This window comes from Mytilus galloprovincialis, chromosome 1 (assembly GCF_965363235.1).
Source record: "Mytilus galloprovincialis chromosome 1, xbMytGall1.hap1.1, whole genome shotgun sequence".
Classification (NCBI taxonomy): Eukaryota; Metazoa; Mollusca; class Bivalvia; order Mytilida; family Mytilidae; genus Mytilus; species Mytilus galloprovincialis.
Genome location: NC_134838.1, coordinates 126,313,677 through 126,602,034, shown reverse-complemented (window position 1 = coordinate 126,602,034; position 288,358 = coordinate 126,313,677). Strand labels below are relative to the sequence as shown.

Genomic DNA, 288,358 nt, shown 5'->3' with positions numbered 1-288,358 from the left:
TTTATTTGCCGCCTTTTCTCCAGACTTCAGTGTCCTGACCGATCCGTCCGTATCAGGTCCTTTCACATATCCTCCCCAAGCATTTTGTTTCTTAATACTATTGGGACAATTTCTTGCAAAGTGTCCTATTTCACCACAACTAACACAAGGACCACCCCTTTTTCTGTTGTCTTGAGTATTATAGGTCTCCCCACGTGGTTGGAATTTCTTTTGAGGATTTAAATCCTTTAGCGTCATCATGTCTTTCGTTAAAGATTGTAAATTATTCTCCATTGTCTGCATCCATGTCGTCATATTCTCCATTGATACAACAGTATCCGGACTATTAGATGCTTCTGTCCGTTCGTCACTCGTAGTCTGTCGTAAGTGACCCATGCTTTTCATTGTTCTACTCTCAGCTTTGATGTAGGCTTCGAGCTCAACTGCCAACCGTATAGTATCATTGAGACCTCAAGGACGAGACTGTTTAATTCTAAGTCTCATTTCAGAGTCTACTAATGCGTCCGAAAATTGTTCCTTGGCAAGCGTGTCTCTTAATTCTAATGGGGCAGTAGGGTATGCCAAATTAGACAGTCGTCTAACTGACTGACCTAACTCTGGTAGAGTTTCACTTACTTTCTGGCGTCGTTCTTTGAATTGAACGCGATAAAGTTCCGTTTGACTGGATGGAGAAAAGCGTTCCTCCAGTGCAAATACTAGTTCTGAAAATATTTGTCTCTTTTCCTTTGGTAAATCACCAAGGACTGCTTGGGCCTGTCCAATCAGTGACACGGCCAAGTACAAACCTTTTTGATGTTCAGATCACCTATTAACAAGGGCGCACATCTCAAAGTGTGATAAATAATCAATCCAAGGAGTAAGGCCATCATATTTTGAAGGTTTGATTTTAACATCATTTGATCCAGAGCTTACAGTATGAGCAGTGCTTTGATTTTTTGTTGATTCCTGCTTAGGACTAAAATTTTGAATTTTATCTTGCCCTATGGATTTTCTATTATTTACTTGGGGATTTGTTATGATATCCCTATCTAGCAAAGGTAGTGTATCACCCACGGCTAATCCTACAGGTGTTGATAGAGACGGCCCTGTCGTCACTACGCCTGAATCATGTTCTTTGTTTTCAACAACTTTTGGACGTACACCCTGACCTCTAGGTGTAGAAGATATAAAACCTTGTCCATGTTGTATTGTGCTCTCGCTAAGAGACTGTATTAGTCTACTTATTTCAGCAATCTGATCGTCAATATTTGACATAATTATTACAGTACAGTGTAATCAAAATGAATCAAGTTTTATTAAATAATACACTCGTGTTACAACTCAGCCGTGACTTACAACTATGCCTCATGGTTGATTCACTTTAATCTTTAATTAAAGTAAACATTGATGCTAACTGACAATAAATTAAATGAAGATCAATCAATCAAATAGTATTTGATAGAAAACTTGAATCCCAACCGCTAGCCACCAAATATGTAACGTGTAACCAGGCGTTTATATCTTAAACGAACGTTCCAGTAAATACTTGGATCCAAGTTGTCTACAAACAATACGTCAATACCAAAAACTATAACTATCTATATTATTCACAATGAACCAAAATATATACAGTAGCTCCTTGCCGATACAAAGTAACAATGAACAATAAAATCAATTATATATACACAAATATAATTATAACACAGCCTGTCCTCTTAATAAAACAATCTGTCCTATACGACAGTGCGGGCGAGTACAGTGTGTTACTACCAGACAGTACGGACTGGTACAACTTGTCCTCCTAGTAGGACAGTCTGTCACTACCAGACATTGTGGGCTAGAACAACTTTTCCTCCGAGTGACAGTCTGTCACTAACAACTAATGTGGACTATTGCAGTCTGTCCTCCGAGTGAGACAGTCTGCTCTACCAACTTCCAATGTTAGACCAACTTGTACCCAGTACAAGTTGTCCCCAGTACAAGTTGTCCTCTTGTCAAACTTACAGCTATGTAGCGTACTCACTATTGTAAGCCAGTCTTCTTCTGTAAGAACATAGACAGAACCCGAATTGCATTCCTCACCCACTTATATACTCTAGGGCGAATTCACTATTTAATAAACAGGGGTGTTCTCTAAATGTTCCCGATACCGAACACAAGAGTACCTCTGAAACACCCCCATACAAATGGACCCAACCATCGACTCTCCCGCCAATGGGTACTAATTGTCCACCCCTACTAGCCGATTTGTGTTTGTACTCGTATGAAGCAGAATTCATTCAAACCCTTCTAAAAGACGATTTCACACAGTAATCTATGATAAACGGGACGATTTCAACTTCCCAATTATCAATTTCCCATTTCTCAGCAGTAACATACCCTCTGCCCTTTGTATGGTGTTTACATATCTCAATTAGTACATTATTCTAGTGCATGTTCACACTATACGGACTTCATATACATGAGTGTGCTCCTAACGCAGAAACTGCTCCAACAAAGTTATGAGGAGGACAGATTAAAAATGACACTCCGTAAATTTTACGGTCACCATCACGAATTGGTTGATCCATACGATGTACCTTTGTCCAAACTAACTATGGACATTTTTACCACGTGTTAGATTGTGGTTTGTCATTACGTCGTCTGATCTTTTTATTACCGAACGTGACTTATTCCCGAATGTTTTTCTGAGTTTGAATTCGTATTGCTTTAAGACGTGAGACGGTACTTATCCATCCCAAACTAAATTGTTGGGTTTTGATGTTGTGTTTGTTGTTGTCATCGGATTTTTTCAAATGTTTTAACTGTTTTTTCTGTTGTATTATTGTGTTGTATTGGGGGATAACTACTCATCCTGTTTATTGGTAGATTTAATTTTGGATCAACGAAATTTACACTATATTTTTTGGTTTGCAGTTTGATCAGAAGAAACAACCACAAAGCTAGGTAATACAATTAATTATCTAATTACTACTTCAATGAAATATTAATTAGTATTATAATTTTCACTGTAATTAATATAAGTTAAATGAGTCATACAAATCTAATCTTGAATTTCATCCAAATTCTCTTAATTTTCGGAACACGTTTTAGAAATTTATATGTGACGTCACTTTGGGCGTTGCTTTGACTATGGCTAACAGGGCTGTGATTTTGTAATTTATTCATTTTTTATTCAATAGCTAGTCACTACCTCAGTTTAATCATGTATATCTATTATTTAGTCATTTTATAAAATTTACTGTTTGCAAAACTATGTAGTATTCTTGATAATAATGATGTTTTGTCCTAGGAGGATAACCATGGCCTCACAACCTTTTGGAACTTTTAGTCCTCGGCGATCTTCAACTTGGTAGTTGTTATGGCTTTCAAACTTTTTATATCTGAGCATAGTTTTGTGTGGACTTAGCGCGCGTCTGGTGTATAAAAATATTTTTAACCTGTTACCTTTTGATGGCTATTATTCGTTTGTTTCTCTGTCCTATATTTTCTCCCATTTATCTGTTTATTTATTGTAACCCTGTCGTGTAATGTTGTAATTTTAATGTTATAATTAACATTGACATTAAAGCGGGAGGTTTGGCATGCCACAACACCCAGGTTCAACCCATCATTTTTTTCATAAAATGCCCTGTACCAAGTCCGGAAAATGACCATTGTTACATTATAGTTCGTTTCTATGTGTGTTACGTTTTGGTGTTGTGTCTCTGTTGGGGTCGTAGTTCTCTTATATTTGATACTTTTCCCTCAGTTTTAGTTTGTAACCCCGGATTTGTGTTTTCTCTATCGATTTATGAATTTTGAACAGCGGTATACTACTGTTGCCTTTTATTTATACTAATTTTAATATGACGTGCTTCTTTCGCTTTGTAAACAACAACGTGTTAAATCTTCGATTTATCTAAACTTAGCGCAGACTCAGAGATGTACATTTTGATGGATGGTATTATTCACCTCCCGCGTAAATTTACATGCATCCTAACCTATGTGAATAAACTCATTAAAAATACCAGGATTGTAAAAAAACACTATTTTAATTTCGTTGTGTTCAAATTGAAAAAAACTACATAACCGGCATTCCTATTATATGCGTAACAAAAAGAATTAAAAGAGGGACGAAAGATACCAGAGGGACAGTCAAACTCATTGACTTCAGCAGGTGAACATGGCGTTTCATTCCTTAATTACGACATGTCAACTATGGGAATTTGAAGTTAATAGCTGCCAACGAAAAAAGGTTTGGTAACGAATCTTTAAGATTGTACACATTTTTTTCTATTGGTTATTTAAAAAATAATTTATGCAAGACTTGCTTTTGATTTAAAATGTGAAACACTATCTTACAGGGGGTAATTATAACACCTATACCCACGGCAATCTTACCATCGCATCAGTTTTAAAGTACCTAATGTGTCCTATTAGAATCGAAATAATTCATGGAAACCATAGATTTAGGCCGTGATATTGTTAATTCTATCCCTCACTTACGCTTAGGATAACATTCTACATTTTCTACAATTGAAAATGCCTGTACCTAGTCAGGAATATGACAATTGTTGTCCATTCGTTTGATGTGTTTTGTCGTTTGATTTTGCAATGTGACTAGGGACTTTCTGATTGAATTTTCCTCGGAGTTCAGCATTTTTGTGATTTTACTCTTTTTTCGAATATCACGGCTTCCATGAATTATTTCTTCAATACAACACTTGAAATTGTACTAAGCATTTATTCATTTAAAACAATTCCGCTAGAATATATCTAATCTATTTGAGGCTCCCACACAAAAAAATGCATAAAGTTTACATTCAATAAAAAATTTAATATACATCTATAAAATCATTAAAACATCAAATTAGTACTCATTTTGATACACTTTGGAAATTTTTAGGTGCCGATGTATCGATGTCATGATGATCTATTATCGGAAACGTTAATGATGAGACGTTACACTGATGGTAAGGAAAGATGAATCTAATATTTTCATTTAGATGCAATTATTTAGGGATTAATTTTGTCCAAAAAAAAAATACAGATATCTTTACATATTGTACGATGCAGAATTACCAAAATTTTAACTTACAGAGAACAATCATAAAAGTATTTTAATAAAGATGTTTAATCCAAAACTTTTTCAGAAAGATGGAAACAGCCGTAAAATAAAATAAACACTGAACTTTATAACAATCTTATAAAGATGACGTACCGTCATAGTAACACCAAGAAACGCCTATATTATTTCCGCAAAGAATGAAAAAGTCAGACTTTTAATAATTATGATTATCTTAATGTTTCATTTTATTTCAAATATGTATTCAGAAATGATAAGTTCATTGGACATAAAAAAAAATAGGTTCATCTGAAAAATATTTGAATTTGTAAATGTAGGTAAAAACCAATTAGATTTTGTGCAGATTGTGTACATTCTCTGATATAAAACTTTACTTCGAACCGCAAGGAGGTTTCCTGTTAATCTTGTAATATCGTATTAAACAAATAGTTACATGACGTACATAACCATACTATAACAAAAAAGAGAACATACAAAAGAGGAACAATAAACTTTTACTGTCATCTCTTATGGGATTTTAATCAGTTCTGATCTACATTAAAAAGATCTTTGAGTTTTCTAATGCGATAAGTCTGATGCGTTCCTTCCAATCTTTTTCGTAACTGATGATGAATAATTTTAGCTTCATCTTTTCTTCCCAGTAAGATCAAACAAGAAGCCTTGCCGTAATATGCTTGCCAAATATAGCGTGTTAAATGTACTCCCTTGTGCTCTTCAATGTTAATCACCTTTTCAAATATTTCAATTGCAGACTCACAGTCATCAGATGTTGCCGACATGCGTAAAACTTTAGCACATTGAATGAAGAATTTGGGCATCTCTACCCACTTATTCGGTTTCTCGTCTTTCTCAATTTTTAGCAGTATCTGTAGGAATTTTTTCATGTCATTCTTACCATCAGACAATACCTCATTTGATTTTGATATTTTATACAGTTGCTGATGATATTTCAATAATAGTCTGAAGCATACACAGTTATGGTACTCGTTTTCTTCAGTGGAGGTTTTCAGTATACCAAATTGAAAATAATGTTCCTGACTCCTCTCCTTAACCTTCCTTATTTCAGATATACGACTTTTTACACTTTCAACTGAAGGTAGTTTATCATCTTTGTTTAGTTTATACGCTTGTTCTCCCCTATCGAAAACAAGGTAACGAAGTAAAGGATAATTTTCGAAATCCTTTCTACGTTTCATCAAATTTGTGAATTCAATACATGTCTCAAATTCAAAATCCCGACCTTTTTTTGCATGTTCGTATAATTTCGCTTCATACAATAACTCGTCTAACGCACTCCCATTGTCAAATAGAATATGCAACATTAATTCACCTAAAAATCCTTTCGATATTAAGTCTAATGGCATCACGAGACTTGGTTTAATTGACAACAGTAAACTATAGTCACTTTGTGTTAAATACCCATGCTTGCATAAAGTTTTGTTGTTGCTTTTCTTTCGTAAAATATGCACATCTCTATCATTTCGATATTTGCCAAAAACGTAAGCTGGGATAAAGTCGCTAGGCATTTTTATTTCACAAAATGATTTGAATGCATCCATTACATTACAAGAGTTCATGTGTGGAATGTCATCAGTATCTGTTCCTAGATAAGGACATCTACTGTCAGCTAAATCTGAGTTGTGACCAATTATGTTTAGGCACAAAGAACGACCTTCCATTAAGTGTTTATGCGCTAAAGGTATATCAGTGGCTTTGAAAAGCAAGGTTTTGCCGATCACATTATTTAAATAGCACAAGAAAATATGTCTTTGTTTTATATTTCCTTGTTCAATTACACCATCATCTTTTTTATTGTCTAGTTGCAGTTGATTTACAACCTTGCGAGCATGATCGAGAAATAAAAAGTTTCTGTCCATGGAAATATCAACACGCACATCAATATCAATCTCAAGACAGAACATTTGAATTAGAAAACATAATCGTTCAATATCAGTTTTTCTGTTTTCGTTTTTGTCAAACACTTTCAAAGCAAGCATAGTTTCTTGATGAAATGAGAGCATATTTCCTTTTGATCTTTTTACGAAATAGCACATAGAATATTCTAAAAAAGAATTCACTATGGCTGCTGCAGCTGTCTTTGCTATACTTTTATCTGCCGAATAATGACGATAACAAATTTCTATTATATCTGGCCATAATGCTTTATAATCTAAATAGCGCAATAGCATGATTACTTCTGTTATATCTTTGAATTGTTCTTTTAATTCACCAATTATGCTTTTGAAAGAAACTAGTAAAGAAGGAATAACATTTTTACCAAGCTGAGCAGTGAAAGTTTCGTCACACCTTTCATCCACTTCTTTTAATATGTCAAGATAATACTCTACGCTCAAGTTAAGCTTTCCAATATATTCTCGAGCTGAGTTCACAGTAATCGGCAAATCACCTGTAGCTTGTACTAATGTATCAATACTTTTGTCCGTTTTTTCTTTGAAACACTCTGTTTTTCTGAAAAAGGACAGGTATTCCTCTCTCGACATGCCATTAAAATGAATTTCTTTTCGTTTTGTATCAAAGTTACTCAGCAAATTATGTGTAAGTGTTGTGATAATTATTTTAATCCGTTTAACATCACGTATAAGTCTGAATATAAGGCCGTACAGTGGATCTGAATCGATATTTTCAAAACGAACATCGTCAATAAACAAAAGATATGAGAATTCAGACCGGCTTTTGTGATTAAAATAGTTCACAAGTAAAGATGCAATATCCTTGAAGAATTCAACTTCATTATTGCTACATTCTTGCGACAGTTTTAACGATAACAACCTTGCAAGTGTTTTCATTGAATCTTTCATAGTGTCTTTTGTTGTTGCAGTCAGTTTGCCAATAATGAAGTACTTGTCTTTACATTCCCAGCAAAATTTGTAGGCAGCCTGTGTTTTACCTGCACCATTTGGACCTGAATGAATAAGCAATTATAGGCAGTTGATAAAATCATTATTCAAAGTTTACCATGTTTGGTATATCAAGTGTGGTGAAATAGAAATTTCTTTTTATACGAAATAATTACAATTTTTATTCGCAATTACTAATTTTTCATGAACGTTAGTTATTGTTACACTTAACTAAATCTTCGAAAATTCATTGATATTATTAGTTTACCTTAATAACATTACCAATCAGGATAGACATTAATAAATATCCAAAACCTGAAGAAAAATTAAATGCCTATAAATAAGGTAAAGTTTCAGTGTACCTGAAAAAGCGCGTACTTGGCGCAAAATTAAAAAAAATAGTTTCTTTACTAGCACTGGGTCAATTGCTTTGCTAGTTGATTGTTAAAGTATCATAAGGGTATCATCAGCTCAAAAGTCAGCGCCTCGAGTTATAACATATGTAAGGGAGAATCTGTTAGTCTACATATATCATACTCTGATAGAAATTAAGAATGGAAATGTGGGATTTGTCAAAGAGACAACAACCCGACCACAGAGCGGAAAATTTCATTAGGCCACCTCGGTCTTCAATACAGCAAGAACATCCCGCACACAGAACAGCAGTTTACTACTATTGCCTTTAATGAGAATGCATAAACAGTACGAGGAATAGAAGATAAAAATGAACCCGATTTTAACTACACAAGCTTATCCATATTGTTTAAGATTCAAGTTCACATGCAATACATGTAACCCTATCCAGACACATTGTTATAACTCTGAAGCTCCTTAATGTTGTTAATATTCATAAAGAGTAGTAGCAAATCATTGATTTTAGCCGTCTGTGTATCAAACCCTGATGCTCGTGTTACAAAAATTCTGACGTAAATATACTCGTAAGTCATGAATATTTCAGTACAAGTTACGATCATTGTAAGATGTTTTGTGAGACCCAATATCCTCCCGCACTTGAGTCCACCACGCTACCACATAATCACCATTGCATCTATGCACATTGAAGATACTAAACATGTACCTTCATGCATATTAAAAACATTTTACACAAGAATATTTGTTTATAATTTAGTTTTGGATGTAATGCGTCTTATGATTGGTTTACTCGTTTTGTTTATCATATCATAGACTTTTTGTGATGTGACCATGACGTCATCAACGTTTTTCATCATTTACGCCGTTTTAAAATGGAATTAACAATTAAATTATAAGAAATAGATGTAATATTTTGTCAGTGTATTCGAAATAACATAAACAATGTGGTACAAACTGTTAAATAACCCGCTACGCGCGTTAATCAGTGTGCACCACATATTTTATGTTATTTCTTCGTAGACATAAAAATATTACAGTCATTCCTTAAATATGATAGTGTGTTCCCTCATAATATCACATGGAGACGGATGAACAGTCAGACGTAAAGACAAGAAAATATAATGCACCCTTGCTGTCAAAATTCGGTAATAACACTAAAACGATACTACTTAATAAAGCTGCCATTAAATATTTCATAAATACCCGCGTTTTCAAACGTACTTGAATAAGTTAAACCTCAAAACATTTCATATCAGCAATTTGTTATCAATGAAGTAAACTATTCTACACAAACCTTCTACAAACCATGATTCATAAAAGTAACAAAAGAGTAGTTGATTGTAATTTAATGAAATGTTATTAAATATGTTACTATATACGCCCTTGAATTTTTACTAGATAACATTTTTGTTCGCCTTGGGGATTCCGTATATCGTCAGATTATCGGAATTCTAATGGGGACTAACTGTGCACCACTTAATCCGGACCTGTTTTTGTATTGTTATGAGTTACAATTTATGACAAAAATAAGCAAAGACCCATCGAAACAACATCTGATAAACAAATTTAATAATACTTTTAGATATTTGGATGATATGTTGGCTCTCAATAATGACGACTTCAGTATGTATATTAATGAAATATATCCTGTTGAACTTACTTTAAATAAAGCTAATACTAACAATGACCACTGCCCTTTTCTCGATCTTGATATCTATATCACTAATGGAAAGCTGAATACTAAAATTTATGATAAAAGGGATGATTTTTCATTTCCTATCGTTAATTATCCGTTTTTAGATGGTGACGTTCCCTTGTCACCATCTTACGGTGTTTATATATCTCAACTTGTACGATTCGCTCGTGTATGTAATAATGTTTTAGATTTTAACGAGAGATATTTATGTATTACTGAAAAATTATTACACCAGGGTTTTCGATATCACAAACTAGTCAAAACATTTACTAAATTTTATCATCGGTATAAAGACATCATTCGTAAATATAACTCAACATGCAATTTTTTATGGAAATATTCTTTATAAAGCACAAAGGTGTCAGTATTCACCTCAAAAACTTACAAAACCTTTGAATAGACTTATTAAGAAGGGATATAATTACGATACTGTTGTCAGGTCATTAAAGATTGCATATTTTGGCGTTAATATTGAGTCACTGATAAGGTCTTTGCATCGGAACTAAACACATTTATTCTAAAAACAGTTGTTGGCATGACACGGGTTATGTTCTTCTCATATATGTTATGATGGTATGATACTAAACCCCTAACGGGAAGGATTGTGCCTGATGTTCATATGATGAAATCATAATCTTTTAGTCAGTTTAATTGAAGTCTGGAGCTGGCATGTCAGTTACTGCTAGTAGTCTGTTGTTATTTATGTATTATTGTCATTTTGTTTATTTTCTTTGGTTACATCTTCTGACATCAGACTCGGACTTCTCTTGAACTGAATTTTAATGTGCGTATTGTTATGCGTTTACTTTTCTACATTGGTTAGAGGTATAGGGGGAGGGTTGAGATCTCACAAACATGTTTAACCCCGCCGCATTTTTGCGCCTGTCCCAAGTCAGGAGCCTCTGGCCTTAGTTAGTCTTGTATTATTTTAATTGTGTACAATTTGGAAATTAGTATGGCGTTCATTATCACTGGACTAGTATATATTTGTTTAGGGGCCAGCTGAAGGACGCCTCCGGGTGCGGGAATTTCTCGCTACATTGAAGACCTGTTGGTGACCCTCTGCTGTTGTTTTTTATTTGGTCGGGTTGTTGTCTCTTTGACACATTCCCCATTTCCATCCTCAATTTTATTTAAGATACATCTTCATAAGTTCTGAATTAAAACTTAGATAACAACAGATTTCATTTATTATTTGTTTTAAACCTATTTTATTTTATATAGTGGATTTAGGAGTACACGATTTGTCAAATGAAATTATCATGTATCATAAACCTGTATGGAGCTATTTTCTCTTAGAACGACTGGTTTTTTTTTATTTAAGAATCAACCCGGTCGATACTAAGTTTCAATAAAAGAGGGACGAAAGATACCAAAGGGACAGTCAAACTCATAAATCTAAAATAAACTGACAACGCCATGGCAATAAAATTGTCATCAAGCATTCAATCATCACCTGTGAAAGGTCATTATTTTCCTTGATTAAAATGCAAACTATAATTCATAATAGCCTTTTGTTCGTTTAATAGTTATCGTGTTTGTTGTATAAAGGCATAACCAATCTTTTCACCCGTTTTTTAAACTGATCATGAATTACAACAAATTGTTGTGGACGCACATTTTAACTATCGAAACAAATAATGTGAAATTTTGTTACTTTATCGCTACATTAATTTAAAGGGATAATACTTGAGTTAATTTGATAATCCTTAACTCCTCATACTAGTGACACTTTTAAACAAGACAGATTTAACACATTTGTGTGTAGAATTTAAAAACTCTATTTGAGTCAAACTGTTATGGAAATCATATATTGACTTATGGATATTCGGTTTTAGTGTTATATGTATATGTTAAACTTTCTCGTACTTTATTCGTGTCTGCTCTGAATTGTACCTATATCGTTTACTCTTTAAGATGTGTTGTTATTCAAAAGTGAAGAGAATCAAAATTTCTGAACAGTTCGCTAAAAATTATCTGCTTTTCGCCATGGAACGTTACGAAACAACTTAGTTCATAATAAGTTACTTACAAAGTATCTCGTATTTTTCAAACACCGTAAACATTTATTTTTGTCTTCATGCATTGCCAGTGATAGTTCTGTTCTAACTGGATAATGATTGCTAAAGCTTATATCAAGATTGTATTGAGTTGTATTTCACGTAACAAATGAGCCTATGGTGAATTAAAACCAGAACACATTAGAAAAAAATTATTTCACTTTCTTGTGATTTGTAAAATAGGATGCAAATCCTACAAACCTTCGCAGAAAATTATATTGTGTGACGGTATGTAAATTAGATAATGAAAACTTTATTGTTATCCTTGTCGTATAACACGACTTGGGATTTGAAGAAAGTTGGAGCATACAATTTGAAAATGAATATATATGGAAACTAAATAAAGTTTTTCTATATTTTGCATTTAGTTATAAGGCAATTCTTTAAATTTGCCAACTATTACATTTTGGAAGCAATAATTAACCGTTGATCAAGTCATCTCTAGGAGCGATTAAGAAGATACAAATTAGAATTCAAACAAATATAAGATGTTCTCAAGAGCCTGATTTGCTCATCTGTCACTTTTTACTGCTAATATTTCATTAATGATTATGTTTGCTTTTCAATATTTATTAACGAGTGGCTTAAACATGGCATTTTACATTTTTTTGTATCTGTCATATTTTCTTTAGATCGAATTTCGCTGAACATTTTTGCGGTTTGCAGTTTAACTTGATCTTCAATATTTTTCAAGGTGATCACTAAAAACTGCATAATTTCCTTAAAATTGACAAATTAAAAAGTAGCAACCTTTAAATGGGTTGTTCGGTTCGGCTGAAAATTTCAGGGTTGATAGATATTGACCTATTAAACATTTTTATCCAATTAAGATTTCTAAATGAGTATGGAACATCCATTTAAACATAATACTAATTTGAATTTGATTTTTTTTTCTTACGTTTTAAATAATTACAGCATCAATCATATGACGTCTATGAAGAAAAGCAACCCATTAAAAATGTAAATATTGACAATTTAAGAACAGGTATTGATAGTGGTTACACCGATGGAACGAGAACAATAAAAAGATCTTTCCCTTAAGAAGATTGACATACTCAATAATAAAACATTGCATGTTAAGACACTGAGGAAAAATATTTCAAAACAACGGTCGTACATTTTAAAGAAAGTTAAACCGTGTGATTAGATATGTAAATGCATATACATGTTGTTTTATTTTTATTATTTATCTAGAAAATTACATTAGAAGTTTAAACAAGACGTTAATTTCCTGAGTATTCCACATAGCTCACAGAAAGTAACAGTAAAAACCATTGTTTCACATCTCCATTTTTGAGTACGCCTGTTGCACTTGTTACGTGAACAATATGGGACTATAATCTATCCTCGAATAAAACAAATAAAAAAATATAAGGATAAGTATTTTTACAAAGAAGTGTTTTTGTAAAAGTTTTACTTTTTTTATCATTTTTTTTAGATGGGCATTAGCTGTCGAGTTCGAATTTACCGATTTGATTCTAATCTTATTTTTGATTTATAACATGCAAAGATATATATTAAAACTACAGAAATTTCCTAACAAACAGTTAACAATGAATGGACTCATTATCTTGTGTCATCATTTCGTATGCATGTGAGACTAGGTGCCATCTAATTATTCAGCGAGATCACCCCGATGACTGCAGAAAGTCATTTAACAAGATATAAGCATCAACATAAAAACAAACAGACAACCAAACACGTTCAATTTTATATCGACGACGTCTGATCGCATCCATGCTGTGAAGTAATGGTTTAGGTATATAATCGTTTTACCTGTACAAAAATATTGTTTTTGTGTCTCGACTAGTAAAAAAAAACGGTTATTCCTGTTTTCTATTTTGTTTCACTTTTCAAAATTGACATTTTTTTACTTTTTTAACGGTATGGTAATCACATGCGGACCCGTCTTTATTGAAGGTCAAAGCTGTATAAATTCGAATTCAAACGAAATATATTTATTGACTTGCAAATTGAAAAGGTTGAAGCAAATTTGCTGTTAATAGCTTACGAGTGAGTCTTTAAAATATATTGTCTCGATTTCTGTGCATGTAAATGTGGTATTCTCAATGTTTTTGAATTTACGGTTTACATCGGGATAAGTTCTCTTCGAATTTGCTTAGTACTCTGTTATACGCGTAGTAACATTTTAAAACCGATTTTATACAAAGCACCAATAGCCCGTACTCATCGAATGGAATGATAACATTATATTGCAATTTCGTTTTATTTCAATCTATGTTCAATGTTTACCAGAACATGTTTTAATGAATTTGCAATTAATAGCGACCTACTAAAACGGTACATCTATTAAATATATCAAGTTTTCAATGTGAATAAGGAAGGGAGGTAATATTTAGACACTTCAAAATGATAAAACTCCTTTTTATAACGTATTCGCTAAACCAAACGGACATACAATGTTATACTCTGTCGTTGATTGAATCACTGCATCAATATGTTTTATTGGAAAACTGTCTGACAAGGAATTGATCGTGTGCTTTAATTCGTCGCTGTATAATTTAGGAAAACGCACACTGTATATGGCCATCAAATCGATTTGAAATCAGTGAAAGAAAACTATAATCTTAACATATATATATTCAGGGATATTAAATCGACTTTACCTATCAAAGTTATCAATCGTGTTTCTGGATTACAATCAGCCAACCTTATTTCTTCAAGTTGTTTTACTTCTTGGAAATAAGGAACAACAGCCATCATTCCCAAACTTGCATCTGTCCAGTTTACTGAGAAAAAAAAGATAACGATGTAATGTGACATTTTGATGAGACCTCTCACTAAATATTTTTCCGTTTTTATACACTTCCTTTATTGAAAGCTAAGCCTAAATCAATACATGGGCATAATGAATAAGTTTTAAGATATACAAACCGTACAACGGATCAGTGTAGGGCAAACAGAAGTATTACAGTTTCCCTGCTTCAGGTTTGTCATCAGTGTTCCAAAGGCAGGAGCAGGAAGTCAACATAGTAACGATGTGATTGGATGTAAAGGTGTAGTTTTTTGTATTTAGTTATGAATAAGAATTAGTCTGTAGATTAACAGTATAAACTTTGAAACACATTGAAATATTTTCTTGAAAATCATTCGAAAAGGCTGCATGGATTTCATTAATTTGGTATAAAATTATGATGAGCGTGAACACGATAGAAAAGCTCCTATAAAAAATGGCCAAGCTGCCATTTGAATTCAATTTTTATAACAGAATGATTAAGTACTGATATCACAAAAGCCTATTTCTTCCAGGTCTTTATTATAACTTGTGATAAATTTAGATTTTGTTAGTAGTGTCGCCTATGTAAGAATTATCTTATCGTTTTCCATATACCGAAGATAGCTAGGGAAATCAAAATCAATCGCAGTTTAATATTAGCTTTAGTGTATAAAATGAACCAACCTCTTTTGTATTTGTTTTAACCTTCTGCAATGATTAATGCATTTTGAAACATAAAAAATCAAGTTGGGACAAATATTCATTTATGTCATGACATATTTGCCTTTCTGGCTGTGCAATGCATCTTTTAAGTATTTCCCTAGACATAATCTATCTAAATCGGAAACTGCTTGTGTAAGTTTGTACTGTTTATGGAGTACGGAATTATATGTAAAATAGAAGCATTTTCATTGTAGTCTATCTGATGTAAACAGAGGCTTAATTGTGGAAAAATTTAGATAAAATGTATGCCCTCCTGTATAGGTATAGAACCACTAATTCAGGCCCGGTCGGAAAGAACATACAAGAAAGTAGTAAATATTTTAAACAAAATACTTCCTACGCATAGCTGTATCTTTGTCAATAACGGTAATGTTTGGGTAGTTTTAGTAACAAATGAAAGCGTGTGGACTTCTGATCACTTTGGAACCCTTGTTGAAATGAGTGTTGTTTATTAGTAAAAATGTATATGCAATTTTGATAAAAGGGCTCATTTGGCTTGTTGTACAGTTCAGACGTTCCTGATTTTGTGCTATCAAACTTCCGGGAACCAGTACGTTCTAATATGCAATTAAAGGTATCTTCATTTTTTCAGCACAAGTCAAGATAAGGTACAGTTTTGACATGAAATCACTGCCAATGTATTTAAACTTAAGACAAAGTAGCCATTTATACTTCAAATTGCAGAACTTAACATATAAAGCAATGGGGCTATGAATTAGTGGTTTACCTATAAAGAATTTTTAATATTCTTGGCAGTTCATGTAGTAAATTATCAATAGTGCTTGATTATGTAATTTTTATCTTTTGATATTATACATAGAATTTAGAATGGAATAAATTTGAGATTGGAACAAAATCTATTTTTCTTTTTTTTTCTTTTTGAAAGGACTATTTCTAGAAACGAATATTCCAAGGGACATAACTCAGCTTTATTATGGATAATTAGAGGTAACAAAGGTAACTTCACAACATTGTTGTTTTGATTAAATGTTAATTTAATATTTTCAGCGTGTATCATCTTTGTCTTCATCAAGATAAAATTTTGGATTTAAGCACGACTAGCTCTAAAATTTCGGACCAAAATATAAAGCATGGAGTGGAGTCAAGTATGAGGTTGCTTTTGCCGAATTTAATAACATAATATGTTGGAATGACTTTCCAATTAGAAAAAAAATCCTTTGTAGTTAATCTTTTAACTCATGAAATTTGTAATGCATATAAGAAATTATCAATGTCTTTTAAAAAAAAATGTGTGGTCTTTGTTTAGGGTTGAACATTTTGCTTTTTCGTGTTTCTTGTTCCATTGTTAACAAGTTTTTCGAAGTCTTTGGTGTAGATTCGGGGTATGGAAACAACTCATACTATAAAGTTAAGATTGGGTAATTTTAGGATCTTAACAACTTTATTTGCCCTATAATAGTTTAATTTCTTTTTTCTTGATAAATAATATGTTTTTATATTTCATATGTCACATTTGTCTTTATCTTACCCCAATAGACACCTAAAATTGTCATTGATTCTTTGTTCCAGTGTATTTTCTCAAATGTTTCATTACAATGTTGGAGACTAACCAACCATATACATTCTGTTTTAGATTTATTGAGTTTTTAATCATAAACTATTTTGAATATTTCAATTAGTTTAATTGCTAGGCCAATTTCGTATCCAAAATTAAAAAAGTGAGTTGTGTCATTCGGCCATAGGAAACATATTAGACTTTCAAGTTTGATTTGAAAAACATTTTCTCAGAATCTGGTCTTATTCCGTCTACAGGATTTCAACTACTTTAATAGAATAATAATAAAAAAAATAACGGACATCCATGGACAGCAATCATTGGTTCCTTGAAGTAGAATGTAGGCCTCTTAAAAGACTGTGATTCGTAAGGCACCCTTACGTATAATTTTCTAAAAGTTTTAATCCACTTTAAGAAGGTGTCACTCATTCAAAGATTCGAATACTTTGGAAAAGTCGATAAACAATAAGCTCCATTTAATTGGGGTTTTTTCTGAGTAATCTATGTTATCTTAATTCTATTAATTGTTAAAACCTATATAGATTTTTTCAATAAATATAAATAGTTTCGGACAACATCACCTTTAACCGGTGCACCAAGGCTTAAACAATACGATTAGTATCGCCATTCAATAGAGTTACATGTATGTGTCTGTAGTTATCAAATTATAATGGATCATTACTTTTTAGAGACGGGAGACAACACCATATTTTACGCTGGTAAAAATTCCAAAAAGGGTCATACATACAATTCAGAAAATGTAATTTTTACTTTCAGCAACTTTCTGTTTGCATAAATTATGCTATGTCTTAAATCTGGGCAATATATCAATTCTTTCAGCATTTATATTGCTTTTCTCCTCTAAGTAAACTAAGTGTTGTGATTTGGTTTACTCCATATATCAATAAATTTATGATTTTTAATAAGCTGTTCTAATTTATCAACGGGTTTATTTTGAATATTAGAACAAATGCCTTTTCTATAACATGATGTTAACGTTTTCGTCATATCATCCCCACACCTTTATCATTATTCCTGAACGATAATTCATAGTCATATTATTGATTTTTTGGAAAACAAATAGTTTCTGGTAACAATTGTCCTTTATCCATAGTTTATGACAAGTCTTTTTTCATTTTTACTTTTGTCCTAAGCCTTGACAGTTTAAGGAAGATACATTTCACTGGTTATAGATGTAATTAATTCTATATAAATATGCTTTACACAACAAAATCACAATTTAATAAATATATATATCAACAATCTATTGAACTTGAACGACGTTCATATACATTGTATACAGTATCTTAATAATTCCAAACTTTGTTTAAACATCAGACAATATTTTTAGAACTTTTATCTGCATATATAAACAAACCATAAATTAAACATATATTTTAAAGACTGCATCAACTAAGTACGTGTTAGGTCTGTTTGATTCATGTACTTATGCAATCTATAAAGAATATTATAAAACATCACAAACATGTTTAATCCTGTCATATCATTTGTCTAAAAGTCTTCAGAGTAAGGAACCTGTAATTCATTGGGTTTCGTTTGTTGCCGCCTGTTGTACTTGTTTTTCGTTATTGTTTTAACATGCAGCTTGTTTGAAGCTTCACCTACAGTTGCTTAAATCAACCTAATTTTGGGTTCTGTTGGAAATTTTTCTCAAAAGTAAACATAACACACCTCCTTATTTCATATCTATAGAATTAACAGAAAGTTCATTTTGTAAAAAACTATTTTAAAATAAGATAAAAATCTGTTTAAATCGATTTGTTGGAATGGTATTGTGAAGAGTCAAAAAGAAATAACTGTCAACAAAATTGAAATAATCACTAAAAGCACATAATTTTTCTGAACTTCTACAGATTTTACAACACTCAAGAAAATTAGGAATTCTATTATTTCTTTTGTAATATATGTTTTTATAAAAAAATCTACTACGTTCTTTTATAGTAGTCATGAAACTAGTTCAGCGGAATTTGGCAATGTAAGCAGGTAAAACAATAGAATATTCAAGACTTTCAAAATTAGGTCAGTTGTATTCATAAATTAAAAGGTTGATATGCATAAAGATCGAAATGTGACATTTGATTTTACAATGAAGACACGAGTTTACCGATCTTATAAATTCATTAAGAGTGGAAAAATCAAATAAACCAACAAAACCTGAGGTTTTCGTAAATAAGTTAATAACAAAACAATAAGAAAATGTTGTATTATAATACAACCCTCAACCAGCGAGCAATGATATAGAAGTTAGCAACTATTGGTCATTTTACGGTCATCAAAAATTACCAAAACAAATACATCATAGCAAGCTATAAAAGTTTCAAAAATGACAAATGTAAAACAATTCAAACGAGAAAACTAACATCCCGATTGATGTACAAAACAATGACAGAAAACTAACAATAATATCTGAATTTCGGGTTCTGAATTGCAAAATACTAAAATGGAAATCGTTATAAAATATCAAACAATGTACAGGTTCAAATGTAAACGAGTGAAAATACTTATCATAATTAAGCCCACAAACATGACTAAAGCAAAAGGAAAATTATTCATCAAGTACCTTTAAATGCTTCTTACCATTTATTTCTAAATCCTTATCAATACTTGTTTCCATTTTGCTTTCGATTTTCTGTAGTTGAGTTGGTTTGTTATCAATTTCATCTGAAACCAAATAAGTTTGTGACATTGTACATGTACCTGGTTAAGTTTAGTTTCAAAACGTTCCACGGCAATCGTAGCATTCCATAGTAAAGAAAGTATACTCATTTCATTACTTTGCTTACAAATTTTGGTAATCGTAGCATTCCATAGTAAGGAAAGTATACTCATTTCATTACTTTGTTTACAAATTTTTGTTTCATCAAAATTGTTTGCGATGCAAACAACCGTTTTAAAAAAAGGAGAACACTCCTAAATTTACAAAATTGACAGCATGGTAAATTTGACACAAAAAAGCAACAAAATTGTATAAAACATTTTTTTGGTTAAATCTATCCAGTTTGGTCGGCTAAATATTATAGAAAGTAAGAAAACATGTCTAATTGTGAAACTGTGATTTTTTTTCTCATGATAATAGCTCAAAATGGATGAAAATGAGAAAACCATCAGATTTTTAGTACTTTCAAGTGACCGTAGCATTAAAAGGAATGCACCACCATGCACTAATTGCTTCTTTGCCAATCATTTATGTAAAGTTAAGAAATAAAGTAACTTCCAAATTTGTTCATTGTTCATAAATTTAATTATTGCAATACGCTAAAATGAGTGCCATGGTTGTCGTTTTTTTTAGAAGTCTCAAACATATACATTGAAATTTGTTATCAAGTCAAAATACGTATCAAAATTAAACACACAAAATCAATAGCTAAATTGGTCACCAAATACCTTTAAATGTTTCTTACCATTATCAGTACACTGATTCTCATTCAAGTCTGGGTCTCTTTGAGTTAATATTTCCATTTTGCTTTCGATTTTCTGTAGTTGAGATTGTTTATTTTTAACGTAAACTGAAACAAAATGATAATATCATATGACTTTGCACTATGTGACGTTTAGTTTTGAAACGATCGACGACGTCACTGGTGGTTCTTGTGTGGATGGAATGCACTTCTGACGTGTTGAAATTTTCAACTTGTTGCCTTTTGTTGGCTGTTGTTCGTGTGTTTCTTTGACGATTGTGTTCTCCAATTTGTTTATATTGTGGTCCTGTGGTGTTGAGTTGTCGTTTTGGTGTTATGTTTCGCGTGGCTATGAGGGGGGAGGTTTGGCATGCCACAGGGCCAGGTTCGGCCCGCCATTTTTTTCTTTGGAGGTGTCCTGTGCCGGGTCGTGAGCGTGGCCGTTGTTATGTTGTGGTTCGTTTCTGTGTGTGTTGAATTCTGGCGTTGCGTCGTATGTTTTCTCTTGATTTTGAGTGTAAATTCACATTGCGATGGGACGTGTCGCGGTGCTTGTCTGTCCCAGGTTCGTGTGTTTGGTTTTGGTGTTGTGTTTGTTTTTCACGTGGGATTTTGTCTGATGCTTGGTCCGTTTCTGTGTGTGTTGCATTGTGGTGTTGTGTCGTTGTTCTCCTCTTGTGTTTGATGCGTTTCCCTCGGTTTTGGTTTGTTGCCCCGATTTTGTTTTTTGTCCATGGATTTTTGAGTTTGAACAGCGGTATACTACTGTTGCCTTTATGTAGCAATACATAGTAAAGACAGAACACATCCCATTACTTTGTTTACAAAATGTTGCTATCGACAAAAAAAATTGCAATGACCATATCAGTGTGATACATGTAGCGCATGATCTGCTAACCTCATCACCTCAGATCACCCAAGGTTTTGGATTTAATTAATTTTGTGTTTTGAATATAGTTTTTTGACAGTCGTTTCCTGGTCCTTTATTTGGTTGAAATCCAGCTGATTTTGTCAAATTTCACAAAAATCTCTTATTTTGACCTTTTTTGGGATGTAAAAATCAACGTGTTAGAATTAAACTTTGACAAAAACAGTTCTGTTTAACTTTCTCACATGTCTTTAAGGCAACTTAAAGCATTTATTGTCTTGTAACTATGAACTTTATAATTGGGGCCAAATATGGCCCTTACCGAACTTACTCCTTTACGCAACAGTAATTTACCGATGTTCAAATATTATAAATCGACAAAAAAGACGTATTAATGTAACTAGAAAAAACTGAGTCAATCGTATGTATTCCAAAATGAGCAGGACTGTTTGTTTGATGGGTTTTGGTTGTGTTTGAAAAAGGAGCGTTGTCTGTATTTAAAGATAATGAAAACCAGGCTATTACTTCGATACGCCCGATGAGCGTTTAGTCTATATAAGACTTATCAGTAGCGCTCAAATCAAAATATTTAGAAGGTAAATCAAAAAAGAAGAAGAAGAGCATTTAATATTGAAAAGTACTGAATATATGCTCCAAAGTCAAGTCATCAAATAAAAACTATACAATGATAAGACTAAATAGAAAATATAATTCAAACAACTTACTAAGAAAACATAGTAATATTGTAACTACTAATAAAGCTGTGAGGAATACAGAAACCATAACTAAAAATGGGGTCTTCCATTTACCTGTGAAAAATAAAAATGATGGAGTAATGATTAAATTCATTTACTAATTTCAAACTAAATCAGCCAAATAATATTTTTTCAGTCATATACACAGCATAGCATATTACAAGAAATAAAGTTATAAGAAACAATAACTTTTATATAACATATTATTAGTTATGGGAAAATGTTGTTGTTCTCTCGCTCTCTCTCTCTCTCTCTCTAAAGAGCGGACTTATATATTCGTAACATTCCTGTCCAAAAAGGTTTTTCCTTTAAGAGCATTAGTTTATATAATTGATGTGGCGGCTCTTATGGAGATGGTTGATAGTCTATCTTTTATCTACAGATATCACTTAGCTGTAAATGGAGGTTTCGGATTTGAATTTGCCAGCAAGGTGGGTTCATAATTTGATCTTAATGAATGGCTAGTCAATTGACATTTCGGAACTGAATTTATCACATCGAATTTGTAATTACCATGAACAACATGACCAGTGGAACATCTGACGCACGATATGTGTACCTTACTTGTCTGTAGTACCTCGTATCCCCCGTTTGTTGGTTCTGTTGGTGTTGCTTGTTATATATTTTCGTAAATATTGTTTGTACACCGTTTTTCATTTCATTGTTTTTTCGTGTTCTGCCTTGGTGTTGTAAAATTTCTGTGACTGATTCATTTGTTTTATTCATATGGCATCTTCGGCCTTAATTTTCTTTTTTGAATAACCTTTCTTAAAGTAAGAGATGGAGTGAAATAGCCTATTAATTTTTTTCCCCTCAAATTGTAGGTAAAAAAAATTGAGAAAGGAAATGGGGAATGTGTCAAAGCGACAACAACCCGACCATAGAGTAGACAACAACAGAAGGCCACCAATGGGTCATAAAATACATTTTGGCAGTTAAAAAGTAAAATCACAAAAATACTGAACTTACAGGAAAGTCAATTCGGAAAGTTCATAATCACATGGCAAAATCAAATAACAAAACGCATCAAAAACGAATGGACAAGTGTCACAATCCTGACTTGGTACAGGCATTTTCAAATGTAGAAAATGGTGGATTAAACCTAGTTTTATGGCGCTAACCCTCTCACTTTGATGACAGTCTCATCAAATTCCGTTATATTTACAATGATGCGTTAACTAAACAGACGCAATAAACAAAATAGTCAAAATATGGGTACTGCAGTCATCATCGTGTAACAATTTTAAAAGGAACAATTTAACAGAAGGTTGATATCTGTTACCATTTCAAAGATACAACCAACCTATGCAACGTAGAATTCATATTATTAATGATATTAAACATGAAGATCATAACTCGAGATCAGTCGGTAAACAAAATGTCTATGCATTTTATAATTCTCCTTTAAAAAAGGCATGGTATTTGAAACAGCTGTATTTACAAAGTGCAACCTGATCATTTGGCGCAGTAAAAGATCCAGCATATTTAAAAAGAATACCATAATACTTGAATCCATTACTCAACTAGTAATTTTTCATTGTAATATAACATGTATGGTTTAATCAATTTCCATGACTTATTGAATATCCTAATCTTTTTTTACTAAATTAAACAGATATTTATTTATCACAACATACTATTTTATTTAATCTATATTTTTTGCTTATATCTCCAAAATAATAATTTAAAGGATTATAAAACATGAATCAAAAGGATATACAGATTTTTTATTGAACCTCCTCTAAAAATCTTAGCCGGATTAGTTTTTAGTGACACCAAAAGGTTTTGAAAGGACTGTTCTCTGTAAAGTTTTTTAATTGATTTTTAGATATAAAAAATATATATATGTTGAAGTCATTAAAAGTTTCAGGTTAATGACTACTTGGTTGATGATAGATTAAGGCCACATCAACACTAAATGGTTATACCACAGGAAGAGCAATTTCAACCAGGTTGACTGTCCCTCTGGTATCTTTCGTCCCTCTTTTTTGATAAATAAATACGCCAAATTTCTAAATGTCTCACATGTTGTGCATGAACTAAGACTCCATAAAAAAAATGAGCAAAATCGTTAAGTATATATTCGAAAACTGGATACAAAAATATGTTAAACAGATATTTAAATTTTTTCCTTATATCAAAGTACAACTTCTTCATAAGTTTTTATAGATTTTGTGCACATCAGTATTTAGATGCTATTTTCTGAAAGTGCACCTTTTCACTGATTTCAAAATTGTTTGTTAGTTGAGAGTATTTGTTTTGGTTAAAAAAATCAAGATGTGGTATGATTGCAAATTAGGCAACTCTTCACACAATAGTCGAAATGACATAGAAATTTACAACTTATGGTCACAATACGGCCTTCAATATTTAGCAAAGCCCATACCGCATAGTCGGCTTTCAAAGGCCTTGAAATTGCAAATGTAAAATGGATGTATCTCATACTTTTAAATAATCTTACTTTTTACTGTCTGTTCAGTCTTGTTAGTATGCGATGCTTTTGTACTTGTGTTGTTAATGCTGTAAAATAAAGAAAAGGTATTGATTTTATCATTTACATTATATTTTATTTCTTCTTTTATTTTATAATTTTTTTTTTCTTCATGAATTTACAAGTATCAACATATAGTTATCTTGTGGCACATTAAGCAAGCAAGTGAAAAAAATAAGCATAATAAGCATTCTATGAACTAACACTTAGAAATCTATGGATTAAGTATAGTAATAACATTTTCATTAATATAGTAATAGTAGTGCAAGAAATATATGAGCATACATATGGTATGGTATATCAGTATACAAATAATTTCAAATGCTCATATACATACATGTTTATATTTAATTAATGACCTTAGCCCAGGGGGTCCAGTACAAGTTGTGTTCTTCCACACTTAAGTATTTTAAAGAAATATGTTTCTCTAAAATCAAGTTTTCTTTTATGTAATTTTGAAGACCTTTTATATTAGGTTTTATATCTTGCATCTTACATCTGTAAATAAAGTAATTCGTCAGTAATTCAGTTTATAATTTTCATAAAGGCCAAAAATGACAATTTTCAAATTAAGGGTAATTTCGAAAGAACCTTATCGAAAATCCATGAATTTAGATTGTGCCAAATGTCGGCTACAATATGACAACCCCAAAGTAAATGTTCTATAGTTTCAGGCTCTTCCTTGCAAAATGTACACAAATTACAATTACCAAGCTTCATTTTAAAAAGTAAAGCATTTGTCCCTAAAATATAATGAATAATTCTATATTGAAACCAACATAACCTAGTGTTTTTTGAAACCTTGGTAACACACAAGTGTATTTTTTTCCAATTTTCTACAACTTTGTTAAGAATACCTTCCCATTTTTACCTTGATTTAAAATAGTATACATGTCTTTTGAGCCTTTTTCGGACTTGAAGAAAATATTAATGTTAAAAGGTATAATAGCCTGATGTTTTTTTCTCTCTTTCAGTGTTGATTCCAATGTCTTGTAGCCACTTTTTGTTTAGTGCTAATATAAGTCCATAAAACTGTAGAAACATGGGTTTGAAATGATACATAATAACACGGTAAGAATTTTACATCATTTTATCCTTATCATTTTTTCGGTATTTTATGGTTTTAAGTTTCCTTATAACAAAATGACTATTTTAAAAATAAAACCTACCGATCTCTTATAATACTTGGGTAACTGTATTCCTCAGTGCAAACGTAATCTGAAAAAAATCTTAAATTAATCAATACTTAAAAAGTAGAAAAACAGTACATTTCAACAACCTTTGAATCTATTTAAACTAACAAGGGAGAGTGCTTTCATAATTGGGTGGACCTGGGACGCACTAGTGAACGCCCTGTATTTCTATGTACCCTCAACGCAAATTCCAAGGGGCACATTTGTGGCATACTGATGGGCGTGCGATATCGGACAAATATATACAGTCACAGTAATATCATTAAACTCAGTTTCATAGGCATATCTGGAAAACAAATATTTTACTATATGCATTTTCACTTTCTTTCGACTAATAAGTTTAAATATCATGTTGTTATCTTTCGCGTCTCTTCTTGTATTCCTAATATAAACTACTGTATCACTTATAAGGGAAATGTCCATCCGTGTCAAGATGAGACACTGGCAGCCACAAAATAGAATTGATCTATTTAGAATGATATTGCAAATAAAGACAACAGTTGTATACCGCTGTTCAAAAGTCGATTGAGAGAAAACAAATCCCGGCCAAAAACTAAAACAGATGGAAACACATTAACTATTAGAGGAAAGCAACACAAACAGAAACACTGAAGTGCAACAAAAAACAAACGACAAAGCTACACACAAAACGGTCATCATGGCATTGGAGTAGATTTCTTTATAGTTTATTCGTTTACAGTAGGTTAGAATCTGAGAAGTAAGCAAAACAGTTTAAATGTTCTAACCCGCTGTATTTTTATGTACCTGTTCTACATCAGGAGCCTGTTATTCAGAGGTTGTCATTTGTTGGTGCAGTTTAAAAGTGTTTCTTTTTTTAATTTTTTTTATAAAGATTAGACCGTTGATTTTCCTGATTAAGATGAAGTTTTGTGTCATTGGCACCTATACCATATCTTCTTACTTCTATAAATGGTGGAAGTTAATATATATCCTTACATATTATAACAAATTATGCAGCTTACTAGTCGCATGTATAACCAAAACAGCAGTACTATCATTCAGCTGCTACTTCATATTAAGATGGTAATATGTTTTGTTACATATCTACGATCATTTTCTAGCAATGCATTTTCAATTCGTCATGATCATGTTACAAACTCCCAATTATTGCCACTGTCGCAAGAAAATGACCGTATAACTTATATATGTCCAATACAAACCTGGTGTCAGAACTTGGCGTTTATCACGACATTTCTTCAAATAGCAGGAACAATCTTCATCAAAGGGAAAGCAACTACTCCTTTTTTTTGGTTCAGTTAAAAAGGCATATCCTCTTTTATGATCACAGTGACATGACCTATCCGTTTCTGTTGATCCATTTTTAAATACAAGTTGTCCCTCATCAGTGCAATACGACTTTATATATGTACACTTGTCGCTTTCATTAGATAGAATGCTTCCCGGGGAAAAATTGTCAAAAGCACATTTTTCGGCATCGATATTGCCTTTACGAACTGGTCGAAAACCTAAAACAAAGTAGAAGAAAAATACACAACTCTATGTCAAATATAAAAAGGGATAAAATTAAGCGATATCAATCAACTTAAACAATTTAAAAAAAAAGAGTTTTTCATTAAGCAGTAAAAATAATCTTTCAAAATTGAACAAACCTGACAAAAGATAAAAGTCAAATCCTACTGAAGTTTGTTTTGTTACTTTAAAAAAAATTTCAAAATAACAGAGACAAGAAAGAAATAGAAAGCAATGTATAAAAAAAATCAGCCTTTAAGTTCAAAAATGTTTTTTTTTTCAATTCAGTTCTGTTGGTTTTATGTTGTCGACTATTTTAAATGGTCATACATTATGATAATGTAATGCTAACAACAATAAACTCATTATAGATACCAGGACTAAATTTAGTATATACGCCAGACGCGTGTTTTGTCTGCAAAGACTCATCAGTGACGCTCGAATCCAAAAATGTTAAAAAGGCCAAATAAAGTATGAAGTTGAAGATTATTGAGAACCAAAATTCCTAAAAGTTTTACCAAATACAGCTAAGGCAATCTATGCCTCAGGTAGAAAAGCCTCAAGTGGTATTTCAAATAATTCAAAAATTTTGTCATCAGTAAATTTATAAATATAACCATATCAATGACAAAACATGTCAGCACAAAAAGTGCTGACTACTGGTCTTGTGATACCCTCGGGGAAATAAATCTCCACCAGCAGTGGCATCGACCCAGTGGTTGTAAATAAACTCATCATAGATACCAAGACTAAATTTAGTATATACGCCAGACGCGCGTTTCGTCTGCAAAAGACTCATCAGTGACGCTCGAATCCAAAAAAGTTAAAAAGGCCAAATGAAGTTGACTAGCATTGATACCAAGAACGGTTGTTAATAGTTTTTATCAAGAGTTTGCCAAAATAATGGTGTCACATTTTAATAAATCCTTGCACATAATTTAAGACGCGTTTAAGACGCGTTTTATCTGTTTTCAAAGATAACCACAAGCGGAGTTTGGTAAAAACATTTTTTATTACCTTCAGTTTGAGTTAAATTTGTGAAAAAAAAACAAATATTTAGAACTAATTCATTTATATTTTATGACTTTAGAGGAAAAAAGCATTTGTTTGCTCTATAGTTATCTAATTAAAAAAAAAATCGGTCAGTTCTGATTATATTCTTTTTTACAAATTATCTTTCTTCACGAATAAGCAATCAATGTTCAAGTTTTCGATTTAATGATTAAAATCATCGAGGAAGACATCTTTTTTAAATGTCAACGTAAAAAGTTTGCCATTCCAAGGAGCAAAAGTCTGGTCAATAAAGAAAATATATAATACCTTCTTCTCTTTGTATTTGTATTTGCTTTTAAATTAAATGCATACCTTTTCTATAAAACTTCGGATTCCGGCATATTTCAATATGAATATGAATGTTTTTGTCAAGTATACAATGATAATGGTTTTCTTCAGAACATATGAGCTTTGCTCGTAGTTTTCTATTCATTCCATATGGACATCTCTGAAGATCCAAATGAACATCTGCAAACTAAGCATAGAACTCAATAATTAAAAAAAAAGGTTGATTATATCCAAGATGTAAAAAAAATGTTTACTGAAACAATAATTTGACTGTCATAATTTCTGCAATATACCGTGTGATGAGATCGTATTTAACTTTCCTGGAACGAAGCCTGGAGTTGGAATATAATATTAAGGTAACAGTTGATATTTGATGCTCAAATATCAAAAATCGATAAAGGAGACAAATCAACGTAACACATACACTGAGGGAGTTACATGAATACCTAAAGGAGAAATACAAGGGGATTCGTCAGGGTAAGCGTCTTTTTAAATGCATACATCACCAGTCCTGCGAAACTCAGTGAAAATGTAACAACCGGGAATGGACAAAATTGATAAAATTGAAGATCAGGACACTATACTGAAATATACATGTATATGACTCAACAGCATGAGGTCGAATCCCGACGAGTCAAGAATAAAATTTGCATCCACAAATTTGCAGCTTTAACATTGTTGTGCTTATAATAATAAGTCTATAAGAAGGACTAACCAGCAAATATGTACCGGATCGTCTAGAATAGAATATACTGTGGAGTATAGTAAATAGTCTTTATAAAGCACAAAAATGTCAGTATTCACCTCAGAACAAAACCTTTAAATAAACTTAGTAAGAAGGGATATAGTTACGATACTTTTGTCAGGTCTTTAAAGACTGCATATTTTGGCGTTAAAGATTGCATATTTTGGCGTTAATATTGATTCACTTATAGAGTCTTTGCATCGGAACTATACACATTTATTTAAAAACCAGTTGTTGGCATGACACGGGTTTTGTTCTTCTCATATATGTTATGATGGTATGATACTTAACCCCTAACGTGAAGGAGTGTGCCTGATATTCATATGATAAAGACATAATCTTTAATCAGTTTAATTGAAGTCTGGAGCTGACATGTCAGTTAACTGCTAGTAGTATATTGTTATTTATGTATTATTGTCATTTTGTTTATTTTCTTTGGTTACATCTTCTGACATCAGACTCGGACTTCTCTTAAACTGAATTTTAATGTGCGTTTTGTTGTGCGTTCACTTTTCTACATTGGCTAGCGGTATAGGGGGAGGGTTGAAATCCTCTTGCGCCTGTCCCAAGTCATGAGCCTCTGGCCTTTGTTAGTCTTGTATTATTTTTAATTTTAGTTTCTTGTTTATAATTTGGAGTTTAGTATGGCGTTCATTATCACTGAACTAGTATATATATTTGCTTATGGGCCAGCTGAAGGACGCCTCCGGGTTCAGGAATTTCTCGCTACCTTGAAGACCTGTCGGTGACCTTCTGCTGTTGTCTGTTCTGTGGATGGGTTGTTGTCTGTCTGACACATTCCCCATTTCCATTCTCAATTTTACATATACTTTGTCTGACGTTTTATATATAAGAACAAGAATTAAAAGATAATGGTAGCTTCTTACTATTTTTTTCTGAGACGCTCCTGAATGAAATATGCTTAATATAAATGAAGGAACCAGTCAGGGGGAAAGAACCACAATTGGTAAGCATAGGAATGACTATTTTTGCTGAAAACACAAACAAGTATAATTATTATAATCACTGATGTGCCATTAAGTTCGGCGCCAAGATCGGGATGACACTAGACATGTTATTCGTACGCTGTCCGATGTTACATTGCAACCTAGGCAAAGAGGTTTTTCCCTTTTAAAACAGATTATATTAGGAAAACAACATCAGGATTGAGTAAACCAAACATTTCAATTGTTGGAAAATACACTTATAACATAGTTCTGTATTTAAAATCTTAAATTCTTCGCACTATGCTGTGATAACATTGAAACAATAACTGTAGTTTTAAATTTAAATTTTAAAGTTAAAAATGATGTATGTAAACGGCATTCTTATTTATAGTAAGGATAATTCGACTTTGAAAAACACATCTGTCACTAAGAAGCTCTATTTGATAGATTGATAAAAAAACAGTATGAAAGTTACCAACGAAGATATAGGATTTTTAGCGTCACCTTTTTAATTTTATCAGTTCATATCGCACATAACTATTTTTATTTGATGCATATCTTTGCAATCTAAAAAGTAAAACAAAAAAAAGAATTGTGCAAGCGTCTAAAAAGTAAATTCACAAAAATACTGAACTCCAAGGAAAATTCAAAACGGAAAGTTCCTAATCAAATGGCAAAATCAAATGTTATGATGTTCTGTTTTAACTGTTTTATTGTATAAATTTCAAGATTGTTATAATCTAATGAGTATCATACTGATGAAGGATATGTGTTATCCGAAATATTTATAGATAGTTACATTTAATGTTTCCTTTTTTGTTATTGGTGTTGTTTTGTACACTTTTTTGGCGTTTATATCATTTATTTTTTCGTGTACATATATCGTTACTCGTATCGATCCAGCGCCCTCGTGGGAAAGATCGTTAACTGATATTCAGAGTTTAATATATATATATATTGGCACTCACACCATATATTACTATATCTATGACACTGACATTAGAAAACAAGCTTCATGGAGCCAAAAACTGTGCATGATTGTTGTATTATAGAACCTAGAGTATTATATATATAAACAAAATGTGCAATTTTCTAACAAATATCACAATTGCTCTAGTCGTTAATTTATAACTTCACGCAGAGTATTATGAATGTTATTTCAACGGATCGGGCGGAGCTTCCGTTTTAATTTGCATAAGGACAGTATATTTGAAGATGTGTGTAATAAGGACGATGCCGTTTTAATGATTACTTATTTCTAATCACCTGTCAGTGTAACCAAAGGGATAAACAAGTGAACTGAGTGAATGCTATAAGACGAATAGAGTTGTTAAAAACGTAAATAATGTATATGTATTATAGCGTAGTAATTTGAATACAAGTATATTGCATGTTTTTCAACTCCGTTTTGCAAGAAAATCAACGACTGTGTCTCACTTTTTACTTTTCGAACACACATATAGTGTTTACATATGTTAACCGGATCGATGATCATAACTGGACTCTTCATTGATGACATGCTATTGTATTAGTATTAAATCATAATGATATATTTTATCGTATACCCTATTTGTATATAAAGGTAAAAATTGAGCATTTTGGTATGTTCATCATGTGTTTAATATACCCTTTATTTCATATGCAAACATGTGGAGATAAATCTGTAATATATACTGAAAACTATTTGCCTTTAAAGCAACCAACTTGTCAACTATAGACCAAAACAGTCGATAATGTAAACTAAGAATTTTCGGACTAAAAGGAACATTAACCAGTGGTATGATTGTACATAATTTCTTTTGATCGGTAAATGTTTTGGAAGTATATGTTTAGTTTCCAAGTGAATTCACAAAACATTCTTTAAATAAAAATGATATGTGATTCGGACAGGAACGATGTTTTTCAAAGCTGATCATCCTCAAGGATAACAACATATTTGTCATGGAGGTCGGACAGGTATTAAGCAATATAAAGGTCAACGAAATAAATATGACACCAGTGTTCTTAGTCCATTGCGGTTTTAAAATGTTATTTACAAAGAAACATCAAAATAGGAAGGTATTTCCGACTCATTTACTTTATGATGAACGATTTTGCTTAAATTGATGCCATAGAAAAAACAATTTGGCAATGGAAAGTTTAAGAAATGAACGTTTCTGCAATGTATCTTTTCATTTGCCAACCGGTCTGAAATGTCAGTGACAGTCGATTGTCATATAAGATAATGTAACCGATGAAATATTGTCCGCTGAACGAAACTCATAAATCACATTGTCCGCAGACTTTACATTTTAATAAAATACTGTGCAATACTGGGAAATATTTGCCAGTCCATTATAAATATGACACTTACCAGCAGTAGGATTATGACAGTCCCAAAACCATTCATTCTCGTTAGTGATTATGCATCTATAAATAAATAGAATTATTATTATCAGCTCTTTGGATTTTTCATTATTTTTTTCTAGAAATTTTCACAACTATTATGTTGTTGCATTTATAAGTATTATCACGTAAGTATGGAAAAAAATTAAGAACGAACCAAGGGCCACCAAAATCAATAATTCGAAAAAAACAGTGCTTACAAAGCTCAAAATGAAAAACGATCGAAAGGCAGACAAGTCAACAAACATTGCTCTTTCGATGCATTTTAATGCCATGTCATTTTCATGACATTGTCAATTCGTCTTCAACCAGAGACTTTCTATACTACAAGTATAGCAAATCCCTTGTTTGACTTGTGATCAGGTTAAAATCCCTTTAGTATCTTTCGCCTTTCTTTTAATAGCATGTACATCGTTGAAGATGTATATTCGTCCATACAATTATACTCTTTCCCCACTTTCAAAACTATCAAATAAATTTTGGACAGGTATAGTATTTTCATTATAAAATGTACATATAGGTGAACAATATTCTTTACAATGTTTGTAAATACTTTTCCGGAAAAAACTCGAGGCTGTCACCGTGGACTTAATACAAAATATCTCAATTCAAGTCCAAAAACGGTCACTAACACCAATTTGTTGGGAAGACTATACTACCTCCATGTGAGAGTTATTTCCCTTTGTGTATTTAAAATAAGTAAAATGTAACTGCAATTGGTAAACCATACGTGGGGTCTTTTGATTTGAGGTCCTTGGTCCAAACAAAAAAAAAGAAAATAGGGTCAACGTCAAAGGTCAAGGATCATTATTGATTTTGGCTTATTTTCATTTGATTTCAAACACCATACAAGATACCGACAACATATTTTTACTTAATTGTTAGTTACGACATGTCGTAACACATACATATTGGTTTAAAGGGGACGCTAACATGAAATTAAATTTGTTTTCCCTTTTATATTTACAAATACGCGAATGGTGATATAAATAATTAACCAAATATAATTAATACCTAGGGTTCTCTGATTTGTGGTCCTTGGATTATGACCTTGAAATTGTGATCAGGGTCATAGGTAAATTTGACGTTCTATATTTTGACCTTTGCTTTTACCGCATATGTATACATGATGAAGCCATGGGACATTTGCATTAGGTTTCAAGCCATCTTACTTTGAAAAAGCCAACCGGAAGTTGTATTGTGCAAACCGGAAGTAGTATTTTGTGTACTTTATTAATATAAAAGTATATAGAACCATATATTTTTGGAATCAGTGTCAAGTAAACATTCAAATAATACCGGATTAACATTTTACAAACCGTAAGTAACACATTCTCTCTCATATTTAAATATTTTTGTATAGAAGAAACCATATAATTTTGGATTCAGCGTCAAATAAGCTATCATTTGATGCTAGAAATGACCGTTAAAACCGAATAATACTAATTTTGTTTATCAAAATAGATCTCTACGGGTGGAAAAACTTCAATTGTTCAGAAAACAATTGGCTTTTAATTTTCTTTGTGTTGCTTCGCATTTCAAAATCAAAAATGATCACCCGATTTGTTTGCATACATGTTATTCAAATAGTGTTCGACAAGCACAAGAAAACAGCTAAGAGAAGTTATATCCTACTCTACTTTACGAATTTAGTTTAGGATAATGATAATTTCCTACGGATCGATAGTATCGTGGGCAATTACTATTATAATGCTACTAGTGAATACTAGTCGCGGGTCCGTGACTAAATTAAAGTATCTAATTATGTGTAAGCCTTATTTTAACCTGGCTTTTTAGTATTGGTATTGTCATGATGATTATAAGATGCATAGTTTTCTCTGTTTTCAAATTTTTTTCTGTTTGTACCCTTCGACCTGGAACTTATCAATCATTGGTAATATTAATTATTTGGAAAACAGAAGGACCTCGAATTGAGTAATTTTTAATTAAGAGATTTGTACTATATAAATTATAAATAAAGTTGAAATCTTTGATTCGCCGTTTTTACGTCATGTCGGATAACAAGTTGAACCTTCGCCTTATTTTAATTCTAGATTTTTAGTATTCGTATTGTCATTTTATAAAGTCCTGCTGATTAAAATACTACAATAGGAAACAATGTGACAATGATTGAATTTAGAAGTGTCAACCCTGTGATTATGACCCGTGTATATAGCAAATCCCAAATACACCGTTTGGTGGTGCGCCTGATAGATGCGGAACATAATTATAAGGTAAAAGGTTAACATGTGACATATATGACATGATTAAAAGAAACAGCATCGGATAGTTCCGGAACTTATTAATATGTCTAATCAATGTAAAAGGATTAAATTTTCAGTATGTCTTACAAGCCCAGTAGTCAGCACTTCGGTGTTGACATGAATATCAATTATATGTCATTTGTATAAATTTCCTGTTACAAAACTTTGATTTTTTTGAGAAACTAAGGATTTTCTTATCCCAGGAATAGATTACCTTAGCCGTATTTGGCACAACTTTTTGGAATTTTGAATCCTCAATGCTCTTCAACTTTGTACTTGTTTGGTTTTATAACTATTTTGATCTGATCGTCTTGAGTAGACGAATCGCGCGTCTGGCGTATTAAATTATAATACTGGTACCTTTGATAACTATTCCTATTTTATTTACAATGTAGTCTTTTGACTGTTTTTTAAATGGAGTTTGACCGAAGCAACTCGTTTTTGTTGGTTTTTCGTGGCCATCGTGATTGGTGATGACAGAGACAAATATATTTGACAACAATTTACTAATTGATCTATTGAATTCGTTAATGAAAGTTGATTTATAGGGAATTGATACTCATACTTTATGTATATTGTGTGTATCAAATACATTTATATTGATAAAATATGGGGTCCACCAGTGTTGCTGGGCTATTGGATATATATATAAGAACGTCTGAACCAGTGACAACTCTACAACAGATTTATCCATCAGATCACCAGCAGTGATGGTGATACATGGCTGTGTACATTCTGTATATACAGCTCGTCTAAACGTCAACCCAACAAGAACAGAGCCACGTCACATGTAATCAAGAAACACAAAAGGGCAGTCAGAAAAAGCATATTAGCACTAATGAAAGACCAGAATATAGAAATTATCATAGAACAATAACACAATGACTAGATGTATATGTACAAAGCCACGTCAAATGAATACCACCAAAAACAGACTCAATAGTAAAAGTGATATTCATAAAGACAAATAAAAAATACTATAACACTTTATTAAGATGATTAACAACGTCAGTACGCAAAATCTATACTTCAAGACCATCGTATATTAATTGTGAAGTTAATAAGGAATATTTATCAGCAAGGTCTTATTTCCTTCCGATGATCTTACGTTGACTCACCCCTGGATCTTCAACTTTCTGTTCAGATACTGGTGACGTTTTAAGAAGTCTGAGTAGTTGCTGCATGCTCTTGAATACCAAATAAATAAACCCGTTTAAAATGCATTTAATTGATAAATTCGTATCGTTATGTTGATTATAAGTGTTCGTTTACTAATCAAGAATACTCTAAATACACTGCCCTAAAATTTCCAATTTTTTTTTTAACTTTAATTGAATCGAGTTCAAACAGCAATAACTGCCCTACCTTAGATTTAGATATTCCAATTTTATATGTGAAATCCTCCCCGAAAAATGTAAGATAAAAAAGACGAGTTTTCGTTTGGTATATATCTAATTGGAGGTCAATAATCCTGTTGTACCATCTTATGGTGTTTATATATGACCACCGTTCGCTATTGTCCTGTCTGATGTGACGTTTTGAATTTCGATAAACGTATATGAAAAGACAAATAAGAGAGAATGAAACATATATTGCTGATAGAAATGCCAGGTATGATAGCTAAAGGAAAGATAAATGCAGAACAACGATTAATAGATCCACTTTTCGAACAAAATATCGGGTTTCGTACTCTGCTATGATTTCTAATTTTGAACGCATGAAAAGCACGGTCTCAAACATGAGATTTCGTTGCAACATATTTTTTGCATATATTTGATGTCCGTAAAATTAGCAGCCAGTTCATAAAGGGAAGTCGCATTTTTGCTTAGTATTATCAATTAGATAAACAAATTACAGACTTTTAAATCTGGCACGATTTGAATAATACGAGAACAAATTATTGTACAAAATATATAAATCAATAATAACTTCAAGTTTATTTATCAAAACTATATGTACTTGATCATACATATATATATGTATTATCTAACACAAAGCAATGCACATTCTTATACAAATACTGACGTTTTAAATTTATTTGTCTGTTATAGATATGAATATAACCCTCGGCTGAATTCTTATGTTAGATCTCATATTTAAAAACCAGCATTCAACCGATAATCGTCGTTACAGTTTGTAACCTATAAACATGTCATCATATCGAGTTTTTTCATTCATTTTACTTTCCTATTTACCTAATAAAAAGAGATATACACATTACGGTAATTAAATCCACTTAAAATAATAAAGTGAATAAAATGAACTACTTTCAACAATTCAAAAACAAATTTGGAATTTAAGAAACTATTATGATATCGTTATTTCAACCTTTCGCTGTCTAATAATGTTTGAGAGTATATTAGATAAAACGTATATATTTGATAATACTTGTAGCTAATTTATTTCATATCGGCAATCATGAATATGCACAGATATTTTAGACGTACAAGATTCAACACCGTTTTTCAAACATAAACAAAAAAACTTACAATTTTTAAAAACTTCAACATAACGGAACGAGTATCTTGATATGTGTTTCTTTGTGTGCAGTTTTTTGACAATCAAAGTCTAAACTTTGTAAAATTATAACTTAAAATGGCGTATGAATAAATCTGGGATTGATTATCTGTTCGCGATGATATACACAATAATGATATATGTATATAGAAAGCACAAATAAGTTAACTATATGCCACTACCTTACTTTTATCTTATTCGTGTAAAGCCAAATATCATAATCTTACCTCTTCTACAGGGACAAAAATTTACACATCATGAGGAGAATTTAAACTTACGCAAGTTAATCTCGAAAAGGAATCAAAATCATATAACAGGAAATAACACAGTTACAAATATTTGAAAAAATGTTCAATTGAAAAGGAATATCATACATTAAGATATTAAGATGACTTCGTGCAAAGCCAGGATTTGTATCAAATATTTTTTTCCCTTCAGATTTCGAATATCTATAATACTAAAATAACGAGGTCCAATTTGTCAGCCGTCATCACGTAAAAATATAGGAATGAAAGAATTCAACTTTATATATAACTAATATAGTACAATGGTGTTGATTAAAAATTACACCACTCCAGGCCCCTTTGTTTTCCACGTAATTAATATTGCCAATAATTAAGAAGTTCCGGATCGAGTCCGACACCGATACCAATAGTATATTCACCTGTTACCTATTACCTTATATGTACGTTCTGCATCTGACAAGCGCACCACCAAACGGTGTATTTAGAATTTTGCTGTATACTGTTGAGTAAAAAATACTCCATTCCAGGCCCTTTTGTTTTCCAAATTATTAATATTACCAATAATTGATAGGTTCCAGGTCGACGGGTTCGACAGAAAGATTTAGAAAGCAGAGAAAACTGTGCATCTTTGGATTTGGCAAAACTTTTAGGAATTTTGGTCCTCAATGCTCTTCAACTTCGTACTTTATTTGGCCTTTTTAACTTTTTTGGATTCGAGCGTCACTGATGAGTCTTTTGTAGACGAAACGCGCGTCTGGTGTATATACAAAATTTAATCCTGGTACATGTATTTATGATGAGTTTACTTATAATCGGCATGACTTTATCAGATGACAACACCAATACTAAAATAAGGCATACGCATAGTTATATACTTTAATTCAGTCACGGACCCGCGATATCACGGGCGTGTTCTAGTCTTATACAAAAATATCAAACTACATTTCACATTTTGCATCATCGACTGCCAAGCCAATGATAAACTTGACAACTAACAGAACATAACCAGTATATGTTCAGTTCATATATAAATAAATGCTTTCCTTATGCCCTAAAGCTTTGAAGACTTTTTCAATGTGAATGTGAGACAAAACTTCCCCTCAGTCTACATTTGAAATGGCCACAATAAAACAGACCTCTATCTACTGACTATTACAATCATTGACCACAACACTGATTGGTCTTGGGAGAAGAGAATTAATCAGGAAAAATTTTTGATGGGAAAATTAAAACGTTGGCACCAAATGGGGTCAATGAAAATGTGTCGCTCTTATCGTGCAGTGCTATTTATTTGGTATGTATAAAAAAGCAGTCCCTGATTTATTTACTCAATTTTTGTCAACTTTGATTTTTAGATTAATACTAGTTCAATTCTTATAGTAATATTCATTGAGGATGTATAAATATTCAGTCTGCTGTAATAACTTAAACTTCGTTCTCTATTCCATTTCAGAATTGTTCAGAACACAAATTACTTTTCTTTTTGAGATATATCTTTAACAGATTTTATCCATCGGATCACCAATTGAAGGATGCTATTCCATTTTTAGAGGCAAACAATCACTATGAACTTATATATATAAATATTATATTAGGCTATTTGTAAAGAAAACTGCAAATTATACCTCTGATTGTTAATGTTAAAGAAAAACCAGTAAACTTAAAAATTTTGTTTTTTTTCGAAATGGATCTTATTCTTTACTTTATTCCCGGCTGGAAACTGTACTTTTTTCACGTCTCACTTCTACGGCAATACTGCCTCTATAGCATTGCGCATACGCATTATGGTGACACGGTAGTATTTACATTATGGAATTTAGGTTGCTCTTATGTGTACCCTACAATTGTCAATGTTGCTTAACAATGTTGTTGGACAAAAAATGCTGAATCTACAGAAAACACTTTCCCAAACTTTGGGATAAATCAGGAATATAAAAAAGGAAATAATTTTTCATACAGGTCAAAATGATTTTTTTTTGTAAAAATAAAAATACATTTTGTATTCACTGCATGATAAAAGACATAAACACTGGAGGATTTAGGTTTACAAGATGGCAAAAAAACGGTCAGGATGCATATTAAAATTCATTTTATTTTTAAATTATTATTAAAGTACTTCGATTAACTGTGTGTAGAATTTTGGGCAGTATTATTTAAGTGGTGAAAATTCTAAAAAGGATATCCTTACCCCTATGGACCTGGAAATACTACCGTACCACCTTCACCCCTCCTCTAAAATCTACTTTCGTTTCGTGAGATGTAACGGTATAACCTACATCTAGCATAATTCAATAAACGAATGTGTGACGAAAAGTATTCTCTGCATGTATCTTATGAAAATGAAGTTAGCGGCAAGAGCATAAAAGGAACACAATTGTTTAATAATATCAGCTACTTAAACCAATTGTTGAATTTTTTTATCAAGTACGATTAAAATCATCCTTGATAAAATTTGTATATTTAGATATATTATATGACATACGCCAATGCACACTCTGATATAAATACTGACGGTTTAAACTGTATTTGTCTGTTGTATATATGTATACAAATCTCGTCAAAAAGTTCGGTGTCAAATTTAAAGACGATCATTTAACAGATCTCCGTCTTAACAGTTCGTAATTAATACACTTGTCCTAATACCTTTCATTTTAATTTTCTAAACAATAAACTTCAAAGTATAATAAATTAAACACAAAGATATACAATTCAGGTAATTAAATCCATCAAAAGTCTATCTGACTAATACGAAATCATATTTTTGCCAATTCAAAGTCAAATTAGGATTTTCAGAAACTATTATGATATTATCTTAATAATCTTTCACTGTCTGAGTTTCAGAGTATATCAGACAAAATGTAACTATATATTTACTAAAATTAGTTACTATCATTTATTTAATAAATATGATAGATATGCATCATACAAATAGACACAATAGACGTATCACCTTTATTCCAAACATAGTAAGTTCAGCCTAACCACGAAAAGAATCTTTTGTCAAGATAAGCAAAAATTATTAATTTTCAATACATTGTTGCAGTTTATTTTACAATTTAAGTTGAAACTAGGGGAAATTTAAACTTAAAATGGCGTATAAATAAACCAGTGACTGATTGATTTGTTCGTAATGATATACACAATAATGAGATGTATATAAAGAAAGCACAAATAAGTAAACTATATGCCACTACCTTACGTTTATCTTATTCGTGAAAAGCCAAATCTCATAATCTTACCTCTTTTTATTTCAAACAAGGAAGGTTAAATGTACACCACTCCTTTGCTCAACTACATTTGTTATTAAAGGTACTTGCGGGGAAATTAAACGTACGCAAACTAGGGGCTCTTATAAAAGACGAATTGAAAAACATACAGGCATTAAAATTACACAGTTACAAATATTGAAAAACTCGTTCTATTGACAAGAAACATTTTACATTAGGACATTGAGATGATATGAAGTATATGGTTTTTATCAAATGAACATTTTATATTTCTATTTTGATATTTCGTGTATCTTGTACGTAAATATCAAACTATATTTCACATTTTCAGCACCGACTACAGAACAAATGATGAACTTTACAATTCATTAGGATTTTAACCTTATTTTACATGATTTCCAAAAACACAGTATATACAGGCGAGCAACACATGCTCTTGAGAGCCTCTAGTGTAAGCTTATAGAAAAGTCCTAGGTACCATACAGAGTCAAATACACTTTTAAAGTCTACAAAACATGCATATAATGGTTTGGATTTATTTCTAATGTATGTTTGTATAAGAGTATTTATTTCAAACATATGATCAGATATACGACAGACCCTTTAACATCCAATTTGCTCTTCACAAATGAGTTTTCTCTTTCAAAAATGTCGTCAGTGTATCATTTAATATTCTGTTAAAATGTTGACCAATAGTATCACTTATGATTATACATCTTTAGCGCAAGGGTCATATATTGACCCTTTGTATGTCACTTAGCTCAGAGGGCAATGTAAGCTTTCCTCAACCTTGGCGCCGGTCGTCCGTCGTGCGTCGTATGTCGTCGTTAAATTCTAGAAAACTCTTCTCCTCTGAAACTACTCAGCCAAAATAAACCAAAATTAAAATCATCTTTAAGGTACTAAATTTAGAAAATATATCCGACGACTCTGCCCATCAAACAAGATAACTGCCATGGCTAAAAATAGAACATGGGTAAAAGGCAGTTTTGGCTTATATATCTGAAACTGAAGCATTAGGAGCAAATTCGAAGGGATAAAATTTTCATATAACGATCTATCAGCCCTGAAGGTGTAATACTATAAAATCATAGTACGTCAAATTAGGTTGCAAACCAAAGATAACATTCCCATGAATTTGACAGTTGTAGAAAATAAATCCTTTATTTCATAGCAATTAAAAAAATCTGGGTCATAAACATATATCTTTCAAATATATGTCAAAGCACCGTTGTTTATATTTTGTATTTCCATAGAAAGATTTTGAAACTTGAAGTTAGGGAACAGTCATTATTTATCAGCTGAGGGGGTCGGTGCATTTTAGGGGGGTCATTGGCAAAAATATCATACCACTGGGGGGGGTACCATCAAAAAATGTTTTTATGGGGGGGGTCACACAATTAAAGTTTTAATGTCTGACTGGTATATAAATTGTTGAGGATATTGAAGTGAGTATGCAATCTGTGAAATAATGTCTGTCATTATTAAATCTTTGATAGTGTAAAGCACCAGCAGGATGCCTAATCTCTCAAGGTAGTGAATCTGATCACTCCTTTATATAAAAAGTAAAATCACAAAAATACTGAACTTAGAGGAAGATCAATTGGGAAAGTCCATAATCACATGGCAAAATCAAATAACAAAACGCATCAAAAACGAATGGACAAAAACTGTCATATTCCTGACTTGGTACAGGCATTTTCAAATGTAGAAAATGGTGGATTAAACCTGGTTCTATAGCGCTACCCCTCTCACTTTAATGACAGTCTCATCAATTTCCGATATTTTTACATTGATGCGTTAAATAAACAGACACAATAAATATAATAGTCAAAATATGGGTACATCAGTCATCATCGTTTAACAATTTTAAAAGGAACAATTTAACAGAACACAAAAACATCTATTATCTACGAACACATTTATTGAGTGTCTGACGTCAAAAAATTTTATATGTCACATAAATTTGTCGTTCAATGTGCGTACAAACAATTTTAAAATTTTCATGGGAATGTTAGCATACAGGGTTAAAAAATCAAAAGTATGTAAGAATAAATTTAAGAAATAGACCGAGATTTAAACTAGTCCAAAAGTTATATATAGAATTTATAAGAATCCAAAAATAGTTAATTCCACTACGCGATTGAATGATTTTGACGTTTGTGGTTCAACGTATATTGTAATTCATAATAGAAATATATCATAATGACATATAATAGAACAATATCATACTGACGGGATCTTTTAAAGTACAGAGTCACGTTATAAGAACAAAAAAAATACAAAAAGTCGCAAATACAAAACAAACCACAAAAAAATGAAAGCCAATACAAACACATTGACGAGATGTATAAGTACCGAGCCACGTGAAACGGATATCACATGAAACCATTCAACAGTAAAAGTAATATTAATAATAGAACAAAGACAAATGAAAGAACTATAAAACACGTTGTTAAGATGATAAACAACATCAGCACGAAGAATCTATACATCAAGACCATCGTGTATTATTTGAGAAGTTGATACGGAATATTTATCAACAAGGTCTTGGTACCTTCCGATGAACTTTTTTAGAAAAAGAACGAGACGTTCTTTGACATACCCCTGTTTCATCAACTTTCTACTCAGACACTGATGACGTATTACAAAGTCTGAGTAGGAGCTGCAAGCTCTTGAATATCGAATAAGTTGGGAAATATATATCCCATATGCAGGTGAAGTTGGTATATTGCTACTAAGGTGGGGGAAATTTATGATTTCAAAATTAAAATCGTCTCGTTTGTCATAGATTCTGGTACTGAGATGACTGTGTAAGTCAAATTCGAGATACAAGTCTAAAAATGAGGCGGAGGAAGCCGTGTCTGTTGTTTCTTTAATCTCTAGTTCTGGGGGATATATTAATGGAACCCAATCAGAAAAGTTCGGATTGTTTATGGAAAGAACATCATCAATATATCTGAAAGTGAAATTAAATAATCTGGCTTCTTTAATTCTCTTGTTTTTTACAAGTGTCTGGAGGAACTCCGATTCATATGAAAATAAGAAGAGGTCGGCAAGAAGAGGCGCACAGTTTGTTCCCATAGGAATGCCGACAATTTGTTGGAAAAGTCTACCTCCAAACTCGACAAATATGTTGTCGATAAGAAACTCCAGCATACTGACCACTTGTTCTTCTGTGTAGCATATTTTACCTTTTTGTTTGTCACTATTTACGAAATATGCCTTATGAAATCCCAAAGTAATAAATTTATAGCGTATGCTTCCATTTTTATGTTGAAAGGCATTGTGGATTATTTCTTTTAGGCGATTTTTCAATTTCACATGGGGAATGGTGGTATACAGGGTTAAAAAATCAAAAGTTTTGATGGAACTAATTTCAGAAAAAGACCGAGATTTAAAATTGTCTAGAAGTTCTTTAGAATTTTTAAGAATCCACATATGGTTAATACCACTACCACCACTATTATATATCACAGTCATCTGTTATGGTTCATTATCTATAGGATGTGTAAATGTACAATCAAAAGATTAAGAACTGTATGAAACATTTTGACCTAGTTTTGACCACTGGAAACAATGAGTTGGAAAAGTTTCTGAACATGCATATTCAACTTTCTATAGTGTTTAAATCATTTTGATGCCATATTTGAGATAGAAGGTGTGTATATTCTTAAATCATTTGGTATATTCTTAAATCATTTGGTAATTAATAATAGATATATTGTTATGCCTTTTTTGTGTGTATGGCTCTGATCTGGCTGTGGTTTAACATCTAAGAATTGAAATAGTTAAATTCATATTTATGATTTATGTCAACATTATTGTATCAATTATAAAAATCATTGTAATACATTACTTTGCTCTTCATGGGCTCTTTAATTGGAATAAAACAAATATCTTATAATTATTTTATGAAATTATTATCATTGCCTTTTTCTCTTTTCTTTATATTTTAATCCCCAATATTCTCTATTCTTTATTTTTTTTCTATTTTTTCTATTCTTTATTTTTTTCCATTTTCTGTTAATTTGACCCTTTCTTCTTTATTCCTTAAACCCCTTTAGGACCCCCGTAAGAATACTTAATAGGCACCATGGCATTCACACATACAAAACAATACACTTTATGATTTTGAAAAAAAAATCCACCTGAAATAAAAATTAGTGATATTTGCAATGTGTTATTCCAGTTGCACTTTCTATATTGGGATCCTGATTTGTTTTCCTTTATACCTAAGTAAATTAAGGTATAAAGGTAAAAAAGAATTCAGAGACAAATGCCTGTGATTGGGATTGCAATACAAATAACTATATAATGAGAAAAATTAAAATCTAAGAAATGTTTCCTCTTTTTTTTTTTTTTAAATATTTTATCTTGTTCATTTACAAATAATTCTGTGACAGCAAATGTACATTTATTCATTATAGAGAATAAAAATCATTATTGAAAGTTTATCTATATAAGATTTGTAGAATTATTAGTTTTAGGGAAAAAATTGGATTAATGAATTTTCTGTGTTTTTTTTCTTTTTTCGATCGTCATCCCATTAATTTTAATAAGCACAAGCTCATGTATATAAACATATTTGAAATATAGTGCCTGTGATAGCTTTACTATTTAAGGATTAGCATTTTCAAAGTTAGAATAACAATATGTATAGACTATGACTTCATTTTGTACATGAATGTTCAAGTTAAATAACAATACATTCTTTTCTCATTTAAATGCTTATTTTGTCAATTTTCAAGTCCTACATACACATGTCAGATATTCTTATTTTAAAAAAAAAATCAAGAAGAAAAACTCTTTGTTATATTCTGGGTTTCTCAAAGCCTGTTACAATGAAGCTGGTAGTCATCACCTTCTCACAACTGTTAATTGATTGGAATTTTTTTTCGAGAGGGGGTCAAACTTTTCAAACTCTGTTCTTAGGGGGGTCATTATATGGTTTTTAAGAATGATGGGGGGGGGTGCCAAACAAAAAAAATTATGTGAAAAATTTGAACCGACCCCCTCAGCTGATAAATAATGACCATTCCCTTACACGGTTACTCAAACTAGTACACAGGTTAAAAAGATGTGAAAAACTTATTGGTTAACTTCCAGTGACGGTTATTATCTTATATGCAGTGACAAGTTAGTAATAGTTTGTCTTAAATAAAATTTTACTCAAGCCAAGTATTATTTTTTTTTTTTTTTGAGAACAAAGATAAATTCTGAACATTTTTTTTTAAATAGTGCAAATTTAATATAGACTTATAGGGAAAATAAATTATGGTATTACACCTGAAATTTCAAAACGCACCAGTCAACCCCTTGTTGGGTTCCTGTCCCTGAATTGGTAAGTTGGAGGAAACTCACAGTTTTGAGTTATCTTCTTGAATATTATAATAGATAAATTAGGAAAATTGTTCAGCAAAGCAATAATACTATATAAAATAAATTTGACAAGATCATCATAAGACAATTATTGCCCTTTAAAGTCAATGTTTTACTTTTTTTCGAAAACTTTTACATTCTTTTACATAAATCTTCCTTTTTGAAACTACGGGACAAGTTTAAACCAAACCAAACTGGGCTTAAATCATCCTAAGGGTATGTTGTTTAAAAACTCTGTCCGATGACCTGGCGCATTTACCAAGATGGCCGCCATAGCTATAAAAAAAAAGGGACATGGGCGTGGGGGTAAAATGCAGTTTGGCTTATATCTCTGAAACAATAGCATTCAGAGCAAATCTAACATAGGCAAAATGTTCTTCTGGGCAAACTCTATCTGTCCTTAAAATAAATGACAAATCAGACAACCTATTGTTGTGTTGCTTTCCCTGAATTTTGTAGTTTTGGGTTATTATTGTGAAAATTATAATAGATAAACAAAACAGCAAAAATTTTCAGCAAAAAATGTTCAACATGACCAGAATTGGCTAATAACCCCTTCAGGAGTTATTATCCTTTAGAGTCAATTCAAACTTTTTTCAAAACTATCTCCGATGACCGCGCTCACCTACTAAGAATGACGCCATGACTAGACGTTGAACGTAGAGGTAACATGCAGTTTTTTTGGCATACATCTCTGAAACTAATACATTTAGAGTAACTCTAATGGGGTTTAGTTGTACATCAGGTCAAAATAACCAAAATTGTCAACTGACCCCTTAAGGAGTTGTTGCCCTTTAAAACATTTTTTTTTTCTCGTAACCAAGTGGAATTAAACCTAGTCACACTTATTATTCAACTATATTGATTGAAAAATGTATCCATGACCCTGCCCTACAACCAATATAGACATTGGTAAAAAATGAACATAGGGATTTACTATTGAAGTATATGGGGATAATGGAAAAAAAAAACAATTTCAAATGGTCAACTTGAAAACAACTTAAAATAATGATAAGGGGTCTTCTGTGACTATTGGACTACAAAGGGATGACTTGATTTTTTATATATTTTCTTTCAGCATACTTATATTTGGTGACCACCCCCTCCCCAAAAAACGACATGCAAGTTGGGGTCAGGGGAACCCCTGTCCAAATTTATTTTGAAGGGTGCTCCAAAAAAACATTTTAAGGCATTTTCAGCATTATACATGCCCGAGTGAAATAAATTTTTGAACGGAGGAAAGGATTTTATTGATTTTTTGATAATTATCTTAAATATCATTAAGGTTTAAATATACTGTAAGCAGCAAAAAAGACCTAGCAAAGAAAGATCTATTTACAAGTTAACAAGACCAATTGACAATCGACATATTGTCGGACTTATTGTCCTTTAAAGTTATTTTCTGCAATTTATTGGTAATTTTTGTTAATCTTTAAAAAAAAATCTGCTTTTAATTTAACCACCGGGGCAAATTAAACAAAATTGGGACTCAATTATCATTTGGGTATCTATATGATTTAAACCGTATTTAACATGATTTCCGAAACCACAGTAGGTACAGGTTCTAGTTCTAATCTAGCAAGCAAACTCTTAAATGTCACTATCCATAACATTTGAATCAAAGCAATTAAAATACTTATATACAACATAATAAAGACTTTGTTCACAGAAATAAAATATATCAAGAGATTGATAGAAGTCGAAATAGTAGCTTTATTCCTTACTCTTAATCTTGTTGTTATATGGCTTTAAAGACACAAAAATTTACTAAGAATATGAAAACCATGTAATGTTCTTAACATATCAACCTACTAAATGATTTCTATACAAGGAAATATTGTATGTAGACAAATGGTTTTACGAGTTTCCTGAATTAATCACAAACAATTTATTTCCTGTTTGAATCAGTTCTGGTCCTGTCATTTTTCCCTCTTAAATGCCGCAATTAATTTCATAATTATAATCAGCTGAGATATACTTAACTATCAGTTTCCATAGGAAGTCAGTTTGAATCATAATGATATGTTATGGCAGAAAAATGGCTTTTAAAATTGTCTGTGTTTTACTTCTACGTTTTCATAATGTATACACACAGCTTGTTCCCGGTGATCAAAATGTTTGGTAAGAACTTTTTTCATCTATATGTAGGAGGTAATATTTTTCATTCGTCTTAAAATCATATGTAATATTACTGATGTTAAAAAAACATCGTAGCTTTTTGTTTTTAAGAACGATTTGAAAATATGATTTATCAGCTTATTTTATTTTCATAAAAATGGATGACTTGTTGTTGTTTTTTTTAAGATGAAAAAGTATGTGAGACAAACTCCTGTTATGTACATTTTATGTGGCAAATTATGACCTACCTTCATACAGATTCATTAATATATTTAGTCACAATAAGTTAAATAAGACATAAGTAAAAATTGTAGGCATTTTGTAATTTTCTTTGAAACACTTTGTGTTAAATGTTATCTCATAAACCAAATTTCACTTAGGGATATTTCCATTAAGGTTTATATCATATTATAACATGAGGGGACAACTCCTGGGACGTGTAGTGGCCAATTGTACGTCCCTATTTCATCATCGCGATGCTGGATCATCAGACGTTTGCTCAACAGAGACATGATATATATGTATAAATCTCAAAATCTGTGTACAAACGAAAACAATCACGTAAAACAATGTGGAATGATTTTTTTTAAATCGCGTTTTGTTTTAGAATGAAGTCAATCGAAAAAAAATTAATGATAATTCATTTATATAATATAAAACCAAAACTCTCAGAACTAACATATTGACTGACTGTTTTAAAATCTTCAAATTTAGTTTTACTCAAAACTATATGCTGATTGACATGGCGTAAATTCAATATTTACCTTTCTTTACATATAGAACTGACAGATACTTTCAACGGATTTATATCATGTGGTCAAACGGAAACAACATCAGCTGACACTGAAATAACAACATCTTCAACTGCTAAATCTACAAATGTTTTCTTCCTGGAAAGCAGATTTATTTTGTAAAATATATATCTGATTCATTTCTTATTCTTATTAGCATGTTCCTGAAAATTTCACTGTGTGGTTTATACTGTTTAAACGACACCTTCTCTGTATCTATATTGTTTGTCCTTAGCTCGGTTATATCTAGCCCAGTGTCCGAAGATGTCACATGAATAGCACATTGTTCAACTCTTCGCTTTCTACACGGGCCAGTTTGGCCTGACTGCTACGAAAAGGTCGTTGTGTAGAAATGGTAGGAATAAGGCTCCCGCCGTTTTGTGTGTCTTGACTTGGTTCTCCTGCTGCTTCTTTCTTTTTTCTCTGTCTTTGCCGACTTAATCTAGCTGACTGATCGACTTTCATCCGTTCTTACACGTTTTTCATCCTCTGAATTACTGGCGACATCATCTAAAAGATACTCTTGAACTGCGTTCCAGCCACCACCCGACTTTTCGGCTATCCGGATCAGCTTTTTTGCGGTTCTTGAGTCTTTGAATAGACTCTTCAAGAAGTTTCGTAGCTCTAGCGGACCTTTTGCTATTAATATACTATACAGCTCTTTCAATATTGTCTACTATGTCAGAATTTAATTCAAATTATATCTGGTTTTCTTTGAAACGAAACATGGTCTCAACTATTTTCGACTCCCTAGTCAAACATGACGATTTTTTATTTTCAAACTAACGAATATTTCATTTTGGTTGAAACACTTTTCATATAGAGAGCACTTAGTGATCAAATAACAGTACTTTTATAAACAGTATGTTTTAGCGACGACAATGGGAAACTATACTGCTGTTACAATCACTATGAAGAAGACGATCATTGCAAAGGTATAGTATATTACATTTAGGAGGAATAAGAATTGTTTCAGAATCAAGAGTGTCACCTTTGTTTTACAAACATTTATTAACAAAAAGAATTAGTTCATTATGAAATGTTTGATGTTTCTATTCAACCTTAATTTGCCTGAGGGAGTTTCCGATACTGTTTGAATGTAGACCCTGTCTTTTATTGATGGTCTTTCGAATTTGTAGACGTTTCTGCAATAAAGATCTTTGGAAAACGATACATTTTAATATTTTTCATGAAAATAATAACCATAAACTGATGCATAGTGATGATACGTTTATTATTCAGGTTTGATTGTTATTATCAATCAAATAAAACAAATATTATTCATTATCCAAAGTATTAATTACTTTCAACCTCACTTTCAAAGGACAAAATTTCATGACAACCGATCTACGAAGAATATGTTCTAACGTATGCAGTAACCAGTATCCTGTCCTTTTTTTCTCGACTTTGACAACACTGAATTATACTTATTCAAAATGTGTTCCTACATGAGGATAACGGGTGTCACAGGTTGGGTAAGATTTGGTTGCCCTTCCGGAGCACCTAGGATCACCTCCGGTTTTCAGTTTTAGCTATATTTCTTTCCTTTTTAATGGTTGTGTGTGTTTAAACATCCAAGGATTCTGTACTTTTACTGCTAAATACTCAACATAATTTATGAAATGGAAAACAAACAAAATGTATAATTTTCATCGTCCCAATGTCAAAGAGCTGACTACAGGTCTGCTGATTCCTCTGAAATTCACTAAAACACAGGAACTTTCCAGAACAACCTGAATATGCTATTTAAGACATTGATATTTATATTTTACAGAATGCCCACATGGAACAATGTCAAACAATGGTAAAACATGTGAAACTTGCCCTTCAGATCACTATGGAAATCAGTGTCAGCATATTTGTAAATGCCTACCTTTTGAAAGGTAAAAACTCTATCTGACGTCACTTATTTCCTTAGAACGACATAATATATCACAGTCAGGTCGTATTATCTTTACAAGAAACTTCTACAGCCTACAAAACCTTAACGTTAACAAGAGATTCTAATTAACTATCTGGCTCATCCGAGTTAACGTGCAAATTCAACATTGCTGAATAGGAAAGGATTTATGACAAAAATGTCTTTTTCTTTGTTAGATGAAAAAAAAAAAAAAAAAAAATCCTACAGTATACCGCATAAAAGACTAAAGAAACGCGAATGCAACAAAAAATTGGAAATGATCTCAGATGCTTCGGAAGGATAAGAAGATCATGACACAAGTTATGTTTCTCATGTTAAGCTGCGGGTTATTTCTATGAACACTAATTTGATGAAGATTTGTTTTTATGAATAAAAGTGTTTATTAGTTTTTCACTCCATAAGAGCATACTACAAATTATGAGCTGATTCTATACTGGAAGGAACATATATAGTTTGCTTGAACTAATTGTATATATTGATAATGTCACATAAAGATTAAGAAATATCTCACATATAGAAAATAGAGTGAATGTGTCAAAAGACTATCCCCAAACACAGAACAGTCTAAGGACGGCAATAGGTCTTCATAACAGTGACAAAAATACTGCCCCGAAAGCGGGCTTTAGCAATAAACAATAATTTATAAAAAGTAAAACCCAAAATACTGAACTCCGAGGACAATTCAAAACGGAAAATCCCTACTCAAATGGTAAAATAAAAAGCTCAAACACATCAAACAAATGGTTATTATGTCAGCGAAATGGACGCCACACTTAACTCCGAAACATACGAATGAACATAAATTTAGAAAGACACACAAGACTAACAAAGACTTTGGTTCCTGACTTGGGACCCCTAGCTAATGTGGAATAAACACATACAGCAATCTGAATATTGTATATTTCAATTTCCCTCAATTACAGTAAGATTATCATTCATTCTACTGCAATTATTTTGTATCAATGGTTCTCCGCTCCGCGTCGCCAGGTAAACTAAATTTGCGCCAGTAAAACTTCTGATGGACGTCCTTAAAGCTTCAAATACAATACAGTTATCTCTTAATTGTTCGGTCTTAAAGGGACACTAGCTGTCAAACTCTTGTTCACCGATTTGACTTAAATTCTCATATTTGTTTTATGAAAATGTAAAACAATTATTCACAATCATAAAAGTCTAAAATAACAATTTACTGAGCATGGTCTCGATGATATGTAGGTTAGTTTGTTTAGTGTGTATTTTAGTCAGCCTAGACGACATCCAGTTAACTATCGAGTTGTCCTCCGATGGTCATATAAGGTATATAAACATAAATATAGATCTATATAGATTAAGCTAACTCGTTCAATAAGATTTTTCTATGTCTCTTTAATTTCATAATAGATAAAAAAAAATATATCTTTATCATCGTTTTCATCTGAATACGGATGGTTTTGTGGATCGAATCAGTCAATGAAATGAGTTACCTGTGTTTCACTTTTTCCTTAAGTAACCAAAACACGCACGATGCATGCGTTATTTACTTTTAGCTAAGGGGTTAAATATAAGTTCACATGAATACGGATTCAATGAGGTTGAATTATTCACTTGCAAGTGAATAATTTATTATCAATGTGCTTATCTTATTTTTACAAAATTGAACCACACTTGCTTCTAAAAGCGAATAATTATTTCACTATTACAGTTTCATTATTGATTGAACAACAAAAAAATCTTATTTTAGAATTTTTATATATCCCGTAGCTAGTGCCCCTTTAAAACAAGAGATTTTATTTTCAAATATATGAATAAAGTAAAATCAAAAGCTCAAAGAAATCAAACGAATGGATAACAACTTTCATATTCCTGTTTTGGTTCCGGCATTTTCTTATGTAGAAAATGGTAGATTGAATCTGGTTTATTAGCTAGCTAAACCTATCACTTGTATGACAGTCGCATCAAACTTTATCATAATGGCAACAATGCGTCAGCAAAACAAACAGACATAGTTAATCATGACAAATTATATATGTGCTTGACCTAGGTAAGGAATTTGAAATCTAGTGGATGTCATTTGTTCATGTCTGTTATATTTTTATTTTTGTAATTGCATTGTTATATATAAATGCATCCCACTAGCTTTCTTCATTGTCTCAAAGCTGACTGGGTTTACTTGAAGTTTAAAGAGTAAACGGTGACCTACGATTGCAATTGATTACATACACGTCCTGTGCGTGCAAACTCGGGTAGAAAGTTAAGATTTCATTGGCAATCATACCACGAATAAAAATCAATATGTAGTGAACAGTAAACAAACCTAGACATTCTTAAGGAAAGTAATCTACGTAAAAGGTAAAAAGTGCAACAACAAAACGTTTGCATGTTGCAAAATGTATATAGTACAAACAGCTGTAATATTGATATAAGAAAACAAATAAATAGTAAGCATAAATTATAGAGGTTTTTCTATACTATTTACTGATAAAGTGTCTTTTTAGATGTGATTCTGTGCATGGTTGCATACCTCGGAGTGCCATATTGACGACGGAGGGCAACAGTATGCTACACAATGGTACATAAATATGATAAACTGACTCTTTTGTTCTTTTTAATTTTTACAAATTATTTTTTATTATTATTATTTTTTCATGAAAAAAACTACATGAAACTAATTAAGCATGCTAAGGCAGTTACAACTGTTGACTGGATACTGCCACTTAGGAAAAAGAAGCAAAGTAGAATCGGATTTAAAGTAATGAAAAATCACCTCTTTAAAAGATTCTTTTGAATAAATATTGTTAGTTCACACTAAAACATTTAATTAAAAATATACCTTAGTTTTGTTTTAAACATTAATAAGGTCGTTAGTTTTCTGATTGAGTTATTTTACATTTGTCATGGTGGGGCCGTTTAAAGCGCAGACTATGCTTGACTCATTGGTAAAGGCCGTACGATGAACTTTATTTGTTAATTTATGTGTCATTTGTTCTATCGGGGAGAGTTGTCTCATTGGCAGTCATACTATTGCTTATTGTTATATAAGGAGATGTTTGGTGATTGCCAATGTGACAAATATCATACAGAGACCCACTGACGTGGACGTTTATGTAAAGGTGCTGAAGACATTAAGCTTGCCTTATGTTGATGTATGATATGGACACTTCAAAGATTTATTATATGGATGATCAATTAACAACTACATTAATAAAGACTGCCAAATATGTCAAACACTTCTGTGCAACGTATGGATAGCCGAAGTATTTAACAAATTTTAAACTTATTGTAAACTTAATATTTTTCAAGAATTTAAGTTATCTTATAGAGGAAGGAATACAAAATTATTTTTAACAAATGTTCAAATTAAGAAATTTGAAAAGCAATTTCTGGAAATGAATGACTGGCAGCGTTTTTCAATATCTATATATATTGTGCATATGAGAATATCTCGGTTTCATTGATCTTATGTTTTATGTATTGTATTTTATTGGTATTTTGTTGATGACCACTAATAGAAGAATTGAATAAAGAATTGAAGTTTAAGAGCTGTCAGAAATATATAAAACATACATTTCAAATCAATTAAAAAATTAAAAAATATGATTTCTGTAGTCGTTATATGTTTGCCACTACAGAAAACATCAAATCCACAAATGTCAAACGCCATATAAAAAAAATCTTACATCAAATTATTAATATACACAGCGTGTTTATAGCTAATTGCAAATAAATATTAGGACATACATTATTGAAGATCCTTGTTGACACCTTAATTGTTGTTCATATTGTAATAACAACAACAATTAGTTTACCAAAAATATGCTGTCTTCTCTGAAGACTCTTGCCCTACAAAAAAAAACAATGAGGTATTCCCGCCTCGATTTTTTTATTATTTATGTCTATTAGAAAGTTTGAGTGAATCTAGACAATGTAATGGAAATATTAATTGTTTGTTACATTCATATGATGACGACGAATAAGCGAGTTTTGATGGATTTGATTGTTATTCATATTGAAATATAGATGAATTATCAGAATTTGTAATTTAACATCACTGCGGAAAAAGAATAAGGTTTTATAGTGCGTGATAACATTTTGTGATGGAATCGATGGTTGCTGTACCGCGGTTCAGTTTAACGCACTTTATAACAATACAACTATACCAATCAGAATGGATTCTTTTCTGTAGGGTTCTGCGAAATGATATACTTTGCATCCATTTATTATTTGTGAAAAATTAATTGGTTTAAAAGGTATTGACTGTATAAAGTTAATAATTAGTTAAACTTTTGACGCCCAAACTTTCTATTGCCTTAAGAATACCCAAATGAAAGTTTCGAAAACTATACCAACACAAACAACATGTTTTAAATTATTACTGAACATTCGTTATTGCAAAATGATGACTTGAAACATCTTCCATTTCTCCCCTACCCATTTAACCCCTTATTGCTTATTATGACGATCGCTCATTGTAATTGAATCTTACGCAATTTGATTGGATTAAGTTATTATTAGTTTACCTTCAAACTGTTTAGTTTTGTTCATACACGTGTATAGATTTAATCAGAACATGCATGAATGTGTACAGTAACTTAAATGACTTTCAGAGCTGACTAGTTTGTTTTTTTTTTATCAATGCCACATCTTAAATTTTCACAACATTTTCCACATATATGGTAGAACAGTTATTTTTTAATCGCTTTTTTCTGGGAAAAAATGAAAAGTTTACAAATCAGACGTTTTATACATAACACATGTCATTTTTCGAAGAGAAATGCCGCAATGCATTGTATGCACGGCTATGCCAGGTAAAATCATTGTTTACCATATAAACAACAACAAAAAATTCAATCTCATTAAAATCCACAGCAAAAGTGACCAGTAAATAAATATATCCGATCGATCTGTCTTTTTCAAAATTCAAAACGAAATTTTGTTAGGCACTATGAATGGATTGTCTCTCCTTCAAGTATTTCAATTTTGTCAAACCGTGTTTGTCAAAGTATTGTAGGTAACGTACACGAGTCAGGAGTTTCTTGGAGATGGTTTCAACATGTAACAATAACTTTGATTTGTTATACAGATGAAAACAATACACCAGAATATGACGAGGAAAGCAAAACACCAGAATATGATGAGGAAAACAAAACACCAGATTATGCAGTCCCAACATCCTTTTTACAAGATGGTGAGCAAACAGTAGTTCATGAATGTGAATCATTATTATTGGAGTCATATTGCTCTTTATATATGTTTGATGAAGATTTTAACTTTATTTCATTAGGTTTTTTCTCTTTATCTTGAAAAAATATAATAGATATATATACACTTAAAAAGTAAAATTATGATCGGCAAATTAAGACCTACAAATAAGGTAACATGACCGACTCCTATTGAGGTAATTGCTAATTTCATTACATTTTTCTTAGTTTATTTGTTTTATCTATATTCTTGAATACTATAATTGATTGATTCAAAAATGAAAATCTACCAATAGGGTTACATGACCGAAATCATCAGTTGATGGTTTTCGGTTATTTTTAGTGGTGGATTTACGAGGGTTATTGTCATTATGACGTCAATGACCGGGAGTGAAGTAATTCATAATGGTATTGCACATGTGTGATCCGAGTAACTATAAGTGTGAAGATGTACTGCGCATGCCTGACGACATTTCATGTAACTGGATGTGTGTAAAGGAATTGGATTGGAAGTCATCATTTCCCGCTTGTTTTTTTTTAAGACTGGAATGGAATTAAAAAAAGCAAAAGATGATAAGCAGGACTAAATATACAAAAAAGTAAAATTTTGTAAAACCTCCCAAAGATATTTTAACAGTTCTTTATCTTCTCTTTGCAATCAATGTAAAGATTTCCTTCATAGTTTCATAAATCATATATGTAATAATAATAAAAAAAACTTTCCTTACGTTTTAGTGTTTTTGTATCCTTATCAACAGGGTCACTGCGAAACTTTAATGACATTATCAAGAGTAAATGTGGTAAACCGTATGATTTACGAATCAGAACAGCCATTTTACAAACATATGAACGGTCATCGTAGCAACTGTTTGAACTATGTAGGACAGACTCACTCGGGAAAGAATTTGGATAATAACATGAAAAACTTTGGCACCAAATGGGATCAATGAAAAAGTGTAGTTCTAATTCGTGCAGTGCTTTTCATTTTGGGTTATATTACATGTTGCTTCGCATTCCTCTATTTCTATTCCTTTACCGTTGTCAATTCTAAATTCGAGATTTATACCAGTTTAAATCGCAGGGTGCTATTCATTTGGGATTTATAAATATTTTGTAAAAGTTTTAAATTATCAAACTGCTATCTATTTGAGATTTGAGTATATGCAGCCTCTGATGTAATTAGTTTACCATCGTCAAGTTTTAAATAAGTAGTGTGCCATCTGAAATCGGTCTGCAATAACTCAACTTTCGTCGCCTGAAAATTTTATATTCAATTCATATCGCATACTATTTTTGTTAGAAGCATATCTACGCAGTCACTATTGTGAATACCTAACCCAACGTCTTTTATTTTAACTGTACAAGCGTTGTTTAGTTCACATGCTATAAATTTTAAGATTGTTACAGTCAAATCAGGATAGATTGATCTGATTTATGTAAAATCAGAATCATATTGAAGAAGGATATCTGTTATCCGAAATATTTAAAGATACTAAGTACTTGCATTTAATGTTTCCTTTCTTAATTTTGGTATTGTTTTGTACTATGTTTAGGTGTTTATTTTAAGTTTTATAAATTACTCAAAGACGAATGTATAATGGATGGAAAATAACCCATAATAACCTTTTAAACAATGTTAAAAGACAGGAACAATTATCTTCCTCTAAACATAACGTCACTTTAGACAGTTTTTTTCATACGACAAAAAGCACAGACATAGCTAAAATATTCCCGCATCACCTTCTAATTAAAGGATACACCATCTTTTTTATTATAATATTATCATAAATCGTTTCAAAACATTCAATGACATAATGGTTACAGTATTGTGTTTATTATCTATTCCAGGAAAAAATATTCACTATTTTATAGCAACAGGAAGCTTAGTAATATTTTTTCTGGGTTGCATTGGAATTCTTCAACTGTTGAATTTTCGACGAAAACGGAAAAACCCAAGAAGTAACAATGTCAGTGATAGCGAGGGTGACCAGAGAAATCAAGTAAATAATGAACCGAACTTTGAGAACTTTTATCATGAAATTGACGACGTTTCAGGTTCGGTATCAGAAGCCATTGTCCGGCATTCTTATATGAGCATAAATAGTGATCAGTCAGTTCAATACAATGACGGCAAATCATTGGCTGTTGATGACTACTTGACTCCATGTCAACCAGCTACTTCAGAGTGCAAATTTAACTGTGAAGAAGTAAAAGCGACTGTTTCAAATATGATTTACTATGGGAACAAAACAAATGATGGAGATCAAGTTGTGGAGGTTGAAGACGACGACGAAAGTTGCCCCAGCATAAATTCCTATGAAAACAAAATTGAGGGACACTTTCGTCCTTATCAACTCTTGATTGAGAGAAAAGACATTCATGACTACGCAGACAACTGAACAAATAACAAGAATTTCTAATTGATGTCTATCAGACAGTTATTTTAACAGGGAAATTGTATGCGAACTACATACATCCTTGTTTATCATTGTTTATTTTTAATTGACCTTATATAGGTAAATTCATACAATCGTTTCGGCTCACCAGATCAATAATTTGTATCATAAGCTATTCTATGTTATAATCATAAATTTAACCATGGAGCTGGGATGTAATATTTGATATTCGTCAATTAGATTTAGGTTTGGATCGACGAAATTTACACGATATATTTGGTTTACAGTTTGATTCAGAAGAAACAGCGACATAGCTAGATAATACAATTAATAATCTAATTACTACTACAATTTGATATTAATTAGTATTGTAAGACAATATCAATCGAAACCAAGGAGTAAACAAAGACTCACAAAACCAAAGGACATTTACAGCAACAGTTATAAATAATAACTAAGAAACAACACGAACTCCACTAAAAACCGGGAGTGAAATCAGGTGCTCCGTAAGGGTAAGCATTTCCTGCACCGTATACGGCACTCGTCGTGTTATTCTTTGTTCAGTTCGGTAATGATGGAAGGTTATTATGACTGAGGAAGAATATCAGATATGATTTCTGACACACTTTTGTCATAACGGCCAATCAGCTCATGATGTAATTTTCACTGTTATTAATAAATGTTAGATAAGTCATACAAATCTAATCTTCAATTTCATCCAAATTCTTTCTTAATTTTGGGAACTCGTTTTAGAAATTCAAATGTGACGTCACTTTGTACTTTGTGTGTTGCACTGGCTTTGGCTAACACGGCTGTGTATTTTTTGTAATGTATCCGTTTTATTCTGTAGCTAGTCACCACTTCAGTTTAATCATGTATATCTATGGTATAGTCATTTTACTGTTTGCAAGGGTGTGGATTGTTCTATATAATAAGGATGTTCTGGTCCCATGCGGATAACCCTGGCCGTATTGGTCACAACTTTTTGGAACTTTTGGTCCTCGGTGATCATCAGCTTTGTACTTGTTTTGGCTTTCAAACTTTTTTTCATCTGGGCATCGATGGTTAGTCTTGTGTGGACGTGGCACTCGTCTGGTGTATTCATTTTTTAACCTGGTACCTTTTATTGGCTATTATTCGGTTGTTTCTCTGTCCTATATTTTCTCCCATTTATTTGTATTGTAGTCCTGTCATGTAATGTTGTCATTTTAATGTTATATTTACATTGTCATTCAAAGCGGGAGGTTTGGCATGCCACAAAACCAGGTTCAACCCACCATTTTTTTTTCTTAAAATGCCCTATACCAATCAGGAAAATGGCCATTGTTATATTATAGTTCGTTTCTGTGCGTGTTACGTTTTAATGTTGTGTTTCTGTTGTGTATTTGATACGTTTCTCTCAGTTTTAGTTTGTAACCCGGATTCGTTTTTTCTCTATCGATTTATGAATTTCGAACAGCGGTATATTACAGTTGCCTTTATTCAAATCTTCGCTTACCACTTCTTCTGAGTTTTATATTAATAATTTTTTTATTCATTGATTTTTCTTTGAATTTTAATTAACCCTTTTCTGTATATCTTATTTGTGCTAAGCGAGAGAAGGAAGACGTAGACACTTTTCCTAATGGATTAAGACTGTGAGGTCGTTGATACAAATCAGAATTAAGAAACTGAATGGGTCGATCAATGCCCATGCTACGTCAATCTTTAAAGACACAAATGTTACAAAACACTTACCCTACCTACATGACAAATATGTTGTTGTCCCCGTAGATAAAGCCCCAAACAACATCATTTTTGTGTGTCAAACTCATTACATTAACTGCTTGATAAACGAATTAGGAATTGACAAATCACTTGGAACTCAACATATATCATCACGACACTTACAACGAGTAACTCATGGATAATCATAGGTATGTTCTATGTTATTTTCGAATTTCAACTAAAGATTAAGAACTGTATCTTCCATCACTGTATTGGATACATAAACTACATAAGTGTCCTTACAAACAACAGTATATTGCTGGGTCTTCCAAGTGATCCACGAAACCTCTTTCTAAATTATTAACATCTATTTTATCTGCAATCAAAGCCGGGCTTCAAAGTTATTGTAAAACTGCCAATTCTAGAGGTGGCGTGAATCAGATGTGGATACTAAAACATTCATAAGATCTTTTAGGGTACGTACAACCTATCTCTCTTTCGTCTTACAAGTATTTTGACTTTTGACTTTTCTACACTTCACACAAGTATTCCACATTCCACACTAAAGACAAATTGAAATTGTTGGTATTGCTTTGTTTCATAAAAACATAATGGCCAACGTAGATAAAAGTATCTTGTTTTAGGGAGGGATAAATCCTACTTTGTAAAGGATCACTCTGTTTCAAACAAAAAATTCTCTGAATCTGACATTATCAAGATGCTTGATTTCTTGATTGACAACATATTTGTTACGTTCGGAGGACATGTTTTTCAACAGACTATCGGCATTCCAATGGGAACCAATTGTGTCCCTCTTCTTATCGACTTGTTTCTTTATTATTATGAGACTGACTTCATACAGGAACTTCTTAGGAAGAAAAATAAGAAGTTAGCAATATTCTTTAACTCTACTTTCCACTATATAGATGATGTTCTCTCACTAAATAATTCAAAATTTGGTGACTATGTTGAACGCATCTATCAAATCGATCTAGAGATAAAGGATACAACAGATACAGTTAAGTCGGCCTCATATCTTGACTTACATCTAGAAATTGACAATGAGGGTCGGTTGTAAACAAAACTTTATGACAAAAGAGATGATTTCAGCTTTCCAATTGTGACCTTTCCATTTCTAAGAAACAATATTCCAGCAGCACCTGCATACGAGGTATATATCACCCAATCGATACGATATTCCCGTGCTTGTATTTCCTATCATGATTTTCTTGATAGAGGGTTGCTGCTCACAAGGACGCTATTAAATCAAGAGTTCCAAATGGTGAATTTGAAATCATCCCATCGTAAATTTTACGGACGACATCACGAGTCGGTGGACCGTTATGGAATAACCGTTTCACAGATGATATCGGATATGCTCCTTACGTCGTAACTACAATCCCCTTCCCTTTCATGAATGTGACCTACCGAATTAGACCATTTACCTGATGTGTTATAACATGAGCAACATGACGGGTGCCACATTTGGAGCAGGATCTTCCTACCCTTCCTGAGCACCTGAGATCACCCCCAGTTTTTTGGTGGGGTTCGTGTTGCTTATTCTTTATTTTTATATGTTGTGTCATATGTACTATTGTTTGTCTGTTTGTCTTTTTCATTTTTAGCCATGGCGTTATCAGTTTATTTTCGATTTATGATTTTGACTGTCCCTCTGGTATCTTTCGTCCCTCTTTTATACAGAATACAATCGCAACAAGTGTGAATAACTGATGACATACAATGATACAGCAGCGTAACCTAGCAAAACATAAAAGCATAAAATCGTGTAGAGGCATCATTCTAACATCGCCCACCGTGCATATGGAATATATATTTCCCAGTTGATACGATATTCTCCGAGTTGATATTCCAGAGCTTGCGTTTTCTATTATGATTCTTGTTAGCTGGTTACTGCTCACAACGAAGCTTTTGAACAAAGAGTTACAAATGAGATGGGTTGACCGTTATGGAATACATTGTATCTATGTCATAGATTACCACATATAAAAAAGCAGATGTTGTATGTTTGGCAATGCAGCAACTCTCCACAAGAAACCAAATGACACAGAAATTAACAGCTTTAGGTAACCGTACGACATTAAACAGTTAGTATACCTCATAGTCAGCTATAAAAGGCTTCAAAATCACAAATGGAAAACAATTCAAATGAGAAAACTAACGGCATAATCAATGTAAAAGAAAACAACAAATAAAAGATAAACAAATATGTAACACAACAACAAACGACAACCACTAAAATAATAGGCTCCTGGGACATGCATATATATATATACATACATATATGGCAGGGTTAAACATGTTAGCGGGATCCCAACCCTGCCCCTTACCTGGGACATTGGTGTAACAGTACAACATAAGAACAAACTATAGAATTCAGTTGAAAAAGGTTTAACAGATATACATATAACAAAAAAATAGAGTGGACCGGGTACATCCCAACAACAAAAATACACAAAGAACAGATCTAAGAGTACTCTCAGTTACTGACAGCTAGTGCAAAGCCAATTACAACTAGCATCTGAGACTAAATTATTAATCAGAACATGTAGTTTCCAATTGTCTTAATAACAATCTCTTATTATTTTCTCAATTGCGCCCTCACCGAATGAGACTTATCTTCGGATTCGTACTTTTATAATCAATATGACGGGTGTCACATCTGAAGCCGTAACTGCAAACGGAGCGACTGCGTTCATCCCTGGCTTTTGGTGTGGTTAGTGTTGCTCAATCTTTAGTTTTCTAGTTTGTGTTTTGGACTTCCACTTCATTTCGTCGTATCGTTTTTTGTCTCTTCGCTGTCAGTTTTTCATTGAATAGGTTTTAAATGTCTTCTTGGTAATTTCCATTACTTTCTTGTTATAACTTCCGGTAATATTTATTACTTATATATTCTTAGTGTATACATACTTCTTGTACATCTATCCTTATTTTGTTGGGTATTTACATTTGATGTAAATATGTAAACTCCTTATTTGTTGGTCAGTGACCTTTAAATACTTTCATATGTTGTAAATTGGTTTATCCTCTATTTGAATATATGTATTATTGTTGTTGGGTTGCATTGTTACCATGCTCAATAAGTTAAAAAAAAAAAAAAAAAAAAAAATATATTATATTATTCAAAAAATTTACCACCTTTCACAGTTCCCGTAAACGGCTAAGACAACAGGGGGTGGGGTGGGGTGGGGGAAGGGAACCATTTAGACTAGCTTACTGCTCGGTGAGAGCCAAGGCTCCGTATCGAAGATCGTAGTTTGACCTCTTATGTGTTTTCTTTTACAAATATATTACCATAATATATAATGAAGTACAGTACCCTAACGTCATAGAGTAGGCTTACTACAAAAAAGTGTAAGCAGATAAACGCGGGGAAAATAAAAAAATATGGAAAAGTTCAATATTGATATACATATATTATTTTGCGAATAAGCATAGTTTTTACCGTATATGCATACATAAATATATAAAAACAAAGAGTTTAAGTCTTATGAAACTTCAAATTGAGCAAAAAATGAAAGCATGTTTTTTACCTTATTATCTAGCTGATTTTTCAAATAAAAAACGCATACAACAAGGCCAACCGTATACATTATAAAAAAATCTTTTAATTTGTACATATTTCAATAATATAGTTACATGTTCTGCTTTTGAATTATATCGTCTTCCCATATAATAATGCGCTTCCGTATTCAGTTTTCATATGCTTCGTCATACCAAACAATTATCAAAGATTGTATAGCTTTTTTTCTTCTTCAGATTATACCACGCTCACTGATGCTTTAACATTGGGCGAATAAGAATGATCCTTTTGGCGTGTAAACAATATAGTTATAAACGAACAGATGTTATATTGATTGAAATGAAATTTACAAATCAAACACATCTACGACCTGAAAACATATTTTTTAAACAAATATGTAAAAACTGGTTTCACAATTTTAGATACAATTACTGTTCCTACTCTTCTTTTTTAAGGTCAACGAGGCTTCAATACTCTAGATTGGTCAGTTCTATTTCTTGTGCCAACCGGGAGCGAGTAATCGGGTCAAGTTTGACAGTTCAACGAACAATGTAGGGGTCATGAGATGTTGAGGAACTTCCCTGCTTTTAAAACTATTTACTTCTCCCACAAGAAGTTAATTCTAACAATGATTTCATGTTTTAACTAGCAAGCAAATACACTTATCATAGCGGATACCAGAATTGAAAGCTACTTCTTTTCTTTTCTTCGTAGATTCCTCCGGGTCACACGGTAGTAAAATATAGACCTTATAATTGAAATTAAACATTTTAAATATAAAAGAAAAGGTGGTAAGGGGATATATTTACAGCATATTTACCTAGTATTGGTACTTTTCTTCATTTATTTGATCATTGTATTAAACCTATTATTTTATATGGTTGTGAGAACTGGTGCACTATATATAACCCTTAAGAGAAAATCATCATCTCTCTTTGATATATTTAAGGACTGGAAGTCTGAAAAACTTCACCGTAAATTTTGTAAATATATATCCTTGTTGTTACTAAATTGTGCACTAATATAGGAGTTCTTACAGAACTAGGAAGATATCCTCTTTACATAGACATGTTAAAACAAGTCTTCATGTATTGGCACAGACTTGAGAATTCCTCATCAAACCTGCTGAATAATGCATACAAGGAGTATACGCATTTACATAGCTTAAACAAAGATAATAATTCCTGATACACTAATATACTCTTTTATGGGGAAAAGTTAAACTTTAATTTGGCTTATTGTAAAACCCTAAGTAAATATAAATTTATAAAATCACTTAAACAATGTCTCCGAAACAGTTTTCTTGAGACTTGGAAAGAGACCAGAGATTCTTATTTACAGGATAAAGGTAAATTGAGTACTCATTTTAAATTCAAATTCTCATTTGGTAAAGAAACCTATCTATCTTCTATAAATAATGGCAATTGTCAAATTCTTAACAAATTTAGATTAAGTAATCACAAATTAAGAGTTGAAACTGGTCGTCATGAACGCAGGGTAAACATGTCAGGTAAAGTAGAGAATATTCCACGATGTGAAAGACTTTGTCAATATTGTAATTTGAATGTGACTGAGGATGAACTCCATTTTTTGTTGGAATGTCCTTTATATGTAACTTCAAGAACCATTTTACTTAATGATTTATTTATGGAATATCCAAAACTAAGAAGACTTAATTCGCAAAACCTATTTATATGGATAATGACAAGTGATGATGATAATTTTATTAAAAATTTATGCAAATATTTGACTTCAAACTTAGAAGTGAGAAATAATACTGTCAAGTAAAAATTAATACAGGTTTTAATGATAATATCTGGTGAAGAGTTATCTTTCTTTTGCCGAACTGACAATGTCGTATATATATGGGCGTTTTTCAATAAAAGCATAACTTTCAGACCGTCCTAAAAATGGAAAATCAACTTGTCTAAAATGTAATTTCAAGAGTTATTTTGAATACCTCTATTATAGACCTGTTTGTAAACAAAAAGTGCAATATTAAATACTCTTTAAAATGGTATAATTTTCATAATTTGTGTACTATTTCGTAGGGGACAAAAACGAAACTGCTTCTAAACACACATATTTTTGCAATTTTAAATGTTTCCTATAGACGTTCCAGTTTGTTTACTTTATATACTAGAAAAATCTCATTTTTTTCTGGATTGGAGAACCATTTTGTATCGATAAAGATTAGACAGTACTTCACATATGAAGGTACACTTGACTCATGTTATGTAGTGGACATTTTGATGCGTTTCGTAGTTGACAAAACCGTATCGTAGCGGACAAAAAGTTTCGTAGTTGACATCAACCCTATTCTATGTTAATAAAAACATAAAAAAAATAACATGAAATTAACCCTTGTTATTTGTTTTGCACGGATATAATTGAAAAAAAAGAGTAAAAAAAGACTGCATGGTAGTGGGAGTGTCCACTACGAAACGTGCCCATACTTGTTTCGTAGTTGACCGTTTCGTAGGGGACATATTAACATGTTTTAATTTTCCCCCACAATTCCTATATTGCAATAGTAACAAGACTGATTGTATTCATCAAAGCATGTATTAAGCTGTACACTGATATTTTTTTCATAATTTTAAAACCAGATACTGAAGGAGATTTGACCCGTTTCGTAGTGGACATACACAAAAATACGGTATCACTCTGGTCCATTTGATGTGCTCAATTTTTCTTACCAACGATTTAATTGCCGTTATAAAAGCATCACTTCTTTTGTAAGACCCTAATGTTTATATCTCTTGAAAACAAAAATTACATTGATTTTATAAAACTGTTTATTAGCAATTTTTAATGACTTCGTTTCGTAGTGGACATTTTGTCAGGGACACTCCTTCTGAAATTAAAAATCCTATGTTAAAAGCTGTTTATTAAAATGATGTTGGCTCTAAACATACTTTTGAATTATTAAAGAACTTATATTAAGTGAAAATAGCATTTATTTCTACATTGTTTACGATATTTTAGAGTATGAATGTTGAACAGGCGGTCTAGGGACATGCCATTTTGGTTGTTTTCGACCATTCAGGAATCAATATCTTATCAATCCCTCTAAAAAATAAACTGCTTCTTTGCTTAAAAATGTGAATTCTAATTCAATGTACTGACTGCACAAAAAATTACTTGCAAAGATCAAACACATTTTTTTTAAAGTGGCTAGGACAAGAAAGTACGTTTTTATTGAAAAACGCCCATATACTGTTCTTTTGTTTTTATATGAATCATATTATATATTATATTCATATTGTTTCTAAACATGTATGTATGTTTTGACTTGTCTATTATGATTTATTTGTTTGTAATTGATATGCCTATAAGGGCCCTTTGACTAGGAAATAAACATATTTTATTTGATTTGATTTGATACAGCAGGCCATCATTTATCTGTTTAGTCATACTATTAAGAAATTAGCTATTATAGCTATGTTAAAAAGATATTGATAACTGGAAGATTAAAATAAATAAAATTGGTGCTCAAACAGTGGAAATATTTACAAGACAAGACAAGACTAGACAATATTTTATTTAAGTCTCACCTCTTCAATATATAAAACATACAAACAGTTGATAAAACAACATCATAAAACATACAAGAGCCACTCTAAAAAGAGTTATGAGAGACTATCTAAAATGTATATACAGTATTTACACTAAAACTAGCTATATAAAATACATTTTCTTTTACATCAGTTTAATTACTTGCATTTATTACATGTATAGGTAACTCATAAACTGTTAATGTGACTTATTTACAGTGACTAAATCATTAAAAATTGTTACGATTGGATGTGTAAAAAAAACCAGTAGCTTCCACATGTTTGTACATGATATATGTAATAGTATCCTCAATCTGTGGTCCTACTAATATACAACCTTGACCCACACACTCAAGACTAAGTCACTTGAAGTCAATGATTGAGTCAATCCGCTGTAACTGAAACAATTTATGGTCTTTATTGCGTTACTTTAAACTGGTTGGTTTTTTCGGTTATATGTCATCTCATAAGGTCGTAACTAATTTCATTTTTAGTTATATATATTAGAAACTCTTGGTTTTTATAAATCGAAATCAATATTTGGTTTCTGATAGCTCACCATCTTTTAGTGTGAGAATACATTTATTAGTTGAATGTTTATGATTATCGCAAATTAAATTACTTCCGGCAAATTGACGTCACCTCTCTACGCCTGTCACAATGTCCAGATAGTCTAAATCATAAAGCAAAAAGAAATGACAGACTTTTTCAAGTCGGCGTTTGGGATAATAAGCGGTGGTGGTCCCGGTGGTGCTGAGAATGATTTTGTTGGTCAAATGGTTGAGCTGGGAAATCAGAAACTCCGTGTGAAAAGGGTCATTGCAGAAGGTAACTTCACGACTTTAATATCAACATTCACACTTTCGTGCCTTTTATGTTTGTGACTTTGCAAACAACAGAAAAATCATCTATTATGCAGCGTTAGAAATCTTCTTCTTGGACGCCTCTTTCCTCTCTATGTCAATTTACAATTATCAATTAAGATAATAGATTATTAGAATTTTAAGGTTCATCATAACAAATGGACAAATATGGCCGTATTTTCACCTCAAAAACTACTCTGTGTACAGACTTACCTGTGCTGTTTGGAAAGTTTTAATGCCTAGCATCCACTAGATATATAAAAGTTAAATGCATTTTGTGTTAAAGAAAGATAAAATCTTTTTTGGTTTTTGGTGGGCATTTTTTTTTTCCTTTCTGCAGAAGGTGTAAAAATAAACAAACACCTGAATTACTTTGATACTGTCCACTCACTGACTCAGATGAACTCTTTAACTCACCTGTAGTTGTGAAGATACCTCTTGTCCATGTCAATTAAGGACAATCAAAACAATACAAACCGGTTTTTTACCTGAGGGAGCATCTCATAGTTGTACCACAACTTAGTTAATTTTCAGACCTTTTGCATGAAGGAAAAAAAATGCCCATCAAAATCCAAAAGAGATTTTATCTTTCTAAAACAGAAAACGCATTTAACTTTATTATATCTAGTGGATGCCAGGCATTAAAACTTTTCCAACTTCACAGGTAAGTCTGTAATTTTTGGCATGTAAATACAGCCATATTTGTCCGTTTGTTATGATGAACCTTAAGTCTGTCATCCAGAATATTGATGTATTATAAATCGAACTGTTCTTTTAATCTGAGACAAGGGGTCCTACTAGAAAAAGTGCCTGTGGAAAAAAATAGCCCCTGGCGAAAAGAAAAGGCGCCCTGTGAAAATATACAGATATTGTACATTTACAACGTTGTATTGGCATGAGACAACCTTGTGTCGATGAAATAAGTTATGGACATTGATTTTTTTTTAACTTGAGACAAGTATTTTGCAAATTCAGATAATAGACATTTGTAGTAAAGCGCAAAAACAATAATGTATGAATACTATTTCGAAAGAGATAATAATGGATCACAGTTTATGCTGAAGATTCATCAAATGTAAGACATCAAAAGTGCATTAATTTCGGTTAAATTAATATTTATTTATTTATTTATCTAAAGCAACTTAAATTTCACAGATATGTATTAATTTAACCGAAATTAAAAGAGTTACACATAATAAATCAGCAAATAAAGCAGTACTTTATGTGTACCATATGCATATAGTTAAAACAAGGGGGTAAAAAGCAGGAGTTTGGTTTAAATTTAAAACTAAGCATTAAAACCCTGATAAGCATAGCCATTAAAACAGTTTTAGTTTTATAAAAAGATATAATAAATCTAGATACTATATCAGCATCTGCATATCATACATTTACTATTGTTAAAAAAGCGCTAAAAGTAAAAAGCTAATATTAAAAGACTGATAATCATAGCCACTAAAACAGTTTCAGTTTAAAAAAAATTGTAAGGGTACCGCAGAACCCATCGCGCCTACTTTTGCTAAGAATCCAGGATCATAAGTTTATGAATCTAGTAAATGTTTTAAAAACTTAAACTGCAGACTGTATGTTTTGTAAATTGGAAGAAAAACTAAGTCCATTTATAAGTAAAATACAGATAAACAGGTTCAAAATTTGAACAAAATTTCCTTCTAGATACTAGCTTTTGATGATCATAAACAAGCTTCTGTTCAAGTTTGGTACAAATTCATGATAGTGAAAGAAAGTTATTAAAATTTCTTAATTACATGGTCATAATATGAAACTGGAAGGCTGGGTGTCAGAATAAGAGGCCATAAAAGGTCCAAAAAGAAGCATTTTTCTAGTTTACAGACAATAACTTGTGTTTAAGAGTATGGATCTCTCTGAAATTATACTATAAGCTTTCATAATACAAAGGTTAGGCTGGAATTGGGTTTTGGGGTTCTTGGTCGACGGGGGTTTCTATAAGTGAGGGGCCAAAAAAGGGGTCCAAATAAGCATTTTTGTAGTTTTCAGTCAATAACTTGTGTTTAAGGGGGAAAATCTCTCTGAAATTTATACCACAAGTTTCCATACTTCACAGGGATGGTTATTGGGGTAATGGATCAAATCATTAAGTAATTAGGGACAAAAAAGGGGAGAAACAAGGTTTTTTCTGGTTGGAGGTAAAAGCAGTGTAAGGGAGGTAATCCAATTCCAATTAAAATTTAGAGAATACTGTTATATATATATATATATATATATATATGTTTGATAATGATTATTTGAGTACCTCCCTTACACTGCTTGAAAATTATATTAAAGGAAGTGATACATGTAATTGTCTTGAGATGTGTAGCTGTAAATTTATTTTTAGAAGTTACTGTTAATTAATATTAATTTAAACTGTAAGTTATTTTATATTTTAGTACTTTATGATGTATTTAAATGAGTAGTTATTGTTGCCAACTTAATTAGAAATTTGAATTGAGATTATTTTTGGAATAAAGGATTGGGGGAGGTGAAAAAAAATGGGGAGGGGTGAGGGGTACAATTTTTCTCATTCAGATTTCAGAAATTAAAAAAAGAATTTTTCTTCAAATATTTTTTTTTGAGGGGATTTATATTCAACAGCATAGTGTATTGATCGAAGGCAAAAACATTTTTTTTTAAGTTCATTAGACCACATTCATTCTGTGTCAGAAACCTTTGCTGTGTCAACTATTTAATCACAATCCAAATTCAGAGCTGTATCAAGCTTGAATGTTGTGTCCATGCTTGCCCCAACTGTTCAGGATTTGACCTCTGCGGTCATATAAAGCTGTGCCCTTCGGAGCATCTGGTTGGCTATTATCTTGAATGATTTTATAGATAGAGATAAACTGTAAACAGCATTAATGTTCAGCAAAGGAAGAATAAATAAGTCAACATGACCAAATTGTAACTTGACACCTTAAGGAGTTATTTCCCTTTATAGTCAATTTTTAACAATTTTCATAAATTTTGTAAATTTTTCGTAAATGTTTACAAAACATTTTCCTCGGTTACTAATTGGCCAAATTTATTATAGATAGAGAAAATTGTAAGTAGCAAGAATGTTCAGTAAAGTAAGAACTTCAAACACATCACCATCACCAAAACACAATTTTGTCATGAATCCATCTGTGTCCTTTGTTTAATATGCACATAAACCAAGGTGAGCGACACAGGCTCTTTAGAGCCTCTAGTTTCACAATACATGTATTAAAACATTGCAAAAATTTCTGAATTTTCAGTTGGTCTATTTTATGGTGAACCACATGTGCTCTGTCATTCATATTTGGTATGCAGTTGTATTAGCATTGGCACATCTCATTACAATAGAGATTTTTTGGCTCAGTCATGGTCTATTGATTTTGAAACTTTGCTTTGTTTACATGTATTAGTTTGTGGTTAGGTCAGTTTATGGAGAACCACTAGTAGTAGGTCAATGGTAGTTGGTATGCAGTTGCAGTATAGTCAATTTTTCTTAAAGTTTTGTAATCTTTTACAAAAATCTTCTCCTCTGAAACTATTTTGTCCACAATCATCATAAGGGTATCAAGTTTAAAAAATGTGTCGGATGACCCAGCCCTCAAACCAAGATGGCCAACAGGGCTAATTTAAATAGTACATAGGGTAGAATGCAGTTTTTTGTTTATATCTCTGAAACTTAAGCATTTAGAGCAAATCTGAACAGTGGCAAAATATTCATCAGATTTAGATATATCTGCCCTGAAATTTTCAGACAAATCTGACAACCAGTTGTTGGGCTGCTGCCCCTGAGTTAGTAATTTTACCAAAATTTTGCAGTTTTTGGAAAGATTAGAACTTGTTCTAAATCTTTACTTAGGCACTGGCCTCCCTAACAACACGACAGGTTACCTACTGTTACTAAATGTATTCACACTGAAATATAGTTCCCTTTGGTTCTCATGTATGTGCACATATTAAATGAAAAATGGGTATATTATTGGAGCAGTTCATTCAAGAATGTATGTCTTTAAGGTGTGTTCATGTGCAGACTTTTTATTAATTAGTTTGATTAAGGAATTAAGTATTGATACAATAATTGTATGATTGACAACTGTCATTATCACTAAACAATCAGAGACAAGGTGGACCTTTAATTACAATGCCCCACCTCCTAAACTGTCAATCAAATTGACCACATTACCTATCAACCTAAGTCTTACATAATTAGACAGACCCAGTACAATATACAATGTACATTATACATATCAATACACAACAAATTGACCTGATAATTGAATATACACAAATGTATATATTAGATGTTTGATATATAAGGATGATTTATTTATTGCCTTTTACTTTTAATCTTTATTTACTTACAGTGATTTTGTAAATTACATCTGAAAGATAAATGATCTTTAAAAAATAAATGAAATATGAATATATAAAAGGTATTCAAGTAAGGCCTTTAATTTACTTGATAAATTTCCCATTATCATCTGTAATTAATCAACACTGTAGGTTAGTTCACTTTTTTTTATCAGGCGTTTGCTTGAAACAGTTTAAAAAATTTAAACTACTTATAATTACAACAAACCATTGTTTATTAGTTTATTCCCCATCAAACATTATGTCTATTTTAGTCATTTGAAGTTTTATTAGAAGTGAGTATATATAAATTTTTGCAATCAAGAAAGAATCCACATTTCAATAAATAAGTTTTTTTAATTTGTTTATGTGGAAAAAGTACATTTTAATGGTGTCTTCCTCCTATTCCCACTTTTAAAAAATACTATTTCTTCTATTCCCACTTGCAAATAACAATAGATGTTTTGATAAATAATTTGTTTTTATAACAATCAAGGTTAATTAGAATTTTACCTAAGATTTACCTGTATTTTTGTTTTAAGCATAACATATTTTGTTCACTGTTTAGGTATAATATCTTGTTTATTTGTAATATGTTTCGTTTTACTTCAAAGACAAACTTTTAAAAATAAAGAAAAAATATTATAAATAAATTGGACTTTGTTTTATTTAAATTTTTTCGAATTTGTACTAAAAATAAAGCAAAATTATGATAAATAGATTGCAGTTAGATTTATTTTTAAATTTTTGAATTTGTTACCTTACAAAATTGTCTGCTGTTACCAATTTTCTTGCACCAGATGCTCATTTTGACAATACATGTCTCTTCAGTGATGCTCGTGGCCAAAATATTTGAAATCCAAAGCTTATATAAAAGATGAAGAGCTATAATCCAAAAGGTCCAAAAAGTATAGCCATATTAGTGAAAGAAATTAGAGCTTTTCATGAGGGAGATACATTCCTTAATTTATAATAATTTCTAATATTTTGTAACAGCAAATTTTAATAACACAAAAAATCTGTATTTTCATGCCAGTACCGAAGTTCTGGCTACTGGACTGGTGATACCCTCGTGAACTAATAGTCCACCAGCAGAGGCATCGACCAAGTGGTAGTAATATAATTAACGGTACCAGATGCGCATTTCGACAATACATGTCTCTTCCGTGATGCTCGTGTATAAATCATGATACAAATAATATTATAACCAAGTATACTCTTAAGATGTCTCTATGAGCTCCAAGCTTAAAAATTGATATAAATTGTGGTCCTTCTCCAGTCAAGTCTTTATTCAGTTACAATGGCTAATGCATAACTACAAGTAAAGTCTGTTACAGACTCGGAAACCAAAACCTTGTACACATCAACTTATATTTGTTTTAATTTCTTTTATATGTATTTGGTTTAAAAAATAAATTTCATACAGATGCAAAAATAACTTATTACGTGTTCTAATAAAAAAAAAAACACTGGTCAATTAACAGTTGATTAAAAAATGTTTGTACAGTATAATCCTTTGTTTGCACAAGTTTCCCTCCTATTCCCACATGTAATTTTACCTTTTCTTACCAGATTTTAAAAAAGTGGGAATAGAGGGAATGAACCATTTTAATGCCCTGTGCTGAAAAAATACTTTAAAAATTGATTTAAAGGCACTATACAACTTTAAAACTTCAATGGCATATAACCTCTGTTTCAACTTACAAAATGCCCCAAACAACATTTTTAGATTATTTTTGTTGACACTTTAAAGTTTTTAGCTGTCAGTCTAGATTTTATGTTTTACAAGGATAGTTGGTAACTTTTACTAGAAGAATTTTTGATTTGGATTTTTTTATATTTTTGAAACATGTTCAGAACAGGCAAGATTATTTGGATAAGATATATATAAACTGCAGTTTAAATAAAATTGTGCAAATTAATAGACCCTTATCATTTAATTCGAGCTCATTTTATCCTCATACTGGAAAAACATGTTTCCTTCTAAAGACCTGCTGTTAATGCAATTTTCAGCAATAGTGCTTTATTAATGTTCATTTCCCCCCACCATACCTTAATATGAAATAATTCAAACTACTCTTCTAATCTTTCCATCAGTGATATCCATCACTTTGATTTGCTATATCTTAGATATTATTAAAGTATCTAATAATATCTAGTACTATAAATTATGATTTACACCTCATTTTACATGATTTCCAAAGCATCAGTAAATAAAGGTGAGCCACACATGCTTTTGAGAGCCTCTAGTTATATACATTACCGGTATACAGTTGTTTTTCCTATTTGAATGGTTTTACACTAGTCATTTTGGGGCCCTTTATAGCTACATGTAGGTACATGGTGTGAGCCCAGGCTCTGTGTTGAAGACTGTACTTTGACCTACATGTATATTATAATGGTTTACTTTAACAAATTGTGAATTGGATTGAGAGTTGTCACATTGGCACTCATATCACATCTTCTTATATCTACTTAAATTTGATAAAAAAAAAAAAAACAAGGAAAATCAAGGAATTTTACGAAATATCACTTTTTTTCATGGTTTGTTGCCAAGGTAACTAGTAAACATGAAAATTTGTTTTTATATTCTGACTTCCTGGTTCCTTAGTCTAATTATGACAAATTTAAGAATATGTATGATCATGATGATAGCTTTTAAATTTTCAGTAATATTTGGGCCAAAAAAAGACCTCATTGCCCCTACTCCTTCATGGGAAATTCTTGTTCTCTGTTATGTATCATACTTTTAATCAGTAAGTACATCATGTACATACTCAATATGTCTTTCTTGGTTTTCTTGTGTTGATGGGTCACTGTTTCATTTCCCTATACCCTGCTTCTCTTTTTATTCATATGTAATTCCGAATTTAGTAATTGAAGGATTTCATGCAATATCTTAATAGACCAAATACTGATACAACAATCATGACAATACCAATGCCCCAACACAGTTTTATGGTATTGATGACAATAGAATGCAACTATTGATTCCTGAATGTGAGTGTGGTGTAGTATTAATCAATACACCAGAAATCTGTCCTAACCACTGCATAGATCAATAACCTTAACATTCGGCAATTATACATCATTTGATTGGTTGATTGTTTAACCAACATAAGAATCATTGATATTATTGAAAGACATTTTCTATATAATTCAAGTAGGAATCAAGACATATATTATTTCTTGCATGTACATGTATTATGATTTTTTTCACAGCTTTGGAGAATAACCTAAAAGTTTTTTCATATTCATGTTAAAAAGCAGTAACACCTGACAGGACCACAATAACAATTTTGTAATAGGAAACTTTATTTGATATTATTCTTTGAATAATAGAGTTCTTATTAATATAAAGACTTCATAATCCATAAATATTTTTACAATAGATTTTACAAATAACTGCGTTAATATTATTACATAAATAAGTCTTGTAGACGTATTTCAATTGATGTAAACTGATTATGTATGGAATACTTTAATACCTGATATTGTAAATTTTGGATACTAGTGTTTTTAGCTCACCTGGTCTAAAGAGAGCTTTAATAGATTTAAAATGAGAAATTTTAAAGGCAAAAATGATCAGCAAGACAATTTACAAATAAGTCAACTATCCAAAATCTATGTCTTGTATAAGTTATAGCCCCTAAGTGAAAATGTTATCAATTTTTGTCTATTTTCATGAAGATATGTAATAGAAAGAGAGAAAGTTTAGACACCAAAAATAATCAGTAAGACAAGACAAGACAGCTGAACATGTCAGTAGACTCACTACACATGCTACATGTACAAAAGAAAATGATGAATTCTTCACATTTTTGCATTTTTTGACAAAAATTACTGTTAAAGTAGAGATTTAAAACTATAAACAGTATCTAGAGATAAACAGTATATATATGATCAGATAAAAAGATCTACTAACAAGCCACATAGCTCTTCTATTTTCATTTTGAAAGACTAAATTTTGAAATAAAAAACACTTTGAAACCAATTTTGAATATATTTAAGATGCACTTAGCCAAATAAAAATCAGTTCTTAAAGATTTCATGGAAACTTTTATCACAATCATAAGCAATTGATGTCATTGTGCATATATACAATGTACATTTTTTTGGTATAAAGTATTTCTTTGGTTTCTTTAGGTAAATCATGAATTGCATAAGGGGATGATGGTTTCTTGTATAGCTTTGATCACTTAATATCTAGCTTTATATTTGACAGGATATTAGTTCAGAAGGTGTAAATTATATTTTATTTTTTTCAGGAGCTGTAGTTTCTTTTACCACAAATTTTACCCTACTTTATGAGAGCTATTGGCATTTTTTCTTAGTATTTAATGTGGGAAAGGAGATAATTGGTTAAAACTAAACCTTGGTGTGTTTTATAACCTACATGTCTGTTTATTACAGGTGGATTTGCCTTTGTTTACATTGCTCAAGACACTACCAGTGGAAAGGATTTTGCTCTCAAGGTAATTAACTCAGACATGTATGTCAATTAAATCCTGTCTTCTGACATCAAGATAAGTGGGGCCCCAGTAGCCATGTGGTCTTTTTATGCCCCACCTACGATAGTAGAGGGGCATTATGTTTTCTGGTCTGTGCGTCCGTCCATCCTTCCGTCCGTTCGTTCAGGTTAAAGTTTTTGGTCAAGGTAGTTTTTGATGAAGTTGAAGTCCAATCAACTTCAAACTTAGTACACATGTTCCCTATGATATGATCTTTCTAATTTAATTGCCAAATTAGAGTTTTGACCCCAATTTCACGGTCTACTGAACATAGAAAATGATAATGCGAGTGGGGCATCCGTGTACTATGGACACATTCTTGTTACTTCATATACTGTATCACTAACACGAAGGTTATGAGTTGGAACCCTGCATGTGGAAGGCATGTTTGACTCCATTGTGAATTGACTAGGATTGTCAGTTTTCTTGCAGAATGTCATGGTCCCTCCACAATAAAAAACTGACTGCCACAACATAGCCAGTAGCACTGAAAGTGCCAAACACAGACAAATTGTCACAATCAATCAATCAAAATAAGTGTCATGGTCAGATAGCACTAGTCATAGTTCATCATAGACAGTATTTTACATTAACATTACATCACAACAGTGTTTCATGGGAAAATAAAAACTAAGATATGAGATTTTAATATTTAGGAACCATTGTTATATACATGTACATACATGTAGTAGTTGCAAAATATTTATTCTACAACTGCATCAATCAGATATAAAAATTAATTGTCATATGGGACCTTCAGGTCCACGAATACTAGATACTGTTGTGGTGAGTGGCATGGACATATTGTAATGTAAAGCCATATTACCGCTAGTATGATAATTCAGGAAACTTTGACATTCTTTCACAAAACCAAATTGAATTTCAGGAGGGTGGTTAGGTGTTCAAAGCTAACTTAAATACTAGCTACCATTTGCAAAGAAGATTATTGTGACATTAGAAATACAATATTCATATGATTTTGATTATATTTTCAGAGGTTATTAGCCAACGATGAAGAAAAGAACAAAGCAGTATTGGAAGAGATAAGATTCATGGTATCCATTACTATAAATACTACAGATAACATGGATTATCTATATGTTGGTAGTACAAGAAGAAAACATACTGATAAGTTAAATGTCATGTTTTATATAATTGGCTTATAGTATGTCTGTCAAAAGCTTTTAGTCAAGACTGAATAGGTTTCTGGTTAGGGACAGGAAAATAACCATGCAATAAGGTTTAATTAGCATGGTAGTCTGTGGTAGATTTTATTATGCCCCCGCTGTAGCGTAGGGGCATTAAGTTTTACCCTTGTCCTTCTGTACATCAGTCAGAACATCCAAATTTTGGTTTCCGTTCTCTAACTTTAGTTTGCCTTTCCCAAATGTTATGAAACTTATACACAATGCTTTTTACCACAAAACACAGACCAAGTATGAATTTTGGGGGTGTTGCTTTTACTGTTCTAGAGTTATAAATGCCCCTTTACAAACAGAAAAATTGCAGAATTTTTGTTTCAGTTCACTTTCTTAAGTTTGCCTCAACCAAGTGTTATGAAACCCAGATCAGATTGGGTAAGTGTCACTTTTACCCATCTTCAGATATGTCCCTTTATAACTTTATATGACTGCAAGTGGGGGCATCATTTGTATCCCATGGACATATTCCCCATTTATTGAATAAGATATACATTTGATACATGTAAAAAATAAATTATCGTAAAAACATATTAATTATGTTTCCTTAACCACTGCCTAGAAAAAGTTAACAGGTCACAGTAATATTGTTCAATTCATAGCTGCTGCATCTATCGGTAAGGAGGAATCAGGACACGGCCAGGCTGAATATCTCTTACTGATGGAACTGTGTGGTGGTAAGTTTACTACATTTACTTTACTTAACAAAGAAATTCACAGACCTAAAAAAAAAAAAAAAACACACAAAAAAATAACATAAAAAAAAGACTTCACGATACATGCAGATTTGTACATTTCTTAAATGGAATTTGTAATATGGAAAGTTGAAGATTTGAAAAAGAGAAAAAATGCAGTGTAAATATTCAGTTTGAAAAAAAATATTAAATTCTTTAAACAAACAAGTCCTACTGAACAAACAATAATTCATTAAAATTTGATAATAATGATTATGTGATAATTTTACAGGTGGTCAGTTAGTAGATATTATAAATAGAAGACCTGGTCCTTTACCATGTGACCAGGTGTTGTTATCTTTCTATCAAACATGTCGAGCAGTCCAACACATGCATAGACAGAACCCACCTATAGTCCACAGAGATCTTAAGGTGAGATAACTCTAGATTTTAATAATCATTTAATGGTAGAATATACATTTACAATCCACAAATTGTAATCATCATGATCATGAAAGGTCTAAATAGGTAATATATACACACAGAATCAATATTTTCATTATAAACTTAAACTTTTTCAGAAAAATATTGACAGAACCAACAAAAAGTTTACTAAGATATTAAAGTAGAATAAAGCACATCCATGACCATAGAGTAATGTGTGAATTTGTTTATGCCTCAATAATTTAAAACCTTTTGTCGAAATTCAGCAAAATTGATGAAATTTATTTCATTTTATGATTTTTTTTGGTCTTCTAAATCAGTGTTAACTGAAAAGATAATTTGAAATAGACTTCATTGCAAACATTGAGTATTGTACATAATGAACTGTTTTATTTCAGGTAGAAAATCTTCTTTTGAGTTCCCAAGGATCAATAAAGCTATGTGATTTTGGTAGTGCTACAACAAAGACCCATTATCCTGATTCTGGCTGGTCAGCTATACAGAGGAGTCTTGTAGAGGATGAGGTATAATCATATTATTTCATTAACAAAACATTGTAAATATGATTTCTGTTCTTCTTCATGTCTAATTAATGTAGATTGGGTGCTTTCCACCATATTAAATCTTAAAGCAGCAGCACACAATCAGTCTAGTTGCAAATTTTTAGAGAAGAATTAAATTCATTTGTTAGGCTTTTCATCTGGGCTGCTGCCATACAGTGTCTGAGCATTTACCCATGAACTGTGCAACCGAAGCTTTTCAAATTTAATATGTTGTTACTGTTAACAAAATGGAGGTCAAGTTGATATTGATGATTGTCACTTTTACCAATCAGGAGTTATGGTCCTTGTGGTATTGAAATCTGCCAGGAGTGGTCGAATAGTTGAACTTCTGTATCACTAGCCTGTCAACACTGAAGTTGTCAGTTCAGCACATGGTAGATGCATTAGACTCCAGTTTTCACTGACTAGGATTGTCAACTTGTCTACCAAAGGTCTGTGGTTCTTTCTAGGCTCTCCTGCATCCTCCACCAAATTGTGCAATAGAGCTGATAGTGGTGTTAAATACAGTCAACCAGTCAATCAATAAAACCAGCAAACCAAAATACAGTTTGCTTTTAATATCATACAGAAATAAATCACATCTTAATTTAACAGCTATATTAATGATAAGAAAGTTAGAAGTTTTATTTTTAATTTTTTTTTTAGATTACAAGAAACACTACACCTATGTACAGATCTCCAGAAATGTTAGACTTATACATGAACTATCCTATATGTGAAAGTCTGGATATATGGGTAAGTTATTTAAATGTAAATCTATTTGTTCATTTAATTTGACATACAGGAAAATATTTGAGAACATTTAAGAAGAAAAACAGAGTGATTTTTTTTTAACAAGCAATAACTAGTTTAAACTCTGGTAAAACAGTTTCCACAGGTTTCTGATCAATGTAAAGTTTGGAAAATCAGATTTTTATTTACCATTTTAAGTTCTAGTATAATTAATCTTTATTATTCAACTGTTGAACAGCTAATAGAATTTAAAAGTTCCTTATTGAGAAGGGTTTGTGAAAAGGTTATATCATCCTCATTTCTCAGGACATAACAGAAGTATATATTGAAGGTGATATTTTATTGTAAAGGTAGTGAGAAGCAATTTCAATTGACTAATAATTTGTATGAATGTACAATTTACTGCTTCTTTCAAACATATCTTTTCTTGTAGGCACTTGGTTGTGTGCTATATCTTCTATGTTTCAATGTACATCCATTTGAAGACTCAGCTAAGCTTAGAATCATCAATGGTAACTATACCATCCCAGATACAGACAGAGAGTACACAGTATTCCATGATCTCATCAGTAAGTGTGTATTACATCATAGATTTTGATGGGAAAACAATTCTTGTTCTTAAAGTTAACAAATTCATTGCAATAATTGTCACCAATTACCTTAAATATAGCTACTATAGTTAACTCTTGTTGTCTTGAACTCGGTTGACTCGAAATTTGGGATGAGTTGAAGTTTTCACGTGATCTCGAACTTTGTTCCATATAAATGTATGTATTTCGACTCCTGTTGAGTCAAAATTGGATGAGTCTAAATTTCGGTTGAGTCAAACTAAATTTACGGTCCCAAGGTTAACAAAATCATTCAAAATTCATTATCTATCTCGAACTAATACACATATGTCAAAACATGACCTCCAGGATTTGAATGGATTGAAGAGTTAATCTGACAATACACGTGTAATTAAATTTCTTGCCGCTGAACACTGTATTGATTTATGACATGCTATTTCCACAACTGTTTAACTAAGTTTATTTTTAGAAAAAAATTATAAATAATTAGTGATACATTCATGAAAAAGTATGTAAAATGTTTACAAAAACAATTACTTGTAATCGTGATTAACACTAATGAGCATGGATGTGTATAAAGTGGGGATTAAAACTTCGCTAAATATCGCTAAGATGGATTGGAAATTACTCTCTCGGATAAAACCATAGGGAAAAAAATGTAACTGAAACAATTGAATAAGTTAAAATAATGTTATTATAATAATAAAAGACAATGACATACAAATACATCGATCTGATACTAGAATATCCATCCCCTTCCCATATTCATCCAAATCATTTTAGGTTTACCAAGCTAAGCAAGAGTTGTGTCCCTTGGTCTATCAAACTTCCGGTTTGAGTCGAACTATAATTATCTCAAAATATTTCTCTGGTCTGACTGACCTCGAGATAACGAGAGTCGACTGCATTTTAAAACAGACAACAGAAGAGTATGATGTCTGTTACAACTGGCTTTTTAAAAATGATCCATTGTGTACATGTAGATGAAAATGTGGTATGATACCTAATGATATACCTCTACACAAGAGACCAAACAGTAAATGAAATAAAACATCAATGAAATGAATTTGTAGACAACCCTCTCAAATGCAAAATGAAGGCACAGGGACACATTCTATTGCATTCACACTGTGACCACACAGCACGAGTGTGAATCATGACATGAATGGATAATTTCAAATTCACATACACATTTCATTTAGGATATTTATTATACCCCACGCAACGAAGTTGCGGAGGGTATAATGTTTTTGACCCGTCCGTCCGTCAGTCCATCCATCCGTCAGTCCGTCCGTCCTTCCGTCCGTCAGTCCTGTTTCTTGTCATCGCAACTCCTCTCAAACCACACAACAGAATTTCACGAAACCTTTTCAGATAATAAGGACATACTATGTAGTTGTGCATATTGACGGGAAATTGCGATTCAATTTTTTTTCTAGGAGTTACGCCCCTTTGAACTTATTTACTTTAATGTACTACTACAACAGTTTGTCATCGCAACTCCTCTCAAACCACACAACAGAATTTCACAAAACCTTTTCAGATAATAAGGACATACTATGTAGTTGTGCATATCGACGGAAAATTGCGATTCAATTTTTTTTCTAGGAGTTACGCCCCTTTGAACTTATTTACTTCAATGTACTACTGCAACAGTTTGTCATCGCAACTCCTCTGAAACTACACAACAGAATTTCATGAAACCTTTTCAGATAATAAGGACATACTATGTAGTTGTGCATATCGACGGGAAATTACGATTCAATTTTATTTCTAGGAGTTACGCCCCTTTGAACTTATTTGCTTCAATGTACTTCTGCAACAGTTTGTCTTCTCAACTCCTCTGAAAACACACAACAGAATTTCATGGAATTTTGTAGATAATAAGGACATACTATGTAGATGTGTATATTGACAGGAAATTATTATTCTATATTTTTTCTTATACAATTTTTTTTTCTTATACTTATTTAATTTCTCCAATGACAATGTGGGGACGTGGGGTATGTGAGCGTGCTCACTAAGGTTCTTTAATTACTAATAAATCCATATGGCAGATAAAACATTAATGTTTGACAAATTTTATAACATTTTGATTGGTATATTTTATAGGATCTTTGTTACAAGTGAACCCTAATGACAGACCTAACATAACTGATGTATTAGACAGATTACAGGAGGTAGCAGCGGCCAGAAACATCAATTTAAAAACTCCACTTAATATTACTGAAGGAATATCTGCCACACCTTTCACAGGTAAAACTCTTCAAATCACAAGCTGGTTAAACTCAACATTTGCAAGTTAACATGATTCTTTGTTTTTAACCTTTTTAAATCATCACTATATATTACAAACAGAATATATATCACCATTCACATGTGTAAATAATAGTATATGAGTTGCACACTGTTCTTAAACAGTGAAATTATTTTGGGAGAAAAATGAAGTAGGTGTTTTATGAAGGAAGTTATATGTGCATGGTTGTTTTAACTAGCCGGTTTTTATGTCAAATCATATTACAGTTTAGAAATGATCTTCTTGAGATGCTTCTTTTACCATAATCATTAAACATCATTATTATTTTAATAGATAATTCAGATTCCCCAGTTAGACAAGCACCACCCCCACAACCTCAGCCTTCAGCATACAATGAAGGACAAACCACAGCAGGGTCAATATTTAGTTCATTAAAAGGTGGAGCAGGAAGTTTAATGAAAAATATCAAAGATGCTTCAGCCAAAGTCATGGAAACGGTCTCAGCGTAAGTTTGAATATATAACTATTTATACCATTTAATGATATGAAATTAAGATTTTACGACTAGTGTTTATAAAAGTATCATTTACTGTAAACAGTTCAAGATATATCAAACAAAATATTGAAATAACCAATTGTAATGAAGTCTATTGAAGAAAAATTTTGAATGATATGTTTTCAAAACAACAGTAAAAAAATGTTATTATTGAAATATTTTCTTTCATTTCAGAACTGTGAACAAGGCAGACTTGGATTTGAGTTATATCACATCTAGAGTAATAGGTAATGTGCTTTAATTGGATTGATATGTTTTCATCATGAATTTGTCTTTTATTTCTTCAAAGCTATTTTGACTTGTAAAGTTAGCTAGACTTTGAATGATTAAACAACTAATACTTTAAACAAAATGTATCATTTCAAACATAAGAAAAAAATTCTGATATCAGAAACAGATGGATGGGTGGCTGTTGAACATTCAGTGGCAAATAAAGAGCATATTTAGGATAAAAAGATGTTAATTATATATAAACATGAATCCTGCTTTGTACAAGACTGACACTCTGAGCAGGATTTTTAACACACTAGCTTTCAAGGCAACAGTCTGCATGAAAACACATCACCATACTTGGACACATTTTTGGACTAAAAGCAAACCACTCTCCTCTTATTCCTTATAATGCATGCTTTAAGATAAAGCAGCAAAACCAATTGTAAAGTTTTTTGTTAAACATGACCTGTAATCAAACCTGCATTCATTGCCACATCACAACCACCAAAATGGTTATCAGAACACAAAGTTAAGCATATATATGGGTATTAACATAAGGTACCTCTAGCTAATTCAAGCCAACTACTCACAGGGTTATCATTAAAAAAAGATGAAATGATATGATTGCCAACTCTCTACCAGAGACCAAATGACCTAGAAGTTTGCAACTGTAGGTCACCAGATGGCCTTTAATGCTTTGCAGAACTCATAAGGCATAGCAAGTTATAAAAGGCCTATTCATGCTAGTGTGTGCCCAACCCTCCCTATAACTTGGGTTAGTGGTGAAAAGCACAACAAAAGAACACTATACAAAACAATAATTAGTTCTATTTTCTTACTTTCAGTTGATACTCTCAGAGAATATTGAATGATTTATTTAGACTAATAATATTTCTATTTCTATTACAGTTATGTCATTCCCATCAGAGGGTGTTGAATCAGCTTTTAAGAATCATATAGATGAAGTTAAGAATTATCTAGACTACAAGCATAAAAGTTCATATGCTGTATATAATATATCACAGAAAAGTTATAGGACCATCAAATTTGAAAACAGGGTTGGTATATATCTATGCATTAGCACATGCTTCAATTCTAAATTAAAAATTACACATAAAAAAATCACATTGTACGCCACATTGTATATGACTATTGACATTTGCCATGACTTTTTTGGCAATTTTATTATTATTTATCTTACTGCTATTGAATTTTTTCTTTACAACTTTCATCTCCTTTGATGTTCAAGAATAGAAATTCTCATCCAGGTGATCATATTTCTATAAACTATAGCAAGTTATAGAAATACTTAATATTCTTTTGACAAGATTTCAAAACAAAGGGGACAAATTATAATTTTACTCTTTTTAGGCGTCTTTTGGTCATATGTATTGTTTCTACATATTTATGCATCAATTGGCTTTTAAATGTTTTGAATTTAATGTCTAGATTAAAGTAAATCCAGAAAAACACTTTGAATACACCAAATAAATAAACTGTTTTCTTAAAAAAAAAAAAAAAAAAAATTTCTGCAACTATTATAATTTATTATATTTAAAATTGCATATCTAGTTTTAAAATCTATTTCAAACTGATGCATTAACATTTCACAAATGATGAATGTTTTACATATACATTATAGGTATCAGAATGTGGATGGACAGCGAGAAAAGCCCCAACACTTGCCAATCTCTTTGCTATTTGCAAGAATATGCATTTATGGCTCAGACAAAATCCACATAATATATGTGTGGTACATTGTTTAGTAAGTAATATAATATATGTGTGGTACATTGTTTAGTAAGTAATATAATATATGTGTGGTACATTGTTTAGTAAGTAATATAATATATGTGTGGTACATTGTTTGGTAAATAATATAATATATGTGTGGTACATTGTTTGGTAAGTAATATAATATATGTGTGGTACATTGTTTGGTAAGTAATATAATATATGTGTGGTACATTGTTTAGTAAGTAATATAATATATGTGTGGTACATTGTTTAGTAAGTAATATAATATATGTGTGGTACATTGTTTGGTAAGTAATATAATATATGTGTGGTACATTGTTTGGTAAGTAATATAATATATGTGTGGTACATTGTTTGGTAAGTAATATAATATATGTGTGGTACATTGTTTAGTAAGTAATATAATATATGTGTGGTACATTGTTTGGTAAGTAATATAATATATGTGTGGTACATTGTTTGGTAAGTAATATAATATATGTGTGGTACATTGTTTAGTAAGTAATATAATATATGTGTGGTACATTGTTTAGTAAGTAATATATAAAACTGTATACTTGTGATTTGTAATATGATATACTTTAAAAGCAACATTTTGGGTCAAATTTAATTCTGACAGTCATGACAGTATATAGATAAGTAATGTTGAAATATTTCTCATTCACTTTGATGCATATGAGTAAATGAAACTTGTTTCAATAATAAAAAACAAGGTGCAAAGTCTAAACAGATCACCAGATATTCTAATAAGGCTTCTGTTGATGAAGCTGTGAGATAAAAAAAAAAAAGGTTTGAAAATAATGAAATGAAAAGAATTACTCCTATAATTAACATTAATATGATGATAAAGTTTGATATATGTTTTAATATTGTAGGATGGTAAAGCTTCCTCAGCCACAGTCATTGGAGCATTTCTGGTGTTCTGTAGATTGTTTGAATCTAGTCAACAAGCTTTACATTTGTTCTCTTCAAAGCGATGCCAACCAGGCCTGTCTCCTGCTCAAAGAAGGTATAATTGTCAGCTTCTAGATCATTGTAGTAAACAAGGATTTCACTTGTAACTGGCATCACCAGCTGTGAAAATAGGATTAGAAACTGCTCAACCCAGTCCATTATGCATTTCGTCCAAAAATGATTTTATATTATATCTGCAGCTTGATATATTGAGTTTTAGCAAATTTTACTTGCTTCAAGGATCTTCATGTTTTCCAATAATTTGAAATTTTACCACCAATTCCCATATAACTAGTCATTGATTGCTAGATTTGTATCAAGTTTAAAAGTAAAAAATGTTTCTATTTTTGTGGCATGTTGAATATCTTTGTATATACACAAGAAAAAATTCTCTTCTGATGGTAACCTGTAAAGATGCTAACTATACTTAAATATAATTGACTTTTCTAAAGTTTTATTTTTATGCCCACGCCATGGCAGAGGAGGCATTAAGTTTAACCCTTGTTACTCTGTATGGTAAAGATTGGTTTTCTATTTATAGGTATATAGGGTACATTTCTGAGATGGTAGCTGATACCCCCTATTTACCTCACAGTAGGCCAGTGATGATTAAGAACCTTATCATGTCACCAGTTCCATTATTCAATAAAATGAGGTAGGTATATATCTAATGTTAAATTTATATACTATGTTACTCCAGACCTCATACTATATATATAAGAAGAATGAAATAAAATTGACAGCTGTGTAAATGCTTGATGATTACAGAATTTTGTTCTTGTCTAAGTAGATCTATATATTAACCTCCTTCGTCAGTCTGTTTGTCAATAATTATTGTTAATACAAAAACTCAAAAGTATTGGTGTGCATCATATTGTAGATTTGCATATTACTTTTTTGTCAATTAAATTTAAAAATCTCTTTCTTTTTTTAAAATATAATTTCTGTATTAAAACACCAGAAGTCCAAAAGAGTAGATAGGAGGCCAATAAAATTTTACACAATTTGATTATGTTATTTGTTTGGTGATAATTGGCCCACAGTTATAGGTAAAAAAAACTTTATAATAGATTAAACTGAAGTCATTTGTAAAAAAAATGGGGAAAATACGTTTAAAGCAATAGTATTCTAATGATTAAAACGATATTGAACATGAAAGCTCAAATTTAATATATACAATTTTAAAATTTCTTGCTAAATAGGAATGGCTGTCGACCTTTTGTTGAGATATTTGTTGGAGAAGATAGAATAATGTCAACATCTCAGGAATATGACAAGATGAGGTTTGTAATATATTGTTATTATTAAAAGTAGATTGTAGGTGTTGAAATATTAAAATACTAATTTGATTTATTAAAAAAATGTAAAATAAATTTGCTGGAATAGAAAGGTTTAAAAAAAATTTGTTATAACCACTAGTTAAATCTGTTAAATGAATAAACTTATTATATTGTTTTAATTACAGGGGTTTTGTTGTTGACGAAGGAAAAGCTATAATACCACTAGATATGTCAGTTGTTGGTGATATCACTGTCATAGCCTATCATGCAAGGTCAACATTTGGGGGCAAAGTTCAGGGCAAGGTAAATTATTATTAAATTTCAACATACAGGGCAAAGTTTACAGCAAGAGACAAATGCCATTGCACATTGACAAGGTTGGGAGCTTTATAATTTTATCTTAAGCCAAGTGAAGACAAGGTCATTTGGATGAGGGCAAAGGTCAGGTGGAGTAAATGTATTTACCTGCAATTAAACTTTAAGTGAACAACCGAATTTTGTGGAAAATAATAGCTAACTCATGGAATAGTTCATTACAAGTAGTGAAAGTTAAAAATTCTTATTTGTTTTCTTATTTGACTTTTGTACCTTCTAATCTGACTTATTAGGGGTCAGTCTCAGTTTGACTGTATTGACAAATAATGAGTAGTTTGCCATTAGCAAAACAGTACCCATTGATAATTATATATAAGATTCAGTCTGAATAGAATGCACCATTGATAAAGATTCAGTCTGAATAGGATGCACCATTGATAAAGATTCAGTCTGAATAGAATGCACCATTGATAAAGATTCAGTCTGAATAGGATGCACCATTGATAAAGATTCAGTCTGAATAGGATGCACTATTCCAAAACAAAAATAATTGAAAGCTAAATCAAATAAAAATAAAATGTTCAAAATATAGTGCTTGCTTCTTGACCATAAACTGATAAATGTATTTCTACGAGTAGGCAATATTTATTAGAAAAATAAATCCGTACAAAGTTAAAAGTTAAACTAAAAATTTCATCCTGTAAAAAGTGGTAAATGATGAACCACTGTTTGAAAACGGAAAAAAAACTATGAAATTTCACTGCTACTGTCGAACACACCTCTCTGTCCATCACCCAATGGCAGTCTGCATCTGACTTCAGTCATCTTGGTCAACACACTTTACAAAAACTAATTTAACTACAAAAATACACTTGAAATATTTGCATCCAAAAATTAATTAAACATCAAGCAAACATACATTTCCATTGTGTAAACTGTCTTTATCTTCAATTATAAATCTGACATACCTGGTATTTAATTTGTTTCTTTCAGATTACTTCAATGAAAATGTTTCAGTTGCAGTTTCATACTGGTATGGTCAAACCTGAAAGCACTAAAATGAAATTCACTCAGTAAGTATACATACTCCTGTGGTCAAACCTGAAAGCATGTGGTCAAACTGAAATCACTAGTTCAAACGAGAAACCACTAGTTTTGTTAAAACATATTTTATTGTTCAAAATGACAAATGTGAAATCACTCAAACAAACAATCGTTTATTCCACACAGTAAGTCTATTAGATGGAATTTACAGTTGGTGCTTTTACACCAGTCCTACATTCAACAAGAACAGTTGTTTACTGGATATGGTTCTTGTGTATACTTATTTGTACCATCTACATTCACATTTTTTCACCTCCTGTTATTTAAGTATGAAACAAACCATTTAACAACATTATGGAATAAATCATTATCACAGAGTATTAAATTGGCTTTATAAGCTTGTACTTCAACTGCTTGTTGTCCTTATGATATAAGATATAATTCTTTGTTGTAGATTTGATTTGGATCAGTTAGAAACTGCAGACAAATATCCTGATCTCTTCTCTGTGTCATTAGATGTGATTGTATCACCCAATGAACGTCCTAGAACAGACAGTATGTACCCATGGCAAAAATTTGATACACAGAAACTGAACCCCAGAGTTTTATTCTCTTCCAAAGATGAACTGTACCAAGTTCTTAATGAGTTTGGTAAGTTGTATTATCAGGATATCTTAATAATAATAGTTATTCTAAATTCTTTATTTAAAAGGGGTAGACACATTTGCAACATAGTAGTCTTTTCTGAGGCCCTCACATACAAATTACAGTAGAATCAAAAACAGATATTTGCTCATAATTAATGTCATATAGTTAAATGTACTATTATAAACATGATAAAAGATAAAACTTTTAAAGAGGTACATGAAGGGAAAAGTTTTAAAAAGATTTAAAAAAAATAAAATTATACATTGAAGAAAACAGAAACTTATAAAAGAAAGAAAATAAAAATAAAGATTGTTCTCTTTTCACTTCCCATACATGGGTATGAACAGGTGATAGATAGCTTGGTATAGAATACAAGTTGGTATGACGTTGTTACTTCATTTACTTAGTTCTTAGGGAAAAACTGGTCTTAGAAAATTAAATAATAGAGATTTAGAGATTTCTATACTATTTATATAAGAAGAAGAAAAATAAGGGTGGGCAGGCCATATAAACAAATATTTAACTTTTTGGCAAATATCAAACAAGGCACATACCTTTTCTTTCTACAGTGAATTTTCTTTAAACCACAGACAGGAAATTCATCTATTCAATTACAAAAATAAAATAACCTGGAGGGTAAAACAACCCCTGCAGGGGTGAAAGGAAACAAACAATCTTGTTTGCTTGGCCTAAGACAATAATCATCAGGACTTGTATAACTGATACAAATCAAAGTAATAATGTGTTAAAGCTTTGCTTTTATCTGGAATGTTTATGTTTAAAAAACACATTTCTTAATCACAGTAAAGTAAGGTATTACTACTGTAGCCATAACGCATTAGTTACATTTCTTATAATCTTTTATTCATTTCATAAATATAAAAAAGAAACTATGCTTTTATCATATATATAGTTTTCATACAATTTCTACATCAGGTATCTCGGAAAGAGTAAAATCAAGATTACATAGAACTACCAGTCAACCTAGTAGTGAGAACAGCAGTCCAGCTCATGTACCAAAGTCACAAGAACCAAAACAGGAAACCAGGAAAAAAGAGGAACCAGTTAATAAAACAAGTTTCTTTGACAGTTTGAGTTGGCAACAGGAAGAATCAAAAGGACAGGGTGAGGTAAAGAGTTTTGCTGACCGAGAATCAGAATCGGGTCTTCTCAGCGGCAGTGAAGATGATGAAGATGACTTTGCCGCGTTAACAAGTGAACGTATGAAAGGATTATCTAATGGTAATAGTGGATCACAAAATTCTATAGGTGGAAAGAAATCACCAAATGTTGACTTGTTTTCTTCTGGAAATAACACAGATAATGTGGATTTGTTTTCAATGGGAAATCAGTCAAAACAACAAGATGTTGACTTTTTCTCATCAGGAAATAAAAGTGAAAATGAGGATTTGTTTTCTTTAGGAAACCAGTCAAAACCACAAAATGTTGACTTGTTTGCATCACAACCTGATAATCAATTATTTGATTTGTCAGGTGAGGAAGCTGTATTAGATTCTAAAAATGGAGGTGTGACAGAACAAATAGATTTACTTAATATAGATGGACCTAGTGATTTTCTAGGTGGACCACAAAATAGTGCACCTAATGATCAGCAATCTTCATTTGATCCTTTCCAGGAATTGTCTTCTAGACAGACTAATGCATTCCCAACAGCCAAAACTACCCAGAAACCATCTGGAACATTCGATCCATTCCAAACAAGTGTCTCAAACAATTCCAATAATACTCAAGAAGATGATTTTATAAAAATGATGGAAAGTAATTCCTCAAATGACACTGGTCCAAATTTACTAGGAAACTGGGATAGTGCAAACGTAGTTAAGTTTAATACATCAAACATTCCAGTGAATAATAGATCAAGTTCTAACTTACGACAAAGTCATTCTGCGTCTAACTTAGGAGGTATCCAACAGAATCATAGTGGAACAAAAATGCCAGCAATGGGAGGATTTGGTTCACAACAAAATATTTTATCTGCTAATCAGGCTAAGCCAGCACAACAACAACAACAGCCCAAAAAACTGGATCCATTTGCTGACTTAGGTAAGCTGATAAGATTTTTCAGATCAATCTTTTGCTAGCAGGCATCAGAGACGAGGGTGTTCTAATTGACCAATAGAATTGATAATTTTATTTTATGGCAGCCTAACTGAGGTGAATGTTGCTCTAATGGTAGAAAAAAGGCATTTGGTGCTTGATTGATTTAAAAATCAATATCCATGTAGAAAATACATTTTTTTTTGTACTTCAGTTTGGCATCGAACATTCCTTCAAAAGAAAGATACTCTGACTTGTTAATGTCAGAATAATGATTTATATAATATTAATTGTTACATCGATTTGCATGTAAACGGTTGATATGTTTGATATTTTGACAACTCTTGTTTTCTCTCTAATGTACTCTATTTCAATTGTGCATTATGATGAGAAAAGGGGAAAATTTACTTCTAAAGAATTAGTTTTTGTCAAAGTTTAAAAAAATATGTTTATTTCATTATTTTACCTAAATTAAAGTACAAATTATTGGATACTAAAGATGGTAAAAAAAAATTTAAGATGTTAGATTATTTTTTGCCCTTTTAAGAAATCTGTATACAACTATGTTCTAAGATAACAGAACTTGAGTGACATCTAGTTATATAGTTCATTATGTGCAGTTTTTACATTTACAAAAATCATTCCAATAGTTTCTGAATTTATAGTAACTGTACCAGGATATGAGATACTTGCTAGTGGCAACAATTTTAGAGAATTATGTATCTATCTGTAGATTAAACATGTAAAGAGTACCCTTTTTTGAACACAGGTAGTTTAGGAAGTATTGGAGGTAATAAGCAGTCGACAGGGTGGCAACAGAAACCATCTCCACAAGGTTCTCCTAAACTCAACAGGCCACAGGCAGTCATCAACAAAAATTCCCCTCAAGGATCCCCACAGATTCCAAGACCTCCACAGCATAAACCAAATTACAATGTAAACTTCCCTGCCCCTCCGAGTAACACAGGAAAATCAAGTGTGATAGGGGATAGAAGTGATCGAGGTGTTAGGAAACCATTTGGTAAGTGAAATAAAACCCATATAGTACCAAAGTTATTCATACCCAAACATAACTACAATTGATTGAACATTTAACCAATGGGTTTATGTTAAATAATTTTTTATTAAATTAGCTTTTGTATGTGTGATTTCTGTCATTTTGTCTGTGTTTATGTAGTAATATTGATATTAAAGTATGTAATGAACTCCAATTCCGAAATAATTTATGGCCTTAATTGACTAGAAAAATGGAAACACTATCCATTTAAACTTTAAGAGAATAGAAGGGGATTTAACCAGGTTCTGTGGTACTGAACTTCTAACTTTTACTCTTTGGAGGCCAAATTGTTTTAGCTATTTGATTTGATCAACTTTGGTTTTCACAATGAATACATATCTCCACTATATCTTGGCGTTTATCTTTGACTGTTTTTGAATTGTTTGATTAAGTCTGAAAAATCCTAGAAGCAGTATAATGATTGTTTTGTATTCACAGTACATTTATTTCATTATACCCCCGCTTTAAAAAAGGGGGGGTATACTGTTTTACCTCTGTCTGTCCGTCCGTCAGTCTGTCCATCAGTCCGTCCATCAGTCCGTCAGTCCGTCAGTCCGTCCGTCAGTCAGTCCGTCCCATGAAACTTTCGTCACATTTTTCTCAGGAACTACACATCCACCCTTTCTGTAATTTGGTATCAACATTTATATATGTCAGCCATACCGTGTGATGCGTTTTCAGATTCATCACTTGACAACTTCCTGTTTACCGAACACTTGTCTGATTTTACACATGATAGCCAAGTTGAAAATTTTCGTCACATTTTTCTCAGGAACTACAATACAAGGATTTCTGAAATTTGGTTTCAGGATTTATATAAGTCAGCTATACCGTGTGATGCGTTTTCAGATTCATCACTCGACAACTTCCTGTTTACCGAACACTTGTATGAATTTACACATGATAGCCAATTTGAAAATTTTCGTCACATTTTTCTCAGGAACTACAATACAAGGATTTCTGAAATTTGGTTTCAGGATTTATATAAGTCAGCTATACCGTGTGATGCGTTTTCAGATTCATCACTCAACAACTTCCTGTTTACCGAACACTTGTATGATTTTACACATGATAACCAAGTTAAAAATTTTCGTCACATTTTTCTCAGGAACTACAATACAAGGATTTCTCAAATTTGGTTTCAGGATTTATATAAGTCAGCTATACCGTGTGATGCGTTTTCAGATTCATCACTCGACAACTTCCTGTTTACCGAACACTTGTATGATTTTACACATGATAACCAAGTTAAAAATTTTCGTCACATTTTTCTCAGGAACTACAATACAAGGATTTCTGAAATTTGGTTTCAGGATTTATATAAGTCAGCTATACCGTGTGATGCGTTTTCAGATTCATCACTCGACAACTTCCTGTTTACCGAACACTTGCATATTTTTACACTATTAATATTATCCACTTGCGGCGGGGGTATCATCAGTGAGCAGTAGCTCGCAGTTTCACTTGTTTTATCATGTTTGTCTTTTTTTCCATCATAATTTAACTCTTGCTATTATAATTGCAGATAACTTTGGTAATACATTGCAATAACATTTTAAATGCTTCTAAGCACAACATTCCACTATTCCTACATCAGTTATTTACACCAATTGTTCACCATTTTACACCTGTTACACTACATAAAGTATTTACCTCAATGTTTAAACAGAATTAGATTATACCTGCCATTCTCTAACCTGCACCTTACATTTATGAAATTAAAAAAGATTAAAGTTGCACAAATGTTATATTTAACTCTGTCTTTGTTTTTTCTTCATTATTTGATATGTTTTAATTTAATGATAAGACCAAAATAGTTTGTTACTACAACAACCAATATTTATTTATCATAGTCGTGAGAATTAATGTAAACAATTAACCCTAGAAATAAATACTAGTAAATTCTGATTGTTTAAACCATTTTGTTGATAATTTGCCCTGTTTCAGGTCCAAAGCCATCTGTATCTAATCATGCCTTTGAAGATCTGTTAGGATCACAGGGCTTTAGTTCTACAGCCAAAGCTAATGAACAAAAGACCATTGCCAGTATGAGGAGACAACAGTTAGTAGAAGATATGGATCCTGATAAATTAAAGGTAGATAAGAAACAAACACACCAACACAGGCTTGTCAAATATCTTAATAATAATAAAAGAAATCACTGCTGTCTATAGTTAAAGACCATTTTGTATTTGTGTTGTTAAATTTCTGTCTCATATTTCATAAACAACATATCTCCTTCAATTCACATTAAATTATAAATTTTGTAAAATTTTAAAACATGAAATTGCCATTTAGGTTTAGAATGGAGATGGAAAAATGGTTGAATTTGTACATGTGTATGCTTTGAAATTAACAATTAATTTTGCATTTTATTAGAATATTGAATCATATTCATTCCTATGGAATCACTGATAAAGATGTAAGATTTTATACAACAAATTGTTAATTATTGTCAGAAATCAATTGAATGCCTGTATTTTAGCTAATGGAATGGATACAGGGTAAAGAGAGGAATATACGAGCTCTTCTGTGTTCACTACATACAGTCCTGTGGGAGGGAGAGGAACGGTGGAAAGGCATCGGAATGCACGACCTTGTAACACCAGAACAAGTAAAGAAAGTGTATCGTAAAGCTGTGTTAGCTGTTCATCCAGATAAGGTAAGTTGTATACATTTCTCATCAATAACCACATTCATGAACTAAAGTTTTTATCTTTAATTTCTTTCCACACAAAAACATATGTAATGTAGTATATTCTATGGGACGTTTTTACACTTTTTGTCGAGGCTTCAACTTTTGTTTAAAAAAAAAATGACATTATGATCCTAAATTCCGTCATTGTCAGTGGTGTCCACAAATATTCACTCTTTTTAATGTTTTATTGTATTAGTTAGAATTTAAGGAGTACTTAGGTAAATATAGTTCATAAAATGCAATCAAAACTCTATGGTATTGACTTGATGTCAAAATCTTCCAAGGTTTCTCACTACTATAACACATTGAAAATTGGAGTTATCTTCCTTTGTTCAGAATTTTAGTTAAATCAACAACAACCAATGTTACACTGAAATATTTTATTTTACTCACCACTGATAAATTAAAGCACTTTGATTTTGTTATTCTACCTACAAATGAACAAAACTATAATTTATTTACAGCTGACAGGATCTCCACATGAAGATATGGCTAAAATGATATTTATGGAATTAAACGATGGCTGGGCCCAGTTTGAGGAGGAAGGCATGAAAGCTTTATACTAACAATCACATGATCATGGACAGTTACTGCACTTTGGAAGTATTCAATCATTATCTAGGTCACATGTTATTTCTGTAGTTTGAATGTTATCAGTTTCACTAGTCAAAATTTTGGGTTTTTTCTATGACTTTGCTGTATGTTTCTTTTAGTTTTAACATTACTTTATCATTTCATTGATGTAAAAGGCCAGACTACTTTTAATGTTCGGTCAATCAGTATTCCATCAAGTTTTTTAGATTAATAGAATGAATTTCATACATTTGAAGGTAGGGCATGAATGGTTTTATAACATAAAGGACACGAAGAATAAAGTAGGTTTTCCAGTTAGGTATGGAATTCTAACAAAATCTTTGAATACAATTTGAAGACAAAATTAAGAAAATTCAAGTAACTATCGAAGGATACCATATACCCCATGTCAATCAACTTTTTCTTTGAAGATTGAAAATACCTGATATCCCATGTATAAAGATTGAAATTATCTAGTACTTTATCCCAATTGTTAAAAGAGCAGTATTCAACATCCAAATGGTCTATTTTATTTTCTGTTTTAATATTTATATAGATTTGCTGCTTATTGATGAAATATGTTATAGTATACTTAATATCTGAAATATTGTACTTAGGTGTGAATTATACAGTTACAGAAAAATTCCCTTTAACAGATGAGACCATGTTTTAATCCTCTTTTATTTTTTAAGTACATTTTATAATCTAGATATAGTCTACCAATGTTTTACATTTCTGTACTGTTCATACTTATGCCTGCTTTCTTGTCCTTTTAAGTGATCATGTGGCACAAACGTGTCTATTGTCCCCAAACGTGTCCGACTTCATACCCCTCCAAACAGGTCCACTTTTAAACCCCAGAACGTGATCATGTCATCTCTTTAGGTAGGGATTCCTTTAAACACGTTTATTTTACTTCCCTATGTAAACATTTTAAATGACCCACAATCTTACTGTTTGTGCAATATAATGGTTTATAATGTAATTTGCTATGTTCATCATTATCTAAACTTAATACATTATTTAAGATTGGAAACCATTAATACAAGACAATGTACTGTGTACAAATAATAAGTTATATATTTGTTATGTACTAATTAATGTAAGCTCTCAATCTTTAGTATTTATAAAACATTCCAATTGATTAGCTGGTTCTGTTCACATATCTATATTTCCCCAAGGTTAGTAAGCATGTATTTTGTATATTTTTGGAATATCTGTGATAACTATTGCGTAATCTTAATAACACAATGGTACTTTCTATAGATGAAGGTATCAACTTTCTTTAGAAGTAGGTATTGATTTTCTACAAATCTCTAAAAAGAGTTCTCTATATGAAGTATTATCAATTATTCCTTGGACATATGTGCAATCAGTGAAATTCATACATTTTAGCATTTTTGAAATATTATTTCTGTATGTATAGCAAATAAAAGTATGAATAAGATTTTAGAAGAAAAGTGTTAACATTAGTTGTTATTGTCACTATATTTTTCTGTTTTATAATGAACAATTTGAAAATAGGTATTTAGATGTTTAAGAAGATAAAGAAAATAAATAGTTTTTTGGACTAGCAAATACATCAGTGAAAGTTGTTATATCAGAATGAGATTAGGTGCATTTTAAATTTGTGTATATTAGTTAATGATAAGCACTGTTTGTTGTCTGTAAATAGTGGATAATTACGAATAGGTCAATAAATATGCATCAGTATGTCAGTGTTCTTATGTATTCTATGGTCATGACAGTATAGATTCTTGTGCATTGTTTATTGGATTATCCATTGAAGGACCATGCAAAACATTAGAGTTATCTTCCTTTGTCAAGATTTTTAGTTGAATCAACTGCAACTTATTCTTTTATACAATGCAATATTTAATTTTCTCACTGATAAGGTGTAAAACTGCTAATTTCGGGCCCAGCCAGAAAGCGCTTACCAGAAAGAAGTACATATTTTACACAAAATAGTTCCTACACATCAGTGTAACTTTCAAAATATGTAGAATATTTAAGTATTGTGGTATCAAATGAAAGCTGAATGACTGGTGTAAATTTTAGAACACTTTTTATACGACCGCAAAATTTGAAAAATTTTTCGTCGTATATTGCTATCACGTTGGCGGCGTCGTCTGCGTCGTCGTCGTCCGAATACTTTTAGTTTTCGCACTCTAACTTTAGTAAAAGTGAATGGAAATCTATGAAATTTTAACACAAGGTTTATGACCACAAAAGGAAGGTTGGTATTGATTTTGGGAGTTTTGGTCCCAACATTTTAGGAATTAGGGGCCAAAAAGGGCCCAAATAAGCATTTTCTTGGTTTTCGCACTATAACTTTAGTTTAAGTTAATAGAAATCTATGAAATTTTGACACAAGGTTTATGACCACAAAAGAATGGTTGGGATTGATTTTGGGAGTTTTGGTTTCAACAGTTTAGGAATTAGGGGCCAAAAAAGGGCCCAAATAAGCATTATTCTTGGTTTTCGCACAATAACTTTAGTTTAAGTAAATAAAAATCAATGAAATTTAAACACAATGTTAATGACTACAAAAGGAAGGTTGGTATTGATTTTGGGAGTTTAGGTCCCAACAGTTTAGGAATTAGGGGCCAAAAAGGGACCCAAATAAGCATTTTTCTTGGTTTTCGCACCATAACGTTAGTATAAGTAAATAGAAATCTATGAAATTTAAACACAAGGTTTATGACCATAAAAGGAAGGTTGGTATTGATTTTGGGAGTTTTGGTCCCAACAGAATAAGGGGCCCAAAGGGTCCAAAATTAAACTTTGTTTGATTTCATCAAAATTGAATAATTGGGGTTCTTTGATATGCCGAATCTAACTGTCATGACTGTGTATGTAGATTCTTAACTTTTGGTCCCGTTTTCAAATTGGTCTACATTAAGGTCCAAAGGGTCCAAAATTAAACTTAGTTTGATTTTGACAAAAAATGAATCAGTTAGGTTCTTTGATATGCTGAATCTAAAAATGTACTTAGATTCTTGATTATTGGCCCAGTTTTCAAGTTGGTCCAAATCGGGGTCCAAAATTAAACTTTGTTTGATTTCATCAAAAATTGAATAAATGGGGTTCTTTGATATACCAAATCTAACTGTATGTAGATTCTTCATTTTTATACGACCGCAAAAATTTTAATTTTTTGGTCGTATATTGCTATCACGTTGGCGTCCTCGTCTGCGTCGTCTTCGTCGTCCGAATACTTTTAGTTTTCGCACTCTAACTTTAGTAAAAGTGAATAGAAATCAATGAAATTTTAACACAAGGTTTATGACCACAAAAGGAAGGTTGGGATTGATTTTGGGAGTTTTGGTCCCAACATTTTAGGAATTAGGGGCCAAAAAGGGCCCAAATAAGCATTTTCTTGGTTTTCGCACTATAACTTTAGTTTAAGTGAATAGAAATCTATGAAATTTTGACACAAGGTTTATGACCACAAAAGGGAGGTTGGGATTGATTTTGGGAGTTTTGGTTCCAACAGTTTAGGAATTAAGGGCCAAAAAAGGGCCCAAATAAGCATTATTCTTGGTTTTTGCACCATAACTTTAGTATAAGTAAATAGAAATCTATGAAATTTAAACACAAGGTTTATGACCATAAAAGGAAGGTTGGGTTTGATTTTGGGAGTTTTGGTCCTAACAGTTTAGGAAGAAGGGGCCCAAAGGGTCAAAAATTGAACTTTGTGTGATTTCATCAAAAATTGAATAATTGGGGTTCTTTGATATGCCGAATCTAACTATGTATGTAGATTCTTAATTTTTAGTCCCGTTTTCAAATTGGTCTACATTAAGGTCCAAAGGGTCCAAAATTAAACTTCGTTTGATTTTAACAAAAATTGAATCCTTGGGGTTCTTTGATATGCTGAATTTAAAAATGTACTTAGATTTTTAATTATTGGCCTAGTTTTCAAGTTAGTCCAAATGGGGGTCCAAAATTAAACTTTGTTTGTTTTCATCAAAAATTGAATAAATGGAACTTTGATATGCCAAATCTAACTGTGTATGTAGATTCTTAATTTTTGGTCCAGTTTTCAAATTGGTCTACATTAAGGTCCAAAGGGTCCAAAATTAAACTAAGTTTGATTTTAACAAAAATTAAATTCTTGGGCTATTTTGATATGCTTTATCTAAAGATGTACTTTGATTTTTGATTTTGGGCCCAGTTTTCAAGTTGGTCCAAATCAGGATTCCATATCAAGTATTGTGCAATAGCAAGAAATTTTCAATTGCACAGTATTGCACAATAGCAAGAAATATCTAATTGCACAATATTGTGCAATAGCAATTAATTTTCAATTGGAGTTATCTTTCTTTGTATAGAATAGTAGTTGATAATATATGTTGGAAATTTGCCAGACATGACTATGATGTCATTTTCTATTTTTATTTGCCAATAACTTTATGTAAATAACTTCATTGGAAATTTGCCAATATAAAATGTTGCTGATGAAGCTTTTTTTCCTTATCTTATCTAAAATGTTTTTAGATAATGTATGTTGGACATTTGCCAGACATGACTATGATGTCATTTTCTATTTTTATTTGCCAATAACTTTATGTAAATAACTTCATTGGAAATTTGCCAATATAAAATGTTGCTGATGAAGTTTTTTTTATTGTTTTGTACAATAAACAATGTATATTCACTTTTACTACCAACCAATCTTTACCATTCAGTGATAACAAGCACTTTATTTTACATTTTAATATTTTATGATGTATTTAAAAGAGTAGTTATTGTTGCAAACTCCATTAGAAATTTGAATTGATATCAGTTTTGGAAAAGGGGAAGCTGGGATGTGAAAAAAAGGGGGGGGGGTTAAATTTTTCTCATTTCAGATTTCATAAATAAAAAGAAAATTTCTTCAAACATTTTTTTGAGAGGATTAATATTCAACAGCATAGTGAATTGCTCAAAGGCAAAAAAAACCTTTTAAGTTCATTAGACCACATTCATTCAGAAACCTATGCTGTGTCAACTATTTAATTTTAGATTTAAAAAGTTTGAAGAAGAAATCTTTAATTGATTTGTAAAATCTTGACATTTGTTTTGTGTAAAAAAAAACCCATGTAATGTCAAAAATTTGATCACAATCCAAATTCAGAGCTGTATCAAGCTTGAATGTTTTGTCCATACTTGCCCCAACTGTTCAGGGTTCGACCTCTGCGGTCGTATAAAGCTGCGCCCTGTGGAGCACCTGGTTGACTTATAATTTTAAATATAATAAAAACTTCACCAAATTATTAAAAGAAGGTACATTTTGCCTGTTTATCAGATCTGATGGCCTGTTTTTGTACATGGGAGGTTCGGGGAATCAGTTCTTTCTTATGAATAAAAAAGAAGATGTGGTAAGATTGCCAATGAGACATCTCTCCACAAGAGACCAAATAACACAGAAATTAACAACTATAGGTCACCTTATGGCCTTTAACAATGAGCAAAACCCATACCGCATAGTCAGCTTTAAAAGGCCCCGAATGGACAATGAAAAACTATTCAAATGAGAAAACAAATGGCCAAATTTATGTACAAAAAAAGAAAGAAAAACAGATATGTAACACATTAAGAAATGGCAACCATATGCCATTAAAGGTATGTTGATTATTTTCAGCACAAGACACCATAAAGTGTTTCTTTGACATGCAACTATTGTCACTTTATTTGAACTTAAAACAAGAGCTGTGCCTGCTTGAAATCAAGGAATATAACATAAAAAGTAATGGGCCATGAATTAGTTGTGTATCTCCATAAATGAAAGCAATTTTTACCGTTCAGTGCTTACAAGCACTTTGATTTTTACCTTCTGAATAACTAAAAAAAGATACCAAAAGTATTTCTTACAAGGTATTGATTGACATGTTTCAATTTTGATTTAATTCTTATCTGATGGATGGATGTTTTAATGTCAAGAGGGAGCAGGTTGGTCAATCATTTTTATACAGGATAAGAAATTTCAGGCATAAGGCTAGACATCCTGATGTTATCACGGGATAAGACTTTTTTGGCCTATAGTACAACTATCCACTAAAAACTGCCTGCACATTATGCTTTCTATCGAGTGCTTAGGAAAAGTACCTGCTGGTATCCATTATTTGGCTGAAATCAAAAACAAACTTAGTGATGTAACAATAAAGATGAGGTATTATACTTTTGTAGCATTGGTTTTGTAAAATTTTGTACAATTTAACTTGTTGTGTCCATCAAACTTATTCGAACATTACAAAAGAACATTCAAAAGAAATCTTTTCATCACATAATATAGTTTTCAATATTTAAAAATATGAGTTATAGTGCTACAATGAAGATAGTCAAATACATTTAGGTGGAATTACACTCAATGGGTATTGTATATGTATTACTATTTGTTTCTCTTTATAAATAGAAGTGAGGTATACCACACTGTATTTGAGTTATAACTAGAAAAACTGCTTTGTTTTAGAACTATTAACTGTTGCCTCTGTAAGGACTAGTATCAATTGTTACAAGTAGTGAAATGAATGTAGTTCTGATTGTGTGTGTGTTGGGATAACACTATTTTCTGTACAGGAATCATTTTAAGTTTAATTGGTATACTTTAGTAAACCTCCAATAAATCTTGTTCTTTCATTTTAGGATTGATAAAAAGTAGTTTAACCCAACACAATGTACATCACAGAACCCTTGCAAAAACTCTGATTTGTTTATCTATGGCCTGTTGCATGGCAAAATCTGTGGCTTTTAAAAAAAAAAAAAAAGTAAAATCACTAAAAGAACTAGACACTGAGGAAAATTCAAATTGGAAGGTCCTTAATCAAATGGTAAAATTTAAAGCTGAAACACATCAAACGAATGGATAACAACTGTCATATCCCTGACCTTGATACATAAAACATTTACTCAGTCAAAATGTTTCCAGTCTTGCAGGACCTACCTTTTCCTGTTCTCATCCTGAATATGAATGCATGAAATATATTTAGATTGATTCTGTGATTTCTGGTATTTTATTTCGCTGTCCGCCCTATTGGCTATAATGTGGTGGTTTTTGGGTAAAGATTTCATGAATGCAATCAAAACCTTATGTTACTGTCTTGATATCTGTATCTTCCAAGGCTTATCACTACCTTTTTGATACACAATATATAGTGCATTGATCATATCATTCTATACATCAACCCAGGAATATTTCCAGAAATTTATTAATGTAATGTATGCTCAGATGCCAAGTCACAAAGCAATGTTTCACAAATGATATCGAATATGTTCCTTACGTCGTAACTACTATCCCCTTCCCTTTCATGAATGTGACCTACCGAATTAGACTATTTACCGGATTTGTAATCACATGAGCAACACGACGGGTGCCACATGTGGAGCAGGATCTGCTCACCCTTCCGGAGCACCTGAGATCACCCCTAGTTTTTGGTGGGGTTCGTGTTGTTTATTCTTTAGTTTTCTATGTTGTGTCATGTGTACTATTGTTTTTCTGTTTGTCTTTTTCATTTTTAGCCATGGCGTTGTCAGTTTGTTTTAGATTTATGAGTTTGACTGTCCCTTTGGTATCTTTCGTCCCTCTTTTATTACCACTGGGTTGATGTCTCTGCTGGTGGACATTTTGTCCCCGAGGACATCATCCGCCCAGTAGCAAAACTACAATTGCATGAACTTACGAAGATCAAACAGGAAACTGGCTCGGACGTCGCCCAGTATAAAAAGGTCCGAAACAGACGTCACCATGGACACGGTGTCGTCTGATATGGCAGGTGTCCCCTCGTCACCAAACATGACAAATATCTCAAACACGACTCATTCAGATCATCGTCCTAGTGACAATAGCAATATTACACATATACAGCCATGTTCAGTTCTCCTTAAAGACATTTTGGTTTTTGATGACACAGTACAACACTGTCGCATTTCAAAATGTGAGACCAAAGGCTGCAAAACATGTGCTATTTTAATTACAGATGCTGAATTCACTAGCAATTTGACCAAGAAGTCATATTTTACCAGAAGTTACGATGATCTGAATTGTAAATCGATAAATGTCGTCTACGGATTAGAGTGCAACCTTTGCGGATTGGTATACGTCGGTGAAACGAAAGGAAGGCTAAACAAACGTATGTGCGGTCATAGATCAGACATTAACCTCAATGCTAACGACATTCTATACCAGCATTTCAATCAGCCCGATCATTCCATCGTTTCTATGACAGTTCGCATTATCGAAAAGATATACCATAGCTCTAACAATACTAATCTTTCAACGACTCTCCGTAGACAAAAAGAAGACTACTGGATTAGACAATTGGGAACTGCAACACCGTATGGCTGCAATGACAAAATTGATGGTATAGGTATTCTATCTAGTCCTTCGTGTAACTCGGTGAATGTGATGAATATTTTCAACTCGACTCCTCGACGTAGACGCAGTCATGGTCATCGTCATTATACATCACCTTCTCTGCATGATGTCTCTATTAATGACTTGCTGTCATTCATACAAAAGCCATTAGGTATTCATCACATTCGCACGAAACTTTATTCATTACCCCTTTCAAAACTTCATTCTCTGTTCAATTTATGTCTGGAATCCACTGTTACAAACCCTCATTCAAACCAATACAAACTTCAAGCTATAATTTCGGATATTGCAAGTCACAGACTTTTCAAGCCAGTTCGCATTGGAAAAGATGAAAAAGAGAAAAGATCTTTTCTAAATCTTTCCTTTGCCAACAAAGGTCTCGATGGCGTCAACCTAGGCAATATCCTTCATCATAAATTAGTTCAATCGAAAATACCTCCTTATTTCAAAGACCAGTCTGTACCAATAATTTCTTATACCTATACCAAACCTATTGCAACTAAAATTTTCAATTACAAACGCGTTTTGCAGAATCTCCATATTGACGACTTCAAGTCTAAACCTCCTGATTGGACTTGTGCTAGTTCCCAATTCATATATAATCCTGCTGGCCACGTTATTACCGGTGACCTTAACATTGTTAATAACACTTCTCTACGAAATGTTTTATCGAAAGGTCCGAAATATCGTGAGCCTAAATCCATCAATTGGAAATACAACTTTAAAATTTTGATGGACTCAGTCGAGGATTATGCCAGGCAATGGGCTAAACGTGAAAAGGAAGACGTAGACACTCTATCCGAATGGATTAAGGCAGTGAGGTCGTTAATACAAATCAGAATCAAGAAACTGAATGGGTCCATCAATGCCCATGCTACGTCAATCTTTAAAGACCCAAAATGTTGCTAAACACTTATCCTATCTCCATGATAAATATGTTGTTGTCCCCGCAGACAAAGCCCCAAATAACATCGTTTTTGTCTGTAAAAGTCACTACATTAATTGCTTGATAAACGAATTAGGTATAGACAATTCACTTGGAAACTCAACATATACCCTCACGAAACTTACCAAAGAGGAAATCCTGGATAATCATAGGTCTGTTCTTTGTTCCTTTGGTATTTCAACCAAAGATGAAGAACTGGATCTTCCATCACTGTATTGGATACCTAAACTACATAAGTGTCCTTACAAACAACGGTATATTGCTGGGTCTTCCAAGTGCTCCACGAAACCTCTTTCTAAATTATTAACATCTATTTTATCAGCAATCAAAGACGGGCTTCAAAGTTATTGTGAAACTGCCTATTCTAGAGGTGGCGTGAATCAGATGTGGATACTTAAAAATTCCAAAGATCTTTTAGAGTACATACAATCTAACTCTCTTTCATCTTGTAACAGTATTAAAACATTTGACTTTTCTACTCTTTACACAAGTATTCCACATTCCAAACTAAAAGACAAATTGAAAGAGTTGGTATTACTTTGCTTCATAAAAAAGAATGGTCAACGTAGATACAAGTATCTTGTCTTAGGGAGGGATAAATCATACTTTGTAAAGAATCACTCTGATTCAAACAAAAAATTCTCTAAAAACCGATATTATCAAGATGCTCGATTTCTTGATTGACAACATATTTGTAACGTTCGGAGGACGTGTTTTTCAACAGACTGTCGGCATCCTAATGGGAACAAACTGTGCCCCTCTACTTGCCGACTTGTTTCTTTATTATTATGAGGCTGACTTCATGCAGGAACTTCTTAGGAAGAAAGATAAGAAGTTAGCAATATCCTTTAACTCTACTTTCCGCTATATAGATGACGTTCTTTCACTAAACAATTCAAAATTTGGGTGACTATGTGGAACGCATCTATCCCATCGAATTGGAGATAAAGGATACTACAGATACAGTTAAGTCGGCTTCATATCTTGACTTACATCTAGAAATTGACAATGAGGGTCGGTTGAAAACTTTACGACAAAAGAGATGATTTCAGCTTTCCAATTGTGAACTTTCCATTTCTAAGTAGCAACATTCCAGCAGCACCTGCATACGGGGTATATATATCCCAATTGATACGATATTCCCGTGCTTGCATTTCCTATCATGATTTTCTTGATAGAGGGTTACTGCTCACAAGGAAACTATTAAACCAAGAGTTTCAAATGGTGAAGTTGAAATCATCCCTTCGTAAATTTTACGGACGCCATCACGAGTTGGTTGACCGTTATGGAATAACCGTTTCACAAATGATATCGGATATGTTTCTTACGTCGTAACTACAATCCCCTTCCCTTTCATGAATGTGACCTACCGAATTAGACTATTTACCGGATTTGTAATCACATAAGCAACACGACGGGTGCCACATATGGAGCAAGATCTGCTTACCCTTCCGGAGCACCTGAGATCACCCCTAGTTTTTGGTGGGGTTCGTGTTGTTTATTCTTTAGTTTTCTATGTTGTGTCATGTGTACTATTGTTTTTCTGTTTGTCTTTTTCATTTTTAGCCATGGCGTTGTCAGTTTGTTTTAGATTTATGAGTTTGACTGTCCCTTTGGTATCTTTCGTCCCTCTTTTACACTTGTCAAAAAAAATTACATAACTTTTGCAAGATGCAGGAATTTAAAGCCTTCTAAAAATATAAATGACGTCATTGTTAAAGTCGTCTTTAAAAATTGGAGTTATCTCCTATTGTCCAGAATTTTAGTTGAATCAACTACAACAAATGCTTTATACAATGCAATTTTGAATTTTCCTTCCCACTGATAAATTAACGCAATCTTTACCCTTCTGTGCTTACAAGCACTTTGATTATTGTTCGCATGAGCTGGAGAGAAACATCAACTCACAGACGGAAAACTATCAATCCTACCCAATCAATATTGGCGTGGAATGTGCCTGCAACTAAAAACCTAGGGTTTTTAAGTAATGGTTAGCAAGTGAAAAGTAAAATCACTAAAATACTAAACACCCGAGTAAAATTCAAAAAGGAAAGTCAATAATCACTAAGAAAATTAAAAGCCCAAACACAACAAACAAATGGTTAACAACTGTCATATCCCTGACTTGGTTCAGGCATTTTCTAATGTAGAAAATGATGGATTCAAAACCTGGTTTATAGCTAGCTAAACCTTTCACTTGTATGACTGTTGCATAAAATTCCATATATTAATAACGATGTGTTGAACAGTATATGAACTTCTTAGGAATCTTTTGCCGCTGGCTGTTGAGTTATACACAATCATCTAACCTCTGTATTTTCACACAAGCATACATGTTTGGTTACATCTTCAGTAACAAAAGGAATAGTTTTAATGAGAGCCAGCATCTGTTATCTAAAAATGCAAGTCCTTTCAAAAGTATTTCCACTTTTTGGATTTATGAACAGACGAATAAAATATGGTACGTTCAGTTCGGAAAGTTCATTTGTAATGTAATAAACGTGTCGAAATTGACATAATTATCACACCTTCTACTTCAAAACTATGCACCTTGTAAATAGAAATACCAGGCAATCTTAATAAAGGTATAATTTTTTGGTTGATTGTTCTACATATTGAAGTATACATTTCTAAATGGTCTTTTTAAAGGACAATAAGATTTTTTAAAGGTATCCTAAATGTTACTGAATGCCTTTTAATATTAATAAGTAAATAAACTTAAACAAAATTTTATTGATAAATGAAAGAAAGACACATGTGTGAGGCCTTTATTTACACAATCATGATGTTATCAAGTATGTACATGAATGTATTTAAATACGGTTTATTAAATCTCAAGGTAAACAAAACATGTACATATATAAATGATAATTGTTCTTTTGTGACGAACCTTACGCTCTACTTATACAAGTGTGTCTGTATGCCAGTTCTCGTGAAACTGTGAATAAATGCATTTAAACACACAATGACGTACAAATTAAAGTAATTGTATACACGTTAAACGAAAAATGAACACTAATGAATTTATGTACATTATAAGTAACAAATATTGCTACATTTCAGAAATGTTATAACTATCAATATAGGTGATATACAATTACTAAGTTCAGTTTGACTCCAAATAAACCTTATTACAGTTATTGCAGTGAAAAGGATAAAATAGTGGTCACTAAAACATAATACAATTCATTGAGATGTGAAATATTGGTAATGGTATCGTAAAAAAAGTTCCCGCCCTAGCAATGAAGATTGTATTACTTACATAGATGTTTGAATGAACAAATTTGAAAAAAGTTAGCAATGATTGAAATAAAACAATTTCTGGATAACTAATTTCTATTCATTCGCTGTATTACAATTCCATTACTGTTGATGTATTTGTATAGAATAGCTGTTAAACCAATTGTTCATAAACCCCATATTTGAAACACATTTGAACAAATGTCAGCTCATCATGTATGACACTCTTCTCTATGTCTCTAAGTTTGTAAACAAGGTCCATAGGTGTCTTGTTTTTCATCCAGAGCTCCAACCAGTGAGTACAAGCACGAGCTAGTCCTTCTAATGTAAGTGTAACCCTAACGGATGATTACCAATTTCGCCAAAGGCACCTTATAACTTTTCAGGTCGTTCTACTAAAAGCAAAATGTCCATATACTAAAAAGTGGTTTATGTAAAAGTTTTGGATTATAGCAGATTTCTGACATGATAATTTTTAAAAAGAGACCCCATTATATATACTTGATTGATTCCTCAATGGCATACGACGACAAATTAAATATAATACAATAGTATTATGTACCAGGAGTTGCTCAATGATTTACTTGAGAGAGAAAAAGATTTCAAGTATAGTTTTAACTAGATTGCTGGTTTTTTTTCCTCAAAATATTTTTTCCCAAAAAAAAATTTCCTCAAATTTTTTTCTCTCATTTTTTTTTTCGTTTCCTGATTCGTTTTCTATTTTCTTATTGAAAACCAAATAAGGAAAAAGAAACATAATAAGGAAAAAAAACGGATAAGGAAAAAGAAACGGAATAAGGAAATGAGAATTGAATAAGGAAATAGAAACCAAATAAGGAAACTGAAACCAAATAAGGAAATGAAATGAAAATCAAATAAGGAAATAGAAACCAAATAAGGAAACAGAAACTGAATAAGTAAATGAAAATCGAATAAGGAAAAGGAAACCGAATAAGGAAATGAAAATCAAATAAGGAAATAAAAACCAAATAAGGAAACAGAAACCGAATAAGTAAATGAAAATCAATTAAGGAAAAACAAACCGAATAAGGAAATGAAAATTGAATAAGGAAATGAAAATCGAATAAGGAAATATAAAACAAATAAGGAAAAAGAAACCGAATAAGGAAACGAAAATTGAATAAGGAAATAGAAACCGAATAAGGAAACAGAAACCGAATAAGGAAACAGAAACCAAATAAAGAAATGAAAACCGAATAAGGAAAAAGAAACCAATAAGGAAATGAAAATCAAATAAGGGAACAGAAACCGAATAAGGAAACCAAAAAAAATTCGAGGAAATAAATTGTGCGGAAAAAAAATTATTTCTGAGGATAAAAATTTGGAGGAAAAAAATTGTTGAGGAAAAAAAATTAAAAAAAATATTTTTAAAAATTTGAATATCGAAAAAAGAAAAAAGAAAAAGGAAACAACTTGTGTCTGGTCTTTTTTAAAATTCAAGATTGCGAAAGACACCCATACCACCTCCATAATGATGCAGCGTTTTGTCCACATTGACGCTACAATCAAAGCAGACATAAGGCCAAATCAAATACAATGTGAAAGGATAGACCAAAAATGTAATGCCAATTAAGGCTATGGAAAGATAAACCTAGTTAGAAAAACCGAGAGTTTGGAATGTTCAATATCTTATGAATATTACTTATATATATAAACAGTTGATATCCATTCATATGATGTGGTTGAGCTTTTGAGTTTGCTTTTTGATTAAGGACTTTTCGTTTTGAATTTTGCTCGGATTTTTTTTTCATATGTTATATTGCCTGTGGTTGTGTTTGGTTTTATTTTTTGATAGATTAAGATTATAAACCATATTGATTGCTCTACCCATATTTTTGACATTTTTACTTAGAAATAAGTAAGAAGATGTGGTAAAAGTGTTAATGTCTCAACTCTCCATCAAAGTCACAATTTACGGTTTGTTTTGTTCACAAATAGTTTTCAATATTTATGGACGTTTATTCAACTGACATACAAGTGAGTTAAACCAGTTTTAAAAAAGTAAAATAACAAAAAGGCGGAATAAAGGCAACAGTAGCATACCGCTGTTTAAAACTCGTAAATCTACGGACAAAAAACAAAATCGGGGTAACAAACTAAAACTGAGGGAAACGCATTATAAATATAAGAGGAGAACAACGACACAACATTAAAACGTAACACACACAGAAACGGACTAAACATTAGACAAAACCCGATGAGAATAACAAACATAACATCAAAACCAAATACATGAATTTGGGATAGAAAAGTACCGTGACACGTCTTATAGTAATGTAAATTCACACTCAAATATAAGAAAAAACAAACGACACAATGGAAACACAACGTTAAAATATTACACACACAGAAACGAACTATAATATAACAATGGCCATTTTACTGACTTGGTACAGGACATTTTTAAAGAAAAAAAATGGTGGGTTGAACCTGGTTTTGTGGCATGCCAAACCTCGCACTTTAAAGGCAATGTTAAATATAACATTAAAATGACAACATAATTTTACAGGACTACAATAAAAATAAATAGGAGAACGTATTAGACAAAGAAACACATGAATGATAGATAACAAAAGGCATCAGGTTTAAAATTCAATACGACAAAAACGGGCCTCGTCCACACAAGACTTACCAGTGACGCCCAGATATAAAAGTTCGAAAGTAAAAAAAAGTTGTACAGCACTGAGGATCAAAAGTTGAAAAAGGTTGTGCCAAATACGGCTAGGGTTTTCTGCTTGGGATAAGAACATCCTTAGTATTTAGAACAATTTATGCTATTGCAAACAGTAAATTTTATCAAATGAATATAAAAGATATACATGATAAAACTGAAGCATTAACTAATTACAGAAAACAAAACCCGGATACATAATACAAAGACCAACACAGAAAATAGACACACCCGACTTAGTCCAGGCCTCAACGCAAAACGTCATAAAAATGACGTACCTTACGAAGTGGTGAAAAGGCGGAACTCAGAGGAAAAATCAAAACGAAAAGTTCCTATTTAAAAGATTTTTTTTTAAAGCTGACTTGGTGCAGGCATTTTTTTATGTAGAAAATGGTGGATTAAAAACCTGGTTTAATATTTTATAGCTAGATAAACTTCTCACTTATATGAAAGTCGGATAAAATGCCAGTATATTGACTACAACGATTGAACGAACAAAGAAAACAGCATAAAAAAAATAATTATCAAAAATATGGGTGCAGCCGTCAACATTGTGTTATAATCTTAATCACTATAATATATATTATATTATAAATAAGCCAATTTAAAAGTAAAACAATAAGGCATATAGACAATACCAATTTCTAAAAAAAAAAGGAAGACAAGAATACAAAATCATTACATTAAAACAATGACGAAATGTATAATTAACGGGCCACGTCAAATTGATATTTCTAAAAAAAACAAAAAAAACAACAGTTAAAATAATAATGTACAAAGACAAATAAAAGGACACTTTGACACATTATTAAGATGATAAACAAACTCAGTTCATAGAATGTATACTTCAAGACTATTCGTGTATTATTTGTGAAGAGATATGGAATATTTATCAACAAGATATTGGTATTTTCCGATGTCTTTTCTTAGTAAAAGGACGAAACATTCTTTAGCATTATCGTGGTTCGTCAATTTTCGACTCAGACAGACCACGCGGTGACGTTTTAAAAAGTCTGAGTAGCAACTACGAGCTCTTGAATATCAAATTAATCGGGTATATCCCATATGCAGGTGAAGATGGTATATTGCTACTCAAGTGGGGGGAATTGGTGATTTTAAAATTGAAATTGTCTCGTTTGTCAGATTCTAATACTGAGATGACCGATTACGTCAAATTCGAGGTAAAAGTCTATAATTAGTTATCAAAGGTACCAGGATTATAATTCAATACGCCAGACGCGCGTTTTGTCTACATAAGACATATCAGTGACGCTCAGATCAAAATAGTTGTAAAGCCAAACAAGTACAAAGTTGAAGAACATTGAAGACCCAAAACTCCAAAAAATGAGACAGACGAAGTCGTTTCTGTTCTATCTTTAATTTCTAGTTCTAGGGATATAGTAATAGAATCCAATCAAATCAGTTTGGATTATTTATGAAAAGGACTTCATCAATATATCTGAATGTGAAGTTAAATAATCTGGCTTCTTTGATCTTCCACCATTTTCTACTTAAGAAAATGTCTGCACCAAGTCAGGAATTTGACATTTGTTTTCCATTCGCCTGATGAGCTTGAGCATTTGACTTTGCCATTTGGTAAGGGACTTTCCACTAATTTTGAATTTTCCTTGGAGTTCATATTTTTGTTATGTTTTAGCAAAACATTACATATCAATTACAAGTATATTACTTGTCACTGAAATAGTGCTGATTTCTGGAATGGTAATACCTTCAAAAACAAAACGTCAAGCAGTAATGGCACTGAACCAGTGATGATAAAATAACTCATCAGTGACGCTCGAAAGAAAACAGTTAAAAGGCAAAAATCATAAACGTGTTGGAAAGCATTCAAAATCGAAAATTCAACAAAGTTCTTTAAAATAATGTTATGTGTTTTATTCATTGTTGAAGGCAGTACGATAATCCATAGTTGTTAAATTTTGAGTCATTTCTTGCGGGAAATTGTCTCGTTTGCTCTCAAACCACATTTTGTATGTTTATAAGACTACCTTCACATGTGGGAAAACCTTATTTTTGATTCAACATTCTATCAACAGCAGATTTATAGAAAACGGTGGCATATGAGCAATTCCTATTTTATAAAGCATTTCTAGTGATGTTTTTACTGTCATCTATTCTTTTAATGGTACTTAAGATGATATATAAAGGCAACAGTAGTATACCGCTGTTCAAAACTCATCAATCCAGGGACAAAAAACAAAATCGGGGTAACAAACTAAAACCGAGGGAACGCATTAAATATAAGAGGAGAACAACGACATAACACCGAAACGTAACAAACACAGAAACGGACCAAGCATCAGACAAAACACCACGAGAATAACAAATATAACAAGAAAACCAAATACATGAATTTGGGATAGACAAGTACCGTGCCACGTCTGATCTCAATATCTCAAAAATAAGAGAAAACACAAACGACTCAACGTTAAAATGCAACACACACAGAAACGAACAATAATATAACAATGGCCATCTTCCTGACTTGGTACAGGACACTTTTAAAGGGGAATAAAAGTGGTGGGTTGAACCTGGTTTTGTGGCATGCCAAACCTCGCACTTTAATGGCAAAGTTAAATATAACATTGAAATGACAACATAATATTACAGGACTACAATACAAATAAATAGGAGAACATATTAGACAAAGAAAAACATGATTAATAGATAACAAAAAGCATCAGGTTTAAAATTCAATACGCCAAAAACGCGCCTTGTCCACACAGAACTTACAATTGACGCCCAGATATAAAAGATCGAAAGTGAAAAAAGTACAAAGTTGCACCTTGTTTCTACAGTGAACTAAAAAATCGGGTTCTGGTAACTTTTTGTTAATGTGAAGCATATGGGGAATAAGCAGCCCTTCCATTGTTAAGCTAAGTATATGACGTCATAATCAACTATTATCAGAGTAATTTGAATAAAATTGCTTCGCCGAGCCCAACTGGATACGACCGCAGAGGTCCAACTCTGAGCAGTTCGGGCCAAAATGGACACAATATTGAAGCTTGATACAGGTCTGAATTTGGATTCTTAAATATTTTACATATTATATGTTTCTGACACAGAGTAAATGTAGTTAAAGAACTTGAAATTAGTTGTATGATTTGAATTCATATCCAATTGAAGATTTCTTGCTGTTGTGTAATACATGTGTTGTTGCGCAATACTTAGTAAATATGTTTTAAGACTATAAACGAAATAGCGAAATAAATTTTGAATTCCAATTTTTCTCTCGAAAATTCACAATTTTCTAAAATCTTAAGTTGATAAACAAATTGATCCTCCCCAAAAAGTATATTTTCTTTAAACCCAAATCCTCTATTTGTGGTATTGAACCTTGTGGTACAACTTCAGAGCAATCAAAACACACAAGTTAATGTCCTGAAACTAGAAAAAAATGCTTGTTTTGGTTCACCCTTTTGATCCCTAATTCCAACCTGGTTGGGACCATCACATAAAAAAACATTCACAACCTTCCTTTAGTGGTATTCAATCTTTTGACTAAATTTCATACTCTTAAACGAAAATTATTGTCCGGAAACCATGTGTCTTCGGATGACAACTACCCGACAACGACCTTATAGAACAATACGACCCCATCTAATTAGTTAAGTTTACCTATTTTGTACAATGGAAATCCTTGGTCTATTTATGAATATCGGAAACACTCATTCACAAATATCTATTCACGTACGACTAACACTGTATACTTTAATTTAACAACATTATTTTTAAATCAATATTTAAAGCGTGTTTAAACTTGTCATTTTTGTACGAAATGAACGTTAACGGGTTAGACGTCTCAAGAATCGGTTTCAAAGTGGAAATTCCTGGCCTGTTAATACATGTAGATATTGGAAATCCCCGGCCTATTCATAGATATTGAAAACCCCAAGTCTATTTATAGATATTGGAAATCCCTGGTACATTTATAGATATTGGAAAACCCATCTGGAAGAAAATGGCACTGTGCCATCTGTAATGCGGTCATTTAAATAAAAGATAACTTCAAACGTCATAAACGAAACCATGGTAAACAACCAGTCCTAATTGGTGGTGGTGTTACCATGACCTGAAAAGACGAATGGATGAAATTTTAAAGCGCTTAATGGAAACATATATAATCGGAGCAGTAGGATTGAATACATTCAAATCGATTACATTCCTGAAAAGTCATGATGATGAGGAGAAGGAGGAGAAGAAGGAGGAGGAGGAAGAGGAAAAAGAGGAGGAGGAGGAGGAGAATGTTGCCTATGAAAGCTAACCTGTATAGATTTGAGGACGTCTTATTATGTATGTCGTTCTATATTAATCATACCATGTGTACTTGGGAAAAGTACTTGAGTATTTAGTACAATCCAGTGAACCCAGTGGATAACAAAGCAAGCACTAGACACTACACCAAGAGGTATACAGTGGAACTTCGCACAAAGGCTAGAAGACCTAGATTTTGCAGATGATCTGGCACTATTAACTCACCGTTTGAAATACATGAGAGATCAAACCACCGAACTCCATGAAACAGGAAAAAAACTAGGGCTAAAAATCAACATCAAGAAGACAAAAATTATGAAAGTAAAGACCAGAAAAGGTGGACCAGTGTCAGTTGAAGGAGAAGATATTGAAGAAGTCGATCAGTTTACTTATTTAGAAAGCATCATGGATAGAACTGGTGGGACAGATGCAGACATCAGGACAAGAATACGTAAAGCTCGACAAGATTTTGCTATGCTGAAGCCAGTTTGGAAATCCACAGCATTTACAGAAAACATCAAAATTCGAATTTTCATCACGAATGTAAAATCAGTCCTTTTTTATGATGCAGAGACCTGGAGACTTACAGCAGGGGCACTACATCAAATCCAGATTTTTATCAACAAATGTCTGCGCCAAATTTATATTTTGGTGGCCAGAAACCATTAGTAACAAACGCTTATGGGAAAGAACCAACCAGGGAACCAGCAATTAAACAGCTCAAGAGGAGAACGTGGCAATGAATTGGGCACACTTTGGAATTTTAGACCCTCAATGCTCTTCAACTTCGTACTTGTTTGGCTTTATAAATATTTTGATATGAGCGTCACTGATGAGTCTTATGTAGACGAAACGCGCGTACTAAATTATAATCCTGATACCTTTGATAACTATTTGAGGAAACCTGTAGGTACCATCACTAGACAGGCATTAGAATGGAACCCCAACGGACATCGGAGACCAGGAAGACTATTTAACAGCTGGAGAAGAACAAGACACAAGGATGTGGAGGAATTTGATATACATGGAGCAAAGCAAAAAGAATAGCCTAAAATAGAGTAAGGTGGAAAGCGACTGTAGCAGCTCTATGTTCCACAAGGAACGAAGAGGATTAAGTCAAGTAAGTAAGTGAACCCCAGTGAGTTTTCCAGTGCTTCATAAACGTTCAAATTTGTTTGGACATATGTAAAATTCGTCGCCAGGTTATATAGAATACGATACATAGCTTGCAAACGACCTTTGAAAAGTTCGTTTAAGCGGAACAAAGTTATCGTTATTAGAATAGACGATCAATGGGCTATCGATTTAATAGACAAGTCTAAATTTTCTAAATTTTACAGTGGATTGAATTTTACAATATTGGTGGTTGATATATTCTCCAAAAATGTATGGCTAAACCCGTGGCAAATGCTTTGAAACATGTATTACCTTTATCAGAAGGAAGATTACAAAACAGATTAAGAATAGATAAAGGACAAGAATTCAAATCAAGATTAGTGGAAGCTCTTCTGAAACAGAAATATTTAACATCTATTTGCCCAAATACTGAAAGCACTGCTAAGTACGTTGAATAAGTGATCAAGACTATTAGGTAAAACAAAATAATAAGATGAATCACCAGTAAGCAACCTTATGATTATTTGGATAACTTGTAGAGCTCACGGTTACAATAATACATCCTATAGAACGTTTGGCATGACGCCAGAAATTGTCTCTCAGTTAAAAGGGACAAGTTTGTTTTTGAAAATGTATTGGCCAACAAGAGTTCAGCATTAGAAAAGAATGTAAATTGATGATAAAAAATAAAATCACACAAATACTGAAATCCTAAGAAAATTCAAAAAGGGAAGCCCCTAATCAAATGGCAAAACCAAAAATCTAAAACGAAAGGATAACAACCGTCATAATCCTGAACTGGTGTCTGCATTTTCCTATTTAGAAAATGGTCAATTGAACCTGGTTTTTTTAGCTAGCTATACCTCTCACTTTATATGACAGTCGCATCAAATTCCATTATATTGACAGCGATGTGTGAATAAAACAAACAGAAACAATAAGTTAAAATGTCAAAAATAGGGGAACAGCAGTCAACAGTGTGTTGTCATCATTTCAATCGATATAAAAACAAACAAATATAATAAAGAAGCACAAAAAGCATACATCAATTCTAACAACCTCATTTTGCTTTTTTATAACACAATTGTATATATTGTAAAGACACCATGTAGATTTCTGTATGACCAATTTCTGTCTACTTTACGGGGATATTAAATAATTTATTAATCTGGAATGTTTTACCCTAGCTGTATTTGGCAAAACGTTTAGGAATTTTGGTCCTTAATGCTCTTCAACTTCGTTCTGTATTTGGCCTTTTTAACTTTTTTGGATTCGAGCGTCACTGATGAGTCATTTGTAGATGAAACGCGCGTCTGACGTATATACAAAAATTAGTCCTGGAATCTAGGATGAGTTTATTTTTATTCAACTATGCGCCTACTGAACATAACTCACATTATACGAATACAGTTAACAGTACAGTTGCATAGCGCCACTGAAAATCGTTTACCTACACAATTAATCGACATAATAAAACATAGAAATATAATAAACATCTGTACATTACTCAATATAAGTTTGACTGCCCCTCTGGTATATTTCGTCCCTTTGTTCCATAACGCCATTTACGCCAATTAGATAGCCGTAAGTAGTTACACTCAGTCAATGATGTAGTTATCTTAAGAGATTAATTGATTTCTTTCCTCTTTTTTTAGTTTTATAATTAGTGATTATGACGTCATAGAAGCAGCCTCACATCGAGAGGCTTCCTTTTCCATATAGGTTTAACATTAGCAGAAATAATTACGTTATCAGAACTCACAGTTCCCTAATTACTTAAAAATATTGGTATGACGTTGTTACTTCTGTTACTACTCATGAACTTTTGTTACTGGATGTTGGGTTATACACAATCATTTAAACTTTGTATTTTCACATATACATGTTTGGTAACATCTTCACTTACACAAGGAATAGGTTCAATGAGAACCTTCATCTGGTATCTAAAATGTAAGTCCTTTCAAAAGTATTTCCACTTTTTGGATAAATGAACAGACGAATAACATATGGTACGGTCAGTGCAGAAAGTTCATTTAAAATGTCATAAACGTGTCGAAATTGACATAATTATCACACCTGCTTCTTTAGAACTGTGCACCTTGTAAATAGAAATACCAGTCAATCTTAATAAAGTTATAATTTCTTGTTTGATTGTTCTTCATATTGAAGTATGTATTTCTAACGGTCTTTTTAAAGAACAATAAGATTTTTAAAGGTATCCTACATGTAACTGAATGCCTTTTAATATTAATAAGTAAATAAACTTAAACAAAATTTTATTGATAAATGAAAGACACATGTGTGAGGCATATATTTACAAACAATCATGAAGTTATCAAGTATGTACATGAATGTATTTATATACGGTTTATTAAATCTCAAGGTTAACAAAACATGGAAAAGGTTAATGTACATATATAAATGATAATTGTTCTTTTGTGACGAACCTTACGCTCTACATATACAAGTGTGTCTGTATGCCAGTTCTCATGAAACTGTGAATAAATGCATTTAAACACACAATGACGTACAACTTATAGTAAGTGTATACACGTTAAACGAAAAATGAACACTAATGAATTTATGTACATTATAAGTAACAAATATTGCTACATTTCAGCAATGTTATAACTATAAATATAGGTGATATACAATTACTAAGTGCATGTTGACTCCAAATAAACCTTATTACAGTTATTGCAGTGAAAAGGATAAAATAGTGGTCACTAAAACATAATACAATTCATTGAGATGTGAAATATTGGTAATGGTGTCGTCCTTTTTGTGGATGTTGCTATACCCTAACATCTGCATCTTTATATTATGTAACGTACACGATTCTAGGTCATTGAGTACCCCAGGTTTAAACTCAATGTTTGTACCTAATATAAACCAGTGCAGATGAAATTAAAACCTCAACTTATCAAGCTGAAAATTACACATTTGCTTGAAGGCGAAAATATTGCAGTGACAAAAAATTCATGGTTGATTATAAGATCGTATCTGACATTTGGCAAGTGTTCTGTTCAGTGTCTGATAACTCGTTTTTTTTTTCAATCTAGCCACTGACAATATGCTTGTAGTAAACTGAGTTGTTACTTTTAATGTCGTTTGAAAATTCAATCCGAATCAATCCGCGATCAGAATCTGCATTACCAGCACTCTCATGTGATGAGGTACCTGACCATCTTTTTTCTCTCTTTTGTAACTTTTCAGCTTCATCTGAAATGATAATATACATATATTGAATTCTATAGAAAAAAAAATCATTTTATCAGTTGATGTGTGCTATATAAAATTTTATAGAGGACCAATCAGTTAAAAGTATCAATACATGTTGCTTTAGTTCCCGTCCTGTTTCTGTTGTAATCTGTTGTATAATATTGATACATAGAATGTAATTCTAACAATTTATAATAATTACTTTACTGAACAATCTCCCTGTTTGTTCTAACTCTGCAAGGGTGCCCTGTCAAATGATGTAGACATGGTGTTCATTATAACAGCAATAGTGCAATTGATCAGATTTTAGATTAAAATGGGTTCTTACATAGATGTTTGAATGAACAAATTTGAAAAAAGTTTTGCAATGATTGAAATGAAACACTTTCTGGATAACTAATTTCTATTCATTCGCTGTAATACAATTTCATCACTGTTGATGCATTTGTATAGAATAGCTGTTAAACCAATTGTTCATAAACCCCATATTTGTATTGAACACATTTGAATAAATGTTAGCTTACCATGTATGACACTCTTCTCTAGGTCTCTGAGTTTGTAAACCAGGTCCATAGGTGTCTTGTTTTTCATCCAGAGCTCCAACCAGTGAGTACAAGCACGAGCAAGTCCTTCTGATGTAGGTATCTCCCCTAACGGATGATTACCAATGTCGCCAAAGGCACCATATAACTTTTCAGGTCGTTCCACTGAAAGCAAAATGTCCATATATTAAAAAGTGTTCGTGTAAAAAGTTTTGGATTTGAGCAGATTTCTGACATTATAGTTTTAAAAAAAAAAAAAACACCATTATATATACTTGACTGATTTCTCAATGTCATACGACGACAAATTAAATAACATACAATAGAATTATGCAACAGGAGTTGCGCCATGGTTTATTTGGAAAAAGAACACGGTTTTAACTAAATTGCTGGTTTTGATTCCCAACCTGTATCTTACCGTATTTCACCGCCAGACATTTTGCTAACTCTCTCCCTAATTTAGGTACTGTATCTGAAGTTGTGTATTTAATAGCATCAGCTGCTTCTAGAATGAAATCATCTGTAATTGTGTCCTGTTTTACTTTGGTAACTAGACTTTTGACTTCGGTTATCTTTTCTTTGATTATTCTCATGTTTATGTCCTCTGTAGACAGCATCATCTCTAACTTGGCATCCATGTTGGAAAGAAGACTCTGGAACAATTCTCTTTAAATGAGTACACACATAACTACATATCTACTATAACTGTGCATTTGTTTGTAACTTTATATGACTTGTTCCTACTGTTGATTAATCTTGTCGATAACCAGAATCAACAGTTGTGTTGAAATGGAATAAATAATATTGTATGTTAAGCATCGACGCCATCAATTGGTGACGTGTCGACAGTAAACTTAATTTGGGACCATCAAATGACCAATTGATGCCGTCGGAGCTTATAGTACAATACAGTGATCTCCTAAATAGATATTTTCTTGTTCGAGACATTTGTGACTTACAAATATATTGGTTGGTTATAAACTTCTCAATATCATTCCAGTATATTGGTTGGTTATAAACTTCTCAATATCATTCCATTTAAATCATCTGATTTGCAGGATATGTTCGTCTTTTCTGTCTTTCAATCTAGATTGAAAAGTGGGAGCATTAAGGTGGTATGGGAGTCTAAAATAAAAATGATAGAATTTGTTCATAATTTGCCAAACCGTTGTAAATATTGATATATGTTTAAAAATATAATAAAAAGGATAGGTCACCGTGCATTTTCTCAAGCTACAGGTGGTGATAAAATGGCACATTTTGTATGGATTATACAGGTAAATACACCATTTTGTTATTGGAAACTAAACTAAATGACAGAATTATCAAATAAATTACAAAATGTTAGCTTTAAGACAAGGCTTTGAAAATATCAAAAGAAAAGACAGGGTCGCCGTACGTTTTTCCCCGGCTCAAATACAAATCAGAAATTAGAAAATGCACTGTTTCAAGGTAAACCTCCCCTAAAAATGTCAATTTAAAAAACAATCAACCAAAATATTATACACTGGTATAAATATTAATTTCTATAAGTAATACTCTTATCAATTGGCTCTTTTGAATGGAAATTCACATTTGTTATCTGCATTCCTGCATCAAATTTTGTTAACTTGATTGAAAATCTGGACCTTAGAATCTCTGTTTTTTACAATCCAAGATGTCGAAAGACACCGATACCACCTTAATAATTACGCAGCGTTTTGTCCACATTGACGTTTAAATCTAAGCAGACATAAGGCCAAATCGAATACAATTTAAAAGAGCATTTAAAGCTTGATAGACCCAAAACGGAATGCCAATTGAGGATATGGAAATATAAACCTGGCTAGAAAAACCTATCGTTTGGAATGTTCAATATTTTATAAATAGAAGATGTGGTAAGAGTGCCAAAGTCTCAACTCTCCATCCAAGTCACAATAGCCGGTTTGTTCATAAATCGTTGTCAATATTAATAGACGTTTGTTCGAATGTCTTACAAGTGTAAAACAGTTTAAAAAAGTAAAATAACAAAAACACGGAGCTCAAAGGAAAAATCAAAACGAAAAGTCCCTATTAGAAGGCAAATTTAAAAGTTCAAACACATCAAACGAATGGATAACAACTGTCATATTCCAGCTTTGGTGCAGGCAGTTTTATCTAAAAATGGAGGATTAAAAATCTGGTTTTATAGCTAGATAAAGTGCTCACTAATATGACAGTCGCATAAAATTCAATTTTTGAACGAAAAAAACAAAACAGCATAATAGGTAAAATTTTCAAAAACATGGGTGCATCAGTCAATCTTAATCACTATAAAAATATGTCAATTAAGTAAAACAAAAAGACATTGAGACAAAACGCATAAGCAAAAACGAAAAACATGAATACAAAAAAATATATTATTACATTAATACAATGACGAAATGTATAAGTACCGGGCCATATCAAATGGATATTTCCAAAAAATAGTTATAGAAATAATTTATCAAGGCAAATAAAATAAACTATAACACTTAATTAAAATGATAAACAAAATCAGTACATATAACATATACTTGAAGACCATTCGTGTATTATTAGTGAAGTTGATATGGAATATTTATCAACAAGGTCTTTGTATCTTCCGATGAACTTTTTTTTTTAGAAAAAGGACGAGACGTTCTTTGACATAACCGTGGTTCATCAACTTTCTACTCAGATCATGGTGAGGTTTTAATAAGTCTGGGTAGCAACTACGAGCTCTTGAATATCAAATCAATTGGGTATATCCCATATGCAGGTGAAGATGGTATGTTACTACTCAAGTGGTGGAAATTGATGATTTAAAATCGAAATCGTCTAATCTGACGGATTCTGGTACTGAGATGTCCGATTATGTCAAATTCTGGGTATAAGTCTAAAAACTGAAGCAGAGGAAGTCGTGTCTGTTGTTTCGTTAATTTCTAGTTCTGGAAGATATATCAATAGATCCCAATGAGAAACAGTTGGACTGTTAATGAAACAAAATCATCAAGATATCTGAAACTGAAATTAAATGATTTGGCTTCTTTGATCTTCCACCATTTTGTACTTGAAAAAAATGCCTGCACCAAGTCAGGAATTTGACAATTGTTTTCCATTCGCTTGATGAGCGTGAGTTTTTGATTTTGCCATTTGACAAAGGACTTTCCATTAATTTAGAATTTTCCTTGGAGTTCCGGTTTTTGTTTTGTTTTAGAAAAAAAACATAACATATCAATGATATTTCTTGTCACCTTCAGAGTGCTGATTTCTGGTATGGTAATACCCTCGTAGACAAATTGTCTAGCAGTAATGGAACTGACCTAGTGACGGTAAAACAACTATTAAAAATACCCTGTGTATAATGTAGTACGTCAGACGCACGTTTGATTTACACAAGTCTCATCAGTGACGCTCGAAACAAAACAAGTAGAAAGCAAAATCATCAACGATGTTGAAAAACATTCAAAAATCGAAAATTCAACAAAGTTCTGTCAAATTATGTTATGGGTTTTAATTATAGTTGAAGGCAGTAAGATAATCTAAAGTAAAGTTGTTAATGTTTGTGTCATTTCTTCTGGAAAGTTGTCTCATTGGCAACCAAACAACATTTACGTCTATTTATAAGACTACTTGTACACGTGGGAAAACCTTATTTTTAATCCATTGATAGGCTTATTATATGACGTCAGGTTTTATCAGAGTAATTTAAATAAAATTGCTTCGCCGAGCTCAGCTGGATACGATCACAGAGGTTCAACCATGAGCAGTTGGGCCAAAATGGACACAATATGCAAGGTTGATACATGTCTTCAGTTTTCTATGTTTTGTTTTCTGTACTATAATTCGTCTGTTTGTCTTTTATTTTTAGCCATGGCGTTGTCAGTTTATTTTCAATCTACGCGTGTGGCTGTCCATCTGATATCTTTCGTCCCTCTTTTCTGAATTTGGATGGTTAAATATTTTACACATTATAGGTTTCTGACACAGAGTAAATGTAGTAAAAGAATATGCAATTGGTAATATGATTTGAATTTATATCCGATTGAAGATTTCTTGCTGTTGTGAAATATACTGTGCTGTTGCGAAATCCTAAGTAAATAATATGTTTTCAGACTATATACGAAGACATAGCAAAATAAATTGTGAATTCAAATTTGTATGTCGAAAATTGTCAATTTCTTAAATTTTAAGACAAAACCCAAATAGATCCTACCCCAAAAAATATAGTTTTTCTACCCCCCAATCCTTTATATGTGGTATTGAACCTTGTGGTACCACACTAGACCAATTACAATACTCAAGTTGTTGTCCTGAAACTAGAAAAATGCTTTTTTGGTCCCCGTTTGACCCCTTTTTCCTACACAAATGAGGCCATCACTCCAAAAAATATCCACAATTTTCCTTTTGTGGTATTGATTCTTTTGACGGAGATTTATAAACTTAAACTAAAGTCATTGTCTGGAAACCATGTGTCTTCAGACGACGACGACCCCGACAAAGACAAGATAGAAAAATACGAATCCAGGTAATTAGTTAAGTTTACCTTTTTTGAACAATGAAAGTCTTTGGCTATTTATAGATATCGGAAACACCGTTGTTTAATCAATACTTGAAGCGTGTTTAAACTTGTCATTATTGTACGGAATAATCCGTTCTAAAGAAGTGAAAATCTCCGGCCTATTTATAGATATTGGAAAACCCATCTGGAACAAAATGGAAATCCCTGGCCTATTTATAGATATTGGAAATCCCTTGCCTATTTATAGATATTGGTAAAACCATGTTAAACAGAATGGCACTGTGCCATCTGTCATGTGGTCATTTCAAGAAAAGCAAATTCAAACGTCATAAACGAAACCATGGTAAACATCCAATCCAAGTTGGTCGTGTTGTTTCTATGAGCAGAAAAGACGAATGCATGCAACTTCAAAGCGCTTAATGGAAACATATATAATCAGAGGAGCAATAGGATTGAATACATTCAAACATGATGATGATGATGATGATGATGATGATGATGATGATGATGATGATGATGATGATGATGATGATGATGATGATGATGATGATGATGATGATGATGATGATGATGATGATGATGATGATGATGATGATGATGATGATGATGATGATGATGATGATGATGATGATGATGATGATGATGATGATGATGATGATGATGATGATGATGATGATGATGATATACTATTGGTGATTGATATATTCTCCTAAAATATATGTCTAAGGCCTCTAAAGGATAAGAAGGGTAAATACGTGGCGAATGCTTTTAAACATGTATAACCGGTATCAGACGGTTTTCACCATACAGTTTAAGAATAGATAAAGAACAAGAATTCAAATCAAGATTAGAGGAAGCTCTTCTGAAACAGAACAATATTTAATAACTTTTTGCCCAAAATACGGAAATCAAAGCTAAGTACGTTTAACGAGTGATCAATAAAATTGAGAATGGAAAAGTGGGAATGTGTCAAAAAGACAACAACCCGATAAATACTATTAGATAACAAAAAAATAATAAGATGTATCACCAGTAAGCAATCTTATGATTTTGTGGATAACTTGCAGAAGCCACGGTTACAACAATACATTCCATTGAACGTTTGGCATGACGCTAAATAGTGTCTCAGTTTAAAGGGCCAAGTTTGTGGTTGAAAAAAGAGTTAAAACTGATGATAAAAAGTAAAATCACACAAATACTGAAATCCTAGGGAAATTAAAAAAGGAAAGTCCCTAATCAAATGACAAAATCAAAAACGTAAAACGAATGGATAACAACCGTAATAATCCTGAACTGGTATCTGCATTTCCTTATGTAGAAAATTGTCGATTGAACCTGGATTTTTTTTTGGCTAGCTAAACCTCTCAATTTCATATGACAGTCGCATCAAATTCAAAGAAAAAGAAAGAAGTACAAAAAGCATACACCAAATCTAACAACCTTATTTTCACAGTGTAGATACTATTCTGTACGCTATCCGGAAGTCGCGATTTTCGAAGCGATGATTTCCAACTGGCTTACAGGACGGTTTTGCCTACGGTAACTTTTCTAATCATTTGTTTACTCCTATATCTACAAAGTGCTTTGAACATCTTCAAGGTATATATAGCATCATAAATATGAGTAACTGTAACAAAAACATGCATTGGAATATAAAATATACGTGTGTATCACATCAACTTGGTAGAAAAAAGTGAAATCGATGGACAATTTTGCTCTCGTAGTACAAAGCAAATAATCTTTTATTGCAAATATTTGCATCAGTTTACAGTTAAATGTATACTGTTTCAATATTCTTTTCGTATTTAAGTAGAATATTCGTATTTCCCATAAAAAATATGTTTTCCTTGAGGATCCCAAAATAAATTACTGTACGATCAGTCTAGAACTGACTGTATTCTAGAAGCGATTTCAGATTTTTTGACTGTATGATCAGTCGTGATTTTGAAGAAAAAACAACAGCAATTTGAAGGTATATACGTGTATATGTGATATTATGAACTATCCAGGGAACTATAACGTGTAATTGCTTTCATCAGACAATACAAATATATTTCTGATGAATTTTTTAGACGGCAAAATAATTGTATTTTTGTTCCATCAGTCTTATTTAAAATCAAATGCCTAAAAAGTAATACATGATTCGCTTGTGGACTTTGTAATAGTGTATCGTTACAGTTATCTGTTTAGCTATTACATTTTTAAAGATAATTTACACCGTCCGCCGTTGACCAATTGATGATAACATAAATCAAGCTTGTCTTTTAAAATAACAAAAAATGGATAAAGACAGCTTTGCGTAGGGGGATAATTCATGTGATATAATTTTGGTAAGTTTACAGAAAAAGAAGGTCCATAATAAAATTGAGAATGGAAATGGGGAATGTGTCAAAGAAACAACAACCCGACATTAATCGAGTAAAAATGCATTAATCGAGTAAAAATGGAGCAATTTCAGAAAACTTTAATGATCGATTTAGGAGGTGTTAGAAATACCTGATGGGTGCCCCCTTATAATGTAATGTTCAAGTCCGTATCTTATATAAAGTAACCTCATAAAAGATTTTTACTAAAATTCGAAATAGACGGTACACAATACAATCATTATCATTTATGATGAGGAATCCGAATAAGATTAATTAATAGTTATATCAGTGACGGATTAAAAAAAAGGGGATCCGGCAGTTTGAAACCCTTTTTTAACTTTCAATTCATTTGTATGGGAACATATATTTGGAATCCCCTTTTCTCCTGGATTGGAACCCTCTCCATTCAAAAATGGCCGGAACCCCCAATGTATATTAAGTGGTTTATGAGGAGATGCGCTTACAAAACCGGCAAAACATATTGTACCGGTCCAACGGACGAAAGGAAAGACGGACTTCTTTATCACTATAACCCTCCACTTGACAAAGTGGTGTACAATTGAGTGTCAAAAAGACAGTTTTCTCGTTTGAATTGTTTTACATTGTCTTATCGGGGCCTTTTATAGCTCACTATGCGGTATGGGCTTTGCTTATTGTTGAAGGCCGTACGATGACCTATAGTTGTTAATGTCTGTGTCATTTTGGTCTTTTGTGGATAGTTGTCTCATTGGCAATCATACCACATCTTTTTTAAATAGCTCTACATCTTAAACAAAGTGAAGGAACTGTGATCAATTATAGGCTACAGTACGGCTCGAATGTGTGTAAATACATGCATTTTTATATAACAACTAAATCTGTGTGTTTGTACAATTTTAAGGAGGACATTTCTGAAACTTATATACTAGTATACACCAAACCTTCCTCTTATTTTAGCAACATTTAAACATCCTTATACTTAATGTAGTAAGTCGAGTACACCCTATCAAGCTAAAACATGTTTCATAAGTTTTCAGGATGTGAATGTATTGAAATATATTTGTGTTATTTAGAAAAATGCCACCTTCTAATGTATCGTAAATAACTTTGAAATCACCGCTAGAATACAGTGACATAAAGACTGATCATACAGTTTTAAAATAAACAAGCGAGACTGATCGTACAGTGAGAAATTCAAACAAGTGTAATTTTCTTATTTCTGGCTTCAAAGATCTGGTTGAAACTTTTACCACCACTTGAAATATACTTCATTGAGTTAATTAAGTCTGGTTTTAACGTTAATTTGTACACTAAGAGGGCAAAAAGATTGTGTTTAGGTTCGCCGACTGATTTTTCTTAGTGATGCACTTGAAAATCTCTTGATTAAGGCAAAGACACGAATATTGAATGTGCGGAATTTAATTATAAACCATTTGAGAATATCGATGTCGGCTGAATTAATCATTAAGCAATGTAGAGATGATCAACTTACCGTTTAATTCAGTATACCCATCAAATTTAAAATGTGATCCAAAAAGTTCTCGCTTCGAAAATCGCGACTTCCGGATAGCGTACAGAATAGTATCTACACTGTGATTTTGCTTTTTTATTACTTAATTGTATTCTATTGTTAAGACACCATGTAGATTGCTCTCTGACCAATGACTGTCTACTTGACGAGGATATTAAATAACATATTAATCTGGAATGATTTTTATTCAACTATGCGCCTACTTTACATAACTCACATAATACGAAAACATTTAACAGTACAGTTGCATAACGTCACTGAAAATCGTTTTCTTTGAACCACACAATTATTTTATTTATTTATATTACTTTTACTGTTAAGTCTGTTTTTTTTTTGTTATATCTACTTTACGTGACTGCATTTATGTATGCCGTCTTACTTTGAACGACAAAATTATTTTAAGTCTACCTGTGCGAATTTCAAACGCGCACTTTTACACCTGTACTGAAAACCTTCCATCCTTTATGGGTGCATTTTACATAGATAAATAAAACCGTATAATATAAGCAAAATGAGGATGTTTAATTTGATTTGTGCTTCTTCGTTACATTTGTTGTTTTTATAGTGATTAAGATGATAACACAATGTTGACTGTTTTACCCCTATTTTTGACATTTTTACTTATTGTGTCTGTTTGTTTTGTTCACACATCGTTGACAATGTAATGGAATTTGATGCGACCGTCATACAAATGAGAGGTTTAGCTAGCTATAAAACCAGGTTCAATCCACCATTTTCTACATAAGAAAATGCCTGTACCAAGTCAGGAATATGACAGTTGTTATCCATTCGTTTGATGTGTTTGAACTATTGATTTTGCCATTTGATTTGGGACTTTCCTTTTTTGAATTTTCCTCGGAGTTCAGTATTTTTGTGTTTTTACTTTAAACTACACAATTAATCGACATAATAAATCATCGAAAGATAATAAACATCTGTACATAACTCAATATGAGTTTGACTACCATTCTGGTTTCTCTTGTCCCTCTCTTCATTAACGCCAATTACGCAAATTAGGTAGCCGTAAGTAGTTACACTTTATGATGTAGTTATCAAAAGAGATTAATTGATTTCTTTCTTCTTTTGTTAGTCTTATAATAAGTGATTATGACGTCATAGAATCAGCCTCTCATCTAGAGGCTTCCAATTCTACATATGGTTAACATTAGCAGACAGAATTACGTTATCAGAATTCACAGTTCCCTAACTACTTACAAATATTATGACGTTGTTACTTGTGTTAGAGTCAAACAATCGAAATGAGTACATCTGCCATAAAGGAGAAAATATACCAAGGAGATATCAAACACCATAAGTTGACGAGAAATGATACCCATTGCACAATTGAAACTAATTAAAACAAAACATATCAACAGTTTACAGAATACATATCACATTCTACATAGCAAAATGATGATTGATGAACACGAACCTTTCTATTACTACCGAGGTTGAAATCGGATGCAAAAAGAATAACAGCAGTTTTTGTGACATTATGGGCACCTGTCGTAATACTCAAGTCAGAATCCACTGGCGTGACAAGGAATATGAACACGTTGTCGTGTTAATTGTATCGGGAAAAGGAAAATGCCTCTCTTATCCGAAAAGATCCATGTGATAGTAAAATATGCATTACTTATCCGAAAAAATCTTGTATGGTAGGAAAATGTGCCTTACTTATCCGAAAAATTTGTGTATGTTACAACTGGTTATTGTCTAGTGGTTGACCAAATAAATGGTTATTCAATTCACCAGCATCGGAAAAGTGCGATAATAATATTTGTTAGACTCTCATATAGAGTATGGGTATAGTTTTTACATTGCCCTTGTTTTCAATCTTTATATGAATCAGATTATTCACCTGTTGGTCATTTTTAAAACAAAAACTTTAAAATTTGATTGCGCAATCACATTTTAAAGTTTTTCCAGTTTAATTAATCAACACATGGTTGTTCGGTGAACCGGATATACGATAGTGGTTTTATACAGTGATGCTTATCAGGTGTGAAAATCAATTGTATTGGTTATTTAAATATCATTATGTATGTAAAACTAGTGTATAAACTCATTTGATATTTTCCCTGGTCAAGTGAGGCTGTTAAAATACAGGGGTCCCTAAGTATGCGACCTGGGCTACTTAGGTATTTATATATAAGGAAATGATTGAATAAAATATTTGTAATCGTAAAAAAAACAAAAAAAAAACAAAAAAAAAACAAGGTAGTGTTCTCAGACAAGAGGTTGCGTTTCTGTGACCAACTTCCAATGGAATGGCCGGTCTCTCCAACCTGACATATAGCAAGTCAGTATCATTGTCATTGTACTAACTTATTTACCGGTACATACTAGTTACCAATTTCTTTTTCCTTTTTAAGTTTTTTATAATCTTGGAGTTTCAATATCATTTCTATTGGTTTTCTTTATACCTTAACATTGGTTTATGAGCAGCATCAAGCAATCATATGCAAATGCACACAGCGCCTTTAGTTTATAGTTGAGATAAATAGTATACAATTATTTGTTTCAGTCTAATATGTAATCATACCTCTATTATTTCCATTCTCCATTTAAGTTCTGCATGGCTTTCTGTCATTTCTTTAAATTCGAAATTACATATCTGTATGAGGACGTTTATCTTCTCTTTTAGAGTATGTGTATCTCCGTCCGTATTCAGCAGAAAATTTCCATTCCCTATGATGATGTTACTCCGTACTTTTTCTGTCAGAGTCAATGTCAATTCTTTGCTACAATCTGACATTTCATCCTTAAGTAGCGTTAAATGATCTTCTTTGTCTTGAATTTCAGCTTCTAGCTCTTCTAGTTTGTTGCCATAGGCAATGACTTGTTGCTTCAATGCCCTAATCCTGCCTCTTCTAGAAAAGGACAAAACCTTTGAAAGACGTCCTAAAATTCCATTATTTCTTCCATTTCGTACACTTCGTTCATTTAATGTTGTATTCTGGCTACTGATAATGACAGACGAAGCTTGTGGTAATCCCATTATTCCTGGATCTAGAAATTTGAAATAAGGTCAATTTACTTTTATTTTCAAGTTTACCTTCAAAAACATCTAGTTTTTAGATAAGAAGTCATGTAAAAATATATCTTTGATTTGTTTTCTGGAAAATTTCAATACTCAGGATTTTTTTATATCCCTACAGAAAAGATATCGAAAATTAAAGCAATGAAAAAAAATGACAAAGACCCAATTCAGTTGTTTACAATTTAGGATTTGGAATCCTCTATTTTTGTCCATGTAGTGCAATAAAAAAAAATGCCCGCTAAAACCTATTTTTCTTTTCATAATTTGACCACATCTCGTTTTAAAAATCATTTGTGCTTTTTTTTTCATATGATATTAAGGGCATAATCCTTCAATAAATTTATTTGTGGTCTTGAGTAGGCATGTCAGTAACTGCTAGTAGTTTGTATTACGAAATATTAAAGAACCCTTTTTTTTCCATAGTGTTTAAAAGAACAAATATACCAAAGTTAAATGTTTGAAAAATCTAGAGAGAATCGTTTCCCACCAATTTTTCAAATGACCCTATCTCAAAACCAAAAACAGGGACCTTTCATATTTTTCTACTTTTCAAGGTCCATTATTTATTTACTTTTAAGTGATAACAGTCTTTTTAAAAAAACTTGTTATTTTGAAGCGAACATCCTTAAATACTGATCAGTTAGTATTTGTGGGGTTGGTGCGTTGTGGTGACGTTATTGCATTGTGGCGTCATCTATCGGAAGTGACGTTAAATAACCATAGACCGGAAATGAGTACCACATGATGTCACCATATCAATCGCCAATCTTCGGGTGAATCCGCTAATCTTCTTCTGTAGGTGCGGAATCGGCCGAGTTTTGACGAATGGTCACCATGGTCAAATGTGACACTCATTTTCGGTCTTTTGATGGATGACACTTCTTGTGGATAACTTCACAATGCAATTTCGTCACGGAACCACCTTTGAACTGTTCCCAAAACGATTGGTATGGTGATTTTTTCAAAGCAACTGATTATGAACTGACATAAGAGATCATAAGAGTGTTGTTTAAACGAAATTTGATAATATATGATGGAAAGCTATTTCAGCAGCAATCATACCACATTTCCTTATATTTATTGAAACAGCACATAAAACAGATTTTTCAAATCTTTATCATCTTTTTTTGTCCATATGTTTCTTGTATCAAGTTCATCTTCTTGTACACAGAAACGAAATTAAATGAAGCAATCAATGTATACTAGTATTGCAAGTACATCATATTCAAATGTACAAGGAACAATATAAGTGTAACAGGAACTTTTAAATGGGGTCTTATTCTACATTTTTGATTTATGAAGGGTCTACAACAAATAAGAGGATATTTACACTTCCTGCATTTTGGATTTTGAAGTAACAGATAATGTTGCTCTAGATCTTTGATGAAATGTGCAAATTTTGAAAATAGTATGTAATTTATGTGTAAGACTTTTAGTGTTTATATAGAAAAGTGTGTGTTTTATCATAATTACGGCTGTAATTTCTCAAAAACACCATATGTGTGTTTGATTAAATTTTTTCAACTTTGCCATTTAGGGGAAATAACTCAGATAAAAGTGTTTTTTATAATAGAACGTGTTGTGAATTTACTTATTTTAAAATGTTGCAAGAAAACAAGTTTCTTATCTGAAAGCATGTTATAAGAGTTATCTTTTCACATTTTATCTTAAAATTCTATCTTGTAAGTTTTTTTTATCATACAAAATTTGATTTTCCAAGCATAATCTATACAAAATCTGACAATTTTGCACAACCTGTAGCGTTAAAAAAAGTCTGGTGACCTATACTTTTTATTATATTTTTGAAAAAAGCATGATAAAAACTTCATTTTTTCATAATTATTAAACAATTCTATCAATTTTGATTAAGACGCCTCAGCCTACTTAAGCGCAGGTTAAAAACTTGACTTGCAATATTCACTTAACATAACACTTTTTAAAAAGTATTCAGTAAGTATATGTATATCCATGAAGGCTAACTGATCTATAGATATTGCCTTTGTTTTTCAAAGGATAATAAAAACACAACGCAAACTTACCTTATCCAGACCACGACTCAATCCAACTTTGAACCCGTGACCATATTGCAAAAACTTTGTATTCTTAAAATAAAAATTAAACCCTTTAAGACGTTATCGATCAGGTCTGTTCAATATGTATATAGTTGATTTAAATGTTTCAGTTTAAATTTTTAACATATATATATATAGATATATATATAAATATTAATCCCCTTTTGTATGTCAAAAACCAATAATTTTGTAGGTAGCATTAAATAACCAATCGTTTCGTACTGTCGACCTGTCAAAGACATTTAGAGATTGCTCTATGTGAATCATATGCTTAAAATTTATATCGATAGAAACCCATATATGCGTACTATTGTTTATTTAAGAATTGAATGCTTCTTTTTTTATTTCATTGATGTGAAAAGCACTGATCTAAGCACATATTGTATGAAGCGCTAACTTCTCAATTTACGCTTTTTATATTTGTCGAATATGTCAACAGACAAAATTTCCAAACACATCAAAATTGCAATGTTCTAATTTTCATATGAATTACATGATGAATTAAAGAAAGATAAGAAGTTAGCAATATCCTTTTTACTTTCCGCTATATAGATGATGTTTTCTTATTAAATAATTCAAAATTTGGTGACAATGTTGAACGCATCTAACCCGTCGAACTAGAGATAAAGGACACAACAGATACAGTTAATAGATATAGGAAGATGGGTTGTGAGTGCCAATGAGACAACTCTCCATCCAAATAATTTTAAAAAGTAAACCATTAGTAAAGTCTGCCTCATATCTTGACTTAGATCTAGAAATTAGCAATATTGAGTGTCGGTTGAAAACAAAACTAAAACAAAAGAGACGTTTTCAGGTTCCCAATTGTGAACTTTCCATTTCTATGTAGCAACATTCCAGCAGCGCCTGCATACGGAGTATATATCTCCCAATTGATACGATATTCCCGGACTTGTATTTCCTATCATGATTTCCATGATAGGGGTTGCTGCTCAAAAGACAGCTATTAAACCAAGAGTTTCAAATGGTGAATTTGAAATCACCCCTTCGTAAATTTTACGGATCACGAGCTGGTTAACCGTTATGGAATAAACGTTTCACATATAATATCGGATATGTTCCTTATGTCGTAACTACAATCTCCTTCCATTTTTGTTACGAATTAGACTATTTACCGAATTTGTAATAACATGAGCAACACAACGGGTGCCACATGTGGAGCAGGATTTGCTTACCCTACCGGAACACCTGAAATCACCCCCAGTTTTTGGTGGGGTTCGTGTTGCTTAGTCTTTAGTTTTCTATGTTGTGTCTTGTGTACTATAATATGTCTGTTTGTCTTTTTATTTGTTAGCCATGGCGTTGTCAGTTCATTTATTTTCAATAAATTAACTTGGAAAAATATCCGATTTTTATTTATAAGTAATTTCAAGTTGGGTTAAAACAGGAGGAGGTTTATCAACATTTTCTGATCACTTTTCGAATATTAGAAAACATATTATTTGGGGAAATAAATATATTAAATATCGCAACAAATGCTTGTTTTTCCCGAACTGGGTTAAAAGTGGATTGGTGTATATTAACAACATATTGGATCGTGAGGGAAATTTATCCGAAAGTTTTATTTTAAAAAAATTTTAATAAAACAAACTGGATTGCAGAGATTAAGATGTTAAAATCCTGCATTCTAAAAGAATGGATGCAAGTTTAAAAAAAAGAAAACTCTGTTAAGAGTATAATCAATATAAGTAGGGTTAAATTAAGATGGCAAAATAAACAAATTGAAACAAAAGATATCAACAATAAAATACTCTATAAAACTTTAGTAGATAAAAAAATATGCAAAGCCAATCGGTATCAACATTTGGACAAGATATTTAAAATTAGAATACGTACCACATATGTCATTTGTATACGATTTTATATTTTAAATTCTAATGGAAAACAAGTTGAAAATTTTCAGATGGAAACTGCTTCAGTATATTATTCCTACAAAGCAGCTACTATTAAAATGGAAAATATCTGAGAACGATAAATTCAATTTTTGTCAAACAAAAGAAGAAGACTATTTGCACCACTTTATTACATGTTCATTTTTGAAAGGTTTTTGGGAGAAAGTACATCATCTTCTAGCAAAAATGAATTTTCAAAACAAGATATTAGCAAAACATATAGTATTTGGATACAAAATATCAGATCAAGGGTATAACGGTTTTAATTATTTCTTGACAATTATAGGTTTTTGTATTTACAAGTCGTATTATGTATCCGAGCAAAAACTGAAATTTTTAGATATGTATGCTATGTTTATAAAGGAGCTACGAAGGTTTATGAATGAAACAAAACAGTATCTCAAAATTAATTTTTCATAAAGTTAAAAAGATTGATATAATTGATGGAAAAAAAATGTTTATATTTTTTTATATTCTGTGTATTTTCCTTGATACTCAGAAAGTATTTCAAAGGGATACTTTATTGAAGCTTGGACAATGAAGTAAAGTTGTAACAAGCAATCTGAAGAATAAAGAATATTTATTTGTTGTTAAAAAAAAAAAAAAAAAAAGAATAGGTAATATGCAAAAAATTTTTATGTGAAATTTTCACTGTAGTACTGAAAATGATAAAACTTAATTTATGGATAGTTTTTTTTTTAAACAAATATAACTTCTTCACAATTTTTTGAAACATTTTATTTTTATTTTCGACATATCATATTGGAAAAGAACGGATGTGAGGTGAATATACGCGAGACACGACGTCCATTTAATACAAAGAAATAATCGATAATTATCAAAATGTCGTCTTATTGATCAATACCGATATTACCTGAGTGAAGAATTATTTGAGTTATAACGAAAATTTGAGAGAGATCCGAAATGCGAAATAAATTTCCCCCATAAAGAGTCATTGCATCAGCTTTCAATAGTAAATTTAATAGTAGAACCTACTTAAAACCTATAGCCCAGTATTGAACAATATGTTCTATGTTGATTTAAATCAATCGGGTTTAAATCTTTATATGGATATATTGATCTTCCTACGTGTGTCAAAAACCTTTGATATTAAAATATACTTAAAGTTATGACGTAGACTATAAATATTTTAATCATTCGTCACGTACTTGTGACTTGTAAAATGACATTTTAAATGTATGTTGTAGGCTAACAGTTAATCGCAAAATTAGTGATTTTGTAAAATCATTTAAATTTCAGTAGTTTTGTCTGAGACTACCATAACACAGTGTTATAGTAGTCTCAGGTTTTGTTTAATTATAGAATTGTTATTATTTGTCATTCTTATCACTTCCAATGTGTTCAAATTCCTTGGAAAATGTTATATATAACTCGGATTTGTTTTCTCTCAATCGATTTATGACTTTTGAACAGCGGTATACTACTGTTGCCTTCATTCATATGTCATCTTCTTGCATGAAAGCACAAAAGATGACAATTATATCCATATTTTATTTTTTATCAAAGATCAAAATCATGTAAAGTAAAAGAAAATTTTGTTTAATGTAGGTCCTTCAATGATGAGATGTGGGGAAGGATAGAAAAATCAAAATTCATCACATGAAGATATCAAATAATTTGTAGGCATGTAAACTATTCAACAGAAATATAATAAATATTTCTATGGCAAGCCGTTTTTATATTTAATCAATTTCAAGATATCTTTTAAAGTTAATAAGATATCTTATAAAGTATATAAGATATCTTATAATGTTTATAAGAAATCTTATTTAATTTTAAGTAATAAAGATATCTTATTTAATTTATAAGATATCTTATATACTTTTAAAGATATCTTAATTATATCTTTTCAAAGATATCTTTTAAACAAATACTTTATAAGATATCTTATATGTTTAATAAGATATCTTTATAACCAGTTTAATTAGAGATATCTTATTTAGTTTATAAGATATCTTATTTAGTTTATAAGATATCTTATTTACTATTTAATATATTTTATTTAAAATAACATAAGTAAATAAAGTCAACAATGAAGGCTCCCTCTGGAACTACGCGGCAGTAAATAGTTCATGTGACATCAGTTTCAAATTTGCAGTTATTGATAAATGTTCGTGATGTTTGTATATCAAGAAAGCCTAATGACAAACTGCAACCTGCCTTAATTCTTGACCTTGAGATTAATCACGCTAAAGACACGTTATAGCTGTATCAAAGTCTTTAAGGGCATACGATACAGTTACAGGGGAGGTAATGACGTTGCTAACGTAAAATGTTATTTTCGCGACGTCAAACTGTGACATATCGGGAAAAGATGCATTTTTCGACTGATTTTTTATCATTCAAACTGATTTAATTTGAAAACGAGTGCATTTTATAAAACTGTAAATAGTGCATTTTTTTTAATTTTGATAAATATACAGCAAAAAAAATGACGTTTTTTCTCAATTCATGAACATTTGATAAATATGAGTTATTTCTGAATGAAAATACATAAATTTTAAGGATACTTATAAAATACAGAAATTACAAATTATTTAACAAAAAAACAATTTGTGTTTATCTTTTAAAACAAAAAAGTTATGTCTTTCTTTCGAAAAGAAAAATATGGACACAAATCCGAATTTTGAGCAAATATACAAAATTTCGACCTTATTTAACTCATTTTACATCTTTGATTTAATCAGGCAAAAAATAGCCTATACGGAAATTTTCATCAAACTGTAAATACAGGATCAAAACTGTATCGTGTGCCCTTAAGAGTTTATACGAACTTTCACAATCAGAATAAAAATGATTTTTTGGCGTCCTAAAAGTATCTTGTATAGTTTTAGTTTGATATGTTTGAGCTTTTAATTTTGCCATTTGATTAGGGACTTTCCATTTTGAATTTTCCTCGGAGTTCCTTTTTTTTGGGGGGGGGGGGGGAAGTGGGGATAAGTTTTTTTTTCAAACTATTTGAAATATGACAATAGATAAATGGAAAACAGATTGAAATGAGATTGGTAATACATTTTGAGTGAGACTTATTTTATTTTAAATAAAATATCTTTCATAGTAATCAAGATATTTTACATATTAAATAAGATATCTTATTTATTAAATAAGATATCTCAATTATTAAATAAGATATATCTATTATTAAATCAGATATCTGTATTATTAAATCAGATATCTCTATTATTAAATAAGATATCTCTATTATTAAATGAGATATCTCAATTATTAAGTAAGATATCTTATATATATATTTCATATATTAAATAATAATCTATAAAACAATAAACAATCACAATTAAACAAATTTCATTCATATTGATAGGAAGCAAGGAATTGCCTTTTTTTCTTTCGTTAATCATGAAATAATCATTTAAAATTTCCGTGGAAATGCACATTTTTAGTAATTTGTTTGTCAACAACATTGATAGAGGAAGATGTGGTATGAGTGACAATGAGACAACGCTCCATTCAAGTAAAAATTATAAAAGAAAACCATTATAGGTCAAGGTACGGCCTTCAACCCAGAACTTTGGCTCACACCGAACAGCAAGTTAAAAAGGGCTCCAAAAAATTTCTAGCTATAATTATAGTGTAAAACAATTCAAACGGGGAAACCAACGGCCTTACTGTACTAGTATCTCTATAACATGCACTTCCATTTAATATAGCCGAGAATAAATGTTTGTCAATAGAATTTAAGGCTTGATAACAAAAATGGAGAAAACAAGTACTTATATAAAGCTTTAGTAAACAGTAATTATTTTGACATTAATATGCTGATGATGAGGGTTCGAATCTCCACGGGTATCACAATTGTAATCGAATCAAATACTGTCGTTAACCAATTATAAATTTTTGGTGCATGCGAATTAAAATCAAAGATAATTGTCTCTTTTTATTGTGAAATTATATAATTATCATTTACATAACGGTGGCGAAACAGAAGTCAATTTTATTTATATATTACTGACTCATTACTGGTGAAGGACACTTAATGTTTTATTCCACTCCATTGGAGGTGTGCCTACACTGGCAGAATATAATACAGATACAAATTAGCAATCTCGATCTGAATCGCTTTTGATTTTATGATTGGTCAATCTTTTTCAAACATACAGGGATACTTTATTTCAATACGTAAAAAGAAAAGAAGATATCTTATTTAGTTTAAAAGATATCTTATTTAGTTAATGAGATATCTTATTTAGTTTATAAGATATCTTTATAAGAAACTATATAAAAGATATCTTATAAACTTAATAAGATATCTTTTAAACTAAATAAGATATCTTATTAACTAAATAAGATATCTTATATGTTAAATAAGATATCGTATATGTTAAATAAGATATCTTTATAACAAGTTTAATAAAATATCTTATTTAATTATCAAGATATCTCTATTAATTAATAAGATATCTCTATTAATTTATAAGATAAATATCTTATTCAATTATAAAGATACCTGATTTTACTTTTTAAGATATCTTGAAAGTGAATAAATATAAAAATGACTTGCCATACATTTCACGATGTACCTTCAAAAAGTCAGAGATAAAAACGAAAGAATACCATCGTTTCATCCGAAGCTTTATGCTTCAATAAAAATCTAATGGCCATGTAATTGATTTTCGACATGTTACAAAATAAACTTTTGTCAAAACTGTTTATATTGGATTGTTTTCTTCTTTTTCCCCGACCGTCATAAATTTTGTGTTATTTGCACCATTAATCAAAGATAATAAAAAGCATTGTCAATTCTGTGTTCATAGTGCTCTTAGTTTTCTAATAGTCAAAATAAAGTGTGTTATTTTTATATATAACTATACCTCTGTTTATTTCATTTTCCATGTTTGTTCAGCATGCGTTTCTGTCACTGCTTAGTCTTTAGTTTTCTATGTTTTGTCTTCTGTACTATTATTGTCTGTTTGTCTTTTTATTTTTTTTAACCATGGCGTTGTCTGTTTATTTTCAATCTATGAGTTTGACTGTCCCTCTGGTATCTTTCGTCCCTCTTTGAGCTCGTCTTATATATATGTTTAACTTCTAATTTAGGTTATTTGTATTTCCGTCCGTGTTTCCTCCCAAGCTTTTCTGTGAGAGCTACAGCAGTGTCTTTACTACAATCGAATATTTGATTCTTTAGCAGATTATTTGCATGTCTCTATCTCTTCTAATTTCTTTCTACAGTTAATGATTTGTTGTTGCAATGGTTCTGAACTAAAGCCCAGTAATTATGCCTGTTGGATAAATCATTCGCATTGTCCATTCATCGGTGTACAAACAAATTAATTCAAACAAATTTTCACATTTAATTGCTTTATTTCTTTTTTTCTCTTTTTCATACTTCTCCCTGAATAATCAAACGTAAATTCTAAAATGCAAACATCACAAACTACACTATTCGTTCTAGTTTCAAGAACACGTATATATAATATAGTCATACTGATTAATTTGATATTGTAGTTGAGGAAGAGACATGCTTAAATATATCTCATCTCTTAGTATTATCAAGTATTTTGATAGTCATTGTTTCATCTATGTTCGATCTTCAATTCCAGATAAACTTTTTAAAAAAATGTCAGACGTATAACTTAAAATTACCAATGAAATTCAGATAATCTTAGCGGAAGTTATCAAGATTATGCTGATGCAATATTGACCAAGCATTTTTTTAAAGCTAGTAGATGAATTTAATGGGTATGTCTAGTTGATTTATGAATATAATGATCGAACCTTTAAAAAACAATCCGGTAAAAATCAACAAATAGTTTCAACATTTTAAACATACCAATTGTAAAAGAATGGATATGTAGCGGATATACACGAGGCATAATGTTCAATGAATATAAAGATTTATTTAGTAAATATATGTTGTTTTAATGATCCATAAGGATTGCCTTGGTAAAGGACGATTGAGTTATAGTAAAAATGTGAGAAAAATCCCAAAAGCGAAACAATTTGGAACTTACCTAATTAGTGCAACAACTTAATTTCACTTTATTCTAATAGTCCTTGCAACAGATTTCAATGGTAAAATTTTAAAATAGAACCTAGTAAGAAACTATAGCTCAGTAGTGTATGAAATGTTTTATGTTGACTTAAATGCATAGGTTTAAAGTCTTTAAATGTATTACAATGATCTTGATTCTAACAGCTTTTTATAGTTTAGCTCTTCATAGATACCAGGATAAAAGAATGTGTACACCTGACGCGCATGTTGGTCTTCAAAAGACCCACCGGTTGGGCTCAAATCAAACAGGTTATAAAGGTCATATAAAGTACAAAATTGAGATCGAATACCCCGAAGAGATTATCAAAATACAGCTACGGTAATTTACATGGGGTCGAAAATCCTTATTTTTTTCGACAAATTCAAAGTTTTGTAAATACATGTAATAAATTAATAACTTTGACCATATCAATATTCATTCATGCCATCACTGTAGTGCTGACCACTAAGCTGGGCATATCATCGGCGAGGAAACCGCCACCAGCTGTGGTATCGACCAGTAGTTTAGAATAAACTCATCATAGATAAATATGAGAATATTCTTGTAGAACAATATCAGAACTTATAAATATTTTCATCATTCGTCACGAGATTTGAAATCCAAGAAATAATTATCTATTTTTAAAAACCAGGTTAAATCTCCCATTTTCTACTGATGAAAATGCCTGTAACAAGTCAGGAATATGACAGTTGTGATCCATTCGTTTCAGGCGGAAACCCGGTTGAAATAGAACAAAAGAATCGAAGCTCTTTGTTAGAGAAGGCGATAAATGCTTACTGTAATGTTAACTATACTAACAAAAATTTTAAAAGTTAATAGAAACAAATAAAATGAAAATTTTTTGCTCAATTACGAAGTATTTTATTTTAAAATCACCATTTGCATAAGTTTTCAATTATCTATTACATAGTTAAGCAGAACAATTAGATATCAAGTCGACGACATGGGTACCTATCAAGTTGGATGTAGAAAATGCATAACCTCCGATTTTAATTTTTTTTTTTTACCACGGACGGAGAACATATCAATCTATTAGTTCAGGTAACAATTGTATCGAAAAGAGAAAATCGAGTGCACCTTTTTATGTTAGGGCATGTTTGAGTTGAATATTGTCTTGAAAACGTATAAAGCAAGAGTATTTGATACATCACCTCGCTTCAGATTCTATCATTTTTATATATCAAGGCTACGGGTTGACTTTATAACATCAAAAATTCATATAGTCCGGCGGCTACAAGCATATTTCAGAGGAATTGTGCACATCCTGCTACAAGCATGAAATTTGGCATAGACATTCCTCAACTATTACTCTTTTAATTCAGATAGGGAGGCATTTGAAAAAAATGTCTAACTTCCGGTTAAATCCAAAATGGCGGACGTCATACTTGAATCAGCCTAATATCGAAGGCTAGTTTTTGAAAAGGTGTTATTATCATGCTACTAGGATAATATTTGGTACAAACCTTTGTTATGTACTACTTTTAGATATATTTTATAGATTAGATGTCTTCAAAAACCCTACTTCCGGTTAAAATCCATCATGGCGGACATTGTACTTAAATAAGCTTATTTTTTAGGGAGGGTAATTGAAATGAGTTTTAACGTATTGCTACTATCATTACATTGTGCATGAACCTTTCTTTATTGCTTCTGAAGGATACAATGTGTAAGACATATGTCTTAAAAACCCTTACTTCCGGTAATATCTAAAATGGTGGACATAGAAATATCAATTTAATATTCAAATATTCAACTTTTTTTAAAATGTAAAGAAAATGATTTTTTGTGTGCTGGTCATTAAACTTTTGGCTTTACGTTATCCCCAAAACCACTTATTCTATCATGTTGTAAATGTTTAAATATAAAGTTGACACTTCCGGTAAAAATATGACGACAATTTCAAAGATGACTCCTCAATCCATTTCTTCGATGTAGAGTTTTGGATAGATTGATTAAAACAAAAGAAAATCACTATAGTACTAAAACATATTTAAAATTACTACAATTTTCGGCCATATATAACGATTACCACGACATGCACACATCGCAGTGTGATCAATCATCATTCTTTATGTTAAAGTCACATCTTCAAATGCAATCAATGTCTCCCACATAATCTTTGTTCCCCTTTCAAGCAAAGAGAGAACCATATCACAACAGGTAAAGGCAAGGATAACAAAAGTGTGTCAGATCACTCATTGCCTAGTGCGTTTATAAGGCCATTGATAGATATTAATCCAAAGTCTTTTGCCCTCCCAAACACAATCCATAGTTCGTCTACCCCTATGTCACGGAAACGAAACAGTAGTGAAAGCATCATCATTAACGACTGTTCGAATCATGACTCGTTTAAGTTCGTGTTTCACTGCATCAGACACATGCACCATGATTCTAGTGTCTGCCTCTAAATGTGAACTTGGTGCTGAACTTGAAATACATCACGTGGTGGATAAGATAGAATATCCTGACCATTTGTTGCTATAACTACCATACGCATCCAAGACTTCATCCACTCGTATTACAGTTTCAAGGTATTTTATTAAGGTAAGGACATAATACCCAATCAGCATACTCGTTGGGCCGCAATTCACAATCGGAGAGCAGATTTCCCACATTTACAAAGACGATGGTATTGTTTCTCACATCCATAAATTCCAAAAACACATATTTTCTTGCCTTGTTAACCAAATCTGTTTCTTTTTTTCGATCTTACAACACAACCACGTATCGTTTTCAATGACATTAAATTTATCAAATCCATATGGTGATGTTGGCTGGTCAATCATCATTCTAAATGCTAAAGTCGCATCTTCAAAACTTCATTAATGTCACCAACGCAGTTCCTTTTCCAGCAAACGTGTTATCTTTTAATGCCTAGTGCATTTGAAAGGTCATGGATTGATATATATCTTATGCTTTTTCCCTTCCAAATGCAAACAAAATTTTGTTTTCCCCTATGTCACGGAATAGCGAAACAGCAATGACATCAGTATCGACTGTTCGAGTCATGACTCAGTTAAGTCTGTGTTTCACTGCATCAGACATATCGATCTTGATTCTAGTGTCAGTCTCTTCGTGTAAACATGGTGCTAAACTTGAAACATCATCAAGTGGTGGATAACACAGAATATCCTCAGCATTTGTTGCTACAACGAACTTGTACTCAAAATTGTATTGAGCAAGCTGCTGTGAATGAAAATTTAAAAGTTATTTCTTATTGTCGTCATCTCTCAGAAAACTTTGCAAATTTTGAGGATGTTTTTAACCTTGAATTCGTCTGTGTATTCCCCTTCCCCTAAATGTTGCTCTTGCTTCTTTTAGCAGCAAACTAATAGTATGGTCTATGTTTGCATCCGACACTACATCCACTGTTGTCACAGTTTCAAGGTGTTTCATAACGAGTATGATGATTGGGTATTATGTCCTTACCTTAATAAAATACCTTGAAACTGTAACAAGAGTGGATGAAGTCTTTGATGAGTATGGTAGTTGTAGCAACAAATGCTCAGGATATTCTATCTTATCCACCACGTGATGTATTTCAAGTGTAGCACCATGTTCACATAAAGAGACAGACACTAAAATCATGGTGCATGTGTCTGATGCAGTGAAACACGAACTTAAACGAGTCATGATTAACAGTCACTGATGATGCCGTCAATACTATTTCGCTATTCCGTGACATAGGGACAGACGAACTATGGATTGTGTTTGGGGAGGCAAAAATCTTTGGATTAATATCTATCAATGGCCTTTCAAATGCACTAGGCAATGAGTGATCACACACACTTATTTCTGACCTATACCTTTACCGGTTGTGATACGGTTCTCTCTTTGCTTGAAAAGGAAAAAAAGACTGCGTGAGAGACAATGATGGTATTTGAAGATGTGACTTTAACATAAAGAATGATGATTGATCAGCTTAAATCACCGGGGTTTCACTGTAAGATCGCACAAACTTACCAGATGGAGCTAACATGATTAACGAAGCAAGAAAATCGTTTTTTGCACAAAAGGAAAGGCTAATTATAAGTAAGGCTATTCCTACAACTTGGTTTAGTCTTTTCAAGCATGTTAAACTTGCAATATACTCATGCAGGTGTTTAGTGAGACGAGCTTGGGATTGGCTCTTATGCTACCTAGTCCAGGCACTAATGGATTGCGAAAGGGACAAAGAGGGTCCCTTTTAAAAAAACTCTTTCTGAGGCCTCATCATTTTTTCAGAAGCTTGTACATTGTGGATGTAAGAAAAATTGCCGCGGTCGTTTTTAATGTGGAAAATCGGGTCTCCCGTGCACTGCCATGTGTGCATGTGGTGGTGACTGTGAATAAACATGTATTCTTGAGTAGTAACTTTAAGTATGTTTTAGTACTTTTATTTAGTGATTTTATTTTGTTTTAATCAATCTATCCAAAACCCTACATCGAAGATATGGATTGAGGAGTCATCTTTGAAATTGTCGTCATATTTTTACCGGAAGTGTCAACTTTATGTTTAAACATTTACGACATGATAGAATAAGTGGTTTTGGGGATAACTTAAAGCCAAAAGTTTAATGACCAGCACACAAAAAATCATTTTCTATACATTTTAAAAAAAGTTGAATATTTGTATAATAAATTGATATTTCTATGTCCGCCATTTTGGATTATTCCGGAAGTAAGGGTTTTTAAGACATTTGTCTTATACATTGTATCCACCAGACCAGAAGCACCAAAGAAAGGTTCCTGCCCAATGTAATGATAGTAGCAATACGTTAAAACACATTTCAATTACCCTCCCTAAAAAATAAGCTTATTTAAGTACAATATTCGCCATGTTGGATTTTAACCGGAAGTAGGGTTTCTAAAGACATCTCATCTATTTAATTTATTTAAAAGTAGTAAGAAACAAAGATTTGTACCAAATATTATGATAGTAGCATGATAATAACACATTTTTACACACTAGCCTTCGATATTAGGCTGATTCAAGTATGACGTCCGCCATTTTAGATTTTACCGGAAGTGAGACATTTTTTTCAAATGCCTCCCTATCTGAAATAAAAGAGTAATAGTTGAGAAAGGTCTATGCCAAATTTCATGCTTGTAGCAGGATGTGCACAATTTTCCACAAAGCCGCCGTACTAATAGTATTAAGGTTCATCATAACAAATGGACAAATATGGCCGTATTTTCACCTAAAAAACTACTCTGTGTACAGACTTACCTGTGCTATTTGGAAAGTTTTACTGCCTAGCATCCACTAGATATATAAAAGTTAAATGCATTTTGTGTTAAAGAAAGATAAAATCTTTGTTGGTTTTTGATGGGCATTTTTTTTTTCATTTCTGCAGAAGGTGTAAAAATAAACAAACACCTGAATTTCTTTGATACTGTCCACTCACTGACTCAGATAAACTCTTTAACTCACCTATAGTTGTGATGATACCTGTTGTCCAAGTTAATAAGGACAATCAAAACAATGCAAACCAGTTTTTTACCTGAGGGAGCATCTCATAGTTGTACCACAACTTAGCCAATTTTGCATGAAGGAAAAAAAATGCCCATCAAAATCCAAAAGAGATTTATCTTTCTGAAACACAAAATGCATTTAACTTTATTATATCTAGTGGATGCCAGGCATTAAAACCTTTCCAACTTCACAGGTAAGTCTGTACTAAGAGTAATTTTTGGCTTGTAAATACTGCCATATTTGTCCGTTTGTTATGATGAACCTTAAAAGTCTTTTAAATTGGATTTTAAAAATGCATATCTTCGAAAAAAAAAATAATTTTGTGTGTGTGATAATTAGGGTTTATAGTCTTCAACCACAGAAAATTTTTAGTCTGCCCTTCCACGAAATATTTAATTAGAATTTTTTTAAATGTTTATGAATTTTCGAAAATTCCACCTGACAACCGATCAGACAATAGTTTTAAGTTGACTTAATGCAGACAAGAACATTAACTGATGTTCATTAGCTAGTATATACATTTGTCTTTTAAAATACAAATGACATATAAGGATCGTAATGGTGCTATGTAGATAAATGTATCGGTTTTCAAGAGCTAAATTGGCAGCGCGTCATCCCTACAATGGCTTCCATTTCTACGATCGTAAAAATGAACTTGCGTAATGGGGAGATAATTTTGACGAAGTAGAATCCTGACTGGTTTGATTGGTTTGCGCTTTTGATTTTGCCATTTGATTAGGGACTTTTAGTTTTGAATTTTCCTCGGAGTTCCGTAATTTTGTGATTTCACTTTTCACCAATCAACTTGTTCAAATCGAGGATTTTAGAAGAAGAAAAAATTATATACCAATATTTACTTATACTTATCGATTCCTTTTCACCAGAAGAAAGTTGTACTTTTTACTATTTTTGTTATTTCTTTTCAGATTAATCATTTTGAGTGTGTTCACATTTCTTGCAAACTTTTATGAGTCTTATGTAGACGAAACGCGCATTTGGCGTATCAAATAAGCCTTGTACCTTTGATAACTATTATATATCATCTACTTGAATGATAGCAAAACAGACGACTAGCTTACGCAAAAATGTCTACATGTATTTTATCCGTTGTGATAGATCAAAATCAAAGTAAATTAAAAAGTAAAATTTGTTTAAGTAGATATAAAGTTCTATTTAGTTCAAAGCAACTATATGTACATGATTTATTTGTTTTACAGTTTGATTTAGGTCAAATATCAACAAAAATAGATAATACAATCAATTATCTCATTACTAACACAATTCTATATTCTATATAAGATTCTTGTAATTGTTATAAAATACATCAAATGATATAGTTACAAATCTGATCTTGAATGTATCAAAATTTTTAGAAATTTACCTGTGACGTCACTTTTGTGGCTTTGATCTAGTCATGTGAAAGACAGTGGTTCTGTTGTGCTGTTTTTTGTGTGCTGTCTTAGGTTGTTTTACGTGTTCGTTTTTATTTTGTGGTGAGCATGTCAAAATGTATTATTGTATTGTTTATTTGTGTATTTCTCTCTCCTGAATGTTCTTGCATTAATTTGTACTGTATTCCTGTCATGCAATGTCATTTTAGTGTTATATTTAACATTGCCATAAAAGCGCGAAGTTTGGCTAGCCACAAAACCAGGTTTAACCACCATTTTTTCGTTGAATGTCCTGTACCAAATTAGGAAAATGACAGTTGTTATCTTATAGTTCGTTTCTGTGTGTGTTGCATTGTCGTTTGTTTTTTTGTTGCACTTCAGTTTTTCTGTTGTTTCGTTGTTTCGTTGTTTTCCTCTTATATTTGATGTGTTTCCGTCGGTTTTAGGTGTCAGACTACCAATTTAAAATCCCTATCTGTTCAACCAATTTTCACAGCTTTCTAAATATTTTGCCTTAAGTTTAACTTCAAAGAAACCAGGTATATCCTGAATTGTACATGTATCACCTTTCTACACGCCAATTTTCAACCTACCTTTAAAGCCTTATAAGAAAAATCTGACCTTCGAAACAGAGGTTCTCCAAAAATAACCCCTGGTTTTGGGGAAATCTTAAATTAGTATACTATGGAGTGCATTAATCCTGAATTTTTAATGCTAACTCATAGACAAGTAAATTTTGGCTCAAAATGGTCGAAATATAATTCTCTTTTACCAAAAGTTTCATTTCTGCAAAATTGTTGGTTAGTTTAAGTAAACAATGACATCAAACGCACTATTTTGTGTCATACTTTCTGAATTAGAGTAAGTAGTTGGTGGTCTGACACCTAAAGTTTGGAATCCGGATTTGTTTCCTCTCAATCGATTTATGACTTTCGAACAGCGGTATACTACTGTTGCCTTTGTTTATCTGGTATGATTAGTTGTTGGAAAGGATAAAAGAAAAACGAAATCCATCCCATGAAGATATCTAATATTTTAAAGATATGCATATCATTGTACAGAAATTAAGAAAATTCCAACAGGTCATAGTGTAGATAAACTTGTTCAATGAGGCAAATAAAAAAGTATGCCATCTTTTCAATTTAAGCTTTTGACTTCATAAAAAGAAGTGTAAATGGGCTGCTAAACGAATATTCAGGAGTCAAACATCAGAATCAAGATCACAGGTTGATTTTATATGATTTACATCTTTCATTTGTGATTGACGTCTAAAAGTCTTTTTATATGTCTTTTTGTGCTGTTGTCTCATTAACTCTTTATATTACACATTAAGTTTTGTCTCTTGTGGGTTACTCCATGCTCCCTTATTTAAAAACATTTATTTTACATTTCAGACAAATCATACTAGAAGAGAACGGGTATGTAGTAGATATTAACGAGGCAAAAACACCCATAGAATACAATGAAATAATCCATTAGTATACCAATATCGTCTTATTGATCTATAGATATTACCTTAGTCATGGAAGATTGAGTTATAGCGAACATTTTAAAAAGATCCGAAAAGCGAAACAAACTTGTTATGCAACAAATTAATTTGACTCTGTTCCAACTATCGTTGCATCAGCTTTAAATAGTAAAATCTAAAAATAGAACCTTATAAAAACCCATAGTATTGACAATAGGTTTTATGCTGATTTAAATCAAACCGTTTAAAATATTTATATAGGTGTTGTAATCGATTGTCACGTACTTGCTTCTTGTCAACTGACATTTAATTCGTACGTAGTATGCCTAATTCGAATAGAACCCATGTGTAAGACACAAAAAAGGGACGAATGATACCAGAAGGACAGTGCAACTCATATAGATCGAAATTAAACTGACAACGCCATGGGTGAAAAAGAAAAAGACAAACAGACAAATAATAGTACACAAGACACAACATAGAAAATTAAAGACTTAGCAACACGAACCCCACCAAAAACTGGGGATGATCGCAGGTGCTCCGGAAGGGTAGGCAGATCCTGCTCCACATGTGACACCCGTCACACAAGCTATGGATGGTGACCTAATTTGTTCCTAGTATGTATGTTTGGTTCCTGTCTCATAAACATAAATCCAATGTCTCCTTTAAATATATGAACTGTGTGTGATTGGTGACTTATATTATATAATGTTATATATAATCAAAATATTTGAAATGATAATTTTATAAATGAGGCATGTTGTCAAAAATAGTATTATAATAAATATTAATAATCTTTATTTTTTTCTTTCAATACTACATTTTTTGTTTTGTTTTATGTCTATCGTTTTGTTATTTATATGTTTGTTTGGTTGGGTTTTTTGTTGTTTTTTTTTTATTATTTATTTAGTAACAATCCTATTGTTTGGATTTTAAACTAATAACATTCTTATTCTTATTACTTTTATTTAAATTGCTTTAAACATATGAATTGTCTCGTATAATGAATAACTTCTTTCTTTCTTCCTAAGAAGTTCTTCTTTGAAGCAAGTCTAAAGGAACAATAAACTGATCTTAGATAGCAGGATTGACATTTTGTATTTGCCCCAGACGCACGTTTCGTCTACAAAAGACTAATTAGTGACGCTCGAATCAAAAAAAGATAAACAAGTCGGCAAGAAGAGGGGCACAGTTGATAATCATGGAAATGCCGATTGTTCGTTGAAAAACGCGTCCTCAAAACGTAATAAATATGTTGTAAATCAAGAAATCAAGCATCTTGACAATGTCAGTTTCAAAGAATTGTTTCTTTTAAACAGAGCGATTTTTGACAAAGTAGGATTTACTCCTCCCTAAGACAAGATAAATGTATCTACGTTGGACTTTTTTATGAAACAAAACAGGACCAACTCTTTATTTTTTTCATTTTCCTTTTCATACTATTTCTGGGTTCTGACAATCGAAGATATCCAGTTACACGGTTCATGCTAGCGACAAACATAAATATATATCATCACTTAAAAAAAACAATTGCAAAAGGAATTTAGGGAAATGTAAGTGAAAGTAATCTAAATTATGTCGATTCAATATTGACCAAACATTTTTTTTATATCTCATAGATAAAATGTTTAAACTAAACAAATAATGGATATGATGATTGAACCGTTGAAAGGGATCTACGGCTACTAAAAACAACAAATATTTAACAATTTAGACAAATGCAACGCGGCGAAAATACACGAGACAAAACGTCCATGGAATGTAAAAAAAAAAGTAATCAGGTAGTAAATGAATGGCATCTTAATAATTTATAAATATTATCTTAGTGAAGGAAGATTGAGTCAATATAGTGAAAATGTGAGCAAAACCCCAAAAACGAATTAAACTAACCTTATAAATGCAACACGTCATTTCTTGAATCATGTCTTTCACCGGAAAAGATAGTCAATTTCGCACGCCTTTATATAGCAACTTACAACTTTGTACTTGTTTGGCTTTATATATATTTTGATATGAGCGTCACTGATGAGTCTTATGTAGACGAAACGCGCGTCTGGCGTACTAAATTATAATCCTGGTACCTTTGATAACTATTTACACCACTGGGTAGATGCCACTGCTGGTGGACGTTTCGTCCCCGAGGGTATCACCAGCCCAGTAGTCAACACTTCGGTGTTGACATGAATATCAATAATGTGGTCATTTTTATAAATTTCCTGTTTACCAAACTTTGGAATTTTCGAAAAAAATAAGGATTTTCTTATTCCAGGCATAGATTACCTTGGCCGTATTTGGCACAACTTTTTGGAGTTTTGGATCCTCAATGCTCTTCAACTTTGTACTTGTTTGGCTTTATAGATATTTTGATATGAGCGTCACTGATGAGTCTTATGTAGACGAAACGCGCGTCTGGCGTACTAAATTATAATCCTGGTACCTTTGATAACTATTTAAACCACTGGGTAGATGCCATTGCTGGTGGACGTTTCGTCCCCGAGGGTATCACCAGCCCAGTAGTCAACACTTCGGTGTTGACATGAATATCAATAATGTGGTCATTTTTATAAATTTCCTGTTTACCAAACATTGAAATTTTCGAAAAAATAAGGATTTTCTTATTCCAGGCATAGATTACCTTGGCCGTATTTGGCACAACTTTTTGGAGTTTTGGATCCTCAATGCTCTTCAACTTTGTACTTGTTTGGCTTTATAGATATTTTGATATGAGCGTCACTGATGAGTCTTATGTAGACGAAACGCGCGTCTGGCGTACTAAATTATAATCCTGGTACCTTTGATAACTATTTAAACCACTGGGTAGATGCCACTGCTGGTGGACGTTTCGTCCCCGAGGGTATCACCAGCCCAGTAGTCAACACTTCGGTGTTGACATGAATATCAATAATGTGGTCATTTTTATAAATTTCCTGTTTACCAAACTTTGAAATTTTCGATAAAAAAAGGATTTTCTTATTCCAGGCATAGATTACCTTGGCCGTATTTGGCACAACTTTTTGAAGTTTTGGATCCTCAATGCTCTTCAACTTTGTACTTGTTTGGCTTTATAGATATTTTGATATGAGCGTCACTGATGAGTCTTATGTAGACGAAACGCGCGTCTGGCGTACTAAATTATAATCCTGGTACCTTTGATAACTATTTACACCACTGGGTAGATGCCACTGCTGGTGGACGTTTCGTTCCCAAGGGTATCACCAGCCCAGTAGTCAACACTTCGGTGTTGACATGAATATCAATAATGTGGTCATTTTTATAAATTTCCTGTTTACCAAACTTTGAAATTTTCGAAAAAATAAGGATTTTCTTATTCCAGGCATAGATTACCTTGGCCGTATTTGGCACAACTTTTTGGAGTTTTGGATCCTCAATGCTCTTCAACTTTGTACTTGTTTGGCTTTATAGATATTTTGATATGAGCGTCACTAATGAGTCTTATGTAGACGAAACGCGCGTCTGGCGTACTAAATTATAATCCTGGTACCTTTGATAACTATTTACCAGATAGAAGGCGGGTCTTTATCCTTGCTCTTTTTTTTTTTAAAGTTTCCAGCACTTTTAGAATCGTCATTCAGTAGGGTAGTATAAAACTAATTTATAGTTTCCGTAAGTACTTAATCTTAATTCCCGTAAGACTGAGGGAGTGTGGCCATCTTATTAGATTTTAAATTCCCAAATATTTTGTGCAGTATGTAATAAAACTTTTTCACCCGTTTGCTCAACATGTGTTGGAAGTGAAGATGCCTACATTTTGGTCACGCGTTGATGGAAGACAAAATAACTACCGCATTTTTCCAACATCTTACAATGCTAACATTTAAAAATAGGACCTAAAAAGAAATATAGCTCAATATTGTACACTCAATTTTATGGCAATCGGTTTAAAATCTGTATATCCGTAAAGAACCTTTTAATAACTAAACTTGTGATAGATAGCCGGATGAAAATATTGTGTACACCAGACAAGCGTTTCGTCTAAAAAAGAAACATACGTGACGATTGAATCAAAACGTTAAAAGGCCAAATAAAGTACGAATTTGAAGAACATTCAAGACTCAAATATTTTGCCAATACCTACGGTAATTTATTCTCAATATTAAGAATAATTCAAAGTTTTATTGCATTTATAGTTTTCTATGTTGTGTTTTGTGTATTATTGTTTGTCTGTTGGTCTTATTTAGCCATGGTGTTGTCAGTTTGTTTTCGACTAATGACTCTAGTCACGGGTGCCATTCGGTTTAGCGAGAGAAATTATCGTGAAAGAATATCTAACGGCGGTCAAGTATTGAGAGACGATCGTGAAAGCTCTGGTAACGGATCGTGAAAGACATTTAATGTAAATTCTAGTTCAGAATCTTTGAAAACATCGTTTAATTTTCAAAACGCGGAACAAATCCGAACAAAAAGATATGTCTGTCAAAATGGTTTAACTTCCTCAAAAATAACTGTGAAATAAGGTAAAGAAAATATGCAGTACTTTATGAAAAAACACAAAAGGCGCAATGCATGTCTAAGAAATTAATTACAAATAACACGCTTTTTGTACCTATAATGGTCATATTTCAGTTTATCATGATATATTTGAAATTTAATCTTTGGTGTATCTGATAGTACAGTAAAAGGAGAAGGTTCAGTAAGACCCCTTTTTGGCCCCAAAATATAGCAGTTTTACAAAATTGTGAAAATGTAATCTTTTAGCTATTTACTGGAAAGTAAAATGCTTCTGCTACATAAATATGGGTTGTTTTTGACAATACAATGCACATATATCGGGTACTAGCATCATTAAGTATTGCTAAATTACTGAAATCTTCACAATTTTAGCATTTTAGTTAAATTTTAGACGGTTTCCGTCTTAAATGAAAGTGGCCGCATTCGTGTTCATTCATAATGTTGAAATATAAGTTGTATTTGATGATAATACATAACATAAATAAAGGTTGAGGATGAACACGGATCCGGCCACTTTCGTTTTTGACAAAAACCATCTGAAAAGTGACATTTTTTGGCATATTTGATAGATTTTTCATATTTAAGCTTGAATCGGAGCGTTTTTAATGACTAAATCAGTTAAAATCTTTCACGTAAACTAATTGAATCAATTGAAATAGACACTTAAGTGTTTAAAAAGTGTCCAAAATCTTTCATTAGATGAACCTGAAATTTGAGGCCAAAATCGGCCCTTACCGGACCTACTCCTTAAAGTATGTTCTTCCCTTATAAGCATTAACTTGTATATGAAAACCTTGCATTTGTTGAATTTCCATCAAACTTGATCGTGAAAGATCAGGCAACGCATTATTTTTATCGTGAAAGATAATGCGTGATCAGTACTAGTAATCAGAAATCAGTATTTCTTTTACCATTTGATAAACCTGCAACTGGTTGAAGCCTGTAACTATTTTGATAAGGATGAACATTAAAGCTATTGGTTTTTTTTATTCAACACTTTACCTCGAAAGTTTAAAAAACAGCACCTAAAAACGTGTCTAAATAAGTGTGAAAGATTCAGCTCTGAGAATCGGTCAAGTGCAATTCAGAAAGACCGACACTATTTGGCCAATAATATAGATATGCAACGTTTAAACCAAAATGATATCCATCAAACAAAAAATTACAGCAAAACAGCATCTTTCATGAGTAAGTTGAGATTGAACGATAACCAACATTTTGTGCAACAGTACTTTCTTAAGTTCTGTATACACAACGCAGATGTGGATTGATTTAACTATATACTACAGACTATAGAATACCAGATCGCAAATGCTGCAATGTCTCGTCTTCTTTACACATGATTGTATATTTGTTGAACGTCTATAATATCAAGGGTTTTCCTGGAAGTGTCAAATGCGCTTAAGATTGTCAATGGTTCATAAAAAGAGTTCAAGGTTAGATGAACCATGCCATACAGATCTCTACAAATATTCCGTACACCAAATAAATGTGTTCCGATCCTTACAGTGCCTTAGAAACTGACAAATGTAAACGTTATGCTTGGCCAATTAATTCGGAACATAAGGTCAAAAGTATATGAACCCTGACCGACAGCCAGACATGGACATCTTACTATCATTCAATATATCAAATACAATTGACGTCATCATGGTCATATATGAAACATGCAGACAGACATGTACACCATACACGAACTACCTTGGCGCTATAGCATACAGGTATATATCCAAAAGCTAAACAACATAAAACAAACATTGCCGAATGATGAATGAAAATGAGTTCGATGTTATTTAAAACCTTACAGAAGTCGAAAATCTACACCTTACAATCATAACAACAGACATTTATCCTTTTTGAATTTTCCTCGGAGTTCAGAGTTTTTGTGATTTTACTTATCCTAAAGCTTAACGAATCCGCGATACGGACTTGACCACAACAATGAATCTACATCCATGAAATGAGGCAAATTCGGGGTCCGGTGAATCCTGTCTGACGGACATGTAGTTTATAGGATCCAATATACAAAATGTGGGTATCCTATAACTCGTGATAAGTGAGTACTTCACATGACAATAACAAGCTTCATTCTACAATCATCCAACTATTTTACATTTCATTTTCTTAAAATATTAGTACTTTGAAATGCTTAAACCTATTGAGGATGTTGACCTATCTAGCTTTTTTCAATACCAATAACAAATATTAATTATGATATAATTGAAGAATAATTTGAACGTTTTCGTAGCATCAGATCTTTCACGATCCTTTTCACGATCTTCAAAAATGCGGTACGTGATCTTTCACGATCCGAAAAATCAATTTTTGTGTAAATAGTTCTTTATTTACCAAGTTTCAGATTATGTTTATACAACATAACTATGAGAACTATTTGATTAATTCAAATAGAGTGCCCTTATTCGGATAAAAGTAGTTTTTCTAGTCGAATTTGTGAAAAAATCATGTTTGTTTACATTTTTTATGTCATTGAAATGTCGAGAAGCAATCTGCCTTTTGTTGTTTTGTAATAACTATGCACTTTTAAAACTGGATATTCTCACATACTGATCATAATGTTGAACCATTTTGACAGACAGTTTTATTTTGTCATTAATTTGTCTGTGCAATTAATTAAATTAGAATATTTATTGACCTTTCATATGTCTTCTCGATTAAATGTCTTTCACGATCCGTTACCAGAACTTTCACGATCGTCTCTCAATACTTGACCGCCGTTAGATATTCCTTCACGATCATTTCTCTCGTTAAACCGAATGACACCCGTGCTAGTATCTTTCGCCTCTCTTTTAATATATAATTATGACCATATCAATGATTATTCATGTCAACAAAGAAGTAATAACTACTGGGTCGATGATACCCTCGGGAGGAAACCTCCGCCCAGTTATGGAAAATAAACTACTAGTATTGGTAATTGCCGTACGTTGTCCTAATTGTCTCGTATAAAGCAGATTTTTACCGCTAAATTGAATTTGTAAATTTAGTTATTTTGTTTAATCATTGATAAGCGAACAAATAAATCGTCTAAGTAGATATGAAGTTGTTCTATGATAAGTGTTTAAAAAGGATAATTGAAAAAACAAAATTCATAGATACTATCGTTTCAATTGAAGCTTTAGATTTTTTTAACAAGAAATGAAAGATGACCTTGTAAACGTATAATCAGAATTAAAACATCAGATTACATGTTTATTTTATATGATTTACATCTTCCATTTGTGATTGACTCAACGTCTTTTCATTTGTGGTTTTTGGGGTTGTTGTCTCATTAATTCTGTATAATACATCATTGGTTTAGTCTCTTTGTGGTTTATACCATGATCCCTTGTTTATAAAAACAAGAGTGCACACGCTGAAATGTCTCGCCTTCTATACTAACAATTGATATTATGTTGATAGTCCTAAGTATAAAGCTAAGCTTTATTACAACTGTCACATAAACTTAACATTAACCAAGATAACTATAAAAAGATCAATGAACCTTGAAAATGAGGTCAAGGTCAGATGAACCATGCCAGGCAGACATCTACAGCTAACAATGCTTCTATACAACATATATAGTTGACCCATTACTTAGTTTAAGAAAAATAGACCAAAACACAAAAACTTAACACTGTGCAATGAACCGTGAAAATGAGGTCACGGTCAAATAAAGCCTGCGCGACTGACATAAAGATCATAAAATATTTCCATACACCAAATATAGTTGACCTATGGCATATAGTATTAGATAAAAAGACCAAAACTCAAAAACTTAACTTTGACCACTGAACCTAAAAATGAGGTCAAGGTCACATGACATCTGCCCGCTAGACATGTACACCTTACAATCATTCCATACAACAAATATAGTAGACCTATTGCATATAGTATGAGAAAAACAAACCAAAACACAAAAATTTAACTATAACCACTGAACCATGAAAATGAGGTCAAGGACAGATGACTGCCAGTTGGACATGTACACCTTACAGTCCTTCCATACACCGAATATACTAGCCCTATTGCTTATAGTATCTGAGATATGGACTTGACCACCAAAACTTAACCTTGTTCACTGATCCATGAAATGAGGTCGAGGTCAAGTGAAAACTGTCTGACAGACATAAGGACCTTGCAAGGTACGCACATATCAAATATAGTTATCCTATTACTTATAATAAGAGAGAATTTGAACTTTTTTTCAAGTGGTCACTGAACCATAAAAATGAGGTCAAGGACATTGGACATGTGACTGATGGAAACTTCGTAACATGAAGCATCTATATACAAAGTATGAAGCATCCAGGTCTTCCACCTTCTAAAATATAAAGCTTTTAAGAAGTGAGCCGCCGCCGCCGGATCACTATCCCTATGTCGAGCTTTCTGCAACAATAGTTGCAGGCTCGACAAAAATATATTACCAAAAACTTTCAGATCCGCACTATTGAACCGTATATATTCTGGTCTGTAATGAGAACATTTTCCAGTGCATCCCGTCTATTTGCTTGGGCTTATGTGTTTTACCTCAAATATTATAAATTGTCTCCAGAGGGTTTATGGAGTTCTCCTTCTTATCATACATTTTTTAATGGAAGATAGTTTAAAAGGTCTGGCTAAATAACGATTTATTTTTATTTGGCTTGAAAAAAAATTGTTCCCTTTCTAGAATGTTTTTGGTGTACTTCAAAATTAACATGTGGGTACACACGTCTGGCTTGTGTTTAAAACCCGTCCTCAATTCACATATTCCTGTTAGCAAAAATCCCTACTCATTCATATTTTTCAATGTAACATCAAAATTATTTATTTATTTTCTAAACTATCCTCAATAAAATATATGTATTATTTAGATGTTAACCACATGGGATCATTCATATTTTTAGAGTAAAAGATCAGTACACAGAAATCTAACCAGAAACAATTCCACCTGGTTAATTAACTGAATTCAGGTTAAAAAAAAAAGCAGAAAGAAATGAAAAATGTTTAATCACTTTAATAAGAAATTACATGTTTGGACTGCTAACACTATAGTATGATTGTTTCACAGATTGAAGATCCAAGTCCAAATCAGACAAATAAAAGTTACCTTAATGATGAATGGTCTTAAATTGGTTTGCATCTGATTGACGCAGGATGAACTTGAGGTAAATCTTACACAACAAATACACTGATTGGTAGCTGTTTTAAGTCAAGAAGCAAACATTATATAAATGTAAAATAACGATACCCTGATTATGACTTTGAAACCAACAACAAACTATGGTATGTAGTCTGAAGGTAAGAATACATATCCTTTCACAATAACAATAAACAATTGATAACCCATTTCATATCATAACTTTGATAAATAACATAATCACAATGTTTAACATGACAATATGCAAAAGTTTCAAAGTCAATGAACCATAAATTAGGGGGATGGGTCAAATAATCTTCATGAAAATGAGAGTTAACAAGCTTATACAACAGCATACAGAATATAATTGACTTACCATTAGTGTTAGTGGTTCATCTTAACTAACCTCATCACAAACTTTAACACTTGTTAACTGATACACATTTAAAAAGCATGCCTTAGTCCTCCTATTGTTACTTTCCTCATAAATGAGTTGAAAAATTGCATTTTTTATAGAATAGCAGCCATTTTCCAAATATTTTTGAGATTCTAAAATTGACAGTCAAGCAATCACTAGGCCTGCTTCTGCAGGTACATATGATCTGAAAGACAAGATCTACAAAAAGGTCAGCATAGATGAAATATTCTGTTGTCTTCTTATATGCATTATCGCCCCTTAATGACAAGTTTTACCCTTCTTTCTGTTTTAGGCAAAAACTATAGAAGGTAGAGTAAAACTGTAAACAGTAAAAATTATCATCAATACAAGATCAACATGGAAGATATTTTAGTCATGCCTTACATTCTAGTCTACAATGTTGGAGAGTCTCCATTGATGAGGATGCACATAGACCTAGATGAGCAACACAGGCTCTTTAGAGTCTTCGGTGCAATATGGTTGAGTTCAGTAAATTGAATCGTAAAACAATATGATTGTAAATTTCCTTGAGGAAGCTAGTCTGTAGTATTTGTCCCTATACAAAATATATTTTACAATGCTTTAAAACCAGATCTTCTTGATACCTTTCATACTATGTATAAAAGCTTAACAACTTTCAAAATCATATTTTCAAGAATTTATTAAAATATTAATGTATAACAAATGTAAATGACTACATATAAAGAGACGGTTCAATGAAGTTTCTGGGCTTGTAATCTGGATGACAGTTCATCAAACAATGTGTTCAGCTGTGATGGATTGACGAAGAAGTGGGAGAACAATCTTCTTTCCTTACATAACAAGGTATCATGTCTTAAAGTCTGAAAAAAAAAAATTATATCAATGACATATAAAAATATGGCAGTAGATAAATATGATATGTTCATGTTCATACTTCTTTTTTGTACAAGGAAAAGATATATATGTTGGCTGTTTATAGGCACTGTTTTAAAGGAATAGACAACTTCGAGTTCGATGCATTTCTGTCAAAAACTTTGGTTTTAGTGAACATCAGTCATGCATTTAGGGGCATCGTCACCTCCGTTCCAATGTTGAGCGAGTGGTTAGAAAACTACATTGCTTTATTGCACAAATTATTTCGCAAATTAAATTCTAATAATTAATAAACTGTTATCACAGAGATATGTCTCGCCTTTTTGTAATTTTGATTATAAATGCAAATGTTGAAATCCAAATAGCAATACTCTAACATCTTACACAAGTTATGCAAATATTCAAAGTCAATGAACCATGACTGACTTATATGGCTAAACAATCTCCATGTAAATGAAATGTGCCAATGCTAATACAACTGCATACCAAATACCATTGACTTATTATAAGTCGTTCCTAAATCTAAATACAAACATGAACTTGTAAACTCGTTCCCAAATCTAAATACAAACAATAACTTGTAAACTATGTAAACGTTTCAAAGTCAATGAACCATGAAGAGGCGGTGGGGCTATATAATCTCAATGGAAACAATACTTGCAAATGCCAATAAATTTGAATACCAAATATCATTGACTTAACATAAGCAGTTCATCTTAAACTGATCTAATCACAAACTAATACATGTAAACTAAGATAAATTTCAAAGTCATTAAATAGTGACTGAGGGGCAAGACCAAATATTCTCCATGAAAATGAGATGTGCCAAAGCTTATACAACTAAATACCAATAATCATTGGCCTACCACTAATGGTTCCCCTTGAACTGGCCTAATCACAAACTAATACATGATAAGTTATCATAACTTAGAAAAATGTTCAAAGTTAATAGACCATGACTAAGGGGGCGGAGCCAAATTATCTCCATGGAAACAAGATATGCTTATACAACTGCATACCAAATATCATTGACCTACCACTTGTGGTTCCCCATAAACTGACCTAATCACAAACTAATACATTTAAAATAAGCAAAAGTTTCGAAGTCAATAGACCATGACTGAGGGGGCAGGGCCAAATAATCTCCAGGGAAATAAAATGTGCCAGTGCTTATACAACTGCATAGCAAATATGATTGACCTACCACTTGCTGTTCACCATAAACTACACCTAATCACAAACTAATACATTGTTGACGCCATCGGCCTTGGCGGCGGAAACAGTATACCTATGTCTCGCTTTTTTACTCCGTCAAGGCGAGACAAAAATCAACACTGCTGTCATAAGGGGATTGAGATTAAGTACTTACAAAACAAACTTTATTTCTCGTTTATCCTGCACAATGAGGATCACTAAGACGCTTGATGAACGGTAATAGTGCAGGGATACAGGCCATCCCCTCTATCTGGTAAATGACGTCATAAAGGCGTGCATAATTGACGAGTTTTTTCTGGTGATGGATGAACTCGAAAGTGGTCCATTGCTAACTTTGTAATTGTAAGAAGAAATATCAAATTCATACTTTTTTAGTGGCCAAATGATTCAGGTGTTTTATACAAAACATTGACTTTACCATTTCTATAATTGAAAATCTCCCCACACCCCATCCCCTCATCCCCTTGGATCAGCTACTGTTATATACCAAATTGGTTAATGACGTAAAATTTATTCAAACTTGTACATAAACAATCTACCTGTTTCCTTTTCTCTAGGTCTTTCACCACTTCCTTTATAGATTGTTCTAACTTCCTCAACATTTCCTCTAGTTGTGTCATAGATTCCATCAGCTGTCTGGGTGTCATGCATGGCTGACCACTGGTGGTACTAGAGCCAGAGTATACGACCTGCTCACTCATCTGTAAACTCTTTTCTCTGTAAAAGTGCATACAAGAAGTGTAGAAAATGTCTGTTTGGGATATGATATATGGTTCAAGTTCTAATAATAATTTAATGGTTTTCAATGACTTTTTATATTGATTTTTTTTTTCAAATGTAATTTCTCAATATAAACCAGAAACTTATTTTGGTCTCCATTTACAAAGAAATATGTATTTTGCTGTGAATCGCCCCCAAAAATATTAGTTTCAAAATTCCTTTTAGAAGACTCGCAACTGTTTTAAGTGAGAAAGATTTTGAAGTCATCTATGCTTCCTGGGAAATTGCAGCTATTAAATTTGAACTACCTTTCATGGATATGGCAAAGTCCATGTTTTGGTTTGGAAACAACACAAATCATTAAAACCTAGAAATTAAATTGTTGAGAATAATGGCATCATGTACGATGAATTAATTAAAATCTAATCATTAAGTTCAGCTTCACTTCCATTAAAAGGTAATTACAACCTCTGGTTTGTGTTATATCTCTTCTTTTTTAACTGCATCACACTTTCAAATAAGTTTCTTATTTTTCGGGAAGTATTTTTTTCAAAATAATACAAAACAGTAGTTTGCAGTAGTGCCTTATTGCCTTATTAGAGGTTAATCAAACTATCAGCAAGCATAATAATCTTACAACTGTTTCAATTTGTCCTCTTGTTTTTCTTCCAATGCTATTCTATTTATCTTCATTGATGAACATTTCTGTCTGAGTTTATCTGCTCCCTGTACAAGACTGTTAAAGGTTAAAAATAGATGCTTCTTATCCTCTCTATCTTCAGAACCTAGAATATAACCAGTTTACAATAAAACAATAAGATATCACACAGATCTTATGACATTTGTAAACTTGGGTATGTACGGTCATGAAGTTTGCCTAATCTGAAACTAGAGGCTCTAAAGAGCCTGTGTCGCTCACCTTGGTCTATGTGCATATTAAACAAAGGACACAAATGGATTCATGACAAAATTGTATTTTGGTGATGGTGATGTGTTTGAAGTTCTTACTTTACTGAACGATTTTGCTTCTTACAATTATATCTATAATGAACTTTGCCCATTAGTAACAGAGAACTATATTTGGTAAAAATTTACATATATTTACCAAATTAATGAAAATTGTTAAAAATTGACTATAAAGGGCAATAACTCCTGAAGGGGTCAATTGACCATTTAGGTCATGTTGACTTATTTGTAGATCTTACTTTGCTGAACATTATTGCTGTTTACAGTTTATCGCTATCTATAATAGTATTCAAGATAACCAAAAACGGCAAAATTTCTTTAAAAATTACCAATTGGAGGGCAGCAACCCAACAACCAGTTGTCCAATTCATCTGAAAAATTCAGGGCAGATAGATATTGACTTGATTAACAATTTAACTTCTTGTCAGATTTGCTCTAGATGCTTTGAATTCATAGTTATAAGCCAAAAACTGCATTTTACCCCTATGTTCTATTTTTAGCCGTGGCGGCCATCTTGGTTGAATGGCCAGGTCATCGGACACATTTTTCAAACTAGATACCCCAAAGATGATTGTGGCCTAGTAGTTTCAGTGGAGATTTTGTAAAAGATTACTTAGATTTATGAAAAATGGTTAAAGATTGACTATAAAGGGCAATAACTCCTAAAGGGGTCAACTGACCATTTTGGTCATGTTGACTTATTTGTAGATCTTACTTTGCTGAACATTATTGCTGTTTACAATTTATCTCTATCTATAATAATATTCAAGATAATAACCAAAAACAGCAAAATTTCCTCAAAATTACCAATTCAGGGGCAGCAACCCAACAACCGATTGACCGATTCATCTGAAAATTTCAGGGCAGATAGATCTTGACCTGATAAACATTTTTATCCCATGTCAGATTTCCTCAAAATGCTTTGGTTTTTGAGTTATAAGCCAAAAACTGCATTTTACCCCTTTGTTCTATTTTTAGCCGTGGCGGCCATCTTGGTTGGTTGACCAGGTCACGCCACACATTTTTAAAACTAGATACCCCAAAGATGATTGTGGCCAAGTTTGGATTAATTTGGCCCAGTAGTTTCAGAGGAGAAGACTTTTGTAAAAGATTACTTTAATTAACGAAAAATGGTTAAAAATTGACTATAAAGGGCAATAACTCCTAAACGGGTCAACTGACCATTTTGGTCATGTTGACTTATTTGTAGATCTTACTTTGCTGAACATTATTGCTGTTTACAGTTTATCTCTATCTATAATAATATTCAAGATAATAACCAAAAACAGCAAAATTTCCTCAAAATTACCAATTCAGGGGCAGCAACCCAACAACCGATTGTCCGATTCATCTGAAAATTTCAGGGCAGATAGATCTTGACCTGATAAACATTTTTACCCCATGTCAGATTTGCTCTAAATGCTTTGGTTTTTGAGTTATAAGCCAAAAACTGCATTTTACCCCTTTGTTCTATTTTTAGCCGTGGCGGCCATCTTGGTTGGTTGACCGGGTCACGCCACACATTTTTTAAACTAGATACCCCAATGATGATTGTGGCCAAGTTTGGTTTGATTTGGCCCAGTAGTTTCAGAGGAGAAGATTTTTGTAAAAGTTAACGACGACGGACGACGACGACGACGACGGAAGACGGACGACGGACGACGACGGACGACGGACGCCAAGTGATGAGAAAAGCTCACTTGGCCCTTCGGGCCAGGTGAGCTAAAAAAATGGACTGTTTGATAAGTAAATCCTTTCTAAAATAAAATTGAACTTAGAATCGAGGACACCAATATATGATTGGTAAGTTATGTGTCTTCAACTGAGGAAACCTGTGATGCTCCCCAATTTAATCTAAGTTACATATAATTACAGGTTACTTAGAATTTTATATCTTAACTCAGATGTAAAACCTATTCAAAATAATGAAATCAGAAATTTTTTATAAAATATCTGTTAACTTACATTAGGTATTCCAATAGTTTAACTCAACTTTGTTTGAAAGTACTATTAACTTAAATATGAAGGTCACTTGAAGCTCATGTCTACTGGGTTTAAAGAGTAAATTTAAGGAATGTTAGATTGAAATTGTAGCTATAAATTAAGTTTCAAGCATTGTCATGCTTAGCATACAGCCTTCAAAGTATCAGAAAGCAAGAAGGTGTCTGACAAATATGAAAAGTAAGCACACACCACCACTCATCACTTTCAAGCTGCTAATACCATTTGAAGACATTCTGTTCAGTAATACCTAATTGTAATTATAATACATTAAAAAGTAAGATAGAAATATTTCTTGGGTGAACAGAAGAAGGGGAGATAACACTTACATAATATGTGATGGAGATTTGTGGAGAACTTCTCTAGAATCTATTATCCCTTTCTGTTGTCTTGTGGGACTTAATGGACAAACAGAATGAGGGGAGATAACACTTACATAACATGTGATGGAGATTTGTGGAGAACTTGTCTCTAGAATCTGTTGTCCCTCTCTGTTGTCTTGTGGAACTTAATAGACAAACAGAAGAAGGGGAGACAACACTTACATAACATGTGATGGAGATTGGTGGAGAATTTATATCTGGAATCTATTGTCCCTCTCGGGAGGTAACACTTACATAACATGTGATGGAGATTTGTGGAGAATTTATCTCTGGAATCTATTGTCCCTCTCTGTTGTCTTGTGGAACTTAATGCAGGGTCCTCCATCATTTTCTGTAAGAGAATATATATCAAAATAATTAAAAATAATTTTACAGTAGTTCTGTATAGGCAATGTTTATATAACACTATAAACTATCCGGTCTTAATAAATTAGCTTGCAAGTCTCTATTCTGGACAGGAGAAAGTTAGAAGACCACATGGAAAATAGATCCTTACTAAATATCAAATAGAAAATAATCATCAAATCATTATATTTATGAATGAATTAATGCACAGGTAAAATAATTTCTGAAAGAATCTGAACCTTACCATTCTGTCTTTATATGATTTAAGTTGTGTGTAAAGTAACTGTTTAACTGCAGTTAGGAGTCTATGTATATCTCTGTGGTTTCTAGCCTCAACTTCATATGCCATGGTGAGGAACTCATTCCTTGATCTTTGTAAGATTAACTCATTCAAAACCTACAAAATATAAATATGAATGAAGACATTACTGAACCATTGGTCAAGAGACATTATAACAAGAGGCTGTCACAACGACAGCAAACCTGATTTATTAACATTTATTTGTGTCCTGGCAATATCACAAGAACCATAACTGATGAATGGTGAAAGTGAAAATCGTCAATATCAAATTTGACCTCCATTTTGTCATCAGTATCAACATATTAAAATTTAAAAGAGCTTAGGTTGAATGGTTCATGAGTAAATGCAACAACATGAATGGAAACGCCATTTTTTTATTTTTCAAGAACCATAACTCTTGAACGGTAAAAGTCAAAATCGTCATTCTTGAACTTGACCTCCATTTTGTCATCAGTAACAACATATTAAAATTTGGGAAGCTTTGGTTGAACAGTTCATGAGTAAATGCACGGACAGGACTGGAAATGCCATTTTTCAATCTTTCAAGAACCATAACTCCTGAACGGTAAAAGTCAAAATCGTCATTCTTGAACTTGACCTCCATTTTGTCATCAGTAACAACATATTAAAATTTTGAAAGCTTTGGTTGAACAGTTCATGTGTAAATGCATAGGACACGACTGGAAACACCATTTTTCAATCTTTCAAGAACCATAACTCCTGAACGGTAAAAGTCAAAATCGTCATTCTTGAACTTGACCTTCATTTTGTTGTCAGTAACAACATATTAAAATTTTAAAAGCTTTGGATGAACAGTTCATGAGTTAATGCACGGACAACATTTGGTTGCCGCCCGCCCAACCGCTCGCCGTACATCCCCAAATCAATAACCAACATTTTTGTCACAAAAATCCAGTTAAAAATCAAAGTGATGGAAATCACTCATGGAAAGATTAGAAGAGAAGTTTGAAAAATTTCATATTAAGGTATGGTGAGGGAAAATGAACATTAATAAAGCACTATTGCTGAAAATTGTCCAGTATGAGCTCATTTAATTAAATAATACGTGTCTCTTAATTTGCACAATTTTATTTAAACTGCAGTTTATATCTTATCCAAAAAATGTTGCCTGTTCTTAACATGTTTCAAAAAAACAAGCAATTGCAAATCAAAATTCTTCTAGTAAATGCTTCCAACTATCACTGTAAAACATAAAATCTAGACCAACAGCTAAGAACTTTAAGGTGTCAACAAAAATAATCTAAATATGTTGTTTTGGAGCATTTTGTTAGTTGAAACATAGGTTACATTGAAGATTTAAAGTTGTAGAGTGCCTTTTGATCAATTTTTAAAGTATTACTCAAAACAGGGCATTTTTAATTAAAAGTTTAAAAATTTTAAAACTGTTTCAAGCCAATTCTTGATGATATAAAAAAATAAGTGAACTAATCTAAATTGTTGATTAATTACAGATGATCATTAGAAATTTATCAATTAAATTACAGGCCTTACTTGAATAACTTTTATATAGGCACTGGCTACAGTTACATGGAAATGTAACAATAATAAAAATATTATTGTAAAATATTATTGTTACATTGGAGACTAATTGCCGACATGCAAAGTTGGGCGAGGAACCGATTAATTATGAATGTAACAATAATTACTAAGGCTACGGTTACATTAATACGTTATTGTTACATGAAAAGCAGCAATGTACGCTAGATTTATTAAACTTAAACAAAAAGTTGTTTTGCTCAATTCTTTCATATGTACTAAACAATACTTGTAATACTGATTAAAATAAATATTATTATTCAACAAATGGTGTATAACTTGAATAGTTTTACGTATTAATGGTTTTGACGTTCTTAAAGATACTACTCAAGATTAGGAGTGTCAAAGGCGAAAAATATAGTTCAATGGTTTCACTTTTTTAGCTCACCTGGCCTAAAAGGCCATGTGAGCTTTTCTCATCACTTGGCGTCCGTCGTCGTCGTCGTCTGTCGTCGTTAACAATTTTTCAAACATCTTCTCCTCTGAAACTACTGAATGGATTTGAATGAAACTTAGCATGATTGTTCCTTAGATTATCCTGCACAAAGTGTGTGCTTCGATTTTTGATCCGTCAAAAAACATGGCCGCCGTTACTTAAAATAGAACATAGCGGTCAAATGCAGTTTTTGGCTTATATCTCAAAAACGAAAGCATTTAGAGCAAATCTGACATGGGGTAAAAATGTTCATTAGGTCAAGATCTATCAGCCCTGAAATTTTCAGATGAATCAAACAAACCATTGTTGGGTTGCTGCCACTTAATTGGTAATTTTAAGGAAATTTTGCAGTTTTTGGTCATTATCATGAATATTATTATAGATAAAGATAAACTGTAAACAGCAAAAATGATCAGCAAAGTAAGATCTACAAATAAGTTAATATGACCAAAATTGTCAATTGACCCCTTAAGGGGTTATTGTCCTTTAATGACAATTTTTCACAATTTGTTCATCACATTTGCAAACTTTAAAAAATCTTCTCCTCTGAAACTACTGAATGGATTTGGATGAAACTTAGCATGATTGTTCCTCAGATTATCCTGCACAAAGTGTGTGCTTCGATTTTTGATCCGTCAAAAAACATGGCCGCCGTTACTTAAAATAGAACATAGGGGTCAAATGCAGTTTTTGGCTTATATCTCAAAAACGAAAGCATTTAGAGCAAAGCTGACATGGGGTAAAAATGTTCATTAGGTCAAGATCTATCAGCCCTGAAATTTTAAGATGAATCAAACAAACCATTGTTGGGTTGCTGCCACTTAATTGGTAATTTTAAGGAAATTTTGCAGTTTTTGGTCATTATCTTGAATATTATTATAGATAAAGATAAACTGTAAACAGCAAAAATGATCAGCAAAGTAAGATCTACAAATGAGTTAATATGACCAAAATTGTCAATTGACCCCTTAAGGGGTTATTGTCCTTTAATGACAATTTTTCACAATTTGTTCATCATATTTGCTAACTTTAAAAAATCTTCTCCTCTAAAACTACTAAACCAAATTCAACCAAACTTCAACTGAATGATCAGTAGGGTGTATAAAATAAAGTTTGTGCTTTATTTTTTATTTCGTCAAAAAACATGGCCGTCATGGCTAAAAATAGAACACAGGGTAAAATGCAGTTTTTGGCTTATATCTCAAAAACTCCAGCATTTAGAGCAAATAAGACAAGAAGTTAAAGTATTTATTAGGTCAAGGTCTACCTGTCCTGAAATTTTCAGCCGAATTGGGTAACTGGTTTTTCAGGTATAATGCCCCTGAATTGATGATTTTAAAGAAATTTTGCAGTTTTTGGTTATTATCTTGAATATTATTATAGATACAGATAAACTATTAATAGCAAAAATGTTAAGCAAAGTAAGATATACAAATAAGTCAATTTGACCAAAATTGTCAATTGACCCCTTAAGGAGTTATTGCCCTTTAAAGACTTTTTTCACAATTTGTTCATCATGTTGACTTACTTTAAAAAATCTTCTCCTTTGAAACTGCTGTATCAATTTCAGCCAAACTTAGGCTAAATGAGTTTCAGAGTATCTAGTATAAATTTTATATTTCATTTCCTTGTATGTCAGAAACATAGCTCCTATGGCTAAAATAGATCATAGGAGAAAATGATTTTTTTTTTGCTTTTGAAGAAAATAGGACGATTCAAAGAACATTTAAATAAATTGAAAAGCCAAAATAATCATTGATGAGAGATTTAACCAAAAAAATTAAGGTGAGCGATTCAGGCTCTTGAGAGCCTCTTGTTTACAGTATTTAACTGCACACCTACTCTTATTACTGTCATTATACTTTGAACCAATTTTGTTTAGGGTGAAAAAATTAAAACTTGGGATGTGTTTTAAACGAAACTGACGCTAATTGATACATCAAAAGCAAAGTTTGCTAACTGTAACTTAAATACTAAGAGCTTCTGTATGTACACATATCCGTGGATGAAGTAATTTCGTTCATCAAAAATTAACTTACCACTTACTGGATTTGTAGAAATTCAGTCATTGTAGTAAATAAAAAAATTACAGTAAATAAATTGTATGTAATAAATTTATGTATTGTAAATATAAAATAAATGTCTTCAACTTTTATTATTTAGTACATATTACTAGTCCCATCGTACATTGCTGTTTTTCATGTAACAATACTTTTATTATTGTTACATTTCCATGTAACCGTAGCCAGTGCCTTTTATATATTCATGTTTGTATTCATATTTCATTTTTTTAAAAGATATCTTGTTAATCCATTGATCATTTATCTTTCAGACTTAATTTACAGAATCACTGTATGTATTGTAGATCAAAAGTAATAGGCCATAAATAAATCTATCATCCTTAAATATATAAAAAAACATCTAATATATATATTTGTGTATATATATGATTTAGGGTGGGGATCTCGACCGTTTCCAAGTTCTGAAACAGGAGGGGTGGGATGACCCACAGGGACTCCCCCTATAATTCATTAGATTTGTTAAATTGTGCCATACATGAATATATATGGTTTAAGGGTGGGGATCTCAACCATTTTCAAATTCTCAAACAGGAAGGGGTAGAGTGGCCCCAGGAACTCCACCTATATTTCATATGATTTGTTATATTGTCCCATACATGAATATATATGATTTAGGGGTGGGGATCTCGACCGTTTCCAAGTTCTCAAACAAGAGGGGTGGGATGACCCACAGGGACTCCCCCTATATTTCATTTGATTTATTATAGTGTTGTCAAATCGTACACAATTAATTTTATGTTATTAAGATTAACAATAGCAATCAATTTACTTGACAATTGATTAGTCAAATTAATTACCAAGACGACAATTTTTTTAAATAAAACCTAACTATTTAATGATTTCAATACAAATTTATATCAAATCTATCAAAATTGAAAAAAAGTCTGGTTAACCGGTTAGCGTTTTTGGTATTCGATATTCGGTCGTTTGAACGGTTAACCGGTTAACCGTTGACAACACTAATTTATTATATTGTCCCATACATGAAGATATATGGTTTAGGGGTGGGGATCTCAACTGTTTCCAAGTTATAAAGCAGGAGGTGGTGGGTGACCCTAGGGACTTTACCTATCTTTCATTTGATTAGTTATATAGTCCCATACATGAATGTATATGGTTGAGAGGTGGGGATCTCATCCGTGTCAAAGTTATCAAACAGGAGGGGGTAGAGTGCCCCAAAGGACTCCACATACATATCATAGGATTTGCTTACATTCAGGTTTCATATAATCTAGTTGTGTAAAATAAGAAACTTCCAGCTATTTTAACTGACCATCAAAATTGAGGAAAAAAAATACCCATTGAAATTGCAGTAATATGTTTATACTTTAAAAGCATCTAACTTGCTTTACCAAAACTTATCACTGATAAAGAAAATTTATACTGTCACCAGAACCATATATATTGTTAAATCATGGAAGTAATATTGAAAGGAATAACATCGTCATCACTTCAAAGGTTTCATCTGCGTTACCGCCGCTTATTAGTCATTTTGTGTTCACGGAGAATAACGAACAGTCAAGTTTTTGTCGTATATACGTGCGAGGTAACCCGAATAGTCCATTCGTTACATTCCGTTGATGTACGCTGCCGAATAGAGTCATTCGTTCAATTTTTATTTTAGTTCAATTTTTTCCTATTTTTGGTTAGTTTGAGTCTTAATAGTTTAAACCGACACCTATCCCATACAAAATTGGAGAACAAGGCTGGGTCATTTTCAATTTTTATATTTACATACAGTTAAAAAAAACATTTCCATAAGTTAAGAAGATGATTGTACAAAAAATACGATTGGACCCCCTTTATTAAATACGATAATCTAAGTCTTTCAATTAAAATATTCACAATTCTAAACGATTCTATCCTTCAATTTAAGTTCTTGATATATTTATGAAAATATTATTCCCATTTTAGTTGTCCAGTTCCAATAATGTATTCAATGACATTTATGACATATACATAAATTTAGAATACTTGAAAGTAAATATCCTTCTTTTTCAATCTCGATAAACTCTGCACATTTCAACAGTAAACAAATCTATGTCTAGATTTGCCTACATTATTTTGTTTAACATCATGTGAAACCTGATCGATTCATCAGTATTTAACTGTTTAACTCGGGATCCGCTATTAATCGGAAAATACTTTTAGAACAGTTTAAAACAAACGGTAAAAAGCAAAAATATGCTAAATTAAATACAATTTTCCATGCTAAACTGCTGTAGTTTGAACAATAGTCGTCCGTTTTTCAAGTTTTTTTTTACATCATACGACTTCATCTGAAGGTAGAGATTTTATATGATACAGTGCCACCTTCTTATTAATAAACCTCGGATTTCACACAGGTACTTTATAATTACCGGACTCGATAAAATCATGTGACTGATAAGAAATTCCAGATGCCATTTTACAACTGCGGTATCACAGATAGTAACCAAAGGGGTCTTACCACTGAGACTATAATTGGATAAAATCATATGACTTTAGTACAGGGCTCTGCAGGTCGTTAATACATGCTAATTAGTCGATGTTATTCCTTTTAAATATTACTTCCATGATTAGATATACTGTTCCCAGCTGTCACATTGTATTGGATTTTGACATTAAAATTTGTCAAAAAGTAATTCTGAGTTTTAGTACAAAATATTTTCTGTTTTTTCATTCTTTTACATATATCTTTTGGTTTTCAATTCTAGTGTTTATATTCATTTACCATGCATAGATGTATTTTGTCATCTGTCTGATTTTTTTTTAGTTGATCGCCAAAACCCGGAATTACCAGCCCTTATCCGCTTCCGGAATCGGATCCGATATTCTAATTTTCTTCTCACGTCAGCCATTTTGTTTTCAATGTTGTTTTGTCAGATACGATTTTACTCGAATTTTCACATTCTTTGTCGGCGATTTTCTGTATAAAGCTAGCTGTTAAACAAAATGAACATTGCTGTCATGAATAATAATGCTGAAAATAAGTTTTGAGATCGTTTATTAGGAGACTTTGGTAAAAAGGTTTGCAAAGTAATTTTTATTTCCTCTCAAGTTGGGCAAGTCGAGCGTTGCTAGTAACCAAGTCGAAAGTCCGACTACAAAAGTGGAAAGTTGCAGACTTCTGACAACCGCTTATTTGAACCACTGCCTCCAAATTGAAAAGATACAAAAATTTGTCTTATAATTTAAAATTGCCACCAACAGCATGAACAGTGGAACTTATTTTAAGACTAATGACGTAGTCGACTACGTATTGACGACAAACAATATTCCTACGACTTTTGCCATTTGGATAATCTTAACTTGTCTTTAGAAATTTTCGTAATTAAATATTTCATACATTTGTTCTTTGACAGCTTAGCCAAAATCTCAGGGGATAATAATCTACATAAAGATTCCTAATGTGCCCTACTTCCTATGTGCAACTTCAAAACTTTTGGATGATTCAACGATCATTTAAGGTTGAAACTGTCCAATTAGTTATAAATAACATAACATCCAGCTAGATGATAACAATGGCACATATTTCAGCAATTATTGGGTAGAACACAAATCTAGGGTGCTCACATAAGGCAGCTTAACTGCCTGAAAATCTTCTTTAAAAATCTAATTGCTGCTGACTCACCATGTCCTCTTTCTATGGACATTGGGGCAATACAAAGGGGAACAATGGAATACATTTGTATGTGATAGGTCTGCAGCATGAAGAGGACATCTATTTTTGACTTACCAGTCCATTAGTCCTGTCATATGTTGTAAGGACAACCTGTGTCTTTCATTTTATTCCGTGAATGTGTTGTCTTACATTTGTTAAAAGTTACAATGTCTCATAAAAATAATTTAAATATGAGTTTTTATTAAATCGTTAAAAAAATACCCATATAACTAACCTTATCTTGGTTTGATATGAAATAATCCTGTCTGGCTAGTTTGAGATTATAATCCCCTGTCAGTATCTTGGATACTTGAGAAGCTGTACTCTCCTGTATTAAGGCAGGAATATCTCTCTCTGCCATTCCAGCAATCTCCCTCTTCACTAAACTTACAGCATTTCTTTTCTCATTGATTCTCTGGCTGAAAACATGTAACTGACATTAAACATTTACTCTGGCTGAAAACATATAACTGACATTAAACATTTACTCTAAGTAACCACTATGTTTTATCTTTATGCTATTTCTTTTAAAACTAGATGTGTCAAAGCGACACGAATGGCCCAGTCCCAAAAAGTTGAAAAATCTGCAATTTCAATATAAACACATGTGGACACAAACATGATGGTAGTCTCACATATCAATCAAAGAGCTGATATGGAAGAAGGTGAATAAAAGGTAACTTGAATTACCATAAAAGCAGCCCCACTAACCCAGCCTGCTTTGTTCAATTTTTTGTCAGGACGTTTTTGTTTTTTTTCAAACAAGAATGTGTCATAAGTACATGGATTTCCCATCCATACAATCATTTTCTATGTTCAGTGGACTGTGAAAATTAGGTAAAATCTTTAATTTGGCAGTAAAATTAGAAAGATCATATCATAAGGAACACATGTGTACAAAATGTATTAAGTTTCAAGTTGATTGGATTTCAACTTCATCAAAAACTATCTCGACCATAAACTTTAACCTGAAGCAGAACGGACGGACAGACCAGAAAACATAATGCCCATAAATGGGCCATAAAAATAGTAAGACTTGTTACATACCCGCCAACTTTTGAAAGTTCCCATGGGGGTTTTTAGTGCGCAACAACAATTTTAAAGGTTACAATTTTTAGCGAAGTATTTTGCACGATCTGGATTGTCTAGAAAAAGTGTCATATTTGTATGATGAACTTACATGCCTTTTTCTTAAGTCTGTTTGTATGATTTTAGTTTTTAAATCGGTAGAAAAGATGAACATGACCAGGGTTTATTTTCTTGTGTAAGAATATTAGATGCTTGATGAAATTTCCAATTTTGAATTCTGCACAAAGATGAACCTTTAACAGTTTGGGAACAACACTCCAAATGAGGGGTCCCAACCTGTTTGTTGGTCTTTGTGAAAAAAGAATAGTACATTGTCCTTCAAATGATTTAATTGAATACAAAAATAAAATATGTTACAACAGGTATTATGTCAATAAATAAGTGAAAAAAAAAAATATTTATTATCTTTATGGTAGTACTGCATCATTAAATTTTGTCAATCAGCCACACTTTTATCCTTAAGCTGTGTAAGAATCTACTTGCAGATGAAAATTCACATGCCATGTTCACGATTTTACAACTAGCTGAAAACAACACGTTCAAAATCTAGCATGTTAGAATAATCTTCAGAGGAAACGTTTATGATTGGCTTATTAATTGATCATGAGAAAAACAGAATTTGATTGGCTGGACACGATTGTCTTACCTTGGGATCAAAATAAGGAACAGATGATTTTCACTAAATCGTGTTTTAGAGTTTTTTAAAGATACCCTTAATATTAATATTTTTTAATAAATGCAAGGACGTATTATAAAACGTCCTTGATAAGAGTAAAGAGAATGAACACAGGGTGAACGTACTATACGGGCGAAAGAACTCAGGACGAAAGACCAAGGGCAAACATGTAAACAGGGCGAGTTGTCCCGATACCAAATTCATGCATGCGTACTACAAATATCTACAGTAAAAACATCCGGTTACAAGTAAACAAATAACGTTCATGTAGATGAGATGAAATCTAATTATTTACATAAATAAAAGGGTACATATTTACGATAGTGATTGTTTTTCAATCCTAATTTACAAATTAAATGATTCAGATGCTTAATTATGTGTAAAAATCGGTGTCAGGAATCAGAAGTTGTTATGAAATTGTAATACACAGAAACAAATGCGGCATATGGAGGTTCAATGATTTTAAAGTTGGCACCATAGGCCTTCAGAAGAATTGCAGTCTTCTTCAACCAAAAATCAACTCAAAATCTGAAGGTGTTTAGAAAAAAAATAACTGTGATTTCCAACAATTTCTCATAAGTCCAAATTTTGGCAAAAATTAGTGGAGCGGAACGAAATTTAACTTGATCTGTAACTCATCATGGTTAACTTACATATCAAAAATCAGCCCAATATCAGAAGGCGTTTAGAAAAAAACTCTGTATGACGGAATGACGGAATTTCAGAATTGCGGAATTTCGGACAAGGGTAAAACTATATGGCACCGACATCTTCGTTGCGGGCCATAAAAATCCTTCAAAGAAGAAAAACATATGACCAGGATACATCAAGCCATAGAATAGAGGTAATCTATTTCTGGAGATTGTTAATGGACATGTTCTTTATAAAAATGACTGCCAACCAAAGTGTGTTGTGTTTGAAAGTAATCTTGTGGCTAAAAATGTGTATATAGTTCAAATAGTACAAATTCACCACCTTGTTTCGTCTTAATACTTATCCAGTGGTAGTAAATATTTCTACTATACCCTTTCACCACTCATTTCTAAATATTTTAAAATTTGTATATATTGTTACTTTGTGAAGGATGTTTGTGTCTGCACATTAAACTAGAGGCTCTAAAGAGCCTGTGTCGCTCACCTTGGTATATGTGAATATTAAACAATGGACACAGATGGATTCATGACAAAATTGTGTTTTGGTGATGGTGATGTGTTTGTAGATCTTCCTTTACTAAACATTCTTGCTGCTTACAATTATCTCTATCTATAACAGTACTCTCTGTGGAAAATGTTATTGAAAATCTTCAAATTTTAAGAAAATTGTTAAAAATTGACTATGAAGGGCAATAACTCCTTAGGGGGTCAATTGACTATTTTGGTCATACTGACTTATTTTTAGTTCTTACTTTGCTGTACATGATTGCTGTTTACAGTTTATCTCTATCTATAATAATATTTAAGATAATAACAAAAAAACAGCAAAATTTCCTCAAAATTACCAATTCAGGGGCAGCAACCTAACAACCGATTATCCGATTCATCTGAAAATTCCAGCACAGATAGATTGAGACCTGATCAACAATTTTACTTCCTGTCAAATTTGCTCTTAATGCTTTGGTTTTTGAGTTATAATCCAAAAACTGCATTTTACCCCATGTTCTATTTTTAGCCATGGCGGCCATCTTGGTTTGTTGGCCGAGTTACCGGACACATTTTTTTAACTAGATACCCCAATGATGATTATGGCCAATTTTGGTTAAATTTGGCCCAGTAGTTTCAGAGGAGAAGATTTTTCTAAAAGATTACTAAGATTTACGAAAAATGGTTAAGAATTGACTATAAAGGGCAATAACTCCTAAAGTGGTCAACTGACCATTTTGGTCATGTTGACTTATTTGTAGATCTTACTTTGCTGGACATTATTGCTGTTTACAGTTTATCTCTATCTATAATAATATTCAAGATAATAACCAAAAACAGCAAAATTTCCTTAAAATTACCATTTCAGGGGCAGCAACCCAACAACGAAATGTCCGATTCATCTGAAAATGTCAGGGCAGATAGATCTTGACCTGATGAACAATATTACCCCTGTCAGATTTGCTCTAAATGCTTTGGTTTTTCAGTTATAAGCCAAAAACTGCATTTTACCCCTATGTTCTATTTTTAGCCATGGCGGCCATTTTGGTTGGTTGGCCTGGTCACCAGACACATTTTTTAAACTAGATACCCCAATGATGATTGTGGCCAAGTTTGGTTAATTTAGCCCAGTAGTTTCAGAGGAGAAGATTTTTGTAAAAGTTAACGCAGGACGACGACGGACGACGACGACGGACGACAACGGACGATGACGGACGCCAAGTGATGAGAAAAGCAACCGACAATCTAAAATTATGATTTAAAAGCCTCATAGTGACATATAGCTGTTAATTTCTCTGTCATTTGGTCTCTTGTGGAAAGTGGTAGAGAGTTGTCTCATTGGCAATCATAGCAATCATACCATTTTTTTCCTATTTACCTTAACTTGCTGCTATCTCTTCCAAAATCCCCATGTTTCAATGACTGTATGATGTCTTGAGCTGACTGTACACAAGCATTGGCCTGTTTGCTGTTCATCAAGGCATTGATACGTTTAGCCTCACTCTTTGGGTAACTGAAAGTATATTATTTAATCACATGACAATACATGTATTAAAAGTAGAACGTTTTAAATTTTAACATTAAGGTAGATAGGGTGTCTTCCTCCATCTTGGATTTTGAAATACCAGAAAACAAGGTCTAGATCTTTTATAAAATGTGCAAATTTTGAGATAAGAAGGTAATTCATGTGTAAGAATTTTCATTGTAATATAGAAAATGTCATGTTTGACCATATTTATGGTAGTTTTTTACAAAAAAAAAGAATACTTTTGTTTTGATTCAACTTTTGCCAACTTTGCCAAATAAGGGGAGGCAACTCAAATGCAAGGGCAGATAATTCAGATAGTGCTACTTTTACAATAGAATGTGATAGGAAATTTCCCATTTTATTATGTAGCAAGAAAACGAGTTCGGTGACCGCCTTTTTTCTTTTTCTTATCTTAAAGCATAGTATTGGAGCTATCTTCTCATATTTTATCTCAAAATTCTAGTTTTCGTTTTATGGCAGAAAATTGGGTTTGCCATGCATAATCTATACAAAATCTGACAATTTTGCACAACCTGAAGTTTGAAAATTAGTCCGGTGACCCATTCTTTTTATTAATGTTTTCAAACAAGCAGGATATAAACTACAATTTGGCAAATTATTAAAACATTCTATGGATTATACTTTAGACACCCCATCTACCTTAAATATAAAATACCATGTATATTTCTAAACTTTCCATCATATTCCTTATATCACTTTAATGGTATATGGTACCAAGAGCCAAAAGCTGGGACAGTGTAAGATGGATAAATAGGCCACAATCTCCATAACAACAAGAAGTCTACAAAAAGTAACAGATAGCATTAAAGGTACTTTTCTAGAAAAAATTATTGATTTGGTTACAACCCTCTACAAAGGTCCTCTTTATTTGTTTAAGCAAAGACGAGGAGGCATATTTTCTATGCTTACAATTTATATTATACATGCAATAAAAAGACACTTATGATTTTATGAAAGGGAGACAAATATCATAAATATCTAAATACTAACAATGCCTGTATTCTGGCTAACTCTTTACATTCACTGATGTTAACAAAGGGAGACAAATACTAACAATGCCTGTATTCTGGCTAATTCTTTACATTCACAGATGATAACAAAGGGAGATAAATACTAACAATGCCTGTATTCTGGCTAACTCTTTACATTCACAGATGTTAACAAAGGGAGATAAATACTAACAATGCCTGTATTCTGGCTAACTCTTTACATTCACAGATGTTTACAAAGGGAGATAAATACTAACAATGCCTGTATTCTGGCTAATTCTTTACATTCACTAATGTTAACAAAGGGAGATAAATACTAACAATGCCTGTATTCTGGCTAACTCTTTACATTCACTAATGTTAATTTCCTCAGCTTCTCCACGCACCAGTAAATTTTCTGGATCACTGACTTCCAATATTTCATATCTAGAACCTTCATCTTGACCAGTCATTTCTGCTATTCCCTATAAATATTTATTTTGAAATATATACTGTAAATATTTGGCCTTTATATTTCTTTCCATTTCAGATACCAAAAACACTTTTCATTAAGAAGATGATGTATTTTTAATAAATAAAACATAAATTTTGACCACATTTTTTGCAAATAAGAGTCTAAAAAGAAAAAAACATTTATGATATATGCTACAAAAATAAGAAAAAATACAATATACTGTGAAGATTTGTGCAAGGACACTCGTAAAAGAAATATAAAAAAGATGAAAACATACTGACTTTATAAAAATGTCATATGACCATTACATTAAATAAGTAAAATACAAATGTTTGTTTACTTTTTCAATAGATGTTTATGAATATGCACAACCAAATACCCTGCTCATTTTATTCATTTTTTGTGTGTACTGTGGATTCATTTATTTTCATGGGTATCGATTTTCGTTGATTGCTGAAAACTTGCTTTTCGTGGATATTTTATTTCGTGGTTTTGTCAATCTATGTATACAAAGCCTATTGAAAATATATTATACTTTGAACATTTGAATTTGTGGTTCGTCTGTACCAACGAAACCTACGAAAATTGATATCCAACGTATAATAATGAATCCACAGTATCTAAAGTCCTATAATAATGTAACAAATGGGAGATAATCTAATTGACCATAACATACAGAATACTATAATATCTTAAATCTATAAGAAATTACAAAACTGACATCCCTCAATAAAGACAACCTTTCATACAAAGCAAAAAGACATTCTCAAATATAACAAACTGAACTATACAAATTTAAATCCCTAATTACATCTCCAAAAACTATTTACCTCAAAGAATAATCTTTTAGTATATGATGTAAGTTCTTGTGTAAACTTATCTTCAGTTTTATTGTATTCCTCCTGTGTCACCTGAGACAGAAATACAGGAGATGTTGGTCTGTCTAATGTCACATGACTGTTTTGATCTGATACATCTCCTTTGCTATCATACAAATCAGTGGTTCGGGAAACAGATTTCACCAAATCATCAAGACTATTATTCATCTGTAAAAATCAGTTAGATATTTACACTGTGTTGTAACGTTTCACCTTTTATGATCATCATTTAAATTCTGATGAATTTATTTTTAGTACTTCTGGTGTCATTTACTTTAAATGATGTTTTTACATATATCCATAAATTTTTTTATCAATTCAGTTTTGAATATTATATATTTGAGCTCTGATGTTATCACATTTTAATTCTTATTTTATCACATTCAAGTCCTTACAGTTAATGAAAAATCTGTGTTGAACTGTATTTCAAAGTGTGAATAAAACAAAAACTTGAAGCTCAGAGAATAAAAATATTCCAACAAACCAGATATCAATAAATCAATTAAAGGTCACCAAGACAGAAAGAAAAATATTGTCAGATCTTGTTAGCAAAACATTGGACACCGGATCTGTAATTCAATCAGATTGCTTTCAAATAATCACCTGTGTGTTATCAGCTTGAGTCTGTTCTAGACATTTCTTGTACTGTGACTTTGTCTTTGCTTCTACAGTCTTTAACTTGGACACACGGTGTGTTAACCCTGTTTGATGTAAGCTATAAAATAAATCAATCATAAGATGAAATTTAGAGATAGAAATCAATCATAAAATCCTGTTATGTACTTCTCAGCTTAGACCTAAAACAGATTCTTGTGAGAATCATGTTGTCACATCTGTCTTAATGCATTAGAATTAGTGCAATGTTGACTTTTCAACAGACTATTATATATTGTGTTGATGTCCAACATGTAAGATTTATTAAAGACTTTTAGCAGCACAATGACTAAAATACCTGGAGAAAAACCTTGATTTTTTTTAACTTTTTTACTCTTTGTTTTTGTATAAAGTTTTACTCAATATAAATTTTTGGTTAGGATTAATGCATGTTCTGAGTATTGTTCCTCCCATTTTCAATTAATTCAATGTTGTCATTTAAATGTTTCTCACATTTGTTTCTGAGATAAAATTGAGAATGAGACAACCCGACCAAACAGCAGAAAACAACCGAAGGCCACCAATGGTTCTTCAACAGAGCAGGAAAATCAACCACCTAAAGGCGTGCTTCAGCTGGCCCCTTAACAAAAATGTGTACTAGTTCAGTGATAATGGACACCATACTAAACTCTGGTATAAATGAACTTTTTGCATTGAAATGAAGTTAAAGTTTGAATAAACTAGTAACCTTATGTAGTGGTTGCTCTTGGCTCCCGAAAAATTGGAGCCAGAAAAAATTGCCAGCTCATATATTTTGTCGCTAGTTTAGAAAACTTGGAGCAAACTTTAGAACCAGCTAGAGTCTTTATTTCTTCTACCAAAATTTAAACTATGATCCATTTAATTTTCTTTGCACTCAGCCTGCACTTTAAATAATTTAACATACAATACTAAGTAAGTTATTGCGTAGGGTTTATATACATACAATAAAACAACATGTAGAAGAATATAAATGAGCCGACAAAATAGCGCCAAGGAGGCTATTTTGCCTGAGCCTGTAAAATAGCACCTAAGAGGCTATTTTGCCGGAGCCGGCCATATAGCCACTGCCAAATTATAAATTTTATAGTCAACGCCCGGCGAATAATCTTCAATAATTGAAGGATCACTAGAAACATAAAGAAGAAGAAGAAGAAGCTTATGGTCAGTATATGCTACAGAATAGAGAAAATGTCTTTAAATTAAAATATAAAGAATAGAAAAAAAAATAGTTTTTGAATGAAGAAAACAAAATAAGAAGTGTTTAAATTAACAGAATAGTGAAAATTTGTATTAAAAATAAAGAATACAGAAAAAGATGGCAAAAGGCATCCTACTCATACTGTTATTAAGACCCTCTTTAACTTCCTATAACTCAAAAGACCTAAACATTTAAATTCTAAAGCTAGAATTATGTAGACATATCTTAGACATGTCTAAAGTAGGTATCTTAATCATAGGAAAATATAAAATTGAGTTATCTTTCTTTATTCAGTTCTGCTCCTTCTTTGGAGTATTAAACATAGTAAGTAGAAGAAGAAAATATTATTAACAATGGCGGTCGATTTTGTCATTTTCGTATCATAACTGAGGACAGTCAAAGACAAATTACGTCTGAATTTGCTATCTGTTTAACGGAAAACAAGTAAAACAATGTTTTTAACAAGTTGATTATGGTTTTTGACTTCCTGTCAGTTACGCTTTCTTCATGCAACTACGGTAAACATTGCAAATTGTGTTGTCGTATGAACATTTCTTCAAATGAAATAGACAAAATTCCAACTGACCAATTCTATTTGAATTAATTATAAATAAACATAAAGTCTTGTTTAAATACACAATAATTATATCTATTCAATATTTAATATGATAACCAGTATTTAACCTCAGTCTGTTTCTTTTCTGTATAAGTGACTGCTTCCTCTTCCGACTGCATTCTATATCTCTCTTTAACTGATCATTCTGTTTCCTGCAAAAATAATAATAAAATTATTGTTCTGTTTCAGTTTTAATATCAGTGTCTGAATATGCAGATACTGTTATATGGATTTTTTTCATTTTTAGGTGACCAAAAAGCAACATAATGTTGTGATCCAAGCATATAATTAATAATACAAGAACGATATATGAAACTCACCAGGGTTTATTCAGGTGATACAGTAATTAATACACAAAATACAGTTATAACATGAACAATCAATGCAATCAATAAATGTCAATATACAATCAATGCATGTGGTTATAGGTGAAGAGTTAGAATGTTGTGTTCTGTGTCATACGTCACGGATTAATGTTAAGGTACATATAAAACATGGATGGTTCAGTACTATATATTGGTGTTCAGCACCACAATAACGGCATAATCTAATTCTTGAGTAGTTTTTAAATTGTCTACATTTTCAATTATCCTTGGAACCTATGTGTTAATGCTTATAAATTAGAAGTTATTGTATTTTTAAGACGTTTGGCAAAAGAACAGTGATCCATGAACAAAAGGTTATCACGCACTCTTGTGTCATATAACTAAAAAAGTATCTCACTTCAGGTCATCAACAGAGAGATTTTCTTCCTCTGCTGATATCAAATTCTTCACAGCTTCATCAAGTTGTGTACCATCTAACACTGCCTCTCCACTCTTTATCAATGTTTCATATCTAAAATTGAAACAAGTAACCATTATAATATCAAGAATTACCTTACCTACTGAAGCATGAATAAGGGGTGGAGATTAAAAGTTAAACAAAGAAATTTTCAGATACAATTTTTTCAAAGTCATTGATGCATGACTGAAGGCAGGACAGTACAAATCTGAGTGTTACTGGTGCATAACAGAAATGAATCTTTGTTTACTGGACACATTGGAAACTTAATGGTGCTTATACAACTGTATGCTAAACAGTGAAATTTTTCAGAAATTAATTCTGGAATTTATTGAAGATATGACTTGTATGAAAATAAAAAATAAAACAAAATTTGTCTACAGCCTGATTTGCCACACAGGTTACATATATATCAAGCTGGTGTCATTAACAATACATACAAGTTGTTTTAAAGATTCTAAAAATTAATATCATTTTCATCTGATATCCCATGTTTCTTATAACATCACATCAGAGAACCATATTTTTTCTTCTTCACACTGGTCAGTACTTACTCTTCAAGTTCCTTAGCATCTAATACATTAGCAGAGTTGACATTAGTACAGAACCAGTCAAGGAAAGGAACCAGTTCTTCACATTCAAACATCCATTCTAATCCACTTGGATCTAGAGAATGTGATTTAGGGTATCCTAACTGTTTCAGTGTTTCTACAAACTGTCTACCACTCATTTTAATATCTTCTGGAAATAAAAATGCATGGTCAAGATAAATCAAATGGAATCAATTTCATGATTTTCATTTGTCATTGTAAATCTTCAACACCTACACAAGTGTAGTCAAAGTTCTATATCACAGTGACCCATGGATTCCAGCATTTCAACTTTCATTTTGAAAGATTGTTATGTGATCAAAGAGAAAACCTATGGCGCTACTTAAAAGTTCAATACTGAAATTAGCATATGTATTTGCATACTCCATTCTTCTCGAAAATTGACATTCATTTGAAAATAAAAGTTAAAATGCCGGATTTCATTGGTCACTGTGAGATACAACTGAAAACTGTAAATACATGTACAGTGACAAAACAAATAAAACAAACACACATGTTTCACACAGAATGATACAAACAGCATCAAAACAGTCTCTAGAGTTCAAGTTTCTATGTAAAAGGCCTAGTGTTTTATTTGCCTTTGAAGTTAAATTATTAAAATGGGGCCTCAGTAGAGATCATTGCTTATACACCTAATTGCTATTTATTCCATTCCCGAAAAGTTCTAAAAATACACAATTTTTTCATCCAGTTGAAGCAAATGGTACCCTGTTTAAACAACTCACCATGCATGAAACTTTACTTATATATTTTTTTACTTTAATTTTAATTTTCGAAAAAAAGTGGATCATACTCTATCAAAGTTTCTTGATGATCGCTTTCTAAAGTTTTTCCTCCCTCAGCTTACTACTGATAACCTCTTTTTCGGCGGCCTGACCCAAACAGGAAGTTGTATAAAAGACTGTTTTCCTGGATTGGACTAAATAGCAATAAGGTGTATTGTATCTCCTAGGTACTTAATGCCATACTTTCAGCCTCCATATTTGTTAAATTCTTACTACCATACGGGTGTAATTGACACCTGTGTTAAATTTTGGCTGTAAATCAAAGAAGATGTATAATTATATGGCTTCACTTGACAGCTTGGGTGTCAAATATACTGGTAATCAACGATGTTTACCTCTGGCTAACTGCCGTTGTTTAATAAAAACTTTGTATATTGGAAATACATTTTTGTTATTTCCCTCTGAATTATCCTGTTTTAATTTATTTTGCTTTTAAAAACATAAATTGTAAAAAGACTATAAATGAATAATATTTTAATCAAATAATTATAAAAGGATGGCAATTAAATTGAAGTTTATATACATGTACTAAGTCTGTCTATTCTTTTGATACCTGCTGCCATTGGATATAGAAAAAAAAGACTGAATACAAATCCTAGATAGCATATTTCATTCTTATTTGTCTATACAGTTACCAATGATAAGGATATACATATAAGATTAATCTTTTAACTTTATTGAAAAGCACTTTACGCCCATATGGGCAAATGGCTTAAAACATTATACATAATATTAATAAATATAATGATTTATTTGCAAGCATTGAACAATCAATTATCAAAAACGAAACATTTTATTTTCATTCAAATAGAAAGGCAATAAGAGTACTATAAACATATTACAATTTGATGGGAATTTGAAGAAAAAAACACAATTTCTACATCATACGGTTACATTTTTGACAAAATTTATGTCAAGAAAAAACCTCCTGATCTGAGTCCTAATCTCCTGACCAAAATTTCCAAATCTCCTGATCTGAGTTTTACAGTCCATCACATGTTGCAGGCCCCCCCTTTTGGGGAAAAAATTTGGTTGCTTAGGTAGCAATACACAGTTAGAAGTTTAGTTTCGCATTATGGCCCCTGTGAATTTTTTAAATATGAAAGTTTTTGTACAATAAACATGATAAAATTGATTTTTAGATAAGTGAAGAATAATATAGCCTTCTTAGTGGGTTTATATGAACATTTAGATTGTTTTTAACATGTTTTATAGGCCATTTATATGTTTGACAGTCTGTATTTTCCTATCCGTATCGTCCATAGGTCCATAAATTATTGTAGTGTTTATCAACAAAGATTTTGCGCTCGATCTTTTCAATTCAATTTTATGGAAAAACGAGCAGAAATGCATATGATTTTTTTTGGACCACTTGATAGATATAAACCTATGGATTCAGCAAAGGTATCACTGTAATTGATTGAAATTTACCTTTAGAGCAAATGTTGGAGACTTGTGTGACATGTTCACCCCCCTTTTTTGCTATATTTTGTATCTAAGAAATGCAGATTGTTGCCATGGTTACACCCAAAAGGGATTATATTTCACCCTTAAGACCATTAGAAATCAAATCTATGGAAGATTCTCTTTCTTTAAGTATATACATGCATAACACACATATAAAGCCTTCTTTGTTAGACAGGAGGGGAAAGAGGGTGTTTAAAAATTATGAGTGTCAATTTTAAGTTTTTTTCCTAACTGTGTATTGCTTCCTTACAGTGATATTGTTTGCCTTAAATTACTGGAGAATAAAGGCTTTTTCCCCTGGAGAAGAATCCCAATTTGGAAAAAAAATGGCTTCAAATTATTCCCAAATAGACAATTTTTTTCCCAAACAGTGCAGTCTCAGTAGTAATTGTGCATGAATAAAACTGAAAAACACTCATTTAAACATTTTTCATGCATAAAATGGCTATATGTTTAGATTTGAGGGTCTATTTATTTATCATCTTTGATAATAAGAGGTCTTGTTTCAAATGAAGGTTTACCTCTTAAAAGGGGGTCTGCAAATTGAAGTTCCAGTCAAATTCATGGTATATTATAAATTTCCCAATTTGATAAAAATGACGCATATTTTCCCAATAAAAAAGGGTAGAGGTAGTTTTGAAAAAAGCCAACAATATCACTGCCTTATGAAGCATCACTGGAGCAGGGGTAACACAAATGACTGAATAACACTGTTATTATCCGAATAACACTTGTAATGACCGAATAACACTTGAAATTATAATATTATAGGGTTATTGCATGAATATTGGGGAATATTGTCCCGAGTAGAATTTTATATTGCACGAGCTTGCGAGTGCAATATATGTTCTACGAGGGACAATATTCCCCAATATTCATGCAATAACCCTTTTATTGTATAGCAATATAATATTTGAGAGTAAAAATTGGTTTAAACTAAGATTTTGTCGTTAATGACGTCATGAATTTTAAAGATTTATTGTTCTAGTGCAATATTAGAATTTATTGCACGCTAACTTTTGGTTACGTTCTGTGGAAAATATTATATTGCTATACAATAATAGCACATATTTGTGACTTTTAAACATTGATTATTAAATAATAATATATTATCGATGTATTTTATAACTTAAAAATTAAGAAAGCAAAAAGAGTTCATAAAGATCATTTTAAATTAAGTGTGTACATCGTACATGGTGGCCATTGTAATTTCCGTGGCCGCCATCGTTCGATGTACAAACTAAATTAAAAAAGATTTTAATGAACTTATCTGCTTTCTGCAAATCATTTGTAAGTTATAAAATACATCGATAATATACTAATAATTAATAAGCAATTTTTAAAAGTCACCAATATGTGCTAATATTGAAATTTCAAGTGTTATTCGGATATTAACAGTGTTATTCGGTCATTCGAGGTACCGCTGGAGCAGGCCCCCTCTTAAGCAGTCAGTGTGCCCCCACTTTATATGAAAATGTCTGGATCCCTTACTGACTGATACACCCGACTGCACTGTAAGTTAGCGTAAATATTGATTTTGTTATTGATAATTGCTATTAATTAACTGATTGAAAAGAAAACTAAGCAAAACCTCAGTCAAAAATCGTTTTTACTAGATCCTGATTTCTAGACCTGGGCAGGTGTCTCTTGTACCTATATTTCACAAATATATTCCCGATAGATTTAAGATATTATCACCTAGAATGTAGACTTACACTTAGTATGTTGTATCAAATTGGTCTCATTCTTTACATTTCAACTGAATTGCATGAAAACTCCTGTGTTTATTCTTGTTTGAAGATACCGCCCTGCAAAAATATCGAGCATCAGCGTTGACGATAACAAATATTTTTATTCATGAAATACGGGAAACAAAAACGTTTGATTGATTAAGACGAGAAAAACAAAAACAAAAAAATCCGGATTTTCTCTACTATTTGGTTAGCGAGTCCGGTGTTTAGAATTTTCTGAGAATGGCGGAAATTTGAAAATGGGGAAAATAATCGTAAACTGTAAAGAGCTTATAAAATCATGGTAATTAGATCTACAACCTTAAGAATGCGGTGTCACACAAACAAGAAAACGAAAATGATTGTTCTAACTTCTATAGTAGAGTTTTACTTCATACGTGAGCTAAACATATGTTTTTATTTCATTTTATAAAATATATTCCAATCAAATTTTGAAATGAAGGCAACAGTACTTGTATACCGTATATGTGTTTAACCCATCAGATAATAAAAACGAACCTCACAAAAGATATGTCCAAATAAACAATAAAACTTCATACAATTCTGCATCTAATGGTATCTATTTTATATAAAAAAAAAAACATTTGTAAAGTTATATGGTAATAATTTTTTGAAAAATATTGATTTTAGTTGAAATGATGGGACTTTTTTGGAGTGGGAACTCACTTTTGTCCTATGACTAGAAACAAATTGATAACAACTGTCATATTCCTGACTTGGTACAGGATTTTTTAAGAAAACATGTTTGGTTGAACCTGGTTTTATGGCTAGCCAAACATCACGCTTTAATAATGGCAATGTTAAAATTACCTCGAAAAAATTACTGTTATTATGGACAACATTACATGATAGGAATACATTACTAATTACAAATAAATGCAAGAACACTCAGGACAGTGAAATACATAAATAAATAATGAAATTGGACATTTCATCATGTTAACCACAGAATAACAACAAACATGTAAGCTTAATTTATGACAGCGTTATCTTTGATGATAGAATTATGAACTGTGTGTCACACGAATGTATCAACGCTGCAAAAAGGGACATCACAGCGTCTGGTAAAAGGGGGATGTGTTCTACATTTCTATATTTAAAATTAATCATGTCATTTTTCTTTATTCTCTATAATTTTTTCACCCTATTATTCTCTATTCTATAATTTTATGACCTGATTTTCTCTGGTCTTCAATTTTTAAAAGTGTAGCACATATTGAATATTTATTATTATACTAGTTTTTATGGTGAATAATATTCTTTATATAAATCACTTAATAATTTAGTACTATTGGTTCAGGAGTCCTAATTAATTATTCATTTTAAGATGCATATTTTACATATTTATATAAAACAGAAATAAATTATTGATAATGATTATGTCAGCATATACGATAATTTTTATGTACACAGTAATATACATGTAATCATAGTAAATAGAGAAAAAAAAATTATATACCTTAGCCATTGTCTTTTATTTTAATTTTAACTATTTTCTTTTCTAAAGGCAGGGAAAGATTTCTTTGTGAATCCACTGAAGAGGAAGAACAGAGGCTTGTAAGTTTGATACTATGTTTATATCATTGTTTGTGATCTTAAGAATATTATACATAAATACTTTCAATGTAGAGAGTCTTGTAACAACAACACTTTAGGGACTGCTGCAGAATTTTAACTATGTGTTCGTTCATCAAACTATCGAGAATGGCCAGTAATCTGTAAAAGTGGTTGTATCTCGAGGGTTGTACATGTATGTTTGATTAACATATTTTCGGGAGCATCAGATTGAATTTGAATCTGATGCTCCTGATTACTGGCCATTCCCGATAGTTTGATGAACGAACACATAGTTAAAATTCAACATAAACTAGTGATATTTATACCTTGTCCTTAACTCTCGGTGACCGAAACATTTTACAGCATTCCTGACGCGATTGGAAGCAGTACCTCTGGCTAAGGGAAGCCAGTTGAAATGGTACGGAATTGCTGATAAAATGTCGTCTATTTTGGGGAAGAAAGTTAACAGAACATTCAGACCACACAACCTATACAGTCTATACACAGCCTGACAACTTATTGTATTATTCTTTCCACGATGCAAGAGAACAAACACATGTTGGCAGAATAATTTTAACAAACATTTTCACAACAAAAACATTTTATTTTAATTTCTTTTTATAGTTTATTTACATACTTACAATGAACTTTCACTTTCACTTTCAGTTGCTATTAACAACGTTACTTACCATTGTAACATTGTGACGTTTAAAATTTTAACAACCCGATTTTGTATTTCAGCATGATTTTATGTATTGTTTTTATCCTGATGACGGTGCCCTAGGCACCGAAACATGTTGATCAATAAATTTCTGCAGCAGTCCCTAAAGTGTTGTTGTTATAAGACTCTCTACATTTTATGTTTTTTATCATAACAAACCCTGCATACCCTCGGGTATCCACTTTATGGACTCTACCTTACTACAGACACACCAGGCGTTGGTTCACTTTCGTTTGTAATAAATACTTTCATTGCATGAACATGTTACAGAGATACAGATCAGTTCTCAGTGAGCTTGGTTCACATATGAACATTATTATAGTCTTACAGAATAAAGAATTTTTCCCCAACTTGTCCATGTTCTTTACTGGTATGACAAAAAACTTGACACCAGATAAGTTAAGAGTTTTCAACATATTTAAGTTTGACCTTTATAAAAAAAAATCAAGAATATCTTACAAGAACAGCATGTATAGATTAAGTGTTGTTTGCTTTAAAATTCCAAGGGCAATAATTTTCATGATGAGAATAAATTAGAAATATATCTAATAGGAAGGTTCTTCAAAGTACATCATTCAGGATAAAGGAAATATGGAATGCTACTGAAAAAAGTATGCTTGATAGGCAACCTTCATGACATACATAGCTGAAAGAGTTGTTCAAATTATTCCTCAAAATTGAGAGAGATGGGTGTGCTCCTAGCAAATTATAATTAGACCTGGTTTTAATAACTATTATTTTACAATTGTTTACTTTACAGGAGATCTGGAAGACCAGTGCTAAAATCTGGTAAAGTAATCAACAGAGATAAAGATGGATTCGAAAAAATAGATGATTATTTTTCTGAATCAGGTTGGTAGAAACAGTTACAGACCTGTGGTACTTAGTGGTAGCAGTGATATTGTTTGCCTTAAATTACCGGAGAATAAAGGCTTTTTCCCCTGGAGAAGAATTCCAATTTGAAAAAAAATGGCTTAAAATTATTCCCAAAAAGACAAATTGTTTCCCAAACAGTTCAGTCTCAGTAGTAAAGGTGCATGAATACAAACTGAAAAACACTCATTTAAACGTTTTTCATGCCTAAAATGACTATATGTACAGATTTGAGGGTCTATTTATGTATCATCACTGATAATAAGGGGTCTTATTTCAAATGAGGGTTTGCCTCTAGAAAGGGTGTCTGCAAATTGAAGTTCCAGTCAAATTTAGGATTTATTACAAATTGCCCAATCGGATCAAAATGATGCTCATTTTCCCAATAAAAAAGGGTAGAGGTAGTTTTGAAAAAAGCTAACAATATCACTGGGTAGATATGCTTACCATAAAAAATGTAGTGTTAATTCATATATTAACTTTACGGTAGTTACTTATTTAACAAAGTATGACAGTGTGTTTTGCTAGGAAACTTGTATGCTTTATTAAAAAATAAAGAAATTCAATTATTGTTCAGGTTACATATATCTCTAGTATTGACTTTTTAATTGCCTGTATAAAGTTGGACATTAAATTGGTAGGAAAACCTAGATTTGAATAACAGTGACATTGTGTTTCTTTACATTGTTGAACATACAGGTATAGTAGGAAAGGTTTGATCATGAATTAAGGAGGCTCGCGTGTACAAAAAATCAGCAAAAAATTAAACATTTGTTTTTTCATTACAAATTTTATCTATTACACTATAAGTTATTAGTTTATAATATGGTACAAAAATCACACAGATAAATCGATTTGGGTTGGCCACAGATGACTTAAGCTCCAAATTATCTCCCTTTGGTGCAAAAATGTCATTTTTTGATGTTTGAATTGAAATATCTTTTTTAACTCATCAGTGACCTATATTTTTTTGTTATTGTTTTCAAACAAACTGTACATAAACTAAATAAATGTAAAATTTAAGCAATTTCTGTAATTTAGTTCTTTTTTTATTTCGATATTGCATTGTACCAATATTTCTCCTATTAGTTCAACAGAAAAAAAGGACATTAACAAAAATGTATGCTTTTTTCGGAGGCAGATTTTGAACATTAATGAACGGTGACCCCATATTTTTATTTTATATTTATATTAGGTATAAGATAAAGTTTAATCGTAGAAAAAAATAGCAAAATCCTATATAAGAAAAAAAAGTTGATTTAGACCTGCTAACCCCCTTAAGATAACAAAAACTTAATCTATTTAAATGTAGATGTTGAGTCCAGCTTGAGTTTACACAGATCATCTATAGAGTCTCACAAGTTGGCTAAAGATGTTGAAGATGACAGAATTGTCCAAAGTCAGCCTGCCCCTAGCAGTCGCATGTCTACCAGAAATAGGAACACTTCCTCATACAGATCAGTTGTCTCCTCTGTCAATTCTAAGGTAACTAAAATTACAAAATGAGCTTATCCTTTGTAGAAACATGGCTTCAAAAAATCAAAACAATTTAGTCTGTTAATTCTAGATTTCCTGTCAGAGTAAGACCTCAGACTGATTGGCTTAGAATCAGAATAATATGTCTGATAGGGTAACATGTCATCCTGAGACCATTTTCATCAGATTAATTATAAAAGACAATTCAGTACACAGTTGATATATTCAGATCAGACTTACTGTGATAGGCTTTCCTTGCAATGAGCAAACAAAGAAGGGGTATGATAACCGAAATAATGGGTGGGGGGGCTAAGGCATTCATGCATACACTTTAAATTGGATATTTCATTCAAATGTTCAAGCAATCTTTCTTAAATAACCACCGCCCATCAAATTTTAATAAAAGTGCCACCCCCCCCCCTACCACCCATACAATTAATTCTGCAAAAGCCCTTAGGTGCCTTCATGATTATAGGCAGTTCGTGGAAATTTGGAACTGGAAGTAACATAAATTTTTGGTCATAAAGGGATGAATGGTGTTCTTTTTTTGCCTTTTTTTGTTGCTTTATCAATGAGATTGAGACAGGATAAAAAAAGATATAAACATTCATATCTTGTCAACCTTTCATAGACTTTTACCAGATTTGCACAAGAACTCCTTCGAAATCAAATTGTTGCATCCTGAACGAATTTTCTTTTATTATTTTTTGCCTTTATTTCTGATAAATGGACACGTTTTTTTGTTTGTTGTAAATATCTGTGTCATTTTGGTCTCTTGTGGAGAGTTGTCTCATTTGCAATCATACCACATCTTCTTTTTTTATATATCACTTTTACTTAACAATGTTTTATTATTATATTTTATATACTTGAATGGCTAAGTTTTACTATAAAACAAGTGAACATGGACTTTATTGTAAAAGAAAATTGTTTATCTTATCAAAATCTTCAATAATGTATTGCTATTAAATTATTGTATTCCCAAACTCATATTTACAGTACAATTTTCGCGAAAGCCATCCCAAACTCCATACACCGAGTTTTTTCCTGGTGTGACACCAGGAAACTCCGACATCACTCCCTAAATTCTCGGAGAAATTTGGGAGTATTCCCTCTGACTTTCGCGAAAATCCATTACCTTTTGTTTATTGTATTAGCGACATCTCTCCCAGTCTGGAGTGACGCGGTGTCACACCAGGTAATTAATTGCCCTAATCCTTCTGATCTATGCCGGCACGCGACAGTCAAGGTATGCGAGATTTCTAATGTAATTAAACAATTGTATTTCCTGTCTATTGATTATCAGTTTATATCTGATTGCTTGAAACAAATGAAAGATTAAAATCAAAATCAAAACGTTGTTGTTAATTCTTTTAATTACTCTGTACATCTAAATCAATTTTTAAAAACAACTATATTTGATTTTGACTTACGTTTTTTATCAATAAATAAATATTTAATTTACTAAAAGAGATATAATTGTGTAACAATAAACGGAGACTAACGCTGAATAAGTTAGGGTAGTTTAAAGAAAAGTGACACATCTCAAAGATTTTTATACAAGTAAAAAAGAAAATATTATTCACTATCTGTTATGCTAATAAGTCGTACGCCATTTCCATTTTACGATTACAAAATAAAAGTTTTACAAAGCAAAAGGTTGTTGTTATTAAATGCTTTCAATTGCATTAAAGTTTAATAAAAAAAATCTATACTTGATTATGACCTCGGGTTTTTTTTATCAGTAATTTATATAACTTACGAAAAGAGACATACTTGCGTGAAAATAAACGGAAATTGACGCTGAAGAAATGTGAAAAAGAAAGAAAATTACGTGTCTTAAAACTTGTATATGCAAGAAAAAAAGAAAATACTCTTCACCATTCCTTATGCTTAATAAGTCTACGGCATTTTCTCTATACGATTTGTTAGCATTACTTTAGGATAAATAATACATTTCGGCTACAACAGGAATACTTCTATAGCTGCATCAACTCGTCGTTGCATAATATTCATTTACGCACAATGAATGTAAAGTTTTGTGTTGTATTTAGAACAGTGATCTTAAATATTTTTAAAGCAATTAATTGCCGTGGGAAGACGATACGCATCTCAGACTCAGTGATCAACAGTGCGTAGTTGAACTTGAACTTGACTTTGCTCACAATATTGAATGCTAAAAATAGTGACATCAATTTTGTCCACGAGATTTTTATTTGGCGGGAAATAGTATCATGTAACAGTAAACTCAGGTGACATTTCTGGATAACCGTGGGAAAATTCATTCAAGGTTTAAACTTGCTTTGTAATGATTGACATAAATTTGTGTGCGTTAAGATTGAGGCTCTAGAAGGTACTTTTACAATTGATTAACCGGATTCTAAATTGTATTCCTTTTCTGAATTAACCAACATCAGCCTTTTATTTTTACGTTTCTCAGTCAACAGAGGACATAAAACGGGACATTATTTATACGTCCATAGTCAACACTATATATTAACATGTAGATGAAAACAAGATGCATGTTGTTCAGTTCCTGATGGGCGTTAGTAGAGATACTCTGTGAAAATTTGCTGATCGTAAAAATCCGATCCACATTTTTTTATATATTTCTTTCTTGTAGAACACGATATAATTTCATTTAAATATTCTATTTCATAATTGTTGAAATACTTCTTTTTATATTTCTCCGAGGACTTTTAACGAGCTGTAAAATATGGATTGCGCCAATCCAATTTCATTTTAAATAATTAAAGATCAATAACAGATCATAACGGATAAAAAACACGATTTTTTTTCTCCATATAATTAAATATTTAAAGGTTGTGATTATTGTGTTGTGTCTGGGCGGCGAATGTATCTCAGTATTTATGAATATAGGGCTGCCACATTGCATACAAAACTATTTGTCACTTTACAGTTTCTTTTTGAAATTCAAATATTTCAAGTCGGTAATCTACCGAGGTAGTGAAACATAATATTTTACATTTCAAAATAAATTGAAAGTAACAGAGTTCACTTGTTGATCCGATAAATTAACTCTTGGGTTTAATTTAGATTGGACATATTACCGTAAAAAACATCATTTTGTTTTAAGCCAGTTGATATTAATTATATAATATTGAACTATTAATGAACCGAATATTGCTCACTGAGTAGGTCATAAAAGGTTCTAATTGTGGTAAAATCGTCTTTGGTGAAAAAACAAAATTATGACCTGATCGGACTATAATGAAAATACAAAATGAGTGTTTTAATCGTATTTTTATACGTTTGTATGTTGTATGTCATATGACAATGACATGGGCATATACATACAAGAATAATTATATTATTTTAAATAAAAATGTCACACTTTTATCTGACAATGAAAGGACATTTAAATAACGTATTTTAAACCATTCAGGTGCAATCAAGATTGATTAAATGTACAAAGGTAATAAATCTGGCTAATCCGATGATGTTGTCACGCGTCATTAATTTTCAGTACATCCGATGGGCAATAAACCAATAAACAGCCACGCGGTGTTGGGAGAGAATCTTTGGAGGAAATTGGGAGTATAATCCGTGATTCGCGGTGTCACACCGCTACACTCGGAAATCGGTGATTAGAGTTCGCGATTACATACTCTCTGGGTGTACTGTACAGACCGCTTTTTCTTATGCTGTGTACTTAATCACATCACCTATTGTTAGAACTTTTGTAACAGGACAGTGCAAGTGCAAGGGAAAACCATGATTAAAAGAATGTAAACAAACATGCACTGGATGGTAAATAGTGTTTATTGATTCAGAAAAAGATGATACACCAAATCATTTAATTACTGTTATATCAAAGTTCTATTACTTAATTTTCAAGTGCTCCATGATTCTGTGTTGATTGTGTACAATTCACCATTGGTAATGCAGTGTCAACTCACCCGTTACAAGAAACTTATTTCATATGACTTTTTAAAATACTTATTTTTTTATTTCAGGTTTCTAGCAGTACAAGTAGTTATAACCCTGTGGGATGGTTACACAATAAAAATTATGGAAGGTATAGAATATAATGTTTAAAAGTAGTAGTATTTGTATAACTTGGGTAGTATAAAGTACCCATTATTATTGGTATTGCCCGTGAAAAACAATATTTAATTATTTCATGTTATTCTGAAAACTATAGAAAATATACTGACTGTGTGTGACCTTCATCGGTAATCAAGGTCATTAAAACATGCCCTAGTAGTAGCAGTAGGAGATGAAAGGGAGAAAATGAAAAAGCAAACATGATGAAAGCTGTTACCTAAAAACATACATGTTGTATGAAGTTCTCTAAAATTGCTTCTTTAAGTGGTTATGTTATTTTCCCTGAATACACTGTAAGATTTCAGGGAACAGATTCAAGGGTGCATAGTTCTGATATTATTTTTTATTTTGTCAACCCAAAATCGTAAATATGTTTTTACTCTTGAACATACATGCAAAATATTACATTTCATGAGCATGAATATAAAAACGAAGGTTTATTGTGCTACAGGAGGACAGGTTTAGATATAAAAGCAGGAAAGAACATTCGGAAGAGACCTGATGGATTTGAAGTATTTGAAGATTATTGGTCAGAATCAGGTAATCTTACATGTGTAGAGATTCTACTGTTAATTTAGTACATTTATATCTGCTCTCAATTGGCTTCTTTAAGGGCATATCCAACAGTTTATTTTTAACGGTGAGAATTTTTTCCCTTGAAGATATTTTATTCTTCAATAGACAGAGAATCAAATTTTGCCAAAAAAAATATTAGTCGTCGATTTCGTTTTTTCCAAAAATACTGCTGAAAATTGAACATTTTTGCAATTTTTGAGTAAAAAACGTTTTTTATTTAAAAAAATTAAATATGATTTTTTAATCAACATATACTTATATAATGGGGCTCAAATTAAAGCAAAATAATTCAAGATGGTAAGAAAAATCTAACTTTATCATTTAAAGCATTAATTCTTACTCAATAAAGTCAAAAACGTTATGATGGACCCAAACAATGGCAAGAAATGAACATTTGAAATGCACATTTTTAATTTATTAAAATATTTCTAACGGTGTCGATTTGGCCAAAGTGAGATATGTTATTCTTTGAAAAAAATGGAACGTCATAACGTTTTGAAAAATATTTGTCACCGTACTCGTTTTTGAGAAAAATCAAGAAATATGATATTGTTTACTAAATTCCTTCCGTAAGCCTCACAAATTGCACCAAAAATTAAGACGTTTCGGGAAATAACGATATATTTCCCCGCTAATTTTTCAAAGGCAGTGCGACAGCAGACAAATGTATTTATACACTGTGACTTTGTTGGATATAGATGTCTCGATAGCACTCATATCTCATATCGCATCTTCTTATTTATAATGAACTAGTATATGGACGAGATGAAAATTCAGTTAGTTTAAACATATTTATTTATAGTGGATTGGGAAACAAGTTTTGCAACTAATATTAATTCCCTTTCCACTTTGCGGGTGCGAGTGCTGCCTTGTAGCGGCATTAGCCTACTTTTTTTCGAAATCTACAAGGGTGTCTTTAATTTGCAAGAGATATGGCTCTCTCTTAACACGGGTCAGCCATTTATCGTCCCCTTCCGACAGACTATCATCGTTTCCTCAAGACCATACTCGCAGATGGTGTCAAGGGAGAGCCGAAAATTGAGTTCCTGAAATTTTCATCCCAAACGGGAATCGAACCAGGAACCTTTGTGTTGTGTTAGTAGTCCGATGCACTAAGTTAGGCAGCAACCATTTGATTTTCGAGGGGGGGGGGGAGGCTATAGATATTTTTGGAAAAAAAAAATGTTTCCAGTTTTCAAAGAAAAAAATAATTTGTTTTTGACTCTTGAGATAAAAAATTTGTCTGTTTCACCTTCTGCTGCCACTATTTGTAATGCTAAAATTGAAAGAAAAAAAATTGTTTTCGACTTGTTGCGAAAAAAAAGATTGTTTCTCACTGAAGGCGAAAAAAAAAAGTTTGTCTGAAAAAAAAATCCATAAGCCCCCCCCCCAGAAAATCAAATGGTTGCTGCCTTAGTTTTACAATGAAGTGTTCTTCTTACACTGATTTATATTAAACCGTCTATAATTTCACATATCGAAATTGAGCTAGTGAAATTTTGCAACCAAACACTTGTCTATAAACTCACTGACTCTGTATTACTTATTCATGTTGCAGTTTTGTGCTTTTTTTTCTTTATAGGCTTCTAGCTTTAACAAACATATTTATGTTGACTCTTAGTGTTTTAATTTGTATGTGTCGTTTGGTTGCTGTCGTATTAATGTATACATTTAAAATCTTTTTTCAAAACAAAAGGATTGATTGGACAGGATATAGAAATATTCACATCTCTGGACTTTTCATGTCCGACAGTATATCTTTAATATAATTGGGTGCGGCCATTTAGCTGCTAGAATGTATAGATTTACAGCCTTGTTTAGTCAAAATAAAAATGTCGTATATCCTATGCATATTGTAGTGAGAGTTTCGCGCATCTATACGTTTAAAAACCATTTAAATAAATGTTTCAAGGGATATCCGAACCTTGAATAAGACCTCTTTACAACAACAAATGTAACATGAATCTTCAAATAAGTCATATGGCTGATTTTAACACATTTGTTGCGCCATTTGCAGTTGTAGATGTCATGAAAAAAACCTTTAATTTACAAAACAGATCAGAAAGACAATAACTTGAGAATAAACTCCACCTAGTTTGGCTGCATACAATGTAACCACTGGTGTAGACTACTAAATAACTATATTATTATTGATTAATCAAACAAATAAATTCAAAGAGAAAGCTGCGGAAAGAAATTCTAAAATTTTCGTTTAAAAATAAAATATAGATAACTTCTTTTTAAAAAAAAACTGGAAAACTGTTTAAGACAATTATCAGTTGAGAACTAATGATTTTGCATTACTTTATTACTATATGCAACTAATAAATTGATTGCTTCCGTGCTCCAGTGGCAAATATGTCACGCATATTTACGACGAGGCGAAAGTGGATCTGAATAAATGATTGATACATTATTAAGATAAAGGGTTTGCTAGTGGTAAAACGTATGCCGTACTAGAATAAAGTTGAATAGTCAAAATCTTGAGTTAAGCTATTAGCTTCTGTATATTAGCACTTCAACGCAAAGCTAGATGCTAGATGCAATGATACATGTTAGTTTATGTCGTATTTTATTTTTTTCAAAGAGACCAATTTCTTCTCAAGTAAAATCAAACTTTGAGTTTTCTATCCTGAATGACAAAATCTTGGATAAGTTTGATAAAGAATTAATTACACTTTGTGTCGCATTCTAATGGAAAAATAAATTATTATGCATTTGTGCTCGTTGTTCTCTACTGTACTGTATATTGAAGATAATTTTAATAAAACGGAAACTGAAGTGAGTTTGGTCTATAATTATAAAGATAATTGCAGTTCTTTTATAATGGACCAAGAGGACAACATCTTTTAAGATATGACTTCTATTTCTGTTAATATTCTGTATGAGTTTTCTGTCGATTCCCGCCGTGCCCTTTCCTTTGAGGAAAGAAACCGCCCTTGCCAAACGGCCATAGCCAATGGTGATCCCGTTATGACGTCGTAGAAACAACGTTAAATTACGGGAAACAATAGTCAACGGTTACGTTTGTTATTACCTCCCCTGAAACTGTTGGATATGCCCTTAATTTGGTATTCCCTAAATCAAAGGAGTGCTGGAATACTGTTCCAATGGTTACAAGTTTTACTTTGGAAGGATTTACTTTTCTGTACATTTCTTCATTAACAACCACCGTTTAGTAAATTTGTAAGTGAGTGTTTTACAAGTGACCATGTTGGTAATGCTCTTCATATTTCCTCTAACAGAAAGAAAATAATATTCTAGAGATTTAAAAATATTTCTTCTAACTTTTTGTTGTTCCTGCTAATCGTTTTTTATAATTCTGTATTTGTGTAGATGCTGATAGTTTGATGATATCCAGGAATAGTGCATGTGATACACCTGAGGTAAAAAAATCTTTAGATTTAGATTGCATAAAAAAATAAAAATTACTACTGTGTGTATATTAATATAAAAATAAGGAGATGTGGTATGATTGCCAATGTGATAACTATCCACCAATGGCTGACCCGTGTGAAGAGAGAGCCATATCTCTTGCACGTTAAAGGCACCCTTGTAGATCTCGAAAAAGAACAGGCTAATGCCGCTACAAGGCAGCACTCGCACCCGCAAAGTGGAAAGGGATTAATATAAGTTGCAAAACTTGTTTCCCAATCCACTATAAATAAATATGTTTAAACTAATGTTCAAATGAAATGGATGTTACCATTTATAGCTATAGGCTACAAAATGGCCTTCAATAATGATAGAAACCCATAACACACAGTCTATTTTTTTTTTTAATTAAAAAGACTACAAATAAAAAAAAAAACTTGCTCAGCAACAACTTTGTTATTCAAATGTTTTGAAAGGAATAAGTAATAAAGATTTATTATGATTATTCTATTTGGTATTTACGAAAATGTTAAATTGAATTTTGTTAAAAATAAGATTATTCTACTTTCAAAATACTATATTTACCGAACAAAAATACAAGAAGTTTTGCCAAATTTAAATGCTTTAAATAACTATTTAAAGGAACTCTTGAACTTAAAAAAAATACATACATTTCATTTAAAAACCTCTCTGTAGAGGAATATCACAAATACTGGAGTCCCTGGGCCCCTAGTTTAGAATAAATAATAAGTTGTTAAATTTTGATTGAAACACCACTTATAGATTTTCAAGAACAAATAAGATTCCAATGTTATAAGATATTTATTTTCAACCTATTGTTGCACCATCATATATATTCAATTGCTTTTTTATTATTTAATACATCCTTTGTGTGAAAATGCCATTCTGTATACCTTTGTTTATACAAGTTGTGCTAGTCTATTTGTTACAATAAAGAAAATTCATAATAAAAAAATATAAAGATTTTATAACACATTTGATAGACATAGAAACAACACTTTAATAATATAATATACAAGTAGTTTTTTGTTATGTAAAGTTCCAGGATTTTGAAAGAAATTGAGTAAACAATATATAATATAATGAATGCATTTAATATTTGTCCATTTTCACATACTAGTATAACAAATATCCATCTATAAACTGTCTTTTTCTGTAGTCGAATCTCCACTAATTTATTTCACTTTCATTTTAACTTTTAATTTAGGTAAGGAGTTGATATTTTAGAATACATTATAAACAGGTTTTAAATATATTTTAAAATATGTTCTATGCAAAGTATTTTTTTTTATTATATCTCAAGGTTACATCAGAATTGTACAAATCCTCTATAGAGCCCAAAAATGCCAAAGTTGTGGAGGATGATAGAATTGTCCAAAGTCAGCCTGTTCCTAACAGTCACATGTCTACTAGAAATAGAAACACTTCATCTTACAGATCTGTCGGCTCCTCTGTCAATTCTAAGGTAACTCAAAAACAGTCAGAATGGCCCTGTTAGACCCATTGATACATAGACCTACATAGATTTCAACAGTTACAATATAGAAACATTTAATTGTAGTGCTAACATTAGTTTGATAGAATGCACTCTAGTTTTATTCTGCTCAGACATGTACAATACTCCACTATTTAGACGGACCTAAAATAAAATGATAACCAAACATTACCTTGATGAAGTTGATTAATTTTCCCTGCAACTATTAAGTTTTATTATAAATTGTCCACACCTGGTAACCTATATTTTATTAATCTAAGTCTTTGTTTATCTTCATCAGGTATCCAACAGCAGCTATAATCCAGTCGGATGGTTGCATAATAAAAACTATGGAAGGTATGTTCAGATTTTGTTTAATGTATGTTAATTTTTTTTTACACGAAAAATCAATACACAATGTGACTTTCTTGCAAGATATACATTATAGAGCTTATATGAATTTTATTTATTTTTTGTTTCCTTACAAGTTTGCAAATTTATTAGGTTACATAAATCGCAGTAGAGTTGATAACTCATTTTGTTAATGCCTGTGATAGTGTATCAATGATCTCAACTTAGTACTTATTTGGCCTTTTTAACTTTTTTTGATTCAAGCCTTACTGATGAGTCTTCTGTAGACAAAATGTGCATCTGGCGTAAATACCAATTTCAATCCTGGTAATTATAATGAGTTTATTAACAATTGCACAGATAACATGTCATAATTAATTAAAAAGACATCATTTTTCAATGTAGGAGGACAGGTAAAGATATAAAAGCAGGAAAAGTTATTCGTAAGAGACCTGATGGATTTGAGGAGTTTGATGATTACTGGTCAGAATCTGGTAAGTCACAACATTTTATATAGTCATGTCAAAAATACAATTTGGGAGTGGGACTTGTAAAAAGTCTATGCATAAACGATGTGTGTAGCTTCATGAGGGGTTCACTCCCCTAAATGTACCTCTGCACAAAGTAAAATAAGAGGTGTATAAATAAATGTACAAATTAGTGTGAAGTACAAGTTATGGTTGATTAATTGATTGATGGCTGTTTAACATCCTGTTACAAGTATTACATATATATATTTATATATATATTATATAATCATGAGAATAGCCACGAGAATAACATGTTTATATACACTCATCTTTGTTGAAGACTGATTGGCACACCCAGTTAGCTTTCAAACTATCGATACTAGATCAACAGTCTGCTGAAAGATTTGCCATCTTACTTCAACAGATTTCTGATTTCCCCCAAAAAAAACTGTCATTCTGCTTACTCATAAACGGCATATGCCAGGCAGAAAATTTGTATAATAGTTCTTGGTTTGTATAAACTTCTTCACTCAAGTCTGTTATACTTTCCCACTAGACCACTGAAATAGTTAGCACAATCATGTATGTTTTGTAAAACTAAATGTGTGTTAATATTTTGTACACCATAAATAAGGTCAACAATATTTAAGCATATAATGAACAAACGACCAAGTGGAATCAAGAAAAAAAATTATGGTGCAAGTCTTTTTGTAGTTGTTTTTTGTATGGTGAGTTGGTGATCAATTTTTTAAATCATTTGTTTTATTTATTTACAGAGGCAGATAGTTTAATGTTATCCAGAATAAATGATAAAACAATAGAAACACCCATTGTCCCTTCCAAGGTAGGTAGCATTGTACTTTGAATATGGATTTCCTTGTTGAAGACCGTACCTTTACCTATAATGGTTTACTTTTATGACTTGGATAGAGAGCTGTCACATTGGCACTCATACCACATCTTCCTATGTCTATTTGATACTATTTGTTTAAATCATTTAAGATCACTCCAATTTTCTTTTTTTACAAATCTAAATATGATTAAAACCTTTTTTCTTCAAAGATTTGATTCAATTATAATATATTTATATCAGGATTGACAGCAGACCAAAATCATGAAATATTGTGAAAAATATAAGCTCTCTTGACTTTAAAAGCCTTTTTTTTTTTTTTGAAATGATATTTTTTTTACTTTACACTTTTTGTCCTTGTCAAGTTTACACTGAAAACATTATGCTAATCGAAAATTACAATGGCCACTACTGTTCCTAGTGTGAATAATTTAAAATAATATCAGATGGTTTAGTCAAAAATCAACATCAGCACTTAATTATAAAGTCCTCTATTTAAAATAATCATTCTAACATCTTGTACATCTATCAATATAGATTTAGCTGATGCAATAACAACTAAGCTATCATAGAAATTTATTTTCCAGGATTTAAAGCATACCCAGGACTCTGAATCAGATATGTAAGTTTATTAATGCTTTTCTATGGTTACATTGATCAAACCATCTTAATTTCATGGCACAAGGATGAAAAGCAGGATTTATGTATAGAATTACAAAATCATTGAATTTTTTTTTTTCAAATCAGTACAAGTTTACCAAATTTTAAAAACTATAATCTTAAATATGATGCTATCTGAAGTGCTTTTCTTATAGATTATGTTATGGATGTGATGCTATATTTTTTTTAAACAAGATGGTATTTCAATTTCCCCTGTTTACCAGGATGCTAAATGAAATATCTGGGGAGAACACTGCTTTCAGCTATTTTTATTATATTATGGTCACAAATATTTGATATAAATACTTAAAGATAACTGTCATTGAATGATTTATATCTTTTACAATGTTACTGAATTTAATACTGATTTTAAACATTGCAGACATCCAGAAACAACAGAATCGGAAGGTAAGGTTATTATTTTAAATCATGATAAGGTATACTAGTCTCAGAAAACATGTTTATAGAATAACATTTTCAGGTCCATTAAAATAACCATTATTAACGAAATAACTCAATAGCTATAAAGTGATGTGGTATGAGTGCCTATGAACAACTCTCCATCCAAGTCACAATTTGTAAAAGTAAACCATTATCATGATTATAGGTCAAAGAACTGTCTTCAATCCGGAGGCTTGACTCACCCGGAACAGCAAGCTTTAAAGGTCCCCAAAAATTACTAGTGTAAAACCATTCAAACGGTAAAACCAACGATCTAATCTATATAAAAAACAAGAAATACTTATGAACCACATTAATAAACAGCAACCACTGAACATCAGGTTCCTGACTTAGGACTCAAGTTCATATTATGGGTACAATCAATGATATATGTATTTCCGTCTGAACGTGACTTAAACAAAATTTCCTCAATAAAGATAAAGTATCCGAACTGTATGATACTGTACTGAAAACATCTCATCTTCGTACAGACTTGCAATGTATTCCTTTTTTTGGTTCATTCTTTTAATAGTATCTGTAACTAACTACCAACATATTCCAAAAGTTTGAAACGTTTGACTTGACATTTATTACAGGTTCAACTCTACAATCTGATTACAACTCAAGTGATGGTAGTAGTAAGGATAGTACTTACTGTGCCAAGGAAGATTCAAGAATAGCTGACTTTCTGCCACAGATACCAGATGACAGTCCAACTAAGACTGGGCTCCAGAGTCAAACTTTGTCAGTTCTTACAGAAAAAAGCCAGATTTCCCAGGTAGTATCACCTGAGAAGACATTGAATAAAAGTAAAAGAAAAAGTTTAACTTCAGGAAAAAATAATCTGTCAAATGATAGGGATTTGTCTGTTTACCACAAATCAAAAGAAGATGAAGGGTTATTTAATAAGGATAATTTAAGTCAAGACAGTGATGCACATTCTTCTGTGGGAAAAGAAAATGTAACTCCTGAATCTAGTGAATATTCATCTCTGTCAACAGAACATTCAAGTGAACATTCTTCTCCAGGAAAAAAAAATGATACACCTGAATTAAGTGGACAATCACTTTCAGGTACAGAAAATAGCATGTCAGAATCAATGGGAGGCTTAACTTCTAGTTCAAAGTATCATTTATCTGTTTTACAAAAATCTGTTCATGGGCAACAACATGAGGAGACATCTGACACTGAAATTCACCACTCATCTGCTGTTAAGGAAGGGTCCAACAATGATTTGTCAGAGGAAGATGTTAATGAAGGATCCAATGATTTGTCAGAGAAAGAAGAGGACCAAGAAATACCAGAATATCAAGGCCAAGGTCGCCAGAACCAGGAATTATTAAATAGTAAAAATGAGAGTCAGGAATTATCTTCTGAAGGCGGGGAAGACTATCAGGAATCATTGTCAGGACTATCAATGCAGCAATCATCTTTACATGATCAACAAGGGGAATCATTACAGGATAACCTTCAAGCTTTAAGATCAGAGGTCAAATGTAGTGTTCCTGACCTGGAATCAGTTACATCAGGAAAAAGTTTTATAAAACAAGATTTGAGTGAATGTCAAGATCATACAAAACTGTCGACAGAATCAGAAAATATAACATCCTCTACAAATAAATCTATAAGAAATTATGATAAATCACCAGAACCATTAATACCATCTTCTTCACTGGCTGATAAACTGCTAAATAAATCAAATAAAAAAGAATCAGAAGTGTCAACAAATAGAACGGACAACAGCAAATCTCTCCCTGAATCCTCATTGTCAGACAATACAACACACAATACAGAAACAGGAACTGAAATTCCTCACACTGAAACTAATGATGACATATATACTGAACAGAAAAATAAAACACACAATACCACTACACGGAAATCCTTTGTTTTTCCAGATCTATCTTTCGATTCTCAAGATTCAGTGATGATGGTAGATGATGACAATGATTCGGTCAAAAACAAATCTCTTGAGAACAAATCTATGAGAAAAAGGACAAAAAGTATGATTACAGTGGATAACAGTGTCTTGGATGAATTTGCCAGTGAAGGAAAAACATATAGAAAATCAACAGGGTCTATGATGATTGGCAAAAATAATAAACAAAAACAAGGCAAAAAAGGCAAACAAAAACAGAAAGACACAGCTGAAAATATTGAAGTTATGAAAAATTCTACAAAACAAAAAGATAATGATAACCAACAGTTGTCAAATGACAAATTAGAAAATACAGAAGTTTCCAATATATCTAGTTATAAACAAAAACTATCGTTGAATGAAATTAATGAAGATTTGAAGATACATAAGCAGTTGAAAGTAACTAAAAAATCTAAAGGTAAATCGACAAATCATTCTGTGACAAATACTGATACATCATTAGGGTTAAATGATAGTAATGAACATTTGAAAAAAGATAAGCAGTCTAAAACGGCAAAAAAATCAAAGAATCGATCTGTGAAAAACACTGATATTCATGATTCTAGTACTGATGGGACAACTGAGACTAACAAAGAGGACAGTAAGGTCAAAACAAGGACCACAAAAGGAAAAAAAGGAAGGAAAGCTGCTACAGGAAACAAAAAATATGGTTTGAGATCCAGGAAGAAATCTGTGGGAAACAAATCTTCTGATGTAATTACAAATGAATCAGAAAACACTTTGAATAAACTTACTACAGATATAGATATTCCTCTTGAGGAATCTGTGGAAGCTAAACATGATACATGTCAAAGGTAACACGCATTCACACAATATATTTAGAATCCGTAAAAATTTCAAAAGTAATTTATTTTAATTTGCTGTTTGCATAATGTGCCTGTATAAATATGATACGAAAGAAAGAAAAATTGATTTCAATGTATGCTGTTTACACACACAAAAATGGTACTGATTAAGTAGCGGTTGATAGCAAATTCAAAATTTATCGAAAAACTATGAAATACCGAATATTGAGAAATTTTTGCAATATTTTAATTATTGTGAAAATTAGGGCAAGAAAGGTTCACCCAAGTTAAAGTTGTATTTTGATCATAAAAAGCATTATTTTCATGCAGCATTTTCCTGTAACAATCGTCTCCATTTAATTGTTCAACAGCTCCAATAATAAAGGCATACAAAATACAAGGATTTACAATTACTGTGAATTTTTCTAGTACATCTAATTTTTATAAGTTACTTGCAATAAACAGTAGCCTGTTTAGTTTCTTTTTATTGAATGCATATATATAATGTTTAAACTATTAAAGGAAATTATAAAAAAGAATAATATATTTTTCTTTCTTCACATTCATCTTTTTTTCTCTTTGTATTTCAGAGAACTGCAGACATCAGACACAAAGAAGGTTACTGGTATGAATAGTACTATTTTTACTTTACAAGTTTAACAGATGGGTCGTTACATTAATATATAAAAGCTTACAAAACCTTTAAACAGACTTATTAAGAAGGGATATAGTTACGATACTGTTGTCAGGTCATTAAAGATTGCATATTTTGGCTTTAATATTGATTCACTTATAGGGTCTTTGCATCGGAACTAAACACATTTATTTAAAAAAACAGTTGTTGGCATGACACGGGTTATGTTCTTCTCATATATTTTATGATTGTATGATACTAAACACCCTAACGGCAGGGATTGTGCCTGATATTTATATGATGAAGACATAATCTTTCAATCAGTTTAATTGAGGTCTGGAGCTGGCATGTCAGTTAACTGCTAGTAGTCTGTTGTTATTTATGTATTATTGTCATTTTATTTATTTTCTTTTGTTACATCTTCTGACATCGGACTCAGACTTCTCTTGAACTGAATTTTAATGTGCGTATTGTTATGCGTTTACTTTTCTACATTGGCTAGAGGTATAGGGGGAGGGTTGAGATCTCATAAACATGTTTAACCCCGCCGCAATTTTGCGCCTGTCCCAAGTCAGGAGCCTCTGGCCTTTGTTAGTCTTGTATGATTTTTTATTTTAGTTTCTTGTGTATAATTCGGAGTTTAGTATGACGTCCATTATCACTGTACTAGTATACATATTTTTTAAGGGTCCAGCTGAAGGACACCTACGGGTGCGGGAGTTTCTCGCTACATTCAAGACCCATTGGTTGCCTTCGGCTGTTGTCTGCTCTATGGTCGGGTTGTTGTTGCTTTGACACATTCCCCATTTCCTTTCTCAATTTTATCTATATCTGTATTATGTTCATGTTTTCCTTTCCCAAATTGAGTTAACCTAGAGAGATGTGGCGGAGCTGTTAAATGGATATTTGCCACTGTAAAACCAAGGGAGATAATTATTCTGGTTTGTCCGATACCTTCATTCTGTTTACCAATACTTTAAAATATTCAATATGTTGGATGAGCTTTGAATATTTTCTCCTTTCACTGAACAGCATGACTTCATATTTGATAGGCAGCTTGACAAGGGGAGTTTTAATGTTTTCAGATCTGTCAGATACCTTCTTCCTGTTTTCTGTGACTTAAAAATACAAGTAGGGGGGTCGGCCTACCATGACAATGCATGCATTCTTGTTTGATTATTAATTTTTTTAATACTTTTATATAGTTGAAGAGGATGACCTGAGCCATGATAAAAATGTTCCAACAAGTAACTCAGTAGAAGAAGAGGAAATGCCAGATGAAAAACAAGAGAACATTTCTTCTACAGTTACTAAGATTCTAATAGATAAGTCACAGGCTACTGCTAACAAAACAGATGGAATATCACAAGCCACTATGGACAAAACACATGGAATATCACAATGGTTACAGGTAGAAAATAAAACAGTAGGAATATCACAGCTGTCGCAGGCAACAAGCATTAATATAGGAGGAAATAAGACTGGTTCCCTGACTAAAGTAGAATCTGATCCCAATCTTGTAGGGAGTACACCTAGTTTCAGGACAAGGAAACGGTAAGAACAAAGTTTTTCCTGTAAGAATATGTAATTATGTAATTAGACATAATTGGTAATGAAATGTTATTACAGAATTAATACAGAAACAGAAGACAATGTAAACAGGCAAATAACAAACCAAGTCAACAACAAAAAAAACACTTTGTCTGATGCTTTTTTTTTTATATATTTATTTATATACAATTGAATTGCAATTAGAAGATAGAAGTTACCAATAAATCATGTTTATGTATATCAGTGTTCTCCCCAGGCCGTTTTAGCACAGCGATTTTCAGCGCTATCACAATTTCCCGCTGTTCTTTACACTAACCGCAGTGCTATCCAACACAAGCGCGTCGCTATAGTTTCTATATTTTTTTCGTATATATAATATCTGTTGTTGAAAGTAATAAAAAAATGATTGAAATTTTGTTCATGGTATGAATATTCCACTTACATTAAAATTATGTTTGTGTTTATTCTGTGATGTTTATTTTCCAGGTTGTCCTACTCCATTGCCGCATTAGATTCCAGTCAGTTACAAGGGAAGAAGAAAAGACAAAGTACACCGAAGTTATCTAGGTATGTAATGATGTTGCTTTGTAAGGGTATTAAACGGTCTTAAAAATGTTAAATATAAAGTTTACTCCTATTACTCCATATGTGGCAGCAGTGTAAACTATTTGTATTAATTACACCTTATGTAAGAATCCTTGGTTTTGATTGGTTGATAGCCAGTGTATTTTTCATCAATTTACTGTTATCAAATGGTATTTGCCAAAAAATACTCTATCCAACTGGACGCTTTTAACGTCACGATCATCAATGCGTTTTTGAAGGTGAACATTCGTTGTAATTAAACAGATATAGCATGTTCTAACTTCTTCAGGGGTATTTGCGAAAAATACCTGTCTTGAGAATGAATTTCCCCTTTAGGCTCGTGAAATTTAACATTCTCTCGGCTGGTATTTTTCGCAAATACCCCTCCTTAACATGATATATCTGTTTAAAAGCTTTATATTTTAGACAGTAGGGGACCAAAATGCTTTATATCTTGTAATTAGATTCATTATTATAAAAATTCTGTCTGTCATTGTCTTTGGACACATTTTCATGGTTACATTTTGAAAACCGATTATTTCACATGTTAATTAAAAAGGTTATTTCACTCCTGTGACATCATACAACAATAGGCATGCGGCCTAGCCAAGATCAGATGTGCATTTTGTGTTTCACATGAAGTCAAAAATGAGTATCACCTCAGGGAAAAACTCTTTTGATATTTTGGTTCAAAAAGGGTTTAAATTATGAAAAATCGCTATCGTTAGGCTAACACTAGAAGCATTTATATAATTACATGCAGTTTTTGGAAGACATATTTAATATTTTTATTAAATAAATGGTGTTTAAAAACTGTATAATATTCTTTAATGGTTGGCTTCAAGACATGGTCACCAGTGTCAGATTTTTGGTCAATGACAAAGACAACAAAATATGTTTAGAATTATTGAATATCTAACATTTTAATTGAAAAAAAAATGACAAGAACATGTTTAACTCGCAGTTATTTCAAACAACAGTAGCTTTCTTTGATCATTAATCTTATCTGATAAAACTGTATCTAAAATTATCTATAAATAACAAAACTTCCAAAAAAAACCTTTCTTTTGGTGTATAGAACATTAAAATAACTTGATGCATATTCTTACAATAAACAATCAAACTTAGCAATACAATTTATATGTTTTGTCTACGGACAAGACATTGTATTCATATTTAATGAAATGCATTATTAAAACCTAATTTTGATATAGCTGAAAGTGTTCTCTTGAAAAAAAAAACATACATTTTATCAGGTTTATCTATCAAATGATGCTTAACTTCCAGGAAAATGGAAACAAATACATTTTGATAATGTCTACGGACAAGACATTTTATTGATATTCAATTAAATGCTTTCAAAGATGATTGTTAAAGTTAAGATTAAAAGTTACTATTTAAATTTTAAGCTGTGTTTTTTAAATTTTTGAAAATATAAAAATGTACCCATAATTCTTTACATATCTCAATAATTTATTGATTAAGCCAAACTGAAGACACATTCTTTTAACTGAAATCCATATATCTGATTGTTTAAAACAATCAAACTATTATTAAAACTCAATTTTGACATAGTTGAATGTGTTCTCTTAAAAGAATAACATACATTTTACCTATCAAATTAGGCTGAAATCAAGGAAATTGGATACAAATATATTGTGGTAATGTCTACGGACAAGACAATTTCAGTTAAAAAAAAATCTGTTAGAATTAATTGTGACTATATTCATGTTGAAAATACTGAGTTTTAATTTGAATAGATAACTTTCATCACCTATAAATAAGATTTAAGTTCCATAGTAGACAAATAATTGAATTTAATACTTGTTATGTACAAGTGTCTTGTCCGTAGACACCTCTTCATCTGCTGTTAATACTGAAATGCAAAAGATAAAGTTAGAAAGAGAGAAATACTTTTTCTTTATTTGATTTAGTTAATCTTTTAAGGTATGCATCAACTGGAATAAACAATATTGAAGTAAAATAAGGTATGCTTTTTATGACTGATAATCTGACACTTTTTAAAATCCACTCCCGTAAAGTAATTTTACAAAAATTGAGAACACTTAAATTACCATTTATTTATTAAAAATAAGATATTTCTAAGTTTAAACAACACATAGGACTAATTAAGACCCATAAAGCTAAGCAATATTGATAAAAAGACATGTCTACGGACAAGACATGTGTCTACGGACAAGACATTCTGACATATTTTTGAATTTTTTCCTCTATTAATAGATGGTAGAAAAAAATGTTAGTAGTGTTTTCATATCAACAAAAGAACAGGAACTTAGCAATGCAACATAAATGTAATTATGCTTCCAGTTTACTAGGGAATGCATGTCTACGGACAAGACATTTTTTCACTTTATTTGTATATCCAACTTTGATGGCATATATCTCCAGCTAGGGTACTGCAATTTTGATAAATGAGGTAGTTTCTGATAATGTATATACTAGAAGAGAAAACAAAACACATAATAGCATAAATTTAATTTATTTTTCTCTTTTATCACTACACTGAGCGAGCTAAAAACAAAAGTACAAAATTGCATAACGAGCGAATAGTATTCAACTTTTTATCATAACTTTGTAACCACTGAAGATTTTTTGTTGCAACAACCAGTAAAAGAAAGAAGAATAAATTGTCTATAACAGTGAACCAATAATGTAGTTCAAATTAAGTTCACTTTTTAACTATCAATTGATAAAAAAAGGTAAATTTTAAATGAAACAACATAACGTGTAATTTTGCCCATTTTCAGCGTGTATTTTAGTGTTTTTTTTTCAAAACGGTAACACCTATACATGATATTGGATATTCATTGTGAAACCCTACATTCTCTTTTTCAGTTCAAAGATGTATTACTTATGTAAAGTTTATCTTCTTGTCTTTACAAGCCTATAACATAGACCCAATATGAAATGCACATCTGATCTTGGCTAGGCCGATGGTCAAGACATTGTCAATGACTTCGCATTAAAACAATTTGTTAATGTGTAGAAAAAGACATAGTACCTTACATTTTCTAAATCAATTCAACTATAAACCCAATTGCCAATGTGATAAAAAGAATAACTAATCAAATAATTCAAATATAAAAAAAAATCATGACCGAACAACACTGATAATTCGTGAATTAATATGCTTTTCGGTCACTTGTTGAATATTTTTCTCTCTTAGAAATCTTCGATTAGTTATTCTTTAATTATTGAAATATATCATTTTGTTCAAGTGAAGGATTATAAAATGTCAAAGTCAGATTGAGTTTCTTTTATTGCATCTTATTTTAATCGGTTATACACATTCTTTCTCAAACCAGTTAATTAACCCATGTTTTTGTTTCTATAGCTCTGTTATTTATGACCAGCTACTGAACAAGAAAACATTTGTACTGGATACTGATTCAGATGAAAGTTCACAATTTTTATTCAACAAAACACAAACAAACAAAACTAAAGTGGAAAGAAATGATGATGAACTGCTGGGAGGTGATTGGAACAGCCATAATGATAATGATACAGAAGCACAAAAATATAAAACTGTTAGAAAAAAAGGAGCACAGAAAGAAAAAGATGAGGTAAAGAAGAAGAAAAGGGGTGTAAAAAATAAACCTAAGAAAAAGTCAGTTACAGAGGAGTCATTGAATCATGAAAGCATACATGAAAAAGAAATAGATGTGGTCAGTAAAAATAAAATTGGTACTGGTGTGTATAATAACCAACAGGAGGAACCAGATAACGACAGTCATCATCAAGTAGAGGTAGACAGCAAACATCCAGAGGAAACAGACCAGGTAAACAAATACCAAAAAAAAGCAGTGTTGGACAATGAACATGAAGCCAATGTAGATAATAAACATGAAGAGGAAAATGATTTAGATAATATACATGAAGAAGAAGAAGTTGTAGACACTTGTCCACATGAAGGAGAAGATAATTCAAATATTGTCATTGATAGATATATTTCTGCTGGTTCAGAATTGGAAAAAGAATCGAACGTTAACTCGTTGAAATTGTCGAAGACAAATAACTTAAGTAATGATAAAGAATTGAGACAGAATCAAAGAAAAACAAATAGAAGAAAAACTACAGGTAATAGTCCTGTCAAAACAAACAAAAAAAGGAACACTAGAAAGTCTGCACCTGTGATAAATATTGATGTCAATGAGGATGAAGAACTGAAGGAAAATATAAGAGGGAAGAAAGAAAAGAAAATAACTAAAAGAAATAAAAAGTCATTTGTGTTTGATTCTACTGAAACAAGTTTGGCTGATGAACAAGAAATACAAGATGCTTCACCTGAAACTAATAATCAGTCTACTCAGGAACATGCTGTGTTAGGACAAGAAGGTATACCTGTAACAGGTAACCAGTCGGTTCAATTACACACTAGTGAACATATGGAAGAGCAGTCATTAGGTGATACAAATCAGAACGAAATGTCAGGTAAGATTTTGAGGATATTTACATTAAGTAAAAGTATTAGCCTCAGGATGAATTCTGTTTATGATAATTTCAATGTTCCACCAGATTGTTTAATTGTTAAATGAAAACTTGCCAACTTCCATTGGCTTTGTAGAACCAGAAATATTTAGGGCATGTGTCAACAAACAATATCTTTTCATATACTTACATGTATATACAATAAAGATAAAGTATCTAACTGGATTACAGTTTCTCATATGTTTATTAACTTAACTAACTTGTATTTGAGGTCAAATGAGGCCCTTAATTTTCCTACTCCTGTTTACAACATGCAATGCAGTGAACATTAGACCTTTACTAGATTCATATATGTTTACCCTGGATTTAAATATTTGGAACTCCAAATCTTAAGATTTTTACTGGATAATTGATTTAGTAAACTGTTATTATACTGGATCAAAGCTATCTTAACTATTGACAATGAATGGCATATCATCAGAAATACTGGACAAAGTAGAAATGCTACCACTGTTTTTCCAATTTTGTTTTATGTTTCATATGATTTATAGATTTACAGACTTTTGAAGATAACAATGAAATTAGCACAAGATTGTCTTCTTCTGAAGAGACCACTCCAGGAGTGGCTACAAAAGACAAAAGGAAGAAGAAAGATAAAAACAAAGGAAAGGATGTAAAGAAGCCACCACCAGTAACAAGAAAAAGAAGTATTCCAAATGAAATTATCACAGGTATGTTTTTATATCTTCTTTAAAAGATCTGGTAATTTATGTTTCTATGTTAAGGATTGTTAGAAATGACTGGACTTGCTTTAATTATTTTGGTAAAAAAAACTAAAATGTCTGGTACTAGTGTACTCTACAAATGAACAGATAAACCTCATCCAACAATCAGACTAAGAAGTAGCGTTCACATCAAAGACGAACTAAATACACTTGAGTATTATGTTGTGAACTTTTCAAGATATATTTTATATTCCAAATTGAATCAGAAGTGTTAGTCTATTCTTGTAAAAGTTTTCTCTAAATGTATTTCATGTGGTATATGAATTCAGGCTCTAGTTTTTAGTAGATAAAAAATACTAAAAGAGTACACAGTTGTAAATTTGTTTATGTTTTATTTTCTTAGATGAAGCAACCACCCCTGTGATAAAACAACACATTATGGTAACCAACACACCAGATATTCAATGTAAGTACATGATATAATCTAAATGTGGCATTCTTTTTTATTTGTTAAAACTTGATATGTTTGATACATCACTGTTTCTGAAAGGTAATATAGCTAGTAACAGAAACAACAGGATAATTAAATTTTTTTGTAAGATAAGTTAAAATATTTCTAGATAAACAAATCAAGATACAAAAGAGGAACAATTGAAACTTATTTTACTTTTGAGAATATTTTTTTCATTCCACAATATATCAATTTCAAAACTGACAGGATGGCAAACTAGATTTTGACATCCCAATATTGTTGAAAGGAAGACAGATAAATAGTAAGACACTGTGTTGACAAGTACATTAATGAGGAGGGATGTAGAGGTATAGAATATTTTATTTTTTGACAGACGCTGCTAGTTTGTTAAAGGAAGGTCTAAAGAGTGGAGTATCCTTCAGAAGTAAGAGAAGAACGATTGTTTTGGAAGGTAATGCTATTGCTGTAGAAAGTAACACAAAATATGCTTAATAGTGTAAAGACAGGTCTAATATTCAGAAGTTTTTTTCAAATTAGCCAGCAAATAAAAATTATGTTTACCTATTACAAAAGGTTCTATAAATGTGAGAAAGGCCTAAGTTAAAAGAAAATGTGCAGTAGAGGAAACACAAAAGAGATATGTGCTTTAAATTTTTAACAGATGTTACAAAAATAATTTGATTTAACTTATTTTTAAATGAATAGCAGATACAGATACCCCCCAACAAGACACCAGCATGAAGAATATAACAGCCAATGACATGTCAGAACTTGATAATGGTGAACCTGATATTTCTAATGATCCTGACAGCTCTGGTCCGCATATTGTAAACAAAGATGAAGCAGATGTAGATGGAAAAATCCCAAACATTATCCGACGTCGAAGCTCCATGAGGTTTGCTCCTCCCACTGATGTCATTAATACTACTCCCTGTATTGTCAAAGGAAAAGGTAGCAAGAGTAAAGAAAGACGAGTAACAATCAGCAGAAAAGTTATAGAAACATCCTTTGATGTGGAAAATACAACAGGTAAGTTATAACATAATCATTATTTATTAAGGTTAGATAGTATATTATAATTCTGAGTTCAGGCAGGAATGCTCTGTTTGTGTCTTACATTATAGGCATTTATATTCACTTTTATTCATTTTCTTTAATTTGTTGGTGTGTAATTATAAGCTTTCATTTATATAACAACCAGAAAACTAATCTGAGCTAGAAAGTGGATATAAGAAAATGTGGTATGAGTGCCAATGAGACAACTCTCCATCCATGTCACAATTTGTAAAAGAAAAACCCAAGTATGGTCTTCAACATGGAACCTGTCTCACACTGAACAGTAAGTTATAAAGGGCCCAAAATATTACTAGTGTAAAACCATCCAAACTGGGAAACCATTAGGTCTAATCTATATAAAAAACTAGAAACACTTATGAACCACATCAACAAACGACAACTACTGAATATCAGGTTTCTGACTTAGGACAGGTGCAAACAAATGCAGTGGGTTTAAACGTTTTAATAGGTACCAACCTTCGCCCTTACTCAAAACAATAGTGTAACATCAGAACAAAGAAAGACACACTATACAATATCAATTCTAATGCAATTTGTTTGTACCGATAATTTTCATTGGACATGGACAAATATTGTGAAGGGTTAGATTCCACGTTCTATCAAAAGCCACCATTTTGAATACCAAATATTTTGGTATGTAATTTCTCACAAAATAAACAAGAAAGTTACATTTTGAGTCTAAAAATCTTCTTTAAGTCAACATTGAAACCATTCGGAAACTTAAAAAGTATAAATACGTTGAGTCTTTATATTTGACATTGTGAGTATACATATGACGTCAAATGGTTTAGATGCTAGAGACATTGCAACAGTTTTGCGAAGTTTTTCATTTATGTCATTTTTAGACCAAATATTTATGAAGGGGAATTGATTTTAACATACTGCATTAGAATGGAAATAACTGTATTGTATTTTAAGGTTGGCCTTCGTAAAACTTGATTTTATTGTCGCAAATATCTGTAAATTCGATTTGCCACTGTAAAATCTTATGTTTTTTGAAGGCCAAACTTAAAATATGATACAGTTACCTCCTATTTGACAAAACTCAATCAAAAGACATATAAGCACAAGTGAACATACACTGAACGAATGCATTTGACACAATGTAGATCTCTGTTACAATTTAAGATGTATGCTATCACAATGTTTTTTAGTTTTGTTTCTTCACTAAATATGTAGTTCTGCTGTTTTGATATATTTTCTTCATCTTTGCTTCATTTTGAAATATTTATTCAACATTAAAAACTTTTAAAAAAATACAATAATTGAAGAATGTTCTTGTGAATGTGACAGCATTTGATTTTTTTTCTATGAACAGGCAGCAGTATAGACCAGACACAGAACATGACAGATGGCTCCTTAGTACATGCATTTGAAATGACCTCTTCACAGACACCTGAAAAAATAGTTAACCCAAAATTGAACAAAATGAGTAAGTGACTCGATGTAAAAATATTGCAAACTTTTTAAAAAGTAACAATCCCAAAACATGATAAAAAAATGTAACTTGAATGATGTGACTTAAGGTGGCTCGGGCCTATTCGAAGTTTCTATCAGAAGTGCCGTATTTTTTGTTATTTTATTCTATACAGAAAGTGTATCAAATCGATCGAAAAAAAATAGGGGATCACAGACCATTCAAGATCAAAATTTTACTTTTAAACAGGTATGTAAAAGGGACCATTTTTCAATGACATGATAGGGAAAATAGAGGTGTTGACATATTTTTATCGGAATATCAAAAAAACGTTCTATAACACTTGGTCCAAAACTGTAATATAAAAAGCTGAACTATAGCTTCATAGAATGAGCAGTCAGGGGCATTACTTAAACAAGTAACAATTAAAATTACCTATACAAGTAATGTTGAAAACGAGGCTAATTTAAATATAACTTATATAAGTTATTTTTCTTAATATTATTTTTATAGGTGTCCAAGAATACAGATTTTACTAGCTTTAGATAATTTTCACAGTTATCTGGTTATTTTTCCCTTGATATATAAAAACTAATTCTTCAGAAACACTAATTAACTTTCCGACGCACTTATCTTTCATACCGACGCTTCTGGGTCAAAGATTGGTCTCTTGGGACTATTAAATTATCATTTTCCTCTAAAATCTTGAAGGTAGACTGATATAAATAGATAGATACTTGTGAATTAATTAAGACCTGAAGTTATTTATAATTTGTAACCTAAATCAATTGCATATGTGCCTTAGATAAGTGTAATTGCTATTTTTTTTCAAAAATGTATAAAATAACTTATTCAAGTAATATTTTTGTCATTATTTTCAAAGTAACCCTTTATCTCTGTACTCCTCTCAAATCTGATAAATTCTTTATTTTGTGATATAAAATGTTGTTTAAAATCATGAAGACTACATTTAGTCTATGTTTCTATTGAAAATTAAAATAACTCTATTAAAATAAAAAATTACTTATATAAGTAATTTAAAAAAATAACTTGTTTAAGTAACGCCCCTGACTGATGAGCAAATAAAAATCATAGGTCACCGATAAGGAAAAAAAATTATTTTGCCTTAAAACCAAATTTTGGCGGGAAAATGGTGAAAATGGGTGAAATTTTATTTTGACCCTTTAACAAATACGGATAATAACGAAAATATTCTACTAGTCACATAACTACAATGATTTAACATTTCTAATCAATCAAAATATTTAAAAAAATTATATCGAATTTACGACAAATACTTTTGTAATTCATGCGTGAAATTATGCGCAGTCGAATAGTCCCGAGCCACCTTAAAAGATAACTCAAACTTAAACATGATAGAAATTGAACTAAGTAAGTTATGAAGAAGATAGAATAACATTATTAAGAGACTAGAAAAATAGGAACATACACTTGAAAAATAACAGGAACTTGATAAGAAACATTCTTGGATCACTGTGAGGAGGACATAATGGATAAGTGTGTCATGAAATAGGAAGATGCTTCAAACAGGAATAAAATCAAACTTTAATAGGTTTATTGTATGACAATGTAATAAACTGATTAATGATATTCATAATTAGTGAGATATATCAACTGGAAAACTTATTTTTGTTACAAGTATTTTTTATTTGATTAATTATTATTTCTTCCTTATATATATATATATGTTGAATATTTGTTTTTTAGTTTCTCCTGAACCAGCACCAGAAGGCGTCAGAAGATCCAGGCGTACTCGTTTAAAAAGATTGGACAATTACAAACTAGAAATACCTATTTATGAAAGACGAAAGTCAGGTAAATTATGTAGTATTTAATTCTTACTCACAAGACTTATGTGAACATCTTTTTATCCCTCATTTATTATGCCCCATTAAAGGGCATTATGTTTTCTGGTCTGTGCGTCCTTTTCGTTTGTTCATCATTTTGTTCGTCTATTTGTCCGTCCTGCTTCAGGATAAAGTTTTTGGTCGAAGTAGTTTTTGATGAAGTTGAAGTTCAATCAACTTGAAACTTAGTAAACATGTTCCCTATGATTTGATCTTTCTAATTTCAATTTCAAATTAGAGATTTTATCCCATTTTCACAGTCTACTGAACATAGAAAATGATAGTGCGGATGGGGCATCCGTGTACTAGGGACACATTCTTGTTTTGTACCTTGAATATGTAAACAACTGTTTTGTTCTTTATCCTTATACTTTATAAAAAATAATTTATTACTTTTCAGGAGGCTTTGCAATCATTGGTGTTAAGCCATCTGTATCTGAAGCTAAGCTAAAGGCCATGGAACTTAAACGGAAAAATCAACTCAAAGGAAGAAGTAAGTTTAAGATATATAGATCTTACAGTCTATAATTAGTCGTGTGGGTCTATTGGTTCACCAGCAGATATCTAGATCTCCCTGACAAGCAGTCCAACAGTAGTGATAAAGATTTTTGGGACTAACAATGAAGATCTATGGTACTAACATTCAATTAGTAGTTAAAATGTTCATGTTTTAGGCCAATAGCCCACAAGTAGTAAAGTAGATCATTAAGACTGACACTCCAAGAGTAATAGTGCAGATAGTTTGGAACAACAGTACTGATGTGAGATCAATCTTTTGGTCAGTAGCCCAGTACTTTAAGGTGGACAGACAGTATTGAGATCCCATGTATACATTACCCACTGTTTACTATCATTAAAAATTCAAAACAGATATGATGTAGTGAAACATAAATATTTTTTTTATTGAATTATTTTGTAGAAAAGCCTGACCGGAGGTTGTCAAGAAGATTATCAGCTCATGCAGAACTGCCATCAGAAGTTGATACTACATTTAATACAGAAATTACTGTATATAATCCAGATAATGAGGAGGATGTCATGCTTGGTAAGTTGACTATGTCCAGTTTTAGCAACTGTTTGTATTATTATTAGTACAGACTCTATTGTGTCAAATCACTTTATAGATAATGGACAATATATGAGTAGTGCCTCTTGTGTCACCGGCTACAATGTATGAGTAGTGCCTCTTGTGTCGCCAGCTACAATATATGAGTAGTGCCTCTTGTGTCGCCAGCTACAATATATGAGTAGTGCCTCTTGTGTCGCCAGCTACAATATATGAGTAGTGCCTCTTGTGTCGCCAGCTACAATATATGAGTAGTGCCTCTTGTGTCGCCAGCTACAATATATGAGTAGTGCCTCTTGTGTCGCCAGCTACAATATATGTGAGTAGTGCCTCTTGTGTCGCAAGCTACAATATATGTGAGTAGTGCCTCTTGTGTCGCCAGCTACAATATATGAGTAATGCCTCTTGTGTCGCCAGCTACAATATATGAGTAATGCCTCTTGTGTCGCCAGCTACAATATATGAGTAATGCCTCTTGTGTCTCCAGCTACAATATACGAGAAATGCCTCTTGTGTCGCCATCTACAATATATGAGTAGTGCCTCTTGTGTCGCCAGCTACAATATATGAGAAGTGCCTCTTGTGTCACCAGCTACAATATACGAGTAACGCCTCTTGTGTCGCGAGCTACAATGTATGAATAGTGCCTCTTGTGTCGCCAGCTACAATATATGAGAAGTGCCTCTTGTGTCGCCAGCTACAATATACGAGTAATGCCTCTTGTGTCGCCAACTACAATATATGAGTAGTGCCTCTTGTGTCGCCAGCTACAATATATGAGAAGTGCCTCTTGTGTCGCCAGCTACAATATACGAGTAATGCCTCTTGTGTCGCTGACTACAATGTATGAGTAGTTCCTCTTGTGTCGCCGACTACAATATATGAGTAGTGCCTCTTGTGTCGCCGGCTACAATATATGAGTAGTGCCTCTTGTGTTGCCAGCTACAATATTTGAGTAGTGCCTCTTGTGTCGCCAGCTACAATATATGAGTAGTGCCTCTTGTGTCGCCAGCTACAATATATGAGTAGTGCCTCTTGTGTCGCCAGCAACAATATATGAGTAGTGCCTCTTGTGTCGCCAGCTACAATATATGAGTAGTGCTTCTTGTGTCGCCAGCTACAATATATGAGTAGTGCCTCTTGTGTCGCCAGCTACAATATATGTGAGTAGTGCCTCTTGTGTCGCCAGCTACAATATATGAGAAGTGCCTCTTGTGTTGCCAGCTACAATATATGAGTAATGTCTCTTGTGTCGCCAGCTACAATATATGAGTAATGCCTCTTGTGTCGCCAGCTACAATATATGAGTAATGGAATCCGGGTCCGTCCGCCCTGATTTCGGTTCGCTCTAGTTACTGTTCGCCCTAGTTCCGTTTCGCCCTGAGACCGTTCGCCCTGATTTTTATTTTTTATTATAGTGTTGTGTTGTGTGTATTTAATTTATATGTTGAAGCCAGTCTTCAATTTCGCAGAATATTTACGAACTATTGAGAACTAAGTTAGTATCTGTATGTAATTACGTTACTAGGAAATCCCTATCACACATCCTTTTACTTTACCGGTACATTTCCACACATGATTTGATCAATAAAAATGATACATTAGGAGCACTAAAGTTATACATAAGACATGTAAGAAAGTGTTCAAAGTTCAAAGTGTTAATTGATCTAAAATTCTTTACTGCAGCGGCCGAACGTTGTCTAGTGGGTTGTCGGACGGCTTGTACAGTTTGGCAATAACTTTGTAAAAATTTTATTTGAGAAAAATGTTATTTTCATTATTAATCCATCAAAGGCAATTCATCATGTTCATATAACAATCAGTGATATCAAAGATTTCAAATTATCAGCAATCAAAATTTAATCAACAGTAATTAAAAGTAATTATAAAATAAAGTGTAACAATACAGCCAAGAATTTTATTTCATTAATATTCTGTATTTAACTTTTAATAGATATAGATAAATTTTAATATATATAAATATATATTTCTTTCATAAATGTAACGTATACATTGTACATATCATAAATAAAAATAGGGCGAACGAACCCAGGGCGAACGGATTACCAGGGCGAACAAACTCAGTGCGAAGGAACCTAGGGCGAACATGTAATCAGGGCGAACGATCCCGATACCTGAGTAATGCCTCTTGTGTCGCCAGCTACAATATATGAGTAATGCCTCTTGTGTCGCCAGCTACAATATATGAGTAATGCCTCTTGTGTGTCGCCAGCTACAATATATGAGTAGTGCCTCTTGTGTCGCCAGCTACAATATATGAGTAGTGCCTCTTGTGTCGCCAGCTACAATATACGAGTAATGTCTCTTGTGTCGCCATCTACAATATATGAGTAGTGCCTCTTGTGTCACCAGCTACAATATATGAGAAGTGCCTCTTGTGTCGCCAGCTACAATATACGAGTAATGCCTCTTGTGTCGCCAGCTACAATATATGAATAGTGCCTCTTGTGTCGCCAGCTACAATATATGAGAAGTGCCTCTTGTGTCGCCAGCTACAATATACGAGTAATGCCTCTTGTGTCGCCAGCTACAATATATGAGTAGTGCCTCTTGTGTCGCCAGCTACAATATATGAGAAGTGCCTCTTGTGTCGCCAGCTACAATATACGAGTAATGCCTCTTGTGTCGCCAGCTACAATGTATGAGTAGTGCCTCTTGTGTTGCCGACTACAATGTATGAGTAGTGCCTCTTGTGTCGCCGACTACAATATATGAGTAATGCCTCTTGTGTCACCGGCTACAATATATGAGTAGTGCCTTTTGTGTCGCCGGCTACAATGTATGAGTAGTGCCTCTTGTGTCACCGACTACAATGTTATAAGCAGACAGGTGTATAGTCAACTCGAACCTTGTGATATTTTGTTTAAAGGCAGATATTAAAACTACAGTCAGAAAAATGACCAGATATTTTAGAAAATAACAGTTAATAATAAGAGTAGCCAGGATAGTGTTACAGAATACTGAGCCTTATAGCTTTATGTTATCTCAAGTCCATACTCTTATGTAAATTGAAATATTTGGTATATATGTGTTTGATATTTTTTGTTAGAATGCATTGGAACTAAAGAACAAAGCTTAAAATTTGGACCTGATGGAGAAGAAGCCTGCGACAGTGACCCATTCTTCATGACTAGGTCTATTAATCAACCAGCCTTTGGTACAGGAATGTTACAACTCAATGGTTTAATGGAGAAACCAGTACAGGCTGTTACTAAGGGAACAGTGGTAAATAATAAAATTAGTTTACTAATAATATTGTGAAGGAAAAAAATACACTTTTAGAAATAGTACACTGGTTTTCTGAAACTGTTGAATAATGGTAAAAGAACTTCTTACTCAAAAGATTATATGCATTTCCTAAGTATGGGCTTTTGTAAGGATATTTTTTATTACTTTATGAATGAAAGGTATTCTTTGCTATAAATACTAAAGTTATTACAGAAATTTATTTATGTTATTTTAGGACAGTGCTTTTATTTGGCAAGTCTGTCTACATCGACAGCTTCTATACAAATGAATGTTTATCATAAACTGAAATTTTTTATGCCCCACCTACGATAGTAGAGGGGCATTATGTTTTCTGGTCTGTGCCTCCTTTCGTCCGTCTGTCCGTCTGTGCCTCCTTTCGTCCGTCCGTCCGTCTGTGCCTCCGTTCGTCCGTCCGGTTAAAGTTTTTGGTCAAGGTAGTTTTTGATGAAGTTAAAGTTACATCAACTTGAAACTTAGTACACATGTTCCCTATGATATGATCTTTCTAATTTTAATTCCAAATTAAAGTTTTGACCCCAATTTCACGGTCCACTGAACATAGAACATGATAGTGGGAGTGGGGCATCCGTGTACTATGGACACATTCTTGTTTAGGTGTAGAATACATCTTAATTTATTATCTTTCTTACCAAGTACTGGTGACTTCATAGAAGATAACTGATTTGTCATTTAGTCACATTTTATTTTATGTTATCAGACAGCGCTATGTAAGTAATAGATATATGGATGATGGTCAAGATTTCTGAGTTTTGCTTGCATTTTATTTTCAGATATTTCACATAATATTTGGCAAGCTATTAGTAACAATCCAATCCACAAGTGTCATTCTATCTACACATGATCAATTCTTTGTACCTAGAGGTAAGTAATTACATTCATTAGAATTGAGATAACAATACTGTATTTTAAGCTTTTACAGCATCAATTGGTGATTTGATGGTCGTGAATTAAGTTTCCTGGCGATGCATTAGCATTAGTTTTGGTCTGTTTTTCTGTTACTGTATGCAATAACTGAACTATATTTTGTATATGAAAATATTTTATGATGCACTTGTCAGTCTGGCATGTTTTATTTTACCTTGATCTCATTTTGATGGTTCATCGCTCAATGTTCTTGTTTTTGGTCTGTCTTTCTAATACTATAAGCAGTAGGTCAACAATATTTGGTGTATGGAATGAACAAAGGTGTTTATGTCTGTCTGGAAATTATCATCTGACTATGTCTAGCAGGGTTCAACTGACTTGACCTCATTTTCATTATTCATGAGTCGATGTTAAGTTTTCCTGGTTAAGTTTGTTGCTAAGATACTATGTGCAACAGGTGAACTTTTTTTTAAGCATATTTGGTGTATGCAATGATTGTAAGGAATAAATGCATTTCCAGTTTGGTTTATCTGATCTTATCTCATTTGCTTGAATTGTGTTAAGTTTATTTGATATTTGTAGTAAAGCTTCATTTTTGGGACTATCAAAATAAAATCAATAGTTAGTAAAGAAGGTGAGTCATCTCAGCATGTGCACTCTTTTTTATACATAGAATAAGATATATAGGGTCATAAGTAAGTAAAGGGTGATATACTTAATATGTTAAACAAATATAGTTACAGTATTGATGATAAGAAACTATAATACTCCTGGTTTGATGACAGTTAAGGTTATAATTCCAAAATGATTAACAAATAAGCTTTGAAATTAGATGGACATTCAGAAAGCAATTATTTAGTCACATCTCATGGTTTATATTCCCCTTCTATAAAAATTATGTATTTTGTAGGTAATACATACAGTATAAAAAATTTACGGAAAGATGTTGCTAAGTTATCGTATGTCATGCTGAAAGAAGATGAACCTGAAGATCAATCTGATTAGATAAATAATGTTATATTGTCATAGAAACTTAGACTTATCAGACTGAATTAGAACATTGTTACTGAGGGTTAGATAAATAATGTTATATTGTCATAGAAACTTAGACTTATCAGACTGAATGAGAACATCGTTACTGAGGGTTGGTATCTTAGTGGCTGAACGACAACCTGAACATGGTCATTCATACATATGTCTTCATGGAAACCTAGACTAATCAGAATGAACCAGACCAATACAGACAGAGAATTTACCATTTAGACAACATACCATCATGATATGTTGTTATGGATATGTTTTGATCAGACTGAACTAAACAGTAATAAAAAGCTGTCATAGATATGGAAGGAACAATCCATCAGACATTTATTATTCATGTGCTGTCATGAAAACCAGAAAAAATAATCAAAAAATAAACTTTGTTGTTTACTTAGAACATTATATTTTGAATCTGCTACGATTTTTTATAGATAATCTTCATTTGCTGATATTATTTGATGAATTAGAACATTATATTTTGAATCATCTATCTTTTTTTGTTGTTTGTGTTTTTAGTTATGGAATCATTTGTTATGCATAAATTCATTTTTATGGTCTTTTATAAATCAGTTTTTTAAATAAAAAAAACTGTCAATTCTCTGTCAAGTTAAACAGACAAACTGATTTGATAACCATTGCATCTTTTTATCGTATTTCTGTTAGATTCCAAAATAAACTATTTTTGACAAGTTATCACAGAAGTTCTGTTAGCTTATTCTCCTTCAAGTTAATCATCTTACGGAAATTATTATCTCTTTTAACGAACCAACTACCATATATTGCACTTTTGTTTTTCCTAGCTCTTTCTCTCCTTCTGACATTTCGCTTCTTTAATTCATTAATATTTGTTAATTTATGTGGTGTTTAGTCTCTATTTTGTGTAATTGTATTTAAATGTTCAGTGTTGATTTGTATTAGTTATTAAATATCTGATGGAGAATAATTTCTTACATGTTAAGCAACTAACAGGGGCGGCTCCAGCCATTTTAAAAAAAGGGGGGAGGGGGGTTCCAACTGTATGCTCCAATTCAAATGCATTTAGCATTGATCGTTTAAATAAAAGGGGGTTCCAACCCTCAGACACCCACACCACAATCACCCTGGATCCGCCACTGACTAATTAAAAGAACTCTATTATGTTATCATTGTAAATACCTCTTTTGGAGGACTATAATGTTCGGGCTTATTAATCAAGCAATCTTAAAGTGCAAATATTCTTTATTATATGTTTTATAAGAATTCTCAGTTGCATGTGAATAAAACAATGATTGTCATTCAGTGAAATTTACAACAATACAAAAAAAAATGATAACTCATAATAATATTGGGCGTTGTATGTCCACCTTTTGGCATTAAAGTCTATAAGAATTCACAAAAGTTTTTTTCAGTTCAATAATAAGCCATTCCGCTGTTTGGCATTAAAGTTTATAAGCATTGGTCATCATTAAGTTGAAGTAAGCATCGCTATCAACAGAAGCACTGACTCCACTGTAATAATTATCAAACTCCTCTCTTGTAATCTGTAATGTACGATGTGTGTATACAATTAATGCTAACTAATTATATTTGTGTGCATGTGCAGTATTAATGTTTGCATACTCAGCTTGTTGTTGATCTTATGTAAAATATTGTTTTTAAATGACAATGTGGACAACACATTTTTTATTATCTATACTAAAGTGTATGTATTTATTTCTGTAAAATTGCTATCAAATAGATAAACATATATCTTTCTTATTTTAGACTGAATGGATAATTAGTGTAAAGCTAAAATAAATATTGTCAATTTTTCTGTTTTTGTGTATTTTTTAGCCTTCAGTCACAATGTGATTAAACTGAAAATGTTTGTAGGTGTGAAGACTTTGTTTTAAAATACTTGTCCAGTAGTTTATTAACGATTTGCCATTTAGCCTTGAATAAAAAAACAATATGAAGATCCTGAACATCCTCAATTGTAAGTAAAAAATATTTCATTTTATTAGTATTACAATATGCCTTCCTATATTCTATACCCAAATCTTGTGTAGAGCAATTCCTTCTTGGCAGGATAGATTTCATTTAAAGTTAGCATAATGGTAGTGTATCAAATAAAAATGTGTTTTGGTGCAGTAAACTTGTATTTTTAGTATAAAGCAGGTGAAAGCTTCATTGCAGCATAAGTTGTATGGATTTCCATTACACTTTTTTAACTGGACTGAGGATAAATTGACATAAACAGAAAGTGCTGGAGACTTTAATAATTGGTGATATTATATAATCTTACCTTACTGTTATTCTTTTTGGTCTTTCAGATTTCAAAAAGTCCAGTTATTATCTTTAGATTGTTAATTTATTTAAAGATGTTTAAATTTTACAGGAATAAGTATGTAATTAGTTTTGACATGTCAGTGTGAAGAACTACACACCTGCCTTAAAACTATTTACTTGGAATCATGATAGTGTACAATGGAAACACCAGACTGTTGCAGATAGAAATTGTGTTTGTTTAAATGAACTGTAATATTTTCCAATGTAATGTTGTGTGTAATAATGGGCAGTAATGAGTGTATAGTTTAATTTGTTGAATTCTTCTAAAAAGACATGCTATCCCTTTTATATGAATGAAAGTAGACTTGAGGCATATGTCTTTGAAAAAGAAACCCAGCAAATACAATAAAGAAAAAACATGTGTTTAAATGAATCATAAAACAACCAATAGTCAACTGAACCACTCTACTAGTATTTATATGTATAATGGAGAGTTTATGGGTTTGATATAAGTCAACATTAAAAAGGATGCTTCCTTTAATATGCGATAACTAAACAAAGAACTTATATCTGACATTGTAAGTTTCTAGTAGGAAAATGTTAGAGCTGTTGCGCAAAGTTATCTTCTACTTTACCAACAAAATAGAAAGTAATTAACAATGGGTTTTTCTCATTTTTAAAAGCTGTACAGTGACCTTTACTCTCTTATATCATTTGGTCTCTGGTGAATAGCTTTCCCATTGACAGTCTTACCACATCTCCTCATTATTATAATAGTTCAGTATGACTGTCCAATAGCCTAGAGACTGAGTTATACACTGATGGTAAACTGAGGTACACTGGAAGGATAAGCAATTCCTGCTACCCTAGTGGTAGCCATAGTGTTGATCATAATATGTATAATCCTGGTGATCATTATAGTGGTGGTAAGTTATAACCAAGGATAGCAAGGTGAATACAACAAACAGAACACGTCAATGATCAAATAACAGACACATGCATATTTAACATTTCCTCTCATAATCAATAATTATATTTAATTTCTTTTTTTAAATGTGAAGTGTATTTTACGAGACTGGGTGAATAAGTGTTGAAACTGTTGGGCAAAGTTATCTTATCCTTTACCAACAAAATAGAAAGTAATTAACAATGGGTTTTTCTCATTTTTAAAAGCTGTACAGTGACCTTTACTCTCTTATATCATTTGGTCTCTGGTGAATAGCTTTCCCATTGGCAGTCTTACCACATCTCCTCATTATAATAGTCCAGTATGACTGCCCAATAGCCTAGAGCCTGAGTTATACACTGATGGTAAACTGAGATACACTGGAAGGATAAGCAATCCAAGCTTCACTAGTGGTAGCCATAGTGTTGATCATAATATGTATAATCCTGGTGATCATTATAGTGGTGGTAAGTTATAACCAAGGATAACAAGGTGAATACAACAAACAGAACATGTCAATGATCAAATAACAGACACATGCATATTTAACATTTCCTCTCAAAATCAATAATTATATTTAATTTCTTTTTTTAAATGTGAAGTGTATTTTAGGAGACTGGGTGAATAAGTGTTGATTGTAAAACTCCAATAATCTTACCTTTACCATCTAGAAAAGAAATAGATTCTATCAATTAGTGTGTAACATTATTGATCATTGTACTACATGCCCAAGGCTGACTTAGTTTGTGACAATGATCTCATACAACCTCCTTGGTAAAGAATTTCAGTTGAACATTTTTGAGATCAAAGTTTTATGGTAGGTATTTTTTTATTCTGTTGTTTTGATGACTCAATATTGTACATTGGAACTTGTCAAGGTTCTGATTTAGTATGGTTGTTGTAAATATTTGTAACATTTTACATTGTTTTATGTTTTGACCAAGTTCCAGTGTACAAATGACAATGGTTAACACAATGACAACATACAAAAAGTCATGCAAGAGTTTACATAGTTTAATATAACAGAGAATATGTACAAGAATTGAGCATTACTGTTCAAAAAAATGTTCTTATAAAATGTAGTGTCCATAAGCCAGACTAATACTAGGTTCCAATAGGTAATATAGTACTAAGTCTAAAGCAGATCCTCAAAACAGACTCTGGAAATTCTTACTACTCCTGTAACAAGCTTAGCCTTCATAGTTAAGTATATCTGTAGCTATAGTAGTACCCTTTCATCTTACCCCACCAAGAGCCAGTTTAGCCTTCAAAGTTAAGTAAATATGTTGCTATAGTAGTACCCTTTCATCCTGTCCCAACATAATGAAAGCAGAAAATGTCAGTAAAATATCATATGAAAACTAGTTCTACATAAGCCAAATGTTTTGTTTATTGACTTTTTTAAGAACTGCATACTATCTTATAAATACTAAATAGATGAATACTTTAGTCTGCATGAACAAAATGATTCTTGTTGAGAACCTCATATTTTAATAATAAATATTCGATGACTAGCCCCAGGAAAACGACCTACTATTTTGTAAATAATAAATATTAGATGGTTTTAGTCTCCATGAGAACCTGCTCTATAATTTTAAATAAATATTTGATGACATCAGCTAATCACAGCTTCCAAGCATTGGTCATCATTAAATTAAAGTACACATCACTGTCCACTGAGGCAGAGACACCACTATAATAGTTATCAAATTCGTCACGAGTTATCTGAAGAATAAAAAAAGAACATGGTATCAGACTCTATTATACTTCTGATTTTGGGTATATGATGTTTGTTTTCTTTAACATTAGGTATATGTGTAGTGTAATTCTTTTCTCTTGTATAAACGTACTTATTTCAAATTTGATCATCGAATTTATGAATGGTAATCAGTATGTTATATATCCTGTCATTACTGTATTATAAGCTAAATATACCATCAGGTAACAGCGGTATGGACCAAGAGTCAATATTTTATAAATTTCGTGCATCCGAAGTGCCTATGCTGGATTAACCTCCATCTTGTTCGTCTTGTCCAACTTGTTATGCACAAGGAAATCCTCTTAATGTAAGATATATTTTCGTCATATCTTAATTTATAATTCCTAAGACTATTAGTACAATCAAAGTGCTTGTAAGCACAGAAGGGCAAAGATTGCCTTAATTTATCAGTGGAAAGTAACATTAAATACTGCATTGAATAAAGCATTGGTTGTAGTTAAATTTAACTAAATTCTGGACAATGGGAGATAACTTCAATTTTTGAATTGAAATGTATATCTGGCAGTTATTCTCTGTCCTTGTACTCACTTTTATGGTCAAATAATCAATGTTAAGTTTTGGTGGTGAGGGCCGTTTTAAAAAGACGACTTTAACAATGACATCATTTATATTATTAGAATAGATATTTGATTCCTGCACCTTATGTTATTTTCTTGACAGTTGTAACATCATTTTGCGACTTGAATATCTGAGCATATATATTGTATTGATAAATTCTGGATATGTTCATGGATAGGATAGTCCATCACTTATGATTTTTTTCTGATTATCAAAGTCATGCATGGTTCTACATTTGAAAATGCCTGTACCAAGTCAGGAATGTGACAGTTGTTGTTTATTCGTTTGATGTGATTTATCATTTGATTAGGGACTTTCCATTTTCCTCGGAGTTCAGTATTTTTGTGATTTTACTTTTGGATTCGTGGAAACCTTCATTCAAATTTGAAGAGGATATACTGAAAAAATCAAGGTTCTACCCAAGGAAATAGAATCCAAATTCGAAGATTGAACACGCTAGCATGGGGAACAACAAAGTTGAACTACGTTTAGGGTTTAATAATCCTTTTAATAAGGAAATTTGTTTTATCATTACATCTGTACTGTTTTAGCTTCTAGCATAGTAACCATAGTGTAAAGTTGAAGAGTTGCAGAGACTCCTGTAGCCTGTAGGTCACAGATGATTTGAAAGGAATGAAATAATGAAATTCACCCACTGACTTTAATGTCCACGACATTCATAACGCTGCTGGCGTTGTGTTAGTTACAAAAGTACCTACTAATTATAGAAGGAAGATTATAATACCCTCGATATTGAACTGTGTGATTTACTGCAATAACTTGCATTTTATATTAATCAATTTCTTTATTGGAGCTTTATTATCGCATCTGGCAGTGGCGTAGCTTCCATTGAGGCAATGAGGCAACTGCCTCACTAGTTTTTTTTTGGCAAAAAAAAAAAAAATATGAAATATTTTCATGTACTTGACACTTAGTTTTATTTCAAATAAGAAAATACTAGATCATCGTCTTTTTCTGTGAAGCTTTTTTACAGAAACATACATTGTCGCCCGTCATTGGTATAATAAATTTGTAAAAAGTTGTTGACGATCCAAAATTGGAAATCATGGACAAATATCTTATTAAAAAAAGAAAGACAGTCACTGCAGAATCCACGGATAATATGGATCCGGGTAAATTAATATATAATAGTTCTTTAGTATCATGACAGCATTATATCCGATTTATTGTGTATAGATCGTAGATCTTTAAATTGTGTATGACACAGGCGCGGATTCAGATGGAAGAAAAAATGGGGGAGGGTCGGACCCGGCATACGCCCCCTAAACATGCACTTTTCTCTTTTTTTAGCATATACTTGTCATTGTTTCGCCACCCGTAGTATTTAAACCTGGATCCACCCCTGTGACATACTAATGTGTGTTCCCAATAAAAAAAAAAAAGAGAAAGTCCGCGGTCGGAGACATATCGGTAGAAATATTTACACCCCCTTTTTGTTTTTAAAGTCGGTAACTACATGTACAAATAACATAAGCTCTGTAGGGCTATTTTAAACCGACACACAAACATGAGACAAATATACAAACAGTACAATATTAAAAATTAATAACATGTATGTCTGTCTGTCCGTCCTTTATAACACTTTGATAGGCAATATTTCATTTTCTTACGGAAAGACGGTCGTATCAGACGTTCATGATGAGCAACAAAAAAACTGTCAACGATTAACTTGCATGAACTTATTTTACAATCTGACTTTTTTTTTGCAGTTATATCCAAAACCCATGAAGAAGCTTCATGTAGCGACTCTCAAGATTCTGAAACAAACCCAAATACAAAAACACAAACACAAACACAGTCTCTTGATCCAGTTGGTTTTATAGGAAAATCTTTAAATGATACACTTAAAAGTACAATTCTTGGTTCAAAATGGACACCAGAAAAAGGAAAATTTTCATTTCCTCTTACACACGGTAGAAGATATAAGGTAGCCTGGGAAGATAAATTCAATTGGCTAAGGTATTCTCCTTCTACAGATTCTGCTTTCTGTGCTCCCTGCATAGCGTTTGGTGAATGTAAGTCTTCTGGTGGCTATTCAGACAAATTTTCCTCGTCTGGAATGAAAGACTGGAAAAATGCTGTCGGGGCTAAAAGAGGAATTTTTTTGATACATCAAGAATCTAGTGGCCACAAGGACGCTTTGCTCAAATCGTCGAACTTTCTACAAATCATTGAGGGAGGGGAAAAAAACATCAAGTGTAGTATTTCTAAGGCTTACGAAGATAATATTAAGAAAAATCAACAGATAATTCTCAATATTATCGACGTTATCGTAGTCATGGGTCAACGTAACATACCACTTCGAGGTCATAATTGGGATAAAGACGCTAAACGTGAAGATGGGAATTTTGATTTTTTCGTCCATTGGAAAGCCGAAGACAAACCCGTCCTAAAACAACATTTAGCTACAGCAGCATACAACGCAAAATATTTGAGTCCCGACATTCAGAATGAAATTATTGCAATCGCTGGAGATGAGGTGTTAGAAGTCATTCTGTCAAGAGCTAGATGTGCCAAGTGGTTTTCTATTATGGCAGATGAATGTACAGACGTGGCAAACCTAGAGCAAATGGCAGTCTGCATTAGATTTGTTGATGTGATAAGTATTGTGAATGAAGATTTCATTGGATTTGTCCCTCTAGATAAGGTAGATGCAGCATCCATATCAACAGCCTTGCTTAAGATAATGGAGGATTGTAAATTAGATTTGCGAAATTTACGGGGTCAGGGATATGACGGAGCAAGCGTGATGTCTGGGTTAAAATCTGGTGTAAGTGCCCGAATTAAAGAACTACAACCCCGTGCAGAATACCATCATTGTAGAGCACATGCGTTAAATTTGGTTATTTCGTCATCATGTAGAAGTGTTGATATGATAAGAACCGTATTTGATGATGTTAATCAATTAACGTGGTTCCTTGGAGGCAGTCCAAAGAGAACAGCAATTCTTAAGCGACACTTGCCCGATGCAAAACAAGTTGATTATTTAGTAGGGGATACCGATGACGAGAAAGTTGAGAGTAACATCAATATTGCAAATGCCTTTTCCAAGAGTTTGCTTCCGAAATTGTCTGAAACAAGATGGTCTGCTAGAGTTGACACACTGTCCGTTATTTTGGCTAAATACAAGGCAGTTCTTGCATCTCTTGAAGATGTAAGAAAGGAGAGTACGGCAACCGAAGCTCGCACAAAAGCCACTGCATTTATACATATGATGGAGAAGAGCACTTTTGTTGTTGCAATAGTAATTGCCCATCATATTTTAAGTTATACAAAGCCCTTAAGTCTTGCATTGCAAAATGTGATGTGTTCAAGGCCTTCACAGATGCTCAGACATGTAAAAAGGTAGTTGCTGCTCAAAGGTCGGACGAAGTGTTCAACAGATGTATATGGATGAAAGCAGCTGCGATCGCCGAGAGCATAGACATCGAGCTCGGTAAACCAAGAACAGTTGGGCGAATGCGTCATCGGGCTTAGGTCCGAGTACACAGTTATCGTCCTTTGATTTTCGTTGTCCTTGTCCACGAATATAGTCCTTAGTGTGGACAGTGTGTTACTTGTCAATTTTTGTTATACCCCTTCCAAATTTATTTCTTCATGTTTTATGCCTCATATAGCAAGTTGGGGGATGAAATGACACTGTAAAAAAAATTGGGTCATAAATATTTAAGTAAAGTAGTGATTAGGTCCAGCTGAAAAAGGTCAAAAATTAGCACTTCGGAAGCTATCAAAAGATTTCAAGACGCCCTTAACATAAAATTGTCCATATTTTGAGTTAGAGCTGATGAAGTTTTCTATAATTTTGATATAATTTGTCTCAAAAGTAGTACAACACACTGTAAAAATATTATTGAGAAAGCGCAGGTGGGATTTTTTTAATTTTCATTTATTGTCTAAAAGAAATGCACTACGAAATAACTGTGTACTCGGACCTAATGCTGCATTTTCCGACGATTCGGTACACGGCTATTATGGAGTGAACGCATACTTTCCGTTTGTCGATCACTGTTTGAATGAGTTGAATGAACGATTTCCTGAACAAACACGCCCATCTTTCTTGGCGTTTCAGTTGCTGCCATGTCGCCTTCAGAACATAACTGAGGAGGAAATTGCCGATATCCAAGTCAGATATGAGGAGGATATGCCAGACTCTCCAGGGTTTGTTAGAGAACTTGAACGGTGGAAAATGTTCTGTTCCGGACTCCAAAACAGAGATAAAGATACCGGTAATCAGTCTTTGGAAACAGCAATTCAACTTGCAGACCCCAATTATTATCCCAATGTTCACGATTAAAACATTGGAGCAGATCTACGATGACCGAAGACCGACTTTCTGGACTGGCTAGTCTCTTCATACATAGAGATATCACCGTTTGTAGAGAGAAGATTATGAGAAAATTTGATGAAACCAAAAAACGTCGCCTTGGACCATTACATTTCTAACATTAATGATAATTTGATAACTGCATGTACTTGTACACAGGTGTTAACTTATTAAAATTGCAAAAAATAGTACACTGTCATATTATTTACATGTGAAAAGAGAATCCCATACAATGCATAAGAGGTATACTTTCGAGACGAATACACTATTTATTTAATATTTAGTTCTTGTCATCCCAAAAGACAGTGTTGTATCAAGACTAACTTTCCTCATATAGATATGTTGCGATATGGCGATATGGCATTAGGTTGTGATCACAAATCATACATTTAAATCCAGGAAAACGCGTTTCAGGCCCTCAAACACCCCTAAAAAAAATTTCGCCTCGCTCCGCTCGGCTCAAATTTGCCTCACTATATATAAGACCCAAGCTACACCCCTGATCTGGAATATTCTTTGCACGACCTCGCACAAGATCTTGTATATGTATATATACATATATATCTTCTGTTACATATGTAAGTAGCACTGATGGGTACATTTGACCTAAAAGTAAATGTTGTTTGGGTTTTGTATTATTTTGTTGTCACTTTATTGTTTTACATTTTTTAGGGGGAACTGGATAAACTGGATTTTTAAACAATCACATGCATCTTTATATGTTACCAGTGGAATGAAATGTCATTGTATTAAAACTTTTGAGTTTTGGTGATAACCCTTGATAATAGCATCAGATATTAACCAGTTGGCATCATAATAAACCATTTGAGAGTAGCAATAGGTATATATTTGACTTAATTGCAATATGCACATATTAGTATCTGATATTGTAAGCTGCACTTATAAAAAAGCCTTTGAGAGTAGCATCTGCTATCCCTCGATTGCTATTGTAATAAAAACCATTGGGGTATCATATGGTGTTCCTGAAAAGCCAGGATGATAAACCCTTTGAAAGTGGCATCTGATATCCCTGAATTGCCATTGTAATAAACCCTTTTAGAGGAGCATTTGATATTCCTGAATTGTCATGGTGATACACCCTTTCAGAATAGAATATGATAACCCTGAATTGCCATTGTAATAAACACTTTGAGACAAGCTTATGGCATCCCTGGATTGTTCTGGTAATACACCTTTTAAGAGTAGCCACAACTATCCCTAAATTGTATTGTCATAAACCCATTTAGAGTAGCGTCTGATACCCCTCTATTGCCAATGTAATGATATCAATAACTAGTTATAGTTAATACTAGTAGACCTTTTGAGAGTATCCTGCGATATCCCTGAATTATGTTGTAATATACCATTCGAGAGTAGCATTTTACATTTTTAAATTGCCATTACAATAAGTACACATTTTCGAAAGAAGCATCTGCTATCTTGGAATTGCGATTGCAATAACCTCTGGAGAGATGATTCGACTTCCGTGAACTGTCATTCAAATACACCCTTTGAGAGTAGAGTCTTATATCTCTTTAATGTCATACAATAAACCCTTTGGGGAAGCATCTTATCCTTGAATTACAATTGTGATAAACCCTTTCAATGTAGCATATGCTATCCTTAAATTCCCATTGTAATAAACCTTGAGAGTAGCATCTATTATTCCTAAATACAATTGGAAAACAACTTTGACAGTAACATATGATATTCCCGAATTGTCATTGTTTAAACCATTTAAAGTTGCATCTTATAACCAGGAACTGGTATGGCGACAAAGCCTTTGAGAGAAGCACCTGACATGATTGAATTGCAATTGTTAAAAAGCCCTTTCATTGTAATAAATCCTTTGAGAGTAGCATCTGATATCCCTGATGTGTCATTGTAATAAACCCTTTGAGAGTAGCATCTGATTTCCCTGAATTGCAATTGGGATGAACCCTTATAGCATCTTATATCCCTGAATTGTTATGGCGACAAAACCTATGAGAGTAGCATCTAATTTACCTGAATTGCCATGGTGACAAATCCTATGAGAGTAGCATCTGATATCTCTGAACTATCATTGCAATAAACCCGTTGAGGAAAGCATCGGATATCCCTGAATTGTCATGGTGATAAACCCTTTGAGAGTAGCATCTGATATCCCTAATTGTCATTGTAATAAACCCTTTGAGAGTAGCATCTAATATCCCTGAATTATCATTGTAATAAATCCTTTGAGAGTAGCATCTAATATCCATGGATTGTCATTGTGATAAACCCTTTGAGAATAGCATCTGATATCCCTGAATTGTCATTGTAATAAACCCTTTGAGAGTAGCATCTGATATCCCTGAATTGTCAGTGTAATAACCCCTTTGAGAGTAGCATCTGATATCCCTGAACTTTCATTGTAATAAACCCTTTGAGAGTAGCATCTGATATCCCTGAATTGCAATTGTGATGAAACCCTTTGCGAGGAGCACCTGAATTGTCATGGCGACAAACCCTTTGAGTGTAGAATCTGATATCCCTGTATTATCATTGTAATAAACCCTTTGAGAGGACCATCTGATATTCTAAATTGCAATAGTGATGAACATTTTGAGAGGAGCACCTGAATTGTCATGGTAACAAACCCTTTGAGAGAGGCATCTGATTTTCATGATTTGTCATTGTAATAAACCCTATGAGAGGAGCATCTGATATCCTGAATTGCAATTGTGATGAACCCTTTGAGAGGAGCATCTGATATCCCTGATTTGTCATTGTAATAAATCCTTTGAGAAAAGCATCGGGTATCCCTGAATTGCAATTGTGATGAACCCCTTGAGAGGAGCATCTGATGTTCCTGAAGTTCAATTGTGATCATTCCTTTAAGAGGAGCATCTTATATCCTGAATTGCAATTGTGATGAACCCTTTGAGAGAAGCACATGAATTGTTATGGTGACAAACCCTTTGAGAGAAGCATCTGATTTCCCTGATTTGTCATTGTAATAAACCCTCTGAGAGTAGCATCTGATATCCCTGAATTGTCATGATAATAAACCCTTTGAGAGGAGCATCTGATATCCTAAATTGCAATTGTGATCAACCATTTGAGAGGAACACATGAATTGTCATGGTGACAAACCCTTTGAGAGTAGCATCTGATATCCCTGAACTGTCATTGTAATAAACGCTTTGAGAGAAGAATCTGATTTCCCTGAACTATCATTGCAATAAACCCGTTGAGGGAAGCATCTGATATCCCTGAATTGTCAGGGTGATAAACTCTTTGAGAATAGCATCTGATATCCCAAAATTGTCATGGTGACAAACCCTTTGAGAGTAGCGGACTATTATTGCAATAAACCCATTGAGGGAAGCATCTAATATCCCTGAATTGTCATGGGGATAAGCCCTTTGAGAATAGCATCTGATATCCCTGAATTGTTATGGTGATAAACCCTTTGAGAATAGCATGATATCCCTGAATTGTCATGGTGATAAACCCTTTGAGAGTAACATCTGATATCCCTGAATTGTCATGGTGATCTACCATACGAGAGTAGCATCTGATATCCCTGAATTGTCATGGTGATAAACCCTTTGAGAGTAGCATCTGATATCCCTGAATTGTCATGGTGATAAACCCTTTGAGAATAGTATCTGATATCCCTGAATTGTCATGGTGATAAATCCTTTGAGAGTAACATCTGATATCCCTGAATTGTCATGGTGATAAACCATTTTTAAGAGTAGCATCTGTTATCTTTGAATGACAACTACAACAAGCAGAAACGTAATTGGAATACACCCCTTAATGACTAGTCCTGCATCCCTAAATTATCATAGCAATAAACCCTTAAGAAAATCATATAATATTACTAATTTACAATTATAATAAACCTTTCGAATGTAGCATATTATATCCCTAACTTTCCATTATAATAAAACACGAATATGATATTGCATCTGCTATCTTGAAATTGCAATAGCCCCTCGAGAGCAGATTCGATATATCTGAACTGCCATTGAAGTTATCTGTTTGAGAGTAGAGTCATATATCCCTTTATTGTTATAGCAATAAACCCTTTTGGGAAGCATCTTATATCCTTGAATTACAATTGTAATAAACCCTTCGAATGTAGCATATGATATCCTTAAATTCCCATTGAGAGTAGCATCTATTATCCCTGACTTATATTGAGAGAGAGAATTTGACAGTATCATATGATATCCCCGAATTACACGTGTATCTAACCATTTGAAAGTGCAATCTTATATCCATAAACTGGTATGGTGACAAAGCCTTTGATAGAAGCACCTGACATCATTGAATTGCAATTGTAATAAACAGCTGCGCCATGAGCGCATGATACCCCTGACGTCATGTGTTGAAGTTTTATGCAATAATCATAAATAGTTTCTGAGAAAGTTTTAAGCAATAACCATTTATTGTTTTTGAGACACGACGGGACATGTGAAACCCAACCACCCTGTTGTTTTTTTTTTTTTTACAAAAAACTAAATATCACTAAAATAAAATTTGAATCAAACCAAAAAGTATACAGATCTTTAGATTAATATAACAAAGAAGTGTGTAAAGTTTTAAGCAATAGTCATAAACCGTTTTTGAGATACGGCACAACATGCAAAAAAAAGCCTCCCCCCTTTTTTTACAAAATACTCAATAACTCAAAAATGAAATTTTGAATCATCACCAAAAAGTATACAGATATTAAGATTAATATGACTAAGAAGCGTGTAAAGTTTTAAGCAATAATCAAGAATCGTTTTTGAGATACGGTGCGACATGTGAAAAAAATACACCCCTGTTTTAGTTACAAAGTGCCGTAACTCAAAAAGTTTAAATCTTATTTTCACCAAAAAGTATACATATCATTTGACCATCATAAGAAACAACTATATAAAGTTTCATGAAATTTAGATCAGTCGTCCTCTAGTTACGGTGCGACATGTTTACGCCGAACAGACAGACGGACGGACATTTGTATACCATAATACGTCCCGTCAAAATTTTGACGGGCGTATAAAAAGGCCTCTAGAGCAGCATTTGATATTACAAAATTACCATTGTAATAAACCCTTTACGAGAAGCATTTGATTTCCCTGAACTATCATGATAAGCTTTGGATTTCAAATATTTTGGCCACGAGCATCACTGAAGAGACATGTATTGTCGAAATGCGCATCTGGTGCAAGAAAATTCATAATTTTATTATAATCCCATTGAGAGTAGCATCTGATTTCTCTGAACTATCATGTAATAAACCCTGTGAGAGAAGAGACCCATATCCCTTATTTCTAATTGTAATATTGTAATAAACCCTTTGGGAAAGCATCTTATAACCCTAAATTGCAATTGTTATCAGGGATGGGGTAAATGAAAATGTAATGATAATTAAGTGTAATGCATTACATTTTTTCATGTAATTTAATGTAATGTGTAATTGATCATTTTTTTTTTAATTACATGTAATGGTAATTTAATTAATTACAATGAAAAAACATGTAATGCTCAATTACTTTTGAATTACATGCACTTTTATGGTGTTAATGATAAGGATTTATGTTTAACAATATAAATTGTATTTTTCAAATATTGATATCACAAACTTTTTTAATATATATGAAGTCGGTAATATATTCTGAAGTTTCTATATTATTATTTGACTTACAGAATTTTTTTCTGAATAGTCTTATAATTTAAAAATGAATGTGAGAATCATATATTAGTGTTTTGTTCAGTTTTTAAGAAAGATCTTAGATTGATAAGTTATTTATCTCACCTTGTTAAAAAAAACAAAAAAAAAATAGGAAAAATTTCTCTTAGACAATTCATTTAGAATTTAAAATCACTGCACACGATCATTTTGTTAAATTAGTATACACGATCATGGAAGTAAAATAATTCCATGTTCTGATCAAGCAATATCTGCCACATTAGCTCCTGTCAAAAGACTATTTAAAATTGCTGTCAAAGTGTTCAGACCAGAGAGATGCAGACTAAATGACAAAACATTAAAATAACTAATGATTATCAAATGCAACGCTTAACTATGCTTACATGAATATTTTACACATGCATTATATATACATGTATAATATTGTTAAAACATATTATGATGAAATGTAATGTGTAATTTAATTAATTACTTTAGTAAAGTAATTGTAATTTAATTAATTACATTTCAAAAACTATGTAATGTGTAATTAGTGTAATTGATCATTTTTGCAATGTAATGTGTAATTTAATTAATTACAATCCAATGTAATTGACCCCAAGTCTGATTGTTATAAACCCTTCAAATGTAGCATATGCAGTAGCGGGTATTCAGGGGGTTGGTATCTCCTTCTTCATTTATGACCAATTCTTTCCAATGGGGACATATGGTTGGAAGTTGGAATCACCCTTTTAAAAATGGCTGGATCTGCTCCTGATATATTATGTAATTGACATTGTAATAAACTCCATGAGAATAGCATCTGATATTCATGAATTGCCATTATGATACACACTGTGCCTGAAATCTTTTTAGACAGAAATTTTGGTCAAGTAAATAAGTTATTTGTACCTTAGATTACAGACTTCCCTTTCTAGTTCAATACTAGAAACACAAAGTTTTATATAATTAAGCATTGTTCATAGAGCCTGAAACTTTTTATGTTGAGAAAATACATGCTTTATTGGCACTCACACTACATCTTCCTATATCTATTTAGTAATATGTTTATTATATTGTATGTCATGCACATGCTAACTATTTCTTTATCTATGGTTTTAATTTAGTTCAGTCTATACATATATATGTTTATGTACATCTTTTTAATAAGTTGTTCAATGGATATATCATGCACATAAAAATATTGGTCTAATGTCACCCGTCAGATGAACATTTACGCCATACACATTCTTGCTTCTAAGAAACATTGCAAATTTAAATACTCAGTTGACCATTGATGTTAAAAAATAATCAGGATATGTATTCCATTTCTAAATTTCAACCTGTTGTGTATATACAATTTACTAGAACCAGACCCCATTAAAACAAAATAGCTGGACTCCATAAAGATGAAGGCCAGGTAATATTTTTGTTTGATCTAACAAGTTTCAATTCATGAACCCTTTGGACCAAATCTTATATTGTAATGGGAAGTTTCTGTTAGTACAAACCAAGGGATTTCAGGGTTCTCTAAGATGGTCTGAAGGTTTTTACCACCAAAATTTACACATGACCCACCACAAATTTTGTTTTTTTCTTCAAGGACCACAAGTCACTTTTCAGCCTTTATCCATGTTGCCAAAGCTCTAAATCCTTTTTAAAGTATGTACACATTATCACAAGATAAGTTTCCTTTTAAATCAGATATTTGTCTCAGAAGAGTTTTAAAGAGGGGATGACGTACCAGAGGGACAGTCAAACTCATAGACTGAAAATAAAATGACAACACCAATTTAAAGATGACAAACAAACAAATGGACTAAACTTTTGTATTGAACCCATGTCACTCAGAGCTGAGGGTACATGAGTAATCATTGACAATAAGCTAGCTGAGAAGGGCAATTCAATATGATAAATACCATGCTGCAGAACTCTGCATCTATAAATATCCATACATTAAAGTATCCTCTGCATATATATATATATACCTTGAATCAATACCTGTCTCCCATAACAAAAATCTGGATTGATAGATTTTTCTGTAGAACAAGCAATGTTCACAGATTTTGTTAAACCACTTAAGTCTACTAGAACAACATAGCAAGAACCTAAAAGAGCTAAATTAAAGTAAAGCGAAATCATAGGAAGCAGGGGGGAATAAGCATCACAATAATCACACTATCAATATGTATGTTAACTTATACAAGTATGCATAAATATCAACCATGTAAGAGTGTCATTGTGTGTCATATTGGCAAGTGATGTTTGTGCTCTGTGATTTTGAAAGTGTGTTGTGAAACATTGTAAGTGAAACATTGTAAGTTACTCTTGTATTATAATGCTTAGGAACAACATAATCCAAGGGTCACTCGCATGATAAATAAATAAAATCAGTGAATAAAATAAAATAAGTGACTTTTCATGATATAATTTAATGTAACATGGTAAATAAATGGATGTTTTGTTAACAAACTAAACGTGCATTTGTCCACCAGTGCGTATTTGCTGTCACCAATTGTCACTGATGATACTGCACTTTTCTTTTCTAATTTTAGCACAATTCTTCTCTACGTAAAACAGATTCTCAAATATCCTTTACAAAGATACATTACATTTTTAAAAGCAGAGATTTCTATAAAAACTAAAATCTACAGTATATAAAATTTATAAATAACAATTATAAATAATAAAAAAAATATACAAATTCCAATAAAACTTTGAGCTTTTAAAAAACAATCTGAATATTTTAAAAGGTGTAACATTTATTTGATTATTTGAGAATCTGATGCTAAATTACTAAACAGCTGTCTATGTGCATTGAGGGGTAGTGTTCACAGTTTCCAAGCATTTGTCATCATTAATGAAAAGTAGGCGTCACTATCTACGGATGCTGAAACTCCAGAATAATAATTGTCAAATTCATCTCTTGTGATCTGTAAAGAAAGTGGTGTAGAATAAGCATAAATATAAATATTGCAACATGCAAGGGATTAGAGTAGCTACAACAATCATGATGACTGGATTGTTCAAATGTGTATTTCAGCCTTGGTTGGAAAAACTGAAACAAAATACATGTATTGAAAATCTCTAAAACCTACAAAGGGGAAGTAACTCTTAAAATATTTAATTCAAGTGATAAAAAATTAATTAAAGTGATTGAAAAAAAAAGAAAATAGGATAATTTCAGACACTGACAAATAAAGGGTTTAAAAATAGTCAAACTTGTTAAAATAAAGATGCATAAACACAATATCATCAGTAGAAAATGTACATTTGAGTCTTGTGTTTAATTTTCTTTATTCTGAATTATAATATTGCTATAATGTTCATGCTAATATTGTTGTATATCCATACCCATACATTGTGTTTATGTGCTACCACATTGGCTACAGTGGTTATCACTTAGATAAGTAAGGTATATTTAAAAACAAAAAGAAAAAAAAAGAGAAAATATTGGGTCAGGAAGGAATTGAATCTAATCGCCTCACCCTTATAAGTAAAGAAATCAACTCAAGCCAAATAATGTTAATCTTGTTTTACAACATAAAAACACTCAAAACATAACACTGATAAAAAATTGTACAAAGGTTTGTTACAACATTTAGGGTCTAGAAACAAGTTAACATTTTGAAGGGCACCTTTTTGGTCTTTCCATTCCCTCCTTTCCAGCAATATAAAAAGCAATACATAAGAACAATACCCCGAATATTAACAATAAAATTCGTGTAAGAAAATTGGTGAAAATTTAAATAAAAAAACATCAATTTTTACTAGCATAAACCCTATCTACTTTTTTTAACTATAGAATAAAATACTTAATGTGACTGATGCTGCTAGTCATGAACCCAGTAACAAAGCACCATAAATATGCATAAAGTCAAAATACCATGAATATTCACATTTTATACTAAAAAAAATTGCTTATTCATTTATAATTGTCTGAACAAGTCAATATATTTTAACTTTTTAGGAAGAACATCCAAATAAATATCCTTGTTCAGAAAGATTTTTCACTAGATCATTAAAAATGTGAAACTATCCATGGTGATTTTACACTGGGTTTACTACTACCCCCCCCCCCCCTCCTCCAACTTCAACATAAATTGTGAATAATTACCTTTCCATCCTTATCATCTGAATCAAATGATGATAGAAACTGAAGTAAGCACTGGTCTTCTGTCCATTCTCCATTTAAGTATTTAGGATGTTTCTTTACATTATATACCCCTTTTAAATCTTCTGTTGTGATTAAACTATCCCCTGTTTTGTCTAATTTGTTAAAAGCTTGTGTCACTAGAGCTTTTCTGCTTGCATTCATTTTTGGCTAAAAAAATAAATATCACAAATATGTAATATCATTTAATATGTTTTCTGTGGGAATTGTTTTAGTTATTACACAAGACACTATTATTTTCACAAAACCAAGAAAAATTATATTTTGGTTGATTGGATCCTATACTTTTCTAAACAAAGTAAATAAACAATTTAGATAGGTTTTGTATAGCTTGCTATGCAGTGTAGATTTTGCTCATTGTTGAAGGTGGTACAGCGACATGGTTGCTAACTTCTAAAAGATTTGGTCTCTGGTGGAGAGATTTTCATTAGCAATCATATCTCATCTTTCATTGTTCACTTGGAAGCCAAATTAAAAATCAGCACAGATTTGCCCAGACATCCAATTTTTTATTCCTTATAATAAATGTACTTTCTTTAGGTAGATAGGATGTCTTCCTCCTTTTTGGATTTTGAAATACCAGAAAACAAGGTCTACATTTTTGATAAAATGTGCAAATTTTTAAATTAGTAGGTAATTCATGAGTAAGATTTTTCATTATAATATAGAATATGCCATGTTTTATCATATTTATAACTGTATTTTACCAAAAAACAAATACTTTTGTTTGATTCATTTTTTTCCAACTTTGTCAAATAAGGGAAGACAACTCAAATGCAAGGGCAGATAATTCAGATAGTGTTACTTTTACAATAGAATGTGTTAGGAATTTGCCCATTTTATTATGTAGCAAGAAAACAAGTCCGGTAACCCCATTGTTTCTTCTTCTTATCTGATAGAATAATTTTGGAGCTATCTTCTCATATTTTATCTCAAAATTCTATGGTGTATTTTTCGTTTTATGACCGAAAATTGGGTTTTCCATGCATAATCTATACAAAATTTGACAATTTTGCACAACCTGTAGTGGGAAAATAAGTCCGGTGACGCATTCTTTTTATTAATGTTCTTAAACAAGCAGGATATAAACTACATTTTGGCAAATTATTAAGAAATTCTATGTATTATAATTTAAACATCCCATCTACCTTAAGACAAGGGGGTACTTATTACTAAAAAAATTCTCTAAGATAAACTTACTCGTAAAGCAATTAAAAATTCATCAAAATCCAGTTTTCCACTGTGATCTTTGTCTAAGGCATCAAAAGCTTGGTCAACAACATCTCTCTCTAAAACAATACCATAATCTCGTATTCCTTTGCTGAATTCTGATTTATCTAGAGATCTACTGCCGTCATCATCAAAAATCTTGAATGTTCTGTTTATAAAATTAATATTTTAAACACTTTATAAAACACCTAACAGCATAGCATCAAATGTTAAGTTGCCTACCCTATGACCTTTGACCTCAGATGTTTTTACAGGCAGTTCATTTTAATAATCTCTTCTGCTATTTGTTAGAAATAAGCTTGACATCATTGCAGAAAATATAACATGCACATTAAGGGAGATAACTCTTGCAGAGGTGCACAACGTTTACATTTGCCACATTTAATGATTCTATACTTTTATAGAAAATATCTGCAACACAAAAAAGGAGGTCCATGCCCTATTACCTCTTGTTACAGTAACTGTTATAACACAGTTTAATTATTATAACAACATTGTTGTTTCGCAGTAACTGTTATAACACAGTGTAATTGTATCATAACAACACTGTTGTTGCAAGTAATTTTTTCTTAATTCATCGTAATTATTATAACAACATTGTTGTTGCAAGTCATTTTTCTTAATTCATTGTAATTATTAAAAAGTGGTTGCAAGTCATTTTTTTATTTCATTGTAATCAATAAGTGCAGTTCTTTGTTTCAATGTCATCATCAATATCCCAGTTTTTATTGCAGTAAGGATGTGCATAGTAAGTCTTACTAAACTTGATTGCAGGTACTAACATGAATATAATTAATGTAAACACATACCTTGCTAGCCCTTTAATACCATTTGCACCTCTTTGTAAACATTTACATCTTAACAATTCAACAGGATCACTGCAATTTTTCTCTGCTTCTTTTGCCTTTCTTTTTAATTCATGGTTCATTCTACCGGTTGCTGCCATTTTTATTTTGTTGTGTTGTTCCCGCCTGTAAATAAGACCGAAAATGTTACACCTTACCCAAGTGACGGTGCAAGTTATTTTACAAAATGAATAGTTATACTACATAAATCGTAGTGTTAATTTAGCTGTATATTAATAATATATAGAACAGTCCTTACCTTATATTCTAAAACATCAATGTAAGTCTGAATATAAACACCTGTCAATGTATTATATATCGATCAGGTTTACGTTCAGACATGCACTAATTTGGTTTTATTTACTTCCGTTGACATTGACAACAAGGGAGACATCATTAACTCTGTTTTCATAACGGGCGTCACTCACTTTATCAATTAAAAACGAATAATTAATTAATGCTTTTAAAGGTGTTGATTCAATTACCGATATGTTAATAAAAAAGTTCAAGATTAGAAAGAACTGTCAAAATTAGTGGTTCGCCGCTTTTCATCTGATGGATTTGTTTTTTTTATTTATTTTTTTTTATTTTTCAAATTCAATTATTTATTACTTTTTACTATAGATTTATAACTATTGTATTAGAACAAAATTGATACAAATGGAATAAACACTAGCATTACACAAAGTTCAAATTAAAAAAAAAAAGTCAAAAATGTATTAAACTTGAGAAACCGGACTGGGAGAGGTTCGTAATGGCAAAACGGAGATGATTATCTATAGACAAATAAAACAATGATAAAGCGGAATAAAAATAAAAATTTACTTTAATGAAGAATTGATATAATTCTTAGAAAGATAGAGTATTTAAGATAATATCTTTATAAATATTCAGGTCTAAAAATAAGGAATGGAGAAGAATTAGGACAAAAATAAAGAATAGAGAACGTGGTGCAAATGTACAAACAATCACTGCGGGAAATAAACGAATAATGTATATATACTAGTAATATAAAACTGGTTATCTTCAACCAACTCATCCCTACTTTAAATTTCTCTTGCAAAACAAAAAGTGTGAAGAAGCACAAATCATTACAACTTTATGGTGGCTAGATATTACGATCTGGATGGGTCCTACATTTCTGTATTCTTTAAATATCTAGGACATATCTTAGAACCCCAAATGTACTTGTTATGAGGGTATGTCTTACTATACTTTGTTGTATAGTACTATATAAATCCTGGCTTAGGAACATTGTTTTGTTTGGCCCTCCCCCGCTTTTTTTTCCCAAAATCCGTTTTTTTTCTATTAATTTCAATTATTTTGTCGTTGTTTGTATTAAAAGAACATAGCTATACTACAAATAACTTGTGTTTGGTCTTTGCTATTAATTCCAAGTTTACTATCCACAGCAGTTACTGATATACTAGATAAAAAAAAAGGAGGTATCTTTCTTATGAAAAACAAGAATGTGTCACGGTTAGTTTTACATTCGTGTGAAAAAGATGTATTATCAAATGTTTCTGTAGTGATACGATTTCTTTATTCTGTACATCATTTATTTTGTTTACTCAGTATAATATTACCCGATTCTTTTATTTTCCACATTTCTTCTTTGTACTTTGCATACCATACCCCGGTTTTCTATTCATTATTTATTGGGGCTATCATTTTCTATTCTGTATACACCCCCTTCAGACCTTCAGATGAAGCCATGTCGCGTTTATGCTTTTATATCATAAAGCGAAAACGAAGAATGGTTTTATTTCCGCGTTGTTGTTTTTTATATCGTCAAAGGTGCGCACGGTGAACATGCTGCTACTCTTATTCTTATGTAAGTAGTTTAAATAAAGGTACAAATTGACAGAAAACTTTATTTCTAAAAAAGAAGATGTGGTATGATTGTCAATAAGACAACTCTTCACAAGACACCAAATGACACAGAAGTTACTAACTATAGGTCACCGTAAGGCCTTCAACAAAGAGCAAAGGGCCCGAAATGACTAATGTAAAACAATTCAAAAGAGAAAACGTTTCCTTATTTATGATCAATTTTCTTAACGAAAAACTAATATGTAACACATAAACAAACGAAAACTATTGAATAACAGGCACATACATACAGAATGTGGCGGGGTTAAACATGTTAGCGGGATCCCAACCCTCCCCTAACCTTGGACAATGGTGTAGTTTTTCTGATTGTTTTACGTCAAACTGAAAGGATTGTAAAGTTCCGTCACATTCTGCCGTACTTGTTCCATGTCAAGAGCCTGCAATATGGGTTTTATAGTCAGTTGTTGACTGCAATTTTTATTTTTTGTTTAATGTTGTAATATAAATCAATTTAGGTCACGAGGAGAACTATTAGTAAATATGAAACTATATTTGTCCTTTGAATGCTTGGATCTACATACTTCGAACTCTTCTATAAAAAAACGAGTCGGAAGATATAGAGGCGGCATTCAAATCTCACAATTGAAAGAAACTAACAACGTCATGGTGAAAGATCAAAGACGACGAAAACAAGTAAAAACACCACAACATAGATAACAAGAATGTGTCCCCAGTACACGAATGCCCCACTCGCACTATCATTTTCTATGTTCAGTGGACCGTGAAATTGGGGTAAACCCTCTAATTTGGAATTAAAATTAAAAAGATCATATCATAGGGAACATGTATACTAAGTTTGAAGTCGATTGGACTTCAACTTCATCAAAAACTACCTTGACCAAAAACTTTAACCTGAAACGGGACAGACGGACGAACGAACGGACGAACGAACGAACGGACGGACAAACGGACGCACGGACGCACAGACCAGAAAACATAATGCCCCGGCCTCTACTATCGTAGGTGGGGCATAAAAAGGCAATACTTGAGAATATGTAAATTATGCTAAACATTTACTTTGAGAGAACCATTTCTAAAGGTGCAGGGCCAAATAACTCCTTGGAAATATAAAATACTATATCAAATACCAATAATTTATAATTACAGTGGTTCATCTTAAACTGGCAAAATGTTTAAAACTATGCGAAAGCTTCAAAGTCAAGGGGCGGTGGCCTAGAAGTGTAACAAAAACATGATTAACTAACGTTTATGCAGTTGCAACTAATGGTTCTCCTTAAAGGGACGAAACACAAACTTGAACGTTTAAACTATGCAAAATGGTATACTCAATAAACAATGACCTAATGAGCAAGGCAAACTAATCTCCGCGGAAATAAGATGTGTCAATGATACTTCAACGGCATACCAAATATCAATGACCTACCACAAATGGTTTCCCTTAAACAGACATCATTACAAACTTATATATCGTTGACAACGAATGCCTTTTCGACGACAGAAACTATACAAACTGAGCAACACAAACCCAAATAACACAAACACGTCTCGTTCTACCATATCACAATTAGGAAATACTGACGTGATAAGTGTGGGTACAACATTTGGAACACATCTGTGGTCATCTGTGACACATATTCCATAACGGTCGAACAACTCGAGATGACGTCCGTAAAATTTTCGAAGGGATGATTCCAACTTTACTACTTGACACCCATAGTTCAATGGTTTTCCCTGTAAGCAACAACCCTCTATCATGAAGTTCACGATTGGAAACGCAAGCTCTTGAATTTCGTTCTTCGGGCGCTGTTTGAATGTTGTTAAATAGAAATGGAAAGTTCACAATCGGGAAGCTCAAATCATCCCTTTTGTCACCAAACTTTTGATAATTTAGTGACTTCAATTTCTATTTCCATGTTTTGCGCAGCTGCATGTTTAAATAGATTCTGACACTTTGTATTATTATACAAAACTACTCATTTTACGCTGCAAGCTCTGTGTGGAATCCTTTTATAATGATGCGAAGCACTATGCCAGAAACAAATAAAGCATTTTGAAAACACACAAAAAAAAGTCTATTATCATTGAAAGTTGTTTTTGTATGAGGCTGAGAAAATGGGGAAGGGCGAGGTTATACCGAGCCCTTCCCCAGTTTTGCGCCGAGTACAAAAAAAAAATTTATATTTTTATGACATTGAGGTAATATTGTTTTTATAATGCAACTTAAATTAATAAAATAATAGCCTTTTTAATTGTAACACAAATGTCAAACTTATTTTCATCCCGTAATGGACCTCTGATTATGGAGAAAGTGTTCCATGATAAAATTGACATTATACAAAATATAAGAGAGCCGTCCTTTGACACCATCTGCGAGTATGGTCTTGAGGAAACGATGATAGTCCGTCGGAAGGGGACGATAAATGGCTGACCCGTGTTAAGAGAGAGCCATATCTCTTGCACGTTAAATACACCCTTGTAGATTTCGCTACAAGGCAGCACTCGCACCCACAAAGTGTAAAGGGATTAATATAAGTTGCAAAACTTGTTTTCCAATCCACTATAAATAAATATGTTTAAACTACAAAATTTAGCTATGTTAATACTATATTAAGGAAATAAACAAAACTAGTTGCAGTATAAACAGCATTATTTGTTTAACTGTAGTAGGAAAATGTCTCCGAGGACAGGGGCTATGGTAAACAGTCTGAAATCTATCCACAGAGAGAACTAAGGACGCTGAGAGAGTTCGAGGGACGCTTTCACTTTAAGAATTATGAAGCTATGGAACAACCTACCAGACTCAATTTTTATAGTCACAGCACCAGCAAAAAAATATTTCACAAATATAATTGATACCTGGGCGGATAAGCCAGTGATGCATGAGGCTTATTTTGCAACCAAACATAATTTGAAATAGACAACTGAAGAATTTTATGTGTTGTTTAATATTATGTCACGATTTAGTCATTTTTTTTTTCATATTTCCTTTGCACTCAATAACATCTGCTATTTGATGAAACACTTCCCGAGAATACTCTATTGTACAAGCATATGCATTTAGTTCTCATGAAAACGAGGAAGACAAATAAGAGAAAGTTGTTTAATATAGACTGTTGTACTGACGGGGTTCAAGAAGTGAAAAAACAACAATTTGAAATTCTTTGAAACAGCAGACGATTCCGCTCACTTTTGGTTCATTTTTTTTTACACCTCACTATCGATCAGTCGTTGAAACCAGAGAACCTTATCTGAAGAATTGGAGCCTACCGATAGTGTAATCATCAAAATTTTAAAAAAGACGGTATGAATTGAATCAAAATATGACAGAAAGATATCTTGTGAGGTACTTTGGAACTGATTGGCCAATCAGTACGCAGGGCACGAATTCAGCTTAAATATGTGGATTTGTCTTATTAACGTTATTGAAAACTCAATAGCTCAACTGTGCGGTCTATATAGGAAATGCTCTGTCTGAATATTTTTATGGATAATGAAAAAATGAAGACTATACTTCATCATTTAGTCTATATATCCAATTAAAGAGACCGGGAAAATGAGAGATTACATTTATTAAATAGAGTTATCCCTCTTTGTTCTGGTTTTCTTGTCGCCTTTGATTTGTATTGACTTTTTTTTTAGTTGATTCGGTCATGATTGAACACGAATCGATATACAGACTCATATGCAGTATGGCTCTGTTTGATTCAAACATGTCATATATAATGATATTTTTATATACCCGATATAACTTGGCTTGCAAAAATTAGAAATTCTAAAATTGCTAATAAGAATACACAAACCCTAAGATAAACATTTCAATATTTTAGATTCGTAATTTATTCACATTCAAACGTATCATCTCGTTGTTTCTTATATTTAACAGGACAAATAAGACATGAATATGGACTTACGTTGCAGTGAAACTAGTCAGTATCACACGTTACAAGTCACTTTGTTGATTTTTTGTATAAAAACTGTGCCGGTAAGTTTGATGAAGGATATCCGCTATCTGAAATATTTATTGATACTTGTATGAACTGTTTCCGTTTTATTTTACTCACGATATTGGTTTGTCGTTTTCAAGCCGAAAAGAATGACCGAATCTTAGATCACTCCCACTTATTGTTGTTATTATTATTGGGTTCGTATTGCTCGGGCTTTAGTTTGCTATGTTGTGTGAAAATGACAAAATTGTAAATAGTTCAAATGAAGTTTCAAATTTTTAATAATTTTTTCTCCATAGTAGCAGACACAATTGGAGCAGACGTGGTATATGACCCCTCAAATCACCAAAGTATAAACGAAATTTTGAGTTACAGAAAGCATACGTAAATGTCGATAAAATCTTTAATAAAATAGACACCAAGAAGGCTTCAGGAGCTGTTGGTATTCCAGCAAACAAAGTAAAAAATTGTAAATCTTATATTGCACCACAGCTGACAACTCTTGTAAATTTGTCAATTAAAAATAACTGTTTCCCTGATAAACTTAAAGAAGGCAAAGTGACCCCCCTTCAGCAAATTAAAGTCAACAATGTTCTGAGTGGTTGGGCTGACATCCAAAAAGGCTTACCTCAGGGTTCTATACTAGGACCATTGTTGTCTAACATATATATAAACGATTTTTTTTTGTTAAAATGGCAGTTTATATATATATAATATGCATATGACAATACACTGTCTTTCTGTACTCCAGATTTTGATTTATAATTTCAACATTGGAATCTGAGTCAAAAATTCTTATTGAGTGGTTCCGGGTGAATAAAATGCAAGCAAATCACGACAAGTTTCAAGTTTTCGCTGTTTGCAAAAAGACCGTTGACCTATACATATTCAAAATTCGAACCTTACATGTGAAAAAAACAGTAAAATTTTTAGGCATTGAAATTGACTATCAGTTAACTTTTGTAGTCATATCAACTCAATCTGTAGCAGGGCATCACAGTAGTTACAGTAAATGTTTTAAAATGTTTGGGCTCAGTGTTGGATATACTTAGTAAACTTACTATTTGTCATACTTTTATTCTTAGTAATTTTTATTTTTGCACTTTGGCATGGTGTTTTTGCACTGAGAAAAATTCCAGAAAAGTAGTAAAGGTGCAGGGAAAGTACTCCGTTTTATATATGAGGATTTACCCAGCTCCTACGAGGAACTCTTACTTAAAACTAAGGTGCCCTTTATAGCTCGTGTGTGCTTCCATACCATGTCAGGACTGAAAATAGTTTTCCAAATTTTAAAAGTCTTGTTCAGTCCTGGAACGGTTCGGAATGTCGCTGTTCTGCTTGCAGATAATTCTTGAGCTGTTTATTATTTATGTTGATTTTGGTTGCTCTGGTCTAGCATGTTTTACTTCATTATAATTTTGTTGCTTCTTTTTTATTGCATGCTATGTATGTGAGATTCAACTTTGTGTATTACAGGTTGTTTTATAAGTCAAATTAGACTGTTTTTTGTTATGTATGCCGAATCAAAATAAAGTTTCTTTTACTGTCTGTCTGTCTGTCTGTCTGTCTGTCTGTCGTTTCCTAGCCATGGCGTTTTCAGTTTATTTTCAACTTTATAGCGAGGGCGTAAACTTTTGTCTAAGGCCTTATCGTGACTTGTGTTATGGTTGTGGTAAAAGGAATACAACATTGCAGTCGATGTTTCCTGGCTGTGGGTACTGTTATATTCGAATTGGGTTTTGGGGTCTAATGTTATTTATACACCACATCTCTTCTTATCCCTTATTGCACAATCATATGAGATGCAGATTGGTTCATTTCAATAATTATCAATTTCAGAGAGCATGTCTGTTGTTTCATGCACCCAAAATGAGTATGTCGGGTTGTTCCCCATTTCCATTCTCAATTTTATGTAAACCCTTCACGGTAACACTTCCCATTATATTATGGCTGCGTTTTGTTTTTAATATGATAAGGAATCAACGTATTTTTTCTGTTATTTTAAATTTATTCAGATCTGATATTGCTGATAACAGATACTACAGAGATATTCGAAATCATTAGTCGGACAAATTGATAATACCAGAGCAGAAAAAAAATCAAATAGGAACAACAGACAAACAACAGCGTACAAAACATAGAAAACTAAAGACTGCATGAGCAACAGTGTTTCTACCAATAATCGGAGTGATCCCAGGTACTGCGGAGGGGAAATCAGATCCTGCTCCACATGTGGTACCCGTCATATTGCTTGTGTTATCACAAACCCCGGTGATCATTTGAAGGCTTATTCGGTAGATCACATTCAGGAAAAGAGGACGGGTTTTTGGTTAAGACAATTGGAACATATGGTCCGAGTACACAGTTATCGTCCTTTGATTTTTTTTGTCAACAAATATAGTCCCTACTGTGGACAGTGTGTTACTTGCCAATCTTTTTTTATACCCCTTCCAAATTTATTTTTCATGTTTTATGCCTCAAATAGCAAGTAGGGGGATGAAATTACACTGTAAAAAAAAATGGGTCATGAATTTGAAAGTCAAGTACTGATTTTGTCCAGCTAAAAAAAGTAAAAATAGCATTTCGGAAGCTGTCAAAAGATTTCAAGACCCCCTTAACATAAAATTGTCCATATTTTGAGTTAGAGCCGATGAAGTTTTCTATAAATTTGATATAATTTGTCCCAAAAGTTGTACAACACACTGTAAAAATATTATTGAGAAAGCACAGGTGAGTTCTTTTTTTAATTTTCATTTATTATCTAAAAGAAATGCACTACGAAATAACTGTGTAATCGGGACATATACGGCGTCGTCGTCTATGAAACAGATATTCTGTAACGGTAACTTTAGCCGTTAAATTTGATAAAAAAAATCATCATAAAAGAACTAAATTGGTGGTTTAAGGATGTACTTTGGTGATCTTAGGTGAAATTAAATAAATCAAGAATTTAAAATTGATTCTTTAAGCAGGAAGAGTATTAGTTAAGGGTCAGATTAAGGATGTTCGCTGCTCAGTTTCAAAATAAATAACTTTTCATAAAACTAGTATGTATTGATAGGGAATAAATTGAGGAATCCAAAAAGTCAAAAAAATATAGGGGTCAATTTGCTTGTTTTCGAGATATTAGCCATTGTCATTTTGGCGGGAAAATGTTCTCTCTTGATTTTTCATAGCTTTATCATTGACCAGTTAAAGTTCTCAATTACTATTAAAAAATAAATAAAATTTTATTATATAAGACTTTTACAAATGACTTATAATTATACACGTAAAAGATTTATAAAAAGAAAAATGGGGGTTCATGGGCAAAATTTTTTAAGGCATTCAAATGGTTAAAACCAGCAGACATCCTTAAGCTAAAAATATTGATAGGTCATGGAGCTCCTTTTCGAGATATTTGAGTTATAAAATATAGCGGGAAAAGACTGACTCATATTTACCTTATATTTGCATTGATATTATTTGGGTCTCAAATCAAAAGAAAGAAAAAAAAAAGAATCTGCTTAAATTTTGTCAAATGACCTTTTATGAGCTATTAGGTCTTATATTAAAAGATAAATAGGTGTTATGGGGCAAAATATTTTACATTGTATTGTATGGAAAAACACCAAGGAGTCCGAACATCGGACATAAATTCCAAAACCTCACCGAATTACATCCTTAAGTAATGCACTTAAAAAGTATGCACTTTAACTACATTAATGCTAAAAAAATTGTCTACTTATATTAGATTTCAAGATAGTAGGTAAAACGCTGTTAATAGTCTTAAATCGTTATTTTAAGGCAATAATTTCTATTAGATATCAAATGATGGTTTCAGTCAGTTTGACATTTTTGTAGATTTTATATTGTGTTGAGAACTTTTGCCATAAAAATTACTTGGCCAAATGAAACCAAACTTATCCTTAAAATCATCCTTAGGGTATTTAGTTTTAAAAATGTATCCCATCAACCAAGATGGACACCATGGGTAAAAAAAGAACATGTGGGTAAAATGCCGTTTTTGGCTTATAGCTCTGAAACTAAAGCATTTAAAGAAAATCTGACAAGAGATGAAAATGTTCATTAGGTCCAGATCTATCTGCCCTGAAATTCGAACACATCAGACAACCTGTTGATGGGTTGCTGCCTTAGAATTGGCTATTTTAAGGAAATTTTATCTTTTTTTGTTATTTTCTTGAATATTATAATAGATAGAGATAAACTGTAAACAGCAAAATAAGTAAGATCAACAAATTAGTCAACATGACCAAAATGGTCAATTGACCTCTGTAGGAGTTATTGTACTTCGTAGTCTAGTTTGGCCACAATCATCATTAAGGTATCTAGCTAAAAAAGTGTCAGATATCCCTGCCTACCAACCAACAGGGCTGACATTGCTAAAAGTAGACCATAGGGTAAAAAGCAAGTTTTGTCTATTATTTTCTGAACCGTTATAAATAGAGAAAGTCTGAAAGGAAAACATATGTCCAGAATTATGAGCTCTACCAATTGTCCATATATACGTCAGACAAATTCTTATATGAGTTATTGCCCATATATTATATGACATTTTTTTCAATTTTTTTGCCGTTTATCATGAAAACTATGCTATTTAGAGAGAAACATTTTTTTCTGTCATGCCTCATTATGATAGATAAAAATCACAAAAATGATCAGCAAGGCAAGATCGATTTATAAGTTAAAGAACAAAATAGAGATTTTTGTCATGGTCTATTCTCGTTTTCAATGTTGGAAAGTGTGCTTTGTTTGATATTCTCATAGACCAAGGTGAGCGACACAGGCTTTTAATTGCCTCTAGTTTTATTTAAAAATATAAAGAGGGTTATTTGTGTCATTCGACGAATACGATCGATGTCTCAAGTTAAATCTGAATTATTTCCCTTGGATCACACTTTTTTTTTACTATATGATATATCTGAATATTTTTCATATCGAATACACATCCATCGATAAATCAGTTAACAGGATGAATAATGCCGACGTGCAAGGGCTGTATAGCCAGTCAAGGTCGTTAAAATTTCAAAATGTTGTATATAAAAACTTAAAACGTAAATAGCATCTGGAAGAAAATATACATGATCATACATAGCTCTCTTTGTACTTTTTTTCATTTACAAAATGGGGAATCATTAGAATCAGTGTTTGATGATCAAGATTTCGGAGTAAATCAACTAGTGCATGACAATATTTCTATTCCGCGTAACAAATGTAATTATTCCCGGAATCAATGAACATCTTTTTATCCGAGAAAAACAATTGTATGCTATCATATTTGCGTTATCTCCCTTAGGTCATGGTGAGAATCAGTTCCCCCTATATAATATTAAATGGCAAGGTGTAAAATAAAGTTTTATTTCGTAGATATTTGATACATATCTTTTCTTAAAACTAAAGAAAAATAGCGAGAACGATACAAAATGTCCTTGACTGTTTTCTGATAATTTATTTACTTGCTTTTCTGGTTATAATTCGATCACTCCTCTCTTTACATTTAAAACTTCAAACTTTTATTGTTTTTGTAAAGCAATAAAATTTCATCATTGGAATAATATTATATATCATATATAAATAAACTCGTCATAGAAAGCAGGCTTAAAATTGTGTACGCAGTCGCCTGTTTCGTCTACAGAAGACTTCTAAGTGACGCTGTTAAAAACAAAATGCCGAATTATTTTGATTTCGTTTTGTGGTCGGAATAGATGTCTTTGATGTTTATATAGTTTGTACAGTTGCGATCAAAAATCTTTTTCTTGTATAGATAAGCAGATGAACTTTCAATAATAGATAGTTCTTTTTTTAAGTTGTGGAAAGCGATGACAAAATTGTCGGGTATCCAGAAATAAAAAGTATTTTAGAAATATATGAATATCATGGGCTTCTCACTGTTAAGTTGCATACTAAAACCTTTGCGTTCATCTGTTTATTTATATATAAATAAAACTCAAAATCAAACGTTTGATCCTTTGTAAAATTTATCAAACCGTACTATAGTGTTACTCAGTTTTGAGAACCTCTTCTTCAGCCTGAGCGAGCAAGACATAAAATTTTGGGCTATAGGACTGCGTTTTTCTGTGAATTATACCATTTAAACAATGGAATTTTCGTAGATGATTTTTTTTAGTGATAATTCAAAAATATTTAGTGAATTGCGGTTAAAAGAATTTTGAGCGAGGAGTTCGAAAGAAGTTTGATTTAATTTGGAGTGGCCTAATTTTTTGATTTTATATTTTATTTCTAATGTCATTGCGATGTAATAAATGAATGTATGGAAAGTAGATAAAAAGTCACAAGTTTATATATTCTATACTTCTAAAATTAAAAGAATGATTTCTAAACCACGGCTTTCTTTCTTTTATTCTATATATAAACTCAGATTGAAAACATGATTGTTTTCAAAATTTTAATTTTGATCAAATAAATGTAAAGAAAAGCAAGCTGTCAAACGATATTTTTTAAAAGGCTAGCTTCGTGGTACAAAAAACCTTTCATTTGCAAGATTACAATTTGCTAAATCATCATGTAAAAATATCTTATCTTCAAAATGAAATTATTTCAAGACATGTCTAAAAAATGTTTAAAAAAATGTAAATTTATTAACAAACGACTTTTTGCCCTACTAATTATAAAACTTTTTGTCCTGTGACAATCTGTCCGTTTATAGTCATAAACATGTTGGTGGTTATTATGAACAACAGATTTACACCCCCCCCCCCTTTTTCCCCATTCCCCAACACTTTTCACTTACGGCAACATTGTTGTATAGGACATTGACCATGTTTCAAATCTATAATATAAATGAGAAGATCTGAAAATGAAATAGAACCGTATTTTTCTGTATTTCCGTAATTCGAAGTTTTCAATCCAAAGCAAATATGTACGTATCATAATTCATATCTGGCTGACTTATATCTCAAGAACACCTGAAGGATGTTATTCGAAAAAAATAAACTACTTTGGGATTTTTTTAATTTATCATACGAATGACACAACTTTGTATAGATTTGAAAAAAAGACTATGTTTTAACATGTACGTTTACTAAATATTCATATTGTTTTGTTATAACATTTGTAAAGGAAATTCTAAAGATATAACCACAGAAAGATAAGATAAACATAAATAAAAATTGTAAAAAAAAGAGGTTTTACCACAACTGAATGTAACAAAGTGATGTTTCCTGCATTGTCACCAATCTAAACGTTCAATAAACATGTATCTATAGTATTTGATTGAGGCAAATGATGCCCAGTTCCCCTTCTGCAGCTACATTTATGGTTTATTCGTTTTTATCACTTTTCCCCTCAAAACTCAAATAGTTACCCCCCCCCCCTTTTCTAAATTCTGGATCCTCACCTGATTTACAAATGCCGTTATGTGACAACTTCGAATTAACTAATGTTTTCTCCTCATATGTTTAAATCAGATGTGTGGCCGTATGTTATGTCATTGTAACAACAACAAAATAACCAAAAGTTATGTATAGGGATGAACACACAGTCCTCAACAATAGGACTGGGAGTCATTCCATGTTATTCGTGCTGAGATTGTTGCTGGAGTAATTCGGTAAATCCAAAACAGGGAACCAACTTTTAATAAGTAACAGAACATAAACATAGCGGTAGAAAAATATGATATTTGATTTATCTAACATTTACAGATGTTCTTTATTTGAAGGTTCCCTCAGGACTTTCTCAAAACTGACTTTTTATTGTATCAAACAATTACTATTGTTTAAATTTTACCTTAGTTTTTCATCATATAATGCGGTTTAGGTGCAGGTGCCAAAATTTCAAATACTTAGTATCAAAAAAAGTTTTAAAAGTTTGGGGTCATTTAGAAACCACAAAATCTTCAAGGGACAGACAAAACAAAAAACATGGTCCACAAATTATGACAGAAACGGGCCCCCACTTCAAACCTTATGATGGACTATGAAACCTTGCAAGATATCAAGACTTCTTTTTTTTAATCTTTGTTTCAACTTTTAAACTATGAGGAACTCGGCGACCCTAAGTTAATATCTATGTGATTGCTGTCTCTATTAATGGTATACCATAATTCATACTTTGAAGAAATATTTACAATTTACTAATCATTAGAAAGTACACAGTAAATGGAGTTGACTTTTTATTATATAACAAAAGTCTCTGAATCATATCTGTTTCCTGCAAAAGAAAAACAACTCCAAAAAGGAGGAGTACATTTGGTACACCTGGGAATGCAACTACAAAAAAAATTCTACATAAAAAATAAATGAATAGAAATATTAAGAAATTTAGATGAAATAATACAAACTACAAAAGTAGGAGATTGGATATTTCTGTACAGCATGGTCCCTCGTGCAATGCTATGTCAAGAACTTTATCATGCATTTTATTTTCCTTATCTGGTATTTCAAACTTGTATATACAAGGGTAAAATGACGGTTATTTCATGCAAAGCAGGATATGTTTTGCCTTCAAAGGACCTTGATATCACTTACATCTTTTAAATAATATATACCACTATTTTGGTGACATCAGAATAAATTTGATCCCGGTAACTGAACAAGTACACCTAATTGGGAATCTGAGTCCAATTTAGCTTTTAAGGAAGAAAATCCTGTTTAAGTTAAATACGTCGCGATGTTACCATGTTACTCAATTTTGGTCTTTCACACTGGTGAAAAAGTATTAATTCGAACGCCCTTTTAATTTACTTTAAATTGGTTTTGTTTGGTTGTTTTTCTTACCCATGAACAAACAAAGGCAAAAGTAGTAAAAATCAATGTCCTTATTCGTTTATTTTATTAAATATTAAATAATGTCTATCTAATGGTTCCTATATCCCTATTTCTTCTGTTAAATATCCCTAACAAAAGACATGTATGCACCTGTGAAGGAATGTTACACTTTTGATCAGTTAATACATACTGAAAACAAACACTGTAAATATTTGTTATTGAATTTTAATTAGTATTATCATTAGATTTGTGGACATTAATCTATATTCCGTTCCGCGCAGGTGTCCAGCAATGCAATCTGTTTATCTTTTGTTCTCGTTAATACTCGCCGTGGATTTCCCACCTGTGTTAGATATATATGTCGCAGACCGCGGCATACTGGCGCCAGTCGGATACTTAAGTATGTTAAATATATACACAACTGGGGTTTTAAGTATTCCTGGTTCAAGATTACTTCATACAAATATTACCTACTTCCACCTGTATTTTTAATATTATTCATAAATTATTTTTTGTACTTTGAAAGAAAAATCAAATGATATAAGAATATTACCTCATGTGTTGGTGCTCATTAAAACATATCTAATGATACTTTGATGGTAATTTTATAAATTAAATAAAAATTGTGATAAGATTTTTATAATTTAAAATGTATAATACCGTTATTTGAAGAAAATGGGTAAAATGCAATATTTTCTTCAGACTTTTGATTACTATTAAACGTAGTCTCTTGGAATGGTTTGTATAACATGAATGTACGAAAAAGTCACAGGCACATACTCTGTACAAACATTTATATATTTTTGAAATAGCGTTTCACTAATTGATGTCTCTCCAACTTTTCTACTAAATTTTATAAAGAGAATAAGCAAACAAATATTAGACAAAAGTAATATAACTGAAAATCAGTGCCTGTGCTGTATAGTAAGTAATTAGTGTGATTGTTTTTTTTTTGTTTTTTTTTATAAATAGAACCCCCCCCCCCCCCCCCCCCAAAAAAAAAAAGCAACAAAAAACAAACCCAAACTTGCTCCAGTTGGAGTAAGCAAAAAATGTGTAATATATCATGTTAATGTTTCGGACAGTTCTATTTCTTAAATTGGACTTTAGATATTTGACATTTTAACATCACAAGTGTTATTTCAATTAATAGATATTAATCTCCGACAGGCTGACAGGAGAACATAAATTTCAACAGGTGTAAAACATTTTTGATATTTTCTAAAATTATCGATCAATAAACCGTCAAATCCCATGTGAAGGTATCTTGGACTGTGTAAGAATGCATGTCAAAATCCGGCAATAACACGTGGCCTAGCCGTACAGGTGTGCTCTAGACTGGCTGGCGTCGATCATTTACACAAGTAAATATGTGTAAACAGCGACACAGACGAAATATAATGTGCCTATGTACAATGTATTACAATAGCACTTAATGCCTCTATAAACAAAAAAGTTTTAAAATTGATAAAACGTTATTGTATCAATAGGAGAGATATTAAAGTATTTTTAAAGTGTTAATATTCAGAAAACAATACATTAAATCGTGAAAGGAGAAGAACAACATGCCTAAAGGGATATAGTTTAAGAAATGGGGTAGTTCACATGATTGAATCAGATTTAATTCATTGGAAAATTAAAAATAACATTAGATTTAAAAAAAAAAAATAATATTCGAATGGAAGTTGACAAATATTTTGTTTTTATTGAAATTAACTAAGAAAAAAAAACCCAGCAACATCGATTCATTGAAACAATAGGTTTTCAGTTCTGAATATAGTTAATCCCCATAAATGTAAAACCAAACCCTCTTCCTTTTACCAAAAACAAGTCGTTTCCCTCACGAAATGAGAGAAATTCGATATAACTGTCGTCAGTTCTATGTTAAATAAGTTACAAATCCTATAAAGTATCGTTTTTTTTGTGTTTAGAAACGGACAACAATATCTAATCCCCAACGACAGACCTGAGGTATAGACCGCTTTTACCATTAAGAACAAAAACTGACACATATGGATAGTAATTTTTCTAAAAAAATCATGGGATTGGAATCAATTTAAGACTAAAAACTGCCTCGACCGACACGGTAGGCTCTGAAAGGAGGCTCTGAAAGGCAATAAAGCATTGCATGTATTTAGTTTTAATTGTAAATTGGTAAATGTTTTAAATTTATATCACTTTGAGAAGACTTGCTGTGGTGCCCGAAACCGCGCAAAATTTTCGTGGGACCATACACAAAAGAAGCATATAATCATGCAAAAAAGGGAAATTCATAATTAGAAAGCATATAACATGTTCAACACGAGTAATCCATAAATGAAAGTTCTACTAAAAGAAATAAGTCCATGTGTCTTCTTCAAATATTATTTTTCATCAGGGTATTTTATTTTTGAGAAGTAAATTAAATCTTTTCCTGATTATCTGCGATATTTTAAGATTCAAAGAAATGTCCATCTGTTGGCAGATGCTTGTTAAGATTTTATGTAGCTCATAATGAAAAATTTAGCTGAACATGTGTATAACACAGTTAATACGATTATTCAGAGCAATTGACTTCTCTATTTCTTTGAGCAAATTCATGTCAAAAACATGGCATATAAAATTAGTAAAATAATTACATATGGTATTCCACGAGACGCAGAGTTCTAGTTCATGCAGTAACAGATGGACTCTGAGGGAAATTTTTGGGGCTTTGGGTCGATCTTTAAAATGATACATAGTCTGCGTTTTTATGATGAAAAAAAAAGAAGAATGCAAGCATAGAAACAAAAACAGACATAATAATAATAATAAATTCTTTACAAGAGTTCTTTGAATAATTAATCGTGCAATGAATACTGGGCGAAGGTAACTTCAGTAACTGATACAAGCAACATTTCGTGAACAAGATATAAGATAATTCATCTCCAGGTTGCATGAAGTACATGATACAAGCAGAACAGCAAGAACAATGTATTACACGATACGCAGAAGTATAAGACACGTATAGAACGTTGCATGACACGACGCTCAGATATATATGACACAAACAGAACAGACGGAACTTTGTAGTTCACGACAGGCAAAAGTATTCCACGCACGAAACAGTCAGAATGTTGTTTAACCAGACACGCAGAAGTATATGAAATGAACAGAAGAGTCAAAACGTGGTATAAACCGAAACCAAGAAGTAAATGACGCCGGATAACAGAACAGCCAAAACGGGATATAACCCGAGTCGACACTCAGACCTGCATATGACATGAAAATGAACAGAACAGCCAAAACATGATACAAACCATGCAACACTCAGAAGTACATGACATGAACAAGGCAGCCAGAACGTTGTATGACACGATACACAGAAGTATATAGTATGAACAGAACAGTCATTTTATGAATCGACACGTAGACGTATATGACACGTTTATCACCGTCAAAACGTTGTATGACATAACACTGATATAACATCCCGAACGTTTAATGATACGACATAAAATAGTATATCTCAGAATAACAATAACATTTCATAATACGGCACTTAGAAGAATATGACATTAGACACCAAGACGCTGACAGAAGTATATATGACATGTATACAGCACATATGAAACATTGTTGCAGATGACAAACAGAGGTAAATAAAATAATCAGAACAGCAAGAACATTATAATACATGGCCCGCAGACGCATATGACATTGAACAGAACAGTCAAAAGGCCATATATGACACGTCACGATGAATATATGAAATGATCAAAACAGCACGAAAGTTGCTCAACACGAATCGTAAAATTATTTGACGCAAACAGAACTGATAGCATGTTGTATGATACGACACACAGGAGTACATAACATGAAAAGACAACCACAAAAAATGTTTACACGAAACATAGAAGTATAGGACACGAACAGAACAGTCACGTAGATGTAAATGACACGTACAGCCATAATGTTATATGATATGACACTCATACAGAACAGCCGAAGAACGTTATTTGGTAGAGCGTACATGACATGACAATTATAGTAGTATATGATATGATCAAAACAGCCAAAACAGTGTATGCCACAACACGCAGAGGTATACGACATTAAACAGGAAAAACAGAACATTGAATCATACATGACAAGCAGAAATATAATGCATTGAAAAGAACAGCCAGAACGTTGTATGATACAACACACAGAAGTTTATGACACGAACAGAACAGACAAAATGTGTATCACGACAAAAGTAGTATGCAACATTAACAGAACCGTCAAAACATTGTAACATAGAAATATAGGACACGAACAAGAATATCCAGTATACGTTGTATCACACAACATGTAGAAGTACTTATAGATTATATGACATGACACAGTACATCCTAAAACATTGTATGTCACAGCACGCAGTAGAAGTCAACCTGGACAGAATAGCCAGAACATTGTATGACACAGCGCGCAGTATATTTGAAGCTGCACAGAACAGCCAGAACATTGTATGACACATCACGCAGTAGAAGTGAACCTGGACAGAACACCCAGAACATTGTATGACACAGCAGCGCGCAGTATATTTGAACCTGCACAAAACACCAAGAACATTGTGTGACTGTGACACAGCGCGACCAGGTCACAGCGCGCATTATATTTGGCATTGAAAAGAACCTCCAGAATAGTGTATGACACAGCGCGCAGTATATTTGACATTGAACAGAACATCCAGAACATCCAGAACATCAGGTGACTTGACACGCAGAAAAACAGAATAGTCAGAACATTTACCCGAGTCTCAGGGGTATATAAACAAAAAAATGTTACACAACATGCATGCAGAGGTAAACAAAACCGTAGTTTACCTGACATTGAGGTATACCCGAAACGTTGTTTTATACAAGAAAAATGTTTTATTACAATAGATGTACGACTCGACCAGAAAATATTGCTCGAGACGCTAGGGGTTATAAGGAAGTTGGATTACACGAAACGCCGGATATACCAGCACGTTGTAGCACTTGAGACGTAGGAGTAATCCAGACACTAGGGTATATCAAAAAGTTGTTTCTTCAGATGCGAGTCATGTGATACGCAGGCGTAAAATGCCGATACAATGACACACTGATGTTTGGTGTTCCAACTAGATCTGGAAAACCAGAATAAGGAGCGCATATGCATATTTGTGGAGCCGAGTAAGAGCAAGGGGCGCATATGTGTAGAGCTAAGAACAAGGAGTGTATATGTTAAGAGATAACAGCAAGGGTGTATATGTAGAGCGACAGGCAAGTGGCGCACATGTGTAGAGGTAAGAGCAAGTGGCGTACATGTGTAAAGCTAAGAACAAGGGAATGTAGGACAGAAAGTCACAGGACAAAAAGTCACGGACAAAAAGTCACAGGACAAAAAGTCACAATTCATTTATTCTGACTATTTTCTTTGAATAAAAAACGCATATTTCTACAAAAATATTTTTGCATTTCTCTTGAACTATTGCATAAAATCTAACTTTGTAAACAAAATTTATCAAAAAAATATCAAATTAAATCAAATAATTGTTAAAAAAACAAAATGTCAAAGTGGCTTTGCACTTAAATGGCTTCATGGTGCCAAGAAATCTTTCTTTTGCATGATTAAAATTAATTAAATCTTCATTTTTCAAGTATAATGACACATTCAGTCCTAAACTTCAATATGAATGTATGTAATAAAAAGTAAATATTTCAAGATATTTCTCTTATATATTTGTTCCAGACCGTATGAGTATTTGGACCGTACGCGTACGGTCTGGACCGTATGCGTACTTTTTCAAAATACTCATACGGTCGGACCGTACGCGTACGGTCTGACTAATATTAAGAAGTTGTCAAAGTTAATTAGATCCATATAACAGATCAATATAACTTATAATTAACTCTCAAATAGATATAAACAAGTTTAATTGTAATTGAAAAAAACCCAACTATATGTTTTAATGATTTAAAAAATTCACGCTAATTGAATCTGTTAATCTCTTGTATCTAACATGTCGATCACTCAGTAAAATAATTGAATTATGATCACTAAAATTGAAAATATCGGAAGTAAATATAATGTGGGAGGACAATTGTTTTAGAATATTTAGCAACTTTACCAAAAAATATTTTTGCTAAGGAACATACACAAACTGCAAAAATGTAAATGTAAAAAATATTAGTACGTTACTTGTGGTAGCAAGTGTAACATTGGTTGAGAGTACCAAAATTAGGATCAAGATATACAATTAAACAAATATTTAATTTCAATTGTTCATTTGTTCATTTTATCCGTGTAAATGTAATATTAAATTAGTAAATCTGAAAATAAAGATTGTGATAAATGTTTGTTTAAATTTAACCCATATATATATGATCTAAAAACATGTATGGTCAGCTCGTACTGGACCATACGCGTATACTCATACGGTCCGACCGTACGCGTATGGTCGGACCGTACGAGTATACGTATACGGTCCGGACCGTACGCGTACGGTCCAAATACTCATATGGTCTGGAACATATTCAAACAATTGTCAACATATTATTTGTGACTTTTTGTCTTGTGACTTTTAGTCCTACCAAACTTGTGACTTTATGTCCTGTGACTTTTTGTCCTGTGACTTTTTGTCCTGTGACTTTCTGTCCGTTTACCGAACAAGGTACGCATGTGTGACATGCTAGCTAAGAACAATGGGTGTACATGTGTAAAACTATGAACAAGGGACGTATATGCGTAGAGCCAAGAGCAATTGACGCATATGTGTAGAGCTAGGAACAGTTTATCATTTATTTACTTAAATGTGTAAGAATTAAAAAAAGTTATATCCTTATAAATTTCCCAGCCTACCAAGCACTAAAGATATAAATTATTTTAGATAATAACAGTATCAATTTCCACGTATATTGTATATTTTTAGGGCGATATAATATAATGGACGGTTTGTTTTCTTATTTATCTTATACGTTGCAGAATTCGTTCATGATCTAGTTTATACTTTGCGTTCTTTTTTTTTGTAGAAAGTTCACTGTTCGTAATTCTCTTTTCATCATCCATCGAAAATCATTCTTTGGATTTATTGTGTTCTCGTGAGAATCTGATGTGGAAGTCCAAACGCAGAAAACTCTTCACAATTCCAACTTTTGACTGAATTTTACATATATCTCATAGAAAGTTCGCACGGGGTAGGGTTAACCCATATATTATGTCTATGGGTCTATGGTTAAACTATTGGAATAGAATTGTGGCTATATTAAATATTACAATCATATGAAATTTATTGTTTTAATAACTGTTATGTTTTATTTTATTTTGTGTTAATGATTTAAACCAAGGATTTGTATAGTCTTACTATACAAATCCTTGTTTAAACAGTCATTATTTTTTTCATATTTTAGCTGAAAGCAACTTATATGAAGTTTCATTGAGTTCACGGTTTCATAATGACAAATTTTAGAGACAAAAAAAAATCCCCTTAAAGTGCTTAGTCGTCATTTTTTTGTTAAATGAAATATGAATATCGTTATGAACACGTCAAAACACTTTGTTAATTATCTAATAACATCGTTTGATATTGAAAATGAACATCTAAACACAAATCAAATGAACATTCCTTCGATCCTTCACTGTGTAAACAGAAAAAAACAACATGAAACTATTTCTCCTACATAATTCTTATTATTTTCTAATTGTACATCAAGTAAATACATATTGAAACAATCACCCATAAAAGATAGTAATAGTATTAATTTATTAAATTGCCACACCAAGTGCCCCTAAGTAGATGACACGTGACTGCCTATTGAATGTGGGAATGAATGGCTAGGTAATACCAGTGTCGCCATACTGTCGGCTGAACACCTGAGTCTACTGTACACCTGTGACTGCTTACGATTAAAACAGACAGTTATTTCAACATTTTACATTATAACTTGAAAGAAGATACTTCAAACTGAAATGAACATGATGAACTTTTAAAGTTTTTTTCCTGCATTTTACATTAAACTATAGAAGACATTGCCGTATTTTATCGTGTTTCATATATTTATGTATCTATTATTGAACTTTGAAACGCATCACATTAGTATCTGACTTCTATAGACACCAAAATATTCTTGGGAATCAAGTTTATTTAAAAAAGTGTCATATCTTTTTTTCAATTTATAAACTGGAACTAGAATTTGAAAAGTATTAATTATCTTTTTTATAATTATTGTTGAAAAAAATTTGATTGTATTTTTTTTTTGAAGTTTAAATTACTAGATTTAATTTCATTTTAATTCTCCCATTTGATTTGTAAATTCGTTATTTGATAAAATTATGTTTAGAATAGTTTGAATGTCGAACAAGACTTTGCCTCTAGTCCGATGTGTAGGTATGAAGGTTGGACAAGATTCTTCCTATAGACCAATAAAGAAGGCCAAACAAGTGATCGTTCTAGTCCATATGGATGGAGGACAAAGGTTTCGCCCTACAATGAAGTTCAGTATATCATGAGTTATATAGGATCCCTTGTATAAAGTATATCTTGTTTCGATGCTATAACCGTTCGTTATTAGCTTGAAATTCAATTAATAAACTGTTTGGGGATTAAAATACCTATACAGAACAGCATATAAAATATCACTAGATTTAGTCCATTTCCGAAGACTTTTGTATAAGGTTATACTTTTTTTGCTTGTCAATACGTTTGCTCGTTTATATGAAAAGATTATATATCGTCAAAATTAACGGAATTCCAATGGATACTAACATTGCACCTATAATTGTCGATCTGTTTTTATGTATAATGAAATCCCGATTTCTTCATTGGAAAACTTCTGGTAGGGATAGGAAAAATCCGACAAATTAATGGACACAAGCAGATTAGATGATCGTGTATTTACACATGTTCATTTATTATTTGAATTGCTGCATGACTGTATATTTATTCAAAAGAAAGCAGCTCGGTTTTGATATAATATGACCTTTCGAATTAATAATTCTCTGTTAACATAAACATAATTGCAGATGACATACTTCATACATCTTGCATCCCACCAACAAAAATTCAGTCTTCACTCTCCTCAACTTTTTCTCCACTTTTATATTTTACTTTCCAAATTCGATAACTTTTATTAGTAATATGATTATCAAATAAATATGTTTACTCTTACTTATAAAAGGTAATACATTTGTGCATGGTGAATTAGTGAAATATTATAATCCTAGAGTTTACAGGGGAAGACATCATAAGATGTTATAATCCTAGAGTTTACAGGGGAAGACATCATAAGATGTTATAATCCTAGAGTTTACAGGGGAAGACATCATAAGATGTTATACTCCTAGAGTTTACAGGGGAAGACATCATAAGATGTTATAATCCTAGAGTTTACAGGGGAAGACATCATAAGATGTTATACTCCTAGAGTTTACAGGGGAAGACATCATAAGATGTTATACTCCTAGAGTTTACAGGGGAAGACATCATAAGATGTTATACTCCTAGAGTTTACAGGGGAAGACATCATAAGATGTTATACTCCTAGAGTTTACAGGGGAAGACATCATAAGATGTTATACTCCTAGAGTTTACAGGGGAAGACATCATAAGATGTCATAATCCTAGAGTTTACAGGGGAAGACATCATAAGATGTTATAGTTTGTGTCTGATACTCTATTTTTATTGTTGATCAAATAAAATAACCATAAACTTAACTTTATATAAACACTTAGGATTTTTACTATTATAGATTATGAGAGCTTTGATAGATTATCTACAAAGAACATTAATCAACATTTATGAAATAAACCATTCAGTAAATTCCACGTTAATTATTTGTTAAACGAGATATGTTATACGATTGTTTAATTCATCTGCATATTCAATAATGCATATTAGTGAACCATTGAAGATCTTCACAACGATAAATAATTGACAGTCACAGGTGCGAATATTACCTGTATTTAAACAGACACTTCATAAACAACTTGTCAAAAAACGTCACAATTTAAACAAATAGTATCCTTTTATACAGAACCCCCTAGTAGATACGTGAAATTGCATTTTTCTGCATACAAACATAAAATGGACCAAATCTGAAACCCATTAAACTATCAGAAGCCGCCCCTATTGTAAGGACTTTTATGTCAAACGGGTTAAATCAAAATAATTAAAACAACGAATTCCTGTTATAATGTCTCCCTAAACCATGTAAAAAAATATGGGAATAATAAAAGTATGTATTAAAACGACTTGTATATATATAACGTTAATAGCACCTGAAACTCAATGATAAAGTTGTAGAATTAAATACGAAAAGATATCTCTTAGAAAGATTTTTACTATTTTAGAGTTATCTCCCCTTAAAATGCCAAATTAGGAACATTCAAAATTAAATAAAAATAATCAAAGCTTGTAAAAATATTAATATTTACAAGTTAAAATCTTATAAATTTGTCTTTTTAAATGAAATTTCACATTAGTCATCTGCATTCCTCATCAAGTTTTGTTGACTTAAATCAAGGAATTGTATATTTAAATATACAATTCCTTGCTTAAATGAAAAATTATATGGACATTAGGTTCTCTGTTATTTATAATCAAAGATGGCGAAAGCCACCCATACCAACTTACATCTTCGGGCCCGAAAATAAATAAATAAATATGCATTTATTTTGCTCGTTCCAATTATTGTACATAATAGTTCGAAAAACATATTTTATTTTTTTTTTGGAGGAGACTAACGGATTACATTTGTTTTTACGTGTAATTCTATTGATCTCTGTTCCATAGTCCTCCGCGGGCAATCGGATCCAGAATGTACACACAAAATGTACGAATAACACCAAATAATGTGTTTCTCGGGATTCGTGTCCCGCCGTGGGTTTTGGATCGAGATACCCGATTTGTGTTCTTCAATGGTCAAAATTCGTTAGTGAAGTCAATTTCCCTTACTGCTCGCAGAAACTTCACAAAAAATTGATGTTGCATGCCTGATAAAAAGACATGTTTGCAGATAACTGAATATGAAAAACAAATCTTGTTTACTTATCGTCTGAGAAAGATTTTTCTCCCGCTTTCGGCGTTCATTATGATATTTCTCAACTGTCTCAAAAAAAAAAAAAAAAATACTGTCTCGAGTGAATGAATATCGCACTACATTCAAAGTCAAAATTGACTCTAAATCAAAACCACTGATCCTCTTTTTTTTTAGAAAATATATTCTTCTTTTGAAACTTAATTTCTGTATAGGCTAAATATTTCATATTGTATATATGTTATAACCTTACATGGTGACAACACTGTCAATAATTTCTCATATACATTTTTGAGGGAAATAGTTGTTAAAAGTGTGTGTAATACAAGGAATATACAAGAAACAAAAATGTTCTGATAAGTATATAAATCTATCTGAGATGTTTGAATAGTTATATTTACTTTATCGTTTATTTGAGACGACATATGTAAGCTTATTACCACTAAATGTCCACCAGATACGCATCAGACTTTGGGAGAAAACTATAAAGTATTGAAATATCTATTTTATTTGACCATATGTGTTTTACAGTCATTTTGATCAGTATAACTTGTCACTTTTATCATTATTGTATACTGAAATAATGGACTGGACAGAAAGGTTTATTTGTAATGATAATACGCGAAGTGTAAACATGGCTGAACAAGTTCCTATACATCACAATAATTGACAATATCAGAAACAAACAGACTCGAACGTTTTCTACTTGTCATTTATTGGTTACGCCATTTACACAAAGGGACGACAATCGCAGTTTTTGTGATGATATATGCTTAGTTTTTTAGATGTTGCTTTTCTCCTTACAGGGAATAATGATGTTTTTTTTTACTGTGGTCCGTTCAGTGAACACACCAGAAAGTAGTACATCAGGCAATGTTGCATATTGTACTGTTGACTGCATTTTTAAGGCTTTTTGTTTCATATGTTTGACTTGCCCAGCCTTTAATGGATCTCAAGCTTACATGGTGCCTGTTGTTCCGGAAACAACATGTAATGCTCACGTAAAACATGTATTTTGATGTTTCGGTCGCTTCCAAAGAACAATTAAAAAAGATAGATGTCATAAATCGAAAGAGATGTTCTTGTATATATGTAGTTAACTTGTTATTTATTCTGATGAAGAATCATATAACCACGTGGACTGCACTGATTATGAAGCTTTCGGTTGCCTCTTGCCAGTAGAATCTAGAGCCGGCGTACTGGACGCAGGCATAAGAAGCAATTGATTGCAGATTAGCTAAATATCTATCGTAAATGATAGTAAGATACAGTCATAGAAATAATTTATAAAGTACGTGTACACAAGTGACAACTGCACAGCATACGTATACATAAGTAAGTTGGCGCTTATATTTACGTAAATTGACGTTATTGTCATGTCAAATGTTGTTCCTTCTGGGTCATGATTGGACAAACATATTATACTTCCTCGTAATGAATATTTGATTCTGGTGCCGGCAACTTGTCATCATTTATACATTCTGTATTTCTGTAGAAAAATTGTTATCCGCAAGATGGCTATTTAACATTGTGGAGAATATGTACAGCGCCATAACACACATTATGGAAGTACATTTTGATACAGCATTGCAGACTACCATACATTTGCTTAGTTTAATATTATACTAAAATTAAAACGTTTTCGCTCTACTGGGGAACTATAGTTTGAAAGCAGGCTTTGTACTACAGGAAAGACTCATGAAAAAAGAAGGAAACACGCAATTAATGAATGAGAAACATTTTTCATAAGCCTGTGGAAACAAACTTTAAAAAAAAGTATATCTATGGTCATTCTTTCAGTGGATTACTATATAAGTCACTTAATCTTTTTAAGTTTTTGTGTAAATCATTTAAAATGAATCAGAATAAGATTTGCCAAGGACGTCGGATATAGAATCGGTTTTTATCCCAAATATCGACATTTTTTAGTATAAGATTTTTTTGTCTTCCCTTTGGTCATATACAGTTATGGCCAGTGTTTAAATCATTATGTTTTGACAAGTTCTAGACGTGGGAACCTGTATCATTTGATATATATGATTAGCAGGTGAGAGCTATCCTTGGGCATTACAGGTGCTCAGCTTGTCAATAATGTTTCCCTCTTTATACGGAAGAAAACAATGAATGTCATATCAAACAAATATTTTTTGCCATTTTACTTTTTTAAACCATACGTAATTATATGGCTTCTCTGCCCAACTACCAACCAATAGAATGTTCATTCGTACAGTATTTCTTTTTGATCTATTGCTTTCACGAGTACCCGATATCCACTTGGTAATCTGAATGCTTAAAACCAGGCACAATAAAAATTACATTTATAACCAAAGATATACAAAACAATACACTATTTTTATTGAATTAATTGAGGGCGTTGTTTATGAAATAAGGAAACTGTATCTCATACATTTTGATAATTTATATATAAATGCGGTCTTGCAAAGAAAAGAAAAGAAACTTTAAAATTTAGGGATTCAATTATCAATACATGTAATCAAATTGAGAAAGGCACCGACCATTTCTATAGAAGGCTTAGGGAGTTTGAGTTCCCCCCGGAACATACATGATTTCCAATTTCATAAAGGATTAACTACTATTTTCATTAAACATAAAGGTCAAGAATATCTGTTTTTAACCTCTTTATAATATCCCCCAATTTTAAATGTATAACAAGCAACTCTTGTTTTCTTCAATATTGAAACAGAACGATTTTATTTTCAAGAAATTATACAATTTATATTTTTAAAAGTCAATAGATCAAAGGTGCCTTAACCATTCAATTAAGTATATTTTTTTTAATATAAAATCTATACAATTCATATCACCGAAAATCGTGGGAAAATTGAACTCCTGATAAAATCTCAATATATACTAAATACATGTTTTGTTTGACACACCTGTGGACGTTACCCAATGTGACATAACAACTGACCAGGTCAGTTTGCAGGTGTTCAGGTGTTGTTGCCCTTAGAGAACTATTTCCATGTCATGTTTGCGTAACTATTACGGTATCTTTGTATAGGCGTTTGTCTTCCGTATTATTAAGGATTTTAAAGTCGGAAATTTAACATTTTGCTTTGAGGCAATAATCATTTAAGTGTAAAAATAATTAGTATTTATTTGATATATAAACAAAACTATGTAACCAAAGTAATTTTAACTAAAGTCTTTCTGATTAAAGCAAACAATTATACATGTGTCAAAATGTTTTGAAATCAAATTTTTCTATTTGAAAATGTGAGCTATCAGATGAGTGTTAAAATAAAAAAAAGTCTTCAGGGCAACTTTATATATACAGAGTATATTTTGATATTAGTGTTACTGAAGAAACAAGATGGTATAGAAGCATCCAATTGAAATCAATCCAGTACCAACGAATGTGTAAAACTGTTGAGAGTATCATGCCTTATACCATGGAAGTAATTTTAAATATTCAATATTACTTCCATGCTTATACTATGGTAAAAAGGATCTGACCATGCAGCTGATATTGTTGAGAGAAAAGACAAAAATTCAAATTGAATTTGACCAGCTGAAAATTGTTGAGAGTAAAGCCGAAAGTTGGAACTGACTCTCTTAAACGTATATAAGTCAAAAGCAAAAACAAAAAAAAGGGCCATCATTGGCAATCATACCACATCTTCTTTGTATATTATAACAACCCGAAAACACAAGAGACGAACAGATAATGTATTAATTTATGTGTCTGAGGGAGACACCAAGGAATGGTGCTTGACGGATTTTCATCTCCTTGACTGAACACGTTCCATCTAGTGTCGATGGTGTGGAGGAGGCGTATTCTGGTATCTATCTTTTCAATAAATAATGAGAAAACCTCTTAATAAGATATATGATTTTGTTCTGAACTCAAAACTATTAATTCTGGGTAAAACCATTTTCAAAGCGCGAAGTTGTCCATCTGAGTGAATCTTGTCAACCGTTTGTGTAATATTCGCTGACTTCTTGAATACATAAGCAGGATTCGCCGACTTCTTGAATGCAAAAGCAAGATTCACTGACTTCTTGAATACAAAAGCAGGATTCGCCGACTTCTTGAATACAAAAGCAGGATTCGCAGACTTCTTGAATGCAAAAGCAGGATTCGCCGACTTCTTAAATACAAAAGCAAGATTCACTGACTTCTTGAATATAAAATCAGGATTCGCTGACTTCTTGAATACAAAAGCAGAATTCGCCGACTTCTTGAATACAAAAGCAGGATTCGCTGACTTCTTGAATACAAAAGCAGAATTCGCCGACTTCTTGAATACAAAAGCAGGATTCGCAGACTTCTTGAATGCAAAAGCAGGATTCGCCGACTTCTTGAATACAAAAGCAAGATTCACTGACTTCTTGAATATAAAAGCAGGATTCGCTGACTTCTTGAATACAAAAGCAGGATTCGCTGACTTTTTGAATACAAAAGCAGGATTCGCTGACTTCTTGAATACAAAAGCAGGATTCGCCGACTTCTTGAATACCAAAGCAGGATTCGCCGACTTCTTGAATCAAAAAGCAGAATTCGCTGACTTTTTGAATACAAAAGCAGGATTCGCCGACTTCTTGAATACAAAAGGAGGATTCGCCGACTTTTTGAATACAAAAGCAGGATCGCCGACTTCTTGAATACAAAAGCAAGATTCTGACTTTTTGAATACAAAAGCAGGATTCGCTGACTTCTTGAATACCAAGGCAGCATTCGCCGACTTCTTGAATCAAAAAGCAGGATTCACTGACTTCTTGAATACAAAAGCAGGATTCGCTGACTTTTTGAATACAAAAGCAGGATTCGTCGACTTCTTGAATACAAAAGCAGGATTCACCGAATTCTTGAATACAAACGCAAGATTCGCTGACTTCTTGAATACAAAAGCAGGATTCGCTGACTTTTTGAATACAAACACAGGATTCGCCGACTTCTTGAATACAAACGCAGGATCACCGACTTCTTGAATACAAACGCAAGATTCGCTGACTTTTTGAATACAAAAGCAGGATTCGCCGACTTCTTGAATACAAAAGCAGGATTCGCCGACTTCTTGAATACAAAAGCAAGATTCGCTGACTTTTTGAATACAAAAGCAAGATTCGCTGACTTCTTAAATACAAAAGCTGGATTCGCCGACTTCTTGAATAAAAAAGCAGGATTCGCTGACTTTTTGAATACAAAAGTAGGATTCGTCGACTTCTTGAATACAAAAGCAGGATTCACCGACTTCTTGAATACAAAAGCAGGATTCGCCGACTTTTTGAATATAAAAGCAAGATTCGCTGACTTTTTGAATACAAAAGCAGGATTCGCCGACTTCTTGAATCAAAAAGCAGGATTCGCTGACTTTTTGAATACAAAAGCAGGATTCGCCGACTTCTTGAATACAAAAGCAAGATTCGCTGACTTATTGAATACAAAAGCAAGATTCGCTGACTTCTTGAATACAAAAGCAAGATTCGGTGATATATTGAATACAAAAGCAATATTCGCTGACTTTTTTGAATACAAAAGAAAGATTTTCTGGCTTCTTGTATACAAAAACAAGATTCACTCACTTTTTGAATACAAAAGCAGGATTCAATCACTTTTTGAATGCAAAAGCAGGATTCAATGACTTTTTGAATGCAAAATTTCATACATTCTTTTTATGATATAACAACAAAAACGCCTACACCAACTTTAAATTCATTCATTTTTTTCGCATGTATTGTGTTTAAGGGATTCTTGTATTAAGCGAACAAAGCAGCTTATACTTCCATCTTTTTTTTTAAATTACTTTGGAATAATCTTGAAGAAAACATTCCAAGGTCTTTAAAATTTCAAACTGATACGCTCAATAAGTTAGTACAACATTTAAAAACTAGATCACACGACTTAAAAAAAAACATGCACGTTTTTAAAGTAAAAAAATATGCGCACTATTTAGAAACGGGCACGCATGGCTTTGATTTGACATGGTATAAAAAAAGAAGATGTGGTATGATTGCCAATGAGACAACCGTCTACAAGAGACCAAAATGACACAGAAATTAACAACTATAGTTCACCGTAAGGCCTTCAACAATGATCAAAGCCCATACCACATAGTCAGCTATAAAAGGCCCCGAAATGACGATGTAAAACAATTCAAACGAGAAAACTAACGGCCTTATTTGTATAAAACTAGAGGCTCTTAAGAGCCTGTGTCGCTCACCTTGGTCTATGTGCATACATGTATTAAACAAAGGACACAGATGGATTCATGACAAAATTGTTGGTTTTGATGATGGTGATGTGTTTGTAGATCTTACTTTACTAAAAATTCTTGCTATTTACAATTTCCCCTATCTATAATAAACTCGGCCCTTTAGTTACAGAGGAAAATATTTTGTAAAAATTTACAAAAATTTACCAAATTAATGAAATTTGTTAAAAAGTTACTTTTTGAATACAAAAGCAAGATTCGCTGACTTCTTAAATACAAAAGCAGGATTCGCTGACTTTTTGAATACAAAAGCAGGATTCGTCGACTTCTTGAATACAAAAGCAGGATTCACCGACTTCTTGAATACAAAAGCAGGATTCGCCGACTTCTTGAATACAAAAGCAGGATTCGCCGACTTCTTGAATATAAAAGCAAGATTCGCTGACTTCTTGAATACAAAAGCAGGATTCGCCGACTTCTTGAATCAAAAAGCAGGATTCACTGACTTTTTGAATACAAAAGTAGGATTCGCCGACTTCTTGAATCAAAAAGCAGGATTCACTGACTTTTTGAATACAAAAGCAGGATTCGTCGACTTCTTGAATACAAAAGCAGGATTCACCGAATTCTTGAATACAAAAGCAGGATTCGCTGACTTTTTAAATACAAAAGCAATATTCGCCGACTTCTTGAATACAAAAAAAATGAAATTTGTTAAAAAGTTACTATAAAGAGCCACTACTCCTTAAGGGGTCAAATGACCATTTTGGTCATGTTGGCTTATTTGTAGATCTTACTTTGCTGAACATTATTGCTGTTTACAGTTTATCTCTATCTATAATAGTATTCAAAAAAATAACAAAAAAACGGCAAAATTTCTTTAAAAATAACCAATTGGGGGGCAGCAACCCAACAACCTTTTGCCCAATTCATCTGAAAGTTTCAGGGCAGATAATTACAGACTTGAGAATCAATTTAACCCCTTATCAGATTTGCTCTAAATGCTTTGGTTACAGAGTTATAAGCCAAAATCTACATTTTACCCCTATGTTCTATTTTTAGCCATGGTGGCCATCTTGGTTGGTTGACCGTGACCGGACACAATTTTTAAACTAAATACTCCAATGATAATTGTGGCCAAGTTTGGTTAGATTTGGCCCAGTAGTTTCCGAGGAGAAGATTTATGTAAAAGATTACAAAAATTTACGAAAAATTGGTAAAAAATGACTATAAAGGACCACTACTCCTTAAAGGGATCAAATGATCATTTTGGTCATGTTTGACTTATTTGTAGATCTTACTTTGCTGAACATTATTGCTGTTTACAGTTTATCTCTATTTATAATAGTATTCAAGATAATAACCAAAAACGGAAAAATTTCATTAAAATTACCAATTCAGGGGCAGCAACCCAACAACCGGTTGTCCGATTCATCTGAAAATTTCAGGGCAGATAGATCATTACTTGATTAACAATTTTACTCCATGTCAGATTTGCTCTCAATGCTTTGGTTTCGGAGTTATAAGCCAAAATCTACATTTTACCCCTATGTTCTATTTTTAGCCATGGCGGCATCTTGGTTGGTTGGCCGGGGAACTGGACACATTTTAAATTAGATACTCCAATGATGATTGTGGCCAAATTTGGTAAATTTGGGTAAATTTGGCCCAGTAGTTTCAGAGGAGAAGATTTTTGTAAAAGTTAACGACGACGGACGCCAAGTGATGAGAAAAGCTCACTTGGCCTTTGGGTTATGGTTGGGTTGCAATTAAGGTGCGTATATATAATGTTGTTCCGTGTTTTATTCTTGCAGCTGCTTCAAATTTAATGTTGGAATGTTATCAGTAAAGTTGTGTGAATATTTTGTTAGGAAATAGTTCAAATAAGACAAAAGCAGAAAACTCTTAATATCTATATTCGAAAAACTATATTTCAAATGAAGTTTTGCATTGTATCAAATGTAACTAAATTTTAAATTTTGTAATGCTGCAAGGAGTTTTCACGAATGTTTACGGAAAATGTACACTCGATTTAAAAGTATTTTTCGGCACGTTATACGATGATGCGTACATACAAACAAAGGGCTTGACCATCAACTCCCTATATATTTTGTTGAACATTAATTATAGGGTGATTCGCCACAGACAAAAGGCCTGACAAACGAGACGTTAGGCATTACTTTAGGGTGATTTGCCACAGACAATTAGCTTGACCATCATTTGTTTGGTCCATGTAAAACATTATAGGGTGATTTACTATATTGTCAACTGACTGGTTGTCTCACATTCTGTAATACTTGTAGTACTTGAATATTTTTTGTGACGACTTTGGTGGGAAAATGTTCTTTTTCCATTAGTATTGAGTATGCAAGCAACTCTGTATATCAATCAAACTTTACAAATAATTTCTAACTTTAAATAACATTATAATATAACTTTGAAACGTTTCCAAATAATTTGTATTTTTCTCAATTCAAAATACATCTTTTGCATTTATTTATATACATTGTATAAGTGCTTTATCCAAGATTGCTCGATTTCGTGACAATATATTTGTTACGTTTGAAGTACAGGTTTTGAAGCTAAAGAACGGCATTCCCATGAAAACCTTCTGTGTTCCCTCTTCCTTTCGACTTTTTCCTTTATTTATATGAGGCTGACTTCATACACGAGCCATGAGATTCTTACATATGTAAAATGAAAAGAAGCTATCATTGTCTTTTAACTTCACGTTCCACTATAAAGATGAGGTCCTGTCAATTAATAATTGAAAGTTTGGTGCTTATCTTATATGTTGAACGCTTGACTTACATATAGAAATTGACAATGCAAATCGGTTGAGTACAACACTTTACGAAAAAGTGGATGATTTAATTCCCAATTATGAACTTTCCGTATATACGAGAGCTTGCATCATGATTTCCTTGATAGAAGATTGCTGTTTTTAAGTAAGGAAGCTAGCTATAAAAGCATGAGTTCCAAGTGGTCAAGTGGAATTTATCCTTTCGACAATTTTGTGAACGAATCAGCAAAAAATTGTTGGCCGTTCTGGAATATCTGTTACAACGTGTAGTGAAGACAAATATGTTCCATTGCCGTGACAATAATCCCGTCCTCTTTTCCTCGAATGTGACACACAGAATGAGACTTAACATTGGGCGTGAACTAACATGCGCAACATGACGGCCGGGTGCCATATATATGGAGCAGGGTTTGGTTATCATTGCAGAGCAACGAAGATCACCCCTAAGGTTTTTTGGGTGGTTTTTTCCCCGTATTACTCATTACTCAGTCTAGTTTTCTTTTAGTATTTTGTATACTGTTATTTGTCTGTTGGTCGTTTTTCGTGTTTTGACATGGCATTGACAATATGATTTCAACTTACGAGTTTGGATGTCTTTTTGATATATTTTCCTCTCTCTTAAAAGTGTAAACAAACGGTCCGGCTAGCATACATAATGATAAAGATGGTTAAATACGGACGAGTGTAAAATTCATGTTATTTGGGATTTGAAAAATGTCGCACTTTTTTTACGAAAGAAAATGTATAATGAATGTTAAGGATTCACAAATTTAATTTTTCAAATACCAAAGTATCCTCGGAAAACCGAATGTGTCGTATTCATTTAGTCAACCCCTGTTTATCTTCTTCTGCGAAGTTCAATATTATCGGTTTAAAAAAAACAAATTGTACATAAGTTTTTATTGGGCAAGATTGTTTTAAAAAATGAACTTTCTGATTATTCTGTTCCGTGCAACATGAACTCATGATAGTATGCTAAGAGAATGCTTTTTTTTCTACGGGGAGTGCATCTGTATTTTTTGTTTCCTTTTGTTTTTTGAACTATTATATTGGTTTCAAATTATTATATATGTTCGAATTATTGAAAAGACTTGGAAAATGTCATTCCCGTTAACTATGCCTAATTGCATAATTTTATAAAAGTTACTCGAGCGAGGATACTTTTACGTTATCGCACTGTAAGAACTTTACGTGGTTAGTGATTGGCCTATTTTACCTGTATGAACCAGATCGGCATGCGACTTTGTTTACCTTCCACTAAGTTATTATCGGCGAACAAAAGATCTACGTCACCAAGTCCCTCCTACAACTGATATTGTATACAAACGGCACGCGCCAGTGTCAAAAGGATCAATCTGCCACGCGACTGTGTAATGGAAGTAAGGAAAACTTTGTATTTTCTCTAAAAACAACTTTCTGAATTATGTTGGAATTTAGCAGACATGTGAGGTTCCATTTTAAAAGGTGGAAGGAAATAGCAGATGTACGATTATTGGTTTTATGGATTTTTCAGAGTTCTCATTGTTGGAATAAAACAGCTGTACCCGACATCCAGGATTGAAATCTCACCTGTCTTCCTCTACCGTGGGGAAAAAGAGAATATGGAACATCTGTATAACCATCTTTGGCGTGGGAATCATATGGTACCAGTCAATGTTTTCATCATCAAAGAACAGAAATTCACGTTCTTAGTGCTCAGCATCTGCCTTCATAACCTCGGTAAAGGATGAAGAAAAAGAAAAAAAAAAGAAATGTGGAATTTTGATGAGAACTGTGGATCTTCATATTCTACTTCTGTAAACTAATAAGACCTCTTGAAATTATTAACAAGACCAATAATTATATACACAAGGAAGACAACGGAGTCTAACTAACATTAGGACAAAAAAAGTTTTGAGAATAGATAAATGAAAACCATTGTTCCTACACTGAATAACTTCAATGTTAAAAAAGTTTTGATAAATGTACAGGTGTACTTGATACATCTAAAGAATTGAGCAAATTGTGATAAACTTGTATGCCCCACTACACTGTTATTTATTTTTGTTAATCTGTTCAGAAGTCTGGCGCCAGTACTATCGAAACTAAATAGTATTAGTATATAGAATATATGCAAATGTGCAGGTGTCTGAGGGTGTGAAGTATCATTGGGCCGAAGGTGACAAATTTTAATGTAATTTATCAGTCACTCCAGGGCGGTTGCTTTGAAGTAAAGTTTGATTGGCAAAGGAGTAACGTTAGCGACCGCCTGTACGGCGCCGAGGTTGAGTAAAGTATATTGAATGAAAAGGTGACGTCAAAATGTCGGCGCCCGAGTGTCGCCCAAGTTGAAGTGAATTTGTTGTTAATCACTTAAATACATGTGTCATGCGAAATAAGCTCATTTAAAGGATTTTCATTAATCCCCATCAATATATGTTATAATTAAACACCTGGATTAACTAATTTGTGACTTTTTCTTAGTTTTACTCGTGAATAAGTACATGTTTTACACAATGCCCTTCAGGTGATCCAGCCCATTTGGGGCGGAGCAAGTGTCACACCGCAATCAAGTAATTATTTCATTGGCGATCCTTTCGTATAAACATTATTCATGTGGTTTAAGTTGTAGGCGGAGCTTAAATTGATACATTTGTTTATTACCACAGAGTATTGATATTTGCACACATATTTAGAATCGTCACAATTCGAAATACTGCTCAGACGAGAAACATTACTTCAATTAATTTCTTTTTCACGGATATTATACTGCATAACTATGAAGGCCGCTACCCAGACATGTGTTAGAAACACAGAATATGGAATTAAACAAGAAAAACTGTTAAAACCAAAACACGAAGATACAACTGAAATGCAGCAATGTTTTTCTAAACTAAAGGATTTAGTGCCATCAGTGCCAAAGGACATTAAATTATCTAAAACACAACTTCTTCAGCATGTGATTGACTATATTTTAGATCTTGAATCCACATTAGATGTACCCGCAGTCCTAGCATCAGCTTCCTGTAGATCGCCATTGTCAGAAAAATGCCAACCAAATGTCATCGGAGATGTAAGTATATTAAACAACTATTTATATTTAAATTAGGATAAAAGGAAATGTAAGATCTAACAGATTTTCTTAAAATTTTGTAATAATTGTTTTGACATTACATGCTGATGAGAATAGCGGGGAATATTTATAATAAAACTTAAGAGTGGCAGATTCTTCATTGATTTTTTAGATGTCGTATATTTTATGCAAATTCCTCTACATCATTCATGATCCCTAAGAACACAACTCATTATGAATCTATTGAGTTTACAAAAGAAATAACTGCACTAATATAAT

General features: G+C 32.1%; 6 protein-coding genes across 14 annotated transcripts; 2 read left to right on the top strand and 4 right to left on the bottom strand.

The window, feature by feature from the left end:
* Positions 1 to 4,756: 4,756 nt before the first annotated feature.
* Positions 4,757 to 32,670, bottom strand: LOC143058063 (uncharacterized). Its single transcript, XM_076231528.1, has 10 exons — positions 32,613 to 32,670; positions 28,592 to 28,754; positions 26,917 to 27,222; positions 25,712 to 25,760; positions 24,513 to 24,571; positions 22,022 to 22,105; positions 20,432 to 20,536; positions 19,608 to 19,691; positions 14,661 to 14,783; positions 4,757 to 7,970 (listed from the first exon to the last, which is right to left on the bottom strand). Exons 1-10 carry the CDS (start codon positions 32,646 to 32,648, stop codon positions 5,569 to 5,571), a joined length of 3,411 nt encoding a protein of 1,136 aa, XP_076087643.1. The 5' UTR covers positions 32,649 to 32,670; the 3' UTR covers positions 4,757 to 5,568.
* A 35,439-nt stretch (positions 32,671 to 68,109) lies between these two features.
* On the top strand, positions 68,110 to 98,507 carry LOC143058053 (cyclin-G-associated kinase-like). Its single transcript, XM_076231519.1, has 24 exons — positions 68,110 to 68,315; positions 77,105 to 77,166; positions 78,198 to 78,257; positions 78,964 to 79,078; positions 79,368 to 79,507; positions 79,918 to 80,043; positions 80,728 to 80,817; positions 81,248 to 81,383; positions 83,496 to 83,639; positions 83,974 to 84,145; positions 84,371 to 84,423; positions 85,319 to 85,467; positions 86,052 to 86,174; positions 87,043 to 87,176; positions 87,663 to 87,776; positions 88,324 to 88,404; positions 88,587 to 88,704; positions 89,710 to 89,789; positions 90,215 to 90,411; positions 91,345 to 92,472; positions 93,236 to 93,487; positions 95,471 to 95,619; positions 96,009 to 96,185; positions 96,686 to 98,507. Exons 1-24 carry the CDS (start codon positions 68,183 to 68,185, stop codon positions 96,785 to 96,787), a joined length of 4,035 nt encoding a protein of 1,344 aa, XP_076087634.1. The 5' UTR covers positions 68,110 to 68,182; the 3' UTR covers positions 96,788 to 98,507.
* Positions 98,508 to 119,709: 21,202 nt separating this feature from the next.
* On the bottom strand, positions 119,710 to 141,751 carry LOC143058030 (uncharacterized). 3 transcript variants are annotated; one of them, XM_076231503.1, is made up of 6 exons: positions 141,442 to 141,751; positions 134,646 to 134,708; positions 132,109 to 132,575; positions 121,605 to 121,839; positions 121,169 to 121,351; positions 119,710 to 120,644 (listed from the first exon to the last, which is right to left on the bottom strand). In XM_076231503.1, the coding sequence occupies exons 3-6, from the start codon at positions 132,562 to 132,564 to the stop codon at positions 120,481 to 120,483; spliced, it is 1,038 nt and encodes a 345-aa protein (XP_076087618.1). In that variant the 5' UTR covers positions 132,565 to 132,575; positions 134,646 to 134,708; positions 141,442 to 141,751; the 3' UTR covers positions 119,710 to 120,480. The 3 variants fall into 3 exon arrangements, with proteins under 3 accessions (XP_076087618.1, XP_076087626.1, XP_076087612.1); XM_076231511.1 differs by lacking the exon at positions 141,442 to 141,751 and adding an exon at positions 122,146 to 122,311 and having other exon boundaries at positions 134,646 to 134,759; XM_076231497.1 differs by lacking the exon at positions 141,442 to 141,751 and having other exon boundaries at positions 134,646 to 134,759.
* Positions 141,752 to 161,590: 19,839 nt separating this feature from the next.
* Positions 161,591 to 190,165, bottom strand: LOC143057987 (HAUS augmin-like complex subunit 3). 2 transcript variants are annotated; one of them, XM_076231452.1, is made up of 14 exons: positions 190,036 to 190,165; positions 186,012 to 186,198; positions 185,398 to 185,511; positions 184,743 to 184,826; positions 182,828 to 182,939; positions 182,177 to 182,392; positions 181,214 to 181,356; positions 179,733 to 179,867; positions 175,686 to 175,869; positions 167,677 to 167,829; positions 167,322 to 167,418; positions 164,375 to 164,522; positions 163,557 to 163,734; positions 161,591 to 161,789 (listed from the first exon to the last, which is right to left on the bottom strand). In XM_076231452.1, exons 2-14 carry the CDS (start codon positions 186,185 to 186,187, stop codon positions 161,661 to 161,663), a joined length of 1,869 nt encoding a protein of 622 aa, XP_076087567.1. In that variant the 5' UTR covers positions 186,188 to 186,198; positions 190,036 to 190,165; the 3' UTR covers positions 161,591 to 161,660. The 2 variants fall into 2 exon arrangements, with proteins under 2 accessions (XP_076087567.1, XP_076087573.1); XM_076231458.1 differs by having other exon boundaries at positions 190,073 to 190,164.
* Positions 190,166 to 190,250: 85 nt separating this feature from the next.
* On the top strand, positions 190,251 to 230,538 carry LOC143057962 (uncharacterized). Of its 3 annotated transcripts, none has more exons than XM_076231438.1 (29): positions 190,251 to 190,354; positions 191,579 to 191,628; positions 193,110 to 193,201; positions 194,535 to 194,707; positions 198,676 to 198,737; positions 199,218 to 199,306; positions 202,679 to 202,728; positions 204,042 to 204,203; positions 204,514 to 204,569; positions 204,969 to 205,057; positions 205,810 to 205,877; positions 206,471 to 206,505; positions 206,926 to 206,951; positions 207,581 to 209,717; positions 210,299 to 210,333; positions 211,548 to 211,896; positions 212,380 to 212,460; positions 215,834 to 216,930; positions 217,479 to 217,658; positions 218,056 to 218,118; positions 218,498 to 218,575; positions 218,830 to 219,153; positions 220,520 to 220,633; positions 222,347 to 222,454; positions 222,887 to 222,979; positions 223,406 to 223,531; positions 226,623 to 226,798; positions 227,614 to 227,704; positions 228,618 to 230,538. In XM_076231438.1, exons 1-29 carry the CDS (start codon positions 190,352 to 190,354, stop codon positions 228,710 to 228,712), a joined length of 6,102 nt encoding a protein of 2,033 aa, XP_076087553.1. In that variant the 5' UTR covers positions 190,251 to 190,351; the 3' UTR covers positions 228,713 to 230,538. The 3 variants fall into 3 exon arrangements, with proteins under 3 accessions (XP_076087553.1, XP_076087548.1, XP_076087546.1); XM_076231433.1 differs by having other exon boundaries at positions 206,456 to 206,505; positions 218,833 to 219,153; XM_076231431.1 differs by having other exon boundaries at positions 206,456 to 206,505.
* Positions 230,539 to 232,941: 2,403 nt separating this feature from the next.
* LOC143058003 (calcyphosin-like protein) lies at positions 232,942 to 256,382 on the bottom strand. 4 transcript variants are annotated; one of them, XM_076231485.1, is made up of 5 exons: positions 256,292 to 256,356; positions 250,491 to 250,652; positions 249,652 to 249,829; positions 248,395 to 248,601; positions 232,942 to 233,666 (listed from the first exon to the last, which is right to left on the bottom strand). In XM_076231485.1, the coding sequence occupies exons 2-5, from the start codon at positions 250,625 to 250,627 to the stop codon at positions 233,565 to 233,567; spliced, it is 624 nt and encodes a 207-aa protein (XP_076087600.1). In that variant the 5' UTR covers positions 250,628 to 250,652; positions 256,292 to 256,356; the 3' UTR covers positions 232,942 to 233,564. The 4 variants fall into 4 exon arrangements, with proteins under 4 accessions (XP_076087600.1, XP_076087593.1, XP_076087590.1 ...); XM_076231478.1 differs by lacking the exon at positions 256,292 to 256,356 and adding an exon at positions 250,786 to 250,930; XM_076231475.1 differs by lacking the exon at positions 232,942 to 233,666 and adding an exon at positions 246,690 to 247,210 and having other exon boundaries at positions 256,292 to 256,382.
* Between the last annotated feature and the right edge of the window lie 31,976 nt (positions 256,383 to 288,358).

Excerpts from the sequence above, each read along its gene's own strand:
- LOC143058063 (XM_076231528.1), bottom strand. The coding sequence starts at position 32,648 with ATGAATGGTTTTGGGACTGTCATAATCCTACTGCTG. Across the intron at positions 24,572-25,711 it reads CCAAGTATTATAAGAGATCG|CATTAACAACACAAGTACAA; the intron begins GTAGGTTTTATT and ends TTTATTTTACAG. Across the intron at positions 22,106-24,512 it reads GACTGAACAGACAGTAAAAA|GTAAATGGAAGACCCCATTT; the intron begins GTAAGATTATTT and ends TATTTTTCACAG.
- LOC143058030 (XM_076231503.1), bottom strand. The coding sequence starts at position 132,564 with ATGGGATTACCACAAGCTTCGTCTGTCATTATCAGTAGCCAGAATACA. Across the intron at positions 121,840-132,108 it reads GGAGAATGGAAATAATAGAG|AGTCTTCTTTCCAACATGGA; the intron begins GTATGATTACAT and ends GAATTGTTCCAG. Across the intron at positions 121,352-121,604 it reads ATGTCTGGCGGTGAAATACG|TGGAACGACCTGAAAAGTTA; the intron begins GTAAGATACAGG and ends TTTTGCTTTCAG.
- LOC143057987 (XM_076231452.1), bottom strand. The coding sequence starts at position 186,187 with ATGAGTGGTAGACAGTTTGTAGAAACACTGAAACAGTTAGGATACCCT. Across the intron at positions 179,868-181,213 it reads TTAGCCAGAATACAGGCATT|TTACCCAAAGAGTGAGGCTA; the intron begins GTTAGTATTTAT and ends ATATACTTTCAG. Across the intron at positions 167,419-167,676 it reads AATCATATAAAGACAGAATG|AAAATGATGGAGGACCCTGC; the intron begins GTAAGGTTCAGA and ends ATTCTCTTACAG.
- LOC143058053 (XM_076231519.1), top strand. The coding sequence starts at position 68,183 with ATGACAGACTTTTTCAAGTCGGCGTTTGGGATAATAAGCGGTGGTGGT. Across the intron at positions 79,079-79,367 it reads ACTGATGGAACTGTGTGGTG|GTGGTCAGTTAGTAGATATT; the intron begins GTAAGTTTACTA and ends ATAATTTTACAG. Across the intron at positions 81,384-83,495 it reads AGTATTCCATGATCTCATCA|GATCTTTGTTACAAGTGAAC; the intron begins GTAAGTGTGTAT and ends TATATTTTATAG.
- LOC143057962 (XM_076231431.1), top strand. Across the intron at positions 191,629-193,109 it reads AAGAGGAAGAACAGAGGCTT|GAGATCTGGAAGACCAGTGC; the intron begins GTAAGTTTGATA and ends TTTACTTTACAG. Across the intron at positions 204,204-204,513 it reads GCTCCTCTGTCAATTCTAAG|GTATCCAACAGCAGCTATAA; the intron begins GTAACTCAAAAA and ends TATCTTCATCAG.
- LOC143058003 (XM_076231475.1), bottom strand. The coding sequence starts at position 250,627 with ATGGCAGCAACCGGTAGAATGAACCATGAATTAAAAAGAAAGGCAAAA. Across the intron at positions 248,602-249,651 it reads AATTTTTAATTGCTTTACGA|CCAAAAATGAATGCAAGCAG; the intron begins GTAAGTTTATCT and ends TTATTTTTTTAG. Across the intron at positions 247,211-248,394 it reads CAGATGATAAGGATGGAAAG|ATCACAAGAGATGAATTTGA; the intron begins GTAATTATTCAC and ends CTTTCTTTACAG.